Source organism: Marmota monax, unplaced genomic scaffold, assembly GCF_021218885.2.
Source record: "Marmota monax isolate L192 unplaced genomic scaffold, Marmota_monax_Labrador192_F-V1.1 WCK01_AAM20220418_F8-fsc00133, whole genome shotgun sequence".
Lineage (NCBI taxonomy): Eukaryota > Metazoa > Chordata > Mammalia > Rodentia > Sciuridae > Marmota > Marmota monax.
This window is the reverse complement of record NW_026694821.1, coordinates 2654291-2942648: the sequence shown is the minus strand read 5'-3', so window position 1 is coordinate 2942648 and position 288358 is coordinate 2654291. Positions and strand designations below refer to the sequence as shown.

Genomic DNA, 288358 nt, shown 5'->3' with positions numbered 1-288358 from the left:
GGGTGTGGTGGTACACACCTGTGCCCTAGCTACTTGAGAGACTGGGATGGGAGGATCATTTGAGTCCAGGAGTTTGAGGCCAGCCTGGGGAACATAGTAAGAACTTGCCTAAAATATATATATATATATATATATATATATATATATATATATATATATATATATATATTCTTTTTACATAAAAAATACACATGGTTACGTGTGTAAGACCAAGATGGTTATATCATATCCTCAAGCCTGCAGAAAGCAGTGGCTTTCCAAAAACAAACAATTTGGGGCTGAGTACTATGATTGGATAGTGTTTGTCCCCCAGCCATTCATATGCTGGGAGCTTGGTCCCTAGTGTGCTGATCTTGAGGTAGAAGAACCTTTAAGAGGTCAGGTCTAGGGGCAGGTGACTAGGTCATGTGGCCTCCACCTCATGAATGGATTACTGCTATCTCACAGTGAGGTTCAGGGCTGGTAGGAGTGGATTAGTTCCCTGTAGATTATAAACAACTCACTTGCACATGTACCCTTCTGATGTTACTGCTTCCCTTCCAGTACTCTGCCATGTTGGGACACAGCCAGGGGACCCTTGGTGTTTGATCCTCTAGCCACCAGAATCATAAATCAAATCAATCTCTTTATAAATGACTCAGCTTTTCAGTTATTTTTATATAAAAACATAAAGTGGACTAATACACTGGGATTCTTCACCAACCTTGGGTCTGAAGATATGCAAGTCACTGTCCTGGTCCTGGTGCTCTTGTCTCATGTAAAGCTAGAGATAAAAGAGGTTATATAAACTCAAATAAAGAAAACTCCCTCAAAACATGAAATGAGAGGTGAAGCCACAGGAAGATGCAGATATAAAGGGTATGGTTCTTACCTTTACCTCCTGATACATGAAGTAAAAATTGTTTGTTGGTTATGAAAGTTTTCTACTAATAGTAGGCCATTATTAATTATATTGCCAACAACTCTGTTGGTATAATGGAAATTATATTTATTATAATTATAATTCTCTTTAAAATTCCTTGTCATCTTCAGTCTTCAAAATATCTCTATCGTTGTTTTCTGTAGTGACTGTGTGTATAATATCTTTCATTTCCCAATACTGACACTAGCCACCATCCATCAGTCAGTCACTGCTTCATAGTCAGTAACTTGAGTCCCTGGTTCAGTCTCCTTCCCCACTAGGTAGTATCACCATCTGGAGGATTTTAGCATCCATGTGGACACCCTCTCATCAACCTGGCCTTGCAATGCCCCTCACTCCCACAGTAGTGACCTTCACTTGCTCTCTATTCCAGCTGTCCATTTCCATGGCCTAACCCTGGACCTTGCCATCACTTGAAACCACTCCACCTGAAAGTAAAGAACTCCAATGCTTCTTCAAACCGCTCACTCTCTTTTCCCTTTGGAACTTGGTTAGAATAATGTCAGGAAAAATGAAAAAGAATCCCCCCAAATTTTATCCTCCATAAAAATGAGAAAAATGGCAAAGATGGTCAGATAGAACTTTTGTAGAGCTCTATAAGGTAATCAAAGCTTTTAGTAAATCCAGGGAAAATGTTTGGATCTCAGTAGTAACCGCTTAACTTGCCCTGTTCCCATTATCTAGTTTTGCCAGCTCTCTAGTAGCCTCAAAAATCCATAGCCCACAATCACAGTGATTGGCAGCTTACTGGAGAGGGCATGTTAGGATAAGAGCTCCCTCCAAACCTCATTCCTGAGGAACTGTCAGGATTTGCTTTGTCTGGCAGTTCCCTGCAAGGCAGTCTTTATTTGACTTGATTTGGTAGTCACCCAGTATGAAAACCCTGTTTTCAGGAATTTGTTGAAAGTATTTGGAGGCATTGTTAATTTCAAGACTTCCAAAGGTAGTAGATAACATTTTTCAAACAATAGGCTAACCAAAAAAAAGGTGTGGAGGGGAGGGGGCTGGGTTGTGGCTCAGCAGTAGAGCCGCTTGCCTAGCTTGTGTGGGGCCCTGGGTTCGATCCTTAGCACCACATAACATCAATAAAATAAAGGCATTGTGTCCAACTACAACTAAAAGAAATAAATATTTTTTTTTTTTAAAAAAAGGGAAAAACTGGAAAATGAGATGTCCATTCTTTGAAAAAGCTCCAACTTATTCCTGAGAAACTAGGATGTTGCTTATATGCTTAGAGTCGTACATGAGTCCAGGGCTGTGTGCATGCTCAGGAAAGACCCTAGCATGGCTGAGAAGGCTATGTGGTTTTACATCTGAGCAACCTAAACCAGAAGCTGTATGCAAGCAAGCACTGAAAACTGAGGCAGAATCATCAACTGCTGGTTGCAGACATGCCCTGACATGTCCACAGAGCCCCTTCACAAAGACTGGGAGAGACTTATTGGTTCCTAGTATTTAAGGAAATCTCTGTCATTACCTAACCACTGAGGTAACCAAGCAGAAATGTCAGTGGCCAAACATGACACAACTGTAATACAGACCTTACAGAATCATTTAGAAAAGCCACTAAACTAACAACACTGATGACAAAACCCTAAGAAGGAAGGAAACTTAAATTTCCATAGCTGCCACATTATAGAAAACCCTTTGAAAACAGGAATTCTGCATCTACAGATTCAACCAACTATAGATAAAAATATTCCCCCACCAAAAAAAAAAAATGCTTCTGTGCTGAACATGTACAGATTTTTTCTAGACACTGTTCTCTAAACAATACAGTAAAACATCTATTTATGTAACATTTACATTGCATTAGGTATTACAAACAATATAAAAGTGATATAAAGAATAAGAGAAGCCTGAGGATATAGCTCACTGGAAGAGTATCTGCTTTGCATACACAAGACGCTGGGTTCAGTCCAACATAAGGAAAGGGGAAGGAAAGTGAGGCTGTCAGAACCATGTTGTGCTTCTCTCTGCCATGGGAATTCTCTCTCTAGTCAGGAAGTCAGAGCAGAGAGGGGAGGGGGCCAAGGTACCATGTTCATCTTGGATGGTGAAGAGATAAGGTTTGAGTTAACAATTTAGTCAAAATTGACCCATTAGCCAACAATAGTTACCTCTGGGCAAGGCAACTAGATGGCTGGATGATGAGACTTTGTACTATGTGCCCTTTTACTTTTGAATCTTGGGCCATATGACAATAGTAGGTAGAACCTGTAAGAATTTCTCAAGCTAAGGACTCAGTACTGTGATTTTAATTGCCTTTTATGGAGCATAACCATAGACTTGAAATTGGGAATTTCCAAGGATCTCAGACATGAAGGGATTCCAGTGAATTACTGAGTTCAATCATTGCCTCCAGCCAACGCCCCAGCCATATAGTCCAAAAAGGCAACATTTTGTGGTGGTTCATGAGCTCTGAAACCAGAATGCCTAGTCAGAACTCTTGGCCCTGCTGGTCATTAGCTACATGACTCTTAAGTTACTTAATCTGTTTGTGACTCCCATTCCTCAATTGTAAGTTAGGGATGACAATGATAATGATAATAGTACCCATCCATAGAGTGGTTGCAAATTAATACCTAATAAGGGCCTGCTACATAAAAGTGTTTGCTATTGTTGTAGATGTTATTGTAATTATTAATTTATGTAAGTAATTGATGGAAAGACTCTGATTTCCTAGTGCTGTACCTCTCCCATTATGATATAAATAAATAATAAATAGTAATCCTTGATAACATCGAATAAGCACTCCCCACGTTCCAGACATAGTCCTAAATTACTTTGCAGGCCTTCTCCCTGTGTCTTCTGCTCATTGCATACTATGAAGTGGGAATTATTACTATCTCTAGTCACACTGTTACTAAGTGGTGGAGTCAAGAACTTAAGCCCAAATGTGGCTCCTGAATTCCACATTATATTAACAACAAAACGAGCAGAATTGTCGGTTCACTTAGTAGAAGAGAGTTTAAATGCCCCCCAAACTATCTGCCTCCCTACCCCACTGCTGTTTCTCCTGTATTTGTCCACATGGATCCACAAAGGTATTTTGCTAGCAATAGCAATCATTAAGTCACATACTGCTCTTTATAAAACTGAAAAACAGTGACATTTTGCCAAATCTTAATAATTTTTAAGGCTTTATTCTCTCAGTTCAGAATCACAATCAATCCAATCCCCCTAAAACCCAAAGCACAGAACTTTCAGGCCAAATTGCAAATCAAATTCTTTAATGTTAGAAAGTTTGTTTGCATTATCAATGATTGATGCTCTCCATTGAAAACACACTGTGTGGATAGGAGGGTGTTAAGCACAGAATGTTTGTGTTCTAACCAAAGTCACAGGTTGAAGCTCTAATTCTCAATGTGATGGTGCTTGGAAGTGGGGCCTCTGGCTTAGATGAGGTCATAAGATGGGTCCTTCATGATGGGATTTATAAGAAAATGAAGACACAGCAGAAGCATGTCTCTCTCTACATGTGAATACACACTAAGAAGGTGACTGTGAGAATACAAGTAACAATAAATGTTGGCGAGGATGTGGGGGAAAAGGTACACTCATACATTGCTGGTGGGACTGCAAATTGGTGCAACCACTCTGGAAAGCAGGATGGAGATTCCTCAGAAAACTTAGAATGGAACCACCACTTAACCCAATTATCCCACTCCTTGGTATGTACCCAAAAGACAGCATACTACAGTGATGCAGCCACATCAATGTTTATAGCAGTTCAATTCCAAATAGCTAAGCTATGGAACCCAATCTATGTGCCCTTCAACAGACAAATGGATAAAGAAAATGTGATACACCCACACACACACACAATGGAATATTCCTCAGCCCTAAAGAAGAATGACTTTATGACTTTTGCTGATAAATGAATGGATCTGGAGACTATTAGGCTAAGTGAAGTAAGCCAATCCCAGAAAACCAAAGGCTGGATGATATGTGGATACTAACACACAATAAGGGGGTGGGGGTAGAGAATAGAGAAGTTCAATGGATTGGACAAAGGGGAATGAAGGGAAGCCAGGTGGGAATAGGAAAGACAGTAGAATGAATCAGACATAACTTTTCTTTGTTCATATATGAATACCTGACCAGCATAACCCCACATCATATACAACCACAAGAATGGGAAGTTGTGCTCCATATATGTATAATATGTCAAATATATTCTACTGTCATGTATATCTAAAAAGAAAAATAACAACAACTTTCTAACCAGGAACCAAGTCAGCAGACACTTTGATCTTGGACTTCTCAGCCTCCAGAACTGTGAGAAATAAATATCGCTGGCTTATGCCACCCTGTCTATGGTGTTTTGTAATAGCAGCAGCCCTAGAATACTAAGACAGAGGGTCTATTGAAGATAAGATTCTTTAATAGTTAAGAAAAACTTGATTTTTATAGAAATGGCAAAGAACCAGGCTACAGAGCAATAAGGGAGCAAGGTGAGTGGCCTGTCAGTACCATTTTCCATTCATTCAGCAGGACACAGCTGGGAAGACCAACACTATCACATGGTGCAATGTTTCCAGAGAGTTCAGTTGTGACTAAAAGAGCTGGTGATTACACAGTCATAATTCATGTTAATCTACCATATCTTCTGTGTGAAGAAGCCCAGTGACAGATGTCATAGACCCTGCCACAGTGACGATGCACTCCAGGGGATTTGAGGGTGACAGTTGGTTCTAAGACATGGGAGAACCTGATGTGTTGGACATCTGTTGCAAAGAGAAAAAGTGACTACCCAGAGAAAGCCAAACTCGTAGGGAATTCCTTGTGTATAACTTTTAGGACATATGCTGAGTGGCACTTATTGCTCATTAGCCCAGATACCTCTGAGATATTCTGCCTAACCAACTATAAATCTGTTATTTGAGCAGCATGAAGATAGTAATGTATATTCATGAGGAAAAGGCTGGTGTGTGTGTCTGAAAGGAGAGATTAATAAAAGAAAGGCCAAGAAGATCAAAATGTAGCCCCACATCAACCAGGGCAGGACCAAGAAATACCCGACATCTACCCTTCCCTTTGGCAGATATCAGTAATGGATCTTTGTGGATGACCACTGCTGAGACCCACTGTGACCTTTCAGCTCAGAGCTCATCCTTTAGCCCTATGCCATTCGTAGTCCAGTTTCCCCAATGAGTTAGAGACATACTAAGTATGTTTAGTTGTTTTCCCTTCTCTTCCTCCTGCCACCTTGCCTCAGGTTCCAGCTCTTCTTTCTCATGGCACCCTTTATACCTTTCATTTCTTTTTATGTTTAAACTTTTAAAAAAATATTTTCTTAGTTGTCAATGAACCTTTATTATTTATTTATTTATTTATATGCGGTGCTGAGAATCAAACCCAGCACCTCACTCATGCTAGGCAAGCACTCCACCACTGAGCTACAACCCCAGCCCTATAGTCTTCACTTTGAGTCCTTTCAAAGTACAAAAAACTTAAAAGACAAACTTGCCCAGGAAGGGCCTACACAGTTAGGAGTGACTTTCAGTGTATTTTGTCATTCTGCCCAAGTGTTGATTAACCAGAATGGCTCCCTGCCCATAAACAACCATGAAGATGGCCCTGCACATGGCATGTGTTACCTTGGAGAAGCATGGCAGCCAGCCAGAGAATTGGCATCTTTAGGCACTCAATCAATACAGAACCATCTGGAAATTCCGAAGGACTTTTGAATTAGTGTGATGCTCCATCCAAATTTATGGCCTTCGTGCTGATAGAGCCCAGCACATTCCTTGTCCTAATGAAAAGTATTCACAAATGTGTCCTCTCCTGGATCATTAGGAGTCCTTGGCCATCACCCCTCCCCCGCCTCAAACCCTGGAACTCTCCACAGGATTTTTCTCTTTGGCTGATTTTATATTAAAATAGACTCTAGAAAGGAGTCATTATTTGGAGGCTTAGCAGTTTCCTCTCAGCATGTAAGTCAGAAAGAGCTGTTGTCAGCCCCAGAGCAGCACACACCTAACATCCCAGCTACTGGGGAGGCTGAGGCTGGAGAATGGCAAGGTCAAGGCCAGCCTGGGGCACTTAGCAAGACCTTGACTCAAATGTTTTTTTAATTTTTTTCTTTTCTTTTCTCTCTCTCTCTCTCTCTCTTTTTTTTTTTTTTTTTTTGATACTGTTTGTTGAATCCAGGGACACTTTGCCACTGAGCCACATCACCTATTTTTTATTTTATTTTATTTAGACTTTTTTTTGTTGTGGATGAACACAATATCTTTATTTTGTTTATTTTTACATGGTGCTGGGATCAAACCTAGTGCCTCACGCATGCTTGGCAAGCGCTGTACCACTGAGCCACAACCCTGGCTCCTATTTTTTATTTTGATACAGAGTCTCATTAAGTTGCTGAGGCTGGCCTTGAACCTGGATCCTTCTGCCTCAGGCTCCCAACTTGCTGGAATTGCAGGCATGCACCACTGCACTTGGCTCAAAATAAAATTTAAAAAGGACTAGGGAAGTAGTTCAGAGGTAGAAGAACATTTGCCTAGCATGTGTAAGGCCCTGTGTTCAATCTCGGCACTGGGAAATAAAAGAAAAAGAAAAAAACCATCATCCCTGTGTCCCTGTCAGTTGAAAAAACTATAAAAAAGAAAGAGCTTCCATTTACCAAGTGAAAGATTATATGCCTTTCAAATGAAAATGTGGAAATCTTAGAACTGCCAGTGTGTGTTCCTTGAATCTTTTGCTTATACTCAGAACCCCAAATTGTATGTTAGAGCACTGATTTCAGGGAACCCCTTCTGGACCTACTACATGGAAACTTTAACCAAGAGCACCAAGACTCTGATTTTTATTATATTAAAATTTGCAAGGCTGGGGATGTGGCTCAAATGGTAGCACACTCACCTGGTGCCTGGCATGCGCGAGGCACTGGTTCGATTCTCAACACCACATAAAGATAAAATAAAGATATTGTGTTCACCTAAAACTAAAGAATAAATATTTTAAAAATAAAAAGATTTGCAAACACAGGGCTTAGAGATTTTTTTTGTCATTCTGCCCAAAAACTTAGCCTTCCCTTGAAAGGATTTCTTATCAATGGAGTCTTGAAAATCAGAATATTAGCCTTTCTTTGTCACTTCACAGTATCATTTAATCCTAAGAAAACAGATTTAAGATACAGAAATAAAGGCTAAGGCTGTAGCTAAGTGGCAGAGCTCTTTCCTAAAATGTGTGAGGCACTGGTTTGATCCTCAGCATCACGTAAAAAATAAGTTAATAAACAAAGATATTGTGTGTCCCTCTACAACTAAAAAATTTTAAAAAAAGAGATACAGAAATAAACATTGGCCCATATATCACTAAATACAAGGCTGATTACTGGTAACAGGCCTGCAGGGCAAATGACTACTTTGTTTCCTATGTCAGTCATTTCAGTAGGCATTGATTATTCCTATGAATGTTAAGAGCATCAAGGATAAATGATACCAAAGGAGAGATCATCCAGAATGTTTTGCACTTAGCTCTGGCACACACTCAGGGCTAAGGTGTGACTCAGGACTTGGTGACTCTTGGTCCTTGTCTGCAGCATCCCTGCAGACTCCTCCACAGACTCAGCAGGAGGCCCTGCTTTTGTGGACTAACCAGTCCTGCTCAGTCCAGGCTAGTCTCTTTCAATGGCCAGTCTCCATGCCTCTAAAGTCTTCTAGAATTTTCTTTGTTGATATCAGGATTAAAATTCCAGCCCCCAAATGGCCTTCAATTGACAACAAAATATACATCCTAGACTGAAATATATGTTTTGTGGTTTTATTTTGGGAATCAGGCTAGTGAAGTTTTAAGTCCATGGACTTTGGGTTCAGACAGGTTCAGTTTGAATTCAGACTTTGCTGGTTAGTCACTGAAGACCCGGATCAATCAACTTGTCTTTTCTGAGCTTCCTATTTTAAATGAACATAACACTTCCGGTCTCAAAGAGTTCCTGAGAGAGTTTAAGGCAATAGGACCAAATAGGTCCTGGCACATAGTATATATACCCTTAGCAAATGTTGTTGTCCTTCTACTTTCAAGAAGCTGGGTAAATTTCCAAAGATCAGCGTTATCTCTGCTCGCCAAAGTCAGTTAATCATTGACTGACAAAACCAGGTCACAGAATATCTGGAAACATCAGGGTTGTCCTTCAGCTCAGTGGTTCCAAGCAGACTTTGAAAATTTATGAACAAGTACATTTCATGAATGTTTAAAAACAAACTATTTAACACCCCAAAAGAGGAAAGAGTTTCTCCAACAGCTGACAACCACAGGCAAATTCCCCACACAGATACAAATGACACATTTATCCTTATTTTCTTCATTGGATCAGACTAGATAGGATCCGGTCCTTGAGGGAAGCCACTTCTCCAAAAACAAACAACACCAAATCTGTCTTCAATGTCCACAGAACACCTTGAGTCAGCACCCTGCTCTAAATGCTCTCTGTGGGACCCCACAAGAAAGTGTCCCAAATCCCTAGTGTGCCCACATCTGCCTACAGCTCAGACATCAGACGTCTCTGTGGAATTGGAATGACAACAGCCATGAATTGCAATAGCCTTTGCCAAATTTCTTAAAACAAACATAGAGCAAGGTACTCTTCCTATTTCATATATGAAAAAACTAAGACACGAAGGGGTTAAATGAATTTTCTGATTTTCATTGCTGTAATAGGGAAGACAGAATGAGACAAGCATATTTTATAGCTGGGTCACTGTCCAAAGACTTGAGGGCAATCTACCCAAGCCACCCATCCATTCTCCAGGTAAGACAAATAGAATAGGCAGCAAAACTGTAAATCTGCCAGCACCCATCTGGACAATACAAATGGCATTAATGCCCTTTTTATTCATTTCCCAAGAATGTGTGTCCTCTATTTAAAGAAAAATTCATATGTGAGTGATTAAGATATAAACAAGAATAGTTAGAAAATATAATAGATTTAAAAAGCTGATAAAATTGAAAACATCACAAAATCCAAAAATATGTGTATTAATTAATTGCCTGACATAGATCTACACTTGCTTTTTTTTTTTAATTTCCACAAAAGGGATTTAGGCATTACCAATATCAGAAAAGTTGTATTTAAATCAAGCAGTTACAGTGTCTGCTTAGGAAGGAATTGGAGAAAGGGCTAAGTAGGGGAGGAAACTGAGGCCCCAAGAGGCAAAAGGACTTTACCAGCTTCTGTGGTTGGACTATAATTTGTACCCATCAAAATTTATTGAAATTTGATTTGTGGCAGTGTTGGGAGGTAGGGCCCTTAAGAGGTGACTGGGTCATGAAGGCTCTGTATGCCCTCATGTATGGATTGATCCATTCATGGATTATTGATGGGTTGTCTTGGGAGTGACTGTATTTTAAAAGTGAGCTTTCACTGGCTGGTTTGCTCTGACTTGTAATGTGATGTCTTCTCTCATGCTATAATGCAGCAATAAGGCCCTCAGCAGATGCTGAACAGATGTTGGCACTATGCTACTGGACCTCCCAGCCTCCAGAACTGTAAGCTAAAAGAACTTTTTTTTATATATAGTAACCAGACTGTAGTATTTTATTATAGCAATAGAAAATGAGCTATGATATTGGCAACAACAACAACAACAAAAAAAAAAAGGATTCTGGTTCTTTTACTACCAAAGCTTCGTTGTAACATGAGAGCAAGTCTCAACAATTAATGGTTTATACTATTGTGCTTCACATTCTGAGCACTGCTGTCACTAACATGTTTGCTCACATGCAAAGTAAAATGCTTTGAATTTTTGTAAAGGAAGATCTCATAATGATGAAGCCTTCCTGCTAACAAATAGCTGTGGGTAGAGCTGGGACATTTCAGAGTGATAATGTTTTTTTTTTCTGCAGGCATCTGCCCTCCAAGGGCCAGGTTAGCACTATAAGGAGAGATGAAGGAGAAAGTTTACCTGTTAAAAAAAGTCTCTCCAGGGGCTGGAGTTGTAGCTCAGTGGTAGAGTGCTTGTCTAGCATGCATGAAACACTGGGTTCGATTCTCAGCACCATATAAAAATAAACAAACAAAATACAGACATTCTGTTCATCTACATCTACAAAAAAATTTAAAAATAAAAAAAAAGTCTCTTCACCATATGCACATGTCAGGGCCTGCAATTCCCATCATTTGTCTTCTCTAGGGGTTGGGACAATGCTTTCACTTATGAGTTCAGCTATGCACTTAACCAACAGTTATTACCCAATCCCTGTTGCATGCCAGGCACTGGATGTACCATGGCATGGTGTTGTCTTGGAGTGCAGAATCTCCTGGGAGAGATGAACATCAGACAATTACAAATGTTTGCACTTTCTGGTAAGATCTTGAAGGACAAGAGAATTTACAGAGGGCTCAATCTGGAGAATGACTTTGAAGAGTGAGGTGTCAGTACAGTCCAGAGTGAAGAAGGAGCTCTGCTGAGCAATCACAGGCCATCAGCCAACACCAGGACAGTCGAGGGCTTGGGTGAGTTCAAATAATTGCCCTTGGGGCAGAAACAACACCTATGAAAGGGTAAGTTGTGGGAAACAGATTGGAGACTTTATCAGGGTTGGTTCCCCAAAAAGTAATTTCACAATTTAAAAATATTGCTTTGAATTTGGCAAATGCAGCCACTGGATAACTTGGCGTGAACATATGAGTCAAGTTGGCTAGTCTCCATGGGGAGTGACAAAGGACAGATGTGAAGAAGGCAGAAGAAGAATGCAAAATCTGTAAGGGACACTTGAGTAGGAGCTCCACTCCACTCCAGGAGGGCCAAGGCACTGGGGAGAAACTGGCATGACACAGGTGGAGAGACTGCTGGGGTGTCAGGCCCCACCCAGTGATATGACCAAGTCACTGATGGCCTTACTGAGGCTGCCTGATCAACTCTCCACCTGCACTGTGCCTGGTGATAAAACCAAATCACCATCTTGGAGTCTTGGAGCTGAAGGGACCAGGGGGATAGTCTAGTCCAAGTTGCTCATTTTTTACAGTTTAGACTCTATGGCCCAACTGAAGGGAGAGCCCAGAAGTGGGGGTGGTAAACTCTAAAGGCAGGTCCTTGACTCTCCTGCCCCACCTCACCTAGCACTGCTCATGATCTACTCTACACAGTTGAACAGTTAGTTCTCAAGGGTACCTAGGTCATATATAGACTGCTAGGAAGTGCTCAAGGAACACCTGTTGAAATAACTTTTTTCTCAGCATGCAAATCTACTTTAGTTTCTTCTCAAGTTTACATAAGTTGTGAAGACTGAACCAGACACCTACAGTCCCATACTCATGAACTTGTGATTCACTGACATTCTCCCAAGAAATTGCTGTTTGGCCACTTTAAAACAATATTTGGGATTGAGAATACTTAAGAAAATGAAATACACCCAATGCATCATTATACTCATCAAAGAAATCAACTAGGAACTGAAATAGGTTTCTTTTGAAATAAAGCTATATGTATTAAGATCCCCAATATGTTAGTTTAAGAGCTGGGAGGAAAAAAATGAGCTAGGTGAAAGGTCAAATAACAGATGACTTCAATTCCAGGAGAGATTATGTCGAAGAAAAACCTAAAATCAATATTTTAAATTTCAAAACAAAAGAGACTGTAGACAACAGTTGGACGATAAGGTTAGTAAAATTTTGGCTCCAAAAGCATCTTTTTAGAAGTCTAAAGAACACCAGAAGGAGAAGGCAGAAAAGGCATTTCCCGAGAATATATTAACATACTGTGCGCATGCACTTGCACCTGACACACAGGCACAGTGATGTTTCCATGGCAACGTGTGTGTATGTGTGTGTATGTGTGCGCACACACGTGCCTTGTTACAAAGCAATCTTCTTAGATTCAGACATGCTTATAAAAATCCATGAACTGAACGCTGTAGGGGAGAGATTTTGAAACCAAAAGAAAAATTATCCTAATCTTCCCTGAGATGAGTCAGGCTATCATCCCGTCCTTCTCTAGCCATGCCGTGTGCTGGACCTGTCTGCCACCTCAAACTGAGCTTCAGGCACATTTTTTCCACATAGTATCATTTCCCACATCTAGCTTAGCCTAGCACAATCTCAGTCACTGTACGATCTCCTGTATCCCTCAGGGTTTCTCGGACCTTTAAAGACAATGACCTCCTGATTATCATTCTATCATTGCTCCCAAAAATAAACACATAGGCTCTTTTCTTATTAAAATGTGATTGCTAATGTGTGTGAGAAATTTCACATGCCCAAGGTTCTTAATACCAGTGATTTCTGATCTGTAATGACTGACTTCCTATTGAGATGATTCCAAAATAAGGAAGTCTTAGTTTTCAGGCCTCCATTTTTATTATTGGACATGATGTTCCCCAAAATTCCCTTCCCCTCAAATTTCTTTATGGTGTTGGAGAGCTTAGTACATACTAGGCAAATGTTCTTCCACTGAACTACAGCCCAGACCTCTATTTTTTAAAAAATATTTTTAGTTGTAGATGGACACAATACTTTTATTTTATTTTATTTTTATGTGGTGCTGAGGATCGAACCTAGTGCCTCACATGTGCTAGGTCAGTGCTCTACCACTGAGCTATAACCCCAGCCCCCCGGACTTTTATTTTTTATTTGCCACAAGGTATTTCTAGGTTGTCCAGGCTGTCCTGGAACTAGTGATCCTCCTGCCTCAGCCTCCCAAGTTTCTTGGGATTACAGGCACGCATACCATGTTGGCTTCTTTCCCCTTTCTCTGATTGAACTTTTGGGTGTTGACAAAGTTCACTGTAATAATAAATATCCCTTTTGCTTTAAGTGAGCAGTTCAATTTCTGAGGTTCTGTTCATCCAGGGGTGATATAATATGGCTTCTAGCAGTGGCCTCTTATTGAACTTTTTTAAAAGTACATTTATTTTGTTTATTTATTTTTATGTGATAGAACCCAGGGTCTTGCACATGCTAGGCAAGCATTCTACCCCTGAGCCACAACCTCAGTCCCATGAACTTTTATTATTTACAATAATTCTTCCAAATAATTATAATGTTTCTTATTTATTTCACTTTTCTTGCCTTTTAATGGCTAGAATTTCCAGAAATCATAACCCTGATTATTTAGAATATCTCTGTTTAAATTTACTTTGAAAGAACTATGCTTAGACATTTATCCATAAAGAAACTGCTATCCCATGCTTTCTCATCTGGAGTCTGATGTTAGCTGTACAATGTGCAATCAGGCGACTTGGAGGTTAGAGAGGGAAGCAAGCTCCTGTTACTGAGAACATAATCCAGTATCAAAGTCCTCTTTTAAGAGTGTGCTCCATCAGGGAAAATGGTCCCTGGATATGAGACCATTAAGCCTTCAGGAAGCCGGATCTTCATTCACCTGTGAACATTAACAGTAGTGCCACCTTACAGAAGAACAATGTCAGGCTGAATTAAAGGACTGTGAACTGTGTAGACAACAGCGAATAAGACAAACAGCAGAGTGCTGCACAGAGGATTCAGTCAGTAAATACTGTTGATGATGCTCATCTCCTGCCGACACTCATCCATGATAACAGATCACATGATGATCCAGTGAATTTAACAGCAAAACACTTTCTGTGTTATACACAGAGGATTAAGGCCACCAAGCCCAGGATGATCGCCTTCCTCAGGCTGGACAACTCATCCTCTTCTCATGAGACAGGGATACAGGAGTGTTAATCCAATTCATCTGGCCACTTTTGTTTTTCAAATTAGCATCTTAGAGATGCAGTCTTTGAGAAAAGAGCCAACCTCCTTTGGCTTCTCATGATCACAAGATGTCCATGGTCACAGGGATCAGGAATAGTTAAATAATGCATGCATTATGTTGCTTCCTTTTCTCCTTTTATTTGCAATTCCCAATGGATTAAATCAGAGTGCAGCTTGGAAAACAAAGAAGCAATGGTTCCTATAAGACTGTTACTCTGTCTATGGACTGTACTCATTGCATAGTCACGAGGGAAAAGTCAGAGGCGACGTGGCTTTGCTAGTGAGACTTGCTTTATTTCCCTGAGTACATTGAATTTAATAAGATAAATAATAAAAATAAGAAATACGTTGTTTTCTAACCACCATGCTTTCTTTCTGTTGTGCCTTTCCAAGTACAGCTCTATTTTTCAGTATTTCAAATCATCATGCATGAGTTCTTGTGTTCTGTTTCTCTATGATGAAAGCAGTTTTCTTTACCTTGGGCTTAATGACTGGATAGACCTGTGATGTGGCTCCAAGTTAAAAAAAAAAAAGTGTGCAGAACTAACCACTCTCACCATCTCCACTGCTACCACCTGGAGCCAGCATCCTCTGTTATCTGAATCACTGCATTGGCCTCTAAACTGGCCTCCCCGCCTCCATCCTTGCCCCTTTAGAGTCCATCCTCAAAACAGCAGCCATAGTGTTTCTTCAAACAGAGATGTGAGAACAGAGCATTCCTCTACTCGGATCCCAGCCAGGGCTCCCTATCTCATTCAGAGTCAAAGTCAAAGTCTTCACAATAGCCTAGGAGGCCCACCAGGACCTGGCTCCCCATCACACTGGGGCCATATCTTGTCTTGCTATCTGTTGCACTCACCAGCATGGCTGCACTGCTTTCCTGCTATCCTCCGAAAATCAGGCACTGCCTGTTCCCTCTGCTTAAAAGGCTTTTCCCTATTGTTTAAATGTCAGCTTCTCAGTGAGATGTTCTCTGAGCACCTCATTTAAAAGTGTATCTTTGGCCAGGTGTGATGGCGCATGCCTGTAATCCCAGCAGCTCGGGAGGCTGAGGATCACTAGTTCGAAGCCAGCCTCAGCAAAGGCAAGGCACTAAGCAACTCAGTGAGACCCTGTCTCTAAATAAAATACAAAATAGACTGGGGATGTGGCTCAGTGGTTGAGTGCCCCTGAGTTCAATCCCTGGTACCAAAAAAAAAAAAAAAAAGTGAAAAAAGTGTGTGTTTGGCTGGGGGCACAGCTCAGTGGTGGAGTCCATGCCTGGTGTGTGTGAAGCTCTGGGTCTGGATCCCTGGTAGGGGAGAAAAAAGAAAAGAAAAGAGTGTGTCCTTCTCCATACCTCGATTCCAGTACCCCCAGTCTCCTTCATTGTACCGTAAGTGTTTCTTTTTTCCTTAGAGCTTTATTACTTTCTAACATACTACATTATTTCCGTAAGTGTATCTTGTTTATTATCTGCTGGTCCCAGTGGAATGTAAGCTCCAGGAAGGCAAAGAGCTTTGCTCTTGATTGTCCCAAGCACAGAACAGCACCTGGCACATAGTGGACACCCAAAAAATACTAATCAAAGGCATCCCCAGGGCCCAGGGCTAGTCGTGGTACATAGTAGGCTCCCTGCTCCTGCCGTGGTTCTCAGAATTGAACTCAGGGCCTCAATCGTGCTAGGCAAGTGTTCTACCACTGAGCTACATTGCAGCCCTTATCATTTTATTTTGAGAAAGGGTCTTGGTAAGTTCCTGAGGCTGGCTTTGAATTTGCAATCTTCCTTCCTCAGACTCCTGAGTAGCTGATATTACAGGTATGTGTCACCATACCTGGCCATAGTAGGATCTTACTACTTGTTGAATGTTTTTCTCTGAGGCATGAAGAGGACTAAGTGTCAAAACAGAGAAGACATAGGCAGCCTAGCATGGTGATTCAGAAGAGGGCAAGGTGCTGCCTCTGCTGGTTTGGAGTTTTGGCCCCAACCTGTCCTCCTGGTATGATCTGTGCGACTAATTTAACCTCTCTGAGCCTTTGTTTTCTTATCTGCAAATTGGAAAGTCCAAGTATCTTCCTTCTAAGGTAATTAGGAGAATTAAAGTGATAACTCAGAAAGTCTGGTAAGTGCTTAATATATTTGAGCAATTATTTTTATGAGATCTTATTCTTTCAACTCTTTTTAAGGGGAAATAATTTCCATATCCTTTCTTACTCCTCAGGATTATTGGGAGGCAAAAATACACAATGCTGTAAGTGAAAAACACTTTGTAAGCCATGCACCACTTTACAGAGATCAGGGATGGTGATTATGATTCTTCTGAATCCCCCATAATACCTCACACTGTGCTGGGTGTGTAAGAAGTGCCCCGTGAGCCCCATTCACCAATGACACTGGGACAGCTTATGTCCTGGAAAAGAAAACCATACTGGCCCCAATCAATAGCTAAATTCCTTCTAAGACATGACCCTTCCCATGGCTGTCCAGAGGCAGAGCAGGGCCTTGGTTCTATTTCAAAGCCCTCCTTCTTCTCTTCTTTCTTTCCTCCCAGGCTCCCAGAAACTTTGCCAGCAGTGAAAGCACAACCATATTGCTAGAGCTGAAATCTGCAGCCTGTCCCTCAGATGGTTTCTGCAGATGGGCTGTTACTGTGCTGAAAGCATTGAACTCTGCAAGTGGATTGCACACCCAGCTCCTCTGAACCACTGATAGGTGGCAGCTCAGCCTCTTCCCCCTAATGCTCCGCGCCCTCTCTCTCTCTCTCTCTCTCTCTCTCTCTCTCTCTCTCTCTCTCTTTCTTTTTGTTTGTTGACAGCAGCTGGGAACATACCTAGCTGGGCACAATTCTCTTCTAGGGAGAAGCAGCCCTCACTTACACGCAGGGGGGAGATGAGATTGCTGCTCAAAAGTACCAGCCTTTCTCTGAAGTGATGTCACATCCAGACAGAAAAATAAATGTGCTCTGCCCTCATGGATGATGAGATGTCATCTTTCAGACAGACTTTTGACACAGGGGGATCAAGGTTTGATTGCCTTTGACTCTTCTCTGCAGAGAAAACAGTACCTAATTGGACCAAGAGAAAAAAGAGTCAGCTGCTTCTTTCATGATTATTTAAACACCCCTGCACAGTCAAAAATGCTTCATTGTTTCATTACAAGTGAAATCTGATTGCCATTACATTTTTTACTGGCCTCCCCTCTATGCAAATTGGAGAGAAAAAAAGAAATTTATAAGTCACTGGAACTCATTTGCTTTTCTAAAGATATTATTTGCATGTAGACATCAGCAGCCTGAAAAAATCCTAACAAGGAATGTCAAACTGACAGCCTTGTTTTCCTATTGTTCTCTCTGAAAACATCATTTTGAACATCACATCCACAAAGGCGAGTGGGATTCTGCCTTATCTGTGTCTCAGGAAGCAGCGTCATGGTTAATTGTAGGCATTGGACATTAATGAAAATCATTTCTGGGAAAGTCCAGTTTTTATAGACAAGATTAAAAGAATCCATCAACTAAAAAAAAATTGTTTTTCTCACCTCTGCTGACAGTCCATATTTGTGCCGGGGACTGAGTATTTATTATATAATAATTTATATGACAGTTTATATTTTCTAAATATTTTTGCCTCAGGTACCCTGGATAACAGTCCCAAGGACCCTGGGAGGGAGGCAAGGGCAGTTCTCTCGTTCTACAGAGGAGAAAGTAGGGTTGCAGAAAGATGGGGACATACCAATGGCCACAGAACATGCCCACCCTGGGCGTTCGCCTGACAGTGCACATTCCTCCGCATCTTTCCAAGCCCAGATAAAACATCTCCCTTTTTCGGTAGCAGTTCTTGGTCCCTTCTGACCCCACTCCCCCTTCCCACCACTGCAGAAGACATTGTTCATTCATTCAACCAGTGTCAGTAAAAAACAATTTATGTGTCACCAGAGGAGAACGGACAACAATGTCCACATCATCGTGGATCCTGTAGCGAGGAGCTCGTGGTCCATCTAGGGTACAGGATGCCTAGCTCTCCAGGTCCCTGAGGACCTGTCCTGACCAAGTTTAAAACTTGCTGAGAAATAGAGGATCCAATAGATGGTGCCCAAATTGTATATTTTATAGTTGAGAAGGTGAAGTAGAAGAAGGGCTGAAGGGTCCTGCTAAGTGAAACCCAGCGGGGGAAGCTCCCCCCTGCTGGGCCAGCAATGGGCAGGAGAAGGCCACTTCCTGACAGGGGACCTTCCTGAGAGAAAGAGGCAGTGGCTAAGCAGAGTGCAGCAGTGATTGCTCAGTTCACCTCTGGACAACTCGCGTTGTCCAGGCCAGGCATAGAGTGCCCAGGGAGGCCAAGAGTATCCCGAGGAGAAAGTCTCTCCTCAAGGGGAGCGAGGAGGAGGAGGGTAACCTCCTCCCCAGGAATCGAATTCAGGCTCATTTTGTGCGCTCCCATTCAGAACCCCAGGATGGAGAGGCAGACGAACTCCCACAGGAGCAAGTGGGGTCACTGCTGTGAGTCTATGTGGTTACCTGCTGTATTCTGTCGGCATCTCTGTCTGCTGCCCTCTGTCTGCAAGGCGAGACTCCCAAGGACAGGGACACTGCTCCAGCAGGACCCAGTGTAAGATGTGTGCAGGACGGTGCCCCGTCACGGCCCGATAACTGCATCTGTAGCACAGTGACCCAACCCAGATCACCAGAAAACAGGATTAGAGCCCACAGTTCTGCCTCCTGGCCCAGTGCTCTCTGTCCTGGGCTACATTATGGTAGCTGTGCATCCTGACCCCACACACCACAACCACAAGGGAGATGGGAAGTAGTAACTAATATGCGTGAGGGCTTACTCTGTATGTGACAGCATGGGGGGGGGGGTTATACACACGTACCTTTTTATAGCCTCCTCTGAACTAGACATGAATGTTCCTCATTCTAAGGTCAAGGAAATGCACACTTAAAGAGGTTTAGGCATATGTCCAAGGCCACGCAGCTGGCACTGATGCTGAGTTAGACCCATGCTCTCAACCCCACAGAAAATGCTCAGGAATCTAAGACAAAGCAACTCAGAGGCTAAAATGTGCTTATACAATGTGTTACTCAGTTTTCCATCACTGTGACAAAATACCTGAGATGATCAACTTATAAGGAGGAAAGGTTTATTATGGTTCAAGGTTTCAGTCCACAGTGGGTTAGCTCTGATGCTTTCAATCCTGAGGCGAGAGTGGGGACAGAATGTTATGAGAGGGAGCACAAGACAACAAAACAGTTCATCTCATGGCAGCCAGGAGGCAAGTAGTAGGGTGGGGAGGGAAGAGAAGGGTTAAAGGTCCCAACATCCACTCGAGGGCACACTGGAATGATTTAGCGTCTTTCCTCTAGGCCCCACCTCTTAAAGTGTCCACCACCTTCCACCAAGCATCATCACTGGGGACCACGCTTTCAATGCATAAGTTTTTGCGGGACATTTAAGATCCATATAAACCATAACATATTAATTACCCAGGGATTTTTTTTTTTTTCTGGCTGAAAGTCTTCACTTGGGGTTCTGTATGACATGGTAGGGAGCAACCCAAAGCTGGATAGGAAACTGTCACCAGTCTTTGACAAGAAGAGAGGTTGAGAGCAAATGTTTAAAACCCTTTATAGCAACTTGATAATGCTGCTGCATTCACGGGTGTGATCAGTGGGCACACCTTGTTAAACAAGGTGAAGAACATTTGGATGATATAAACCACACGGATGAGCCCCCAAGTGATCTAAGTTGTATATTAGTGTCAATCTGCAACAGATCAAAAATTTCAAAACTGGTCATTCATCACAGTTTGAGAAACACCAACATTTAGTTTGAGGTCATTAATACCTTGGGAGTTGTATTACTCAGGGTCCTTAGGAGAAGCAGAATCAACAGAATTAATGCTTAGATAGGATTCTAAAAAGGAGATTTATTGGATTGGCTCACACAACCAGAAGTTGGGTAGTCCTCCAATGACCATCAGCTAGAGAGCCGGGGGAACCAGTAGCTGCTTAAGTCTAGGATGCCGGAGCTTCAGAATAAGAGGGATCAACGATACCTTCCTAGTCCAGGACTGAAGGCCGGGAAACTCTCAGGAGAGTCCATGGGCAGTCATTGCAGCAGCAATCAAGAACCCGTTCAGGAAGAATAGAGCTTGCATCTGCTGCTGCTTCCATGGAGGGGACTTGGAACAGTCCTCCTATGGATAAGGGTGACTATGTTGTTACGGTTTAGATCACTTATTTTAATTTAACTACCTATCTATTTATTTGTTTACTTGCTTAGGTACTGGAATTAAACCCAGGAGCACTTTACCACTGAGCTACATCCTAGCCCTCTTCATTTTTTATTTTGAGACAGGGTCTTGTTAAGTTGCTTAGAGTCTCTCTAAATTACCAAGACTGGCCTTGAATATGAGTCTCCTGCCTCAGCCTCCTGAGTTGATGGGATTACAGGTGTGTGCTATGGCTCCCAGTTTAGGGTTTGGATCTTAAATGTCTCCCAAAGACTCTTGTGTTAAAGGCTTGGTCACCAACCTGTGGTGTTATTGAGAGGTGGTAGAATCTTTAAGACGTGAAGTCAAGTAGGAGAAAGTTAGGTGCCCTTGAAAGGGATACTGGGACCTGGCCCTTTCCCCTCTTGGCCACCATGAGATGAAGAGGCCTCCTCCATCATGCCTTCCTGCCACCATAAGGCACGGTGCTACCACAGGCCCAAAACAGTGGGGCCAAGAAACCCAGGAACCCAAATAAATCCTTCTTTACTTTTAAGGCGATTTTCTCAGGTATTTGTCACAGCATTGAATAGCTAATACAACCGTGTCATTCCTCACAGTTCACTCTGTTAGCTATTTTAGTTTTGTTTTATTTTTAATTAAAAAAACTTTTTTGTTTTGTACTGGGGATTAAATCCAGGGGCACTTTCGCATTGAGCTACATCCCCAGTCCTTTTTATTTTTCATTTGCTCAGGGTCTTGCTAAGTTTGGAAGCTGGCCTTGAAGTTTGGGTCCTCCTCCTGAGTTGTTGGGGTTACAGTTGTATAGCACCACGCCTGGCTTATTTTAACTTTAAATATAAATAAAATTCCCCTTGACTTGAAGTTCTTGTTGACTGGGTATACTGTTTCCTCTCAAGGTTTAGAGGCAAAAAGTGAAGCCAGTCCAATGATTACAAAATGTTACCAACTGAGTCTGTGGGGGCCAGAGGCTGACTACAGACCTGGGAGCTCTGCAATAGTCCATGACATTTATTAAAAGGACTACAGATGTACTAACCTGAAGCTCACCTATCCATTCCTAAAACTCAGTAGTAATTGCAGCAATCATTTAGAACCTCAGCAAACAAGTCAGGCTCAGTGACACACGCCTAATCCCAGTGACTCAGTACACTGAGGCAGGAGGATCACAAGTTGGAGGCCAGCCTGGGCAACTTAATGAGACTCTGTCTCAAAATAAAATAAAATTTTAAGACAGGCTGTGGGTGTAGCTCCATGGCAGAGCACTTGCCTAATCATGTAGCCTGCCCAAGGCCCTGGATTCAATCCCCAGCACTGGAAAAAAAAATCCCTACAGTTTATGAACCTTCTTGTAGCCTCCATCCAGGGAAAGTCCCACCCTAGCTCCCACTCTTGGTATGCTGCTGCTTCCAGTTATAATTGTTTGTGTATTTTAAGGGCTTGAAAATGACTTTGTCTTTTTTTTATATATTTAGTTTTTGGTAGTTGTAATTGAACACAATACCTTTACTTTATTTATTTGTTTATTTATTTATTTATATGTGGTGCTGAGGATCGAACCCAGGGCCTTGCATGTGCTAGGCGAGCGCTGAGCCATAACCCCAGCCCCATGACTTTGTCTTTTAAAAAGAGCTTCCATGGAAATGTGCTTGCTCTTTTGGTCCAATGGGTTTAGTTCTGGGCCAACAGAGAAAAAAATGCAATTAATATCCATAATAGCTGACACCTACTATGTGTGTACTTGGCGCTAGACACAGTGTCTGGTGATTTATGTGCATTATCTCTTTTCTTCCAGATGTACCCTAGAAGATATATTCTGTTCTTGTCTCCAGCTAATAGATGGAGGAACTGAAGCTTAGAGAGGTCAAGTAACTTCTCTGAGGCCCCACAATTGGTGCATGGTAGACAGGAGATCTGGACCCAGTGCCTGACTTAGGGCCTGTGCTCTTGACCTTCAGGCTCTGCTACCTTCCACTCTGTCCACACACCACTTGCTCATCAAACAGAATACAGAACACTACATGGAGTGGTAACTCTCTGGGGCTCTCTCTTCAGGGCCAGGAGCTATAAATATGCTATCATATTTAATTCTCACAGTAGCCCTGCAAACCCTTTTACCTAGCAGGAGAATGACATTCAGCAAGGTTAGTTACTTTTAGATGACAGTGAATTAAAGAAACCATATTCAAATATACACTGTTCTGTTTGCTTTTACTGTTATATTACACTTCCTGCCAAAGGCACCCAGTGCAATATGGTGCATTGAGTCACAAATATAGAGGTCCACATACAATATGAAAAAAAAAAAACTCTATGCATAATACAAGATGTTGTCAACCTAGTTGGAGAGTTAGGCAATTGATTCCCCAGACTGCCTTTCAGTTAGGGTGGCACTGACTGGGTCCGTGATGGTTATAGGAAGTGGTGTGGGTGGTGTGATGAGTTCTTGGAGAACTTTTCCTTAGGGTCTCACTAAGTTGCTGAGGCTGGCCTTGAATTTGTGACCATCCTGCCTCAGCCTCCCGAGTCACTGGGATTACAGGGCTGCACCACCATGCCCAGCTCAAATAACTTTTTAAACTGGCCTCTTCTATTTCTTTCCTCATGTGTGTAGTGAGAATCCCTCCCTGCACCTTCTTGACTTCTCTGATGATTTGAATTCTGCAGTCAGCAGGGTCTATAGGACATAAGGTATCACTGCCATGAGAAAAAGAATAACTTGCACTTTGTGGCCCCACTCTGCCAGGCAGAGGGTAGTGACCCAGTTCACCCCTGCAACAATAGTGGAGACCATGCCAGAAATGGAAATGTGCCATCAAGGTGCAACTCAGAGTGTCTGTGGTCTCAGGCATTGTTGGTCAGCATCGGTCTCAGGCTTCTGGGTAATTGTAAGCCATGGTCATGGTGACCTTCCCTACATTGCCCAAGCAGATATTGCAAGTTTGACGAGAATCAAGTTGGCTAGTGATAGGATGGCTGAGGACATTTCAGTGACATAAACTGCCCCTTGTTTCCCAATGCCAGTTCTCCCTTCTCCCTTCCACAGGGAGAGAACCCCCTAATCATTAGATGGGAAAAGGCACCCCAGCGTAAAATCTACATTTACCAGACTCTTGACAAAGTTCCAACCAATGGGACATAAGTGGAGGTGTGTAACTTATAGAGATGGGTGTGCCTTTCTTAACTTTTTTTTTTTTGTACCGGGAATTGAACCCAGGGGTACATAACCATTGAGCCACATCCCCAGCCCTTTTTTGTATTTTATTTTGAGACAGGGTCTTACTCAGTTATTTAGAGCCTCACCAAGTTGCTGAGGCTGGCTTTGAACTCGTGATCTTCCCAGCCTCCTGAGCCGCTGGGATTACAGGTATGCGCCACCATGCTCAGCTGCTGTCCTTTCTTTACAGCTCTTCCTCTTTCCTGCTGATTCGGATGTTGGTGTAATAAATGGAACTTCAGAAGCCATTTTGGACCATGAGGTGAACTTGGGATTGGAAGCCACTTGTGGCCGAAGAAAAAGATACAAGAACCTTGAGTCCTTGACACCATAGGGCTATATTTTAATCCTGGGCTGCCTGCCTCTAGATTCCTTCAACATTCGAAGAAAATAGATTTAATTTTTAAGCCACTCTTATTTTGTTTTCTTTCTGTTACTTTATAGCAAAACTTCCCCAACAGTATAACTTCTTGTTGCAATGACTATAATTCCAGTTCTTACATATCATCTACCATCAGTGCAAGCATTCAGCAGCTGTGGGGAAGTCTATAGATATGATTCCAGTTAGAGGAAGAGATGCCATCATTTATAGTTTCATGCAATATTTATAGAGCTCCTCTTACTATAGGAAAGGCCCTGAGAGGCAACCAAAGATGAGTGAGTCCCATCCCACGCAGCTTAAATATCAAATTGACATGGAAGAGACCAGACAATTGTATATAGAGTTTGTTGTGAGTTTCTCCTCTGTCTTGAGCCTTCTATTACTACCACTTTTCTTGTCCTTACATTTATTCATTCATACACTTAACAAATATTTACAAACAATTTTCACATGACAAGAATTATGTTAAGTGTTAGAGTTATAGTAAGGCACAAAGATGTGGTTACATGTTCTTGTGAAGTTAAAAGCATTGTTTTGCATTGCTGTAATGAAAAACCCAAGGCCAGGTAACTTTATAAAGAAAAGAGTTCATGAGTCTGGAAGTTCAAGATCCAGGGCTACCTCTGGTGATGGTTTTCTTACTGGCTAGTCCTAAGGCAATGCAGGACATTACATGGCAAGAGACTTGGAACACATGTATGTATCCTGGTATTTCTCCCTCTTCTTATAAGGTCACTCAGATTCAGTCATGAGGGCTTCAACCTAATGATCTGATTTAATTATAATCACATTCAAAAGGTTATGCCTCTAAATATTATAGTTGGACTAAATTTTCACCCTCTTACTATTTAATTGGATTAAATTTTAACACATGAACCCTTGAGGGACATACTTGAGCCATATCCAAACCATAGCACAGGATGTTTTATAGCATAGGTATATTTTGGGTTCCCTTGCCTTTAAAAAATAAAAGCATAAAAATATTATTCATTTCTAATTTCAAAAGTGACATGTTCACCAGGCACAGTGGCACATGCCTGTAATCCCAGTTATTTGGGAGGCTGAGGTAGGAAGATCACAATTTGAGGTCAACTCAGCAACTTAGTGGGGCCCTGTCTCAAAATAAAATAAAAAGAGCTTGGTTGCAGCTCAGTGGTAGAGCAAACGCTCTGCGTGTGAGGCCCTGGGTTCAATCTCTAGTACCAAAAATATATATATATATATTTTTCAAGTGACATTTAGTAAAGATAGAAAAAGATCATCATATATAATTCAGGGTATTTTTAACATTTTGCTTTTATTATGCCTTTTTAAAATATATTTATTTTTTCATTTTTTGGTTGTGGATGGATAATGCCTTTATTTGTTTATCTTTATGTGGTACTGAGACTCGAACCCAGTGCCTCACACATGCTAGGCAAGTGCTCTACCACTGAGCCACAACCCCAGCCCTTATTATGCCTTTTTAAACATTGGAGTAATTTTATTCTGGGACCTAGTTTTATACTGACATCATATTATGAACATTTTACCATGACAATAAACATAACCCATACAGCAATATTTTTGGGGGGAGATCATACATTCCATTGATGGGAGCTAATGAAATTTATCTAATCCTGTATTCTTAGACATGGAGGTGAGTCCTAATTTTCATTATTATAAAAAGCTGCTTTAATGAATATTCATATAGTTAAATGTTCTATATATTTATGGTTATTTCCTTGGGATAACTAACTTTCTCTCTTTCACTCTCTCTCCCTCCCTCCCTCCCTCCCTCCCTTCCTTCCTTCCTTTCTCTCTTTCTTTTTCTCTTTGGTGCTGGGAATTGAATCCAGGAATAAATGCTCAAAAGCAGAATTGCTAGGTGAAATTTTTGTACAATCCAAAGTTTTGGTACAACTCTAACTTCCTGTGGTCAGGCAGATTTACTTTCCTTCCAGCACACCAAGTATATCTCTGAATGGCTCCTTTTTAATATAAAGCCATGCACGGTGCTCCTATGACTCCATGAATCACCTCCACATCCACATGAATCATTTTCCAGATTGCGTCCCTCCCTGGAGCAAAGAGCAGAGCTCCCAGACAGGCAGGAGTCTGACGAAGGACACAGACAGCTGGGCCTGTCCTGGGAACGCCCTTGCAAGGCCTGCTCCAAAAGCACACCTGCTTGACCACTGAGGAGCATTCCTGGGGCTCCTGGAGGTGCACATTTCCTTCACTCTACATGCAGAATTCCCAGGTTCAAGTCCAAGTCCTGCTGGCAGCAGTCAGTTCTAGAGAACGTAATCATCCTCCCCTGCCTCAACCTTGCCTCTCTCTTTCTTCTTCCTCTTACTCACTCTGTGTCATCTCATTATTTAAAAAAAAAAAATAGCTTCACTGGGTTTTCTATTTATATATTTCTAGGAAAGAAATATGGATCTACCTCACCTTTTAAATGACTGTTCATTATTCTATGGTGGGGATGCAGTCTGGTTTATATAATGGATAGTCAGTAATGTCTTGTCCTGACAGATGCTATATTGTTGTCTCCATGCTTGAATTTTTCACTAATATGCATCCCAACACTTCCATTTTGCATGCTTGTCCAATTGTTTCCATAAATTCCTATGCAAGGAATTAGGTCAAAAATCTATGTATCAAAGCCAGGCACGATAGTGCATGCCTGGAATCCCAGCTACTTGGGAGGCTAAGGCAGGAGGATTGCAAGTTCAAAGCTAGCCTCAGCAACTTAGCGAGGCCCTAAGCAACTTAGTAAGACCCTGTCTGTAAATAAAATATAAAAAAAGAGCCAGGGATGTGGCTCCGTGGTTAAGAGCCCCTGGATTCAATCCCCAGTATAAAAAATAAATAAATTAAAAAGAAAAAAATTGGGGTGTATCACCAGCCTGCCCTGCAGTGGGACTGTACTGACTTCCTCCAAGAGAGAGGTTCCCACCAGAGCATAGCTTCAGAGCAGTCAGGTCTCCCCTTCCATTTCTACTTCCTTCTTTCCTGTAGCCAAGAGGCAAGTTACCTTCTAGAAAACTCCACCACCCAATTAGCTCTGCTAAAATCTTTCCTTCCTGTGTTAATTAGCTTTCTGTCACTGTGAAAAATTGGTGAGATAGCCGGGTGTGGTAGTGCACACCTGTAATCCCAGTGATTCGGGAGGCTGAAGCAGGAGGATCACAAATTGAGGCCAGCCTCAGCAACTTATCAAGACCCTGTATCAAAATAAAAAATACCAAAAGGACTGGAGATGTTTCTCAGTGGTAGAGCAGCTCTGGGTTTAATCCCTTGTATCATCAAAAAAAAAAAAAAAAGAAGAAGAAGAAGAAGAGGAGGAGGAGGAGGAAGAGGAGGAGGAGGAGGAGGAGGAGGAGGAGGAGGAACCTGAGATAAACAACTTAAAAGGAGGATAGATTTATTCTGGCTCATGATTTGAGAGGTTTTAGCCCAGGGTCTCTTGGCCCATCACTTTTGCCTGTAGTCAGGCAGAATGTCATGACAGGGTACCTAATCCATGATGGCTATGAAGGGAAAGGGAGAGAAGAAGACCCAGACTCCATACCCCTTTAAAGGTACAAGCTCAAAGACCTGACTTCCTCCAACTAGGCCCCACCTCTTAAAAGTCCCACCACCTCCCAACGGTGCTGTGAACTGGGGACCACGTCCTCAACACTGGAGACTCTAGGAACATCTTAGATCCAAACCATAATACTTCTTTCTCAGATTATAAACACATGCACACACGCACACCCATACCCTTGTTTTTTGGTGTTACAGCCATAAACCCCCACCTTCTGTTACAAAGGGGTAAAATTAAAGGTGCTCTTATTCTATGAAAATGAAACAAATCGCTGAAACTCAGTTCTGCTGAGTTACATTCCAAGCCTGTGCCAATGTTTTTAACGTGTAGGTCATATTCATACGTAGGCACACACACTTGATTATTTATACAGGGAACAGCGTGTATCTAAAGAAAATACCCATGCATATATATGTGTGTACGTAAGTGTTACATGCACAACCAAAACCTTAAAGCAGAAAAATATAACTGCCTTTTTTCAAGGCCTGGATTGACATTTCCCACTGAAGAAATAAACCACCTTTTGTTTTATAAACACTAAAGTATAGTAAATATTTATTTTCCTGATTTTCACAGACTTGGCTAATCTATACCTGTCTTGTTTCTGCAGAGCTGAGATGGAACCCAAGGCCTGTCACAGGCCAGGGAGGTGCTCTGCCACTGCGCTACAACCCCTGCTCTATCCTTGGTGTTTTGGGTAATAAGTTTGCTACCTAAAGTGAAGAAGAATAGCCAGGTGTAGTGGGGAGCCATCAGGACATTTTATAATCTATCAAGAGGTGAAAACTGGCAGCTGACTTTCATGTTAGATCAGTCCCCTGACACCTTCCTCCAAAACAGAAATCTCCTCTGAATACAGAGACTTGGCTACCTCTTTTTTTTTGAGTTGATATCCACAGGAGAGATATTAAAGAGATTTTGATTTTTAAAAAATGTGCTTTTATTCTCTCTAAATATATTTTCTATATATGTATATATTCTCTCGTTCTCTCTCTCTCTCTCTCTCTCTCTCTCTCTATATATATATATATATATATATATATATATATATATATATATATATATCCATATATATTTTTTGGTACTAGGGATTGAAACCAGGGGTGGGTGCTTAGCCACTGAGCCACATTCTCAGCCCTTTTTATATTTTATTTAGAGACAAGGTCTTGTTGAGTTGCTTAGGGCCTCACTAAGTTGCTGAGGCTGGCTTGGAACTCATAATCTTTCTGCTTCAGCTTCCCCAGCTGCTGGGATTATAGGCATGTGCCACCACGCTGACTTATTATTCTATATTTCTTAAAGAAAGGGTTCAAGATGATAAAGCTATAATTAGATCATCTGGTCTACCTGCCTCCAGCAAGGCTGGGCATTTCCCAACAATATGTTCCTCTGAGTTCTCTGGTTTGGAGTCAAGCCCCTTAGGCATTACCTGACAGTTAAGTAAATCATGCAATTAAGCTAAGGAGAGTCTCTCTCTCCCTCCCTCCCTCCCCACCCCATCTCTCTCATTGCATCTGCAGTTTGCATCAATTCTAAGAAGGCTCAGCTGGACACGGTGGCTCACTCCTGTAATCCCAGTAATTCAGAAGATAGAGGCAGGAGGAAGAGGATTACAAGTTCATGGCCAGCCTGGGCAACTTAGCAAGATTTTCTCGGGGAAAAAAATATATAATAAGGCTCGTTACAAGCCAAGCTATCCTGCCCTCTTGGCAAATGTTCACAGGAGATAATATGGACAATCTATTTTTAAAATAAATAGAAATTTTTCAGAAATGCAATTTAAACTGTAGTGGAATCCCTTCCAGCAATAATATTCCACCAGATTCACAGCCTCAAAAATCAGTTGAAAAGAGACCTGTGAGAGCCCGGCTCTGGGTCCTATGCCAGCCAGCTACAGGCACGGGTACCAACCCTGTTAGGGTCTCTTCTGCCAAGAGTGCTAACAACAGGAGACTTCCCATCTAAGATTGCCTCTGTCAGCACCAATTGAAGGAGTGTGAGTGTCTTGGGGAAATACACAACACAAGTCAGTCATTACTGCTGCCATGGTTTATTTTAGTTGCTTGAGAAGATAGAGAAGGGAAGGGAAGATGGATTCTATTCAGCTATCTGCTCCTCTTTCCCTCAGCAAGATGCAAAAGTAATTCTTCCCTCTCTGTGCAGCCAATCTGCCCCCTGAATCCTCCCTGAATCCTCCCTGAATCCTCCCTGAATCTTTCACCCACCTTTAAAGACCTCAAGGCAAGGAAATTGTATCCCATCCTGGAAACTCATTCCAGAGTTCAAAAATCCTCATTACCTGGACGTCCTTTCGGTGTTGACCCACAGGCGGACAAGGGCTGCCAAGTAAACTAATTGCCTCAGATTTTGATCTCACCGATGATAAGGATTGTCTGCACCCTGCCCTGGCCTCCAAGGCTGTTGAGACTCTTCCTCTGGCCCCCGCTGTGTTTTCTTCCTTCCCTCTCCAGTCGGAGGAGGGCAACAATCACATGCAGTTACAGGGAATGTTCAAGAATTTATTTTATCAATACCCCCAAGGGTAATGCTGCAAGGACCTGAGATTCAGGATAAGGCTGAAGACAGGCTTCTAGATACAAGGACAATTTAATTGCATGTCCTGGAGTCAATTAAACTGTTCCCATCTATTGCCCAGGACAAACCTAGGGAAGGCAGAGAAAATAAAATGAAACAAGAATAACAAGAATTCTTCACAGCCACAGTGATAGTCCCAGGGATCTAGCTCCTGAAGATCTTCTGTTCCTGGCCCAGCAAGAGAAGGGGTCCTGAGATTATTCTGTTTTCCAGAATCTTCCTTTGTAAGACTTGCAGATGCTCTCCAGGTATTCAGCAAACAAGGCTGAGGGCATAGATCACCAACATCATTATTCTACAGATAAATTCAAGTACATTATTCTTCCTTTTTGCATCTTTCTGCAACTATAAAATGGAATCAGTTAAACATTATAGGGGTCCACTTTTGGACTAAGCTTCTGCACTACCTCCTAACACATCAGACTAAAAACCAAAATGGCCTCACTCATGCTAAACTTCACCAAGATGAAACTAAACTCTTTACATGAACTTTCAAGAAATCAGGATTAGAGATATAACAACCAAATTTCCCCAAATTTGACTTGTTTCAATGGGTGTAATAATGAAGCTTCCTTTGCCTTAATTCTTACACAAAAGAAGCAGTTTAAAATAATTTGATGTTAACTACCAGTTATGGTCCTATGTCTCCCTGTCTCTGAGAAGTAGAGTTCAGTGGTCCATTTTCAGAATGTAGCATTTAGATTTTATTGGGCTGTAAGATCCAATTGTAGCCATTTTAATTATAACCTTTCCCTTTGCCCACTCCAATTTTGAAATTAGCTAATTGCATAGATTGTAACCTGAGCCCCTCCTATCAGGAAAGGGGAAGTGCTATGTTAGGGATAAAGGCAGGCAGACTGCCCAACCAGGTGTGCTTGCCAGTCAGGTTAGGTAGCATGCCCTTCTGGCATAAGTAAAGTTTGCCTTGCAGACCCACTTGCAAGCATGTGTTTGATTTCTTGCAGCACCTGGGCATTTCTAACATTGTCCCTGCCTTACGAGAAATATAGCCAATCAGCTTTTTGGTTTTGTTTTCCTTCAAGCCTATTCTGTCTATAAAACCAAACTTCTTTGCTTGGATCATTGGAACAATTATTCTATTTTAGGATTGACTGAAATGTTGCCTGATTCCAGAATCGAAAATAAAGCCAATTAGGATCTTAAAACTAAATTGTTTGCAATTTTGGTGATTCCTTACTGATAGTGGGGTGTTTTAAGTCTCAGCACTGTGGTTTATTTCTACATGGGCTTTCATTTATTTGTTTTCCAATAAATGTAAAGGGACCACTTTCCACCAGGCAGATCATTTTGATCTAAGCACAGAGCAGTCAACTGGGAGGCAGGGATGGGAAAGCACTACCTTTCCTGTCTGCCTATGACTAAGGCAGGGAGGGGGCTTCCGCAGTCAGAGTCCTGCTGGCCCCATGCACAGCTGCAGCAATGCTTTTCTCTTTGGTAGAAGGTGAGTCTCAAAGGCCAGAATGACCAGCAAAACTTAGAACAAGGCCCACTGTGGAGAGCAGAAACCATAGAGAAAAGCAGTTTCCAGCTGTGCCTGACCCTAAGTTATCCAATTTTATAGAGCAGTAGTTTAGCATGAGTTACTCCATTTTGAGTCCAGATGCCAAAGCAGGATGGCTCTATACCTTTTTGTACAAGTAAACAACCACCAGATGCACAGCACAATCACAAGGCACAAACTAATAAATTATTTGTGCTAATGAATAAAATAGGATAGATAGTAAAAGAAGCAGACAGCTAAGAAAATGCCCCCGACCCCACCCCAAAAGAAGTTTCTCTAAATGAACAAGCTACTTCATGAAATTATTTTTATGTTCACTTTTCTTTGCCCATGAATTTAATGTAGAAATATTCCAAACATTCCAGCCAACTCCTTTTTCCTGGGTGGCAGGAAAAGGGAGGCTGAACAGACTTGAATGAAGGCTACAGACTCAAGATCTAACCAATCAGAATACTGCAGGCCAAACCAATAGCCTTAACACCTTTCCAATATAACCAGTAGTTATATAAGCCCCTCGACTAGTGTTCTTAAGTGGCAACATGTTATCGGTTCCCCACTCGCCCAGCAGGACCTCAGCTTCTTTTCTCCTCACTTGAATAAATCCTACTCTTTTATGTTCACTCTTCATTGCCCATGAATTTCATTCTTTGAATTCACAAGATAAGAACTTGGAAAGAAGGCACTGGCAGGTGGCTGAGGTCTACTGCAACACATATAGTAGCAGGGACTGAAAATCTGCTTTCTTTAATGAATAATGAGCTGGGTGCAGTGGCACAACGCCTGTAATCCCAGCAGCTCAGGAGGCCGAAACAGGAGGATTGTGAGTTCAAAGCCAGCCTCATCAGCTTAGGGAGGTGAGGCCCTCAGCAACTCAGTGAGACCCTGTGTCTAAATAAAATACAAAAAAGGGATGTGGCTTAGTAGTTGAGTGCCCTTGGGTTCAATCCCTACTGCAATAATAATAATGACAACCACCACCACCACCTGTGAACTTATTGAGTTAAATCAGAGCTATATCTTCCCATTGTCTCCAGGGCTGCTGCTCAGATCCATAACCCTGCTGGATATGACATGCTTTGTAACTGCCTACTGTCCAGACTCTGGCCCAGAATTGTTCTGTGGCCTGAACAAGTTCTTAGGCTGGTTCACAATCTTATCTGATCACCTGCAGTGACACTTTTGCACTTGTATCTGCTCTCTTTTAGGACAGTCTTCTGAAACCTTGGGGCCACATCCATCCTTTCTTAGTCTTTCTCTAACCTAGTTTTGTACAGTGTGATGTATCACTTGAGTGTTACAGATATTAGTAAGTAAGACTGGAATAAAAGAACCAGTGATTGCTGGCCTTAAAGCTACCAAGTGCTGTGTGAGTATTCTCAACTGCAGCTTATGAAAGTCTAAGTTAATGGCATCACCCAGGACATCCACCTGCAGCTCAGTCAGCTCTTCAGCACCCGGGCCTTGCCATCAGATCCTGGTCCGAGATCTGCTCCTAACATTAGTGGGGGCTGGGGCAAGAGTACAACTGGAAGCTCCAGCACTGTCCAACTCTCTTCCTACCCAGGTTCATCTTTCTCTGAATGGAATTTTGCACCTAACCTCCATCCATAGCCCCCTGAAGGCTGCCCTCAGCCATCACTCAGACCAATGGGGAACATTCTAGAGTTATAGTCCACTCTTGGGGGGATAGATCCAGGGAAGAGACCCACATAGGGTCATATGGTTCAGCAATTCTGGAATTCTGGTTAAGCATAGGATCTTCTAGAACAGGGTGAGGGCATGAGCTCCAGGCAGGTATATCATATTGCCTGTGGTCTCTGCTCCATGGTGGTAAGACAGAAGAAAAGGACCCAGTGCTCCCTGAGGGGTACTTTTTATTTTTTTTCTTCCATCTTTCTTTTCTCTCCTTTTTTTGAGATGCTGGGATGGAACCCTGCTTCAACAGCTACAGCTGCCCCAAACATCTTCACGGTTGGAAGATGTGACATCAGAACTCCTGTGGCCTCTAGGAGACTTTTGCTTTGGCTGTGGCAATCTTCAGTCACAGATTCATCCCACATTACTCTGTCTGTAACCTCTCTGAATGGCTTCACCTACTGCAGCTGCTTCACCTATCCCTAATCTGGTTCAGAAGGAGCCCTTTCCCTACCCACAGCTAAGCAGAAACCTGTGGTTAGCGATCAGAACACTGCACATGTGAGCCCCCTTTTTTCTATATAAGCAGCCTTCCCCACACCCTTATCAGTCATTTTTTGCTGCCCCTTGTGCTGCAGATTAAGTCCTAATAAAGCTTCTTCCAGGTGGTTTTATTTTGTCTATTTGTGATTTCTAGCTCCAGTAAAATAGGCTAAACCTAATACTCTAATAGCATAACATTGAGGACATTGACATTGAAAGTAGCCAGCAATCAGGGATGGTCATATTGAGGGCACCTAGCACTTGGCAAACAGGAGGGAACAATGGAGGGTTGCCAGTTCTGGATGCTGGAGGAGTCCCAGAGAGTTGCTGGTAGCTGCTGGTTCCAGTTGTCAGGACAGCAAGGAGGAGAGCTGATAACACTAAGAGCTGAGTGCTGCTGGCCTTCAACGCTCAGAGATGCTAATACTAAGGGAGCTGCACTTTGCCTATTTGTAATTTCTATATATAAATTGAACAAAAAAGCCCTCAAATGATTGGTAGTAGTGGTGACCAGTGGTAGAATTACAGTACACAGCCTTCTAAAACTCAAGCCTAAACCTTTTCATTTGTTAGCTGAAGGCAAAGTTCCCCATCTGTAAAATGAGGCTAATAGTAATGCTTGCATCTTGAACCATTGTGATCACCAAATAAGATAATTCATATAATGTACTTAAGGGTACATAGTAAGTGATATCTGTGATTATTTTTTATTAAATTAATTTGTTGAGGGCCACAGCCGAGTTGGGATGACGCATGGCATTTTTGCCAGAAGGCCGCTACTTTGGAGTTCTCGCGGGGATTCCTGGGGAGTTTGCATTGGTTGGGGAAGTGCCGGAGGAGGGATTTCCAGAGGAGGGATTTCCGGTTGGTGTGTGGTGTGTCCCAAGAGAAGGCAGCGCGCGTAGCATTCGGAAATAAAGTTTGTTCCTGCTTAAGTGGCTCGTGATTTGTGCCCAGCCAGACTGTGGCATTAATTTATCTGCTGGGTGCAGTGGCACACAGCTCCTTGGAAAGCTGAGGAAGGAGGATTGTAAGTTGAAGGACAGCCTGAGCAACTTAGCAGGACTGTATCTCACAATAAAAATAAAATAAAAATAAAAAGGGATGAGCATGTAGCTCAGTGGTAAAGCACCTACCTAGTATGTGTGAGGCCCTGGTTTCCACCCCATTAACACACATATACACACACACACACACTAAAAAAAAATTTTTTTTTTTCATTTTTCTCTCTCTTTTTTCTACTGTTCTGGGGATGGAACTAAGGGCCTCACACATGACAAGTGCTCTACCATTGAGCTACTTCTCCAGACCTAGAGATCTAGTAGCAAAGTTGTTTTTGTTTTTTTTCTTTTTTTAAACAGGGAAGAAGAAACAGATGAAGTTGAGGGGGGATAGTAGAGGATAGGAAAGGTAGCAGAACACGACAGTCACTAGTATGGCAATATGTAAATCAATGGATGTGTAATTGATGTGATTCTGCAATCTGTATATGGGCTAAAAATGGGAGTTCATAACCCACTTGAAGCAAAGTGTGAAAGATGATATATCAAGAACTATGTAATGTTTTGAACAACCAACAATAAAAAAAAAATAAAAAATAAAAAAAAAGAAACAGATGAAGTTAAATTTTGTAGTATATTTTATTTAACTGGATATATCTAAGACATTATAGTTTTGGCATGTGATCAATATAAAAAATAATTATTAAGATACATATGTTTTAACTAAAGCTTCAAAAGTTGGCATTTATTTTGTACTTAGAGTGCATCTTAACTTGGATTGGTATCAAAAGGAAAAATTTCAATTAAAGATCTTAACTGATTTTAATTCTAGAATTGGTCAATACTTCATCCCATAAATAAATGTTCCATCCCATAGAATAAAGTGAGCTAAGCAGAAGAGGTTGGTTTTATAAACAGAGGAGGCTGGAAAAGGAAGAAACAAAAAACAAAAATCAGATTGGTCATTTCAAAATTACTTTTCTTGTAAGGCAGGGACAAGGAGACAGAACAGTCGAAAGATAATTGATTAGTTAACATCAGATTACTTCAGGTTACCTTCTTTGTGTAAAGATTAAACCAGAGGAAACTTGATTATTACACCAATTGAAACTGGCCTGTTTGGGAATTTGGCTCTCTCCCTCCCGAAAGTCAGAGAATTTAGCCTGGGTTTGTTGATATGGAACTTTAGCAGGGGTAGTTCCATAATGAGTTTTCATCTGGTCTTTTGGGGCCCAGTTGGTGGAACTTAGTCTAAAACAATGGCCTCCCATATTTAACATGTGTCACATGCCTAACAGCCACAGGTGGCTTGTGGCCACCAAATCAGATAGTGCAGTGCTGCATCCTTGCTATGCAAGTATGGACTGCTAACAAACTACATCTGCACCAGTGGACCAGACCTACTGAATCCAAATCTGCATTACAGCAACAGCCCCAGTTGATGAGGGACACATAAACATTTGATATCCAAGCTATCGAAACAACCTATGTCCTTCAATGGATGAATGCATAAAGAAAATGTGGTATGTATACACAATGGAATATTTTTAAGCCATAAAGAAGAATGTAGTAATGGCATTTGCTGGTAAATGGATGGAACTGCAGAATATCATGCTAAGTGAAATAAGCCAATCCCCCAAAACCCAAAGGCCAAATGTTCTCTGTGATTTATGGATGCTAAACCAAAACAAGGGAGGTGGTGGTGGGGGAATAATAGAAATCCATTGGATTAGACAAGGGGAAACGAAGGGAAGGGAGAAGGAGGGGAATAGGAAAGCCAGTAGAATTAATTGGACTCTCTGCATCAGCTACAACCACAAGAGTGGGATCCTAAATAGAATAAGTTACACTTCATGTAAGTATACATAGAATGCATACCTTCTACTGTCATGTATAACTAAAAAGAACAAATCAAAGAAAACACCAACTTTTGAGCATTGTTGGGTGTACTGCTGGCTGAAAGCAAACTAGGAGTGGGCAGAAAGCCGAAATGCTTTCTCTTCCCACCCATCCATTCTTTGTTCTTCTTTGGAGACCTCTCTAGAGAGTTTTAAATTATAGGACCTACTCCCAAGACCTGATTTAATTGGTCCAGGGAGGGATGGAGGCAATAGATATTATGATGCTCTACAGGTGATTCTGATATACAGCTGGATAGCAAGTCACAGACTAACCCAACACCAACACTCTGGCCTCCCTTAGTCCTGCCAGGTGTCACGATAATCACACCTGAACTTATATCCTTGGGGACTTTGAAGGAAGTTAAGATGAGTAATACAGGTAAATCCCTACAACATTGTATGAAATACTCCTAATTGTCCCACAAACTCTGAGAAATTGATGCCATATGTGAAGATAGGATCCCTTTGGGAAAATAAGGCAGTCTTAATTTAACTGCTGCTGTCGCTAGCTCAGCTAATTCCCCTTTGGTTACTGGAATAGTAAGAAAATAATATAGGATTTGTACATTTATGAAATAATTGTCCTAATAAAGATGTCCATGTTCGGGCAGGGGATGTGGCTCAAGCGGTAGCGCGCTCGCCTGGCATGCGTGGGGCGCTGGGTTCAATCCTCAGCACCACATAAAAATAAAATAAAGATGTTGTGTCTACCGAAAACTAAAAAATAAATATTAAAAAATTATCTCTCTCTTTCTCTCTTTAAAAAAAAAAAGATGTCCATGTTCAATATATTAATACTATTGGTCTTTTCCTGGAACCAGTTAAATTCCACAGACATTTATTGAGTCCCTACTGTACACCAGACATAATGGGGCTACAAAGATGTTTCTACACAACAGACATGGCCTCCAAGGACCTCACCTATAAGCATCTGGGATTTGGGGAAATTGAGACCCATCTGACCTTAAGTTTCTCAATTTGTAAAAACTAAAATAAAATACTGCATAACATCCTTACTGCTAGTACTTAGAATATCTGAAGGATTTCAAGCATCATCATTTTACATTATGGTTAGCATCTTTCTTTTTTTCTCTTTTTGCAGTACTGGGGATTGAACTAAGGCCTTCACATTACTTTACTACTGAGATACATCCCCAGTATTTTTATTTTATTTTGATTTACAGGGTCTTGCTAAGTTACCCAGGTTGGGTAACTTGTGATCCTCCTGCCTCAGCCTCCTGAGTAGCTGGGATTACAGGTGTGCCCACTAGTCCCAGCTTCATGTATAAATGTATGTATAAATTTAACTCCTAAAGTCATCTGGTTTCTCCTTGCAAAGAAACTTTCTGGATGAGGAATAAATACAATTTTAACTCATTGGGTGTCAAACATGATGATTTTCTCCCATCATTTTGTAATGCTGCAGATGCATCTACGTAATAATGAAATAATTTGAGACATACAAATTTTCAAATTATGCAAGTCATGAACGCAGAAAGAGAACTGTTTGGCATTCCATTTCTTTCCAGGATGCATGGGACGGGCCAGTGGGTGTGCACATGTGCACGCGCGCACGCACACACACACACACACACACACACACACTTGGATTTTTACTTGCCCTGGCAGAGGAGGGAAGGGTCGTAGGCTGTTTCACATCAGGTTTTCATTTCTGCTTCAAACTGAACCTCAGCATTAGAACTGGTCATAGCAAGTGTCACTTGCTAAATGTACTTCTGCAAAAAGTTTTGTGCTAATTAGAGCAGAAAGACAGGGGGAGAGGCAGAGGAAATGTAAGCAGGGAAATAGGAGAAAGGATGGCTTTGAAAGGCTATGGTGAGGGGGAACTCAAGGACTGCAGAGACAAAGGAAACAGCCCAGAACAAAGACCTAAAATTTCTCCAGGAGTGAGTGGATGTGGATCACGGCCCTTGCTGGAAACTGAGAGAGCTCCCTTAAAAAAAAATCACTATATTTGGGGACTGGTGATAGAACCCAGGGGTGCTCTACCACTGAGCTTCGTGCCAGTCCTTTTTATTTTATTTTATTTTATTTTATTTTATTTTTGTGACAGAGTCTTGCAAGGTTGCTGAGGGGCTCACTAAGTTGTCCAGGCTGCTTGCTACCGAGCCTGGCCTAATAAGTTGCATTTTAAGAGCGAATCAGTTTGACAGCACAGTGGCCATTGTGTTTTATGAGGTTGAACCTTAGCAATGGCCACCTCAAGGAGCAGTTTAACTGACATCAGGCTGCCTGCTTTTAGTTGAAGAACCTCCCCTACAGAACACATGGCTTGGGGTTGGCTACTAATGTGGTACCCCGCATTCTTCACATACTCCTCTCTGCCCACCCCTGACAGCAGCCAGGTGGCAGGGGCTTGGCAGTCACCTCTCTGGCTCTTGCTACCAATTCTACTGCCCACACATCATCCTGGGCATGTCGACAGCAATTTGGTCTATGAGGATGGAAATGTCAACCTGCCATCACCTGTCTTTTGGTGCTTCTCCTGCTGAAAGGCAGAGCTGACCTTAAGCAGAGAGCATCATCACAGCAGGTATAAAGGATACTTGGAGCCAATAGGGGCTGATGAAAAGACCTGACTCCCTTCTCTCCCTGTTGCTGGGCACCTGCAGAGCCCATCTTCCTGGTAAATTGCCTTTGTGGTGGTTTGACACCTAGGAAAGAGTATAGCAGGTTTCCTCAAGTAGCTTCAGTTGTGAAAAAAATAATGTGTCAGGCAAGAGGGAGGGGGAGAAGGGAATCTTAGCAGCAGACACCGGCTGTAGCTGGATCCTGCCAAGGTAAAGGGAGCTTCTGCTAAACAGTGGATGAGCAGCACAGTAAGACCACCAGAGCCCAGACACCAGAGCTGGCTAAGCCAGGGGATCTGAAAAGGAAAGGTGTCGTGAAAAGGAAAATGGAAAGGGAAGGGTTGATTAGGAAGTGATTATGTAGCCGATGTGACAGGCCCAGGTGGGAGAGGAGCAAGCCTGTTATTAGGACCAACTGAACACAGAAGAGCTGTGCCACTCCTCGAGAGCCCTATTTCCGTCTCAAGCCTGGCACAAGAGCCCCTGCATCACGTGGGAACCACACAGGAAACGAGTGCTCCCGACAGTGGCCAGCTACATGCTGTTCAAGGCTGAGTAAAGAGGCCTGACCCACTGAGGACTTCAGACAACAGGCTGAATGTAAACATGGAAGGATCAAGAGGGCAATTATAAATAAAAAGCAGCACCAGGACAACATGTGGACAACTACAGGGAAAATCCATGCTATTCCTCCTCCCTGGTAAAGGCATTTTCATCTTGAATAGGATTTTCTGGGCTTGCCCTCACATACATATTTGTACAAATTTTTCAATAAACCCAGAATTTCATACCTGCTTTTTTTCATTTGTCAGTATATCAGAAACATTTCTCAGTGTTTTTTTTTTCATACTCTCCCCACCCAACCTCACCCAGTACTGGGGATTGAACCCAGGGATATCTACCACTGAGCTACATCCCCAGTCCTCTTTGTTTTATCTTGAGACAGGCTGACGTCGAGTTTGTGATCCTCCTGCCTCGGCCTCCTGAGTTGCTAAGATTACAGACATGAGCCACCTTGCCGGGCTCATCCTCTTTATCATTGAAAATTGCTATGCAATATTCCACTGAATGTATAGACTTCCACTTAGTGAAAGATTTTTCTTTCCAGGGAGTAGATTTCTTTCTTTGTTCAAATGGCTGCCTTGAGGTGTAACTGGTACACAATAAATTGTGTACATTTAAAGCTTGTGTATATAAAGACCTGGGAACTCTTCACTATAATCAAGATAATTATCACGATAAGAAGATTATCACTATAATCAAGATAAAACATGCCCCCATCCCCTGAGTTTTCTCCTGCCCCTTGTCATCTCTCCCACCTCTCTGGGTCATTTCTATTTGGGTGGATTATTACTCATGGTCCCGGTGCCTGATGTATTCATGCGCTTACGCAGTTTTTCTCCCCTTGTCCTGTGTTCTGTTTGAAACAAAGCAATGTGGTGAAAGTAATGTCATGCTGGTTCCAGGCCTAAGTCTTAGGAAGCACTAGCAGCTTACGTTTTTTGCACCTTTGGAATGTTTCTTCATGGAACCTTGCTGCCATGCTGTGAGGAAGCACAAGCAACCATGTAGCGAGGACCTCTGGAGGAGAACCCAGAGCCCTGGCTGACAGCTCCAGCTGAGCTCCTGCAGCAGGTAGCACCCACGAACAGGCATCCCAGTGCTCCAGCCCACACTACATGAAGCAAAGAACTGCCCATCAACCCACAGAATCCAGAGAAGTGAGTTACTATAGCTGAAGTCACTACGCTTTGGAGTGGTTTGTTGTATATTCGCCAATAAGTAAAACATTATGTAGGTTGTTAGTCATTATGAAAACATAAGAAATGACGATTAGGATGTATTCTCATTCTCACCTTATGTGGATCTTTACCTCTTGTCTTCTTTACAGGTAACCTTTTTGGTTTTGCATGCTGGGCAAGAACTCTACCACTGAGTAGTCTACAGCTAAACTTAATGAAGGGCATATATTTGCTGTCCATCTTTCTCTACCCTGGGTCTTCTCTTACAACTGGGCTTCTGATCTTACTACTCCTTGGGAATGTTCTCACCATGGTCTCCGTGAATTCTCTGTTGCTTAATCCAGAGGATATCTTTTGATCCTCATCTTATTTGATCTCTTAGTAGCATTTCTCTCCGTCAATCACTCCTTTCTTTAAATTGTCTTTTTCCTACATGCATTGAATAAGAATGATCATGCAGACACATTTCAGAGACCTAAAGAAATAGTTGCCACAGAGGTTGGCAAGTGTAGTCTTTACATGGTTGGCCATGCATCCAGCTAAAAACTCCACCAATATGGAAAAAAGGGAAATAATGGATACTGCAACAATAGCAGGTTCTGCCACAGCTATAGAAGTTTCTATTCCTTCTCATGCTCCTTTAAGAGCATCTTTGGCTCTACCTGGTCCTGCAATGATATTCCATGGCTTGTCCCACCTCTTTGCCTTTCTCAATCTACTCAATCGAGAGTCCTTAGACTCTAACAACCTACATTATGTCCTCAGTTTGCACCCTCCCATCGATATCCTGCCAAGCCTCCTCTCCTTTACCCATTGCCCAGCCCCACCATCATGCTTCTGAAAAAAAAAAAAAAGTCTTGTTTTAGGATGGGCATAGTGGTGCATGCTTGTAACCCCAGTGGCTCTGGAGTCTAAAGCAGGAGGATCTTGAGTTCAAAGCCAGCCTCAGCAACTTAGCGAGGCCTTAAGCAACTTAGGGAGACCCTGTCTCAAAAAATAAAAAGACTGGGGACATGATTCAGTGGTTAAGCACCCCTGGGTTCAATCCCTGAAAGAAAAAAAAGAAAAAACAGATTTTTTTTGTTTTGTTTTGTTTTTTGTTTTACCATTAGCCACAGCTCATCTGCAGAGCATCAGCATATATATGAGAGAAAGAAGAGGTTTGGGAGGACTTAAAAATGTATTTTCCAAACTGAATAGAAATAAGTTATAAAAATAGATACGTTTTTTGTTGTTAGTTTGTTGTTGTTAGTTTATAGATCAATTTAGAGGAAAAAAAGCACATTAGCAAAGTGAAATTTTTCTATGGAGAAAAGCCATATGGAATCTGAATTCCTGGGTATGGTTAATAATAGTCAACTTCCATACCATATAGCACTTTATGAACCCCTTTATCTCATGTTATCTATATAGCAGATATGTAAGGAAGGTATTATCTATACTTAACACTGGTACTCAGATGGGCGAGGTCCCCTGCCAGAGCCACACATCTAGCAGAGGTAGTGCTGGAATTTGAGCTTGTGTGTCACCTGGGTCTGCATTGCCACCTGCGTGCATCCAATTGGGACTGACAGGGTATCCTGAAGGAACACTTGGGCTAGACACATCATAAAGGCACATTACAAAGGGGTCTGCTCCGTGAGGAGGCACATAAATGGACAGAGGACAGGTTCAACTGCTAATTGGTGAGTGGATAATATCTGTAGAGATTACATTTGGAAACCAAGTTCTAATTGACCCTTTTGTCATTATGGAAATCTCTTTTTTATTGTTGATAATTCTTCTTGCTCTGAAGCTTACTCTGTGTGAAAATAATAAAAGTACCCAATCTATTTGTTTGTTTCTGGTACTGGATTGAACTCAGAGGTGCTCTACCACTGAACTATACCACATCCCTTTTTATTTTAAATTTTTTTTTTTTTTTGCCTTTTCAAATTTTTATTTTTATACATTTTTTTTGTATTAAAAAGAAAAGCATAATTACCACAAATTACAAAGGACTAAAGCAGGACTAGAATAATGAATGAATCACTTCAGCCTGGAAAGCAGATACTCTCAATAATATTAATGTTATAATACAAGCTCATTCAAGTATTTTACATTTTTTTTTTTGTCCTTTTAAATGTGATATCCTAGCACATGGTAAAGATAATGTACTACGAGCGTAAGGTGGAACCTTCTTCGCAAAGCCAGATGACAAGTTTTCCTCTCCAGTGAGAATTGGGCTGTAAGTTCTTATGTTCTCTGCCTCTGCCATCAACATGGCTGAAGGAGAGGGTGGGGCTGGGGAGAATCCAGGAACCCTTCCACACAAGAGGTACTTTGAGGTTCCCATTTGGGAGGGTGCCAGATGATCCAGACCACTCTACCCAGGCTTTTGGCAAAACACCCCTAGCTCTCCCAAAGGCTAGTCTTCTTGTTTCCTCCACCTCACTTCCAGAGCCTCCTGAGCAGCTTTACTTTCTTTTGTAATCAATCATCAGAAAAGGTGGGGAAAAAGAGCTACAATGAAACAAAAACATTTAACTTTGACATGGGGGCTCAGTGCCTCTTGCTGTCGTTCTGAGCCCTAGGGGTCCAGGCTGAGGCAGGACTGGGTAGCCTTCTCTACTGATAGTGCATGTGTCTCAGGTTCTGGAGAGGGCACAAGAAAAACCTGTCCCTCATCAGGGCTTAGGCACACACAGACCTTCTGTTTGACACCTACAGGTCATTCTGGCGTGGACCAACCTTAGAAGGGCAGAGAATAAACAGGGGGTTGGGGCAGGCTGTTGCTTTGTGTCTCAGGTCTTAAGATTCCCATGGGAAGGTGGTGGATGTGTAGTGGCTAGTCCTGATGGCCCCTGCCACTCATACTTGTCACAGATACATCGGTCCTAAATTCAAGTGTCTTCAGAAAGTGAAGATGTAAACTACTCTTTGCAACATTAACTCCTAACATGTTACAAAAAAAAAAAAAAAAAAGAAAGAAAATAGCCCCTCACCCCTCCTCAGCCTATGTTGAGATGAAGTTCCCTGGCCTGGGAGTAACTAGACGAGAGCAGCCTTTTCCCACCTCCAAGGCTTCCTTGTGTCCCCAAACCCAGCAAGGGTCAAACACTGAGGTTTTTGTGGTGCTGGATACAATACAGGGCTGAGTGACCCAAAGGAAAAAAAGGGGGAAAGGGAGGGAGAAGGAGGTCCAGGAGTCCAGTGTCTGGGACAATGTGGGGCAGGCACACCAGACTGGTTAGGGAGAGGCCTCAGATCCCATTGTCATAGCAGAGACCAGACATTCATCCTTGGTTCAAGACGACTGGGTCACAGGAAGTGAGATGGGCTTCCCACATACTAAGCACTGGGATGACAGAGGTGAGGGGGCACACAAACTAAAAGCAATGAGGTACCCAAAGACAGAGGGCAAGTGAGCCCCTGTCAGCCTGGGATACTGTCTCCTATTCCCAACCTTTGGGCCAACAGAGAAACCTGTTGAAAAGGAGGGCCAAAGAAGTTTCAGTAATTGAGCAACAAGACTGCAAACTTTTCCGTGTTGCCCAGTTCCCATTGGGGGTGAACATGCAGTCATGCCCGTACTTGACACACATCCCAGTCTGTGCGGGTCAGTCGGTCACCCTCCCTAGCTTCTGACGACAGTAGACTCCAGCCATTCCATTGTCATTCACAGCCCAACTCAAGCAGTCAGTGGCTGGAGAAGAGAAGTTAGGTATACTCTATGTCCACATATACCTTCCTGCCACAGGGCTTCACCAACTGGCAGGATTCCCCCCAGCCCCCAATTCCTCCTCATCCCTCGTTCCCAGGCGGGGTCTCGTTCCCAGTTGGGGTTGATCAGAGAGAGGGTGGGCAGAGATGGCTTGCAGAGGGGGGGGGATGCAAGATGGGGAGACCCCACCAGACCCTCGGAAAAGAACGGCACCTTTCTCCACCTTTCATGAGACATAAAGCTTCCTTGAGGTCTCGGTGATCTTTCAGGACAATGTGAGAAACATATCCAAGCCTCAGCTACCAGGTGTTCCCCTTTCCCCTCTGGCATGGGGAAGACGCTCGGGCTGAGGACAAGTGTGTTCCAGATCCAGGCCAACTCTGTTTTCCAACAGTTTGAAGCAAACTTGGCCTTGGGATTCCAAGGGTAGGATGAAGGGTGTCACGGCAGGACGGGGCCTGGCGTGAGGCAACAGCAAGCAGAGCAAGGACACGAAAGTGGCAGCAGTGTACAGACACAGGACGTCAGCTTCAACGATGCAACAGCAGGGATATTTTGGGCACGGCTCTGACAGCCGCCCCCAACTCTCTTGCCTCCAGGCAGGAGGCACTGTACATGCAACTCAGTCCAGAGAAAGATCCAGCCAGTCCAAGCCCAGGCACATCCAGAGAAGGTGGGAGCTCTTCAGGTTGACTCCACCGAGGAAAACAGGCATTTGGGTATTATTTCAGATTCCCGCTCCACAATAAGGCAACTTTTAAAAAAATATTATTTCCAAGAACAAAACAAACAAACAAAAAAAATTCCAAGGAGAGGGGAAAGACATCACTTTCTATGGATTAGGTGGGGGTTTTCTGATTTTTTTTCTTTTTTCTTTTTTTTTGGTTTTTTTTTTTATGGTCTATTTTGTCTTTTTTTTTTTTTCTTTTTTCCGTTTTTCCAAGGATGGAAAGGTCAGAGAAAAATAAAATAAATCATCTTTCAATAGTCTTTTCTGGTATGAGCAGCGTCTCTCTGGGCTGGGGAGTAAGGGGTGTGGGGAAAGGGGAGTGGGAGAGGCTGAAACCTCCCCCAACCCCCACTTTTAGATCCTTTGGTTTCCTTCTCCCAGAAGATGGCAGAAGGGCATGGTAGGGACAGCAGGGAGAGAACACGGTGATGGCAAACCCCACATAGGCAGGGGCTAGTGCTCCTGGGGCCCAGGCGCTGTCAGAGCCTTCCACGGGACAGTGCTGGGCAACAGGGCCCACAGGGCCTTCTGGTGGGCTGCATAGTTGGCTTGGGGGGGAGCAAGAAGAGGCTGTGGGTGGGGATCAGGGTTGCGGCATATCAGCCAAGGGCAGGGCTGAAGAGTGATTTTGGTAATCCAGACAAACTATCAATAATTTAAAACTTGATATATATATATATATATATATATATATATATATATATATATGTATATATATATAAAAAAATCTCCCCCCTTTCCCTCCCCCCTTAGAAGAAGCTGGGATGGAAGAGTCATGGAGAGAGGAGAAGGGAGTTATGTGGAGGCTCTGCCCAGGGTACCTCTAATAGCCCAAATGGTGTACACACTGCTACTCAGCACAGAGGCCTGCTCTATTAATTCCAGGCCAGTCCCTTCTTTGTCCCCTCTCCTGGGACTGGGCACCCCCATGGACCCTCGACCACCCCACCCCTTCCCCACTCTAAACCCCAGGGCTAAAGGGCTTTTCACTTTCCCAAAGTCTGTGTATCCGAGTGCTGGCTTGTCCATTTGGCATCTTCCCGGATGGGCTGGCCAGTAGGTGGTGTAGGGGGTTGGTTGATCATGGTGGCAGGCCTGCTGGAAGACTGGGAGGGGCACCGCTTCCTGCCCTCACCGCTGCCACCTCCTGCTACCACTGGGTGTCGCTTGTGGTTGCCTTCCTCACCCATGGGGGGATCTACTCGGAAGTCTTCTAGACGTCGAAATTTGCCGAGGTATTCTTGCAGTTTGGGGTCAATGTCCAAATTTTTGGCTTTGGAATATTTCAAGAAGGCCCAGAACTTCTCCAGCCCATAGAGTTGACCAGCTTCATAGTCCTTCACGGTTTCCTCCTGAAAATCCTTGAATATATCCAACCGGAACTTCTTTTCTAGGCCATAACTGTAGTATCGAAAAAGGCACTCTAAACCATATCTGTAGCCTTCTTTGGCATCCTCCAGAGCCAGCTGCTTGAACTCTTCATACATCTTTTTGTTGAAGTGATCTCGGAGGAAGAAGGACCAGAAGCGGAAGAGAGTGTTCATCTCCTGAGACTGGCCAATGCCCAAGCGCTTCCGCTCGTTAAGGCAGCGCCTGCGATACTTGTGGTAGACGTGTTGTGTGAAACCATTTTCCTTGAGCAGCTCGTGGGAAGGATGCTGGAACTTGGGCAGTGACTGAGGGGTACAGCCATAGCTGCCAACTGCAGGTGTTCCTTCTGAGGGGCTGGAGCTGATGGAAGCAGTTCGGGGTCTGTGCTCTCGGGAATCCATCACCCAGCCCACGTGGCTCTCCAAGGGTGGGTTTGAGCTGTGCCTTGTCTTCCTTTTTCGAGGCATCTTGGCATCTAGCGTCCGTCCTTCTTTCACCACTGGGTAAAACCGTGACGTCTGACTTGAGTCTTTGAGCTGTGGGGTCCGGGGTGTACGGGGGGTCCTGGCATTGCGATAGTTTGGCGACTCTGGGACAGTGGTTGGTAGAGAGCGGGCAATGGTGGAGGGCTCAGGAGCACCAAACAACTTGTTGGCCAGGGCATCAGTGGGAACTTGCTGAAACCGGGGAGGCCCAGGAGGAACCTCCTGGTTGGGATCCACAGGGGGTTCAGGGGTCAGTGTGTCAAACTGCTCCCGGCTGATCATGTTGACTTTCTTAAAGTTCTCGACTTCTTGCTTGATCTGGGAATACTCGGGTTCAAACTTCTCAGTCCACAGGTCCTGCTCATAGTAGAAGAGCCCGTCATTAATGACCTTGGCCAGCTCAGCACTCATCTTGGCACAAGAGGTGTGGTTGCCTGTACGGTCGCCCCCAGGATGCCGGCGCATATAAGGTGGCGTCTGGGTAACAATGAGGATCTTGTTGACATCCCGGTCATCAATCTCATAGTCAGAGTCCTCATCAGACCAGGCAGTGAAGGTGTTCTTTCGCCTATCCATCTGCTCCATCTCCTCATCAAACAGGAAATCCAATTCCTCTTGCTCATCCTGATCCTTGGACATCAACTGCTGGGAGGGAAGCTGCTGTGGCAGAGATGTCGGGTGGGCGAACCTGGGCTCCTCTGACTTCTTGGGCCGTGCTGGGGAGGGCCGAGGCCGTTTCTTCACTTCAATCCAGTTCTCAGAATCCAGGTCAGGCAGGCTGGCAGACAGGCCCTTAGGCAGTGTCTTTAGGTTGCTGACCTCCTCCGTTTTGGTTGGCACTGGGGTGACTGCACGGGGAGAGCCAGGCGCCGACTCCGTCTCTTTCTGGTAGTGCTGGCGGGGAACAAATTCAGGGCAGTTGAGAAGCTGGGAAAAATCAGTCTGGGAATAATCCACTATTGGGGGACCAGGAAGAGGCCACTTCTCAGGCTCTTCCCTCCTTCGGACTTTCTCATCAACAATTTCCACCACCTTGCTGTCCTTGAGGGCCGCAAAAATAAGTGAAATGTCAGTGGTAAGGGCTTGCACACGATGGAAGGAAGCAATAAGGGTGATGGGAAGGAAACCATCAGCATCCATTTTTCTTCTCAGGAAGAAATCTCGCTCTAAATTGTCCACGCTGAAGTAGTACTCAATCTGTCGCTTGATGTAGTCTTTGAGCAGCTCCTGGTCCACGCTGTAAAGCTCAGTGCTGCTGACATTGTCAAAGTAGTAGGTAATGTTGTTCATGTACTTGGGGGTTCGAGGCCCCTCTGCACCATCAAACTTTTGATAGCCAAATTGGTAGTCAAAATGGGCAGCCCCATCACTCTTCACACTCGATGTTTCGTCCTGGTCGTGCCAGGCAGGCTCCGGTTTGGTCTCTGGTTGCCAGGCTGGGGTGGGGGTGGCCACAGACACAGGCATGTAGGTGGCAGGCTCAGACCCTTTGATCTCCCCGCGGTTGGCAGGTGTATGTCTCGGCTCCTGTGGGCGAGCGGGGCGTGAAGCAAGTTTCTCTCTGGGAACTTCGGGCTTCATGTCTATTTGCAGGGGAACCCACTTATGTTTATTCCCTTTCTTCTTCTGCCCACCTCGCTGGCAGTCTTCATCCCCATTCTTCTCCTCCCCTGATTCATCTGATTTGGTTTTCGGGCTCTCCTTACTATCGCTCCCCTCTCCTTTCTCCTGTTCTTTCATGTCCTTCTTGGGTGGCAGCTTACGGGCAGGCTGAGGCTTGTGAGACTGTGGCTGCACACTCTTGTGGGCTATCTCTCCAGGTGTAGGCCAGTTGATTGCATCTCCAAAATCACCAACCTTGCTGCCTTTGCGCTGTTTAGGAGCAGCTGCCCTCACCACCTTGGCTGGAGCAGAATGTTCTGTCCATAGATCTCTGGGGCCCAGGATTCCAGGGGGGAAGATGGCAGACAGAGGCCCTAGGAGGGTCTTCCTCCTCAACTAAGGCATATCAGAGGCTAAAGGGTATCTTTCACTGTTATATTCTCCCACTAGAGCATTCTCAAACATCACGACTGCGACTGCTCACTCTTTATTTTAAATTTTGAGACAGGATTTCACTAAATTGATGAAGCTGGCCTCCATCTTGAGAGCCTCCTGCCTTAGCCTCCTGAGTAGTTGGGATTACAGGTATGCACTATTATGCCAAGCTAGCTTTCTTTATTTTATTTATTTACTTATTTTAGCTATAGATGGACACAATACCTTTGTTTTATTTATATACTTTTATGAGATGCTGAGGCTCAAACCCAGTGCCTCACATGTGCCAGGCAAGTGCTCTACCACTGAACCACAACCCCAGCCCTAAAGCTAACTTTCTTTTGATTAATGTTAACATGATAAATCTTTCTCCATTACTTTATTTTTAACCTATGTGTGACTCTATATTTAAGGCAAGTTTCTTATGGACAACATATAATTGGGTGTTGCTTTTTGAACCATTCTGACAATCTCTCTCTTTTTTTAAAATTTAAGCCTTTTAAAGTAATTATTGATGTAGAACAATATTTACCTTATTTGTTCCTGTTTTCTAATAATGCCTCTTGTTCTTTGTTCTTATTTTTGTCTTCTACTCTGACATTATGGTTTTCACTTGAACATTTTATGATTTCATTCTCTGAATCAATTATAATTTCATTCACCATATCAATTATAATTTTGTGTCTGTATGTGGAACTGAGAATTTAATCCAGGCGCTCTTTGCCACTGAGCTATACCTCCAGCTCTTTTTTAATTTTTATTTTGAGACAGGGTCTTGCTAAATTGCCCAGACTGGCCTCAAACTTGTCATCTGTCTTAGCCTCCCATGTTTGCTGAGATTACAAGTGTGTATTACTGCACCCAGCAATTTTTTTTTCTTTTGCTTGTATTTAACATTTTTAGTGGTTACTCTGGGGTTTGTAATATACATTTACAATGAATCCAAACCCACTTTCAAGTTACAATACACCTTAGAATGGTGGTTGCCAGGCTCTGAGGTTTGGGGGCCATGGAGTGTTATTATTTAATGGATTCAGCATTTCCATTTGGGCTGATGACATATATCTGGAAACGGATAATGGTGATGGTTGAACAAAAGTGTAAATATACTTAGGGCTCCTGAATGGAAATTTTAAGAAGGTTTAAAATGATACATTTTATGTTATGTTTATCTTCCCTCCATTAAGTCAATAAATAAGAAATAAAGAATAGAGAGAGGGCAAGAGAGAAAAAGAGGAAAGTCAAGAGAAAAGGGCCCACATCTGGGATGCTTCTGCTTTTCAACCCAGCAGCAGAACTTGGTGTTATAACAATCTATTAAAAAGTAAACCAGCCCGTCTTCAGCCTTAGAACTGTGAATTCTCAGCTGAATGAGGAAGTGTTTCTCGGTTTGTTTAATTTGCATACTAATGCAATGCAAATACCGGAGTGTGTGTGGGGGGGATGCCACCAGCAATAAACCCTTGGTTGCAAAAAGGAGCACAGTCAGTGAGTGCCCAAGGTCTGGAGGTGACAGATGAGGACACAGGAGGTCTGATAAAATTCAGTCAGTTCATTCCAAAGATCTAAGGACAGACAGAAATGTGACAACAGACAAATGGCAGCAGGCTAAGTGGGCGTAGTGACGAGACACGTCTTTGTTTAAAGTTCCTTTGAGATTGGTGTCAGTGGAACAGCAGTGATAGGAAAGGCAGAGAAACGTTGGCAGGGGAAAGCGTGGCTGTCGCTGTCTTGATGAGAACTCGAGTAAACATGGGTTTCACACTACGCCGTGCACAATCCTGCTGCAAATTAAAACTTCCTTAAAATCCTGCGCAGCACCAGCTCTTTGTTTCTGCAGGCGGCTTTGTTAAGAGTGGAGTGCTAAGTAGGTTTCTTTCCCCTTCACAGAAAACAATTTTGGTTTTCATTGGCCAAGCACAAACAAAGACCTCTATTAGATACTCATGGTGTTGTTCTTAAGTGCTGCTGATCAAGGTATGCTGGCTCAGATTGTGGAGGAATGGGTATTAAATGCTCTTCTCCCAGTCTTTTTTTAAAATTTATTTTAATTAATTACACGTGACAATAGAATGCATTTATGCACTTTGACATATCATACATAGATGGGATATAATTTCTCATTTTTCTGATGTATATGTTGCAGAATCATATTGGTCATGAAGTCATATCTAAACATATAGTAATAATGTCTGTTTCATTCTACTATCTTTCCTATCCCCACATCCGCTCCCCTCCCTCACTTCCCTCTACCTAATCTAAGGTAATGCTATTCTTTCCTAGTGCCCCCCACTTATTGGGAATTAGCACCCACATATTAGAGAAAACATTCAGCCTTTGGTTTGGTGGGACTGGCTTATTTCGCTTAACATGATATTCTCCAATTCCAACCATCTACTATCAAATGCCATAATTTCACTCTTCTTTAAAGCTGAGTAATATTCCATTGAGTATATATATCACATTTTCTTTATCCATTCATCTATTGAGGGACACCTAGGTTGGTTCTGTTGGGAAAAGTATAAACGGCAGCCATACCCCAGAGAAAAAAAAACCCAACATGGCGCCTAAGCACCTCTTCTTCCTACCTTCTTCTTTTCTGCAGTGGCGCGAAAAGTTCCCGCCCGTGTGAACTCTCCCGCCGGCGCCAATTTCAAACCTCGCTGGCGGGGAACCTTAGCCCCAATGAGAACTAATTCCTGGGCTCCGGAGCTGATATCTGAAAGAACTTGCCAATAAACGGGTTGCCTGCCATTTATCTAAACCCTACCATCTCCCCCTTAGTTCTATATAAGCACACTGCTTTTTGCAATAAAATTGGAATTCTCCCGGCGAAGTGTCTTTGCGTGGGGAATTCTTTCAGGTTCCATAGTCTAGCTATTGTGAATTGAGCTGCTATGAACATTGACGTGGCTGTATTACTGTAGTAGGCTATTTTAAGTCCTTTGAGTATAAACCAAGGAGTGGGATAGCTGGGGCAAATGGTGGTTCCATTCCAAGTTTTATGAGGTATTGAAAGAGTAAAAGAAATTGAAGTTAAAGTGTAAAAGACCGGGTATTGTAAAGTTTCTAAGCTGCAAAGCCTGAGTTAAAATGTAAAGGACCAGGTATTGTTAAGTTCCTATGCTACACTCAAAACCTGAAATTCCTGTAGCTGTTAGGACAATTCCCAGGACTGCCCAGTAGATATTCCCCCTGACCATTTAGTTGTTTAATAACCTAGACCCTGTGCAGCTTGGCACGTAGGCATCTCAGGGCCCAAACCAATCAGTTTGAATGTATCCCCCTCCTTAGGACTGACCTATCACTCCCGCCTGACCTGTTCCCGCCAATGAATGTACTAATCATGTTTGAGAATTGTTGTTTGATTTTCCCGCGGTGTATGGTGATTTGTTAAAGGGGACTGTGATGTATGTAAAGTCCCTGCCCTCCCTAAAAAAAGTGTACTTAAGCACTGCTCAACCCCTGCTCAGGGCTCTGGGCTGCTCTCCCTCCTTGAGTGAGCAAAGAGCCCCAGCATGCTGGATCTCCAATAAACCCCCCTTTTGCTGTTGCATGAGTCGGTCTCTTGGTGGTCTGTTCCTCCGACATTCGCCGGACCCTTACAGTATCTATCTCCATACTGCTTTCCATAGTGGTTGCACCAATTTGCAATCCCACGAGCAATGTATGAGTGTACCTTTTTACCCACATCCTTGCCAACATTTATTGTTGCCTGTGTTCTTGATGATTGCCATTCTGACAGGAGTGAGATGAAATCCTTGAGTAGTTTTGATTTGCATTTCTCTAATTGCTAGAAATATTGAACACTTTTTCTTATATTTCTTGATCAATTGTATTTCTTCTTCTGAGAAGTGTCTGTTCAGTTCCTTGGCCCATTTATTGATTGGGTTAACTATTTTTTTTTTTTTGGTGTTAAGTTTTTTGAGTTCTTTATCTATCCTAGAGATTAATACTCTATCAGATGTGCAGGTAGTAAAGATTTCTCCCAATCTGTAGGCTCTCTCCTCATGTTATTATTTCCTTTGCTGAGAAGAAGCTTTTTAATTTGAATCTATCCCATTTATTGATTCTTGATTTTACTTCTTGCGCTTTAGGAGTCTTATTAAGGAATTCAGATCCTAGGCCAACGTGGTGAAGATTTGGGCCTGTTTTTTCTTCCATTAGGCGCAGAGTCTCTGTTCTAGTGCCTAACTCTTTGGTCCGCTTTGAGTTGATTTTTGTGCATGGTGAGAGAGGTTTTTTTTTTTAATATATATATTTAATTGTCAATGGACCTTTGTTTTATTTATATGTTGTGCTGAGAATCGAACCCAGGGCCTCACACATGCTACACAAGCACTGTACCACTGAGCCACAAATCCAGCCCCATGAGCCACAAACCCAGCCCCAAGAGATAGAGGTTTAATTTCATTTTGCTACATATGAATTTCCAGTTTTGCCAGCACCATTTGTTGAATAGGCTATCTTTTCTCCAGTGAATGTTTTTGGCACCCTTGTCTAGTATGAGATAACCATATTTATGTGGGTTTGTCTGTGTCCTCTATTCTGTACCATTGGTCTACAAGTCTATAATATCATGCTGTTTTTGTTACTATAGCTCTGTAATATAGTTTAAGGTCTGGTATTGTGATGCCTCCTACTTTACTTTTCTTGCTAAGGATTGCTTTAGCTATTCTGGGTCTCTTATTTCATGACTGCTTTTTCTATTTCTATGAAGAATATCATTGGGATAGGAATAGGAATTTCATTAAGTCTGTATAATGCTTTTGTTAGCATGGCCATTTTGACAATATTAATTCTGCCTATCCAGGAACATGGAAGATATTTCCATCTTCTGAGGTTTTCTTCAATTTCTTTCTGTAGTGTTCTATAGTTTTCATTGTAGAGGTCTTTCATCTCTTTTGTTAGATTGATTCCCAGTGGGTTTTTTTTTTCTTTGAGGCTATTGTGAATGGAGTAGTTTTCCTAATTTCTCTTTCAGTGGATTCATCGCTGATGTATAGGAATCTGTTTGATTTATGGGTGTTGATTTTATATCCTGCTACTCTTACCACTGTTGGCCCGTGACGAGTCCTTGCTTCCCCAATGTTAAAGAATAACACCAGAGAAGCACGCCGAGGCAAGGTCAGAGTAGAAATTAGAAGTTTATTACAGGACAGCAGAAAAGACTTCTCCCAGAGGAAGAAGAGGACCCAAGAGGTGGAATCTGTGGAAGTGCGGTTGTTTCCCCTTTTTATAGTTCTTTCAGTGATGGAATGTAGGTTGGAAGGCCCCAGGGGTGGGACACAGGTAGGCCAAACAAGTAATCTGGGCAGGAAGGACTTCATTATCACTTCTCTGGGATGGGCTATCTCCAAATCTGTTGGGGGCTGTTCCTGGGTTCCATTAACATTTCTTTGGGGTGGACTTTGACCTAGGGCCTTTCCAGGACTTCATTAACATTCCATGAGTTGTCCTGCGTTCTGGAATCATTATCAGCATGGCCTCCATTTTAGATTTCACTCGATATTAGACCCGATTTACCTAACTACACTGACTACCTAACTTTAAATCTGGCTTCACTACTTTGCTGAATTCATTTATTAGTTCTAGGAGTTTTCTGGTGGATTTTTTTTTGGATCTTCTAGATATAGAATCATGTCATCAGCAAATAGTGATAGTTTGAGTTCTTCTTTACCTATTTGCCTTACCCTCTACTATAGCATCTTCCACTCCAGGAGGATATTACTTCTCCTCCCGTTTCTCAGATGTGCAGTTTTTCTGATGGTTCAGCCTACCTGGTGTTTACTTACAACAGAGAAAGCACCAACTGTAGAGACCGGAAGGAGGCAGGGATCTCTGATGTTAGCAATAGTCTGAAGCAGGGTGTTGGGAAATTCTCTGAAGCCTTAGCCTGGCCTGTGAGAGGGGGGACAGGATCCACTAGCTGTGTCTACCATGGGCAGGGGTCTTATGACACCTGAACCACCTGTTTGCTAGTTTGGGACGGGGGGCTAATCCCTGTCACTTGACTAGTACCTTTTAGTTATAGTCACATCCAATTCATTCTTTTTTTAAAATATATTTTTTTTTTAGTTGTAGATGGACACAATATCTTTGTTTTTATTTGTTTATTTTTATGAGATGCTGAGGATCAAACCCAGGGCCTCACGTGTGTGAGGCAAGCACTCTTCCATGAGCTACAACCCCAGCCCCAATCCATTCTTTTCTGGGGTCAGAGAAGCATCTCAAGGCCGCTCAGTGCTCCCCTTCTTCTGCATTGGTTCTCTCCAGGGCCTCCTGTGCACCTGAGAGGCTCTTCTCTCCACCTGCTCTTGCAGGAGGTCTATCCTCATCACTATCAGTTCCTAGTGAGGAACTGGAAGCCGTGCTCAGTGGGATACAGCCTACCCTGAATTAAGAGCTTCCAACAATGCAATCACGAGGCTCTGCCTGCCTGGTGTCCTGACTGATCTATAAAGGGGAAATGGATTTCTATGTTCTATAGCTTTATTTTTGTCCATTTGCTTCTCAGTGGTGTCTAGGCCATAGGCCCACCCTTTGATAGTGATCAGTCTGCTCCTGTTAATTGGTGGACATGTGGGATATAAGAATGTGTCCCTACCCCAGATTCTGCTCGGTGGTATCCTTTCATTCTGGTGAGTGATCTTCAGGCCCATATTCCTACCTTTCTCTGGTATTGTTGATTTATCTGAAACCCTTCAAATCAGGGAAGCATATTTTTCCACCCTCCCCCTCCCACCTCCTACCTCCTTTTGTGAAGCAGCCTGAAAAAAACAAACACCTTGCCTGATTGATTTCAGAGGCCATTGATTTCAGTTTTGCATATTAATCTCTGCCTCCTGTGGGCAATGTGGATTAACAGCCTGCATGCAGCAACTCTGACTCTGAGAATCTAGACGTGCATGGAGTGGCCCGAGCAATTTAGCAGAGGCTCTAAGCAACTTAAGGAGAACTTGACTCAAAATGAATAAACAAATAAATAAATAAGGCTGTGGATGTGGCTCAGTAGTTGAGTGCCCCTGGGCTCAATCCCTGGTAACAACAAAGACAACAAAAAAAGTGCATGTTGACAAGGGAGGAGGGGTGGAGCTCCCTCTCTGCAAAGATAGCCAGGTAGGGCTAGAGATGTAGCTCAGTGGTAGAGTGCCTGCTTGGCATGGGGGAAGTCCTGGGTTCCATCACCAGCTGCATATAGAAAGAGTAAGAATAAGTTTGTCAACACTTAAGAAATCTTCTGATTTATTTTATTTTTTGAGACCGGTTCTCATTATGTTGCCTAGGCTGGCCTCCAACTATCAATCCTTTTGCCTCAACCTCCTGAGCAGCTAGGATTACAGGCATGGGGAGCATTATACCTGGCTTTAACTTTTTTAATTTTTAATTGACAAAAGTTGTATTTATTTATGGGATACAACAGGATGTTTTAAAATAGACATATATTGCTGAATGGCTAAATCAGGCTAATTAACATAGGCATTAACATCACCTATTTGTCAGTTATTGTCTAATTATAAAAATTCAAATCAGGGGCTGGGACTGTGGCTCAGTGGTAGAGCGCTTACCTTGCATGTGTGAGGCACTGGGTTCAATTCTCAGCACCACACATAAATAAATTAATAAAATAAAGGTCTATCAACAACTAAAAAATATTTTTAAAAAATCAGATCAACAGTGGGCATCTGTAAGATGTAGTTATTCTCAAGTCTGAGAAATGATAATCTGTCTCATCTAGTCTTTACATAAATCCTTAAGAATGTGTAATTTTATTCCCATTTTATAGAAAAGAAAGCTGAGACCCAAATACATTAAGTGATCCAACCAAATCCACATAGCTAACGAAAGGCAGAGCTGGGATTTGAACCCAGATCACAACCAGCTCTAAATTTCCTGATTCCTGTTCTGACTCCCAGATTAGCAACACTGGGTTTGTGAATGATACGGTTAGGGGACAGACAGAAGAGGATGGTGGGAATGCAAGCTTAAGAAAATAATTCTATAAAATGTGCCCACTGTGCTGACTCTTACATGCTTTCTTTGACAAAAAGTAAGTTACCTGCAGCCCTGCCTGGCCTAAGTGGAGAGGATATGTCACATTCCTCAGCAAACTACCTGTTATCTACAAGGAAGTGCAGTCAGGAAATAAAATCCACAAAAGGAACCCAAATTACTTTGAAGGGAGAGACATTTGTAACCCTTTTCACAGACCAGATTCTGGAAGATAAGGATAATTCTCCTAACCACAAAATCTGTAAAAATGATTAAGAATCCAATTAGAACCAGTCAGCATGGGCCAAGGTGACCTAGAGTTGCCATGACAATGGGGACTTGAAAGTCTGATGTCACCCCGCTGTCAGTCGAAAGTCAAGAGGTGGACCTGGGCACAACTCTCTGGAAACTTCTCTGGAATCACCAATAAAACTAAAGGGCAGGAGAGGCATATTGTTCCTGTCCTCTCTGAGAGGACCCACTCCCTCCCTTGAGAGTTTCCTCTTTCCCTTTAATAAACTCATTCCTATTACTCTGAGCAAGATGTCTGAAATCTTTCTGACTTGATCGCAAGAACTGGCGTTTGAAGGGTGGGCCTTCATGCTACCTCAGTTTCTCTGAAGGCCCTAGCTCTGTCATTGTACCATGCCTCTCCCATTTGAGTCCTCTCACCTTGCTTTTGACCTTTACCTATCATTGATCTAGTCAAATCTTCACACACTTGCAATTTAGAGGGGCCCAAGACATGGGGAAAGAATCTCAAACCTGGGCCTTGGGTCTCAAAACCAGAATTCAGAAAGGCTTAGGACGAACCGGTGTTCAGAACTGTCATAGATGATTTCTAATTTACATTGTTGGTTCCCTTCGTTTTTGAGAGCTAGCCTGGGAATCTAACTATAATTTACAATCTTATTTTTAGAGATGGATATCATGTAAGGTCTAGTAAACTTTTGGAACCAGCTCAATGTCATTCAAACTGCCAGCATCAGTATTATATATGATTGGTGAGAAATCAGCCAAGAAGGGAGTGGGCTGGTGTCTCCTATAGGAAAATTAGCTTTCTTCTGCTCCATGTCACAAGGTGCTCTCTGAAATTGGTCAGCTACTCTGCGAATGTGCCAAGGGCTTGGTTGAGGTTCATCAGCACACCTGGGCCATGAAACCTGAAACCTCAAGGCACCTGGCTAAAGACAGATTAAACTATGCACAAGAAAAAAGCACTGTTAACACTAAACTGTTAACTGTGATGGTTGCAGCAATGGAGAAAATTCTTTTTTTTTTTCCTTTTTTTCTCTTTCTAAATAGTGCTGGGAATTGAACCCAGGGCCTCTTGCATGCTAGGCAAGCACTCTACCTCTGAGCTACATCCCCAGCCTATCTTATACTTTTCTACAACATAAATATATATTTATATATCAGGCGCAGTGATGCATGCCTGTAATCCAATGGCTGGGGAGACTGAGGCAGGAGGGTTATGAGTTCAAACCAGCCTCAGCAACTCAGGAAGACCCTGTCTCAAAATAAAAAGTAAAAAGAGTTGGGGGAGTACCAAAAACACAACCAACCAACCAAACAAACAAACAAAAAAACAAAAAAAACAAACCCATATATTGTTTTTGATTAAAAAAAAATGAGGATGAAAGAAAAAGAGTTTATTAAAAAAAAAAAAAAACCACCCTGCCAATGGGGAGGGGGCACTATTGCCACACACAGCCATCTGCTGCATCTTACTTATGAGTCCCACAGTGTGAGGAGACAATAGAAGCCACAGATTGGATGTGGGGTGAAGTCTGTGCAGCGTGAGTGCTGGGGAGGGTTCCAAGGCATTTATTAAAGGTGCAGGCAGTGACACTTCTTTGTTTCTTCCAAGTCGATTCACATCCAATTCTGAGCATGTATTCCTCCTCTTCCCCTTGGCCCAGGCTCCCCCTCCTTCCTCCAGTGACTAGCACAAAAATAGGAAGCTGAGATGGTCCTAAAAATAAAGGCTGTCCCCTAATCCAGGCTGTTGTCCTGGGTGTGCTGCGCCTTTTGTCACTTGCTGTTGCTGCCCGCATCAGTTGGACTCCGTGGTGAGCGTGCCATGTCATTAACATAGACCAAACATGTTTGTCTTTTCCCATGTCAGAATTTATTGAATAACGATAAATTCACAGGCTACACCACTTTCATCAGGGCAGTTCACTGAAGACTTGTGGGTCACCTGGTAATTCTAATCTGGATAACCGCAGGCTCTTTTATTCCAATCTTAATTTCTAATATCTATAACATTCAAGTCACACATCACACTTCACACAATTTTACAAACACACACACACACACACATATGAGTTACAGAGGGGCTGAAGGATTAAGGCAGACACAAGGGCTCAGAAGGCTGGACTGAGAGCCCATGCAAAGAGCAGATATGAATGCAAAGAGTCCCTGTAGGTGGTCAAATAAGATTAAGAACCAGCCCAAGATCTTGTTCAGGGTGCAGAGCTGTCAAAGTGCAGGAACTTTGCCAAAGTCCAGACAGTTGGCAGTTTCATAGTGTCAGCTTGGAGTATCAGCTTGGAATGGGACTTGTGTGGTCATCACAGGCATGAGAAACTACCTTTTGCTAAAGCACAAGTTCAGAGATTTGGAGGTTTGAATGTTGTGGGGGTTTTCCTGGGCAAGGCTTGTGACAAGTGACCAGGTGATGGGGTCAGGGTGCCACCATGGCCAGTCTTGGCGTGTCCCTCCTTTTATGGGTATCAAGTAAGGGGGTTGCATCACTTGGTGGTCTAGTGTGAGTCTGATATTTCCCATATGAGTTTGATACGCCCATACATCCATGTGCATCTGACTAATTTAATAAGTTCATGGGTGGTCATTCTTATCAGCATGATCAATTTATTTCTCTTGAGGCCTTATGGTTGTGTCATAAAGCAGATGGTGATTGTTTACTTGTATAAAGGATGGAGTCATTGCACCTCAGCACTGAAACTCAAAATGGAGCAGCTTGTGGCAAACTACTGCTTTATGAAATGGAGCAATGAAGGTTTAGGCACAGCCTGAAAACTGCTGTTCTCTACATCATGGAGGAACTCAGAGGAGGGCATGGCCTGCTCTCCACAGACAGGAGGGTGCTCCCCCGCTGGTTGCCAGCTACAGTATGTGCATGAGTGGGCACCTCCCTGCTGACCACAGCTTCTGCCTTAAAAACCTTTGCTGTGATCAGGGGGTCCTCCTTTTTTCCAGGTTTCCCAGCGGCCCCCCACATCCACAATTTTAGGTCCCCTTCCTAGCATTGGGGCCACAACCCCTCCTAGCCCTTCAAAGCCCAGGTTTGCAATCTGAAATTCCTAGATTCCACCTCTCCACTCCAGCCCCTCCCTACTGGGGAAACACCTGATCCTCCCAAACTGGGTCATGAACATCCAATAAAGACTTGGGTAGGTGCTGATCTTTTTGGCAGCCTTTAAAACACAGGAAAGGAGGTCATTCTCCATGGGACAAGGGAGCACATGCTTTGTAATCCCAGGGACTCAGGAGCTGAGGCAGGAGGATTACAACTTCAAGGTCAGCCTAGGCAATTTAGTGAGACTCTGACCGAAAATAAAAAGTAAAAAGAGCTGGGGATAGAACTTAGTGGTAAAGTACCCCTGGGTTTAACCCCTAGGATAAGAAAGAAAGGACGGAAGGAAGGGAGGCACAGAAATTAAGAATACAAAAGCCTAGTTTGTTTCTTTGAAGGTAAAGGATGAAATTTTATTATTTTGCTCAGGAGCTCAAAGCAGCAAAATAAATTACTAAATGTGTGCTTATGTGCAAGCAAAACACATAAGTTAATGAATTACTCCAACTGCAGAGGCATATATGGGGGGTTGGAGTAGTTTTAGAAAACCATGACACCCACCTAACACACTCTTCCAATATTGTGCTTCAACATTTTTTTTCAGTAGCTGGGGATTGAATGTAGGGCCTCATACATGGTAGGCAAGCACACTACCACTGAGCTATGACCAGCCCTTCTTTTATTTTGAGACAGAATCTTACTAATTTGCTGAGACTGGCCTTTAACTTCTCATTCCCCTGCTTCAGACTTCTGAGTAGCTGGGATTATATGCCTGTGCCACTGCATCTGACTTCTTCAACAACTTTTAAAAAATTGCAGCCAGGCCCAGTGGCTCCGGAAGCTGACAGGAGGATCGCGAGTTCAAAGCCACCCTCAGCAAAGATGCGAGGCAGTAAGCAACTCAGTGAGACCCTGTCTCTAAATAAAATAGAAATGGGGTTGGGGATGTGGCTCAGTGGTCAAGTGCCCCTGAGTTCAATCCCCTATACCAAAAAAAATTGTAGCCAGGTGCTGGGGGAGCACACTTATCATCCAAGTGACTCAGGAGACTGAGGCATGAGGATCACAAGTTGAAGGCCAGCCTCAGCAATTTAGGGAGACCCAGTCTCAAAATAAAAAATAAAAAGGGTTGGGAATGTAGCTCAGTGACAGAGCGCCCCTGGGTTCCTTTCATAATATTGAAGACAAAATTGTAGTAAAATGCACACAACATCAAATTGACGATCTTAACCATTTTTCTGAAGACAGTGGCATCGAGTACATTCACATCCTTGTGCTACCATCACCACCATCCATCTCCTGAATGTTTTAATCTCCTCAAATTGACACTCTGTATCCATCACATGATAACTCCCTGTTCTCCACTCTACTCAGCCCCTGGGCCCACACAGTAAGTACCTTCCTGTGGAGTGTGGATCAGGAACATCCCCCAAAAGCCCACAGGTTAGAAGCTTATTACCAGTGTGGCATTACTGGGAGATGGTGAGACTTTAAGAGGTGGAGCCTGGTTGGAGGTCTTAGGTAATTGGGAGTGTGTCCTTGAAGAGGACTGTGGGACCCAGTCCCCTCCTCTTTCTCTCTTTTGCATCACTCCAGGCCCAGAACAACAGAGCTAGTTGATCATGGACTGAAATCTCCAAAACTGTGAGCCCAAATTAATCTTTTATCTTCATAAGTAGGTCAATCATCTCAGGTGTGTATTAGAGTAATGGTAAGCAAACATATTCATATAAATAGAATCATATAATATTTGTCTTTTTGATACTGGATTATTTTGTTAATGTAATGTTCTCAAGATTCATCTAAGTTGTAGCATGTTAGAACTTCCTTTCTTTTTAAGCAGAATAATATTCCATCACATGTATTGAACTACATTTTGTTTATTCATTCATCCATCAACAGGCACTTGGGTTGTTTCCACTTTCTTTATTTCTTGTAGTACTGGAGATTGCCTTGTGCACACTAAGCAAGTGCTGTACCAGTGAGTTATATCTTCAGTCCTTTTTATCCCTTCTTTTGAGATAGGGTCTTGCCAAATTCACAGGCTGGCCTTAAATTTGCGATCCTCCTACCTCAGGCTCCCAAGTCTCTGGGATTACAGGAATGTACCTCTGTTCCCAGCTGAATCTACCTTTTGGTTATCATGAATAATGATGCTGTAAACATGGGTATACACACATCTCTTGGAATTCCTATTTGATGTGTCAACAATTTTTCTGAAGGCTTTACAAAGTTGACCTAATTGGTCACTTAGTCTATGGTGAAGATCACAAGGTAAGATTAACACAGCAAAATGCAAAGAAGCTGGCCCAAAGTGACTCCTTTTTTATGATTACTCCTTGATGTATGGTGCTAGCTCTGCTCACAGGCTCTGCCTCTGACAATTATTGTCTCTGTGATTCACCTAGATCCAGGTTGAAACTCTGAAAATCCAAAATTCAAAAGGATCCAAAATCCAAAACTTGGTGAGCACTATATGATACTACAAATAGAAGATTCCACACCTGACCCTATGTGACAAGTTGTAGTCAAAACACAGGCACATGTAAATATACTGTAAAATTACCTTACGGCTCTGGGTACAAGGTATATACAAAGCATATTGAACTTCATGTTTAAACTTGGGTCTCATCCCCAACATATCCCATTATGTAAATGCAAATATTCCACAATCTGAAAAAAAAAACAACAACCCCACAACAAATCCAGAAAACTGCTGGTTTCAAGTACTTCCAATTCGGAAAAAAATTTAACCTATGCATCATTAAAGATTTGCAAATCAGGAGGGGATCCAACATGGCGGCGAGAGGGGAGGCAGCGCTTTCAGTACCTCCTCAACAACGGGGTCAGAGAGACGCATGGATACGCTTATATTCGACCTGCTGAGAAACTCCTAGCAAAATTCCACTAAAGAGAGACCGGCCGGGAATCGGTAGGATTTTTGGAGGTGACAGTTTGCGCTAGACGAGTGAATCTCCGCCACGCAGCGCAGAGGTCCAGACCCGCCAGCCGCTGCCCGCGCGACTCGGCGACTGTCGGCTGCCTGTACGCGGCCCCCGCGTCAGGGCGGATAGCCTCCGAGGCGCAGCGCAGCAGGAGCGGTGCAGGGACTCTAGGAAGAGGTCTCTCGCCAAGCCTTCATGAAATAGCGAACCAGGAGCTGAAACCAACTAGAGACAGACCAGTCCCACCCCTCCCTTCGGACACTCTGGCAAGGAGCCTGGGGCCCGCCATAGCAGAGAGGTGACATCACCAAAGTTCCGCAGACAGAATTCCTTCCCAGCAGAATCCACGTTAGCAGGTGTGTGACTCCCACCCCCTCTAGATACAAGCAGCCAGGAAACCTCGGGAATCTCTCCAGGGGCGTGTCTGTAGGGAAGCAGAGGGGATTCCAGATCCCCACCTCCCCTTAACACCAGCGGCGACACCCAAGATCTTAACCGCCAGTTTCTGGGGGCGTGCCCACCAAAGGGGTCCGGAAAAATTAAACTGTTGGTTCCCAGATCACCCCACCACAGCACTGGGGCTTAGATGAATGTCAGAGTGGGTGTTCATCGTTCGGGATATAGGACACGCGGTGGGGCTGCAAGTGTAATCAGATCCTTGGGGAACCGCCTCCGGTGAACAGGACCTGGCTGGCTGGCTGGGAGGAGGAACAGGGGGAGGGGCCGGATAAGTGAAAGGGCTCTGGACTAACAGGATTGAGAGACTCCCAGGAGCCACCTTACAGGGATTTCTGTCAGCACATAGAGGGCAGAAGCTCGGCTCAGAGGGCATAGCTCCACCTATTGGAAGAGAAGAAAATGGGATTCAGCCATAGAACAGGGGATGCCAGCATGGCAGAGATCTGATGTCATCGGAGAGCGGCCGAGGAGAGAACTTCATCGGTGCCAGCGGCTACGGAAACAGTTGGTCCCCTGGTAGGGAGGGTGAGTCACAGATACCTGAGTCTCTCTCTCTTTGTCGTCGAGCCAGAGGGGAGGAGCGGGGCCACCGCCCACGCCCGCAAGGTAGGCAGACCTGCGACCAACCTGCAGATCAGGCCCAGCGGTCTGCAGGCGTGGTAGGAGGGGCAGGGCAGAGCCGCCGCCCCCACCTGCAAGGTAAGCAGACCTGCGACAGACCAGCGGATCAGGCCCAGCGGCCTGCCAGCGTGGTACACACTTCACCCCAACTGGAGTAGGGGCAGAGCAGAGCCTTCGCCCGCGCCCAGATCAGGCCCAGCGGCCCGCCTGTGTGGTGGTCAAGTGACCCCAATTAGAGTGGGGCGGAGCGGAACTGACACCTGTGCCCACAAGGTGGGCAGACCGACCAACCTGCAGATCAGGCCTAGCGGTCCCCGGGCGTGGTAGGAGGGGCAGGGCAGAGTCTTCGCCCCCACCTGCAAGGTAGGCAGACCTGCAACAGAACGGCTGATCAGGCCCAGGGGTCCGCAGGCGTGGTAGACACCTCACACCAATTGGAAGAGGGGCAGAGCAGAGCCCCCGCCCGCACCTGCAAGGGAGACTTTTCAACTATACAAGAGCAATATAAATATATAGGGGGGGAAAATTTTCAAAAACACAACAGTTTCACCAAGAAGAAAGAAACGCAAGCAGTATGAAAAGACAAGGAAAGAAAGGACTACAAGCAATGCAGGTCAACTCAACTTTAGAAGAGGTAACAGCTGCAGCAGATGGAATGTCAGATAAAGAATTCAGGATATATATGCTTCAGATGATCTGGAGTATCAAAGAAGACATTAGACAGCAAAATCAGACAATGAAAGATCACTTCGACAAGGAATTACACAAACAAATCCAGGAAGCAAAGGATCAACTATACAGGGAGATAGAGGTTATAAAAAACAAACAAACAGAAATCCTAGAAATGCAGGAAGCAATAAACCAACTTAAAAACTCAATTGAGAATACTACCAGCAGAGTAGAACACTTAGAAGATAGAACATCAGACAATGAAGACAAAGTATTTCAACTTGAAAAGAACATAGACAGCTCAGCAAGACTGTTAAGAAACCATGAGCAGAACATCCAAGAAATATGGGATAACATTAAGAGACCAAACTTAAGAGTCATTGGGATACAGGAAGGTATAGAACTCCATACCAAAGGAATGAGCAATTTATTCAATGAAATAATATGAGAAAACTTCCCAGACTTGAAGAATGAGACAGAATCCCAAATTCTAGAAGCCTACAGGACGCCAAATGTGCAAAATTATAAGAGATCCACACCTAGACACATTATAATGAAGATGCCCAACATACAGAATAAGGAGAGAATTTTAAAAGCTACAAGAGAAAGGAAGCAGATTACATTTAGGGGCAAGCCAATCAGGATAACAGCTGATCTTTCAACACAGACTCTGAAAGCTAGAAGATCCTGGAATAACATATTTCAAACACTGAAAGAAAATGGGTTCCAACCAAGAATTGTGTATCCAGCGAAATTAAGCTTCAGGATGGAAGATGAAATTAAAACCTTCCACGACAAACAAAAGTTAAAAGAATATGCAGCTAGAAAACCATCTCTTCAAAACATCCTCGGCAAAACATTACAGGAAGAGGAAATGGAAAATAACAATGAAAACCAACAGTGGGAGGTAGGAGAGTAAAGGGGGGGGGGAATAATCATAGAGGAAAACAAACCATGTTTAGTAACATAAATAAACAAATATGGCTGGAACAACAACCCATATCTCAATAATAACCCTAAATGTTAATGGCTTAAACTCACCAATTAAGAGACACAGGCTAGTAGAATGGATCACAAAACAAGACCCAACAATATGCTGCCTACAGGAGACGCATTTGATAGGAAAAGACATACATAGGCTGAAGGTGAAAGGTTGGGAAAAATCATATCACTCATATGGACTTCGGAAACAAGCAGGAGTGTCCATACTCATATCAAATAAAATAGATTTCAAGCCAAAGTTAATCAAAAGGGATAAAGAGGGACACTATATACTGCTTAAGGGAACCATACACCAACAAGACATAACAATCATAAATATATATGCCCCAAACAATGGTGCAGCTATGTTCATCAAACAAACTCTTCACAAGTTCAAGAATCTAATAGACCACCATACAATAATCATGGGAGACTTCAACACACCTCTCTCGCCACTGGACAGATCTTCAAAACAAAAGTTGAATAAGGAAACTATAGAACTCAATAACACAATTAATAACCTAGACTTAATTGACATATATAGAATATACCACCCAACATCAAGCAGTTACACTTTTTTCTCAGCAGCACATGGATCCTTCTCAAAAATAGATCATATATTATGTCACAGGGCAACTCTTAGACAATATAAAGGAGTAGAGATAATACCATGCATCCTATCTGATCATAATGGAATGAAACTGAAAATCAACGATAAAAGAAGGAAGGAAAAAGCATACATCACTTGGAGAATGAACAATAGGTGACTGAATGATCAATGGGTTATAGAAGACATCAAGGAGGAAATTAAAAAATTCTTAGAGATAAATGAAAACACAGACACAACATATCGGAATCTATGGGACACATTGAAAGCAGTTCTAAGAGGAAAATTCATTGCTTGGAGTTCATTCCTTAAAAAAAGAAAAAACCAACAAATAAATGATCTCATACTTCATCTCAAAATCCTTGAAAAAGAAGAGCAAAACAACAGCAAAAGAAGTAGAAGGCCATCCTCACACCTCATCTGCCTTGTCCCAGAGAAGGACATGGTTTCAATAAGTCTCCAAACTTTTTTCCTTAATATGCTCTTTATTTTTTGTGAAGCTAAGCTATTAAACATTTTAAATGGTTTCAGCTTCAACAAACAATGGAATCAAGGTTGTTTTTATTTTTGTATTTGGGGTTTTATTGTTGATTTGGATTCTGGAGCTTGAACCCCAGGGTCGCTAGTACCAAGCCACATTCCCAGCCCTATTTATTTTTCTATTATTATTATTATTATTATTATTATTATTATTATTATTATATTTGGGATTGAATTTATGGGCACTTGACCACTGAGCCATGTCCTCAGCCCTATTTTGTATAAGTTGCTTATCATCTTGCTTTTGCTGAGGCTGGCTTTGAACTCACAATCCTCCTATCTCAGCCTCCTAAACTGCTGGGATTACAGCCATTTGCCACTGTGCCCAATTTTTCCTTTTGAGACAGACTCTTAATAAGTTGTTATGGGTGGCATCAAATTTGTGGTTCTGCTGCCTCAACCTCCCAAGTAGCTGAGATTATAGTCGTGCACCAGGCCTGGTTGGAACCCAATTTTAATATGGTATTGTTTGGAGATGTCCAGGCTCAGGTTAAATGTCAAGTTAACTTGAAGGTTAAATTTTTATTCATATTATTTTGATATTAAACCAAGCATGAATCTGTTGTAAAGAGGAAGACAAATTTATCTATTTAGGAAACTAAGAGGAAATTTGAATTTAAATTTAAAATCAGGCCATGACCCTCTGTCTGTGGGGATATGTGTTTTCACTTATTTGCACTTGGAAACTTCAGAGGAAAACTTCCAAGAAGGAAGTACATGACCTTGGCCACTCTCTTTCTCCATGGTGACGTCTCAGCTTCAGCTTCACTCCTGTAGTAGTCAGTATGGAAGCAGGGTCACAAGCAAAGTCGAGATCTCAGTGGTAGATCACGCAGGGTTTTAATTTCCTTCCTCCAGGTCCTCTGCCTCTGGGCTGCTGATGAAAGAGGGTATGGAAGCCATGGCAGAGTTTAGGAGCCAGGCCTGAAAGTGGCACCTAACACTTCCACCCATACTTCGCTGGCCAGGAACAGTCAGTCACACAGTTGTGCACAAGGGTTGGAAAGCGTCGGCTAGCTGTGCCCACAGAAGAGCAGAGCACACAGAGAGCATTTTCTATCTTAAACTCTTACCTGACTCGGTCTTTTCAATGTTTTTCATTCATTCTCCTTAGAGTATTTAATGGCCTGCTCATTAATCCATACTGAGTTCCTGGCTAGCCTGGGTTGCTCTATCACAGGTTGCTGTACTCAAAGTTGCCAGGCTTCAGGGGGCCAGACAAAAGCTAAGTTTTCTGCAGTAGGAGGGAAAGTGATCTCTCTCTGGTTTTTCAATATATTGTCACCTGTGGGGGGTGGGTAGAAGGACTAAGCAACATTGTTGGGGTATCTCCCTTAGACCTTCCATCCTATAATCATGTCCCAGAGTTACAGATCACTTTACAAAAACAACTTGACCAGCATTTCTCTCTTTGAATGGCTTAAACATTGTCCACAGAACCAGAGAGGTTCAGCCATACATATTTTAACTCCTGATCAATAAGTTTAGGTACCACCTCTCCCTTTCATTCCAAGCAAAAGATTTCAAACCACTCAAAGGAACCCAGCAGACACCTGCCTCAGCAGGTCACCCAACAAAGCAGGATAAGTCTGAAGTTCCTTGTTTAGGCTCAGCAAGGGTCATCTTATTAATCATCGGTCGTGTCTTCAGTTACAGATGGAGAAAAACATGTATGAGTGCATGAACGTGGCAAAATCAGATGAGGTGGCTCCTAACAGAGTGACGGTACACAGCACAGCCTCACCAAGCCTGCTGGCCACACAATGGTGGCCACAGTGTTAGGAGGCGAAGACAAGACCGGCTTCTGCATGAAGGACAAGAGAAAGGAGCCATCTCAGAGATGTTCCTTAGGAAACTGCAGGCCTGCAGATGGATGGGCTGCATCTGTGTCCTTGGCAAAGGCGTGCGTTGAATCGGTTAAACGTGAAGTTTGCTGAGCTCCTTTGAAAGCACTGAAATGGTGTTAATCCAAGTCTATTATTACCACTGCATTTGCATTTCCTGTTCTCTCTTCTGTTTGTGCTTCCTGTTGCCCACACTAGTTGTGAATGGCTTACCTGCCATTTTACATACAACAATACAAATATTTTTATTCACAATGAGGTCATATCCTAACATTATTTACAGGCTTTTTGTTTATTTCACGTAAGAGGAGAAAACTCTCCAGTTTTTCACATAGACCTTACTTTCGCTTGAATGGAAAAGTAATTTTATCCTTTCCTTTCATGTTTATTAAGCATCATATCATGCTAACATTTCCCTGGGGAGTCTAAATGATTTGATGGAGTAGTGGATGGAAATGAAATGTCCACCTCTAATTGTTCCTTTTTATCCTTTGTCTTTTATTGTCCTCCTTCCACCTGATTTCCCCTGAAGAAAGTCACCATGTGAGTCAGTCAGAATTTAAGTGGAATCCTTCTGAAAGGGCTGCACAGAGCCAGCCCTCTTGCTCCATGACAAATCCGTCATGCAGAAGCCTGTCTGCTTTTCCTCACCTACGTGATGAAGCTTATGATTTATTACAAACTTGGTTCAAGGCCTAATTTCTGTTCATAAAAACCCTGTCATCCTTGGATGAACTGTGCTATCTGAGGGCCAAGATTATAATGAAACACTGGCTTGACAGTTCTCAGTGGTGGGAATTAATACAGGAGATGCTATCTTTACCAGTGAACAAAGAGGTCTAGGACCTCCAGTGTTATTGCCTCTAAGCTGTAGGTACTGATCGTCTCTTTCCATCCACTATCCTATCATTTCAAGCCTGAATCATTATTAAACATTTTGTCTTGAAATTGGCTCCGTGTCCTTATTTCAGATCTTTTGAAATGCCACTTTTTCCAAGAAATTTACTGAAATTAGGCAAAAGTGAAGTCATGATTTTCCTCCCTTATCCTGCAGCCATGGAACAGTTTCTCACCTCATAGCTCTAAAACTGAGGGAGATGCTTACTTCATTCAACTCCAATTGGTTCCCTTTATCTACAAATTACTATAGCATTTCTTTTTTCTAGAACATAAAGGGCTGAAGATATCAAGTAAGGGGTATTGAAGATACTGAAGGGGTAGGAACAGGAGATATTGAAGGGTAGGAAATTTGCCTTACTCAACCAGAACATAGTAGGGACTGAGTAGAGGTGGATGGATTGATATAATAATGAACTAATGACCATTTTTTTCACCTGAAAACACACCGAGGTGCTTCATATGATACCTGACATCTTTTTGTGTGTGTGTGTGTACTGGCATTGAATCTGGGGGTGCTTTACCAGTGCTATACCCCAGCCCTTTTTTATCTTTAATTTTGAGATAGAGTTTTGCTAAGTTGCTGAGGCTAGGCTTGAACTTGCAATCCTCCTGCCTCAGCTTCCCAAATCACTGAGATTACAGGTGCTCAACACAGCACCTGGCCCTACCATCTTTTAGAATACTGAAGTTTGTTGGTTTCAAAAACAAATAAGAGGAAACAACTTAGTCCTTAGACAAATTAACAAAGTCATAAAAACTCAGCTGTGAAATGAGCAGTGGCAATAATCCAACCATTGATGTCTTAGTATCTGGAAATTTACAGGAAAGATGAGTTGCTGCCCCAATAGGGATACAAGTTGCTGCTTCTCAGTGGCTTAGCTTCAATAAGCTAATATCTTTTGTATCTCCAAACCACAGTGGTCAGAACCACTGAACAACATAACTGTAAAAGAGAGGTGTGAGCTGCCATTGCATTTGTCAAAGTGTTCTCTGCCCAGCAACAGCCTTAGGAACTATGTGCATCAAAGTGTTTGGTGACCAAGTAAATTTAGTTAATAACACTTATTGCAAATATCCCCATCTTGGGCATTTACAATGTACAGTCGTATATTGAAGACAGAGAAGTCGGTCTGCTAGATATACTTGATCACAAAATGCTATTTTCATATGATGTCTATTACTTTTGCACAAAACCCACTTTAATAAACATTGCTTTGCCCTGAAGCCCACTGATTGCATATTCATGTACGTGAAGAAGGGATTTGCAACCAGGAATATATTTATGCTGGAAATGCCATGCAAGCCCCTGGCTATCGATATAAATTCCCTTTTCCTGAAAGGTGACCCTGAACATCTGCCTTAAGAGTTGACATTTAGCCACACACTCTGCAAGTGAGGCTTGGCAGGTAGACCAGAAGAACTAGAAAGTGGGAGATTTATGCCTCATCTTACAAAGGACAGTAGGCCTGGAATAGAGCAGCCACACCCCTGCTAGGGCTGACTTTACCCATTTCTAGAGGCACAGTGGTACCACAGAATGAATCTTATATCATCTGACACTTACATAAGTGGCAGATCAGAGACTGGCATATTTGGTGCAAATACTGGGTTTGAGGGAATATTTATAGTATTCACTGTTACTATAAAATAGGTGCTCAACTTATCAAATTAGATGGGCAACTATGCACAGTTTTCACTACAGAATTCAAATAGTCTCAGGAGTTTTGCAGGTTTACAGGGCAAAAATATGTACTAGACTCTGGGGTATGAAACAGGTTGCTTTATCCTGATTGAGCATATGGTTCTCTTGGAGTAGTGAGATGCTTGATGATTTTTTTTTTACATAAGCAAAAAAGGGTATTTATTGGTTCAAATAATGAGAAAATCGAGGGGATATACTAGCTTCAGTCACAGTTGGATCCAGGTGCATAAATGCTGGCATTAGGACTCAAATCTCAAATCTCTCTGCTTTCCTCTGCACTGGCTTCATTCTCAGAGTGGCTCATTCAACACGATAGGCCTCATTGTTTGGGTTTTTTCCTACAAAGCTAAAGCACATGAGTAAAGAAAATTTCACAATTCAGTGAAACTCCCAGGGTTAACACTGGACCAACTTGAACCACATAACTATTTCTGAACCAATAGCTATGATCAAGAAGATGGATTTTGCTGATTGATGAGGACTGAATTACATGTATACCCATGAAATCAAGGTTGGATCACACTATCCAAGTCACATGGACTACAAATAGGAAGATACAATTCTAAGAAATATCATGAAATTGTTACAATGAGATGGAATGGATGCCGAGCAATCAAAAACAAATGATGTTCAGGATACAACCAGACATTGAGAAAACTTAATCTCTGATCATGAACTTGGATGCTGGCATTGTTTCTTCACGTAATAAAATTGTTTTAAAAACCACCACGAGGGATGTTTTTTCCTGTTCTCAGGAAGCCTATAATCCATTGGACTGGAATAGTAATCATGCCCAATAGCATACTTTGGATGATACCAGAGTTTCAATGCAAGCAAACTCAGCTAAGCCTGAGATACCCCTATCTTGGTGACATGAAGGTACACCACGAGGTTTCTACTGGTAAATAGTTCTACATGGCTAGTTGAGTCAGTGGTAAATTACTAAGTTCAGTGGAAAACTTTTCTTGTGTTCCTTTAAGTCTTTGGCCAAGTTGAACTGGTACCTTCCTGTGAGTACTGGTGAACCAGGCTCATCTCTTTTGCTGCAGAAGAGAGAAATGGATGTGCTTTCAGGGTGTTGTACTTTCCCTTTCAGATCTGGCAGAAGAGGTCCCAGGTGCCCAAAATGGTCAAGTGTAGCTTACTCCCCACTAGGAGTGTGCAGCGTGATGCTTTCCTGTTGTGAACATTAAGTCCTTTTAGGGGGAAGTGTGGAATCCTTGATGGAATTGGCAGTTGTCTTCTCAAAGTCCGTCAGTCTGATTGCAGCAACATGTTAACAAAAGCATGAGGAGCTGAGACAGGTGAATCAAATTGCAGAGTAACTTCATCAGGGCCAGCCATACCAATAGACAGGATATAATGTGGCAGATTAATAAAAGAAGATCTATAAATTAGTGTTTACCCAGGGTACTCCAGAATTATTCTACAGGGCTTACTCTGTGTTGTGGTTTGGATGTGAGGTGTCCCCCCAAAAGCTCCCATGTGGGACAATACAAGAAGGTTTGGAGGAAAAATGATTGGGTTATATCCTTAACCTAATCAGTGAATTAATCCCTGATGGGATTAACTGAGTGGTAACTGGAGTCTGGTGGGGTGTGGCTGGAGGAAGTGGTTCACTGGGGATGTGGCTTTGGGGTATATATTTTGTATCTGGAGTGTGGAGTCTCTCTTTCTCCACTTTCTGATCATCATGTGAGCTGCTTCCATCTGCCACACTCTTCCTCCGTGAGGAAGCCTCACCTTGAGCCCTGAGGAATGGAGCTGGCCTTCTATAGACTAAGACCTCTGAAACCGTGAGCCCTTAAATAAACTTTTCCTCCCCTACAATTGTTCTGGTTGAATTCTTTAGTCACACAGTGTTCCTTTAAGTGAAAAAGCTGCTTAAAACACTCTGAATACTGTTTTCTGATCTAAGATGGCCAGTCAGGTATAGTAGCTCTCATTTTTCTGTTCATTTGCCCAAGAACAGTCAGCTCAGAAGGCCACATTCAATCCAGAACTGAGAGTCTGTTTGTCAATCTATACTTTGGGAGCACCAGGGTTGGTAGAGCCAGGTGTGTTGAAATTGTCCCTCCTTTCTTTGGTAAGAAATCTTCATCTTCTGTAACCGAGCTCATTTTTGAGTATGAATTTATAAGCAAGTCAAGGCCTCAGACTGGTTGGATGGCACTGTTGAAAGATTTAGATAAGATATAAGACATGGAGAGAGTAAGCAAACTCCTGGGTTTAATCTTTGGACTTTTTGCTTTTCTAATTACCAATTCTTGAACACATATGTTAGACTCTTGAGCAGATGATCAACCTTATTTTGACTGAGTATGACAGGATCCATCGGAAAAACTGGCAGTGTAGATCAATGTCTTCTGTAAGATATAGGAAAAGCAGAGGGGGCAAAAAAGAACTGACAATTTGAAAACAGTAGAAAAATGAGCTTGAAGTTTTTGTTTTTAACAAATAAAAGTTGTATATATAAACAGAATATTCATTCAGATTTTAATGTGCTGAGGGTGAACAGTCTACAACAACAGAACTAAGTCTTGTTTAAGGATTTGTAGAATGAATCATATAATCAGGATTAGTCTAGAGGATAAAAAACAAGGATATAAAGAAAACACTTCCAGCATTGAACCTGTACATTTGTTAAAGTGGCTGAGGATGGTTGGCCCTTAATTTGACAGTGCAGTACAGAATGAGATTTTTCTCAGGACACAAACTGAAGTCTCTTCATTTGATATGATGGTCTGGGAGTTCAAGAATTGAATCCTTTTCAGAAATAAGTTGTCCTAATGCCTAAGACTATCTCACAGAAAGGAATCAGTGTAAAACAACAGTATTGAGACAGATGTAATTTAAGACATCCATGCAGACAGAAGTTTGAGTATTAAAATCTTTAGCCACTGTGTTTGTAATTTTGTGTTTTTTCCAAATAAGTCTGACAAATGGAAGACAATATATTACTTGATGTAATAAACTTTTCCTGATGTGCTCAGCAAGTCAGCTACCATGCCTGATCAAAGGACTATGTCCAACTACCCCTACCATATACACTTGATGGTATCAGGCATCAAAAGATTCATATTACAAGAACATCTCTTACTGGCTAGAAGAAAAGTTTTCTAAATGGCTACATTTAAAATCACACATATGAGAAGGGATATCCCAAGACTGTGTCTTGAAGATCAGCTGTTACATGTATTTAGTGACGAGTATTTATGCTACTTTGGAGAATAAGCAGAATAAGCCAGTGATGGAGAAACTTAAAAAAATTGTTTTTAAAGACTCTTGGCTCACTTGTCCTGGAAACAACAGCTAAACTGAATATAAATGAAGGAGCAGTAGTCACTAACACTGGTTGAGTCACACAGTTATTTGTAGTTTGAAAAAAAAAATGGATGATAACCAGGTACTGAGCCCCTTTGGGAAATGCTACCAGTATTTGGATTCTGCTTTCCACTTAATGGTTATCCCTTGTAGTACGAAGTAGAATAAGTACCATGGTTAATGACAAGAGGTCAAAGATACAAGTTGGTCTAAGATGGCTTCAATGAGGCATTTGGTTTCAGTATCAGCCTACAGACAATTCATGTATCTGGGGAAGGTCCAAGACTTTAGTCACATACTTCAAGTACCAGTAGGACATCTGGTGTTTATGAAGGTTGGTGAATGGGGCTTGTCAGTATAGATGCATATTAATGTAGTGCTGAGAGCCATAGCCAAATAGGAATGACGCATGGCATTTTGGTTTGAAAGGTGACCCTGCTCAGGGATTAAGGTGGCTCCGGGTTTAGGGTGGATCCTGCTGGGAATAGGGCGGCTCCAGGATTAGGGCGGATCCTGCTGCCTCAGGCGCCCCGCTCTTTTAGAGTTCCCATTGAGTTCTGAGAATATTGGTACTCAGAGCCCAGTGGAGGAAGTGTATTTTTCCCAGAACGTGCGTGTAGAGTGTCGATGAGAGTTCAGGAATAAAGAGTTGCTGTTTGAATCTACAAGGCTTTCGTGGTGGCTCGGTTATTTTGTGCCCAGACAGACTGCAGCAATGTAGGGTGCATATTAATTGTTTTCTGGGTGTATCCAATTCCAGGAGTGACTATAAGTCCATCTGGGGTGGAAGGCTATTAATAAAGGTTCGTTTGACACCAGTTTCAGTCTATATGACCATTGGGGGGGGGCAAAGGCAGTTCTTGCACTTTTCATTTCTTGCACATTCCTAAGTCTGCAGTAAGTATTCATAAGAGTGTTCAGTATCTTGAGTGGAGGTACACAAAAGATTAGAATGCCACTCAGGCATGTTGTCTAGGGTAGTAGTTTTCAAACTTTGTCCTGAAGAGTTCTACATTTTGCAAGGAAGTCTGTTTTGGTGTCACCGTGGTGGTAAAGGACGATGGTTATGGCAAGCTGCAGACCCCCACTCCTGCTTCTCCGCTTCATTTACAGCAGCTTCACTTTTACTCTGAGCTTCCACATATTTTCATTCAAAGGGCTTCATGGCCACAAAGCCTTTGGAAAACCAATGATCTAAGAATAAGCTGTTCAAAAATGCTATAATCACAGCAACTTGGGAGGCTAAGGCAGGATTAGAGCAAGTTTGGGGTCAGCTTTGGCAACTTAGTGAGACTCATATAGGTGCTCTCTTGATGTGTCATGAGGCCTTTTCTCGCGTCTATAGTCTTGTGAGATGCCATTAGGTAAAGGGATTCCTTGGTAGAATTTTTTATGTTTTGTGAAGAGTTCTGGTTCCTGAGTAACCCCAAAGAAGATGCTATGAGGAATTCACTGTGCCTTCTTTTGATCCCAATGTGGTCAGAGTATCTGCTTTCTCATTTAGTAGGCTACTACAAATTTGAAGCAAAAAAAAAAAAAAAAAAGAACAGGGTCTAGTGACCTTGATGGGTTCCCATCAAGACAATTCATGAACGTCAATCATTAGAGATTGTGGGGGTATGGTCTAATACTGTTCTCAGATGTTTTCTTTCTTCAGATGGTGTTAACAATTATCCCCTGGTCCAAGTTTATTGTGTATCTCTGAAGGCTTTAACTGAGGAAATGAAATGCACACTCATGGAACAAACTGGGCCTTTGTGGTAAAATAGTTTCAGCCATTTGGCTTGAGGACTTTGACTATACTATAAAGGGCTATGCTGAATCTGGGTACAGCAGGAAAGGAGTGGAGATAAAAGCCACATCATGACAGCTGAATGCCTCTTGGGTCACCATGTCCGCTGAAATGATGCCTTTGTACAGTAGTAAGGTGGTAGGAATTACCATGAGCAAAAATCCAGGTACCAGGTCTGTAGGCTGATGGGCTAGCCGCAGAAGGCAGGGGAACACTCAACAATCAGGAGGCACAGGATGCAATCCACTTTGGATGAGTGTGGTCAGTTTGCATTGAAGGTCTGAAGAGAAGCTCAGGTCTTCTAATTCCCAGCATCAGTGCTGGTGGCAGTGCTTGATCAGTCATTGCCTCTTTATTTACAGCAAGGTCAACATTCCCCAAAATAGAAACAAAACAAAACAAACAAACAAAACCAACTCCAGAGTTCCTGCACATCCTGACAAGCTCTCATGGGCTGCCGGTCCAGTTCTTGAAAATCTGGAGTCCAGGGCTGTAGCTACTAAAAGTTATCTGCTTCAGTGACTGCAGGACACTGTAGCAAAACCTTTTCAGCCTCCACTCCTGGACATCTCATGTTTTGTCACAGAATTTCAAGCTTTGAGTTCCGGTTGTTTTTTGCCTCCTTTCTCTGAAGGAAAGCCTCTTATCACCACAGTCTTAAGATTCTATTGAAGTACATCCAGATTTAATTACAAAAGAGCTAAAGACCAACACAGTTTTCTCCAAAAAAGTCATTTTTTTCTGGAAGTGAATCATTTGTCTCTGCCCTTTCAGTAAAGGGATTATTCAATTGATTTTTTCCCCCCAGACCTTTGAATGAAACAGCAGAACAGGTTAACATCTAATCAGACAAACTATACTTAAAAGTGTTCATGTTCACTTGCTTAGGGCTGTACCACTTTGGTAAGCACCACTCCACAAAATCAAAATGTTTGAAATCCAACTGTTCAAACATTTTAATTTATTTTTTAATTTTTTTTTTTTTTGGTACCAGGGATTGAACTCAGGGGCACTCAACCACTGAGCCACATCCCCAGCCCTATTTTGTATTTTATTAGAAACAGGATCTCATTGAGTTGCTTAGCGCCTCACTTTTTGCTCAGGCTGGTTTTGAACTTGTGTTCCTCTTGTCTCAGCCTCTCCATCCACTGGGATTACAGGCATGTGCCACCGAGTCCAGATGTTCAAACATAATGTCTGTGTTTTGTTTTAGTGTTTGCTACATAATGGTCTGGAATTTGATAAAAGCAGCTGACAATTAACAAAGAAATAAAAAAAAATTGGCATTTTGGCTCTCTCATTATCATACTTATAAGCAATTAGAATACCAGGCAGGCCAGGAAAAAGTTTCAAATCACTTCCAAATCTGATTTTTGAAGTTCAGCAGGAGTTTTAACAAAACTTTTCAGAGCATGATAGCTTTCAAATAATAAAGAAAAAAAACAAAAACATCTTCAGGAATTCCATGCCTGGTGTAGTTTGTTCCATTCTGCTAAAAATCCATGTGCACCATTAATTAGCTGGGCATAGCAGCACCATTTAAAAATAAGCCTGTTCACTCCCAGACACACAAACTGGGGACACAAAATAGGAGCAAGTGACACATGGGAAAATGGTCAATGAGAGAAAGGTAGTAGTATAAAGGCACCAGTATAAGGAGCAGAAAACAAAGAACTGCTGGGCCAAGGACTAAGTATGCTAATATGCTGCTTCTTCTTTTTTTTAAAAAAAATATATTTTTAATTGTAGATGGACACAATGTCTTCATTTTATTTATTTATTTATTTTTATGTGGTGCTGAGAACCCGACCCAGTGCCTCACATGCTAGGCCAGTACCTCACCACTGAGCCCAACCCCAGCCCCTAAATATGCTTCTTGATACTACAGAACACACACACTCTTAATTGTAGCTGCTTTACATTGGGTGCCATTGTACCATATGCATCAGCCATCCTTTGGGCACCCCATGGTGAAAGGAGAGGATTCAGAATAGAAGCTAGCAGGGGAGTGTTGCTACCCCAAATATCCATTATGCATAGAATCAGCTCGCATTTCCCAGAAACTCAAACAGGTTTAAAACTAGTACTGAAGGATCCCAAATAACATCTAGGCCTCAGTTTCCTCCTCGTGGCATAAAGGAGTCTTCTTAACTCTTCTGGGTCACAGGTCCCTTTGAAAACTTGCTAGTGGTAGATCATCATTCCTTACAATGTATGTGCCCACAAATTATCTGCATACAACATCTGGGAGCTTGGGGATCTCCAACTCCAATCCAAAGTTCCCAGGATCAAAATTCCACGGACAAGCAATTGTTAAGTTTTCTTACAACTCAAAAAACATTACAATATTCATCCTTTACCTGTACCAACACTTCATAGTTTACCAAGCGCTTTTCAACACCCACCCCACCAACGACAGGCAGAGGAGGAAACTGAGGTGCAAGTTACAGAGTGACTTGTAAGCCCAGAAGCAAACTCAGATCTTCTACTCTGGAGCTCAGATCCCCAACCTGGAGCTGCTGCCAGAGCTCCCGCATTGGCATGAGGAGGAAAAGACAAAGTAGAAAGCCCACCACCAACCATCCTCCAGCTCCCTCCTGCCCCCAATTGGGTTCTTGCAGGCAGCGAAGGGTGGCTCCAGACCAGCTACCCAATCTCCCCAGCTGCACCAAGTCCTGCCGCTGCCTCCCCAGGACCGAGCAGAACAGCTGTCCCTGCCACCAACCACCTGCCACCGACCACACCGACGACTTCTGGTCCAATCTGCGAACTGTGAACAAGAAGAAAGACGTGGCCTGAACATCAACAGCAACCAGCCGGCCGCCAGATGTTGCAGCAACAGCGACGGTTAATAAAATCTGCGCCCCCTCTGTGATGTATTTCCTGAAGTGTTTCTCTCCTCACTTCATTCTCCCATCCTGGGTCCTTTCTCCATCACTCAGCTTGACATAGTATCCTCATCTGGGGGATGAGGAGAATCTGCAGAAAACTAAGAATATGCATTTAAAAGAAGTTTTTGTTTTTTGTTTTCAAAAGCCTAAGCCTCTGGAGAAACAAGAAACATAGAATTGGGAGAAGGCTCAAGAAGCAGGCACACTCCACCCCATCCCTGCTCCCTCACCTAAGATGAAGCATTCCCAGTTTGAGAGAGGGGAACCAGAGGTAAGACTGAGGAGATGCACAGCAGTCACAGATGGGTGTACTGTACCTTGATCTCAGTTCTAGACTGAGGGCTTAGGTGACAGGACCTGGGAGGTCTGAGTGTGCAGGAGATTCGTGCAAGTGGCAATATGGCAGCGGAGTCTGCAGATTTTACTGAGTTCTCCATAAGAAAGGTTGGGTTACCTGCTGCATCTCTTCTGCATCTCTGGTCACTTTTTAAAATTTTAAACTCTTTTCTACTTTCCTACACATGTTCTTTTCTCTTAATTAAATGTATTTTGGAACTAATTGATTTATACATCTCCTGCCCTCACCATTAATGCTGATTATTGGGTGACATAGTTGACACCTGTTTGCTTGAAAGCCAGATCTAGTTCAAGGTTATTATCTTTGCTGTTGACAATTGCTGATCCCACCGTTCTTGCTTTTTGTGGTGATTAATAATTGTAGATGCCATAGTAGGATCTGGGTATTTATTTTAAGGTTGTATATTGTTTGCATCAGTGCTTGTTATTGTTTCCCCTTATTCTGTGAGGTGTAGGGAACCTACAGGGATGCTACAAATTCACAGGGTAAAGACTGCTGACCTAAATTCAACCAAAAGACAATGTGCCCTGCTCCACACACAAATCAACTACACTAGATCTTTAGCTATACTTTAATACAAGAATAGAGGAGACAAAAAAACCAAACTAACACCTAGGCCTCAAGTAGAAATGTTTAGAGGAGGGCCCCCAGGTCCCACCTACAGACATCCACTACTATAGCAAAAACAGAAAAGCTGTGGATACCACACCTATGAAGGGGTCTCAATCTAGATCATCCTAAGATAATTTGGCAAGTGAAGACTGTGTCCTAAAGATGTCCACACATAAGAGTGGAAAAGAAATCCCAACAGATGCATAAAACCCAACACAAGAGTACAAGAAATATGAAAAAACAAGCTAACACAACTCCTAAACTTCATAATTTACCAGCAACTGACCCCAAAGATATTGAAGTAGATAAAAAATCAGGTAAAGAATGCAAAAGAATCATTACAAAAATAATTAATGAATTCCAAGAGCACACAGAACAGACAAATGAATGAATTGAGAAAGTCAGTATAGGATAGGAATGAGAAATTCAACAAAGAGATAGAAATAGCAAAAATGAACCAAACAGAACTCTTGGAAATGAAAGACACAATAAAGCAAATGAAATGTTCAGTTGAAAGTCTCTGTGACAGAGTAGACCATGGTGAGGACAGAATCTCAGTGCTAGAAGACCAAGTGGTCAGCCTTGAACATTCAGGCAGCATTAAAGAAAAGAAAATAAGTAACAATGATTAGTATATTTAAGAACTCTGGTACAACACAAATTTAAGAATAATCAGAATTGATGAGGGATGTGAGATGCTGGCTAATGGACTGGATAACCTCATCAGGGAAATAATTAACAGATTTCCAAATGTTCAGAATGAGATGGGCATCCAGATACAGGAGGCACTCAGAACCCCAAATAGACAAGATCAAAAATGAACCTCTCCACCACACATTATAATTAAAATGCCCAACATACAGAACAAAGATAAAATTTTAAAATGAGAGAAAAATATCAGGTCTCATTTAGAGGCAAGTCAATCAGAATCACTTCCAATTTCTCAACATAAACTTGACAAGCCAGAAGGGCTTGGAATGATGTGTTCCAAGTCCTAAAGAAAATAACTGTCAAACAAGACCGCTATATCCAGCAAAGTTATCCTTCAAATTTGAAGAAGAAATAAAAACCTTCCAAGATAAGCAGAAACTAAAAGAATTCATGCCTATTAAACCAGAACTACACTACTTATTTCAAGAAAAACTTCACACAGAATAAATAAAAAACAAACCCCAGAGCTCACAGATGAACAAATCTCATTTGAAGAGTAGCTAAGCAAATGAGAAACAGGACCAAATTAAACATTATAAATACATCAAAATGGCAGGAAATAATAAACATCTCTCTATAACAACATTGAATATAAGTGGTCTCAACTCTCCAATTAAAACACACATAGGCTGACAGAATGGAGTTAGAAACAAAATCCAACCACATGTTGTTTGCAAGAGACATACTTTACAGGCAAAGACAGTCACAGGTTAAAAGTGAAAGGGTGGAAAATGATATACCATGCAAATGGAGACACCCCCCCTCCCCAAAAGCAGGAGTAACTATTCCTATCTGACAAAGCAGACTTAAAGACAAAGTTAATCACAAAAGACAAATAAGGTCACTTCATACTATTAAAGGGAACAACCCAACAAGAAGATATAACAGGATCCCTGCAGAGCATAGGGAGACTCAGGACAGCCCCACCGACCAGCGTGGAGGTTGGTCCCACTGTGCTGAGGACTACACCCGCACACCATAGTGCTGCATCTCCAAACAGGCTACCCAAAGCCATCATTTAGCTCATCCGTTGAACCCCACCTCTAAAAGTAGTCACTGCCATCTTGGGACACCTCCAATACCATCTCAGGTTATCTCTGCTTCTGCCACCACTGTCTTTAGTTGTGGCAGCTTCTATCTTGGGACACCAGCCAGTGGCTGGAAGCCCAACACCAAGGTACTTACAGGTTTGATGCTATCCCACTACCAACTATGCATGTAGCCACTTCCATCTAGGGACAACAGTCAAGACCCGGAAGATCATCACCCACATTCCTGCAGCCTTGGTTACACCACAGGCAAGACATCCATAACCTGCAGGGACACTATAAGATTATAGGGTAGAAACTATAATACTGCAGATCTGCACTGCTAGAAGGGAAGACAGACAGAAAGCATGAAAAGACAAGGGAAGAAAGTGCCCCAAACAGGGTTGAGGATATAGCTCAGTTGGTAGAGTGCTTGCCTTGCATGGGGTTCAATCCCCAGTACCAAAAAAAAAAAAAGAAGAAGAAAAGAAAAGAAAGAAAGAAAGAGAAACTGCCCCAAACAAACCAAGATGATACAATAATAGAATCCATGGAAAGCTTAGTGGATGGAAATGTCAGAGAAGGAGTTCAGAATGTACAAAATTAAAATGATCTGCAAATCAAACAATGACATAAGAGAGCAAATACAGGTAACAATTGATCACTCCAACAAAGAGATAAGAGAGGAAATACAGGTAGCAAAAGATTACTTCAAGAAAGAGAGATTCTGAATAAAACCAAACAGAAATCCTTGAAATGAAGGAAACAATAAACCAAATAAAAAATTTAATACAAAGCATCACCAACAGACTAGATCACCTGGAAGAAAGAACCTCAGACAATGAAGATATATTAAAATATATACTCTTGAAAATAAAGTTGACCACATAGTGAAGATGGTAAGAAACCATGAACAGAATATCAAAGAATTATGAGATAACATCAAAAGACCAAATCTAAGGTTTATTGGGATAGAGGAAGGCACAGAGTACAAACCAAAGGAATACACAATCTCTTTAATGAATAATATCAGAAAATTTCCCAAACATGAAGAGTGAATTGGAAAATCAAATACAAGAGCCTTAAAGGACACCAAATGTACAAAATTATAACAGATCCACACCAAGGAACATTATAATGAAAATACCTAGCATACAGAATAAGGATAGAATGTTAAAAGCCACAAAAGAAAAGTTTCAGATAGGGGGAAACCAATTCGGATCTTAACAGATTTCTCAACCCAGACCCTCAAAGCTAGGAGATACTGGAACAACATATACCAAGCTCTGAAAGAAAATAGATGTCAACCAAGAATCTCATATCCACCAAAATTAAGCTTCAGATTTTGTGATGAAATTAAAACCTCCCATGATAAACAAAAGTTAAAAGAATTTAGAGAGAGAAAGCCTGCACTACAGAACATTCTAAGCAAAATATTCCATGAAGAGGAAATGAAAACCAATAATGAAAATCAGCAAAGGGAGAAACTACACTAAAGGAAAAACCAATCAAAGGAGAAACCAAGTTAAAAAAAATAACTGGGAATACAAACCATATTTCAATAATAATCCTGAATGCTAATGGCCTAAAATCATCAATTAAAAGACATAGAGTGACAAAATGGATTAAAAAAAAAAAAACAACCCAACAATATGCTGCCTTCAAGAGACTCATCTTATTGGAAAAGACATCCACAGACTGAATGTAAAAGGATAGGAAAAAACATACCACTCACAGGAACCATGAAAGCAAGCAACAGTTTCCATCCTCCTATCAGATAAAGTGAACTTCAAATAAAAGTTAGTCATAAGGGATAAAGAAGGACATTTCATACTGCTTAAGAGAATTATACATCAACAAGACATAACAATCATTAATATTTATGCACCAAACAATGGAGCACTATGTACATCAAACAAACACTTCTCAATTTCAAGAATCAAATAGACCACAACAAAATAATACTGGGTGACTTTAACACACCTCTCTCACCACTGGATAGATCTTCCAAACAAAAACTAAACAAAGAAATTATAGAACTCAATAATACAATCAATAATTTAGACTTAACAGATATATATAGAATATTTCAACCATCAATGAGTGAATACACTTTTTTTCTCAGCAGCACACGGATCCTTTTCTAAAATAGACCATATGTTATGCCACAAAGCAATTCTCACCAAATAAAAAAAAAATAGAGATACTATCCTGCATTCTATCAGGCCATAATAGAATGAAATTAGAAATCAGTGATAAAATTAAAAATAGAAGCTACTCCAACACCTGGAAACTAAATAATACGCCATTGAATGATGCATGCATACCAGAAGACATCAGGGAGAAGATGAAAAAATTCTTAGTGGTAAATGAGAATTCTGATACAACATCCCAAATTCTCTGAGACACCATGAAGGCAGTGCTAAGAGGAAAGTTCATTGCATTGAACTCATTCATTTAAAGAATAAAAAATCAACAAAAAAATGACCTGACATTACATCTCAAAGCCCTAGAAAAAGAAGAACAAATCAACATCCAGAGTAGTACAAGATAGGAAATAATTAAAATCAGGGCTGGAATCAATGAAATTGAAACAAAAGAAACAATTGAAAAAATTTACAAAACAAAAAGCTAATTTTTTGAAAAACTAAATAGATTTGGTAAACATTTAGCCACCCTAATGAAAAAAAGGAGAGAGAAAATTCAAATTATTAAAATTTGTGATGAAAAAGGAATAATCACAACAGCACTGAAGTACAGAAGATAATTAGAAACTATTTTGAAAATTTATACTCCAATAAAATAAAAAATATCAATGACACCAAAAAATTTTTAGAGAAATATGAGCTGCCCAAACTTAATTGGGAGTACATACACAATTTAAACAAGTCAATTTTGAGCAATGAAGTAGAAGATGCCATCAAAAACCTATTAACCAAAAAAAAAAAAAAAAAAAAAAAGCTCAGGACCAGATTCTCAGCTGAGTTCTGCAAGACTTTCAAAGAAGAATTAATACCAATACTCCTCAAATTATTCCATGAAATAGAAAAGGAGGGAATCCTTCCAAACTCATTCTATGAGGCTAGTATCACCCTGCTACGTAAGTCAAACAAAGACACATTAAAGAAGGAAAACTTCAGACCAATATCCCTCATGAACATAGATGCAAAAATTCTCAATAAAATTCTGGCAAATTTCATACAAAAACATATTAAAAAGATAATGCACCATGATCAAGTGGATTTCATTCCAGGGATGCAAGGTTGGCTCAACATATGGAAATAAATAAACATAATTCATCGCATAAATAGCCTTAAAGATAAACATTATGATCATCTCAATAGATGAAGAAAAAGCATTTGATAAAATACAACTCCCTTTTATGTTCAGAACACTAGAAAAATTAGGAATAGTAGGAATATACCTCAACATTATAAAAGCTATCTATGCTAAGCCCAACACCAACATTATTCTAAATGGAGAAAAATTGGAAGCATTCCCTCTAAGAACTGGAACAAAATAGGGATGCCCTCTATCACCACTCCTATTCAACATAATCCCTGAACTCTAGCCAGATCAATTAGACAGACAAAAGAAATTAAAGAGATATGAATAGGAAAAGAAGAACTCAAACTATCACTATTTGCCAATGACATGATTCTATACTTAGAGGATCCAAAAACTCCACCAGAAAACTTCTAGAATTAGTAAATGGATTCAGCAAATTAGCAGGATATAAAATCAATACCCTAAATCAAATGCATTTCTATATATCAGTGATAAACATTCAGAAAGAGAAATTAGGAAAAACTACCCCATTCACAAGAGCCTCAGGAAAAAATGAAATAAAATACTTGGGAATCAATCTAACAAAAGAGGTGAAAGACCTATAGAATGGAAATTAAAGAACACTAAAGAAAGACATTGAAGAAGGCCTTAGAGGATGGAAAGATCTCCCATGTTATTGGATAGGAAAAATTAATATTGTCCAAATGGCCATACTACCCAAAAGTTTATACAGATTTAATGTAATTCCAATTAAAATCCCAACAACATTCCTCATAGAAATAGAATAAGCAGTCATGAAATTCATTTGGAAAAATAAGAGACCCAGAATAGCCAAAGCAGTCCTTAGCAAGAGGAGTGAAGCAGGAAGCACCACAATACCAGTCTATAAACTGTACTACAGAGTTATAGTAACAAAAAAGGCATGATATTGGCACCAACATAGACATGTAGACTAATGGCACAGAATAGAAGCCACAGAGACAAACCCACATGTGTATAATTATCTCATACTAGACAATGGTGCCAAAAACATACATTGGCAAAAAAGATAGTCTCTTCAACAAATGGTGCTGGGAAAACTGGAAATCCATATGCAGCAATATGAAATTAAACCCCTATCTCCCAACATGCACAAAACTCAACTCAAAGTGGATCAAGAACCTAAGAATTAGACCAGAAACACTGCGTCTAATAGAAAAAAAATGTTGACCCAAATCTTCATCATGTTGGATTAGGTTCTGATTTCCTTAACCAGACTCCTAAAGTACAAGAAATAAAATCAAGAATTAATAAATGGGATGGATTCAAACTAAAAAGCTTCTTCTCAGCAAAGGAAACAATCAATCACATGAAGAGACTGCCCACAGAGGTGGGAGAATATCTTTACTACATGCACATCAGATAGAGCATTAATCTCCAGGATATATAAAGAACTCAAAAAGCTTAACACCAAAAAAATAAATAACTCAATCAACAAATGGGCTAAGGAACTGAGCAGACACTTCTCAGAAGAAGATATATACAATCAATCAACAAATATATGAAAAAGTCCAATTTCTCTAGTAACTATAAAAATGCAAATCAAAACTACTCTAAGATTTCATCTCACTCCAGTCAGAATGACAATTATCAAGAATACAAGCAATAATAAGTGTTGGAGAGTATGTGGAGAAAAAGGTACATTCATACATTGCAGGTGGCACTGTAAATTGGTGCAACCACTATGAAAAGCAGTATGGAGATTTCTTAGAAAACTTGGAATGGAGTTACCATTTGACCCAGCTATTCCACTCCTCAGTCTATATACAAAGGACTTAAAATCAGCATACTATGGTGACACAGCCACATCAATGCTCATAGCAGCTCAATGCACAATAGCTAAACTGTATATATTATAATATATATATTATATATAAACACACATACATACCATGGAATATTACTCAGCATTAAAAGAGAATAAAATTATGGCATTTGCAGGTAAGTGGATGGAGTTGGAGAAATATAAGGCTAAGCAAAATAAGACAATCCCAAAAAACCAAAGGCCGAATGTTCTTTCTGAAAAGTGGATGCTGATCCATAATTGGGGGTGTTTTAGGGGGAGGATGAAGGAACTTTGGGCAAAGGGGAGGGAGGGAAGGGGAGGAGGCAGGGGTCAGGGATGTGGAATGAGATGAACATACTTACTCTAGGTACATGTATGACTGCTCTTAAGGTGCAATTCTGCTTCGTGTATAGCCAGAGAAATGAAAAGTTGTGCTCCATTTGTGTACAAGGAATGCATTCTGCTGTTATGTATAACTAATTAAAACAAATTAAAAAATCACACAATAAAGTATAACAATCATAAATATGTACTAAACATGGGTGCAACTAATTAATGAAAAAGACACTACTAAATTAGAGCCTCAGCTAGACCACAGTACAAATAACACTGGATGATTTCAACACATCTCTTTCAGCATTAGATAGGTAATCCAGACATAAATTTGGTAAAGACTCTTTGGACCTAAATATATTATAAATCAAATGGTCTTAACATACAACTATAGAATAAGTCATCCAACAACATCTGAATACACTTATTTCTTTTTGGCTCATGGCACCTTCTCAAAAATAGACAAAAAAGCAACTCTTATCAAATACAAAAAGTAAACCCCTGATATAATCCCTTGCATCTTATCAAATCATACTAGAATGAAATTAGAAATCAACATGACAAACCCTACAGAAACTATATAAACACAGGGAGTTTGAACAACACACTATTGAATAATGAATAGGTGATTGAAGAAATCAAGGGGAAAATTTAAAAATTCTTAGACTCAAACAAGAATAGTGATACAATATACCAGAACCTATGGGACACTAGGAAGGCAGTTCTAAGAGGAAAGTTTATAGTCATGAGTGCCTTCGTAAGAAAATCCGAAAGATCCCTGATAAACAACTTATTGATGCATCTCAAAGCCCTTGAAAAAGAACAAACCAGTTCCAAATCAGTAGAAGGAAAGAAATAATTAAAATCAGAGCTGAAATCAATAGAATTAAGAATAAAAAATAATACAAAGGATCAATGAAACAAAGAGTGGGTTCTTTAAAAAGATAAACAAGATTGATAAGCCCTCAGCCAAACTAACTAAAAGAAATAGAGAGAATCTCCAAATTAATAACATTTGAGATTAAAAAAAGGAGAAATGACCACAAACATCTCAGAAATCCAAAGGCTCATTAAGGACTATTTTTAAAACTTTCACTTCAATAAACTTTCACTAGAAGATGTGACTGCATTTCTAGGCAAATACAATCTGCCAAAACTGAATCAAGAGGACTTGAATAGACCAATAACTTGTAATGAGCTAGAAGCAGTAATAAAAAGCCTTCCAACAAGGAAAACCCCAGGACCAGATGGATTCTCAGTTGATATCTATCAAACCTTTAAAGAAGAACTAAAGCCAATATTCCTCAACTTATTCCATAAATAGTCATGCTTGGGCAACATTCAATAAAAAGAGTAATTAGAAAACCAAAAAGAACAATACCAATATTTACTGAGAACCTACATTGCTGAGAGTGCTTTATGAGTAGTATCTCACTTAATTTTCACCATATTTTTATAAGGTTGGAGAAATTACAATCCTCTCTTTAGTTGGGGATACTGGGACACAGGAAAATAAATAAGTTGTTCAGAGTCACACAGGAAGCACCAGCACTGGTATTCAAACCACAGGCCTGCTTTCAGAGTTCCTCTGTCTGAGTTTGAGTTTTCCAAAAGTAGACCATGAGGTGATGATTCGGGTACAAATGGTTGACTTTGGGAGTGACCTCAGGAAGCCAGATGATGAAGTTAAGAAGTGAGTCAGAGGAAGAAGAGCCAGGAAAGGGCGCATTCATGGGCAACTGGGGTGAACCTACCAGGGGCATTCCAAAGAGCTGACCAAAACAGACTTCAGGTTGTTCCCCTAGGAGTGTGTGTGTGTGTGTGTGTGTGTGTATTCTAAATGCAGTGCCTCCTTTGTTGAAAGTTGGTCCTCAGGGACCTACCCCTCAGCATTTCTGGCCTCTCCTATGCTTGGGCTGATATGCACCAACACAAGGTGCTTGAGGTAGGAAGCCGTGTGGGTGGAAAAGGTCCTGTGATATGGCAGGAGACATACAGGGTGAGTGAAGGGGAGATGAGTGGCGGCTGCTCTCGCCTAGTATGCTCTCCTGCCTCCCCTTGTTCCCCATAGTAGGATGGAATCATCACATCATTGAAAAGTGGGCCACCTGCCTGCCAGCTGTATTAATCAGAATTGTTGTTTGTAAGAGAAACAAACTCCAACTTCAATAAATTGAAACAAAAAAGTGAGTTAGCTGGTTCATGTAACCACAAACTGACTTCTTTCCCTTAAGAAAGATTATTGTTTAGAGATTATTTCAGACCTTGCCAGGTTGTCTGGACCTTTCCTTTCTCCTAAACTACAGATCCCTCAATCACCCTGGCAATGGAAACATGGAGACCTCACAAAGAAAACTTAGGGCTATTTGAAAGGTGAAAAACCAACTAAGGGGGCAGGAAATTGAAGCAAAAAAGGATTCAACTTCTTAATTTCCTTGAAATGCCTGAGCACCACATCATCCTCTCTTGGAGTTGTCCATGCAGCTCCTATGCTGTCAGTCAAAAGTCAAAAGATAGACCTGGTTGGAACTCTGAAAATTTCCCTGGGACCCCCAATAAAACTGGAGGGCAGCAGGAATGTGCCATCCCTCTCTTCTATGATGCAACCCCCTCTCTCCTTTCAGGGTGTGCCCCTTTCCTTTTCTTTCTAATAAATGCATGCCTATTACTCTGAGTGATGTGTCTGAAATCTCTCTGTTCTAATTGGGGTCAAGGGGTTGTCTCTGTGCTGCCTCAGTTATGCAGAGGACCTGTGACTTAAATTGGTTTTTTTAAAAAAAGTAAAGATGCCTTTAAAATTACTAATCCAAATGTTTTTCTAGGTCGTCGGCCAATAAAAAGAGTGTGGGTTTCTATAAAATGTAATGTCCATTGCTTGCAGGATTTTTCGTTGGAAGGAAATAGATTCTTTAAAACATTAACTAAGCTTGTTTGATATTTTGGTTTTCATGGGTCACCTAAAGCTAACAGTTAAAATGGTAAATTAGATTTAACACAAATAGGATAAACATTTATATATATTGTTAGAGGAGACATCTCTTTAGCTTGCAAAGTTAAAATGCTAAAACATCAACTGCTAAATATAAGCTCAAGTACTCGTTGGCTTCTTTTTTTTTAAAGAGAGAGAGAGAGAGAGAGAGAGAGAGAATCTTTTTTTTTTTTTTTTTTTTGTAGATGGACACAACACAATGCCTTTATTTTTACGTGGTGCTGAGGATCAAACCCGGGTCCCACCCATGCTAGGGGAGTGCTCCACCGCTGAGCCACAATCCCAGCCCACTCTTTGGCTTCTTGAATTCTATAATACAACATATGTATTTGGATCTATTAAATGTGTTTTTATAAATTGTTGGTGAATGGAAAAACAGTTCAAGGATTGCTTTGTTTGGGGACCTAAACTAAAAGCAAGATAACTAAGAGTTAAAATTCTAACTATCAAATGTAATTCTATATGCAAAGAGTACAAAAAGTTTCAGTTGTGTTTTGATTAAAGTATAAAAAACAACTATTTTATTTATTAAAAATGAATGGCAAAAAATCAGAAATTTCATAAGGATTGTTTCAGAATGTAAATTTAAGAGTTAGCAACTGGAAAAAGAGAGTTGTAAAAGTTATAGGTATGACAATGTCTTTTGCTAAGATATGTATAAAAATTTGGGTTATTCTTTACACTGGAATGGGAATTTAAATGTAATTCTGGAAGGTAATAAGAAGAAACTGATTGCTTTAAAGGTTGATTATGTCGAACATGAAAACATTTTGCCACCTTTTTTTCACAAAAAGGAAGTTATGAGCTCTTTACCTTTCTGTTTGATTCATGTTTCAGATATAATATTGAATTATGTTAACTGATATTTGCACAGACTCAGAAAACAATATATGAGAACTTTGTAGAATGATATTTAAAAGAGGCAAAGATTAGCTTCAAAAATAATACACTTTTACAAATTGTCAAAAGGCCAGATTCAATTGAGATAAGGCTCTGCTTCTTACCCTACTCCACGCTAGGATGGCTCCAAAGAAGCCTAGAATTAAGTTCACTTAAAATGATGTTCAAAAGATAGATTCTTGTTGTAAAGATTCCTGTGACCTCAAAATAAAAGGGATACAAATCAAAATGAAGAAAGGTATTTGCTTCATTTGGGTAAATTATAAAAGGTATTTGAGATTGTAAAAGTAAACTTTTTGAAAAGTAAAATATGATTGAGTTAATAAATCTATGGGTCTTTGGAAGGTAAATAGATACCAAAGGCACATTAGTGTTATTATAGAAATGATATTTATTGATTAAAAAGATACAAACTAAATGTTTCTGTTCCTGTTAATTTCATTTTGCATTTTTCCTGTAAAATTTTGCCTATTAGTGTTTTGTAGAAGTACTACTTTTAACAGGACAACTTGCGTTAACTTAAGAGAATAAGCCATTACCTACAGGACAGGGAGGATGTAATGCTGCTCCCCAATACTAATGTGGACCCCAATTAAATAGAAGAGGTGACCATAAAATTATATGCATGAAGACATCCCACTTCAATACTGGTGACATTGGCCTGCTGAAAGTTTAAAACCAAAACCTGGAGACTAAAGTCAAGGCAGTAAAAGGGAAGGAAAAACAGCCAAATTTTGGCTCTTACCCTCTAAGGTCATCTAGGAATTCTGAGACCCATCTAAGGGACCTGTAATTCCAGTGAGTCAAACCTCCTGATTCGGGGATAGAGAGAATCTAGAGATGTAGAAATGTAGAATGTAGAAAGCCAACCAGTGCGCAGTCTGCAAAAAGGAGAGTCATGTCCATGATTCTTCCAAGGGAAGCCACATATGATCAGCAAGACACTGGCCCATCCTGGCAGATGGCCCAACTGGTAGAAGAAAGCTAAAGGAGCCAAGAGGCTTTGCACAAGTTCCCAAGAGTGACCCCTATGGAATTCCAGCAGACCTTAATGGTAAATAGGAACCAGGTCAATTTTGATCAACTTGGTCTTAAATACCTGGCATGAAACTATAACCACAGTACAGTAATACATGGACATTTAAAAGGAGAGACAATGATTCTTTTAATGTAAGTTAAGATGCACACTCACATCAGTCCTCCCCAAAGTAAGTAAAACTGGGAAGTTATAGAGGTTTTTTGTTTGTTTGTTTTCTGGTATGATTATCTAGCTCTGACATTTAATCTGTCAAATTGGTCAGATGTCAAATTGGTCAAATGTGGCACATGAAAGTTCTTACATCAACAAGAGAGCCCTAAATGACACAGCTAAAGGGATCCCTCTATTAAACACAGAAGTAATACCAATGACAAAGAGCTATTTTATAAAAATCAGATGGCATTAGATAGCTTAAATACAGCTCAAGGTGACACCTGTTCCATTATAAAACTAAATGTTATGCATATTACTAGCAACTCTGCTAATATTTCTAAAGCCTTAAATGGCCTCCACTCATAAGTAATGCCATGTTGAATCCCATTTTAAGCTGTAATAACTTATTGGGTTTTTTTTTGGTTTCCCAGAGATTGGCTGATAAAAAGCTACTGATTGCTTTTTTTTTTTTTTTTTTTTTTTGCTAATTATTTACAAAAAAAAGTAATGCAAGGCTGTTTTGTTTGTTGTCCTAGAATGATGCCTGTCCTATGTACAACTTGTCCATTCACCCACCAGTTGCCACCATGGGCCTCTGGACTGCCCCAATGCTACATACTTTTAATTTTCCATGCCCCCCACCTGATAGAGAATATGAGATTCAGGTAAATTTTCCAAACTTTGTCCTCTCTCAGTAGAAAGAAGCCAGACATAATCTATGCCCCAGTACCCTAAAAGAATTTAGGGACCCTAAGTCCTTGAAGGGGCAATGATAAGGAAGAGAGACATGAGTGGTGATTACCATGAGGTTAGGGGAATAATTTTTAACCCACTGTATTGACCCCCACATGATTTCTCTTCCAAAAAGCAATTTGCCTGTAGCCCTGCCTGGCCTCTGTCTACAGGATATATTAAATTGCTCAGCAAATTACCTGTTATCTGTGGAAGAAATGCTGATAAGAACACAAGTTACCCTGGAGAACTTTTGTCACCCTCATACAAACCAGATTCCAGAATTCAAGAAGATAAAGATAATTCCCCCTAACCATAAAATCCATAAGAACAGGTTCTAATTAGAACCAGTCAGCATGGGCCAAAGTGACCTAGAGTTGTCATTGCAGTGGGGATAGCCTGCTATCATTCAAAAGTCAAGAGATGAACCTAGGTGGGACTCTTTGGAAATTTCTCTGGGACCCCTCAATACAACTGGAAGGCAAGAGAAACATGCTATTGCTATCCTCTCTGAAAGGATCTACTCCTTCCCTATCCTCTCTGAAAGGATCTACTCCTTCCCTTGAAAGTGTCCCCCTTTCCTCCTTATCTCTTCTAACAAACTCATGCCTGTTATGCTGAGTGAGGTGTGTGAAATCTTTCTGGCCTGATTTCAAGAATCAGTGTGTGTGTGTGTGTGTGTGTGACAGTAGGGGTTATGCTGCCTTGGTTTCACAGAGGACCCTGCCCTGTAACAGCAGAACACCTCATCAAGCACATCATCTTATTGTATTAACTTGTTTCACCTTCCTTGCTACACTGTAAGCTTATTGGTGTGAGGAAAATGGGATGTCTTTTGACACCAACCAATATTTGGACACCAGCTTGGTGTCCTACAATTTGCTTCTACTAATAGTTAGTGGAGCCATCTACTAATAGTTAGTGGAGACCACAAAGGTTGAAGTCTCAGTCCTTCAAGAGTACCCATACTTCAAATGTCAATCACAAGTCCAGGCCACCTGTATTTCTGACTGACTGAGATAGGGATTTTGGATAAAGAAAGAGAGTAATACTGAGCATTGAAAAGCTCAAGAGCCACTGAGATGTAGTAAGCATAGTTGTCCATTTTAAGTGACATGCCCTTGGAAAATGAAGAAAATGTGGAAGCAAAGGGGAAACTGATACAAGATTGGGTAGCTCCACTTTACCTCCACCTCCTTCCTGTCTAGCCCCCAACACTGATCCTCCATAGGCAGTCCTGGAATCTCTGGAGAAGCAGCCATATCATAATCTACTCATTGAAAAAGAGGCCTGGACCCACAGGAAAGCTATGTGAAATGGATCATGCAGTCCCAAGATGGGAGGGAACTTCACACCTGCCTTTGTCCTGAGAAACAGATTCCCAGAGACTCCCTAGGATGGAATCTACCCAATTTCAACCAGAGAGTTCCTATCAGGACTTTGAAGCGGGGGGAGAAATAGGCATATTAATTATTCTGTTCATTCACTTTCCCATCTGTTGCCTAAATTTAAAAAATAAATATATTTCTGTTATTGCCAAGACCACAAAAAGCATGATTACTATCATAAGTTAGAAACCAGGATTTTATTTCACTGATAGTAATTTTCAGAGGATTGTAAAAAAAGATGTAGCAATATTCAAAGTATATAAAATTTGATTATGCTTTCACCAAATAATATGACTAAAAATAAATTTTAAAAAAGACAAGATTTAAAATACTCATGTTTTCAAATATGTGTTTTTCTTCTACAACTTCAAAACTTTAAATTAAAGGGGGAAAGTACAAACTATAATACACATTTATGGATGTTTAAATCAAAATTATCTAAATGAAATCATTTTAGAAAATTAACAGTATTTTAGTTTTCAAGTCCAATCTAGTTGCCAATATGTATTACTGTTACATTGAAAACTACTTAATTAAAAAAATGAGTTCTTTAATATCACACAAGTTTTCCCAGATGCTATACATAAATACTGTGCCAGTTTGAGAGCACCCAAGACCCAAATCTAGGTATGAAACTCAATGAAAAGCAAGGATGCCTGGCTTCACTGGAAACTGATACTTGTTGATCTCATGGTATCCCTTGGAATCATCAGGGACATTTTCCTCTCCAATAATCCTCTACTTTGTGGTATGTGCACTGGCTGGCTTTCTGTTCTCTAGGGTCTCATTGATCCCCCTGACCAAGTGGTCATGTGACCCAGAGTTGCAAAGCCCTTAGAGAAGTCTCCTCATTCCCTGGGTTTCAGGTGACCTCAGTGGGCAAGAGCCAAATGTTGGCTATTTCCTTCTTGGCCCTTTTACTTCCTTAACTTTAGTCTCTAATTTTTGGTTTTTAACATCCAGCAAGCCAGTTTCACCAGTCTTAAAGTACAAGTAATAGGTTTTAACTTTAATGTCTATAACTTTACAGTTATTTACCCCTTCCATTTATCTGGGGTCAGTATTAGTATTGGAAGTCAGTCTTATATCTTGTATGTCCTTTAGGATGATGGTCTGTTATTTCAAATTAACTTTTGTTATTATATTAGAAATTGTACTTTTGTAAGGCACTAAAGGACCATAGTTATAAAGTTTATAAGAAGCATATAAAATGAATTTTTAACAAGAGTAAAACCATATTTAGTTTGTATAATAACTATGAACCAATAAAGATAATTTTTATAATATCAATTCTTTACTTCAAACTTTAGTTTGAAAAACACCAGCTTGGTAAAATTCTCTTCTAAATCTTATATTTTGAAGACTAGTATACTTTGAAGATATAAATACATCTAGTATACAAATAATCCAGTAACAGCACCACAGTTACACTGATGCTCTTATATTAAATAAGGTTAGCTTTCAAGGAAAAATTCAGAATCTGTAGTGTAGTATAATACTCTAAAGTAATAGTTTTTACTTAACCAGAGTTGTACAAACCCTAATTCCTTGGAGACTAGTTTCTCTAAATAATAAAACTTAACAGACACAAAAAATTATCTTGTTGGATAAGAATAGATTAATGTGTGAAGAAACTTTTGTTACTTTAACACATAGAGGATTAAACTTAGGCTTTTATCAGTATATTAATGTTTGACTTTAGGAGAAACACTTGAATAGCTTTAACTGTACCAATTATGGTCAACTTAGTTACACACAACAGTTTGAGATTTACCCTCCATAAATACTCTGCAACTTACTCAGGCATTCTACAACTTTTTATTTTACCATACAAAAGAATTTCTCATCCAGAAACACTTCATTTTCCTTATCCTTTCATACTAAAATATATTTCCATACCTAGAACCTTCTTATACTCTTTCCTGGGTGTTTACCTCTTCTAAAATTCACAATTTGAAACAATCCTTATGATATTTCTTAATTTAGACAAGTTACTACACTTTAATAAGATGTATTAAAGTTTATATATTTTATAAACTCTAAAGTACTCTTATAGTACTTTAATGGAAACTCAACTATAACTTTTTGTACTCTCTGTAGAATGACTATTGATAGAATCATAATTCTTAGTAACCTTGTTTTTAATGAAGACACAGAAACAAAGCATTCTTAAATACTTTTCTTTTTATCAATTTATGAAAACACATTTAATGTTTAAAAATATTACCTTATGAGCTGGGGTTGTGGCTCAGCAGTAGAGTGCTCACCTAGCACATGTGAGGCCCTAGATTTGATCCTCAGCACCACATAAAAATAAATGAAATAAAGGTATTGGGTCCAACTACAACTAAAAAATAAATATTTTTTTAAGAAACATTACCTTATATGGGCTGGGGTTGTGGCTCAGTGGTAGAGTGCTCATCTAGCACGTGCAAGGCCCTAGGTTTGAACCTCAGCACCACATAAAAATAAATAAAATAAATGTATTGTATCCAACTACAACTAAAATATATATAAATTATATATATATATTATATATATATAAATTACCTTATGAAATTTCAGAAGTCAAAAAGAGTACTTTATTTTATATTTAGCAGTTGTTATGTTAGCACTTTAACTTGGCTAATTCATCTGATGTTTCCTCTACCAAACACATTTATGATTAATTCCATTGAGGTTAAATCTGACTTACTCATTTTTAACTGTAGAAACCAAGATATCAAACAAGTGTAGTTAACAGTATTTGCCATATCTTCCTTATAGAAGAAAAATCCTAGAGGTAATGAATATTACATTCTAGACATTTTATAGAAACCAACACTTGGTTAATTGTCTGACCACCTAGACAAACTTGTGAGTTAGTAATTTTAAAGACACCTTTACTCTCATTTGTTTGTCCAACTTAAATTAAACTTTTTAAAAAGCCACATGAACTAAAAAGTATTTGGGTCCATTTCTCATTTAAATTTTGATTTATGAGTGCTCATTTATCTATATGCCAATTTGATACCATGTACATGATATATAGACACAAGTACATATGTAGACACAAAAATACAATACACAGGGGTGCACACATACCTGAAAACTGATGGGAAATAGATATCTTGTAGCTTTTTGTAAGTAGATCTCCACAGGTAGGAGGCATCATTACAGATGTTTATTAAAGCCTCTATTATATCTAACCTATTAGAAATTAAAATAGAGCTTATCTGACATTCACATTATGATTTAAATATAGGGAAGAACTGTACAGTTGGAAATATTAGGTGTAGAGTCTGACAGCCATGGTGGACACTGAAATTAAAAGTTCAGGTGGCCACTTGTTCTTGATGGCTATCAGATTTATATCCAACATCACCAGGTCAATGTCCTGCTTAGGGTTTTGTAAAAGGAGATTTTTCCAATGTATTTGAGAGCTGACCCTTGAAAAATTATCCCCTGAACAAAGACAGAGTATAAAAACCTCTGAAGTTAGATTAAAATAAGGCTGACCAGAAAAATATATTAATTTAGGCATGCAAGATCAAGTGTGAATTGACTGTCAAACTATGAGCTCAAAAATATAGAAATTAAAAAAAAAACAGGAGATCTAAGAAAACCATGACACAGCTATAATTACTCTAATAAAGGAGCATGAAGAACATCTTTATCAGATCAGAGTATAGTTTTGGATCAGATTACAGTCAGTCCATATATTTAAAGAATGTGAGAGTCCTGAAATCCTCAGGTAAAGATTCTCAAGGTAAAGAAGACTTACATATGTGAGATCATTCTATTTTTCCTCCCTGTTCTATACTGTTTAGGGAAGAACTTATTAAGAAAACATATGGTAGATTGCAAGAGCAGATAAGATAGCCAGCCATTTAGGTCCCTCAGTGGCTTGAATTTAAAAGGAAACTTTTCCCCCTTTGGTTTCAAACTGGTTTTGGGTAATCACCTCTGTTGCTTATATTTCCAATGCAAACCTTGGGGAGAGAGAGATCTAACAGAAGGTTAACAAGTAATGTGAACTACTGTTTTGAGCTTGAGTGGCAAAACCTCATACAGAGAGTATTTTAACCATTTTTTTTTTCTTTTGTAAAATCAGTCTCTTAATGTGTGGTGCTATAATTTATGTTTTCTCTGGAGACTGTTTTCCATTCCCCTAGTTGGTAATGAGGTCAGGTTTGGACGCAGAAAATTATAAGACATCTCCTTTATCCATCTGTGATTAGGTCACTTCCCAGCCCTGACAGCAGAAGGAAATGAGGCATAATTTTGGGTCAAACTTATCCTGGTTTCTCAATATGCAAGCTAGTGGTGAACCAGGCATAATTGTTGAGAATGAAGTACCCATCTGAGTCCATTTTGTTAGGAATGTTTCCCTAGATGAGCTTCTGATGGCCAGCAAACCCATCTCCCATTACCTGGTTCTGCTGGATTTATTGCTGCCTCACCGGCAAAAATGGACAAGTGTTCCTGTTTCCCATATGACAAAGACCCTGGTGGAATCAGACTCAATGGCATGACTGATCTCTTGCCGATATTAACCTTCCAAATTGATGCTGTCTTACAGCATATAAATATCTTACTTTCATATACTAAAACATTTCTGTCTAAAACTGTCTAATCATGTAACCTATTTTACTACTGTACATGAGTATTATTTTTCTCATGATAGAAAAAATATACACATTGTTTTACATGTGTTTTGTTTGTTCAGAGAACCAAACTACAAATGAATTCTGCATAAAACTTTCCATCTTATGTTGCACTGCTAAGCATTAAAATTAAAAAAAAAACGCAAGTATTTCTGGAATAAACAGATATGCTTTTCCCTCAAGGACATTGCCTTTTCCAATATGAGAGTATAAGCAGCTTTCACTATCATTAAAATCTGTTTTGGATATTATTGCTGAATAACAAACGGTCTCAAAACTTTGTAGTGAAAACTATTGATTGAATTATGGTTATAGGCTCTGTTGGGTCAGAAATTAAGATAGAGGAGAGGAAGGTGGCTTGCTTCTGCTTCACGTTCTCTGGCATCTTATCTAGGAAGACTCAAAAACATGAGACTTGACAGCAGGGACTAGAATCATTGGGAGTCTCCATTCACATGTCTGGCACCTGGGCTGAGATGTCTTACACACTGAGCTCTGTGGGACCATCAATCAGAGTGCATCTATGAGTCCTCTCCATGCAGCTGTGCTTTCCCCAAATGTGGCAACCTCAGGATAGTTGAACATGTAACTCAACAGCTTGTGGTTCCAGTACAAGAGTTCCAGTGGGCAAGGCAGAAGCCTTGTTGCCTGTTATCACTCAGTCTTGGTGGTCACATAGTACCACCTCCATCATATTTTATCATCTGAAGTAGTTACCAGTCTATCCAGGTTTCCAAGCAGCAGACATAAACCTCATGCCTTGATGGGAGGCATGTAAAAGAGTTTTACAGCCATTTTTAAAAACCCTCACCCCATGCATTACAAACTGAAGCCTAGAATCCCTATCGATGGCAGTCTTATCTTAATTCACTTCATCCCCATTTGGGCCTCATTTTCATTAATGTAATCATTCACTTTTCCTAAGGGATCTGATCTCTAGCCTCCCTATCATGCATGGGATATGCTGGCAACATGAGCAACAAAATTCTACCTCCTTTCCTGAATTCAGTGCTTATCATGGATTATGTCAACTTTTTTTAAAAAAAATATCTTCAGTTATAGTTGGACACAATTCCTTTATTTTATTTATTTATTTTCATGTGGTGCTGCGGATTGAACCCAGGACCTCATATGTGCTAGGCAAGTGCTCTACCATTGAGCCACAATCCCAGCCCAGATTATGTCAATTTTGAGAGAGGAGCTCTTGGTACTGGTTGAATCAATGGCAGGGAACTTTCCTAATGTTCTGAACATTGACAGAACCCAGGTAAAAGCAGTTGGACACAGAATAACTGGCCATATTTGGGCAAGCATGCCCAAAATCATGACCCACACCATACTTCCACCTACCCCACAGCACTCCTCCTTCTTAGGAACTTGTCCACTGGCCATAATTCTTCTTCCAGAGTACAACAGTTTTGTGGAAAGTCTCAAGAGCCAGGGGGAAAGCAGCAGTCTCCTGTGGATGCAGATTGTTTGAGATATGTTGTTTGGGACTAAAGGACTCCTGTAGAAACTCTTCCTTAGCCTTATCAGGGGTCTTTAGAAAATAAGGTGGGTGGGTGCCAGGACCTTGGGTCAGGGCACAGAGATCTTGGGACTTGAGACTCACAGGAATCAGGGAGTTGAAGAAGTCAAAATGTGGAATGCCAGGATTCTGATGACACCCTAAATCCTGTCCAACAAGACATCAAAGCAACTCAGAGTGACCCAGGAGAACCAGAGGTGTGTCCTGGTTCAGCTGGTTTACACACCTGGGACTGAGTGCCAGAGGTGGTGCATCCAGCTGCCCTGCCAGAAACTGATGTGCCTGAGTGTCCTGTGGGCTGTCAGCTGTGGCCAGTAACACTGTGCTCTCCTGGATTTACATCACCTTGTCCAGTGGCCCCAAATGAATTACCATGTAAAAGAAAATGTGTCACCCAGGAGCATGTGGCAGATCCAGTTGTATTCTTCTTTTGTGAGTGTTGCTCAGCATAGGGCAGGACTTTACCTAAGCTTGATAACAATCACTCTGCCTTTATTGAGCCTTGATTATTTTTTTTGCACTGGAAACTGTGTGCATTCTTTGTTTTAATCAACATAACAATCCTGAACTTAAATATAAAGTATCCCAAACGTGAGTACTGCTAAATATGCATTGGTTTTACATGGTGTCAGATAAGTTTGAACAATGCTGATAGTCTAAACAGTGATATAAATGGTAATTCTCCAAGAAATGAATCTACATGCAACTTTCCAACCTTAGTTAGTCATAGAGCAATTTGGAATAGCCGGGTATTTTAAGGAACTCAAATTTGAAGCTTGAGTGGATAGTATAGAAGTGAATCAACAGAAAATATGGTGTCCTAGGAGGAGTGGTCTAAAAAGCATTTGGAAATGGGTAAAGTTTAAGCCATCATAGTGGAACTCATGCCACTGTCTTTGAAAAGGGACACTCATGATATGCACAGGATGACTAGTAACTCCTGAAGGTAGTTATGGTTTATCCTTAGAGGTGTGGCATCTACTTTCAAACTCTCCATAGAAGTCTGTGATTTCATCACAGGAGTGAAGAGCTTCATCTGCATGTCACTCCCAGTCATATGCACGAGGTAGAAAAATACTGTGAGCCACTGAGATGTTTCCATGCTGCCTCCTCTGCTGGGTCCACCTTCTCCAAGAATGTGGAAGGCTTTTTCCTGCATACAGCACTACAAGGAACCCAAAACCAAAGCCACTAGATTTATTGACAACCCAGGACCCATACAAGCTGCTTTTTTTTCTAAATTTGCACACTCAATATACCTGTCTTTCCTTTTCTTCTTCTGATACCATTAAAATATTTCAGCCTGCTTTTGCAGCATTTATAAACTTCATATTCATTCTACCAAATACCTTTGAAGAACTTCCATTTGTGATTAAAATATTTCACATCTTCTTAATTCTGTAGTGATTCTGGTCAGATTAAAATGATCATATGTTTAGGAATTGTAAGGGGTCAGGAAGGAAATTTCCTATCACATAAAGCAAAGGTAGCCTCAGTTAAACTCAACACTTTCCTAAAACCAGGCCTTATTTTGAAAATGTTGTAATCATGAAAGTTAGTTTATTCATTAATTTAGGTATGCACAAACATTTGTGGGATGGTGGCAACATCCGGCTTATAACTGAAGTTGAACTTTTAGTTCACTCGAGGGACTCACTGCTGCCCACATTTCACATTTGTGAAAATGAGGCACAAGGAGATTAAAGCAGGAATTTTAGCTCAGACAGCCTGGTGGCCAGAGTCTTCAGTGTTAACAAGGAATTACCGACCAACAAAACCTGCTACCATTTTTAGAGTAATTGCCATATCTATGACCATGGGCTTGATAAGCACTCAGAATTTTACACTGAAATAGCACAAGGCCCATTATAGGGCTGCCTTCTTACAAACTCCTCAGGAGATCCTTGGAAACATTTTGCTATGGACAAAATTTTTAATGGGCCCATGTTATTATAAGACTAAAGTTTTACAAAATTGAACTATAAAACGTGGAGTTGTTTAAAATGCTTCCAACCCAAATCATTATTGAAATGCTACAAAACTAAAATTCTAAAAGCTATATTTTACAGATTGAGAGCAGTTTTCTTGATAACTTAATTATATGTTATATGAACATGATAATACTCCTTCTTTTATCTCCTGACTCTTGCAAATAACATATATGGTTAAAACAGCATTATAGAGTATTTTTACTTTAAAACGTTTTTGTTGGCTCAAGGCAAAAAAAAAAAAAAAAAAAAAAGGCAAAAAAGGCAAACTATTAAAATGATGACTCATGGGACATCTTTTTTTTTTTTTTTAAGGTATCCATTTCTGACCACTAAAGGGAAGGGCAGGAAGAAGGTGCCAGAGCTGCAGAGATGCCAGGGCTGGAAGGTGCATGAAGCCTCCTGTCCTGACCTGAGTGTCTTTTATTTGTGGGCACTTCACTTTACAAATTCACTGCCAACAAAATCAAAAGATAAGAGCAATTCCATGTGGGTGCACTATGTTTATGTAAGTAGCATCCCTGAAATTTCATATCTCAGCTCCCCAAATCCTATGTGTTCTCTCTTCACAACCTTTAGCTGTGCACAGGAGGAGCTTTTGGGTGGGCAGGCTGCATGGCATGTGATGAAGCACCCAGCCACTGCTGCAGGCAGGCCTGCCCCTGCCTACTGGCCCACTCTCACTTCCTTGCACATGGGATTATGGAGATGAAGCCATAGAACACCCTGGAATCTCCAGTGCCTTGCCACCAGTGTCTTCTTCAACAGCTGCACCCCACCCTCCACACACACTTCAGGGAGGGTCCTGAAGACCAGAAAAAGGATTCCTCCTGGCCAAAGTGCCCAACTTAAAGTGAAACAAGTCTATACTGGCTCAAGGGGAGAATTTCCATCTAAAGAGGAGCAAGTCTGGCTAATTTGACTCAAGGCAAGCGAGTCCCCATCTACTCTGGTTCAATGTGAGTGAGTATCTACACTGAGCACCATAGGGAGGCACAGTGGTTAAGGCCTTGGAGAGGGTGGCTCCTGGACTTGGGCTTTTGTCCTGAGGCCTCCCGCTTAAAAGCAAAAACAAACAAACAATAACAACAACAACAAAAAACCCAACCAAGCAAACAAACAAACAAAAAAAACCCAGCCTTTTAAAAATCTTTGAAACATCAATTTTATTATATAATTTGTGGAAACCAGAAATTAAGAACAAATTTCTCCCAAAGCATGGGAGAAAGGACAAAGAGCAGGGCAGGGGGACGTGTCCCAGGGAAGAGTCTCTATGAGGTGTCTTCGCGGGTGGGGGCAGAGGAGACTCCTGGTGGATCCCAAGGCTCCTTCCTGGAATCCACACAGAGAAGCCTGAGCCAGTCGGCGCTCCTCAGGGTCTGCTGGCTGTCCCTTGGTTCTGTGGGCCTTGGCTCGGCGTTTCCACTGGAGCCACTCTGTCCCTCACTGCTGACCCACCGAAGCAGGGTGCACAGCAGAGCTGACAAAGTCAGGTGGCGATCCTCCTCCTCATTCTCTTCCCACTCCTGATGTGGTCCTGGGATTGCCCTGTGGATGTACTTCGGGAGGATGAGCTGCTATCTTCTGCAACTCTAGAGGGGTCAGGCCTGCTGGGTTCAGGGTCCTGCTGGGAGGCTGGGCTGGGAGGGATGTGTCAGCATGGAAAAAGCTGAGAGGAATGGCAGGCACGCTGGCACTGCCACCACCCTCCTCCCAGTACTGCTTGGTCTCCTCAGGTTGCTGCTGATCACAGGGCAAGTGCAGCGCAGGCTCACTGGAACACTTCTTGGAGAGGATCTGGGAAGGATCCACAGGGCCTGGGCAAGGCCCTATCACCCATGCTGCACAGGCCTCACCTGGGACACAGACACCACTCCCTGGGTTCTCTGGTGTTTGAGCAGGAGGTATAGCCATTGTCTCATCATATTTCTTATTTGACAGGGACACCCAGATATTATAAGGGTCGTAACCCATATTGAACATGGTTGTTATAATGGTGGGATCCTGGAGGTTGGGGAGTGCCTCACCAGAAGGTCTGCATAAAGCTTCCTTGCCTTGGCTCAGCCATGGGTGCCCCATTACCTGCTATAGGCTGGGCCTCTATGTGGGGCCCACTGTCAGGATCTCATGGATGAGGATATAAGCTCCCTCAGAAACATGCAGGGGCATGCCATACCTTCCCTCCATGATCAGCTTCCTCACCTCCCCAGTTTGTTGGCCATAAATGGGCAACTTCCTGTCAGCATGAAATAGAGAAGGATGCTCAGGCTGCAGACATTGGTGGGGGGGCCCTCACATCCTCCCACTGAACAACTTCAGGGGCAAATTATAGGAGTGTGCCCCAGAACCTGCTCAGCTTCTGCCCAGCTGTGAATCTGGTGCTCAGGCCAAAGTTTCACGTTGCCTGGAGCATGGAGCACAACATTCTCTGGCTTCAAGTCCAGGTGTGCAATACCCTTTTTGTGGAAGTACTGCATGGCACACACAGTCTGTCTGAAGAATCTGTGGGCCTCATCCTCCAGCATGCCTCAGAGATGAGGCTCCTTAGAGGTCACCCACCTGCATGCCCCATGATAATGTAGACATATTTGATAAGTCTCAATGACCTGGAAGAGTTGGATCATGTTTGGTTGGTCCAAGCCTGCCATCAAACTGGGTTCAGATAGGAAGGGGAGGTTTCAGGCTAATTTTGCCATGACCTTCACCACAACCTCTGTCCCAGTGAGGAGATGGTGAGCAAGCTTCACCTTGGCAAAGCCTCCTTCCTCAATGCCCTGCACAACCTCATAATGGTCCATGAAGGTGGGCTCATAGGAGCCCGGCCCCTGCAGCTCTACACTGCTCTGACCACTCTCACTGCTTATCCTAAAACAGAACACCATCTTAGGATGCAAAACAAATAATAATGAACAAAAATAAATAAATAAATAAATAAACCAAAAAACAAAAGCAAAAAAATGCCCAAATCAAAAAGCCAATATCCAAAGAGCACAACCACCAGCCATCAAATGCACTATCTGGGGGTCCGTCAGGTCACCACCAAGAGCTTCTTGTACTTATGGACAAAAACTCAGTTGCTCTTTGAAATTCCCTCACAATGGCTCTTTCTCAGATCAGGGCAAGAAATGACCCAGTCACACCTGGGCATAACCCCCAGCAGTCATCTCACCTTTGGGCCTCCAGGACCTTTTAGACTTTCATAATAATAAGAAGAAAGGACTCTAGAAGATTCCTTGCTTTAGTGGGTTATGGAGGGTGATATTTATTTGTTTAGAAATTAAGATTTGTAGGATACTTCAGCGGTCTTCTCATCTTGAGTCTGAAAATCTGTAATGCCTTTGTGGCCTTGGAAGACCTCATCATATCTACACTAGAGGCTTCTGCTTCTTTGCTGCCCTGCAGTGAGCAGCTTTCCTCTGCCACAGTCTAGCTGGGCACAAATGCCGCAGTCTGGCTGGGCACAAATGCCGCAGTCTGGCTGGGCACACAATCACGAGCCACCACACAGCTTGTAGATTCAAACAGCAACTCTTTATTCCCGAACTCACACCAGCCGTCTACAATCACGTTCTGGGGAAATCCACGTTCTCTGCCCAAATCCACGTTCTCTGCCCAAAATCACCTCCACTGGGCATCTGTCTCCCAAAAAATACTGTCTAAATCCCGTGAGAACTCAAGGGGAACTCAGGCAGCAGGATACGCCCTATTCCCAGCAGGAATAATCTTAAACCTGGAACGCCCTAAACCCGATTATCCTAAACCGGGAACACCCTAATCCCGGATCCGCCCTGGTCCTTGAGCAAGGTCACATAACTGCAATGTCACTGCAAAATGTCCCATTTCCAGGAGTCCTTCCACTAAGCAACATGGGGTACGCTGGCAAGGAAATTGTCATACCTACTTGGCTAATGGCTCCCAGCATTCCTCCACTGGGCCCTTCTCCCATGATGGATGACCTCACCTTGGGCAGAGCAATGGAGTCAGCTGTCTGTGAACTGAGACCTCTGAAACTGTTAGCCCCAGAGAAGCTTTTCCTCCGCTAAGTTGTTGTTTTGTTCACAGGGATCAAAAAGCTAATTAAAACAGTCATGGATCATCATGCCATGCTTGACAAGTGTACGTGTGTGTGTGTGTGTGTGTGAGTGTGAACATGCACGTGTATAAAGTGCTGGGAACTGAACCAGGTCCTTGCATGTGCTGGAGAAGCTCTCTTAATGTGCACATCCCATCCCTGTGGGTGGGAACTTCCTGACCTAACCAGCTGTCAAACTGTTACAATGAGGCTGAACTGTCAACAGGGATTTTGGAGGGAGACACACATTCTAACTGCAGCACCCAATAAACAAGAGCCCAGGGAGTTGGTCCCCCTAGGTGTGCCCTGTGTGAGGGAAGTCCTTCAGGTTGCACTGAACAGCCTTAGATGGGAACTCAGATCTTGATGAAGCCAGAAAGATCCTGGTAAAGCAAATTCATGACGATTATAATAGCTAGTGCTGCTTTTGTTTTCTACAGGGAATAAGAGAATAATATATCTAAACACTCCAATTTTATATTATGGTATTGAATAAATACCGTATATAACACTGTAATATCAGTAACTGAGGGGGCAGGGTTGGAGAGGTACAGCAGCTGCATCTGTACCCTACCGAAGTCATGTTGCAATAGATTCACATCACAGCGGCATTTCTTTCTTACATTTAATGGAACTCCCCCCCCCATGGGAAGCACAAAGAAATACTGGTAGAGCATACCCAAAAAGTGAGGGGAGGAGGGGACCCAGCAGATGTGGTGCTCATGGGAGCGGGCGGCGGGGGGGTGTCTCTTACCCCTTTATAGATTTTAGATTTCTTTTCATGTCTACATGACCAAAAGGCAGGAAGAGAGCTGTCCAGAGGGTGATTGGTTATATTGGTAAGTGCGATCCTTCCCCTTCCCTGAGTCTGTTACCAACTGGTTTGATAAGGAAGTATTATCAACCCATTTTCTTTCCTTTGTTTGGGGGGATAGCAGGGATTGAACGCAGGGGTGCTTAACCAGTGAACAATATCCCCAGCCCTTTTTATGTTTTATTTAGAGACAGGATCTCACTAAGTTGCTTAGGGCCTCATTAAATTGCTGAGGCTGGCTTTGAACTTGCAATCCTCTCCCTCAGCCTCCCAAATTGCTGGGATTACAGGTATGTGCCACCACATCTGGTTTATCTACCCATTTTCTTTACTTTGATAATCATTTACTTGTGCTTTGCTCCAGTCTCACTTGGTTGTTCAAATATCTACATTTCTGCTGGATTTGTCAAATCAATTTTTTTTGTCATTTGTTTTCTAAGTCCTCATTGTTGCTCAACTCTTCCTTTCATATCCCAAAATTATGTCTGCTCAAGTGAGTGATAACAGAAGTCCCAAACCTTCCTGGTGTCTAGATGTAGTCCTTTTGACTTCTAGGACACAAGCAGATGTGGAGATCTGGGTCTGAGGGCTCAGGGGTGCTGATCACAGTGGCAGTTTTAATGGTATGGGTCATGCTCTTCGGGCACTGATTGACAGATCCTGGGGGATAGAATAACCATGTTCTATAATGTATACAAAGTATCTATAATGTATATAAGGTCTGCATTAGACATTGTGTAATGTATTTTATGTGAGAAACTGGGCCTCTAAAGCAGCAGTCAGAGCAAGCCAGATAGTACATTTGGGTTTGAGGGTCACGTGGTCTCTGTTGCAGCTACTCAACTTTGCAGTTTAATACAAAGCAACCAAAGACCATTCAGAAGTGAAAGAGTGTGGCTGTGTTGTAATAAAACTTCATTTACCAGTGCAGGCCAGTTTGGGTCTGCTCGGCTACTCTTTGTTATGATCAACACACAGGCCCTGGGTGAGAACTCTCCTGCCTGTGGGTTAGGCACTCCTGACTCTTCTCATCTACATTCTAATAATTTCAAGAATTTCTAGAACAAGGAATCCAAAAGAAGTATAAAACTTTTGTGTTCATCATTTGAGTTCCATCCAATTTTCCATAGCCACATAGAATGCTGGTCCTCTTAAGCTGTGTGATCTTGGGCAAGTCATTCAGCACCCTTTGGCTTCAGTTTTCTCAGTCAGTTTGTTGTCTAGTCCTTCAGAGGATTATTGAGAAAATCAAAATGACGACAATGATGATTATGATGACGACGACAACAATGAAGATAACACTTTTCATTTGCAGAGTATTTTATAGCTTTCCACATAACCCTTAGAAGAATCTTATGAGGTAGCTAGTGTTAGAAGTTTGCTGAAGGACTCCCAACTTGCAGTCAGTAGAACTAGCTCTCAAAATCAGATCTCTTCAATTCCAGTCCTGGGCTACTCTTACTCCAACCACATAGGATTTCTATGTAACCTATCAAGTGCTATGTAAAAACAGTGCTTTTTGAAACATTATAACTATATTATTTCTTCCATCTTGGACTCTCGATGCCTCTGTATTATAATTCTCCTATTATTTAGACTTCATCCAACTAGACATTCTGTCAAATGCACGTTAACACATTTGAGTTATTACTGAACAAACACCATTTATACCTATATCTTGGATAGTGCCAATAGGAAGAAGACACATGCCAGCTTTCTTAATTTCTGCCCATATGGGCTTTTTCATTAGGCTGCCAATGAGGAAGTTCATGGCCAACTGAGCAGTGAGTGACATAAACATTAGTTCATCTATTATCGTTTGCCTCAAAATGGCTCTCACCTGCACAGGTTCAACATGTACTTGAAGGAGAACATTCAGGAAATTCTTCTGCACTTGATGGGGTTTGGTGATCAGATCTGATGCTGCCTCCTTTGTTCATTATGGCTGTTAACCAAATGGCACAAACTTTGCTATTGCAAATTCCAAGTCAAAGTTCAGTCTCTTGCTGGAATTACAATTTTTCAAACAGCTATTTAAACCAGATTGTTTGAAGATTTAGAAACGGTTTATATTTTGCTTGGCCATCACACTAGCAGACCTTACAAGAATGATGCCCATCACTCTTTAAAAATTTGGTTCTAACTTGTTCAATCTTATATTCCCATGTAACTGCTTTGTTATAGCATTTGCTTTTTCACACATAGATTTGGCAATTTTAATCTCACAAAGCTGTGCTGCCTAACATGGTAGTCACGATCACACATGGATGGTTATTTATGTTTAAGTTAATTAAATTTGAAAAGTCACTTCCTTTAGCCAAATTTTAGGGCTTGATAGCTACTTGCAGCAAACAGCTCTGCTATACTGAGCAGCACAGATAAGGAAAATTCTATTTTTATAGAATGTTCCATTGGATAGCACTGTATAATGGATTCAGAAACTAATTTTGACAAACTTCATAATCTGGTGCAAATACATCAGAAGACTGCTCTTTTAAACCACTCATATTAAGACAAAGACTGCCAGTAATAACAGGTACCTTTAGTAGACACTTAGCTAAGCTCTTAGTGCATATTATCTCACTGAATCGTTATGATAAGCTCATATTGGGCTGAGAGCGTGGCTTAGCGGTAGAATGCTTGCCTAGCATGTTTGAGGCCCTGGGTTTAATCCCCAGCACTGAAAAACAAATCATCATCATCATCATCAAGACTTATTTAGAGATGGAGGCCAAGGGATACATAATAAGAGGTAGATTTGAAATTTGAACCCAGGTCTTTCCTGCTCCAGATCTGAAACTCTTAAACACTCAGCTATGCCACATCCTCCCTCTCCTTCTCCACCACTTACTGGGATGAGGTCCTGGTCAGGCCACGTGGGGATAACGCCAAGGCTGAATGCTATACTATAGGAGATCCTGCCAAGAGGAAGAGCAGAGCTGGGCTTGGTGGGGGTAGTTCCAGCCAGTCTAGTTTTATGCCAAAATGAAAGCTGTGTCCTTCATAACAGTCTGCAAAGACTTCACAAAGCCAAGTACCTTTTCACTGGAAATACCCAAATAAGAGTAATCACTAGTGGCTCTGTTAGGACGAGGGAATAAAATTTGACATTCACCAAAATAACTGAACGTGTGGGCTTATTATGTCATTCTCTTTTCATTTTTTTTTTTCCTTTTGAAAGCATTCATTTCATTCCACACATCCAAGTGCCAGCTATAGTGACAGTCTGTGTCTCAGTGTTCCCTGGGCCAGCTCTGGGGGAGGACTGGCTGCAACCACTCGTTCAAAGCAAACAGTTCATATGGGTTTCAACGCTTAAATTTAGTTTTGCCTTTAATGCAAACAAATATGCAGATTAGATGGCAGAATCGTGTGTCTCCAGGAGACAGCTATAACTTTTCTATAGCTCATTATGAAAACTCTGTGTTTCTCAACAATCATGGCTTTGTTACCACAGTCCTTGTATTCCTCTCATCCCTTTTTCCTTCTTCTTCCCTTCACATGACTCCTGGAAACTTGACTGAGTGTCAAGACTTAACCATGTCTATGGTCACTTTTTAAAACAGGCATAGTTCTGCTGGAATAAGTACATTCAACTTAGTGCCAATAAGGCTGAGAGTTTTCCCCAAAATGAGTTTTCACAGAAAGCATGTTAAGTCTGGATTCAGGGAAATTTTCCTTAGAATCAAAAAGAGCAACATGATCTTCAGGATCTAATTCTGCTTCCTCATACCTCTCTAGAAGCAAAGGCATCAGACAGCAGTTGGGGATCTGCCTGACCTCCTTTCCTCCCAGGTCCATGATTCCCTTGACCCTCAATACATTATTTCAGATCCAGGGGTTAGACCATTCATTAAGCATCCATTTGACATATCGGACACATTGTGTAATCACCAGCAATGAGTCAGAATACAAGAGCAGACCAATTAAAAAACTTCCATCTGTGAGTCATATTTGCAAGTTAGCAATTGTCAAACACCAGCCAAATCCTGTCCATAATCAAGAACAAGAACAACAACAAAAAAATCTATTGACAAGGAAGGCTTTTGACATCAGGATGTCAGAGTTGGGCTGAATTGCATGAGGCAATTCATCAGATCAACAGACACAAGCTGGAAAACTCAGAAGAGCTAGAACCAAAAGGGCTGGGACAGAAGAGAAGAACACGGCCGAAGCGGAATCTTAAGGTTTCAAGACATGGCCAAATTGTTACTTGACTCAATATCATTGAGTGCTCTGTGAGCTTTGAGGGATGCGGGGCTTTGTTTAATTCTTGGTGCATCAAACGGCACCCTGCTTATAGTAGGCAAACAATAAGTAAATTAGTAAAGTCATTAAAATGAATAAAGTGAAAATTGTCCTTTTGGTTATTCTTTCCATCCATCCTTGGTCACAAGCATCATCTTTTGGGGAAATATCTCCAAGATGATGTTTCATTCACTTACTTGTTCTGGCTCAATGTATGTAAACAAGTGTACCCTAACCCTTATACTATGTTTTTACTTTAACATTTTAACAGCATGGTTAAGAGTTAGGATGTTTAAGTCAGACCCGGATCAGAATCTGCCATTTAATAGCTGCAAGGGCTTCAGCAAATTATTTAGACCCTATTTCTTTCCTCATCTGTAAGTAAGGGATTTGAACAGTAAAACAGCTACCTCATCATGTGGTTGTAAGCATTACTCCTGTGGAGTGCTTAGCTCAGCACCTAATCACAGTAAACCAGTAGCTCTGAGTGTGTGTGTTCCCATATTCCAGCACAGTCATCACTAGTAGTGTATTAGAAGTTTGAAGTCTTGATCCCATTCCAGACCTATTGAACCAGAAATGGGGAGCAGGGCCAGAGCAGTCTGTTTCAACAAGATTTCCAGGTGATTCTGATGCAAGATCAAGTTTGAGAACCAATATAATAAATGTAAGCTGTAATAATAATAAATAATAGCTAGCATTTCTATTATAATCTGCTGATATTCTTATTACTTTGATAGGGGAACCATCTAGGAGACTATTATTCAGTTGTTTTCCATCTAAGGTCTGGGAAGCTTTAGGGCTCAAAGAGATGTATGGGAAACTACCACAAAATGTGGTGGGCAGAACACATAGAAAGTTCTAGGCTGTCTCTCAGCTAGTTCAGTTCTACATTGCTTGCTAGACCAAAAAGTTCTGCTGAGATGAATCTTAAAAACCACTGCTGCGTCCAAAGTGCCAATGGGAATTAGAAATTCCCCTGGGCTTGTCACCATGTAGGATGATGAGCACTGGCCCTGCATTCTGACCCAAACTCCATAAGCATTCTTTGGGAACTGTGTGGGCACAGAACCTTGTGCCATGTCTTCAAAGTCTTTAAAGTCTTTACAAGGTGTTGTTTCCCCTCCTTTCCAGATGAGAAAATGAGAGTAAAAAGAGTTGAGTATCTCGTTCAAGGTCACACAGCTGGTGGTTCTAGGACTACAAGCCAGACCGCCTGATACTGGGTTTGTTGATGTCCTGCAGGGGTCGCTTCTGGTCATGCAGAGTAACCAACATCACCATGTAGGGAAATAAGCCCTGGGATACTGGGCCAACTCTGCCGGGATGCTGGATCCTGAATTGGGTGGACCAAGAGGGTGATCTTATATTGGATTTGTAGAAGCAATAAGCCAAGAGTTCAAGACTCTGAATGTCAACCCTACAGCCATGTGACCTTATAACCAGATGTGTTGTGTGGTCTTAGGCAAGTCAAGTTTAGCCCTTCAGTTTGGTCAAATGCTTAAGTCAATGGTCATACTTGTTACTTATCATCCAAAATGGATTTGAAACTGAATTAAATAATTTTGAGAGATCTTTGAGCTCCTGGGAAAGTTGCACCAGGTTTAATAGTTTTGTCATTACTGAAGTGTCACTTATTCACTATTAGCCCATTTGACACTCATCACCTGCCAGACCTTGTGCCAGGTATTGAGGCTATAAAGGTGAATAAGACAGGTGTGGTTCCAGCTTGCACAGAGCCTGCAGTGTGGTGGGAGTGGGAATCTGTTCCATGCTGACTACACAGAAGTGTTGTTAAGTATTTATTATGTGTTAGGGACAGTGCTAAGTGCTGCACATGCATCAAATCATTTAGTCCCCACAACTGTCCCTTGAGGTAGGAAAAACCATCTCCATATTGCTGAAGAGAAAACTAGTGTTTAAGCAATTTCTCAAAGTCAAGGTCACTGTTACTAACTGGCAGGATCTATTTGACTTCAAAGTTCTTAGCCTCTATGTTATAGGTGACTATGTACATAAATACCTACGTATAAAGAATATACAGAATACACACAGGCCTCTAGTGAATTTTTAATAAATATTTATTAAATCACTACATTCACCTAAAGTCAACCTCAAGACAGAAGACAACAGATAAAGAGATGAATGGGGGTTGAGGGAGCTGGAGTGACCCTTCTGAGGAGTGGGGCAGTAGGCAGAGAGCTTCACTCAGTGGCAGCCTGGGAAACAGACAAGAGACAGAGGGAGACCTGAGCAACTGTGTCCACTCAGCCCAGAAGCCTGGGCACTGAATCCATCCCAGTCCCAGGCTTTCTGGGAGTGGTGCGGGGGCTGGGAGTAAGATGGGGAGAGAGGACTGAAACTTCCCATCTCTCCCAGCTGCAACTACAGAAGTACATTCTGCCATCTGGGGACAGTCCATGTCCACCCAAGGAGCTCGGAAGAAAGTGACAGCAAAACTGCTGTGCTGGGGCTGTTTGTCCCTGCTGCTCTGACCACCTCCTTCCCCAGGGAGGTAGCATTAAATAAATGGCCTAATTGGTGGGGCTGGGCTAGAGAGATGGCTTGGCAGTGTCCAGAGTACAAGACTAGTCTGAAAAGTAATGGCCACTGTCATTCATTGCCTTCATAAACAGGGCACCTTGAACTTCTACCACCATCACCTTGCTACCAGGCTTTAATCACACTCTGGTTTGGAAAAGCATGTTAACTTGAAAGTCCCACTTTTTGGTTGCTCAAACAAGATTACCCAACATCCCTGGCTACAAGAGTCACATTAGAAAAACAACATCACTATCATCTTTTTGTTCAGGCCCAGCAGAGTACAAACATGGAGGCCCAGGCATGCAGAGAAGGAAGAACCCAAGCACTGGGGGGCCCACAGATCTGAGTTAAACCCTAGGTGTTACTTCCTGTGGTGGCTGACTCTAGGCAGGCTCCCGTGATCCCTCCCTCCTGGTATTCACACCCTGTGGTGTCTCTCCCCTTGAGTGTGGGCTGGGCAGTTAACTTGCTTCTAACCACCAGAACACAGGGACAGTAACGGGGATGTCACTTCTGAGATTATGTTGCAAGACATTGCTTGCAGATACCCTAACTGCCTTCTCTGTTCACAGGCACTGATAAAGTAAATAGAAAGGCTGCCCAGGCTCAGGTGGCATGCGACTCCAGCCAGCCAGCAGTGGAGGCCCTCAGCCCAACAGCCGGAAAGGAACTGAATTCTGTCAACAAACACTGAGAACTTTGGAAGAGGATCTTTGCCCAGTGGAGCTTTCAGATGAGACCCCAACTTGGCTGACATGCTGAGTGCAGCCTCAGTAGAGCCCCAGCTGCAGAGGACTCCGCTAAGACATGCCCAAATTCCTGACGCACATAAGCTGTGAGATGATCCGTGTGTATTGCTTTCAGTTGCCGAGTCCATGGCAATGTGTCAGGCCACAATAGAATATGAAACACTTTCCATCTTAACTCTATTCTTTTGTCTGTCAGGAGGCAGGGATAAGGTGACAATGATGATATATCTGCCTTTTGACAATTAAGTGGAAACCATGCACCCCCCAAAAAATGTGTACAAATGTTGAAATCTCCTAAGAGGTCTCAGTTCAGCGTGGGCTGGAGCTTGAAGAATGGGGGAGCAGTGGCTGAATAGGGGTGGGCAGGGCTTCTATGCAGCATGAAGCTTGCACCTAAGGGGGTCCACAGTCAGGACACCAAGGAGGGCCAAGTCGGGAACCCCAGAGACCATCAAAAGAGTGAAGCACACACAGCTATAGATTGGAGACAGAAAGCAGAGAGCAGCGCTAAGAATAAGATGGGGGGGGGGGAAGCTTTTAGAAGATACTAGTGATGTCAGTGAGTGGGAAGAATCGATGCGGACGCTACACTTGTTTAGATTCATGGCAGAAATCCATTCACATTAAGGGCATTGGATCCTGAGTCTTGGGTACTCCCCACCCTTGGCTTTGTGTCTCCATCCTATCTCATTGATGAAACCCTTCTCCCATTGTCCATGAGTCCTAGGGGGTTGGTCTTCCATCATGGCTCTCCAACCTACACTGTCCAAGCTGCAGACTCCTCTGTCCTGCTCAGCATCCATGCCCAGTTATCTAGCAGGCATCAAATTCATCATGCCCAGATCTGAACTGATACCTCCTCTAAATTCTGATCCTATTGCAACCTTCCTCTTGTCAGTTTTGTTCTGACAGCTTTATAAGGACTGGGGGGTGACAGAACATAAGAATAACCTTGCAATACATATTGGAAAAGATGCAAAAACCACACATTTAATTATAGAGTGAAAAGTAGAAGTCTCCCTGCTCTCTCCTGCTGCCCACGGCCCTCCCACCATCCCTCCCTTCCTTCTTTTCTTTCTTTTCTTCCTTTTTCTTTTCTTCTTCTTAGATAATAAAAACAACACTCCTTATCTATAAGATGCCATTATTTCTTCAGGATAGCTTCTTAGAAGCAGGACTGTGAAGCCAAAGGGCTTGCATATCTAAGTGCATTTAATGTGCACACAATTTCCAATCCAACCAATTTCCAATCCCAGCAATAGTGTATGACGGTGCCTCTGTGCCACTACTGCACGGTATCAATCTTTTTCAATTTCCTAAGGATGAAGTCTTGTTTTAATTTGCAGTTCCCTGATGGCTAGAGCTTGAGCACATTCTCATATATTTATTGGCCATTCACATTTTTTTTTGTTGTTCTATGAATTGCCTCTCTGTATCCATAGTTCATTTTTCTATTGGGTTATTTATCTCAAATTACTAGTGGAAAATATGATGCCGGGGGAAATTCGCTAGCATGGAGTCCCACAACTAGTAAGGGCTAAGCTGAGACTGGAGTGTGTGCAGACCCAATCACCAGGCGGGTTGTTCTGCTTTCTCAGGGTTAACTACTAAATGAAAATCTGTAGGCTGCAAAAGGAAACTAGTATTACTGCTCTGCAGAGGTGGAGCCCTTGCTGTTTTTTGTTTTTTTTTTTTTTTGAGAAAAAGGAAAAAGAAGGTTTATTGTTTTGCCAGCAAAGGAAAAACACAGGGGACCCCTGTCCCACAGGCTGTGATTCTGCCCATCAGCAGGAACAGGGGCTTTCAGAGGCGACTCCAATGCTACACTTTACTTGTTCTCTGTTGGAGTTGAATTCACTTGTTAACGTGGGAGACAGTCATTTCTGAGACCTTCTGGTGCCATCCCCAAAGTCTTGATGACTTCCTGCCTATGGAGGGTGTGTGCTCAGGGACAGATGAGTCTGCCTAGGATGGGAAGAAAGGTGACCCTGTTTCCCTGAGATTAGGGAGGGGGAGAGCTCAGGGAGGAGCAGGAAAAGAGGAGGAGAAAGAAACATGTCCCTTTAAAAACTGAGCTGCAGTGGCAGAGCAGCCAGGGTGGTGTCCCACACAGTCTCGCTTCTGAGTGGCGAGTGTTCTGTGAAGTGCAAGTCCTTTGTAAAAGCGGCAATTTGCAAATATTTTCTCCCAAATTTCATTTCCCTAATGAAGTCATCGAGCATGGAACTGTCAATGTGATGGGTTCAGTCCCTTTCCTTCATGGACCCTACCTTGGTGTTTGTCTAAGGGACTTTGCCAGCACAGTCATGGAGATTTCCCTTTTTCCTTTGAGTTCATGGTTCCAGGTCTTCAAGTTTCATTTGAGCTCATTTTTGTAATGAGCATGAGGCCAGGAGGGTCTTTACCATGTTTGACACATGGTCACCTGGTTACGACAGTGTCATTTGGGACAGACAGCCCTTTTCCCCATGGGAATCCTTGGCACCATCGTTATGTTAACTGACCAGTCCAGAAGGGCCTACCTGGGCTCCATGGATCTGGACGTTGATCGCTCACTTTATTACTATAGTTTTGTAGCAAGTTTTCAAATTCAAAATTGTTAGTTCTCCAACTTCATTCCTTTTTGAAATTGTTTGGCTATTGTGAATCCTTGCACTTTTTATATAAATTTTATGATCAGATTGATAATTTTTTCCATACACACACACACACAAATAGATCCTGTTCACATTTTGATGGGCATGGGGGGGTGCATGGCCTTTGCAACAGTACTGAGCTTCTGATCCATGGAAGTCGAGTGTCTCCCGATGTTCAGAGCTTCTTCAGCACCACACACTGGGAATGCTATGGGACTTTAGTGTGCCAGCCTTGCACTGTTTTATTAAGCCCATTTCTAGGTATATTTTTATTTTTGAGGCTGTTGTGAATGGAATTGTTTTCTCAATTTCGTTTTTGGCCTTTCTTTGCCATCGGGCAGACCAGCACTTGCTGATGTGTGTCACTCTTGGTCTGGCAACCTCCCAACTGGCTATTCCCCTTACCTCCTCCTGCGTTTGGTCGCAGCTACATCACAAATACAGAAGTGATAATGTATTTATGGATCTGAAGGCTTAGCACAGGCAGATGTCAGCTCTTCCCAAAGTGCTCTGAGCGCATGGCTGAGTGTGGGCGTCTGGGGCCATCTCTCCTGGTGAGGGAAGCCTTCCATGGGCCAGGGCCCAGGGGACATCAGCCACTCTTATCCTGGGAACCATCTGCGTGTGTCCCATCCCTCCTGTTCTTGTGGGACCAACGAAACCCAGAATCCATAAGCTCGTTGCGCAGTTCTTGGGCGAGCGACCTGCCGCCGAGCCGTCGAGCCCTTGGGAAGCGGTGTTTTAATGAGGATGGAGGGCTTCGGGACCGTGGTTCCGGGTGGCTCCCAGATCCGGAGAGCCAAGCGAGGGCTGGCCCGAACTCGGCGGAGCCAGGAGTAATTCCAAGTCACTATAAAGCAAATCGGAACCCTAACTGGAAGCTGGGACCTGACGACTCCTGGGCGTTTTGCGCTGCAGGAGGCCGACCCCTCCCCACACCACCGGTGGGGTAGGCAAGGGGATGGGCCGCCTTTGCTGTTTTTATCTGCTATATGTTTAAGCTCTACATGGGGCTCAGGTGCCACCAGCTAGGCCCCTAGGGGCTGTGGGAGTCCAGGGGAAACTGGGCCTGAGGGAAAGAAGGGCCTTCCCTCCAGGCCACCTGGCCAACCTGCCATGACAGGGCCCCTGTGCTGCCTCTGGCTGCTCATTCTACTGCCTTTAGCAATCACGTGGCCTCTAAAGATACTGGCAGCCAGAACTGAGTAATGACCTATGGCCTGAGGCCATTTCCTTACTGAGCCAACTGGAGCCAGACAGTCCCTGCCTTTTGGTGCGATTCATTTTCCAAAATCCAGACCCAAGACTTGGGACTGCTCACTGGATTTGGCAGGACTCAGCTGTCACCGCGGAGAGGGAATGTGCAGGCAGCTGCTGCTGTCAACTCATCTGACATCACGCCAGGGCCGTGCTACCATTGTCTGTGGCAGAACAGTGCCCTTCTCTGCCAGAGGAGATTTGCAATCCCACCCTTCGGTATCTGTCAGGGACTCTGCTGACTGCTCAGCAGGCAGAGAGTGTTGTGTGGGCCTGAGGAATGTCCCTCTATAAATAGAAGGCATTTGCAGGCTTCCACTGGGCAGGCAGCGGGGAACAGCCTCAGTACTGTGCTATACATTCTGCACAGGACCAGCTGCAGGCATGGCAGGGAAAGAAGAGCTGCTGGTGCTGCTGGTAGGCAGCTGTTCAAGTTCAATGGCCTGCGGCCATCACAGACCAGTACTCACAGCTGCGGCCAGTTTCACTGGGAGTCTAGGCAGATTGAGGATTTTGTTTATTGGCAAGAAAACAAATTTGATTTTTTTTACGTCACTCCAGACTCAATGACCTGTTGTGGATACTGGTACCATTTTTATCTTTATAAACACATACATGACTCCGGGCTGACTGAGGTCAACAGACTCTCCTGGAAGAAGATACTACAGGTAGAACATGATCCCAATCAGAACCCGATTCTGCCACCCAGTGGGGAAGATGTCAGAGCTCTAATGCAGGTATCTCAAACCCAAATTCCTGATCCCATCTTTGGATACAGTAGGGTAAGGCTCCTCAATCTCCTGTGGGGTCTGAAGGGTCAAGTCTATGGTTTGTGGGATCATACCTGTTAATAAAGGCCTGCTTGAACAATCACAAGGGAAGAAGGGTGGGCCTGGCAGTCAGCCATGATAAAGTGTATCTGAGTAGTATTGGGAAGTGGGGGGGGGTGTTGAACCTCAAAATGAGAAGCTAGCACCAATTAAGCGAATGGAAAGGGAAAGCAGGTAGAAGCGTGAAATGGTATGGTTCTTGTTTCAAAATCCAGACTCTAGACTTGGTGAAGCCAGAACTAGACAGGCAGATAGGCAAGGGTTGGATCCAGAGAATGGAGGGATTGAAATATTAATTCCTTCAGAGCCCTTGTCCACCCTTATCAAGAACTGCCCCTGCTCCAAAGGTAACCTGTCCCAGGAATTGTCCCTCCCTACATGGATTTGTAAATGTTGCTAATTAATTAGCCCTGGGCCCCCTTCCTACCCAGATCACTCCTCCCTGGCCCCTCCAGCCCACCTGTTTCCCACCTTTGGCCATCCCACGGAGCATTTCCTGGGCCCAATCCGAAATGCAGGAAGGAGAGAGACAAGAGGGAAAGGAATAGGAGAACAAAGGAAGCCTAGGACATATAAAAAGGCAGAGCACCCTCACGTTGGGGGATACCAGGACACTAGCTATGGCCCCTTCCTCCCTCCTGGGAGAAGGTTACCCTTTTTAAAGTAAACCCTGCTTTATATGCTTGCCTCCGCGTGCTTCCCTAATGTTACACTCAACACGTGAGGAAGCAGAACTCGTCAAGGTAACTGGTAACTGGCAGCATCATTGGGACTGCTCCTTCCTTTCCTCCCCTCCTCCTTTCTTCCCTTTCTCCCTTCCTTCCCCCCACCCCAGCTCTTCATGATCATGAAATTTGTTGTGGGGCCTGATGGCAGATGGTGAGGATTTTCTGAAAGATGCTTCTAAAGAAGGAATGTTTAAAAAGAGGCCTGGTGGTTCCAGACAGGGTTCCTGTGATTCTGACAGTACTGGGAGCTGGATATGGACCCAGAAAGGTAGGTGACTTCCTTAGAGCAATGCCACCCACTCTCCCTACTGCCTGGGAGGCACATGGAACGTTTATCTGTCCCTGGACCACTCTGATAAGGCCATTTCTCAGCCTTCCCAGAGAGGGTTTACAGGCTGGCAGGTTGGGCAAGCTGCTCCAGCCACCAGAAAGTGCCTAGGGTGGCCTCCGGGCTGGGAAGGGGGATGATGCAAAAAGTAGGAGGGTCCTACAGCACACTTGGTGCTTTCTCACCAGGATGCATGAAGGGTTTCTCTGCTTCCTGACTTTGCCATCTGCAGATGATATTTCCTGAAGGGTCATCCAGGGATAGTGCAGTGGGGATGCAGAGATCCATTCCATTCTCTCACTCCTACTCCTATTCTCCGATATACCTGAGCATCTTTGAAACAGACCAACAACTCTTGGAGACATGAAGACAAAGGCAGGGTCATGGCAGCTTGTGACTTGGGTCATTTGACTTCCAATACTCACTTCTCAACCTATGAATGAATGAGAGCAAAGCAGCTTCCCCATGTCCCCTGGGAGAAAGCACAGCCTTGTCTTTCCTCTCCTCACGCCCTACTCACCTGTTCGTTCATTCATTCATTCATTCATTCCACGAAGATTTCTTGAAAGCCAGTATGGTGCTAAGTACAGGGGATAACTGGAAAACCATGCAGCAAATGGGGCAGATAGGCAATAAAGAAATGACTACATCATGGCACGTTTGGATAATGAAGTCTGCTTCTGTCCTCTTCTGCTGTGACCTTCAAGGGGCCAACCTGAGTGCCTACTTATTTGATGGAGGGAATCTTCTGGTCTTGCTAGTCCCTTTGCAATACTTTCCTTTCTTTCCTATTGGGGCCACAGATGTGCTGAGGGTAGTGTAGTTTTCAATGGTAATAAAACACTGTTGCCAAATATAACTTGGCCTCTACTCATTATTGTTCCCCATATGCCACCAAAGCAACACCCTGTGAAGAGAGACCAGGCTTTAGAATCAGGAAGAACTAGCTTCTACTCCCAGCTGTGTCACCAAATGAGCTTAGAGGGAGGGCCTTCTTGTCCTCCAAGTCTTCAGATGTCAATGGAGATAACTGTGGCAGCTCTATAAGGATTTTCTTTGTGAAACAAGATGTGTCAGAATCAGAACGGCATTCTGCCCAGCACCTGGCATCCAGGAACCTTGTGATGAATCTTGGCTCCTTTTTGACATAGTGAATGATGTGGTGAGTCCACAGGCTGGCTAAACCCCAGGGTTTCTCAAAGCATGGTCCATGGACCACCCACATCAAGACACCTGAAGTATTTGTTAACACGCAGGACTCTGGGTACATGATCTACATGTTTCACAAGTTTTCTGCGTAGCTCTTAAGACTTGTTGGTCAACCACTCCAATTAGTGGTCCAGGCTTTTGACACTCTGAGGGTCTAGAAATCCATGCAAAATAGCTTTTATAAGTGTGAAGAGTCACTTGATGAGGTGGCACATGCCTGTAATCCCAGCAGCTCAGGAGGCTGAGGCAGGAAGATGGATACCATTAGCTAGGCGTGTAGGTGCACACCTATAGTCCCAGTGACTCAGAAGGCCAAGGCAGGAGGATCACAAGTTTGAGGCCAGCTTATGAAATTCAGCAAGGCCCTAAGCAACTTACTGAGAATTATTTTATTGTCTCAAAATAAAAAATATAAAGGGCTGGGGATATAGCTCAGTAGTAATATGTCCCTGGGTTCAACATCCAGCATTGAAAAATAAAGTGTGGAGAGTCACCTGATCCACAGCCCCCATCCCACACTTCACATCAGCTGGGGCCTCAGACTTCCTCTGTGCTCAGCACCTTGAGATCACCCAAAAGAATTATCCACCCTATTCCAGGAGGGTGGCAAGAGTCAGTTTATGACATTTCTGGATGTATTGGCAGCAACACGGAGTGGACCATGTTTTTTGTTTTGTTTTGTTTTTTTACAGGAGAGGTTGAGCAGGCTCTGTGGGCAGAATTCAACTAATGGGATCATATCAGGCTCATAGACTGGGTTCAAGGTCACAGAGACATGGCTGAATGAGAAGGTGAGTCTGTCACTTGGGGCAATGTGCAGATGTGTGAACCCATGCCCCTTTAGTGAGGGCGTAAAAGATGAATACAAAGTAAAAACACTGTCACTGGGTATCACTTTCATTGATGCTGACACCCTCTATGTCACTGGCAATAGCATCCTGGCCCACACACTCAGGTTCACTGCCTCATAGCCTCAGGGCAAATACTAGCAGATGGCAGCAGCAAGTGGGCAACTTTGGTGGATGACACCTGTGTTCATCTGCAGGAGTGACAACCCGGCTGCCATTTGGGGTTCTGCAGCCATGGCAGAGAGCTGGGAGTTAAAGCCAGAAAGGAGAGTACCAGGGACCCCAGAAGACAAGCTTCTAAAACATACACAAGTCAGCCCCTGAGAACCCCACCCCAGAGTATTTGGGAGGAAACTGGTAGGGCTGGGAATCTCCCAAATAAGTGACAGAGTCAGAGAAATGTGAAGTGATGACAGTGAATGTGGTTCTCTTACCCCCAGGCTGGTGTGGTTTGGGGAAGAGGGATGACATCAGTGTTCAGAAGTCGGGAAACAGAATGAATCGCCCTACCCCAGAGCATGCCCCTTCATTTTTGCTTCCTTAGTGACATCACTGTTACAAACTGTAGCCCACAGTGTAGCCGCAGGAAAAGTTCTATTTCTTGAGGATTCTCAAGAGTGCCATTATTCTGATGATGGAATAACAGATCAAGGTCATGGTATTTCCCAGTAGCTTCTCTGCTCAACTTGACATCAGTCGGGCTCCTCCTCAGCAGCCAGAGACTGTCCTCCAGGGAGGCAGGTCCTCCAGGGAGGTGAGCAGCATACACAAAACTGGATATTTCTTTTCTTTTGTCCAAATTCTACCCGTAGTTGCCAGTGCCAGCTTCTAAAATAAATTTTTCAAAAGCATGTAGCCAATTTTGTTCGTGCTCTTCCAGAGTTCAAGAGCATGGGTGAGAGCAAAGTTTGGAACACACCCCAGGGAGCACTCTTTCATGCACTAAGCAAAGGGTTGGCCAGAGTTCTGAAGAGACAGATTTTGGGGATGGGTTAGATGAGTTCATTGGCACCACACTGGGTGCCATTTTGGGCTTGCTTCAGGATGACAGGCTTTTTTCAAGAGCTTGGGGAGATGTACATGGAGATGCTTCCCAGCTTGTTAACACAGAACCAAACGACTCATTATCGCGCTTAGCCCTTCCTGGATCCAATTACAGGAGCTGCTGAGGAGCTGATCAGGCTCAGTAATGGAGTCTTTGAAGGAAGGAATCGGGATGGTTTCACTCCACCATCGAGCACAGCCCGTCTCTCGGCCAAACTACCACTTTCAAACTAGGGATGACGGATAGGAAGGGGGTGGGAGAAGATGGAGGGAGCTTGAGAGAAAGAAAGTGGACCTGATAATAACAACCTTTATGGGGTTTTGATCAGTTTTACTTACATTTTTCCAAAAGTGAGATTTGAAAAGATTGACGGAAGCCTTCTTGTGTCCCTACCCTGAACGCTCAGGGGAGCATCATAAGCTTCCACCCAATTAAAATGACAGCCTAAGGCCCCCGGAGCTGAAATCTCTATAAGACAACAAAGACACTATAAGTTGATAGATGACTTTATTCATCTCTTTCCTCACCTTTTCAACACTCTCTTCTTCCACATTCCTACCGGGGAGGAAAGAAAGGAACTCCTAACACTGGTGACCAGTGTTCTTTCCAACTGGGGGCTGCTGTGTACAAGCCAGCTGGCAGACGGCCTGCTGTCAGGGAGTCGTTTTTCATACAGGGATTTTTTATTTTTCTCCCAGTACACTTTGAAAACTAAGGCCTCTTGTAAACAGAATGGATTTGCTTTTCAAGTTAGTGTTGTCAAGTAAAGGATTTAATGATACCCCAAATTAAATTCAGATGATGGATTTTGAATTACAGTCATCCCTTGGCACCTGTAGGGGATTGGTTCCAGAACTTCCCACAAGAGACCAAAATCCTGAGATACACAGTCTCTTATATAAAATGGTGTCGTATTTGCATGTCAGCTATGCAATCCTCCCATACACTTTAAATAAACTGTAGATTACATATACTTTATACAATGTAAATGCTATGCAAATGGTTGTAGTACTGTGTTATTTAGGGAGTAATCACAAGAAGCTTCTGTAATTCTTCAGTATGGGGCCATTTTTCCCACTTATTTCCTGGAGTCCACGGACGCAGAAGACACACACGTGGAGGACCACTGTTAAAGTGCTCCACATGAGGCAAGAGGGCGAGGAGAGAATGGGGGAGGACGGCGGGTGGGAAAGACAGACCCACGGACAGTTCTTCCAAGGATGCTCCTGATGAGGGCAAGTGTGTGACCACAACCCCCCCACGAGCCAGACCTCGGTGCTGGGGGGGTGGAGGGCAGACTGCACGCTCTGTGTGCTTCCACTTCTGGTATCAGATGATCCTGGAATCAGAAAATTTTAAGTTCCTACTTTCCAGGCCCATTCGAAAGCTAATCTTCTACAAGGCCCCTTATATCCTCAGGCTCAAAGGATCCCTTAACATTTCTGCATAGAAGAAACTAAAGAACTAAAAGACCAAACTCAGGTGGGAAGCAAGGGGCAGATCCAGAACACCAAGCCTTCTGTCCCACCATGTGCTCCCTCCGCTCTCCAGGGCAGGACAGCTTTATGCTCCTTGAGTATCCATTTCCACCCGCCTCTCCTGACTCACCTCACCTGTGTTCCCTCCTCTCACCTCGAATCATTTGGAAACCAGAGAAGCTGAGCTTGTGGGCTGCGCATGCTCTCCCCATAGCCACTCCCCAGGGAGCCCGTGATCCTGGGGTCGGTGGAGGGTCCTGATGACACTCAGGATCCCAGAAGCAGGAAAGGTGAATCTGCATACCGACATTCCTTAGGGGATACTGACCTGGCAGACTTTTCTTTCCCTGTGTTTATGGAGGCAGCAGGGAAGAGATGACCCAAACAAGCAGAAGGGCACACAGTGAATTCAATGTTCTGTGACATGTGGTGTCTGGTTTCCATTCCCTCCATGCATGGCCAGCACACAGCAAGAGTGGGAACCAAGGGTCTGTGGGCTCCTGCCTATGCATGGAGAGGGGAAGGAGAGGGCTGGGAATGTGCTGGGATGCTTCAGGAGTTTTTCAGAAGACAAGACCTAGGAAGGAGCCAAAAAGGAAGGCCAAAGGGTTTTCTTCCCAGGGCTTGCCCATGCCTGAAAATCCTGTTTTATAAATCTGTTGCCATTCATTTTTTAATCTTTTTTTTTTTTTCCAAATCTTTCTTCCAGCCATTGTCCAATCTTTGCAAGTATGTGGATACCTGGGTGGGAGGGGGGGAGTATCAGGTTTGGTTTTGGTTTTGGTTTTGGTACTGGGGATTGAACTCAGGGGCACTCAACCACTGAGCCACATCCCCAGTCCTATTTTGTATTTTATTTAGAAACAGGGTCTTGCAGATTTAGAAATAGGTTCTTGCAGATTTGCTTAGCGCCTTGCATTGCTGAGGCTGGCTTAACTCACTATCCTCCTGCCTCAGCCTCCTGAGCCTCTGGGATTACAGGTGTGCACCACGGCACCCAGCAAAAGTATCAGTGTTTATCCTAATTTCCCCAGCATGGCCAAAAGGATCTAAATTGTTGAGGGCCAAGTTGCCCAGGCTGCCCTTGAATTTAAGATCCTCCAACCTCAGCCTCCTGAGTCACTGGGATTACAGGCATGCACTACCACACCTAGCTTATCATTTTGAAATTTAATGGTACTAGTGAAATTGCTGTTAAGGCACTGAACATTAAGATATTTTTCTGGGGAGCCCTGGCTTCCATTGTGCTGAGAACTGTTTTCTTTTCATCATATCCCTTCTCAGTGTGGGTCCTAGGCTCAGGCCAATCCTCTAACAAAGGACAACCCACCATGCCCTTTAGTCGACTGTGGTGTAGGTGAAGCCTCTTTGGGAGACCTGAACAAGAAGGGGCAACAGAAAGAAAGGGAGGAAATCCTTTGTCATTTCCCCTTTTGTTCCTTATAGGGCTAAAAGAAAACCCTAGGCCGCTCTGGGAGCCTTTGGGGACTCCCAAGGTTACCTCTAGATCAGGATCTGGGCCTAAGTGGTGGGGAAGCCTGTGGCCATCCCTGCATGGTGTTCTTGCCTATTGTGCCTGGGAGCCCCCAGGAATGCCTGCCAGTTTTCAGAGGTTCCCACTACAATTCTGGCCACATCTCTCAAAGATGCTCAAATTCTCCCCTTTGCACTCCTGACCCGTGTAGACCTCAAGAAGGTGGACTTGGGTTCTAAAAAGAAACCTGTGGTCCCTGGAGTCCATTGGGAGTTGCAAGGTTTAGGGAAGTCTGTGGGCTAATAAGCAGGAGACAGACAGAATGCAGAGCGGCTTTGCACCTGCCCAAAGCAAAATGCAGCATGCTTCCACCTCATCTTTGGCATTTCCCTACCCCCTCCCAGAGTGAGCTAAATGCCACACTTCATTGATTGGTCAATCAACTAGCAATGTGTGATACGTGGGTGTAGGAGCTGCAGAGAAAGATGGGTGAGAAGAGTCAAAATACAACACAAGCCAAATGGGAGGGGCTTATATATAAAGAAAAATGTACATTTTCTTTTCCTGTGCCCCGCTGGGACAGCCCCTCCTCTCGCAAAGCCTTCACAAAGAGAAAAGGGAAGGGCGTGGGTACCCAGTGCCGGGAAGCCCTTTCTTTATGTGGTGCTGACCTCTAGAGGATTCCAGTTAAAAAGCATCTCGAAGGACCAACTTCACTTCCCTGCAGGTGTTTCCACTCCATGTTGTTTCAGTATTTCATTAGAAAATATCTTTGCTACTTAAATGCTCTCTCCTACCTTTTCTTTAGCTACCGACTTACAGTTTGCTCAGATTTTTATAAATGTCACGGTTTTCTACTTCAAAGAGGGGAAAAGGTGGATCAATGATTGGGACAGTATTTCAAAGTTGTTTTTTTTTTCTTTTCTTTCCCTAGCATGGAACTAAGAGGAAAAAGGTGCAGTGCCAGCTAATTCAGGTTGCATTTCTCCAGTTTCCAAACTACCAGATGGCCACGTTTGCAAAGAGGAAAAAAGAATATTCATTCATCCCAATTCAGCCGGGCACCGGGGAAAACTATTCCCCAGATACTCCTGCCGGTGCATGCGTGCACGTGCTTGTACACACACACACCCATCCGCTTGGTCTAACCCTGGTGCAGGCCCAAACAGTGTATAGTGGGTTTTGCTTTATTTCTTGGGTTGCACATCCATCCACACGTGTGCATAATAAGCACTGAGGACAACGTGGTATCACACTTGGCCTGATTTTACAATGGAAACCAGGTTTGTTTCTAAAGGAAATGAGATCCTATTGCATCCTGGAGCAAGACACTCTGCTCCTCCTATTTTGGTACAGCTTCTGAATTCTTATTACTGACCACAAGGAGAAGGGAAACACAGGAAGGCAGGAGAGGGTGTTGAGGGATTGACATTTTGGCTCATTATACACCCATGCCACCAGCCTGGGCCTTTGTTTCTAATAAGGGATCCTCTGGACACCAGGCTCAAACTGGAGAACAGTTAGTCAATGCCAGTGGCTCTGGGAGACTTGTGTCCCTTGTGAATCACATCCACCCTCCCTGCTGGCTCCACAGCCAGGTCAAGGCGCACTCCTAATGCCAGTGTCAGAAAGGGGCTCAGCATTGCGTCCCCCACTCTTCCTTTTACAAATGAGGAAACAAAGGCTGGGTGGGCACAGAAGGGAGGGGGTCACAGTCAGTGAGGGCCAGAACCTTTCGCCCCGCCAACCACTTTACAGAATGATTATCTACAAAAGGGAATGTATTTTTAATTTGGTGTAGGGGAGGGTAGAGGCTCAGGCCACACCCAGCTTGGAAATATATGACTAATACCAGTCCCTGCACTCAAAGGGGCCATCTGCATTTTATAAAATACATTCACAAGAGCAATCAAATTGCAGTAAAAAAGAGATTCCCTCATAAGAAAGGCTTGGTCTACACCAGACCTGTGAGGTCTAGAAAGGTTTATGAATGGTCCACCTCTTTGAAAACAGCCACACCAGAAAACAAGAACCCCAAATCAAGTTATTTAAAACACACACAGGAGCCTCTGAGCTCTCTATTAAACCACTCTCAATCTAATTTAACAATCTATAGAGACCAATTTATTTGGAAAAAGAAATTTACTCTTAATCAAATCATGAAACTTACCGCCAACTTTCAGATGTATTATTTAAGTGCTATTGTGTGTGTGCATGGGTGTTTAGTTTAGTGACAGTTGGGAGGAAAGTCACAGGGAAATGGTGTCACAGAATGGCCACAGGATACAGATTTCTAATTGTGCCATAAAGGACTGCTAACTAGGTTAGAAAAAAGTAAGTCCGCAGGGCATGGTGGCACACATCTGTAATCTCAGTGGTTGGGGAAGCTGAGGCAGGAGGATCATGAATTCAAAGCCATGCTCAGCAAAAGTGAGTTGCTAAGCAACTCAGTGAGACCATGTCTCTTAAAAAAAAAAAAAAAAAAAAAAAAAAGATAGGGCTGGAAATGTGGCTCAGTGGTTCAGTGCCCCTGAGTTCAATCCCCAGTACCCCCCCAAAAGTCCTCACATACTAAAGTACTAGTTCAGAGGTAGTATAGAAATTTACTAAACACCAGCTACAATACTGGTGAGAGCTATGGATACCCCCAAACACATATATTATTAACCTCTGGATCTGTTTTATGTAACCACCACCTCCTCCTCCTCTTCCTCCTATTCTTCTTTTATTTTTTTTTTTTGGCTTACATTTTTTAATTGGGTGACATTCTTTTTTTTTTTTAACTACCTCCTTCGTAATCTCTCTTCTCAGCTTTCCTTCCACCTCCACTTCTGCCCCTGGTACTTAAGTGTCCATTAGGACCAAACTTTGTGGAGAGAGTAAACAAGAGACACACACCAGCAGGGTTTGGAAGGCTCTTTAATAGCAAGCGTATGGTAATTACATCGTTGGATGAGATCCTCCCTCCAGGGAAGGGAGGAGGGAGCAGATGTGGACAGGGTGCAGGAGAGATTTTTTTTCCACTGTTCGAGGCATCTAACAAAGGGCAACGGTTTTTGGCAACCCATTTCACAGTTTTGTAATTTACAAGAGATTTCTTTCAAAGGAAATGTGAAGGCAAAGAAAGTACACACACCCTACAGGAAACACGTCTTGCCTAAAAAAAAAAACCCAAAAAAACCAAAACCAACAAAAACAATTGTTCCTTGCTTCTGCTTCTCCTGTCGATGGCTAAATGTGCTCTCATACACCAACTGGGACTGACAGGCAGATGGGTTCCAATTTGCCTGGCACTGAAGGTTTACTTCCTCCTCTACAAAGCTGACGCTTGTACAGAGTACTCTGCGACTTGATGCTTGTATCAGAAAGTACCTGGTAAAGAAATGAATCTTGAGAAACAATAACAAAATGGAAGAAAAAACCAGGGGAAGATAGTTTACCAAGAACAGACTGTCAGCTTCCTCTCTAGTACCAAACAACTTAAGTACAGTTCCAATTCAGTATTGATTTTTGTGTGGCCTGGTACACACCATGAACTGCTTGTGCCTCTTCAGCCTTCTGGTGCTGTAAGCGGGGTTTCGAACATGAAATGCTGACAGTACACTGCCATGGACACCCTGGGCTACTGGCATTCTGTCAAGTGTTAAAATTATTCCATATAAAACCTAAAAGACCTCAGCTTCTCATGTCATACCTGTTATAATAAAACCAAGAAAACTGGGTCTTTATGAAAGAAGATTATTTTTTAATGCAAAAAAAAAGTTAGGCTTCTCTGAAGATGAAGCAACCGACAGGCAGTGACATCTCTTTGGAGTCAGTGCTCACTGGGATTTTCATTGTGCTCTTTCTGCAACCCTGAAGCAGGTGAAGCAGATGGTTGTGCCCGACAAGGGCCTCTGGCAGCCCTGGTGAGACCCAAGTTGGGTTTCTGTTCTACCTGCCTGTGATGATAGCTGCTCTTGGATCTGTCAGCACTCTTGGAAGACAGGCTTCTCTGGCCGGCAGCTGGTTTTAGTAAGGGAAGGAATGTCACCAGATGTGCAGAACACCTAATGCATCTTTTGGCCTAGGGACCGGGGGTGCGGGGACATTTTTAAAATCACAAAGCCATCACCAGCACAAGGCCTTTCCTCTCAGTCCTCTCTGCAGTCAGTTCTCTGAAGCTAGGAGGCCCCTAGAGTCAGCCAGGAAAACAGTTTTCCTGCACCTCATGGGGTAACTGTCAAGGGTGCCCCCCCAACTCAAGACACCTGACTTAGACACCTAACTCCTTCATTGTGCCTATTCCTCTCCTCCCACCCCAAATGAAGTCCTGTGGATTCCTACGTGCCTCTCGCTATGCGAAGCCAGATTTGTTCATACTAGTTTCTCAGCTCATGAATTTAAACATGCCCAGCAGGTTCCTAAAATATCAACTGCACCGATGTTCTGGGATCACAGCTCCCCTAGGACCATCCACTTTGTGCTCTTATGAAACTGGAATAGTATTCAGAGACGCATATTGTGCTAGAGAACAGTTTCCGTTTATACGTGAACAATGACAGTTGCTACTAGAGAAGTTTTCTCTTAAGTACACTGGGAGCCCAATTCTGGCACCAGGACATAAGGACAATCTCCCGACATAACAGACTTTTTGTGTTCTGCTCGTGGAAGAACAATGTACCATGTGCTGCTGTGGGCCTGGGGGACACGGGTGGACACCTCGGTGCACTGAACCCATGGTGGTGCCAGGCACTGCGTGGGGCTTCACCCTCCCTGGGCCTGCAGTCCCTGCAGTTCCCTGAAGCCTGCTCCACGCATCAGACAGAGGAAAGCAACCAAGCAGCCAGAAAAAACGTCTCCATGTTTCACTCAAACCCAGGATCAACGTTTGGTGTGTTATCACAGGCATGATTTCCAGATTTCACTGCTGGCCACAGGGATCAACAAGCAATCAGCACATCCCCCACATTCACCCCCCCACACACACACTTTACTTTCTCTCTCCTGAATGACAGGGTAAAAGTCAAAGGACTTCTTTCACTGTCTTTCAATTGTTCTACATGCAAATCTCCCCTCTCAGTTAAGCTAAATGCATACCACTTCCAAAGCCTCCAATGTTGGGACACTAAGAAGCTATGCCCTCCACAGGCAGCATATGTACAGCTGAGATAAGCACATCTTCTGGGGCTTCCCTGTGCCCTCTCCTAGGAGAAACAGGATTTCATCAGCCACACAGGCTGGGGCCCATCCCAGGCTCCAGAAGTTTGGACACTCACAAATCAACACTTTCTAAAGCAGTCCACGGGGCCAGCATCCTAAGGACAGTATCTTTGGCAAGATTCCAAACACATTTCTTTTTGTGTCTCTAAGTGTCCTTGATGGTTGCTCCTACATACACACAGTTGGTTAAGCAGGTAAAGAAGGCCAGTCTTAAAAGCTGGAAGAGTAAATACCCCTGTTCCAGAGACTAGCCAAATAACTCATCAAGATCCCACAGTCAATAGCAGAGGCAAGCCAGATGTGGCAGTGCACACCTGTAATTCCAGCAACTGGGGAGGCTGAGGCAGGAGGATCTCAAGTTTGAGACCACCTCAGCCATTTAGAAAGGCCCTAAGCAACTTAAAATAAAAAATAAAAAAGGCTGAGGATGTGGCTCAGTGGGGACAGCCCGTGGATTAAATCGCTGGTACCAAAAAAAAAAGGCAGAGTCAAGTCTAGAACCTAGGTGTCTTTCCTCACCCCAGCACACAGCTGTACCTCCTAGTGAGTGTCTATGAAAGGTCCCACACCTGTTGCACCACAGAATCAATTCCCTAACACAGGCTGCCCAATCTAACTGACCGGCAGGTGCCAACGAGAGTATCCATGTGTGGGCTGGAGGGAATGTTTGAGTAAGCACACCAGAGCACTGCAGGGATGTGCACACCATCAGAGAAGGAAGTTTTAGAGGAAACAATTGGATCTGCTTAAAGCCTTTGGGGTTTTACCATGAAATAAGTCACACAGTGATCTCTCCCCAACCACTGAGGCAGAACAGAGACCAGAATTCTCAGTGAATGGCTGACCATTTCAGCTCAATTTTTATAAACAGAACATGAACATGGTGATACCAAAATGTGTCTGGTTCAAGTCTAAACATTTTTTTTGATAAGATATATTCTATAGTAACAACCATTCCATTCCCAAGCATATGTAAATTTAGATGTAAAGCCCTCTGTGTGTAAATTCCAGTTTACCTTAGAACTGGAGGTACCAAACCTGGGCACTCTCTGCAGATGTCAGCTCATGATGACCTCTGTTCAGGGCAGAGCCAGTGGGCACGGGGCAGGGCTGCTGAGGCAGGACACACCCCAATGGATGAATCGCTGAGTCTGCTTTTGCTAATAGGTTACTCTAGGGAAATTGATCTGACTTGAAATTAACCTTTAATGTGCTTTCCCAAGAAAAGAATAAAACATGGATCACTGGAGCACGGATGGAGACCACCGTGTTATTTACCAATGACAGAAAAGTACAGCACACTATTAGACCACGAGTAGCCAAGCTCCTCACAGCACCACTTAATTAAACAGAAAATGCTAAGACGATCAGGTTCACACCAACATGCCTGGAAGATGTACAAGACTCCCATGAGTTCTGTGGCCTCTGCTACTGATTTTTTTAATTCAAAATACTGACAACCTAACGGGCACATGTGTGCATGTTTGGAACATTCCCAGCCCAGATGCTAGAGGAAGTCAAGTGCTGTAAAAGAGGCATTCATTCCACATCCTACGTGATTAGAACCAGAGATGATGCCCGAGGTCCAAGAAAACGAGTATGTCAAATAGTTCCAACCTGGCATTACAGAGATGTCCCCAGTAAGCATTTGTTGGCTAAATGAAGACAGCAGTTGTTTCTGTGAGTTGTCTGAGTATCTTGATCATTAAATATGCCCCCTTTAACCAAGCCACCCAATCATCAAGTTGCCTATTTTCATGTTACTTTAAAAGTTCACTACTATTAGGTTCCTTAAAGTACTTGTTATAATTTTAAACAAATTAAAGAACGGGAGCCTTTTCTTGACTATTTTTTTTAAGAATAAAAGATTAAGAAAGTAAAGGATTCCGTTATACTTTTTAAAAAAATTTTTATCCTGGTTTATTTTCCTACTAAATTTATATATGAATCTATGGCTTCAAAGTTTAAGTGGCACTTACTTGGATTCTGGGCATTTTCTTGATTTAACAAGTGGCCATCTCATTAGAAAGACAGACGGTAAATGTCTCATTTCATATATGGGATGGTTTATAAAATGCTTAAAGAAATTGTTAGTTTTAGTCTTTCACCCCTTTATATTTTCCACTATTAGACTAAAAAGTGGCTTTGGAATTAGCATTTTTAAAACAACTGAACAAGCAAGTAACATTTATATCTAACCAGGAACCAGCTGCTATGTACCAGGTAACCAGCTCAGTGATGGCGAAACACTCCAGGCTTCTCTGCCTCTCTTACCCTCTTAATCCAAAGCTAAGTGATCATCCTTTTCTGCCCTTGTATTTGCACTTGTGCAGTTTAATGACTAGATATTTAAACTCATGCTTTATAAGCAAAACCTTTCACTTACGGACACTTAAAAGGTACATAAAAGTGCAGACTGCATTGCTTCTCTGCCATGCTGTTCCTCAGCCAGGTCACCTGCGAGGACTCAAAACACATCCTTAATACATTCAGAGTTCTCTACATTCCAGTCAGCGAACGTTAATTCTCCAACATAAACTCAAGAGAGAATAGGCAGCCACAAAAGACTCTAAATTCAAAGTGGCAAAGGCTACCAAGACAACTCCATAGAAACCCCACTGAAGCGGGACTGAAATTCAGGTCACTTCTGAGCAAAGCTCATCACAGATATTGTGTGGTCATTAAAAAGGTAATTCATTTTAATTTGGATGCTGGGAGCCAGACGTCCTGTTTTGAAGTGCTAATGCTAACCCAGGAGCACAGGACCCCACCTAGGGTACAGTGGGCTCACTCTCCTTCTCCAGAAGGTGCCCTTGGAGGTTTACTGCTGACTGACCCCCATTTGGGGGTGGTCCGCTTCTGGTTCCTCCTCCTCCACATCTGCACTGTACTCTTCAAATGCATCATCATCTGCATCCGGAAGCCCCAGTAACTACAGGAAGAGAAGGAGAGAGAAGCAGCTGTGAGCACCAAATGGACCACAGGCAGGAAGACAAGCAAAGGCATCACATCCCATTAAACAGCACCTCAAAGGACTCAACAGAGAAGCTACAATTTGTTTTCCAAGACTCAACTACTCCTACCGCTGATTTTTACTTTGCTTTTTGCAGTACTGAACATTGAACCCAGGGGCACTCTACCACTGAGCTACATCCCCAATCCTTTTTTTTTTTTTTTTTTTTTTAGTACCAGGGATTGAACTCAGAAGCACTCAATCACTGAGCCACATCCCCAGCCCTATTTTTGTATTTTATTTAGAGACAGGGTCTCATTGAGTTGCTTAGCGTCTCACTTTTGCTGAGGCTGGCTTTGAACTTGCAATCCTCTTGCTCAGCCTCCCAAGCCTGGAATTACAGGCAAGCACCACTGTGCCCAGCTCCCCAGCCCTTTTCACTGTTTATTTTTGAGGCAGGGTCTCACTTAGTTACCCAAGCTAGGCTTGAACTTGCAATCCTCCTGCCTAAACCTCCTGAGTAGCTGGGATTACAGGTGTGCACCCTGCCCCGCCCACTACCACTGTTTTTATAATTTACTGGAAGAGAATGTTAATCCTTTATGATTAGTGTCTCAAAGGCTCAGTTTTTCTGGGCAGCCTGTAGAGTCCCTTTTTTTAAGTATCAAACATGCTAGGCAAACATGCAAAATGAATTCTTAAAAAATCATTTTATGTGCATATATAAATATACCACAGGGAAGCTCACCTTTATGCAAAGTAAAAATAACCAATCAAATGTAAATAAATAGAAGAGTGAAAGGAAGTCTAGTAGAGGAAGGAGAATGGGGGAGGGCAGGGAAAAGGGGGATCATGAACTGAAGTTGAATTCCATGCATGTATGAATCTGTCAGGATGAACCCAATTACTATGCACACCCATAAAGGTCTAATTTAAAAAGTGCTTTTTTTGTCAGGGGAGGTGGCACATGCCTATAATCCCAGTGGCTCAGGATGCTGAGGCAGGAGGATTGCAAGTTCAAAGCCAGCCTCAGCAACTTAGCAAGGCGCTAAGCAACTCAGCAAGACCCTGTCCCTAAATAAAATACAAAATAGGGCTGGGACTGTGGCTCAGTAGTTAAGTGCCCTTGAATTGAATCCTCGATATAAAAAAAAAATGCTTTTTGAGCTGTAAAAAAAAAAGCATACTGTATATCTATGCAGGAACATAAAATCTGTGTGCACATGCATATATCTGTGAGGTTAGTGATAGCATATGATGAACAGCACTGACATTCCATCAAGACATGAAAAACTCTGTCTCCTATTCTATTTTCTCCCCCCCAAACACATGCTATTATGAATAGCGATTCATAAAAATGTTGAGACAACTAAAATGTTCATCAGCAAAAGAGTTAAATAAATTATGGTGTGTCAGTAAGATGAACTCTTAACATATCCACTTAAAATGGTGTTTTTGAATTATTTAATGATATAAAAATTGGTACTTAAGTGTAAAATTGGTAAAATTGCACGTTCAATATGAGACAGTTTTCTAAAAATTTATACATAGATGCATTAAAAAGACTTCAATAAAATATATCTAAATGTTGAAATTTTTTGGTTAGTTTATGGGATGATGGATATTTTTTCCCTTTTTCATCTTTTTATATTTCCCAACACTCTAAGGATGATCAGGAACATTCAGAGTGAATTCATGATAAACATTTTTGAAAGGCACAGTCAGGTCTTTGGTTGGAAACAGTGCCATTTGCCAGGTCTGGTTAGTATGAATCCAAAGCTCTTGTGCCAGAAGGAAGTCTTGACCTTCAGGGATCCTGAGTTTATCGGTGACAACCTGGCAGTGAGTGACCAAAAGACTTTTTGATATAGTGGCCTAGGGACTGATCACTTTCAAGCCACATCACCAAGTTGCCCTAATGGCTCAAACACGAACAGAATTAAGACACAAAAAAATCACAGGGCATGGTAGCGCATGCCTGTAATCCCAGCAGCTCAGGAGACTAAAACAGGAGAATGGTGAGTTCAAAGCCAGCCTCAGCAACAGAGACACTAAGCAACTCAGTGAGACCCTGTCTCTAAATAAAATACAAAATATGACTGGGGATGTGGCTCTGTGGTTGAGTGCCTCCGAGTTCAATCCCTGATTAAAAAATAAAAAACCAACAAAAAAAAGTCAGCGTCAGCGTTATCATTCTGTTTAGTCTGTATTGCCTGTCTACTGTCCTGCCACCTTCTCCCCAACTTCCTCCTAATTGCTCAAATGGGGAAAGAGTGAAAGTAGAGGTCCAATCGAAATAATGCCTGTGCTCTGAAGTTCTAGAACTGCAACTCTCACAGATCCCACAGTGCCCTATAGACATACTCAGGACAAAATCATCTATGAGGCATTATTGGTCATACTATGTACATGGCCTGCTAAGGTAGACATAGACCACTGTAGACACATACTGTCCCCTTGGGCATGTACTACAGCTGTCTCAGAGCAACATGGTCACCTTGGAGGAGAAGGGCAGGAAGGGTGGGTCTCAATTTGTCTGGACAGGGTGTGCTAATCTCGGATGTGAATGGGAGAAAAGAGAAGCCCCCTTTTTCTTACTACTGTCTCACTTCTAGGTTTTAGTGGATGGAATAAAACAGTTGCCTCCAAAGAGAGAAAAGACGGCTGGTCACAATGAACACAGATGACCACTGTGTGCCAATGAAGTGGCCAAGTTTTATTTGAAGAGCTGCTTGATGATACAGCAAAGTGGAAGTGTCAGAGTGGTCACCTCCCTAATAGCTGGTAAATACCTTGTTGCCATGACCAGGAATTCCCGAGTCACCTAAACACCAATTGAAGATGCAGAAATTCAAAATAAATTAACTGTTCACTTCACTGAAGGGATGCCAGTAAATGAGAAATGGACAACGGGATCCTCTCACTTAACAGATGTGACTGGTAAGAGCTTCCTGGAGTCCTGGGTTCAGAATTCTGAGACTCAGGGGGAAAGATTAAGGTCAGTTAGCAATGACTGTCATGGATAAGGAGGGTGCAGCTGAGCCTCCTTGTCCCAAATAGACATGCCATCCACCATTCTTCTTGCTAGGAACCAGGTGATACACATTGATCCAAGCTGAAGAGCACTTAACACTCTCCGGCTCATCAGTTTAGCATGCCTTGTTGAAGAGGACCCAGCAGGCCAAGCATGAAGCCAGCTCTCTCCCCCTCCTCTTTCTAGCTCCCTACCTTAACCTTCAAAGCACACAGTCACAGGTCCTAGAGCACCAGCCACAAGGGAAGCCCTCCACTTTAGCAGGAAGTGTTTTGATTGTTTTTGGAAGAACTGCTCACCCCTTACATTTTGCAGGGGTTGAAGAAGAGAAGCCCATTCTTGATGATTTTCTGGGTTGTTCAGGCACTTAGTGCAGGGGCTGCAGATCCACTGAGAGGCTGGGAGGGAAAAGACACTGGATCTGGAGTCCTGAAGCCAGGGCTCTATTTGGTGGGGACATCTGCGCCACAGCATCCTCCTCTGTGAATCGAATCATGAATCATGACGCCTGCTCTAGCTCACAGAGGAACAAAAGATGGAGCTCAAAGACATGCAGGTGCGGTGGTCTGCAAACAGTCCAGCGTCATGGAAACACCCAGCCAGATTCTCCTGCTTCCCTTATGCTGGGCACAGTCAGCTCAGTTATTCAGGGAGTTCCTGCTGCCTCAGTAGACTGCTCCAGCCAGGCTTCTCCGCCTCTTTCCTGCTGTGCTGCTTTCTAGACCCCCCTGCTGTGAATCAGCACTCTAGGAAGTAAAAAATGGTGAACCTCAATCTGTCAGCCTTTTTGGTTTGATTCCAGGCTTGCATTCAGCATTTCACTGAAGGAGGGGATGTCTCATACTTCAATAATGGTGAATATTAACTCACTGTCTGCTAGATATGGTCTTGAGCAGCTTTACATATGCTGATTCCTTTGGTCCTCATAATAATCCTGTGGGGAGGTGCTATTGTCCTGAGGAGGTGCTATTATTATCCCCCTTTACAGGTAAGACCTGGAGAGGCTAAGTAACCTGCCAAACTCACCTGGTAATAGCAAAGCCAGGATCTAAACCCAGGTGATCTGACTACAGACATTCCATACCTAATCATCAGGCTACCCTGGAGATGCTTGTCAATGCTGTGCCTAATAGCTAGATGTTTTAGTGTTTTCTACTGAGAAATACATGTTTTTAAAATATGCAATGCCAGGCTGGGATGTGGCTCAGGTGTAGAGTACTTGCCTATCATGCATGAGGTCTTGGTTTCAATCTAGATGGGCAAAATATTCAAGCTGGGGCTAGGGTATGGCATAATGGTAGAACACTTGCCACAGCACATGAGAGGCCCTAGGTTTGATATCCAGCACCACAAAATAATAAAAAATAAAAAGAAGAGAAAATGTGCAATGCTGATGTCTACATTTATGTATACCTATGCACAGTCTAAAATACCAGAATGAGAATTTGCCTAGAATTCCGAGAATATCATGCAGATATAATAATCTAGCATTCTCATCTGTCTCATTACCATCTATGGAAGCCAAATCTAAATTTAACTCCTGGATCCAAATCTTTCACAGCCAAGAAGAGCCAGATATGGTGGTGCACACCTGTAATCCCAGCAACCCAAGAGACTGAGGCAGGAGGATCACAAGTTCAAAGCCAGCCTCAGCAACTTAAGTGAGGCCCTAAGCAACTTAGTAGGACCCTGTCTCAAAATAAAAAATATAAAGGGCTGGGAATGTGCCTCCCTGGTTTACCACCCCACCCCAACCCCCTGCATAAAAAGACTGGGAACACAGTTCAGTGGTAAAGTGCCTCTGAGTTCAATCCCCAGTACAGAAGGAAGAGGAGAAAGAGAGGAGGAAGGGGAGGAGGAGAAGCAGCAGCAATTTTAGAGTCAGGAGTACACCCTGGTGGGTCCTTCCTTTTATTGTGCCCATGCCTTCTGGAAAAGGAGACAGGTGAAAAAAGCTGAAGTGCTGGTATATTTACATTATTCCTGACAGTTATAATCACACATCTCCCCCCCCCCTTTTTTTTTTCTCAGTAAGCTGGGAAATAACAAATTTCTGCTCCTTCTGGCAGGAACTACGGCATTTCCAGAGCCCTGCTGCCCACAGGCTCCCTGGGAGCAACCTCCCATCCCACAGGACCGCAGGCCCACCCATCCTAGCAGGCTGTGTGTGAAAGGGATGCTGCCAATGCTGAGAATTAAAGTCCTAAGACCAGAAAACCAGTCACCTGTGGGTCTGACGAGAGGGCCTCAGGACAATGATATAATCTATCTGACACCACATTCAGCTGACATTTGGCATCACTCTGAAGGGGGCACTCTTTGTACTCAGTGGCTAGAGTCTTTATCAGAGGGAAGGCGGTGCCTCTGCCTTGGACAGCAGTCTATCAGTGAGGCCTCTGGTGCATACATTAGGTGCCCTGGGCCTTCAGAGTTCCCTTATGCTGCTTCCAGAGGCTCCCCTCAGCATTTCTTGAACCTTACTGTGTTGGTAATGCACCAAGAAATCTGCCTAAAATGCAGTGGGTCTCAGGTGGGACCTAATTCTGCATTTTGAAGAAGCTCCCAGGTGATGGAGATACTTCTAGTCCAGTAGCTACTCTGAGTAGTGAGATGCTGAAGCATTTGGGTAACCTGACCCCATTGATCTTAGTGATCCATGATGTTTGGTACCATCGTGATTCCAAGAAACCCATGACTGAATCCTGATCGTTTTTTTGTTTTGTTTTGTTTTTGTTTTTGGTACTGAGGATTGAACCCAGAGGCACTTAACCACTGAGCCACACCCTAGCCCTTTTTTATACTCTATTTAGAGATAGGGTCTTGCTGAGTTGCAGAGGCTGGCTTTGAACTTGCAATCCTCCTGCCTCAGACTCCTAGGCTGCTGTATTACATACGTACACCACCACGCCCTGTTCAGTCTCCTTGATACCAGGAAAAAAAGAGATAGGCAGCAAGACAGGATGTAGGAGCCAAATAGGCAAAAGAGGTAGATGTCTCTTACTTCTAGGGGCCATTTTCCTTTTAAAAAAACAACAAGGGTTTGAATGTTTCCAACATGAGCAGAAAACAAAAGCCATGATAAAATTAAATTTACCAACACTCAATACTGTTTCTTCAAACCCATTAAGTGTACAGAATCTTTTCTCATGGGACTTTGGGACCCACTGGGGCAGCTCCACAAGGTGGCTTCCTTTTCTTCTCCAGGCTGTTGTTCAGACAACAGGAGCAGAAAAAAGAATTAAACTATTCTGGGCCACAAAAAAATTTCTGTTGGGAACCATCCCTGAGTCGTCAGTCATTAGTGGCCAAGTGAAAATATCAATCTTCCTCATGTCAGTGAGCTGGAATTAGGGTATTTTTTTCTGACAGAAGCATCTTTGTTTTCTGAGAGAAGAAACAGAGTCACACTGTGACCTCGGGCAAAAAGACCTGGGTCACTTGGAGAGAGAAACCAAAGGCACCACAGGATCTGATGCCAGGGGGGACCGTCAGAGCAGCATCAACCAGAGCAGCACACTGTACTGCAACAGCCACAGGCTCCAGGGGACCCTGACGCCCACAGGGCAGAAAGAGACGGAAGACAACCCTCTAGGAAAGGGCAGTCCCTTGCTACAAATTGGCAAGGATTTGCAAGGGCAAAGATGAGATTGAGTTATGCAGTAAAATTGGAAATAGTAGGCTATCGCTTCTCTCATTTATTCAGAGTCAGTCTGTCAATCATCACAAAATAAAAAGATACAAAAACATTGAGAAAAAAAATGAATGGCACAATCACCATTATTGAGATCCATAATCACTGTTTCATTATCTAGCTCAATCACATGACGGCAGCTACTATCATCTGAGGGTCACGTAATGCAGGGCTCCAAGAATGGACTTGCAATTTGCCAGTTATTGGTGGAGTTTTTGAAGCCATTTATGGGGAGTAGTGCCTGCCACGGGATGGCAACAACTCCTGCATGTCACTGTCATTTCCATCCATGTACCACTGGGATATGATGGGCCAGTGGAAGAGAAAATGAATCACACCTCTGAGCCCCTGGAGTGGAATAGGATGTGGGCCACTCTGGGAGGGAAGATGGTCAGCTGAATCCAGTGAGCATTCCCTAACACCAGCCATGAGGAAGAAACTGAAACCAACCTCAGCAGGGTGGCTGGACTATGACAGTCCTTTGTGTCCTCAGTCTGATTTCCTAACTCCCCACTGATCCACAAGACAGTGAAACAGGCACTGTCCCCATTTTAAAGATGGGAAACTAAAGTTGAGCAATCTCCAGGAGGCCACACAGCATGGGAGCAGGGTAGGGTAACTGATCCCACTCCCCAACCTGGGGACATTGCTAAGGACTTGAGTTGAGGCAGCCAAGATGGGCTCTTCCTGGACCTTCTCCTTGGCTAGACAGCATCCTGCTCTGAGCATGTCTACAGTGGAACCTTCTCATGAAACCACTTCCTGGCCCTGTGTGCCTCCACTGGCCCCGACTCTGACGTTCCTAGCACTTGTAACACATTGCAAGAAAACAGCTTTTAAAACGTATAATGTATAAAAAAGTATAAAGCATCCATGCATCTTTCCTGTAGCCTTAGCACCCAAAGTAGTGAGCCACATGGACTAGCTACTCAGAGTGTTTATTTCGCCCAAAATTAGTGTTGATAAATTTTGTCTTACTTTTAAAAATCCCTTGCCCTAACCAGATGCTTCTGTCAAGCTTGTGATGAAATTAATTGGCAAATTGTTTTCTTTCTCTACCAAAAACCTAAGCCTCCCACCAAAGTTTTCAGTAAGTCCTGATCACCTCTCACAGTATTTTGCCTCGTGTCTTCACCTCATCCACATCAATTATAACATTTATTTAGTGCTTATCACGTATGATGCTCTATAAAACTACCCCAGCAAAATGGTTCTGTTTAATCTTCTCAGAATCCCTAAGGTAACTATTATCAGTAGCTTCCTTGGTTTATAAATGAAAAACTGAGAAACAGAAGAAAATATAAGTAACTAGTCTAAAGATGCCCAGTCAACAAGTGTTCCAGGATTCAAACCCAAGTGGCTTGAGCCGGGTGTGATGGCACATGCCTATAATCCCAGTGGTTCAGGAGACTGAGGCAGGAGGATCATGAGTTCAAAGCCAGCCTCAGCAACTTAGTGAGGCCCTAAGCAACTCAGTGAGACCCTCTCTCTAAATAAAATACAAAAAAGGGTTGGGATGTGGCTTAGTGGTTGAGTGCCCCTGGGTTCAGTCCCTCATAGCAAAAACAACAAACAAACTAAAATAAACCCAAGTGGCCTCTCCACAGAGCTTGACTTCATCACTGTAGGATCCTGATCCCACATAACTGGGCTAAAAAACCACAAACAACACCCTATGTAGTATCTGCTCACAAAAAATCCTCTTAGAAATATTTCCCCTAAAGAACCCACAGAGTAGAATAAACTTGTCCAGTGTAGCATCTAGAAGCATGCCTGGGCCAAAATCAATGCCCTACCCTGTACCACGGGGTTTCCCTCTGTTTATGTAGCTGTCTCTCCTAGCCAGCACCCTGAGGGCAAGAACTGGCCATTTTGTGCCCTGCCCTGCACCCTTCCCAGCAGGACTCTGCAAGGCAGATTGATACATTCTGTTGAAAATGTGATGAAGTAGAAGAAAAACAAGGAGTAAGATGGCTAAAAAGAAAAATATATATATATTTTTTTCTTTCTTTTAAAAATCCAACAACAGCTTTCTTGAGAGAGGAGGAACTCTGTGACATTGATTGTTTCAGCATGGGGAAGGCAAAGCAGAGGAGGGGCACAGGTGTATAGACCCTGAAGTGTGGATGTTATCATACACAGTGCCCCAGGTGGCATGGCCTTGGCAGGGTGTTCCTCAGCACTCAGCTCTTATGCCCATGGACACAGGGTGCCCAAGGTCAAGTGAATGTGCCTGGCAGGGGTCCCAACAGGCAGCTGAGGACTGTCGACCATCAGGTATTTCTCTCTCTGGAGAGACTGCACAGGGCAGGAGGATCATGAGTTCAAAACCTAGAGATGGGGTGACCATGGGAAGACAGGGATTTGAAGGCCTGGATCAGCTGTTCTAAGATGCAGGTGAAGAAATTCCTGCTGGGGATACTCCACTGCAAAGCGGCAGCAGCCACTGCATGAGCTGATTCAATCACTACAAAGTTCCAGGGAAATGATGCACTGGTCTCACTGCTCCATAGCCCTGTAGCCCTGGGGTAGGTGCTTCTTCACCAAGTACTTTCAACTCTGGCCACAGCAGCAAAGCCTCCTGTCTGCCTGCTAAACCCAAATCTCCCTTTTCATTGAACAAACATAAGCAGCACCTCTAGGAAGAAGTGCACTACTCAGTGGAGAGAGAGAGGGCCCAAGTTTCCCCACTCATCTCCACAGTCCTTTACTGGGGCTGGCAACACTCTTTTTCATCCAATCTGGTGCACATTCTACCTGGGAGACATCACAGCCCAAAGGCACACAAACTACCCTTCCCCATCCTGCAAAGAAGCCTCTCACTGGCCTTTCCAGGAGGAGCAAAGACCAGCCAAGGCAGTTCCCTAAGCGTAACCTTTCCTAATGGAAGAGGCTCTTTGCTAGCTCAAGGCCTCTCCACCTGGGGAGTGATACCCCTGCTCACAATGTAAAGCTCCACATTGTTAATGGAACCTGGAAGCCCAGTATCATGGAACTGGATCTGTCTCCATGATACACACAGCTCAAACCAAAAAAAAAAAAAAAAAACTCATCCAATCTGACTGCTTTCAGCTACACATCTGGATTTTTTGGACTGCAGAATTTTCCTCCATTCACATATGACTGCCAGAATGCAGCCAGACTTAGTAAAGAAAAACAACAAAACAAATTCTGGCTGGCGCTTACTTCTCCAGGTCAGTCAGTTCCACAGCTGCTTTGCTCTCCAGCATAGAGGACATCCGTGTAAAGAAAACTGGGTGGCAGGCTAATGAACAAACACCCCAAAGAAAATCAGCTGCAGAGTGGACACTCCTTGTTAATAGGCATTTTGTTCCAGTTGAGATTTGGAGGATTTTTATTTTTTCCTCCTGTACTGGAGATTGAACCTAGGTGCTCTACCACTAAGCTATAACCCCAGTCTTTTTTATTTTTTATTTTGAGACAGCGTTTTGCTGAGTTTCCTAGGCTGGCTTCAAACTTCATGATCCTCCTGCCCCAACCTCTTGAATAGCTGAAATTACAGACTGTACCACTGCACATGGTGAGGAACTGATTTTTTTAAAAATTTTGCCTAACTTGATATATCTACTTGGATGTCCAGTAGGTATTTCAAACATCGATATGTCCAAAAGTGAGCTCTAATAGAATCACACCCCATCTTTTCCTCCTACAGCCCGCCCCATCTCAATGACTATGCGGGTCCCTTCAGTGCTCAGGCAAGAAACTCGGGCGTCATCCTGGTCTCTCTTTTTCTCACATCCCACTTCCAATTCACCAGCAAGTCTAGCTGGATCTGTTTTCAAGGTGTCCCCAGAATCCGAGCTCTCTATTCCACCTCTGTGTGGTGCCACATCAGGTCTGCCTGGAAGACATGACCAGCCTCCCTGTGGGTCCCTTCTTTCTCCTCTGACAGCTTAATCTCAACAGTCCTTAAAGCAGCCTCTCAAAATCTGAAGTCAGATCACATCCCCCTTCTTCTTGAACCCCTCCAATGGCTCCCAACATCCTTGGGCAGCTGCAAGGTCCTGTGTTCCCTGGACTCACCTCACTCTGTCCCGTCTCCCCTCCCCTTCGGCCAGGCTAGTGATTCCTGTCCCTGAAACACAGGTGCTTGCCACCCAAGGCCTGCGGATTTGCTGCTTTCTCTACCTGTGCTGCTATTCCCCTGGATTTCCTCATGGCTCTCTCCTGACTTAGCTTTTACTCCAGTGTTACCCTCTCAGTGAAGATTTCCTTGTTCCCCCTCATCAAACACCTCAGGATTCCTAACACTTCTTAGCCCCATCCATGATTTCTTTCTTTCCTTCCTGGCACCTATTACTGACACATTATATATAAACTTGTTCATCTTGTCCTCCCAGTCCAGAGCGCGAGCTCTGTGAGATCCAAGATGTTCACTCACTCCGTCCAAGTGCTGGGACCAGAGCAGTACGTGGTGCCAAGTGAAGTCGGATCACATCCCCTTCTCAAGAAATGTTTATTGGGTGACCGAAAGCAGGAAAGACCAGTACTTTTAACCCAAACACCCATTTTGAATGAGCCAAACTGGCTTACAAAATTAACAAACAAAAAATGAGCTGATTGGATGAATGATACAAACCAGAGAATGTGACCAAAGCCACTGAAATTCCACTCCTTACAGTGGTGGCCTAAGTGATGGGCCCCAGCTGTTCCATTGAGAACAAGTAAAATATGAAAAAAAATCATATTTAATATGGAAAACATGCTCTAGAGAGATATGCCTGACACAAAGAGCTGCTTTTGTCCTGTAGGCTTCTGCTGACCTGGAAGAAGCAGCTAGAAACTTTACTCCACTCTCAGCTTATTCTAGGAGATGGTGGACCGAAGTCAAAGCCTAGAGTCTTCCAAAAAAACAGACATGATGCCCTGATCCCACCCAAGCAGAGACCTGAGCTAGGAATGAGGATGAGCTAGGAGAGACAGTCCTGCAGGCTGACTGTTCTCACCTGGGGCACTCACAGAACTACAAGCCTCAAACTGTCAAAAGTGGTCTCAGACTGACAGGGCCCTGAGTCCTGAAGGAGCTAACAAAACTCTTTCTGGAGGAAGGTAATGTCATCTTAAGCCACAATTTACTCCTATATATAAACTTTTTTTTTTCTTTTTGGTATCAAGGATTAAATCCAGGGGTGCCATCCCCAGCCCTTTTTTATATTTTATTTAGAGACAGGGTCTCACTGAGTTGCATAGCGCCTCACTTTTGCTAAGGCTGGCTCTGAACTTGCGATCCTCCTGCCTCAGCCTCCAAGCCACTGGGATTACAGGTGTGCACCACCATGCCTGACCTACATAAACTTTCAAATATACAAAATGGCACACAGAGATGATCCAACACACAGAGAAACAAGACACCAAGGAGTAGGAACAGGCAGCAAAAGGGGAAAAAAGAAAGAAAGATGCCAAACAGACTTAGAAATAAATCTCGAGACACTGGAATGTTAGACACAGGCTATTATGCAAGCAAGCTACTGTGTTCAAAGAACTAAAAGCCAGAAATTACAGTGGAGAAGCAGATCATATTAAAAACAATTCAAAAAATAAATAGAAATTCGACAGCAAATACCATTGAATATGTAGAATGTTTACAGCAGGCAGGGAATTGAACTTGGGGGGGAACATCATGACATTCGTCATCTGACCTAAACTTCCAATAAAGACAGGGAAATAGGGAATGTTCAAAGCGGGGCTAAACACTCATTTTACATGTTTATCTGCTGGCAGGAAAACAGCCTGTCAGCAGCCACAGAAGGATGGATTCCGAAATCCCAAGAGAGGGAGGGGAAAAGCAAGCTCTGCACAAGAGACTTGGTAAAAAGGGAAAGGAATAGAACCAGGATCCAATTTCATCCCCATCTGCACCCACAAACATGGAAGTATAACATTTATATGCTTTCTGGCAAACCCTCAGTACAGACCCCACCATTTAAACAAAACCTCCCAACTGCTTCCAGGCTTGTGGGTTTGAAGTCTACTGGCCGAGAATAGGAACACTCCACTGTCTCACATAGAATCTGTCTGCTCTCCTCCCTATCAGGGATTCTCAACTCAAGTGGTGCTAGAAATAACCATCACCCCTGCAACAAGCAGCTGTGTCACATCCCGTCCCCTCCCCCTCCCCCACAGCCTCCCCACACTGGCTGCTATCTTTATGCCACAGGACAGACAAGAGAAAAACAATTAGTCAGCCTGGGTTTTGCCCACTTTCCCCACCACCCATGTTATTCAAAACACAATGACTGCAGAAAACAAGCTAGCTTTAGAGGCCAAGCAGGCACCTACAGGTCTGAAGGACTTGAAGACTTTTTCCAAGACTTCATGGAGTGTCTTCTTGCCACAGGAGGAGATGTAATCCTGCGCTAGCTGCAAGAAAGGCAGGCAGTCCTCGCTCTCGCTCCACACGTGCTGCGTGCCCCCATGAGGGCAAGGAGAAAACAAAGACACACAGGTCATTATCCTCGGGGTGAATCACAGACTGCCATGCAGATTTTTTTTTTTTTTTTAATTACATGAACCTGAAGACGGCTCTAGTGCACAGTGAAATCCATGTTCATTCAGGATTTGTTTGCCTGGAAGGGGGTCAGAAAATCTCTAATCCACAGAAGCCCCAAGCTCTGGTTCCTGCTCTCACCTGCTCTGTTCCCCATCTGCTCACAGGTAGCAAAGAGGTCAGGGGGGTGGACATTCCTCACTTGTGATTTCCACAGCTCACCTGCTCTAGCAGGCTAAGGGTGGTTTTAAGACAGTAGGGAGAAGCCTTTGCCTTCAAACTCCTTAACTTTGCCTTCAGCTATGGCTTCAGCCATAATTAAGCATAGCTCATAATCCGAACTTGGAACAAGTTGTTCCTTACTCAGATTAGCCTTCCAGTGGGGGTGGTGGTAAATCTACTTTTTTTAAATGAAATGAACTTAAGAGAGCACAAAAAGTCCACAGGAAGTCAAAGGTTTGGGAAACAAAGGTTTGCTAAAAGCTGACCACCCTGAACATGCTCTAAGAGAGCACTGCACCCAGGCGTCACCAAGCAAGGTAACACACGCAGAGAGGAAATGGGTTTTAAGTTTTATTTTATTCCTAAGGCTCGATAAAGTTTTCGTCCACATGAGCACATCTTAAACGGTGAGGCAAACCTCTCCCCAGACTGTGCAAGGCTCTGGACTAAGCCCAAGAAGCAGGCTGGAGAGATCTGAATGCAGAAGCCCCAGCTCTGCATATCTGAGGAAGACTCTCGGGTAACAGGAGTCTGTCAAATACAAGGATCTGTTTCAATGACAGTTCAACACTGATAAAACTGCATGAGGCCAAGGAGAGGGTTGGATATTTGGTGGATTGGAACAAGTCACAGGGGCTAGGCCACAGGGAATGAGATCTTTTTGGAGAAATGGCCCATGTCTCGTGCACAATCGCCCCCCTTCTATTCATACAAATGATTAAAGAATCACCCTAGAAAGTTATGCTTGACACTCAATAAACACATTTCATTGCCTCCCTTCTCACTGCAGGATTTCCAAGAACTAGATCTGCACACTTCAAATGCTCCCAGATCCAAGTGAGGATAACTAGGTGCTAAAGTGCCATTTTCATACCCCAATTATCTGTGTTTCGCAGTTGTAAAGGTCCATTTCCAACACCCGCTGCTCTAATTCCAGCAGACTTCCAGAGCTTCCTCCTCAACCTAATAAAGACAACAGCCAGGCCCTCTAGCTTAGGAGAACAGCTCAAATGTTCTTCCCTATTAATTAGAGACCCTTAATGCTGTAAAGCCACTGAAATGTCACTTATGTAATAGTCTCTTACATGGTAGGAAAGTCTGGTAGTACAAAGCACTTTTATATCCATTACTTATATCACTTGATTCTTAATTAACAGAGATTCAGCAAGAACAACAAAGTTCTACTCTATTACGTTCTGCTTAGCATTCATTTCACCCTCAAATCTGTAAAGTTCCAGCTAATTTCAAATTAGGACCCAACCTGGAACTGAGATTAAAATCTAGCATCACACAATTTGAAGCCTACCATCCTTAGACTTAGTGTCAAGATTAGAAAGTGAAAAGTTGAAATTTTATTAAGTGCTTGGCACAGTGCCAGGCTGGTAACAGTGTGTATCTGAGTAAGAACCTTCTTTCCACTTTTGCATCTGCAGGAGGATGGGGAGAAACGGCTTGTTGGACTTTCTGCCTTCCACATAGCTAAGGTGACTCAATGAATAAACCAGATACCCGGTGTGACTTTACCCTGAATTCAGAAGTATGTGGATCTATGAAAAACTGGTATCATACTTTTTTGTTGAAAGTGCATTTGGGCTTGAAAGTACAAAGTCAACAGAAAAGCTTATAACTTAACAGAATTACAATGTATCCACCACCTCCTGGCGATCAGTTTATTCAGATAAGTGTTTGCAGGCATCTCTAACCTCATGAAGAGATTGTTCATGTTGCAATGTCCATTACTCTCCTTTTGGAGTCATTCACTTATTCATACATATGTTAGAGAAGGAAGACCTAAAACCCACCAAAGGGCCTTGTGCCCAATTTCCTTTATTTAGCTCTCTACTTCTCCCTGATTCCCAGTTTTGTGGATTAAAACAAACAACCAAAAAAAAAATTTAATTGAATCTCTCTATCCGCATGAGAAAGTAAGGGACACAGGGTTTAGAACTACACAAATCCAGGTGGACATGGCCACTTAAAAGACACCTCCATTTGCTGTCTGCTCATTGTATTATATCCACTGCATCTCAGAACAAAAAGTATTTCACTTTATTTAAGCTGTTTCTTTCCAAAACTAATGAAGGCTGGTAGCAAAGAGTCATAGGATACAAGACAAGCTGAACTGAAAAATAAGTCTGCAGTAAGGGGGGAAAAAGGACAAAGGTAAAATAATGGAAGGAAAATAAGCTAAAACTAAGAGTGAGAAAAGGACAAACAGAGGAAGATGTGTGGGCCTGGCCACTTGTTACAGATGGGACACAGAGCTGGTGCTAACGCTTTTTCTAAGAAGCCCAGGCAAAGAAAGAAAAATCACCTCCCATCAGTATCCCCAGAGAAGACACTCAGGCACTTCAGGACAATCAACAGACAAAGGTTTGAGGGAAGAGGGTTACTTTCTCAGAAAAACAGAGGGGGTCCACATTAAAACCAAGGAAGGCAGAGAGAACGCTTGGGGGCAGGGCTGATGGCCCTGAGAACAGGATTTGGTGGTCTAGTCTCACAGAAAGACAAATAGGTGGGCAAAGACTCAGAGTGCTGGGGCCACAAGGCATGGCCATAGTAACTCCAACTGGGAAAATATTTTAAGCATATAACCCAACACCCATCTTTGATTTCAATTCCCAAGAAATTCCAGGTGATGCTTGGCACAGTGCCAGGCTGGTACACAGTGTTGTAAAAGCATGCTGCTGTTCTGGGTCACACTTTGAGAACCAGGCAAAGAGCAGAACTTTGGCTAATCCTATTTAGAGTGGTAATGTGGGAGTGGTGGTACATTTAAAATCTTTCTGGAAGACCTCAAGCAATGCCATTATTGACTACAACCAACTCCAAATCTCATATTGGGGTGAGCTTCAGTGAAGTGGCATTCACTGTACCACAATAAGAGGCCCACAGAAGTATAGGCAATCTGTGTCCCTTCTTTCTGTTAAGGTGGGAAGGAGTTTATTATAAAAGCTCACCCAGCTAAGAAAATAAAACTATGCCACCTATAAATAAGCAAATGAACACCTTTCCCTTTCTACAGTGTAGATGAGAATATCTAGTTTGTCAAAAAAATGGTATTAAATCATTAAGGTAATTTGATCCTTCTTGTTTTGTGTATAAGCTGTGTGCTCCTACTATTCTAAGTCCTGGTGGGCATGCTGCTGGGCCTCTGGGTGCTTAAGCTAGTAGTGGTTTGTGGGTGTTAAGAATACATACATTTCTCCTCTCTGGACAGTTATCTGAGTCAGGGCCCTTGCTATGGGCCTCTCTCATTGTAGTGTAGTCGGCCTTTGTATCCACAATTCTGTATGTGTGGCTCCACATCCGTGTAGAATATCAGGAGAAAACTGTGTCTATACTATATATGTACAAACTTTTTTCCTGACATTATTCCCTAAATAAATAGAGTATATATAACACTTAAAATGTATCTTATATTGTATTACGCATTACAAGTCTAGGAGAGAGTGTGTAGGTTGTATAAAAACACTACATCATTTATATAAAGAGACATGAGCATCCTCAGATTTTGGTATCCAAGATAGGACCTGGAACCAGTCCATTAAGGAAACCAAAAGTCAACTGAACAGATGTGTGAGTTTTCTGCCATTCTAAGTCCATTCTGAATTGGTGCAGTCTAATCCAGAACTGATTTCTGTCCATAGGACAGCTGAACATAAAAGCCACAAACCACCCAACATGATCAGATGTATCTAAGCAGAGCTTGCTCTTTGTGTCAACCATTGACCCATTTTACCACAGGCCAAACTGAGGCTCAGAAAGGTTAACTTGCCTGTGGTTATACCAGGAGCAAGGGGGACAGCCAAATATCAAGCACATGCACTTTCAACTGCACTTTGCAAAATGTTTAACTGAGCCTCCGACATCCATTTGTAAGTCAAGGAAGATGATTATATTCACAGGGGGGTTCTAAAGATTACAGGAATAACCTGTATATCGCCTCTCATTTAGCAGAAACCTAGTAAATGCTTATTACCATCTATTTGGATTCATATTAACATAACTTGATTCTCTTCAGGTTTACGATTCCACAAACACAAATCGCTTATCTTTTCTCAGAAGTGGCCTCTCTGTATGGACAATGCACGGCCCCTGCGGAGTGTCACATGCTGGCAAGCACCTTAGCATCACTACTCACATAATCCTCATTGTGATTATGCAATGAAGGTATGCCTGACCCAGTCTGATAAATGAGGAAATTGAGGGTAGCTCTGAAATAGAAGAGGAAGTCTTCTCTTTCTTATATACCACCACATAAACATGATGTGATCTCCTTTAAGTTATATAAGTTATATTTTCTCTCTCCCAAATGAAAAGGTTGTTATTTAATCAACTAACTAGTTGAGAATAGAGACATGCACAGTCCACAAAGGGGGAAAATATACATATATACAATAAGCAAACACACATATATAAAGTCAAATCACACAGTCCTTCCACACAAAATCTTTTTTAATTATGACAATGGTTATCTTTGCTTTTGAATTGAGGGAGGATTAAAATACCCAGAATTTTGGATCCAAGCATGTTTCTGATGAGCTGACAGAGGGGGTGGGTCAATAAAGGAAATGGCTCCTCTCTCCTGTAATCATGAGCACCCAGGCCTGGAGGGGCAGGGCAGAGGAAGGAAGAAACCCAGCTGTGCTCCCAGGAAGGGATACACATGCGGTCACTCTGTGGGTAGGGCACGTGAGCGGCTGCCAACACTCCACCCACTCCTCAGACCTGACTGAGCCCTGGACCTTCTGAGTTGCAGAGGAACGGGCACAACGGCCTGCCCGTGAGCTCTCGCCAGGGCCCAGGAGCCCTTGCTGTGGCACCTGTAAAGTTAGGCAGGGTGGCCTGGCCCTGAACTCCCTCCACAAAAGAAACTGGAGGGGTTTTGGTTTGGGGGCTTTCTTTGCGATGCTGGGAACCTAACCAAGGGTCTCATGCAGGCTGGGCTGGCATGGCACCACTGAGCCGCAGCCCCACAGCTTTTTTTATCCAAAGTACTACCCATTCACAGGGAGGGGTCCCAATCAGGGAGGCAGTCTGGAAAGGGACAACATGGTTGGGATGGCCTGTGAAGTGAGAGGGAAAGAGTGCACAAGGGACCCAGGAGCCATCAAAGTGAAGGGACAATCAAAATAGGTCCTTGCTCCTGGCTCTGAGCTACTGGCCTGATCCTGCCTACAGCCACTCTTCTGGTGACAGAATAGGTATCTGAATTGGGCTTCAGTCCTGCCTCTGTTACTTCTTAGCACTGTGAGTACTTTACACTCAGTGAGTACCTTACACTCACTGAGCCTCAGTTTCCTCAACCATAGGCAGTAATAATATCTACCTACCTCAAGGGATTTTTGTGAGGCCCAGGAACAAGTCACCCTTGAACTGCAACTGGATTGGATGCCCTAGATTGAATGGTCCAAGAGGAAGTGAGAGAGACACCAAGAGACACATGGAGGGGCTAGAGTCTATCACTCTCGTGATGCTATGTATTCAACCTGAGGCTACAGTCCAGGTCGTTCTACTACTCATTAACCATGGGCAAGTCAATAAACCTCCCTATACCTCAGTTTTCCCATCTGTAAAACAGGGATAATTATACAGAACACCTTGTGACACCACTAAGATTCAACAAATTCAAATTCGCAAAGTGTCTGGAACAGTGTCAGATACATAGTAAATTGAACATACGTGTTAGCACTGCTGCCTCTTTGAAGTCTGATTCTTGAAATCTAACCTCTGTCTTCTATACTAGACTGTCACTTATCCACTCTTTTCCCCTTTTTTCCAGTCCTGGCAATTGAACCCAAGGGTGCTTTGCCACCGAGCTACATTCTTTTTTATTATTTATTTTGAGACAGGGTCTCATCAAGTTGCCCAGGCTGGACTTAAACTTGCAATCATGACCTCAGCTTCCCAAGTAGCTGGGATTTCAGGTGTGTGCAACCAGGCCCAGCTCATTCATTCATTCTTACAAATGTGTATTGAGCATATACCAATTATCTGACACTGTTCCAGGTACTGTGGTACAGTGATGAATAAGATAAACAAGGTCTCTGCTCTAGGAACTTGTAGTCTAGTGGAGAACACAGAAAACAAAAAGAGGATATCCAGCCTAATGAGTGCTGATAAGAACAAAAAACATGAAACGAAGGTGGAGAGGTCAGGAAGGCTTCTCCCAGGACTACATGCCATAAAGAGCCAGTCATGTAAAGATCTAGGACAAGGATGTTCTAGGCAGGGAGAACAGCAAGGGCAAAGGCCTCAGGGCAGGAAAGAGCTTGGCAGGAGTGAGGCCAGAGAGATCAGTATAGTAGAAACACAGTAAGCAAGGGAGAAGAATGGTCCAAGAGGAGGTTAGAGAGGCACCAAGAGACACTTTATGTAAGGGCTGGAGGCCTGGGCGAGGTCTTGGGTTTTATTGCCAAAGGGAAGGGAAGTCAGTTTAGGTAAGGTGGGGAGTGGGTGTTGGCGGGTGGGTGGTGACATCACCAACACCACCACTATTTATATTTATACAGGATCCAGATCATATTTTAAATAGCTTTGGAGTGACAACTGGCTAGAGCCTGGCTTGGCATGGGGGCAGGTACTACAAGCATGGAGACAAGTTAGGAGATAAAATGAAAAATGATACTGGCTTAGGCTACTGCAATAGTATGAGAGTACAGAAAAACAGGTGGACACTGCACGCCTTTTGAAAGCAATTTTTGCAGAATTTTGGTGATTTAGATACAGAGAGTTTTAGAATGAGGTTAAAGACCTCTTTGGTCTTTAACTAGACGAACAGTAGAATTTACAGAGCTAACAGCACAATGGGCTACCAGTATTGAGCACTTGTGCCTTCCTCAGCCTACTTGTGCTCTTTGGAGAATAAGCCAGGAACTACATTCTCAAGCAACCCTGAAGATACTACTAAAACCATGACCCCCCTTGAAGCACCAATCCCAAGTAACCCTGCTAGGGAGGTTACAGATGTTGAAACTGTGGCATAGAGGGCATAAATGACCTCCCCAGGGCACACAGAGCTGGGATCTGACCCCAAATTCTATGCTAACCATTGTGCTACACTGCTTTTTAGCTAGGTAAACTGGCCCCAGGAGCATGAGGACTATTTGTATGCTAGACAGCTATGGCCCAGCCAAGAATAGGCCCTCAAAAATTTGTTAAATAAACGAATGTTGTGAAAATACCTTGTAAATTGAGAGATGGCTATGTAAATACGTTAACAAATCTTTCAAATAACAGGGATTCCACTCAACTCAAATTTCCACTAATGCTTAACATATTTTCCTGGGACAAAAAGGAAAAGAACTAGGGTAGGACACTTATTAGAAGCAAACAGTAGTTGGACACACCTGGCCTCGAGGGGATTCAAGAAAAAATTTGATTAAGAAAACTACTGCAGTTGGCATCTTGTCCATTATGGCTTCCAGAAACTTTTGAGAAAGTTACAGTCTACCTGAGGAATTGTTTTTACTTCTCTCTTCTTATTTATCTTCCATCCCACCTTCTATCTTCTTTATCTATTCCATTTAAATTGTTAGTCGACATTTTCAATGTGGGTGGCCTCAGGAAAAGGGCCTAATACAAATAATGTTTCTGAATGATGATTTGATAACATTCCAGACGAGAATGGCCTTGTGCCTTCCTCAGCCTACTTGTGCTCTTTGGAGTCATTTCTGAGGTATGTTCCCTGTAGTCTGGCTGTGTAGAACCCTCCCCCATAAAATCCATGAACCATACCCTATTTCACACAGTAGGGAGGAGGAGGGGCACTGGAAAACTAAGTTGAGAGCTGGGAGGGACTCCTAATCACAACCTAACATTTTACAGTTAGTTGGATCTTGATTCCCTTTCCACCTATCCCTGGAGTTTTTGCATACTTTTCCAAAGGAGTGAATCCCAGTATAGTTAACCTGTGCTTACATGTATTAATAGCTTACTTGCTCTTCAAAAGAACCCTGTGAAAGCCCACTTTACAGTTGAGAAAACTGAGGCTCTTAAAAAAAGAAAGACAAGCTCTAAACTCTGGAAAACAGGTCTCTGAATCCCAAATTTGTACAGCCCTTGCTTAAGAGAGACTGTCAGGTGTTCTACCTACATGATTATCAGGGCACTGATATTATTACGCTCATTTTGTGGATATATGGAAACTGGGCTCAGGGAAGGGCGTCTGATAATAGCCGCACAGGGAGGACTCAAATCTGGCTGTCACCCAAAGCCACCCCTCTTCCACGGTGACGCAAAACGGGGCTCAGGTGGGTTCCTCCCCTCAGTGAGGTGGGGATGGTGGGAGGGGCGTGCATTATCCGCCAGGCTTGCACCAGACTTCACCTCTCCGGGTCCAAAAAAGGCACTCTGGCTCTAACTCCTTCGCGAACTTCCCGCGGCTGACTGGGGCGCGCGGCAGTAAAAGCCACAGCCCAAGCTTTGTCTCGCCCCACCTGAGGAGCCTGCGCCAGGCCGCGCCTCTGCGCCGCCCCATCCGTCGGCAGGGACGGCAGCAGCGCCAGCTCCAGGCTTAGGCCGGCGACCACACGGTAACCCGCGTCCACAGCCGCCTCCATCTTACATTTGGGGACCATATTTATTCCCCGCGCTTACAAACACTTCATGGAACGCCATCCTCGCTTGGTCTCCACGCCCTTCCACTGCAACTTCCCTGCCCTCCGCATCCTCTTCCTAAACTGTCAATGCCAAGATCCCAAGTGGGCTCAGGATGCGAAGTCGAAGGTATAGACACCGCAGGTTCAGGTCCAGGTCGCTCCTAGCCAAGGGTGTTGGGGATTCCCCTTCCCCTGGAAAAGCCAAAGGGCTTCGGCACGGCCGCAGCCGCCTCCGGACCGACAGAATCCGCCCCGGACACACACACCTCACCTCGCTGGAGGCTCAAAGAGGAGCAATGGAAGCACCGGGGAAAGGGGGATAGGCGTGCCCGAGTGCGTGTGTGTGTGTGTGTCTGTGTATTGGGATGTATGCGCACGCGCGCGTGCGTTTTTAAGATCCAGGGTGTAATTCCGCAAAGAAGGTCCAGGAGATCGGGCATCGTTAATGTGGACAGAGGCTTTGTGTCCAAACAGGCAGCACAGGGAATAACAGGGAGGGGATTGAGGGTTCTCCCGAACCCGGCAATTGGTGGAGTTGGGTCTGCGCACTGGGAGGGGAACGGGATTCCTCACCCGGACGGGACGCCCGGGTGTAGGAAGCTCCGGACTTCGGATTCTTCAAGAGGGACCCAGTGCCCCAGCCCGGGTCAGTGCGATGCGGCTGACATCCCCAGGATGTTCGAAGCCAAACACAGCCCATCAGCAGTGGGGTCGCGTTCTCAAAATAGCGCCCGCCGGGGGTAAGGGGTGGACTCCGGAAAACGCCACACCTCCCGCCCCAGCCCTGCTCCCCGGATCCTACGGACGCCCAGCCCGACACCCACCCGCCCCACCCGGGGCGCTGACACCGCTGCGCCTGGCCCCGGGGCTTCCCCTACCCAGCTAGGAGCAGCGGGTGCGCGGCGGCCAGCGGGTTACGCCTCCCCACCGCGAGGAAGCTCCGGCGCAGCTACGCGGCCGCAGCGTCCACAGTCCCACCCGCTCCAGCGGTCCCTCCCCCCCAGGCGCTCACAAAATTGTCGCCGCAGCCGTTGTCCGGACACAGCACGTAGAAGGAGACGCCGGGGTCGGCGTAGAAATCCATCCTGCGCTCGGTCTCCTCCGTGGCGATGAGCTCGAAGGGCGTGTTGGAGCACCATTTCTCCGCAACGTCGGCCAGCTGCTGGAAATCCATCGTGGCCCGCCGCGCCCGCCGCCGCTCCCTCCGCCTCGGCGCTCGCCGCCCTCCCCGCTCCCTCCGCCTCCCGCCGCCGCCCTCCTCGCTCCTCGGCGCCCTCCTCCCGGACGGGCAGCACGGCGCGACGCTCCGCTAGGCGCGGGTCCGGGGCGGCGGCGGGCCAGGCAGGCGGACTCCCTGCGGGTCCCTGGGCTCGCGCAGACGGGGACTGTTTACATGCGGTGTGTAACGGGGGCGGGCGGCGGCCGCTGACGGCGCGGCGCCGCGCCCGCGGCTCCTCCTCCGCCCCGCCTACCCCCGCCTCTTTCGGGCCGCCGGCGAGGCTGGCGCGGCCGGGGTGCGGGGCGCCTGGCGGGGCGGCGGGTGACTCCGCGGGCCGGCGGTTCTTCTCCTCCGCCCCGCTACCCCTTTATTTTTAAACGAACAGGAGCATCCCGGGGCCCTCGCCAGTGCGGGGCCGCCCCGGCACGTGACGTCATGGACCCGGGCCAATCCCCGCGCCGCGGCCCGCGAGCCGGGTGACATCACAGCGCGGGCCCGGCATCGGCGGCTCGGCAGCTTACGGGAAAGCGGGCGACGTCCTGGCGCCCAGTTAGCGTTCTGTGGAGTTAGAAAGTCCGGGAAGGGTTTTTCCGACTGCGATTTAAATGCAACGGCGCCCACAGAAGTACAAATAACTTGAACCTTGTCTGAGGCAAATAGTGGAGGAGCTGAGAAAATCTAAGGGAAACGGAGCTTTTCCTTTTGCAAAGACTAAAGTTCTGTCTTTAATGTAAAGGAATGTCTTCCGTTAATGCGTTTACAGACATGGATATGAATGTCTAATTGAAAATGAAGGGGTTTTTTTGCGTTTCATAAAGCTAAATATTTCTTAGGAATAAGCCTCATAAGTCTAGCTTTAGTATTATTCTGCTTGTATTCATATTGCATAACCTAAAATGGTCAACTGCTGGGTTGGGAGAAAGCACAGGGCCCAGCGACTGTACCTGTTGAATGCTCCCTGGCTGCCCAGGATCCGACAGACATTGCTGGATTACAGAAAAATGAGTCCACACGCACAGAACTGAATGACTACCAGCAGAGAGACGTTAAATAACATTCATTCTATAAACTTTCAATCCGCATTTATCCTTGAAGTGTGTCCTGTAGTGTGCATCGCCACTCTCAATGAACTGGTAGATCAACCAAGGGGCATGTGTGACATTATGAACCCATTGAACACACCTTGTACTCAACCGACTAGACTTGATTTCCGGAAAATAGTCTGCTTTGTATATTTATGGAGCAGGAATTTTTCCCTTGAACCCCCCCCCCCATGTTTAAATTAAATCTATGTTTCGGTAGCAAAACACCTCATATCTAAACCGTTACAAACTCTAATTACTTTTTTGGAAGAGAAAGAGGGTGGGGCAGTGATGAGCACAAAGGCATCTGAGGCATTACATCTTTTCTGATCTTTTTCCTGCTGGGAGCTGTCCTGTTTTAGTTAGCTTCTCATTGTTGTGACCAAAATACTTGACAAGAACAATTTGGAAGAAGAAAAGTTTATTTTGGCTCAAGGTTTCCCAGGTTCAGTCCATGGTGGGCTGACTCCACAGCTCTGGACCCCAGGCAATGCAGAACATCAAGGTGAAAGGGTGTGGAGTAGGAAAGGAGCTCGGAACATGACAACCAGTAAGCAGAGAGAGAACTCTGCTCACTGGGGACAAAATATAAACCCCAAAGGCACATCCCTAGTGACCTACCTCCTCCAACCACACCCTACTGCCTACAGTTATTGTCTGATTAATTCATATGGGTGGATTAATCCACCGATTAGGTTATAATTCTTGGCATTGTTTCACACATGAACTTTGGGGACACCTCATATCTAAACCATAGCCTGTCCTTAACTAGAACTTCATGTTCCCTGGAACAATTTTCTGGCCTTGACTCTTCCTTTAAAACAATATAGCTCAGTCACTGACTATGGAGCATCTACTGGGTACCAAACCAAGATGCATAAGGCCCAGTTTTTGGCCATGGAGGAATTTCCTGACTGAAAACTAGACAGGATTCTAAGATGACTCCCAAGATCCCTGTCCCTCCTGGTGTGCACATACACTTTCCCAATTATTCAAACAATAGTTTTGGTGCTGCTCTGAAGAATATTGCAGATGCAATTAAACTCAAATCAATTGACCTTAAGATGGGAGATTATCCTTGGCAGGCCTGGCCTAATTAGGTGATCCCTTGAAAGATACTGGGCTCTTCTTCCTGGAGAGAAATTCAAAGCACCAAGTGGCTTCATCACCTCATGGGAGGTTTTCTACTGATGGCTTTGGAGATGGAGGAGCCACTTGGCAGGGACCAGGGAGCAGTGTCTAGGTGCTGAAAGCAGCGAGCGGTGCTCACAGCCAGCAGGGTTACAGAGACTTCCTCTTACCATACAAGGGACTAAATTCTGTTAATGACTGGAATGAGCTTAAGTAGATTTCCCCCCACAGCATCCAAACAAGAACTGAGTCTGACTGACACTGTGATTTCAGTTTTGGGATACCCTAAGCAGAGAACCCAGTTATGTCACAGCTGTGCTGGGGCTTTGGACTTTCAGACCTGTAAGACAATAAATGGCATGTTGTTTTAGGCTTCTAAGTTTGTTAAATTTCTCCTGTAGTCCTAAGAAAATAAAACATGGAACAATGAAGGAGACAGGCACATGAGTATAAAAATTTGTCATACTGTTGTACAGTTACAGGATGATTACTTTTCATTCTTTCAAACTTTAATACAGAAGTGGCAACAACCCTAACTATACAGTATTAATAATGACCAACAATATATATTGCTACTATTAAAAGACAAAATTTAATTTTTACTCAACTATATTGATAAAGTTTGTCTTTTTGGAATGTAAAGACTGCCTGAATAAAAGCTGCCAAGTACTAGATTTGAGGATATCAACATTTAAGTAAATTTATATAATTCAAGCATAACTTCTGAGCCACATCTCTAGTCCTTTTTTTTTTAAAAAAAATTTTATTTTGAGAAAGTGTCTGGCTAAGTTGCTGAGACTGGCTTCAAACTTGTGAGCCTCCTGCCTCAACTCCTGAGATGCTAGGATGACAGGCATATCCCACTGTGCCTAGCAGTTCATCTGATTTTTGCATTTAACATTGTAACTAATTTTATCAATAGGATGGTTGATAATCAACCTGATTATAATGCTAAATAGCAAATAATTTTTCACTTTTTAATTTAATTTACAATTTGACTTTTATTCCATATTTTTATTGGCACATTATAATTATATATCATAGTGGTATTTTTGTTACAGATTCATATATGCATATGAAAGAACAATATTATTTGGTCAATGTAGTTCCCCAGTATTTCCCCTTTCTCTCTCTCCCTTCCTCCCCTGGTCCTTTTCCTCTAGACTATTGGTCTCCTTTCTGGTTTCAAGAAACTGCTTCCCACCTTTCTTTCCCTTTTTCCTTTTTAGTTTCTGCATATGAGAGAAAACATACAATTTTTGACTTTTTGAGTTTGGCTTATTTCATTTAACATAATGTTCTCAAGTTCCATCTATTTTCTTGCAAATGACATAATTTCATTCTGCTCTATGGCTGAATAAAACTCCATTGTGTAGATATACCACATTTTCTTTATCCATTCATCTGTTGACAAACATCTAGGCTGATTCCATAACTTGGCTATGGTGGGTTGTGCTGATATAAACATGGGTATGCGTGTATCATTACAGTGTGATGACTTTAATTCTTTAGGATAAATACTGAGGAGTGGTGTAGCTGGGTCATAAGATGTTTCCATTCCTAGTCTTTCGAGGAATCTCCTTCATGATTTCCACCATGATTGTACAAATTCACACTCCAAGCAATAATAAGTGTTCCTTTTCCTCTACATCCTCTCCCGCATTTATTATTCTTTGTATTCTTGATGACCACCATTCTGACTGGAGTGAGATGAAATCTCTGTAGTTTTGAGTTACATTTCCCTAATTAGTAAACATGTGAAACATTTTTTCATTTATTTGTTGGCAATTCATATTTATTGTTTTGAGAAGTGTTAGTTTAGATTATGTGCTCATTTGTTGATTGGGTTGTTTTTTTTCTGATGTGAAGTTTTTTGGGTTCTTGCTGGGAGCCATTAGCCAAGTAGGTATGACAATTTCCTTGCCAGCGTACCCCATGTTGCTGACATGTTGCAGTGACATTGAATGTAAGTGACCTTGCTCAAGGACCAAGGCAGATTAGGGTGTTCCCGGTTTTAAGATAATCTTGTTTAGGGCGTTCCCAGTTTAGGTTCCAGGTTTAAGGTTTAAGATTATTCCTGCTGGGAATAGGGCGTATCCTGCTGCCTGAGTTCCCCTTGAGTTCTCACGGGATTCAGACAGTATATTTTGGAGATAGAAGCCCAGTGGAGGTGAATTTGGGAGAGAAGGTGGATTTTGGGCAGAGAACGTGGATTTCCCCAGAACGTGATTGTAGATGGCTGGTGTGAGTTCGGGAATAAAGAGTTGCTGTTTGAATCTACAAGCTGTGTGGTGGCTCGTGATTGTGTGCCCAGCCAGACTGCGGCATTTGTGCCCAGCCAGACTGTGGCATTCAGTTTTCCGATGACAGGTAAGAACCATATGTTGAATTGGACAACCTACCAGGCACGGTCCATAAGCCACATTAACCTCACTCCCCCACTGGCACCAAGGCCAAATTTGGGGGCCAACAGAGGTGAGGCAAAGAACCTCACCCCCCCACTGGTGCATAGACCTATCCACAAGTATGGCTGTATGCTGGACCGGTAGTCAGTGACGGGTATGATTCAATTGCAGTGGTATCAACCTAAGACAGGAGGCTGATGCCTAAAGGTCAGTTTTCCGATGACGGGTAAGAACCATATGTTGAATTGGACAACCTACCAGGCACGGTCCTTAAGCCACATTGCTTGTTGTTTAATTAATCAGAAGGGGGGAGATGCTGGGAGCCATTAGCCAAGTAGGTATGACAATTTCCTTGCCAGCGTACCCCATGTTGCTGACATGTTGCAGTGACATTGAATGTAAGTGACCTTGCTCAAGGACCAAGGCAGATTAGGGTGTTCCCGGTTTTAAGATAATCTTGTTTAGGGCGTTCCCAGTTTAGGTTCCAGGTTTAAGGTTTAAGATTATTCCTGCTGGGAATAGGGCGTATCCTGCTGCCTGAGTTCCCCTTGAGTTCTCACGGGATTCAGACAGTATATTTTGGAGATAGAAGCCCAGTGGAGGTGAATTTGGGAGAGAAGGTGGATTTTGGGCAGAGAACGTGGATTTCCCCAGAACGTGATTGTAGATGGCTGGTGTGAGTTCGGGAATAAAGAGTTGCTGTTTGAATCTACAAGCTGTGTGGTGGCTCGTGATTGTGTGCCCAGCCAGACTGCGGCATTTGTGCCCAGCCAGACTGTGGCAGGTTCTTTATATATCTGGGATATTAATCCTCTGTCAGAAGAGTAGCTAGCAAAGATTTTCTCCCATTCTGTGGGGTCTCTCTTCACATTCCTGATTGTTTCCTTTGTTGCACAGAAGTTTTTTAAATGTGATGCTATCACATTTATTAACCCTTGACATTATGTCCTGAGCCTTAGGAGTCCTATTGAGAAAGTCATTTCCCATGCCTAAAAGCTGGAGTGTTGACCCTATATTTTGTTTTTAGGAGTTGAATTTTGTGCAGTGTGAGAGGTAAGGGTCTAGTTTCCAGAATGTTCTTTTTAAAATGTATCTATGGGCACTTCAAGATAGCACAAGAAATTTCAAAAATGCAAAATTTCTTAAATTTGAGATGAAATTATGTAAAACACATGGATTTTCTCCTTTTTTGGCAAAGGGGGAATTAAGTCCATATGTTTTAAAATCCATCAATCAAGTTGTTTCCAAGTGATGGATGACCATAATCACAAAGTTATATTTATTTAACAAATACATTTTGTCAGAAAAGCAAAAATTCTCAAGATAATATTCTTAGATAGTAGTCTGGCTACAAAGCAGTTGCTCCATGAACTGAAAAGATTCCATTGGTTTCCTTAGGAAGGATCAAGATAAAGAGCAGAAGCTAGGGGCTCCATATCTGGGCCTGCCTCTGTAATTGTCATATGTACATCTGCAACTTACTTAATCGCCCTAACCCTCAGTTTTCTTTTCTGAAAACAGGGACAATAGTGAGATAAAGTATATAAAATCCTTATTCCAAAACATAGAAGTCAGTAAATGTTATTATTACTCTTAATCTGCTTCTTAGGGATTATTTGTAGAAAAATGAGCTGGTAAATTTTGACAGTATAATTCAAGCTGGGCATGGTGGTGCACACCTGAAATCCCAGCAACTGAGGGGGCTGAGGCAGGAGGACAAGTTTGAGGCCAGTCTTAGCAACTTAGTGAGGCGCTAAGCAACTTAGTGAGACTCTGTCTCAAAATAAAAAGGGCTGGGGATGTGGCTCAGTGGTCATGCGCCCCTAGATTAAATCCCCAGCACTTCCCCCAACACACATACAAGTACAATTCAGGAGTGACAGGAGGGTGCTGTTGTGGTGAGAACTAGTCACAGATGCAATGAAATCCCATTTTTTCCAAGCTTTTAGAGCAGGGTTTTTGAATGGCAGCACCATTGATACTTGATGTACTTCATTGCAGGGGCTTCCTGGGATTGTAGGATATTAGCAGCATGTGGGGCCCCTTCCCACTAGATTCCAGTAACAAGTCGCTCTCCCTTCCCTTCTCCCTTTTGTTGTAACCAAAAATGTCTCCAGACCTTGGCAAATGTCTTCTGGAGAACAAAATTATCCCCACTTGAGAACTGCAGAATTAGAAAAGTCTGGCATCAGTTCAGTTTGGTAATTCTTATTAACAATTGGAAAGCATGTGCACATCCAGCAATTGAAGTTCATTCATAAAAGTTCATCTACATAAGTCACTCCAACCATGGTTTCCATAAAGCACCTGGAAACTCACCAGTTGCTTTCAGGAGAAGATCACCAATCTTCACCCTGCCTCCCTCTGGCTTGGGGGTATTCCTATGGGGCATCGCATATAGGGATGTGCTTGGACCCCAGGGGCAGAACAATGTTCATTTCAGAACTTCCTTTGGTCTTTTGTGTGGCCAGTGGGTGAAGGAACATCTCAAACCCCCTTTCTGTGTTCCCATAAAGTTTTGGCCATGCTTTGGAAGTAGAAGGGAAATCAAAACTTAGCCCATTGGTAGGGAGAAAAGTTGCCCAATCTTCATTGCACCTACAGAAACACTTGCTTGTTTATATGAATCTGGACTTTGCTGTCTCTGAAAACCTCCATTTGTCATTGAATGATGTGTGCTGGGAAGAAGAGATTGTGTGTGCAAACCCGACTGGCTGGGAGGTCTCAGGAGCCAAGTGCCCAGTGGCAAAGCCTGCCCAGACTCTCCTGCTAAAGAAGGCTCCCAGTCCACCCTGTTCTCTGTGGGTTTTTTTCCAGTTTGAGTAAGCTTGACTTTAACATACAGTGTGACCCTTTATCCCATCCCACACGGTAAGTCCATTTAATGAGCCCAAATCCGCTTCCCCTACACAGCTCTCAAGTAGAGAGCTTGAGAGGGAAGAACTGCTGCTTCCACACTCACCCTTGGTCTTAGCCCAAGGTTGTTGCGCGAACCCCAAGCTCCAGGAGGCAGAGGGCATCCGAGCCTGTGATTTCTCCTAGAGGGTAGAGATGGTGAGGGAGGTGAAAGGACACTAGGTTCTGAGAAATGAAGCCCAAGAGGGCACCACTGGAACTGAGAGCCAGCCCCTCCCACAGGGGCACAGGAATGGGACCTGGGAGGGTAAGTAGAGGGCAGGCACGTGAATTAAGTTTCAATAATGTTTTATTGAGCTAGAGTCTGGAGAAAAATGAAATTGGGAGATCAGCAAAAATTTTAAATTGACATAAATGAGTCCTTGCGATTTACCCCAAATGCCAATAAAGCTCAGGAGAAGGATTTACTTCAGCGTTTCTACCTTCTGGCTGGGAAAGTTCATCCTGAATTTTGTTTCTGAAACTGCCGATAGTAGTTTTTTTACAGATTATTATTTTTTTCTATTCCTCTCTAAGGTTTGGATCTAGAATTTGAGGAGTGTATAGGTTACACGACTTACCTACATTTTTCTTAAAACTTGACTAGGTGAACAAATTTACCTTGCAAATATTTTGCTTTAAGATATGTCAAAGAAACAGAAATATTCACTTCTGATTTTTTACTTTCTTTTTATCCACGTGGATATTGTTACTGTTTGGTCACTCCCTGCTGGCCCTTATTTTCAGCTAGAAGTTTCCCATCCCCCCAGCAAAGCAGGACACAGCCAACTTCGTTCTCAGCAATATCATAGTGGGTGCCAAGAGGCAAACACAGACTTCAAGGTGGCAAAACTGTACTTCTAACATTTTCCTCTGTTCACCTTCCGATCATGATTACAGCCTTGCGTCTATTTTATTTGTCTGCTGAGGCTAATTAGGGCCCAGGCATATGAGCTCACTCTCCAGGGAGAGGTCCCAGCACCTCCCTCGGGAACTCCTGCGAGGATGTGGGATTTCCTCTAGAAGAGGTGCATGTGCAGGTTATTTGCTAACCAGAAGCTGCTGCTGTTCTGTGAGCAGCCTAACCTCTCATGGCACATCCACTGACCACAGTGCCCCTGTGACCTGGATGGCAGTAGGGGGTGTGCCTTGCTCCAGTGTGCCTGTCATCAGCTACCATGATGGGAAGGGAGCCGCTAAAGAGTAGGGTGGATTCATGGCACAATGGAAAGGTGGCAGGTGGCAGAAAGACACTGGAGTTGACACTACTTAGCAGTGTGGCCTTGGGTAAGTTACCTAACCCCTGGGAACACAATTCCTCAGCTATAAAAATGGATATATTCCCATGACCCTGTTATAAGGATTTGAGAAAATAAATATGTGAATGTGGGTGTGTATGTTTGCATGCAACAGGAGAAAGATACAAAGAATCCAAAAGACATTTTAAAAATATAAACTTGCCTATATACCTAAGGTTCTTATAGCTGTGGCTGTTGTATATAATATGTATAGAGCACAAATTAATTAGAGATTTTGTTAAATCAAGTATGCCTGATAAAATTGTATGGTATTCATTCATTTAATAATAAAGATTTATCTAATAGTAAACATCTTGACTAAAATGATTGAACAAGGTAGACATTTTTGTTTCACATTAATAGAATCTAGAGGTGGGCAGTTTAGGACAGATTTGGCCATTCCTGGATCAGTGGATGAGTGCCTCTTCTTTCTGCTCTGTTGTCCTTAGCATCTATCTTCTATCCTCAGAGTTGTCCTCATGGTCTACAATGGTTCTGGAGTTCCAGCCATCACAGCCACATTCCAAGCTGGATAAAGGAGGGAAGGACAAAGGATCATAGGCCATCTGTTATTATTCTTTTAGTGAGTCTTTCCAGAAGTCTTAGCCAACAACTTCTCCTTACATATTAGTATTTCTCTTCTACCTACTTCAGAAATGCAGGGGGTTTTTGTTTGTTTGTTTGTTTGTTTGGCAAGGCATATTTCTCAGCATTTTACTGTTAAAGAGACATGGAGAATGACTATTGCAGGGTATCTAGTAGTTTCTGCCACAAGGCTAACCACCAAACTTTAGAATCTTTCAATTGGAATATTAGAATGAAACCCAATCCCAAAAAAACAAATGCTGAATATTTTCTCTGATATAAGGAGACTGACTCATAGTGGGGTAGGGAGGGGGAGCATGAGAGAATAGATGAATTCTAGATAGGGAAGAGGGGTGGGAGGGAAAGGGAAGAGCAGGGGATTAGCAAGGATGGTGGAATGTGATGGACATCATTATCCAAAGTACACGTATGAAGACTCGAATTGGGTGTCAACCTACTTTATATACAGAGATATGAAAAATCGTGGTATATATGTGCAGTAATAATTGTAATGCAAGAAAACAAAAACAAAGTATTTGTATAAAGACATGCATTGGTGTGAACATACTTTATACACAAAGATATGAAAAATTGTGCTCTATATGTATAATAAGAATTGTAATGCATTCCACTGTCATGTATTAAAAAAAATAAAATCAATTAAATAAAAAAGAATGAAAAATATTCCAAACAAGTAGAAAGGAAAATGGGGAATTAAAGAAAACTCCATTGATCCAATAAACAGTAAGAAAAGAATAAGAAATTTTGACATCAAGAAAAATCATTATGAAGAAAATGCACAAAATGAGATGGAATAAATAATTGCAATTAAGTGTAATTATAATCAGTGCAAGTACAGGAACCAACGTGAGAGACTTAACTAGAGATGGAAACAGATTGTCAGATACGATAAATCACATAAAACTCATCTCTATACCATTTACAAGAGACACATTTAAATTGTAACGGAAGAGTCAGAAACTAATGGGCCAATTCCAATTTCCTTTTCCAGAAAGGCATTATCAGGACACTTACACAAATACAAAATGAAACATTAGAAATTTTATCTCACTCTTTATTCAATGAGAGAACCTGTAAGATGCTATAAAGGAGAATTTGAAGTACTGTACTTTTGTAGTTGAACCAGGAATGTTGAGATGGATGCATAAATAGGTGCAAAGATGGTCAATATCCAAAGGACAATAATGAATTGCATTTCATTGGACGAGTTTTTCATTAGTTTTCAATAAAACATTTCAAAGACAACAAAAGGCACAAGCTCTAGAATCACAGCATTCAGAAGGATGAGTTATAAAAAGATGCAGAGTGTCTCACGGAAAACACCAAGTCATCTTTTGGTCTATTTCAAAGTTTTTGGTGATTTTTCTCTAGCATTTCCTCTCCTTTTGTGATCAACCTTAAAGAAAGATTGTTCTTAACTTGGACTTACAAACACCGAGACCATAAAGAACCGACCAATTACAAAATCAACTTCTCTGTCTAGTTTTTTTAAGAAATCCCAGGATGACTTTTAAAAATACTTGTTATCCTGTGGCTAGGCAACTCTTACTACTGAAATTCTCCTGCAGCATCTCTAAGTTTGGATGAATTTCTTTTTAAATTCTCCAAAATTTCCTCTGTTTCCTGGCCTGAGAGGAATAGCATTCCCAAAGTGACACTCCAGCTAAGGCCCTGATTTTACAGTTCATGGGGTACAATGTCATTCTAGTAAGAAGAAAAATGGATTCTTTTTTAAAAAAATATTTTTCTAGTTGTAGATGGACAGCATGCCTTTATTTTATTTGTTTATTTTTTATGCAGTGCTAAGGATGGAACCCAATGCCTCACATTTTCTAGGCAAGCACTCTGCCACTGAGCTACAGCCCCAGCCCCAAAAAACAGATTCTTATGTAAGGGTCCGGCGAATGTCAGAGGAAGAGACCACCAAGAGACCGACTCATGCAACAGCAAAAGGGGGTTTATTGAGGATCCAGCGCGCTGGGGCTCCGTGCTCACTCAAGAAGGGAGAGCAGCCCAGAGCCCCGAGCAGAGGTTAAGCAGTGCTTAAGTACACTTTTTTGGGGAGGGCGGGGGCTTTGCATACATCAGAACAAATCATTATGAGGCGCGGGAAAATTGAACAACAACTCTCAAACTTGATTAGCACATTCATTGACGGGAACAGGTCGGGGGAGGGTGATAGGTCAGTCCTAAAGTGGGGTATACATTCAAACTGATTGGTTTGGGCCCTGAGATGCCTACGTGCTGAACTGCACTGGGTCCAAGTTGTTAAACAACTAAGTGGTCAGGGGGGATTATCTAATGGGCAGTCCCGGGAATTGTCCTAACAGCTACAGGAATTTCAGGTTTTGAGTGTAGCATAAGAACTTAACAATACCTGGTCCTTTACATTTTAACTCAGGCTTTGCAGCTTAGAGACTTTACCCTTTCACTTATAGAACCTTTGCATGTAACTATAGTACTACAAAAGTAAGGAGGTTAATTAGGAGTTTCTGAATGATGTGGGATCAGTGAAAATCAAATATCATTTTAGATGTTTCATTTCAGTTTACAAAAGCAGAGTCTACTGAATTCTATAGGTTACAGATAGCTTAAGAAGAAACAGGGCCTGGGTGGTAGCTCAGTGGTAGAGCGCTTGCCTAGCAAGTGTGAGACACTGGCATAAAAATAAAGGTATTATGTCCATCTGCAAAATGGTTAATTTGTAATGAATAACCATCAAATTGGAAGGGGGGGCATGCGTAATTATAATGTAATCAAGAAGGAAATCTGATTGCTCATGAGGCGTGCCAAACAAAGATAAAATCATTTCAAAAAAGAGAAAAATAAATGATTATTAAGTATAAGCATAAAGCTTATTTGGCTCATAAAATGTAGGAACATGATTTCTGTAGAGGAAAATAATCATGAGTTATAATGGTCCTGAGAACAAGGATATGAATGAAGAGACCCAGGAGGAGGATTGTGGCATCTTTCTTTTTATAAAGCTCCAGAGGTAAATCTGACATGCATCTCCATTTGCAAAACACTGGTAAGGAGATGCTAAAGTCAAATTTAAAAAATGCTAGAATCAAGGGGGGAGGGGCATGGCAATAGGAAAGACAGTAGAATGAATTGAACATAACTTACCTATGCTCATGTATGAATACAGGACCAGGGAAATGCCACATCATGTTCAACCACAAGAATAGGATCCTAGAGCCTGGCACGGTGGCATACGCTGTAATCTCAGCAGCTCTGAGGAGGCTGAGGCAGGAGGATTGCCAATTCTAAGCCAGCCTCAGCAAAAGCAAGGCCCTCCAAATAAAATACAAAATAGGGCTGGGGATGTGGCTCAGTGGTTGAGAGCCTCTAAGTCAATCCCTGGTAATCACCCCCACCCCCATAAAAAGATAAGAATGGGATCCTAATTAGAATAAGTTATACTCCATGTATGTATACTATGTCAAAATACACTCTACTTCATGTATATCTAAAAAGAACAAATTTTAAAAGTTTTAAAAATACTATATTAAAATGATAAGCTATGACCAGGCCAAGGGAGCATTTTAAATAGTTCCTGAAATTCGGATTAAGAATGTTATCTTCCTGGTATCTAATATCATCAGGCAAAATGCTGCCAAGACTCTGATAAATACAAGAAAACACCACAACACGACTTCAGCAGTGTTCTGATCAGTATTGTCTACAAGGTAAATGGACAGTCAGGGCATTGACAAATCTCCTGTAAAGCATAGGGTTTCTGAAATACTTATATCAACAGTCTTTTACCTACACAAATCTAGGGAAGATCTGTGGGGAAGGCTGAGCATCTCCTCTGACTTCAAGCCCTTTCACAGGACTCCTGTAAGAGCAGAGAAAGCAGCAGCCACAGCCTGCTAGGGCGAAGGAGCTAGGCCTGCTGATATTCCAGGAACCCACTGGAAATTCCCAGAGACAGATTTGTAAAAAATATCCTGATTTTTTTGTACATTTAAAAATGGTTTTATTTTCCATACATTTTACTGCAATAAAAAGGTTTAATATATATACGATTAAAGGATGCAAAAAATATCCTGATTTTATTTTATTTTATTTTTTCAATTTAAGACCTAATTTGTTTGGAAAATGAAAATAAACAAAAAAATGTCAGAGGGTATTTGGATACTTAAGACAGGATCGGATCCTGGGTGCCTTAGAAACAGTATTGTATTATCTAATCAGAGTCACGATCTAGCATTTGAATATAAACATGGAAGGTAACATGATTTAAACGAACCTTGGCTCCTTCATAAGTAGAAAACTTTCGTATTTTTGTTTCCTTAAATGGAGGTTATAATAAAGTCAATACAAAGAATGGGAAATTATTCTGGAAAGACCCAGAATCTTTGCCATCCAGGTAAATGACACAGCAAGTAATGGATAACTTTTTCACTGTATGTGAAAGCAGTAATCGGTAAACCAAGAAAACAAGCCCACCCAAATTAGGCAAACTTTGCTAAGATTCTAACACATTCCAGAGCTAAATGTTATAAACTAAGGTAAATGAAACTAGCTTTCCAAGTTTTATCCTTGTTTCATATTCCATAACAAACTGAAATTTTTCTTTAGAACTGATCTCAGGGGATTTGCAAGGTCAAAACTAATCCTACAATACTAAGATGTTATGTATGTTAACTAAGATGTTATTTATTGTTAATACATTCATCATTGCTGTCTTCAAATGAATCATTAAACATTAAAAAATTGACTCCTACTTTTAATATGATAAATATTGACAGTTATAATCTACCAAGCAGAAATGATCTGGGGTCCTTAATAAGCCCTAAGAGAATAAAAGAGATCAGAACCCTAACAAAAAATTCCAAGGCCCAATGCACGCCTGTAATTCCAGCTACTCAGGGACTGAGGCTGGTGGATCCCAAGTTTAAGTTCAGCCTCAGCAATTTAACAAGACACTGTCTCAAGATAAAATAAAAAGGTCTGGGAATATAGTTCAGTGGTAAAGCAACACTGAGTTCTATCCCTAGTTCTGAATGAATGAATACATAAGTAAATAAGTAAATGGGGAGTTAGCTCAGTGAGATAGCACTTGCCTAGCATTTGCAAGACCCTGGATTCAAAATCCCCAGCCCCTCACCCCCTGACCCTCCCACCCCTGCCCACATACAGTTAAGAACTACTGCTTTAGGACAAAATTAATTTTTCTTTGGAAAACAAAAGTGCATACGCTGTTGTATTTCTTTGTGACCATTGCTCTTAGGTTAGCTTTAATGCTTGTGTTAATTAAGCTTTTAGTCCAATTTTTTTTAATATTTATTTTTTTAGGTGTAGTTGGACACAATGCCTTTATTTTATTTACTTATTTTTATGTGGTGCTGATGATCCAACTCAGAACTTCACACATGCTAGACGAGCACTCTACCATTGAGCTACAACCCTAGCCCCAGCGCAAATTATTATCATCTGTTTACAATGACCCAAATATGTCTCTGCAACATATGAAAACAAGAAGCAAAAGTATTCAATATTAAATGATGGTTAGTAATCAATGTTTTGGTATTCTACCTTGATTCTTGATTGCATATATAATTGGCCTCCATACCTGTGGGTTCAGCATCCAAGGATTCAACTAATCTTGGATCAAAAATATTTGAAAATACTTGATAAGTTTGAGAAGCACATTATCAGGACCCTTTGTACCTCCTCTTGCCTGGCTAATTTTTGGTTCAGTGGGAAGAGAGGGTCCTAACACCACTGTAGTGATGAGAGCTGGGGTCATAAATGTCATAGTGAGGAAATGCCTCAAAGATGTCTATTTTGGGGGCGGGGTGGAGGTACCAGGGATTAAACTCATAGCTCTCCACCACTGAGCCATATCCCTAGCCCTATTTTATATTTTATCTAGAGACAGGGTCCCACTGAGTTGCTTACCACCTTGCTTTTGCTGAGACTGGCTTTGAACTCATGATCCTCCTGCCTCAGCCTCTAGAGCCACTGGGATTACAGGCATGCGCCACTGCACCCAGCTCAATGATGTTTATTTAAAAACTGATCTTTCAGTTAACAAACCAGCCTGGTGGGATGTATTTCATTATCATTTATCCAGTAATGGTTCTAAAAGTTCTGTGCATTCACAGGGGCTTAGACCTCCTTTTATAGATTGCATTAATTTATGAGCTCAGGTAGGATTTTTCTTAATTCTATCAAAGCTATTGCAGAGCACACTGCCTGAATGTTGACGTGTGTAGCAAAGTGTTTAGTTTCTTTCAATGACCAGCTCTGTAATAGTCCATTATGTTTCTAGCAATCTGTATCACTATCTTTCTTTGGAGGAAGATTTTTCAGAAATATGGGGGTTTTCTTGTGTTTAGGGTGGTAAAATATTCCCGCCCCCCCCTCCGCTAAAGACAATGCAAGTGAGGTGGGCAGATACAGAGATGTTTTTAACTAGTATGGTAGATAGACTTGGTTAAGTAGGAAGATTGTAAGTAATTTTTCATGAATCTTTTTAAATACTGCCCATTAGCTCATGCCTGGTTAGCAAAATGCTTTAATTTTTTTGTATAGAGTATGTGACACAGGCTGGGCATGGTGATGCATGCCTGTAATCCCAGCGGCTCGGGAGGCTGAGGCAGGAGGATCACAAGTTCAAAGCCAACCTCAGTAGCTTAGCGAGACCCTAAACAACTCAGTGAGACCCTGCTCTAAATAAAATACAAAAAAAAGGTCGGGGGGGGGGGTAGGCGGGAATATGGCTTAGTGGTTAAGCACCCCTGAGTTCAATCCCCAGTACCCAAAATTTTTTAATGAAAAAAAAAAAGAATATGTGATTTGGTTGAGGTTTGTTTTTGTTTTTATTTTGGAGGGTTTGGTTTTTTTGAAAAAGTAAATGCAGGATTGGGGACTCTAACATAGGCCTTGTGTGATATAAGTCATAATAACTAAGTTAAACCTCTCATTTTTATTATTTGTTTCAGGCAAACTGATAGGAGAAATACCAACTAGAATAACTTTCCTGGCTGCAGAAAGCATACTGTCAGCCCATGTAGGGTACTGACTGTCCCTTGCTACTTTTTAAGTGGTCTTGGCCTTGGTAATGCCAAGCCCATTATTTCAATGAATGGTTGAGGAAGTAAGGATTTTCTCCAAAATCTTTAAACAAAAGTGGGTTTTTCTTTGTCTTTTCCCCCCTCCTCTCTTTTGGCTTTTACTTTTAAATCCCAACTATTCATACTGTAGCTGTAGGCATGACAGGCAGGTGAAGAACCAGTATGGAAAAGGGTTCACAACTTCCTGTGTTGGCCAATAGCTTCTGGATGTGTTACTGTGGCCCACAGAGAAGGCTGGAGAAGATAGCAAGGAGATGCTGTATCAGCCACTCCAGTCTTAAAACAAAGTTGATGTCTCTTTGGGTTTTAAAATTGTTCCTATGCAGCTTATTTTATTTTTGTTTAATCAAAGAAGAGGGTTTTCCCATGTAAAGAATATTTGCAAAAAAAATAATGTAACCTGTACTGTACATGTACAGATATTTTTTTGTGATCATTCCCTAAATAACACCATATAAAAATCATTCACATAGCATTAACATTGTATTCAGTATTATAAGTAATATAAATATAATTTAATTAAGTATATAGGAAGATGTGCATGGTTTAAATGCAAATATGATGTCATTTTATATAACAGACTTGAGTGTTTGTGGACTTTTGTATCCACAAGGGGGTCCTGAAACAAATCCCTGATGATATTAAAGGATGACTGCAGTAAGAAGGCAACTCAAGCTAACTCAAGTTAAAAAATTAAATGCCTGAATCTGGTGACCAAGAACAGCTTCAGGCATGGTTGAATCTAGGTGCCTAAGTCAAGTTATTGGGTATCCACCTCTCTCCATCTCTTAGATCTATTTTCCTCTCTGCTGGCCCTGTTTTTCAGGGCTATCTTCTCATACTAAAAAGACAACCCCAAGCAGCTCTAAGTTCGTATACTCTTCAGTGTCTTGGAGCTCATAAATTGAGAGATTCATATTCTTTCTTTCTCTCCAAGTTTCTTGTTATTCTTCCTTAAAAGTCTGATACCAGAGACTGTGTTAGGCTGAACCTACCACATCATTCAGACCAGAGATCGTGTTTTCTCCGCACCAAATATGATGCTGAATGATGTCACATAAAGGCAGCTTTATTTGGTGGAGAAGACATCAGAGGGCTGTTAAAAGATCCATGGCTTAGTTCTGGCTCTACCATCTCCTACCCGTGACCTTGGGTGAGCCATGATTTCCTTGGGCACCACTGCTTTGACTATAAAACAAATGGGTTGGGTGTAAATCTCTATTACTGTATTTTATTAATTCAGAGAGAATCAATGTTCAATTTTCTGTTCCAGGGTTCAAAACTAACTGAAAAGTAGGTTCTAATTGTCTTAATAAAGGACTTCCAATTTGTCAATAATAGAAACTCATTCAAATTAGCATAGGGGGGAAACGTCAAGGGAACTTTGTGTACAAATCCAGAGAATCTAGCCGGGAACAGTGGTGCATGCCTATAACCCCAGCAGCTCAGGAGGCTGAGGCAAGAGGATCGCAAGTTCAAAGCCAGCCTCAGCAACTTAGGCTGTAAGCAACTTCACGAGACCTTGTCTCAAAATAAAATATTTTAAAAAGGGCTGGGGATGTGGCTCAGTGGTTGAGCGACCCTGGGTTCAATCCCCAGTACACAAAAAATAAAAATAAAAAATAAAAAATCACAGAATCCAAGGACAGGAGCGGGTCTCATGAGAGCCAAGGATCAGGACCTGAAACTGTACCAGGAACTCGTTTGTTTTTTTGTTTTATTTTTTCCTCTCTTCCCCCACCTTTCTCTCTCTTCATCTGACAGCCACCTCCCTCTCTCTGGCTGTATCATTTTTTCATTGGTTCCCTTACTTTGCACATCAGTTTCCCCTTTCTCTTCAAATGTCCACTTCTCTGCTTCTCTAGGCCCGTGGAGGAGAACATGCTCCCATGGTGACACCTTTCTGCTCCCCGTGCCTACAAGCCTTCATTCCAGCTAACAGCCAGGACTCCACCTCTGGATCCAACCCCAACCTGATGGGCTCCCTTGGGTCAGGTGTCTACCCACAGCCAGGAGGGCAGAGTCCTCAGTCACAGATACACCTGCCTCGTGGAAATGGAGCTGTTCTCAATGACAGGGAGCCAGGGAGACACCCTGAATGGCATCTATTTCAACAGCTGATGTAATATTCCTATACACACAAATGCAGGAGACTACCAGAGAGAAAAAGAAACACTTTACAATTATAAGGCAACATGTTAGGGAATCATGATTTTAAAACAACAACAATGACAACGAACACCCTGGAAGAGGGTGGATTTGCAGAGTACAGGAAGCTGAGCATGAGTCATAGTAGCCCTATTTAAGAAACTAAGTGGGGAGAAAAGACAGTGGGAAGTGTAGCCCAAAGTGCGATACAGTTTTAGGGTCTTGCATGATCTGTGTGTACTTGGCAGTGAGGACACTGAGAGATCCATATATAGATCTGATGGTATTTCTTTTCCAAGCCCAATTAAAATAGCCAGATGGACCATTTCCTACAGCAGCTCCTAAGACAATGTGTTCTGATTCTCCCTCTTAAAATAAAGGCCATTTGATGGAACTGCAGGCAGAAACACAAGTTTCATATTGACATTCTCATCTCTTTGGTCATAGCTCTTGAAATTCTTTATGTAGATGCTTCTTGAGTTCTAATGGGGTAACCCAATAAACCCACTGGGAATTGAAAATCCACCTAATGAACTGAACACCCTAGCTTAGCAACGCAGCACACTGTAGATCAGTGATTTCCCCCTTGTGATCGTGTGGCTGACTGACATAAAAAGAGAATGTTGGACTGCAGATCATTGGTCCAGAAAGTATCGCTTCTATGAATGTGTATTGCTTTCTCATCCTTAGGAAGTCCACCATCAAGTCAGGGACCAGCTATATTTCCATCTATAAATCTAAGCATATTGGTTTCCCCTAAGACTCTAAGGCCTATCTGGCTCAGCCTTCTTCAAAAGTTCCTATGGCAATTGGAATTGTAGCAACCTAGGTGGAAGGAACTCCTATACAATGAATCCAAGCAGCTTGAGGCTTTAGGCAGGAGAAACGTGAGCACGCTGTATGTGTGGGACAGACCTACACTCAGCAGGCCAACATTTCCCCTGGAAATTGCAGTTATCAGGTTTTGGACCTGTGATCCTGATTATTTATTGATTTGGAAGTTTAAACATCATTCTCTTTCAAAATGTGTCTCTGGGCAGAAATATAGAGATTAAAAATCACAAAAGAATCCAGCCAACTCATTTTCCATATAAAGAACATCAAGAAACTGAATTCTTCATCCCTTTGGCTACTCCCATCCCTTTCAGAGTGTTTCTGACTAGTGTCTTTCTGACATCTAAAAGGAAATGGAATCATGTGCAGGTCAAAGAAGAGGCAGACCTGAGAAAGAAGAGATAGGTCTTTTTTCATGCAAAAAACCTGCTGTCTGGCTCATTGGTCTAATCATGGTATGCATTTTTTGACTCTGACATTGGCTCTTTGCTTCATTTTTCCCACAGGTAAAATGGACATCACAAAATGGACCATGATTGACTTGGGTTTAAAAAAAAAAAGGTTAGAAATTTTTTACAGGGTCAGATTGAATGAAAAATCTTGGAGGTGCAACGGCAGAGCCATGAAACTTGCCAGGGATGAGGGCCTGGAAGTGCACAAAGATTTTCTTCCAAGAATTTTAAGGAATTCAGAGAAACATTGAAACATACATTTTAAGCTCATCCATTCACTTCTATGCCCGTGGAAGAAAGGAAAACTGCTGGTGATTTTTGCAAAGAGGTTCTTAGGTTTTTTTTTTTTAATTAATTTTGGTAAAACATACGAAACATAAAGTTTGCCATTAATGATATTTAGCATATTCATAATGTTACGTAACCTTCGCCACCGGACCATTTCATCCACCCAAGTGGAAACTCCATATTTATTCAACTTCTTCTCCCGCCCCAACCCCTAGAAATCACTAGTCTGCTTTTGATCCCTATGGATTTATCTATTTTAAATATTTCGCATAAATGGGATCAGATGCTATGTGACCTCTTGTGTCTGGCTCTTTCACGTAGCATCATGTTTTCAAGCTCTTTCCATGTTGTAGCATATATCGGTACTTTGTTCCTTCTTGGGGCTAAGTAGTATTTCATTGCACAGATATACCACATTTTGCTTATACATGCACCAGTTCAGGAACACTTAGGTGGCCTCCACCTTTTGACTTTTACAAAGAGCTTCTGTGATCATCTGTTTACAAGCCTTTATCTGAACACCTGTTTTTAATTCTTCTGGGTATACACCCTGGAGTGGAATTGCTAGACCATATGGTAATTCTATGTTTAACTCACCCAGGAGCTGCCAGACTGTTTTCCACAGCAGCTGCACCATTTTACGTTCTCACCAACAATCTACAAAGGTTCCAATTTCTCCACGCCCTTGCCAACACTTGCTATTGTCTGTTTTTTCCCCCTAATTATAACCATAATAGTAAGTGTGGAATGACATCTCATTGTGACTTTCATTTGTGCTTTCCTAATGACTAGGTTCTTAGCTTTTTGATGGTTGAGAATATTAAGCCTCTCGGCCTCTTCAAAGCTGAAAATACAGTAGGTGATTAATCATTGCCTGTTGACAAATATCTCTTCCTGAGCTTTGTGTATCAGCTCTGTACCAAAAAGAGTTATATTTAGCTCAGGAAGTCAGAAGATCAGAACACATAAATACATCCTAAGATTGTGACAACAGGCAAATTCACACTTCGACATGAAGCAGGATAGAAGCTGTAGAAGCTCTCGAATCCATGGCACCAAATGGTGGCTGAAGGTCAATTACAGTTAGAAAGGGTATCAGCTGCTGTTTTTATCTCCCTTTTCATTTTTAATAAAACGTGCCTTTGTCAGAAACTTGTTAAGGCAGATGGGTACCCACTTCTCAGAGGTGTTTGGTGGATTAATTTGAGCAAAAACACTCTGCAAAGATAAGACTTCTGCTCTAATTGAAGGGCGAGATGCTCTTATTAATGAGACTTCCAATGCTCAGCATTTACTACATGCAAGACAGTGTCCCAGGGAATTTATTAATAGCTGAGAATGTAACACACAGCTCTCAGACATTATCTCAATCTTAATAATAGCTCTTTCCCAGGCTGTAGCACTGGCTCTGTCTGGGTTCACATCTGACTTATGCCACTTGCTAGCTATGAGATTTAATGTCTGTGAGCATCAATTTCCTTATCTATAAAGATGGAAATTAAAATGCCCATCTCACAGTTGTTTTGAGGATGAGCTAAGGTAACCTTGTTAACTTCTAACAACATTTGGTACCTGGAGAAAAGTCAATACATGTGACCCTTTGTTTTCACTTAAAAGTAGGGATATCATAGTTGGTATTCCTCTTATTTGCAGATGAGAAAAGTGACAGCAGCCCCACAGCGACTCTTTTGGAGTATCTTCCTACCTCACAGCCATTTCCAGTTCCCTGGTGACTGCCCCCTGACCCAAGGTGATGGACATACACAGCAGTCATGTCAGTGCCCCCCAGGCCACCATTGATTGAAAGAGGAAGCCAGGAATGGGACCAAAGTGGGCCAATCAGGTTCTTGTCCAAGAAAGTAGAAACAAGGTCAAGAGACTAGAACTAGGTCACACTACCTAGGATCTGGTGCCACTGTATTCAGACATGCAGTGGGAGAAGCAGAGAAAGCTGGTCCTCAGGAAGAGAAAGGGGCAGCAGGTGCTCAGCAAGACGCAGTAATGAAAGCCGAGGAAAGATCCCAATGGCTTTCCAATTCCTGGTTCTCACCCTTTCTGAACCCAGCCCCTCTCTTTCCCCTGAATCCCAGGAGACACCCTCCTGCCTGGTTATGATAAATGCCCTCCTGTGGCTTCTCCTACATTAGTGGGCAAATTTTTCACAGGCCACAAACTCAAATAGGCAAGAGATTGAACTTTATTTTCCTGTAACATAATTTAATGTCCCTTTTGAGACCTCATTTCACCGATGGCAGAAAAACAATCAAGTAAGCTCCAGATAGACCAGTTGTTTTGCATTTTCTGAGGATTTTAGGTTTCACTCAATTCAGACTATTCTCACAGGCTTCTTTCTCTCTGCAATGGCACCTCAGGGTTTGGGCATCCTGGCACTGGGAGGCATTTAGTCCAGATCATTCCCCTGCAGAGAGATGTAACCCAGAGGTGATGTGTCCTATCTCATCCTGGGTCATCGTGTCCTTGCAGGTCGCCCTTCACCCACCTTATTCTAAATGACAGTCCTCTATATGTCTTTGCCCACTGTCAGACATTTTTGTGTCCCTTTTAGGAACTCACCAGTTTCTAATATTTAATTTTTTTTTTTTTTTTTTTTTTTACTAACAAGATTTTTAAAGAAGTCTAGGCAAACTTTAATCTGCGGGAGAGTCACCTAGTTGTTCTTTCTAATATGCTGACAATGTAAACCCTATCTTTTGATCTTCTTCTATTACAAATTTTAAGAATCTCATTTCAAACTACCTTGAAACTTTGAGTCTCAAAAACCTAACTTGCCCAGTGAAACTCCACATCATGTACAACCATAAGAATGGGATCCTAATTAGAATAAGTTATACTCCATGTATGTATCATATGTCAAAATACACTCTACTGTCATGCATATCTAAAAAGAACAGATTTTTTAAAAGAAAAAAAACCTAACTTGCAAAAAAAAGAATAATAAAAAACACTCTAACTTGGAACTCAAATATATATGGCCAGCACACTGCATAGCACTAGCAACTGGGAAGGGCCATGGAACAACTTGGAAGAAAGGGACACACGTTTGTAATTTTATCGTGCTGCTGATTTCTTTCTTTGTTGTTGTTGTTGTTGTAACCAGGGATTGAACTCAGGGGCATTCGACCACTAATCCACATCCCCAGCCCTATTTTGTATTTCATTTAGAGACAGGGTCTTACTGAGGTGCTTATTACCTCACTTTTGCTGAGGCTGGCTTTGAACTTGCCATCCTCCTGCCTCGCCTCCTGAGCTGCTGGGATTCCAGGCATGTACCACCACACACAGCCCTAAGCTGATCGATCTCTTGATTACTGTGAGCAGAGAGCCCCAGTCTCTGGAGGATGCTTTCCATCCTTCAACTCTTCCTGCCTTTCACAATTTCCAGGATTGTCTCCTCCCAAATATTCAATCTGCCTTCTTTAATCCCTCTATCAACTGTCTCAGGATGCAGGAGGCAGATGGAAAGGCTGTGCCAGAGCTAGACCTACCCTGGCAAGACGGAGTGAAACAGGGTGCCCGTGACCTTGCAGTCAAATTGCTTTTAGACAGGGGGACAGGGAGTGCCATCCCAGGCAACATACTTGTCATTTCTCAGCCTCGGTTTTAGGTCATCTTTTTCCTCTGGCCTATGGAGAGGCTTGCTATTAAATTCTGTTCCCTCACAGCCCATATATAGCAACTGTGTCGGAGGACTACTTCAGACATTCCCAGCTCCACTGGGAGAGCAATTTCCGCCAAGAAAGCTGGAATGGGGGAGTGTCTGAGTATTTAAGATGTGCAGCAATTGGAGACTAGAAATATAATCAAGTTACTCAAAATAGTCAATGAAAATCACTTCTGTAGGAGACAGACAACAATATCTTCTTTAAATATAGGCATCTATTAGTGGCACAAAGCTGATTAAGATTGTAGGGCTCTTAGTATGGATAGCTCCTACCCCCAACCCCCACACTTTTTTTTTTATTTCTAGGATATAGAATAGTACACTTGCAGAATGGCTGGCCAAATCCATGCATGACGATGCCTTTATCCTTAAGTTGTTTAAGATGGAAGTTTTTTGTTGTGGTTGTTTATTTGTGGTACTGGGTGGGGATAGAACCTAGGGCTCCACATATGCTAAAACAGGCATTCTACTCCTTTTATTTTATTTGGAGACAGGGTCTCACTAATTGCCCAGGCTGACCTTGAACTTGTGATCCTCCTGCCTCAGCCTCCAAAGTAGCTGGAATTGCGATTGGTAGTTTTTAAAATGAATTTCAATGACATAAGAAAAATACAACATAATATCAGGTGGAAAAGTCATGTGTCAACAGATGCGCCCCTATGAATCCAGTTACACAGTACATATGTCTCCACATACATGTGTGTGTATGTATATTTACATACATAGAAGTAAACACATAGTGGTGATTTCTAGTAGTGGTATCATGAATAGTTTGCATCTTCCTTCCAACACTTTTATGCATGTCCCCAACTTTTTTTTAAATTGATCTTCTGAGGAGAAAAATAACATATTTTAAAGGTTGATATGAGAACTTTAATTTTCAAAAGAGAAGAAGGAGGAAAAGATACGTTGAAAACTCTTCTTCCACATTGCCTGGAAATGCTCAACAAAATCTAGCAAAAATTATTTTAAATGCAAGGATGACTTGGTAAGAGGAAAGGAAGGCTCTGAGGGTGTTAGTGACAAAAAGGAAGGAGCGTGACAAGGCTGTGGGATGCTGCGACAGCTGGGGTTAGGGAAAAACTGCCATGGTTTCCAAGGGGCTGTTCCCACCCGGAAGAGTAGATCAGAAAACACGTCACTGGCACAGAGAGACACAGAAGAATTCGTATGCCTCTGGATGGGGAATAATGTTCATCTGGAAAACAAATTCTTCAGGTCTGTTTCCTCCTTAAATTGGAGATTCAAATTTTTGCAGGTGATCCAGGAACCAAGATGATAAATGTCCTCGGAGAAGACAGACAGGCAAACAAACAACAATAACCAAAAAAAAAAAAAAAATGGTCCAGGTGTGGTGAGCCTTCTATGGAAAATGAAAAAGAGCTCTTGAGGGACTCATCTGCCACCCAGGCGACAGGGGAGTCTCAGAGAAAAACAAGCCTTTCTAAAGATGGGCTCATAAACCAAAAAGATGATGCAATGTTGCACTGGGAGATTCCCCCAAACTTCACATCCTAGAATGATAATTTGAAAGACATGTAAAATAATCATGTTTAAAATTAATTAAAGTTCAAGAAGATGTAATTAAACACCAGAAAAGTACAAACCCCATGAAAGCACTCTGGAACAGTAGTTATGAGCACAGGCACCAGAGCCAAAGAGCTGGGTTCACCTGGGTGACCTTGAGTGAGTCACTTAATATTGCTGTGTCTTAGATTGCTCATCTGTAAAGTGGGGCTACTAATGGTACCCACATTGGTGGGTTGTGAGAATTAACTGATATGTGTAAAGTGCTTAGAAGATGGCATATGTGTTTGAAATCAGCTATTGTAGTAGTTTGGATATTGAGGACTCACAAAGGTCTAAGGATTAAAAGCCTGGTCCCCAGGGTGGTGCTATTGGAAGGTGGTGGAACTGTCAAGAGGTAGGGCTTAGTGAAAGGTCTTTATGTCACTACATGCCCACCAAAGGGATTGTGGATCCTTAAACCCTGATTCTCATTTTCCCCAAGCCGAACTGTTTCCAGCTTTATTAAAGATACTTTCCGTAAACCATCTTGGTATTTCAGGCAGAACATGAGCGGACACAATCGTTAACAGTATGTAACAACTTTCAAACTCCCTTTTTTGAAATCTAAAATCAGAAAGCCATTAGAAAACCCGATGAAGTCTTCGTGTGATGCTATGAATAGGGAAATTTTAGAGCAAGGGTTGACATTTCACGTTCACCATGTTGTTTAATGACTTTTCATGAGCCCACCCTGACTTCCAGGAAGTGAAATAAAAATGGAAGAATTGTTAATCCGAAGATCCACAGTCTAGAAAACGAACTGCTGCTCTTTTCACGGGCTCTATCTCGATGATGTTACTGGAAAGTCCAGCTTGCCCGCCACACTGGTAGAATCAGTTGTTGGGAGTCGGGTTCCAACAGGTCTCTGGGTTTAGGGGGGTTAAATCTATGCCCGTGGCAGATAGGAGAGGAGGATGTAAAGATGAGTTTGAGTGCTTCCACACCACGCGGCATTTGTACCAAGGTAGCCATGTGTGCTGACATCAGGGAATCCCTCCTCCTAGAAGCCAAGAGGAAGTCTCTCAAAACCAGCAGGGAGCTGGGTGTGATGGCACATGCCTGTAATCCCAGCCTCTCAGGAGGCTAAGGCAGGAGGATCTTGAGTTCAAACCCTGCCTCAGCAACAGAGAGGTGCTAAGCAACTCAGTGAGACCCTGTCTCTAAATACAACACAAAATAGGGCTGGGGATGTGGCTCAGTGGTCCACCATCCCTGAGTTCAATCCCTGGTACCCGCCCCCTCATTTAAAAAAAAAAAACGCAGAGAAAGGTGCTTCCCATGGCAATCCAGCTTTGGAGACTTTCTACCAGTGACTTCTGTTCTTTCCCCCCACGCAAGGAAGTGTTCTGTGTGCTAAAAACAGGGCTTAAAAATAAAAACCAAAACAAAATTCTGCATTTTTATAAAACTTGATTAAAAAAATATTATTTCAAACTGTGCAGTCACGCAAAGTCCACAGTTAGCACCAGTGCTCAGAGTTCACCTGGCATCTCCAGCACCTTCAACTTTCTGTGCCTGTTCTGTTTTGGCATCTCCATTTTCTGCAGGGTTATTCCCGTCCTTGCCAGTGTCAGCTTTTGTAAACCCTTCCTCTTTTTCTCTTATTTTTTTCTTTTAATTTTTCATGGACTAGAACCTCCAAAACTGTGAGCCAAAATAAACCATTTATCTTTATAAGTTAATTATCTCAGATATTTTGTTATAGTGACAGAAGACTAACAGTTATTATTATAACAACAAAAGAGATTTTTGAAAAGAAACAGAAAGTCTAAATTTGACAATTTATAGCCATTGACATTATTTATTTACTTGTTTATTTTATGGTGCTGGGGATTAAACCCAGTAGATCGGAACACATGCTAGGCAAGTGCTCTACCAGTGAGCTACAACCCCAACACTAGTTGGTGAAATAAAAAAGTTAGTGAGCGGATGAAAAGGAAGTTGAAGAGAGAATTAATAAGTGAGAAATAGGAGGAAATTATTCAAAACACAGCAAAAGGATAAAAAATTGGTAAATGTGAAAGGAGGTTAAGAGACACAAAGAATGAGAGCCCAGTATGTATCTAACAGGAATTCTAGAACTATCAATAAGGAGAATTGTAGACAGGCAGTGTTCAAAGGGATAATAGTTCAGACTCTTCCAGATCTGAAGAAAAGAATCCTAGAATAAAAGCATATACTGAGTTCTTGCATAAGAAATGAGTAAATCTACCATTAACACCATATAGGGAAACACAGAACGCAAAACAAAGAGATCTAAAATGCAACCAGACATGAAAGACAGATCACTTATTATAAAACAAGACTAGGCTGACAACGAATTACTCCATAGTCACAACAGAGGCCTGAAGAAAAAAGAAACATATCCTTAAAATGTAAAAAGAAAATAAATGACAACCTAGAATTTTTCTAACTTGCTAATATATTTCTTTTTTTCCCCTCCTTTTTCTGGTACTGGGGATTGAACCCAGGGGTGCTTAACCACTGAGCTACATCCCCAGCCCTGTTTTTATATTTTATCTAGAGACAGGGTCTCACTGAGTTGCTCAGTACCTTGCTAAGTTGCTGAAGCTGGCTTTGAACTCATGATCCTTTTGCCTCAGCCTCCTGAGCCGCTGGGATTACAGGCATGTGCCACCATGCCTGGCCTAGGTTTCAAAAGTATGGTAGAAAACAAGAAATATATTTTTAGGCAAAGACTGAGGAAATTTTCCACTCAGACCCTCACAGAGATTTTATTCTGGGTGTGCTTCAGAAAGAAGGAAATCAACACTAGAGGCAGAAGGCCAAAAGAACAATCTCCAAAGAAACAGCAAACGAGTGGATAAAGGTGATCAGTCCCTGAATCCTACAACGGCCTGTGGTTACTAGCAGAGAGGACGACTAATTTGAAATGCGGGAAAGTGGGCTGGGGTTGTGGCTTAGAGGTATAGCGCTCACCTACCATGCGTGAGGCCTTGGGTTCAATCCTCAACCCCACATGAAAATAAAATAAAGACATTGTATCCACTTATAAGTAAAAAATAAATATTTTAAAAAAAAGAAATGCAGAAAAGCAAGGAGAGTCACAAACACCAGAGTACAAGAACATGTAAGACGAGGCAGGGGACCAGAGTTGAAGTGCTGTAAAGCCATTTATTCTTTTTGGGAGAAAGGTAGAGAGATTGGTAAACTTGTTAAGCATACATGCTAAAATTTTAAGGGTAATTACTACAAGAATGGAAATAGGACATATAACTTCTAAGCCAAGAAGAAAGGGGAAAATGAAATAAAAACTGATCTATTCAAGAGAGTAGAGAAGGGGAGGAAAAAACAAAAACAAAAGAACAATTATGATAAACAGAACGCTTAGAGCTGGGTTAGAGCTCAGGGGTAGAGTGCTTGTCTGTCATACCCAAGGACCTGGGTTCTGACCCTATTAGCACACACACACAAAAAGCTTAAGAAGGTGGTATAGGTCAATTAAACTGTATCAGTAATTAATTCATACATATATGTGTATATGTACACACATGTATACACATACACAAACATAAACACACATATAAGTATATTATATCTGTATTCTAAATCCATGCATTTAAAAACAGACTTTCAGATACCAGACACTAAATCCCAACCATATGCTGCTCACAATAGACACGTTTAAAATCCAATGATCTAGAAAAACTGGAAATTATGGAATGGCGAAATAACTGTTTCAGGTAAATAATTCACAGCACATGATTTAATGGCCACAACAGAAGGCAGACAGTGTAATTATGTTGATATTAGTTAAAGAGATTTTAATGTGTTTTAGGGATTAAAAGTTTATGTGTCAAAAAAAGAAATCTTAAGGGAAATAAGTAGACACTTGGCACTAAAAGCCACGACAGCACCATGTCATAAAGCCTGAGGGGAACAGCTAAAGCAGAGCTTGGGTTGTTTGTGGCCTTAATTGCATATATTAGAAAAGAAGGAAGCCTACAAATAATAAGATTAATGTAGCTTTTATAATTATAAAACTAATATACAACCACCAGTATCTAGAAGCTGGGAAATAATAAAAATAAAAACAGAAATTAATGAGACAGAAAACTGAGAAACAATAAATAAAAATTACAAACATCAAGTTGTTGAATGAAAGCAGTTAAATGAGATGACACAGAACAACCAACACAATCTAGCAAAAGAACAAAGTTGGAGGACTCACCCTTCCTGATTTCTGTAACACAATCAAGTTAGTGTGGCATTCATAAATGACTACGTTAATGGTCAATTCATTTTTGACAAACATGCTAAGAAATTCAATATGGGAAGGAATAACCTTTCCTACAAAGAGTTCCTGGGACAAGTATGTATCTACCTGCAAAACCTCACATCATATACAAAAATTAACTCAAAATAGATCATAGATCTAAAACTATAAAACCCTCGGAAGAAAACAAAGGAGTAAATCTTTACGATCTTGGATACAACAATGACTTCTTAGATATAACACAAAAGTACAAGCAATTTTAAAACAGAAAAAAATTTGATAAATTGGACTTCATCAAAATGAAAAAACCTCTGTCCTTCAAATGACACCATCAAAAAAGTGAAAAGATAAACTACAGACTGTGAGAATATATTTGAAAATCACATATGGGGAAGGAAACTTGCACCCAGAATATATAACACACCCTTATAACTCAACAATAAGAAAACAATTCAATTAAAAGTTGGGCAAAGGATTTGGATAGACATTTCTCTAAGAAAGATACACCAAGGGCTAATAAGCATGTGAAAAGCTGCTGCACATCATTAGTCACTGGGGAAATGCAAATCAAAACCACCATGAGATACCCTTTACATCCACTAGGACGACTATAATTGAAAACAAAACAAAATAAAAACTAAATAACAAGCATGGATAAAGATGTAGAGAAAATGGAACCTTTACATATTGCAGCTGGATTGTAAAATGGTGCAACTACTTTAGAAATGGTTTGGCAGTTCTCCCAAATGTTCAACATGGTCAGGCATGATGGCACACACCTGTAATTCCAGTGACTGGAGAGGCTGAGGCAGGAGGATTGCAAGTTTGAGGTCAGCCTCAGCAACTTAGGAAGACCCTCAGTACCTTAGTGAGAACTTATCTCAAAATAAAAAATAAAAAAGACCTAGGGATGTTTCTCAGTGGCAAAGCATTTCCAAGTTCAATTCCCAGTAACACCCCCCCCCAAAAAAAAGTTAAATATGGAGTTACCTATGACCAAATAATTCTGATTCTAGATATATATCTAACAGAAGAAGGAACACATATCTACACAAAACCAGTATATAAATATTCCTGGCAGCATTATTATCAGTAACCAAAAATTGAAAAATAATCCAACTTATCAACTAAGAATGGAAAGCAAAATGTGGAATATTCATATGTTATTACTTGGATCTGGAATGTTCCCAAAGGCTATGTGTTGAAGGCTTGGTCCCCAAATGTAGCAATGTTCAGAGACAGGACTTATGGGAAGTGATTGGATCATGAGGGCTCTACCTTCATCAATGGATTCATCCATTGATGGAGTCATAGCTGAATGAGCCAATGGGAAGGTATGGAAACTGTAAGGAGGTGAGATCCAGTTGAAGGGAGTGGATCCTTGGGGTCATGCCCTTGTGGACTCTATCTTTTCCCCTGACCTCATCTCCCCAGCCCTGCTTGCCAGTTGCTATGTGGTAAGCGGCTCTGCTCCACCTTGATGCTCTGCCTCACCATAGGCGCATAGCAATGGAGCCAGCCTACAATGAACTTAAACCATCAGTCAAAACAAATCTTTCCTCCATGAAGCTCATCTTCTCAGATATTTTGTCACAGTGATAAAAAGCTAACATATCAAACAATGAAATACTCTGCAGCAATAAAGAGGAATAAAGTACTAATACATATTATAATATGAATGAACCTCCAAAAATGCCAAGTCAAAGAAGTCAGTCATAAAACACCACATATTGTATGATTCCATTTATATGAAAGGTCCAGAGTAGGAAAATTCTACACAGATAGAAAGCAGATAAGTGGTTGCCTAAGGCTGGAAGAGGGAGGAATGGAGAGTGACTGCCTAATAAGTACAGGGTTCCTTTATGGGTACTGAAGATATTCTTAAATTATATTTTAATGAGAACTGCATGGCTTCATAAGTATAATAAGAAGCATTGAATTGCATGCTTTAATTGGGAAAAATTCATGACATATAATTTTTTCTCAATACAATTATGTTTTGAAAGATTAAATAAAATGACATTAAATGCAATGTGGTATTCTGTATTGGATCCTGGAACAGAAAAAGGACATGAGTGAAAAGTTTCTTTCAATAAGAATACATAGTTATATGAGATTAGGCAAACTAAATGCAGGGTAGATAAGAATTTTATACTATGTAACTTTTCTATAAATCTAAAATTATTCCAGACTTAAACATAACCATAACAAAATCTTCAGTGCAACTGATTAAGAGAGTAAGAGATGAGAGAAAGAGAGAGAGAGAGAGAGAGAGAGAGAGAGAGAGAGAGAGAGAGAGAGAGATCATAATTAGGCATGACAATAGTAAGCTGTAAAATAGTGGAGATCTGTGCAAAAATGATACTAAGAACAATTATGATCAAGTGATGTGCAAGATAGATTCCTTCACTGTCACCACCTGCCAAGTTTCTGGGCTCAGGATGAATTTCATAATGTTACATGATTAGGATAAGGCACAGCTGTATTGGGGAAACCCATGACATAAGCGTCTGTGGGTAGACAGGGAGTCCTCTGCGTGCAAAGTCAGGGCAGGAGCAGGATGACAGACAAGACTGCAGTGGGTTTGCATCTCCTGGAGAACCACTGCCCGGTCCTCTGTCCTACAGAGCAAGCACAGGAATTCAGCTTTTTTGTGGGAGACAAATGGCCTGCTTGGCATGAGTGATATAGACTGAGTTCTTGCTTTTAGAGAAGTTGCTGAGGAAGCCAGGTGCCTGGCACTGGTGGTGGTGGAACGACAGGGGGTGCAGGGTGTGGGAAATGGAAGGCCCTTCTTCTGCAGAAAGGAAGCTACTGGTCCTGTGGGAAGCTGAGCCCCTGTCTCTAGGAGAAGGTGGGCTTGTCCTAGCTGTCTTCTTGCACAGTTAGTTCTCAGGGTCCTTATGCACAATTCTACTTAACACCAATAATAAGGAACTTGAAAACATAGACCAAATACACAACTTCTTAGAAAAACATAACCAAACAATTATTTAAGAGGAAAACCAATTTACAGTAAGACTTATAATTTGAATCAAGTGTTTCTAAATCAATCCTCTCCACTCAAAAAAAAAAAAAATCAACAAACAAAAAAGGAGATAAAAATAAACTAACTCCTGGAGCTCAGAGGTTTAAACAGAGCCAAACTTCAAAGAACAGATCATCATCTTACACAAACTGTTCCAGTGTGTATAAAATTGAGGAACATTGCAGACCTTATTCTATGAAGTACATTAATTGTGATGGCAAATCAGGCAAATCAGATAAAGACAATATGAGACAGGAAAGTTAAAGGCTAATCTTACTTCTAATTATAAATGCAAAATCCTAAAACAAAACATTAGGCAACTGAATCTAGAAATGCCTGTTAAAAATATTGCCAAATTGGATTCATCCTAGGAATGCAAGGATGGTTATGATTAGAAAATCTCCTAATGAGATTTACCATATTAATTGGTTTAAGGAGAAAACATTATGGTCATTTCAATAAACATGGAAAACCTTTCTATATTCAACATTGTTTCATGATTTCCCTATTAAACTAGATAGAGAAAGCAACTTCTTTAGCCTGGTAAATAATTTCCATCAAAAAACCTATAGGATGAATTATGTGTAACAGTGAAATGTTGAAAGCATTGTCTTTCAGATCAGGAACAAAGAGAACATCTTCTGCCATCACTTCTATTCATCGTTGTACTAGAGATTTTTGCTAATGTAATAAGAAAAGAAAAAGAAGTAAAAGTTATAAAGCTTAGAAAGGAAAAAAACTAAGAAATACAAAGAACCTATAAACTACCAGAAATAAAAGTTTGTAATGGTTGTTGAAAGCAAAACAAATACATAAAATCAATAACAAAGCTATTTATCAGCAGTCAATATTAGAAAACATGATTTTTATAACAGAATATTTTTCAAAGACAGCAATAAAATAAAAAGAATAAATCTAAAACAAAAGAATAAAAATTTTATTAATAAAATTATAAAACTTTATTGGAGAATACAGTAATAGGTGGAAAGATAAACCATACTCTGGCCAGAGCAACACAGCAAGACTCTTTTTCTTAATTTTAGAAAAGATGAGTCAGATTCATTGATCAGAAGGTACAATTTCTCTGTTAGTCAGCTTTCCGTCACTACAACAAAATACTTGAGGTAAACAACTTACAAAGAGAAAAAAATTCACTTTGGCTCATGGTTTTAGAGGTTCCAGACCACGTTTGGGTAGATCTTCTGCTTTCAGGTATCCGGTAGGGGTACTGCATGGCTATGGTGGGAGTTTGTAGGGGACAAACTGCTTTGTCTAGGAAGCAAAAGAGCAAGAGAAAAGCTCTGGGGTTCCACTATTCCTCTTCAAGGACACTCCCCAGTGACCCAAGTGCCTCCTACTAGACCCCATCTCTTAAAAGGTGCACCACCTCCAATAGTGTTGGTACCCTGGAAACCAAGCCTTTAACACAGGAGTCTTTGGGGGACACTTAATATCCAAACTACAGTACTGGAAAAGTCGGTATAATGGCAATAAAAATGCTAACAATACATTTTTCAGAACCTAGAGCTATGATCTTTAAATTCAGATAGAAGAATAAGAAGACAAGAATAGCCAAAGAAATTTAAAGAGGAAAAATAACATATATGTACCTTCAGGGAAGGGATCTAATCCCAGAAGGTACTGAGATCTTTTAATAGTATAGTATTGGCCCAGAGAGAGACAAATAGACAAATAAATAGAACAGAGAACCTAGAAGTAAACTCATGCATATGTGATAGTGGTGACAATTAAAGTGTAGGAAAAGATAGGATGGTGTGAAGACAAGTGTCTATCCATGAAAAACAGAATCAATCCAAATTACATTCCACACACAAGTAATTTCTAAGTGGTTTAAAAGACCTGGAGATGAAAAAGTTATACAAATATTAGAAAAAATATCACATGATATTTTAGTGATATTTGAGTGGAGCATTATTTTCTAAATCAAACCCACAAAGCACTAACCATAAAGGAATAAATGGATTGCATTTGATTATATTAAAATTAAACTTGCACACAACAAATGACATGGCGTACAAAGAAGACAAGACACCATCTATGAGAAGATGATCACTGCTTGTGTAACCAATATAAACTAAAAAACGATGAACAAGGGAAGAGAACAGAGGAAAGATATGAACTTCCTCACTAGTGAGTTGTCTATTCAGATCCTTTCTATATTTTTTCAAATTGTGTTTTGTGTATTTTCAAACTGATTTGTGGGAATTCTTGAAATTTTAAACTTGCTCTTTTGATATGGCTGTTTGGGCTGGCTTGCAATGTCCACCCTGCTGCTTTAACCCTGTTATTCAACTTTTAAAATCAAATATAACTTACATATGGGGAAATGAGAAGATCATAAGTGGGCAGTCAGACGAGTTTTGACAGAAGTCCACACCCATGTGACCCACAGCACCAGCCAGACATGGACGGTTCCCATCACCCCAGAAAAGGATGTTGTTTGAGGTTTTTACCAATCAAAGCCCATCCTCATAATCCAGGGACCCACTGTTCTGATTTTTTCACCATAGATTAATTCTTCTAGGATTTCATATATATGGAAAAGGATAATATGCCTTGCTGTGTGTCTGGCTGTTTTGCTTACCATGTTTCTGAGGTTCCTTCATGATGTTGGGGGTATCAGCAGTTTTCTCCTTGTTATTACTGAATACTTTTCCATTGTTTGCATACACCAAAATTTGTTTATCTCAATAAAGTATTAAGAAGGTGAATAGACGAGATCGGGCGCGTTCAGGGTGGTAGAGTGATATGTTTGAACTTGAAATTCAGGGAGGAAGTTCAGTTTTTGCTGATAATAATGGCTAAGCTGTGACTGTGAAAATGGGAAAAAGAGGAGGCTGGAAGATAAATTTGGAGACAAGGAAGTCAGAGAAATAAGAGGTCAGGATGATGGATGGATCATCTACCTCCAAGTTAACCAGCCCGGAGAACCTCATAAACTGACACCCCAATGAAGCTCTCAAAAGATCCTAAGCTACAGCCCCACGGATTCCATATCCTTCCAAATCAAGTCCTAGACTGAGCCTAAAAGTGTCCAGGGGCCTGAGTAAATTCTCATAGAGAGGCTATGTCCCTAGCTCATCAGAATCCTTTCCCCTATACAAGTTCCTGCTCTGAGTACGCACCTGGGCCTCTTACAACATTTTACCTTGTTTCTATCAGGCTTTGTCAAACTAACAGTCTCTCATCCTGTATTGTCTCATTATTATCCACTCACCCCAACCTACCCCTTCCACACACCTACCTACCCAGACAGATGCAGCAAGTAAGGCTGTTGCCAGCTCACACAGTGTGGTTATCTGAATTAGAAAGAGGTACTCCACTGGGAGGACAAATTAGAAAAATGAGCTCCTTTCTCCAGATAGACACAGGTTCACAAAGAGGCAGTTGGAGTGGATCATAGGCTAGATGACAGTCCAGATCCTTCTCATCCTCTGGGTTGGGCACTTTGTGCAATGCATGAACTGTACAAAAACACGGCAGCCAAGGTAGCATGCATCAGAGAAATGACCACTACGAGGCAAGTCTCAGCTCTGCCACCTTCCAGCTAGACAACCTAGGGCAGGATACCCTCCTCTCTCTGAGCCTCAGTCTCCTTGTCAGACAAATGGAGGATGTTCACACCAACCTTACAAGATTTTTGTGAGGATTTAGGGAGTTAATTTGGAGGAATGTGGAAAGGAAGAAACTGCACAAGAAAATTGACTAAATTATGTTATGGGAACGTATGTATATGTCACAATGAATTACACTTTTTTTTTTGTACTGGGGATTGAACCCAGGGGTGCTTTACTACTGAGCTACACTCCCAACACTTTTAATTTTATTTTGAGACAGGCTTTTGCCGAGTTGCTGAGGCTGGCCTTAGACTTGTGGCCCTCTTTCCTCAGCCTCCAGAGTCAAAGGGATCACAGGCATGTGCCACTGTGCCTGGCTTGAATGTCATTTTTATGTATAATGTACCAACTGAAAAACAATAAATAAATATAAGGAAGACCAGTAGAGTAGAGGAAGGAACTCCAGGGAGGGAGGAGGGGTGGGAAAGGGTAAGCACTGGGGATTGAAGTGGAGCAAATTATGTGAGATGAATTTATGGATGTCAAAATGAACCCACTTTTCCACATTTTATTGGTTGATTATAATTATACATGATGGTGGGATTCATTGTTACATATTTGTACATGCACACACACCATAACAATATAAAATCCCACTATTATCTACAACTATAATGTTGTGATAAAAAAAACACATTAAAAAGGAGCTATTCTTAAACAACAGCAGATGGGGTAGAGAGGGAAGATGAGAGGGAAGGGGAGGGGGGATAGTAGGGGATAGGAAAGGTAGCAGAATACAACAGTCACTAATATGGTATTATGTAAAAATGTGGATGTGTAACTGATGTGATTCTGCAACTTGTATTTGGGGTAAAAAATGGGAGTTCATAACCCACTTGAATCAAATGTATGGAAGATGATATGTCATGAGCTGTGTAATGTTTTGAACAACCAATAAAAAAAAAATAAATAAAAAAAAAAAAAAAAAAAAAAAAAAAAAAAAAAAAAAAAAAAGAAGGTGAATAGATAAATCAGCCCAAGAGAGGATGGATAATTTTGGAATACTGGGGGGAAAAAGTCCTTTCTTGTGCAAGAGACAGGGTAGGAACATGTTTAAATGAAATTTACCAGATCAACTTCTAAGTGGTTATATCATTTTATACACCAATTAACAATGTCTGAGACACAACAAAAACACCTATTATTTTTGTTCATAATGTTAGTCTCACTAGCGGATATATGTAGTGGAATCTCTTTTGGTTTTAATTTGTGTCCCTCTAGCCATGAATGATATTGAGCTCATTTCATATTTTACTGGCATTTGTATATATCCATTTGTAAAATATCTGTTTAAGTCGTTGTGCATTTTTAATTATTTCTTTCAGTCTTCTTCTTTTTGTTCCCTGTAATGGGGATTGAACCCAGGAACTCATGCATGCTAGGGCAGTGTTCTACCACAGAACTACCCCTCTGGCTTTTTGGTTGTCTTTTTATTGTCGAGTTGTTAGAGTCCTTTGTATATTATAAACACAAATCTTTTTTTTTTTAAGAGAGAGGGAGAGAGAGAGAGAGAGAGAGAGAGAGAGAGAGAGAGAGAGAGAGAGAGAGAGAATTTTTTAATATTTATTTTTTGGTTTTCGGTGGACACAACATCTTTTATTTTATTTTTATGTGGTTCTGAGGATTGAACCCAGAACCCCGAGCATGCCAGGCGAGCATGCTACCGCTTGAGCCACATCCCCAGCCCATAAACACAAATATTTTCCCAGAAATATGTATTATGAATATTGTCTCTCATATATGTCTTGCCTATTGGTGTACTTTTTAGGAGCATAAATTTTTAGTTTTGATGAAGTCCAATTTATCTATTTATTATTATTATTATTATTATTATTATTATTATTATTATTATTATTATTATTATTATCATTATTACTATTATTTGGGGGGTGCTGGGGACTGAACCCAGAGTGAACTACTGCTGAGCTACATGCTTTTAAATTATTTTATGTTTTTTGTAGAGCTTTATGGTTTTACATAATTGTGGGGTTCACTTTGACGTATTCATAAAAGCATATAATACAATTTGTTCCATTTCAATTCCCAGGACAACCTCCTTCCCTCCTCTTCTCCTTCCCCATGATCCTCTTCCTCTATTCCATTGGTCTTCCTTCTATTCCTTTTTATTTTTTGAGACAGAGTCTCACTAAATTGCTGAGGCTAGCCTCGAACTTCCAATCCTCCTCCCTCAGCTTCCCAAGATGTTGGGATTACTGGTGTGCACCCCCAGCACCCCACCATAGTTAGTCTTTTATTGATCCTGAAATATCTTGCCTCCTCCAAATTCACAAGGATATTGGCCTGTGTTTCTTTGGGGAAGTTTTATTTTGAGTTTTCACTTTGACGTTCAGTTAGGAGAGCTGAAAAAACTTTCTGTGTGTGATGTGAAATGGGTCCGGGTTCATTTGTTTTTCAGGTTTTGAATCTCAGGCTCCTCTGAGCAGTGTGTTGGAATCTCCTGCATCTCAATCCATCCTGCCTGGGAAACCCTTTGTCCTGCACGTCCATCCGGTGCACACTGCCCACCTGTTAGTCACCGAGGAGCAGCTCAGGCACTGGATCTACTGTTGTGGTGTCTCAGTGCTTGTGTCCATGTTACCCTGATTTTGCTTAGTAATGACCCCAAAATGCAATAGGAGTGCTGCTGGCCATTGGGACACGCTAAAGAGAAGCTGGAAAGTACTTCCTTGAAGTAGCAAGTCACATCATCACAGGGAAGAAAAAGGGGAAGCACAGCACAATATGATATTTTGAGAGAGAGCACATTCATATAGCATTTATTACAATGCATTGTTATAATCATTCTATTTTTACTAGTTATTATGTTAATCTCATACTGTGCCTCACTTATAAATTATACTTTAATATAGGTATCCAGGTACTGGAAAAAGCCATAATATAAATATAGGGTTTGGTACCATCTGCACTTTCTGTCATCCACTGGGGGTCTTCACGTGTATGCAGCTCAAATAAAGGGGGACCACTATATCTCATTATCAATCTTTTAAATTATAAAACATAAAATTTGCTATTTGAATCATTTTCTGAGTGAAAAATGTAATGGCATTAGGTACATCTAAGAGGCTGGAGGAGTGTCATCAATCTCTATTTCTTGAACATTTTCATTATTCCAAACAGAAACTCTGTAACCATTATACAACACTGCTCCACTCCTCCTCCTGCTGGCCCCTGGTAACTTGTAACTGACTTGCCTTCCTAAATATTCCATGTAAGAGGAATACTTTCATAGCAATGCCCTTTTGTGCCAGGCTTATGTCACCTGATAATAATCTTTTCAAGGTTCATCCACATTGTAGGATATGTCAGAACTTCATTCTTTTTCCATGGCAGCATAATAATCCATTGTATAAACCCCATTTTGACTATCCATTCATCTGTTGATAGACACTTGTGCTGTTTCCACCTTTGGCTACTCTGACTATTGTGCCATGGATATTGCCCTATGCTGAGGAGTATAGTTGCTAGGTCATAGAGTAATCCTGTTTCCTGTGTTTATCTTTCTTTCTTTCTTGTGATGCTAAGGGCCTTACCTTTCTGCGGAGCTGTTGAACTTCCCCACAACAACTGCTCCATTTCACACTCCCACCTGCACTGAACAAGCGTTCCAAATTCTGCACAGTCTCATCAATACTTGCGTTTCTGCTTTAAAAGTTATTAGTATAGCCATCCTGGTAAGAGTGAAGTGGAATCTGATTGTTGTTTTAATTTGCCTTTCCCCCAGTGATGATCCCCTAGTGATCTTTTCATGTGCTCATTGCCCGTTTGTATATTTTCTTTGGAGAAATGTCTATTCAAATCCTTTGCCATTTTAAAATCAGGTTGTTTGTCTTCTTGTTGTTGAGTTATAAGAGTTCTTTGTATTTTGGATACAAGTCTCTTATGAGATATGAGAGTTGTAAATATTTTTCCATTCTGTGAATTGCCTTTCCATTTTCTGGACAATGTCCTTTGATGAACAAAAGTTTCTCATTTTGATGAGGTCCAACACATTTATTTGTTTAGTTGTTGTACTTTTAGTGTCATATATACCTGTTGGTGTTTCAATTGGGATTGCAGTGAGTCTTTAGATCAATTGGGGAAGAACAGACATGCATTATCAGTTCAGATCTTCTAACCTCTGAGTGGTATATTTTCTAAATTTTTTTTAGGTTTTCTCTACTTGTCTCAGAAATGTTTCATACCTTTCAGCACTGTGGTTTTGTGTATAATTTATTAATTTTTCCTGATTATTTTATGGATTATTGTCACGAAGTTTTGCTTCCTCCCAAATTCATATGTTGAAATACTCACCTCCAACATTATGGTATTAAAAGCTGGACCTTTGGGGTTTGATTAGATCAGAGCATCTTAAATGGGAGTAGTGCCTTATGAAAGGGACACAAGGGAGCTTGCTGGTTCCCTCCTCTGAGTGAGGACACACAGATGACAGCCATCCCATAAGCTAGACGCAGGCCCTCACCACAACCAACATGTGGCCACCCTCATCTCAGAATTCCCAGACTCCGAAACTTGAGCAATAAATTTCTATTGCTGAAAAGCCACCCAAGTCTATGCTCTTTTATTATGGGAGCTCAAACACGTTTATGGATTTTTATGCTGTTTAAAATGACATTTTTTTCTAATTTTTATTTTCTAATTGTTTTTTTCCTAGTATGTAGAAATGCAATTTTCCTTCTTTTGTTTTCTCTCTTTCTGTACTGAGATTGAACTCAGGGTCTCACACATGCTAGGCAAGTGCTCTACCAATGAGCTACAGCCTCAGCCCTTTTTATTTTATTTTGAATAGAATTTGGCTAAATTTCCCAGGTTGGACTTGGACTTGAACTTGCTATCCTCCTGTCTCAGCCTCCTGAGTGCCTACAATTATAGGCACGCACTGACACACCTGGCTCCTACAATTGATTTTTCGACATCCTTCTTATATCCTGCAAACATTCTAAATTCAGCTATTAGCTCTAGTAGTTTTTGTACAGTCTTTAGGGCTTTCTTTATATATCATTTGCAAATAAAAGGTTTTATTTTTCCTTTTCAATCTGTTTATCTTTTTTTTTCTCACCTTACTAAACTGGCTATGACCTGAACTTCAATAATGAATAGAAATGGTATGGTAGGAGCAGATATCTTTAACTTGTTCTTGATCTGGGAGAAAAACATCCATTATATATTTGGGCTTGATGACACTTGAATGTTGTGAGTTGGGCTGCCTTTCCAAAAAAAATATATTTAAACCCTAATCTCTGATATTTATGAATGTGTCCTTATTTGGAAATATGATCTTTTTTGATGCAATCAAGTTAAGATGAGGTCATACTGAATTGTGTAGGATGTGTGGCTAAATCCAATACTAGTGTCCTATGAAAAGAGATTTGGAGACCCAGGGAGAAGATGGTCATGTAAAGATAGCAGAGATTGGAGTGATGTTTCCACAAGCCAAGGGATGCCAAGGATCACCAACACCCAGTGGACACTAAAAAGAGGCAAAGAAGGATTCTCCTCTGGGGCCTTCAGAGGTGGGTTGGCCTGCTGACATTTGGATTTTGGACTTCTAACCTCCAGACCTGTGAGAGGATAGATTTTTTTTTTTTTATATTAAGCAACTTAGTTTGTGGCAGTTTGTATTGTCTTAGGAAATAAATATCCAGTTTTGTAGTAAAACTTGTTCATGAGTTTTTGGTGTGTTATCTGGTTATTCTGTCTCCTTTAGAATTACGCCACAGCTGTTCTCCTCTTTCCAGAATCTTCCTTCAGAGAAGCATTTCAAACTCTAATGGTCCAGCATACGGTTTAATTTGGTGAGTGTTCCACATGTACTTGAAAAGAATGTGTACAGCGGCTTGAGAGGCTGAGGCAGGAGGATCTCAAGTTCAAAGCCAGCCTTCGCAACTTAGGAAGGCTCTAAGTATCTTAGCAAGATGAGTGCCTTAGTGGTTAAAAGCACTTGGGTTCAATCCCAGGGAACTCAAACCAAAAAGTGTGTTCTGCAAATGGATTAGTGTTGTGTTCCACAAATAACCATGAAGTTGAGCCAGTTAATAGTCAGGTGTTCTGTCACTTGCAGCTGGAAGTCTAACTTGCACATCATTCCATATGCACAAGTCTTCACCCAAGAGCATTTGTGCTATGCTTCTCAATTAAAAGGACATACTCCCTGTTCTGGGTTTCCAAAGCCTTTATTTCTAAATGTGCATCACATCCTGTTATAGCACAGCTATTCAAAAATATGTCTTATACCCATCATTAGCCTGCAAATTCGTGGAGTGCAAAGTGTTTCTAAAGTAGTCCTGTGTCTGCAAGCCACCTGACCTGGGGACTTGCATACAAGAGGTATTCATTTGCTCACAGTGTCATTTCTTGCCTGGGGTGGAGATAACTTTACTGACAGAACTGTCTTAAAACGCAGGGAACTGACAAGGGTCTATTTTAGATAGAAGATTTTCTGCTTTGGTATGTGATTAAATATTTTATTCTAAAATTTGAGATACTTTAAGTAATTTTTAAAAATAGAACTTACTCTCCTACCAATCCTGAATATTTAGCAGAAGAAATCAAACAACTAAATGGAGCTCAGAAAAGCCGTAAGTGTAATAAAGTGATGACATCTATGAAGAGTCCAAAGATGTCTCTCCTAATAGTGTCATTTCCTGTGTGTGTAGGCGCAGTTGGCATGAGCTGAGAAACATGCAGGGACCCTCCCTCACCACCCCACCATTACAACTTAACTAGTACTTCCCCTGTGCCAGGCACAATATTATGGGTTAGTGATGTGTCATCTCACACAATGCTCACAATGCCACCATCTCATGCACCTGAATGAGGAGTCAAAGGGCCCAGGGGCTAAATGATTTGCCCAAAGTGACACAGGCTGTTAATAACAAGGACAGGACCAGAATCCAGATCTGACCATTCCACAGCCTACGCAGTTTCTACCCTCACACCCAGGAAGGACCTGCAAAGAGCTAAACACCCACTGTGCGGACCATAATGAGATCACCATGCTTTTGCCCATCCAGGTGAGAAAGGCAACAGACCCCCACGCACGGCCTCATTTAGTCCTTGCAAAACTCATTAGTTCAGGCAGGGAATCTTCTGCTGGTGGTGTCATGTCAGCTCTCAAAAGGTTTCAGGTTTTGAAGCGCTCTGAATTTCAGGTTTGCATTAGGGATGCTCAACTCGTATCTCAGTTACAGAGGAGAAAGCGAAGCTCCCAGAACTTTGCTAATATGCTCAAAGCCCCACAGTGAGGGTGTGGCAGAGACTGTCCTACATCCTACAACACAGCTGTAAAGACACAGTCTCTAGAACTACCTGTCTGGCTCCCACCATGAGCCAAGCTTTGGAATTCACCTGGGTAAAACAAGCACCATTACTAAGTCCTTTAGTACCTACATGCCGCAGTCCGGCTGCAGCAAAATAGCCAGGGGCGGGGGGGGGGGGGGATGACGAGCAACTTGTGTAGATTGATACAGCAGGAGAGGGAGCCATTTATTGTAGGACAGGAGGGGTATTTATACATTCCACACAGCTTATCTAATTAACATAAACTCGATACAGCAGTCAACCAATAAGGAATCTCCACACTTAATGGCTCGCTGGCGTTACTTCACAAACCACTCCCTCTGGCAAAATGCCAGGCACCATCCAGACTTGTTTACAGACTCTGACATTTGCCAGGTGCCATCCTGACTTGTTTACAGACTCTAACACCTACAAATGCAATTAATAATAGTATTCCCTCCACAGTTATCCTCAGGGTTAAATGAAATAATCATACAAAGTTGTTCACAGTGCTTGATAGTAAGTATTCAGGAATATAACTATTATTTAGGAAGGAGTCAAAGACCAACAGAACCCCCAAACTCAGCCCAGTTTGCTGATACTCCAGCAGAACCAAATAGTTCTTGTTTAAATCAGATCCCCAGTTGGCACCAATGTAGATGTGTTTCTCAATTTTCTTCGATTAATTCTATCATAAAAAACATGGCCATATATTAAATGGAGGTAGAAAGATGGAGAAAGAATTTGTTAACCTGGCCAAAAGCAAATGTTTTGGACTTACAGGAAAATTTCTCAAACTTCTGGTTACAACTGACAAAAACTCAAATGCAGTGAGCTTTAAATGAAGTGGGATTTGTTAGCTTATATAACTGGGAAGGAGGCATGCCGCTGGCCCCAGGCAGGATTGGACCACATCCATGCCCTCCGTTGCTTTTGTTTTCTGCTCCTCTGTGCTGCAATCTCAGTTCTTCCTATTTCTTCATTTCCTCCTCCTGCAGATCTCTATGGAGCAGGGAGGGCAGTTGCAGATGGGTTGTGCCACTCTGGTTTAGTAACCCTAGAAGAAGGGACACTCTCTCCTGGTCTCCAGATAAGCAGTCCCAGGGAACTCCGATGACAGAAATTTGGATCATCCGTCCACTGCTGTGGCTAGAATACTGGGGACTATGACTGTTAGCCCAATCTGAACTGAAGCAGTGGGGAAGGGGCAACTTTAAAGAAAAGAGAGTGTTCCAGGTGAGAGGGAAGGAGACAAGAGCACAACAATATATCAGATGTCCTCTGGAATACAGAGAGTAAGTGGTTTAGATGTGGTGTTCCCCAAAAGCTCACCTGTGAGACAATACAAGAAGGTTCAGAGGAGAGATGATCGGATTATATCCGTAACTCAATCGGTTGATTAATCCCTGATGGAATTAACTGAGTGGAGCAGGTGGGGTGTGGCTGGAGAAGGTGGTTCATCAGGGTCATAGCTATGGGGTATATATTTTGTATCTGGCGAAGGGAGTATCTCTCTTTCTCTCTCCTTGCTTCCTGATCAAATGTGAGCTGCTTCTGTCTGCCACACTCTTCCGCCATGATGTTCAGCCTCACCTTGAGCCCCAAGGAATGGAGCCAGCTTTCTGTGGACTGAGACCTCTGAAATATTGATCCTTCAAATAAACTTTTCTTTAAATTTTTTCTGGTCAGATCTTTTAGTCACAGCAGTGAAATAGCTGACTAAACATAGGATCCTGTGGAAAGTGTCAGGTCTACTCTCATCCCTAGTCAGCCATTCTTCTGGAATCCTTCAACTGGGATACAGCTGTCAGGCATCAGAGCTGGCTCTGGTGCTCAGGCAAGGAGGAGGTGTGGTGTTCACATGGGGATGTAATTAGGTGACAGCGTCTTTAAAGGTGGTGTGACGAGTAGTGCAGAATGGAGAATCTAAGGACAGTGGTACTTGTAAGAGCAGGGACAAGAGACCCAAATAAGAAAAGACCTATTTAGCCAGGAAACCTCTAGGCATGATGGAGCCATACCTCCTTGGTGTGTACGAATAGTAAAATAGTAATTATTATTACTACAACTGTGGTTTTCTGAGGGTTTTTTGTTTTATGTTTTTGTTTTTTAAGATAGGGTTTCATTATGTTGCCCAAGTTGGTTTCAAACTCTTGGGCTCAAGAAATCCTCCTGCCTCAGCCTCCACATCACTGGAACAGCAGGAACAGTCCACTGTGGCTAGTACCATTTCCGGAGCTCTTACCCTGTGCTACCCATGTCATGCACAATTCCCAATCTGAAGCTTATTGTAGCTTTGTGATAGCTGAGCTTCCCTGTGGAGGAAGGAGTCTGCCAGTCCCACAATCCTATCTTTCCAGACCAATAACAAGATGATGATTTAGGATCTTTCAAAACTGAGAATTGGGGATTTTATAAAACTTCGTGGGACACAGAGAAAGGGGGGGAGGGCCCTGGGCCGTTCTTACACATGCTACAAGAGAACATAGGACTTCCTTTGTTTTTCACAAACACAGTGCAGAGTGGTCTTGGAACAAATGCTCACTGAGCAGAGCTCACAGCTCCATTCTCTCATCAGTCATGGCCGGCTGGCTGGGTTTGATCAGCATAAGCGGATCCTGAGCTACAGCTCTATTGCCTGGCAATTTCACTTGGGCAGGGAAAGGGCTGACATTTCATTTCCAAACTCACAGCGGCAGCACAAAGAAAGAAATCTTTCAGCTTCTCCAATGGACTGCAGCCAATTCATGTGCAGAATTCCCATGTTGCTAAGATTCTTTCTCGCTTCTTCTAAGAGGGCTGTTAGCCACTCCAATTGGCTCCCTGCCCCACCCCCCGCCATTTTTCATTTGTGTCAGATGTACTCGGCAAGTATCTAGGTATCATATGGTTGTTCTGTTTTTCCTTGAGCCCCCAAAGAATGTTGCACCACTTCTGAGTTATACAAAATGGGATGTTGAGATGAGTAATATCTCTGTGTGGATAAAAGAATAGCAGCTAATGGGAAAAAAATTATCAGTGGGGAAAAAAAATTGTGGTGAGATAAAATTAAAATTTTAAAGTAACTTGACAGGAGTTTGAAGTGTGTTATCTTTCTGTTGCTGTGACAAAATACCTGAGATAAACAACCTAAAAGGAGAAAAGACTTACTTTGGCTCATGGTTTCAGTCCATGGTCTCTCGGGCTCTGTTGGATTGGGCCTGTGGCAAGGCAGCACATCACGGCAACAGCGTGTGGTGGAACAGAGTTGTCCCCCCTCAATACCACCTTCAAGGACATGCCCCTAGTGACCTAATTTCCTCTAAGGCCCACCTCCTAAAGGTTCAACAACTTCCCCCCATAGCACACAGGCTGGCCACCAAGCCTTTAGCACATGGTCTTGGGGGACATCTAAGATCTAAACCATAACATAAGGCAAATGTCATTACAGGGAGCACCATATATCAGGGGCCACCTAGGCTATGATGTTTTTTAACCTTGTTTTAAAACATCTCCCTGCCCTCCCCCTCCTTCCTTCTTTTTTGGTGCCAGGGATGGACCCAGAGCCTCATGCATGCTAAGCAAACTACCTGCTACCACTGAGCTACATCCTAAGCCTCCTACCTCCATTTTAAATTAAAATATATATATATATATATAGCATGGTTATCAAACAAAAGCTAAACAACACAAAATGTACAAAGACAAGTAAAAACATGAATACCTTAGAGGCTAATTTTAAATATTTAGATAAATATTTTAAATATACAGTTGTACTTATTTTTAATTTCTCACATTTCTGTTTTTAAATTTTTTTTTTTTTTAGTTTAGATGAACACAATGCCTTTGTTTGTTTATTTTTATGTGGTGCTGAGGATCGAACCCAGTGCCTCACACATGCTAGGCAAGAGCTCTACCACTGAGCCACAACCCCTGCCCTCTCACATTTATTTCTAATTACATTTATTTTTAATAATAAATAGCATTCAGCTAATTTGCTTGTGTTTAAGATAAGAAACTAAGGTGAATGGAAGCAATTGCTAAACTTTAAAATATTCCTTTGCTTCAACAGGTATTTCTTTCAAAACCCTTTTAAGTTTATTAAACAAACAAATTTTAAAAAGAGAGTTCTGAAAATTTAAGGTTAGTTATTAGTTTTTTTTTCTTTTAGACAATACCAACTCTCTGCTTTGAAAACAAGGGAAGACTGGCACCCTTATGTCTCCCTTCTCCCATTCCCGACTTATTAGTTATATTTTTAAGGTTTATACTATTTGCAATCTTTTATCTACCATGAAAATATAACAGCCTGTTCGGTCATTCCTTACATAATCAGTGTTCATCACTGGTTCTTTTACTATAAGCCCCTTCATTATTGAATTGTGACAGTCATCTCGCCTATTAAGTGGTTTCCTAAAGGGCTCAGAGGTAGTGCACTCCAAGTTCCCACACGCTCTTGTAAGAGGACGAGATGTTATGTTTGTTATGTTTGATGACTTGGCTGCCGTCATTCACTTAAGTCCTTCTTGTTGGGGACTGCAAATCAAGTCAAGAAGGCGCCTGGCAGTTTGCCAGGAGGAGTGGTTTGTGAGGCAACTCCACCGAGCCATTAAGATGGTGGAGATTCCTTATTGGCTGATTGCTGCATCTGGATGATGCTGGTTGAGTTAAGCTGTGTGCAATCAGTTGGGTATATGTGCCGCTGTTGTTCCGTAATAAAGCAGTTCCCGCTTCAACCTTCAAGTTGCTTGTCACCTTCCGGTTATTTGGCCCAGCTGAACTGCGGCACCTTCTCACTTCCTACTGAGAACATTGGAAATACTCCTCCTGCTCTCCATCACTGGGTCTTGAAGTAAGGAAGTTTGAGATCCCTTGGCGACTTGCATTTTCTGTCTGAATGGTAAAGAACTATTCTTTCTTAAAGTTTAGTAACTTCATGAGGGTGTTTTGGTGTCAAGTGTTTCTCTGTTGGATTTCCTAGAACACAGTTCATTTGTTTCAAAGATTTCTTTCTTCATTTCAGGAAAATTTTTTCTGTATTGTCTTTCAATACTTTCTTATGTCAGAGTATCTCTGTCTTCCTATTCTCTCAAGAATTACTTGAATCTTTTTAAAAAATCTTTCATTCACTGCAGTCACCTTAAGCCTTTAAAAAAAAAAGTTACCAATCCAGATTTCAAACATGTTTCTTGTGAGTTGTTCTAATTCACTTATTTCTTCTATCATATTAATTTGGTCAAATTGTTTCCTTCTCTCCACCATCTGCCTTTTTATCTTTCTCCTGTTCCGTGCGCTTACATCTAAGCATTGTGTTTTATGAATTAATGTTTGTTTTTCAGGACTGGGGATTTAATCCAGGGTAACTTATCAATGCACTACATCCTCGGTGCTTTTAATTTTTTAAGGCCCTCAAACTTGGCAATCCTCTTGTCTCAACCTACTGAATTGCTGGGATAAGTGTGCATTACTATGCCCAGCAAGTTCATGTCTTTAAGTTCTATGAGTGTACATTACACCTGTAGGAACTTTCTCTCTTGGATTGGCCTTTTTTTGCCCAAATGGTTCCTTCTGTTCCCCACTCTGCCCTCTCATCTGGCTGTAGCTCAGGTCATTTTATTTAAGTTTGCTCACATAAGATGTGCAGCTCTCAGACCATTTAATTGCTTTCACACAGTGTCAATGTGCTTGCCCTGACATTATCTTCTCTCTCAATTGCCACCTATTTCTCTCTTCCCTGTGAGCTTGTGTTCTGTATGGTTTCTCCCATCAATGTCATTACAAATATTTAACCACCAGCATGACATCAACATTGACTGAGCAGAACAGAGGCCTGGGGCAGGGGTCTGAGGTTCCTTGCCAGGTTTAATGTTACTCTGGTAGTTGTTGGGGTGGTCTGGAGTGAGAAACTTCTTATGATAGGGGATGGGGTGGCCAGAACAGTTAAGAGACATTTGTATAGTTTATTAACCTCCTGGTATGAAAGTGTTTTGATATTCTAATAACCGGCACAGCCGCATGAGTGTATACCAGCCAAATATGAGCCACCTGATTGTGTCTATACGGGAGAGAGGGGAAGCATAAATATCATATATAGGTGTGTTAGTTAGCTTTCTGTCACTATAACAAAACACCCATCAACTTATAAAAAGTTTATTTTGGAGTTTTTCAGCCCATGATTGGCTGGCTCATTGGTTTGAGCCTTTGGTGAGGCAACATATCATGGCAGGAACATGGGTAGAACAGAACTGCTTATGTCATAAACCAGGGGACAGAGAAGAGGCAGAGACTGAGGTCCCACAATCCGCTTAAAAAGCCCACTCACAATGACCCAGAAACCTCCCCCTGGGCTCCACCTTTTAAAGATTCTACCACCTCCCAACAGCTTTTAACCGGTGGGAGATAGTCAAGACTACAGCAAAAGACTTTTGCCATAAGGACCAGACTTTACCTTGTTCTCATACTGTCAATAAATCTTGCATCAGAGTGAATTCTGAATGGCAAGGAAACATACTGACTATATAACATGGTGAGTCCCTTGGATGAGGTACTTCCTGCTCCTTGTTTTTAGTAAATTCTTCCCACCTACCTCCATGTCACCCTTACCCCACCTCAAACCTGGTCTACAATAAGTTCCCTCAAGAGGAAGGAAGAGATAAGGATTCCCGTCCTTCCCCAACTCACCAATCTACTTCTAGAACCTGAGATTCTAATGACAATTCTGGATTTTACAAATTCCCCATTGGGGGATGGGATAAAGAGCCTTTTTCCTGGCTAGAAAATCTGGTCTTTCTCTTTGGCTATCATCTGTTAAAGTTTAGGACACAAGGACAAGGTTGATTTCTTCCATTTCTTAATTGCTGGTGAATTTAGTTAAATTGGCTTTTAAATTTTTATTTATTTTGGTTGTTTTGTTAGGCTCCAGGGGGTTCTGTGACCTGATCTTATTTACCTGAAAAGATCCCAGTATACAATTTTAAAGAACTAAACCAGCTCTGGGGGTCTCATCTGGGTTGCACTTTAGAATCACTAGGGAAATTTTAATATCAGGGACAGGCCACATTCCTGACACTGAGTCAAGTTACCTGTAGAGTCCCAGATATTACTAAATTTTAATTTGCTTGTTTTAAAAACCTTTCTAATAATTCTAAATTTTTACATCTGATAACTATGAAGTGGACCTTGTCTTCTGATTGTTCATAACTTGATACCTATAAGCATCATTTATACCCTTTATATGTGCATCAACAAAGGAAAATATTTTAAAAAACATAAATTATTAATATCTGAGTGCTCAGTCACTGAAAGCACTTCTTGATCAAGTAAGTAGGAGAGAACAGAAGAGCTGTGCATGGTTTTATTTTAGATATATTTTTATGTAGTTGGATAACAACTATCATATCTGAAAGGAGCAGGGAGCACCATCTTCTAAAACAGCCTTGGAATCCAACCATGAACAGGGAAGGCACTGTCAGATGCTGGGTTCACTGACTTGAAAGGGAAGTTCACAATTCAATGGAAGAGGCAGCTATGCCAACAACTAGAACATAATACAAAAGAGTTAGTCCAGTCACCTGAAGTCTTCCTTCCTGTCCCCAAGTTCTAGTTTACAGGTATCATTTAGAAATACAGGGGGTGTTTAGAAGTGAAGCTGATGGCTGAGATATTTTGTGTCTAGGGAGTTTTTGAGGTGATTCGAGGAATGGGAAAGAGGAAAGCTTATGGGGCCTTCCAAATTTGTAAAAGGGCTCAAATCATGCATGGAGTCAAAAGGAGGCATCCTCAGGCCTGGGCTGGAAAAGCAGAGAATTCAGAGATTAAGGCTGTCGCCACAGCAAAGAGAGTGCAGAGGCTGAGGCAGGCTCTAAAGACAAAGTGGGTACAGAAAGAAGGAAGAAGAAAGGAATGTGGAGCATCTGAATTTTTGCCTCAGAGTCTAGAATAATGGTGATGCCACTAACTTGGAATCTGGTGTTTCATGTGAAGAAGGACATCTAAGGAGAGACAATCAGGAGGCAGGCGGCCTGCACCTCAAGGGTAACTTCAGGAGAGTCTGCAGGGAGCCTGGTATTTGAAGACATATGCTCACAGGGTCAACAAGTTTGCAAAGAGCCAGGTCTAAATCAGGAACCAGGTGGAGGTCACCCCATATTCACCAGTGATCTCTGGAGAAGAGGTTTGGTCAGTGAATCACAATGATCAGGAAAGAGAGCAGGTTGAGGGTTCACCATCTAAGATGATCTCATAAAGGATTTGAGGCATTTAAAATACCTAAACATCATTTCAACAAATTAGAATCTCAAGCCAAAACAAGGTACTAAAACTGGCCATGCACAAGCACCAGCAAAGACATGACAACTCTGTTCATAAAGAATATGTGTTCACACGGCAAACTACCTGAAATGTGATCTGTGTCAGTGCTGATGTCAAATCATAAATATTCATCAATTCTCCAGTAATCTAAACCATGCTGTTCCAGAGGCACCAATGGAGTTGGTGCCTCTGGAGAGAATGACATCGACAGTTGTGGGATGTGGGATGTGTGCCCATAAATTGGGTCAAGGGCAGCTCTCTTGATCTACTTATGTGAATGTAAGAATAAATTAAAAACATCAGCTCTAGGATGGTTCCATTTGTCTTATTCTTTTAGTTTCTCTCCATCGTTGTCATAGAGCACAAATTGTCCAAAGTTCTTGCAGAATGATGACAGGAAATGTACCAGCTTTGGCAGATTCTAGAATAATAAAAAGTGGCAAATGCAGCCCTACTCTTCTTAGTTGGTCCCTCATTACCTCTCCCACTGGAAGGCAGGACAGAAACTCAAATGTGTTCTCTTTCTGAAATCAGTTCTGTCCATCCTTTTGAAAACTATATTTTTGCATGGTTCCCAAGATGGGTACCTATCTGAACACTACTGCACCCAGGTATACAGAAGCAGGAGGTAGATGGCCACTCCTCACACAACTTGTGCCCACAGTACTGATGTTAACATTAAAAAAAAAAAAAAAAGCCATTGAAAAAGGTTGTGGGATTCAGTGTGTGTTACCCAGTAATTTAGAATAAGCAAAATCAATGCAGACTGACTTCAGGTCCAACACTTCCATTTTATAGTGAGGAGGAAGGTGGTGGTGATGTCTCAATTCCTCATTTTGATTTTTCCACACTCCATGTGGAATAATAATGAGTTTGTCATAGTCATTGTTTCACGTGATAGAACACCACTAGAATCTGAACAAATAAAAAGGTCAGGGCAGCATATTGTAAGGTGTTAGAGTCTGTAAACAAGTCAAAATAACACCTGGCATTTTGCCAGGGGAATGTTGGAGTTCGTAAACAAGTCTGGATGGTGCCTGGCAAAATGCCAGAGGGAGTGGTTTGAGAAGTAACAAAAGCAAGCCATTAAGTGTGGAGATTCCTGATTGGTTGACTGATGTATCTAGTTTATGCTAATTAGATAAGCTCTGTGGAATGTATAAATACTGCTCCTGTCCTGCAATAAACGGCTCCCACTCCTGCTGTATCAACGTTCACAAGTTGTTCGTCACCCCCCGGTTATTTTGCTGCAGCCGGACTGCGGCAGATGGTGGCCTGTTACGGGGAGCCCCGGGACACTCGGGGGTAAGTGACTAAAAAAAGCTGCCCGTCCATAGATAGGACGGGAGCAATCTGCTCGTCCCTAGGCAGATAGGGCGAGAGGAAAAATGGCCATTTCGAGAAAATGGAGAAGATTGATACAGTATGTTTGTGTCTTGTTTTGTCTTGAAATGTTGTATTGTCTTTGTGACGAAAATATGGAAGGGGTGAGAAGTAAATTACTAAGGGAAGAAGGCACCCCAGTGGAACCAAGAATAGTTAGGGCATGTGTTGATAAGAGCCCAGGAACTCTAGTCAGAAAGAAAAAGAAAGTTCAGAAGAAGGATTATCAGAAAAAACGTTGCAGCAAAAGGCTATTACTAAATACTTTTCGTTACCGGAGGGTGCGTGAAACGGAGAGGTGGCTGCCGAGTGTGCAAGCCGGTCACAGCGCAGCAAGGATTTTCCAAGAGGCGGTGGCGACTGGCCCTTCCCCGCCTCCTGGCCGGGGAGCTGGCTCTTCCACTGCCGCGAGCCCAAGTCTAGACCTGACCTGGAGGCACAGTCTCGCAGGCTCTTGCTCCCTGTGCCCAGTAGCAGTTTGAGTCCGGGACTCTCCCCAGGGCCATCTGGGGCTACCCGGGACGCTACAGCCTCAGAAGACACTACTGGTGTCCCTGATGTTTGGTCATTTTCAATGCCAATAACTAAGCTACAATGGTTCTCCCACACCTGGAAGCTGATGAGTAATGAGCACTATTAATGCTTATTTCAAATGCAAAAAAAAACCTTGAGATAAAGTACTAAATTGTTCAGAAGGTTGTTTTCTTAGTAGAATGCTACAGGATTTTCTTTAGCCATCCGGAGTTCCTGCCTTCGTCCCAGTGCCGGTAAAGACCAAGGTGGAAGAATTCCCAGTGTTGCTGAGAACCGGACTGAGATTTCAGCTGAGAACCAGACGAGACTTCGGATTAAGCTAGCTGCCTGCAGAACCTACCTGGACTGTGATTTAAGCTAGCTGCCTGCAGAACTTACCTGGACTGTGATTTAAGCTAGCTGCCTGCAGAACTTACCTGGACTGTGATTTACCTGGACTGTGAGTTAATCTATTGAGACACTGCTTTACCTGGACTGAGACAACAAACTGTAATCTATAACAAATTGTAACTCGGTATCTTTGCTAACAGTGTCATTGCTGGTATAATTTTTCCAAGGGCTTCTTGCATGGAGCCATCAATTGGCTTGGTATTGTGGCATTTTGTATCCTCCCTTTCTGTTTGTGGCAGGTTATTTATGGTGTTTCTGTAAAAACCACTATGGTCGTTATTTAAATTAAACAAAAGGGAGAAATGTTAGAGTCTGTAAACAAGTCAAAATAACACCTGGCATTTTGCCAGGGGAATGTTGGAGTTCGTAAACAAGTCTGGATGGTGCCTGGCAAAATGCCAGAGGGAGTGGTTTGAGAAGTAACAAAAGCAAGCCATTAAGTGTGGAGATTCCTGATTGGTTGACTGATGTATCTAGTTTATGCTAATTAGATAAGCTCTGTGGAATGTATAAATACTGCTCCTGTCCTGCAATAAACGGCTCCCACTCCTGCTGTATCAACGTTCACAAGTTGTTCGTCACCCCCTGGTTATTTTGCTGCAGCCGGACTGCGGCAGTAAGGTACATATTTTTTAGTAAAAGGAGTTTTGGGATAGGGGACATGGCTTCCTGAGAGCTGGAAACTAGGAAGGGAAATGGCTCCAAAGATCTGTGCTGGAGTCCCAGTGACTACAGGTTCCTCCTCCTGGCTTATTGCTTGCTGCAGCATCCTGTATCTGCTTTCTTTTTTCTTGGGCACATGGCCCAACATGGCCACCCCATCCCCAAACTTCATATGCCCCCTTTTCTTAAGTACTTGCCACCTGGCTCTTTCATTTCCCTCTCTTTAAACCCTCCTACCCCCAATTCTAATTGGCTCAGCTTTTTAAAAACAGGTGTCTAAAGAGGACCCAATGGTGGGAAGAATCTACTCACAGAACAACTACTTTGGTATTCAAATGATTTAGACAAAAAAAGTGTCTGCTACTGAGTGTAAACTAAGCACACAGCCACACAGACAGTATGCCTAGCAAATTCATCTATTATTTGTTTTGCATTTGTGGTTTCTCTGAAAACATAATTAAATCAGGCCAAAGGACAGAGCTACCCTGACAGGACCTAGTCTTTCTAGAATGCTTAGTATACCCAAGGTAATGTCATTAAAGTGGTTGTTTGATGCTTTGAAATTATCTTTTGTTGAAGTTTTAAACAGTTTTATTAAGAATTTGGAGTTGGGCAGCCTGCATTTGTCATCTGGTTCCAGGATTCACTGGCTGTGGGCCTTAGGCAAGGGGTTTCCCAATTTGTACCTGTTTTCTCACTTGTAACTTGAGGACAACAGACTTGTCCTACAGAGTTCTGAGGAAGAGCAACTGTGCTAATATTTGTCAAGGGCTTAGAACGATGCCCCCAAGGCATGTGTGTTCCATATACGATACTTCTTATTGGCAGATTCGAGTAAGCAAAAACCCACACAAAAATATTCGAGAAGCACTTAATAAAATACTTTAAAAATAAGTTTATTGTAACTAACGAATATAAAATCTGACACATTTTCAAACATTTTTCAAAAAAGTAAAGCCCTCCCCTTTTCCCCTTCCCCATGAGATATAGAATACTTGGACAGAGAGGCAATACAAACCTCAACATGAAATTCTCATTCATAGTTGGCCCTAAAAAGGCTCCAACACATTATATTCTAAGTCAAGATCCATTAAATTAAAAAGCCAACAAACCATTTTGACACTTGTAGTTTATCTTGCTCTCTACTGGCAATATGATGCTCATTTAAAATGCTGAAGGACAAGTACAGTAACATAAGACTGCATGTGACAGATAGTCAAAGTGCACAGATCTATGAAACCACAAACATTCATACAAATACTAGATGTAAAATTAAATACTGACTTAAAAATTAATCCAAGGAAATCTATGTACATTTTAGCCTTTGGCATCTGGTCTAACATGTTTTTTCTTTATATAGACATCATTTTGTTCAATCTATTAATGAGCATAAATTTATTTGAACACATTTCTCATCTAACACAGATTGTCCACAGCCAATTTCACATGAGGTAGTTGGGCTGTTTAATGACATTCTAGTGAAGTTCTCATGACACATGGGAATTATACATTAAACATGCCATGAAACTGGCTCATCAGCCTTGTAGATAGATCACCCTTCTTATCATAACTGACTCCATATAAACCTGTGAACAGACACACATACACAGGAGTCTGTGTGGATGAGATTAGCTGTGCAAGGGGCAGCGACCATCCCGGGGTGGTCTGTTTGTAAGGTAAAGGGAGAAAATACTGACCACACTTTAAAATATACAAAACATTTAAAACAAGCAGGATATTGTTCTTATGTTCCCACACAGCTTAGATGAAAACATTTTTCAGTCTGAAAGAGAAGTGATTCATAATGGTATGCAAAGAAATTTGAAAACTTTTGCATTGCAGAGTAGTGGTATGTCTTTTCCTTTTAATTAAAGGCTATGTAAAAACAGTGGAAGAAAGAGATCAATGCATGCGTCAACTGTACCAGAGAGGCACCATCAATGACTGTTTCATCATGCCCTGGAATGCCTGAATGCAGCAATGCAACAAGAAATCATGCAAATGGTCACTGTCCACAGGACTACTGGCTGACACAGAATGGGAACCGGGGACATTTACAGGGAAGGTCTAGTAAACAGTATGTTTACAGAATTGCTGATAGGACCCATAATGACCTTGTACTAGATAAACAGTCTTAAAAATACCATTAGACAGCAAGTTAATATATTGTCACTACTATGAAACCCCTGAGTAAACAACTGCAGATTACAAAGGGTCATATAGAAGTAGAATGTATTTCTAAATAAAACATTCTATATGCAGTTCACAGGGACAAAGATTTTGCTATACACACTGAATAGTGTGCAGACTATAGAATATCACAAAGCATCTAAAGTCAGGTCCTCTAAGACCAAACACATTAGCTCACCTAACAACAATGGCTTAAAATTTACTTAAAAATTCTACGTCTAAACACTTTCAAATTTAAAAAAAGTTGGTAATTAAAAGAAATGAAATGTGAGGGTAGTGGAACTGAACAGTTGTAAAACCTATGACTAAAATCAGAAGCAACTGATTTTAATCAATAATTCAGAAATACACCATTATGTAACCAAGTTCCAGTCTGACATGGTAGTTTAATAGGGAAAAAATTAAAGAAAAAAATTCCTTCAGAAAATTTCCAAAATGCCTCACATCATCTTGTTTGGGACCCTCTGACTCTATTGCTTTATCTGACATTTCTTCACATGTAATTTTCATAATCAAATTCTTTCCTTTATTTAAATGTTTTTTTAAGTACTGGGGATTGAACCAAAGGCCTCACCCATGCTAGGCAACTGTTCTACCACTAAGCTGAATACCCAGCCCTTTATATTTTGAGACAGGGTCTTGCTCAGTTGCCCATGCTGGCCTTGAATTCATCATTCTCCTGCCTCAGCCTCCTGAGCAGCTAGGATTACAAGCGTACATATGCCTGGCTTATAAAAACTTCTTACTTTGGCTCTTTTCCTCAGAGTTAATGAAGTGTACTTTATTTACTGGTCCCAACCACATATTTTCTCAATTAAAAACACTATTCTGAAAATATGAAGCATTAACTTTCTGGTAATGTTTTTGGAATAATCAAAAGATGCAAACTTCCCCAGTGGCACTACCCGATACCAGCATGCCTTTCAGGTGTTACACATTATGGCATTAGCTGCCCTACAGCTGTAAACAGGAGTTCTGCCCAAATCTCTTATGGTCTGGCTGAGTACCAAATGCCTCCCTAGGCTAGAAACTGCTACTGGCCCAACAACTAGAAGTGGGAATAGATTTGGTGTGTTAATGGGAGCACTGATGAGGATTTTTAGTAGCAAAGAAGAAAGAAAAGTCACAAGGCTGAACTGTGAAGTTCAGATGTCTCCATCATAGAATAATGACATTAGTAGGGGAAACTTTCATTTTCAGAATGACACACAAATAATAATGAGAAGGTATGTTAAGCCACTACTTAATAAACCAGTGAATTCCCCAAATCCATTCCCTGGGGCCTAGGGGTTCAGCATTCTTAGAACCTCCTTGTGAAACTTCCTTCAAAGCTGGAGCTAGAACTCACACACACACACAAAAATCATTTCCTTCTTATAGTTAAAAGTCGGTTTCAACCCTGAAAGATATCCCTCCAATTTACCATTTTTCACCAGTATTAGCTGTAATGAATCAGATTTACTTTCAAAGGATAAGACTTGCCATCATTGAAAGGTCTTTGTTCAATACAACAAACACACACTGATATGTGGCGAGGGCAAAGGCTGGTTTCCACAAGTGACGCTAGATGAAATTGAGTGTGTGAATTGCTCATAAGGGGTCAGCAGTGCTGCTTATTTGCTTCTGCTAATATCTAGTAAGACATACCTCCTTTTTCTTCAGGTTCTCTCTAAAGGTTATGCTAGAATAGGAATCCTAAAAGTGTTTTGAGCAATGAAAAAATGACTACTCTGTCACCAAACATACTAGACTTTGCATCTCTCACTATCAAGGTCAAAGAAAGCTTAGGTGTTCCAGAACTTTTGCTGTACCATGGGAGAAAGCTGTAAGTATCTTTTTTCATTGTCTCCTTCTTATAAAATAACTGCAAATAAGCATAAATTATATCTTTAACTAAAATGAAGAAACAAATATCACAGATTCAGGAGGAAACTCCAATTTTGCTAGGGTTCAGGTCAAGCTGCATTTGTTGTTTGGTATAAGATTTACCAAAAAAATAAAATACTGTTTTACATAAGAATCCTCAGTTTTGCACATCTTAGGCAAACTTAATGTTTCAGTGACGAACAGGTGAAAAAAGAGTGTTTGGAAGCTGAAAGGGATGCAAGCTATTCTATCTGATCTGGGTTCCCAATGATCCTAGATAATACTAAACTCCTCTTCCTCCAAAAATTGAGTCATAAACACCTATACAGTATCTATAAAAATATGAAATAGCAGCTTTCCTTTTGTGTGCATTCAGAGCCATGACAGCAACCTGAGATTATTTTCAAAGTGCCCACCTCTTCTCCAAGAGACTATAAGAGTTCACCTGAGGTGATGAGGAGCACCAGCAGTTGCTTAGTACAGTCATACTTCTTAACATGAATAATTTCCTGGTAACCATCTCCTATTAATGGCACAGTGCCTAAAGTATCTTTCCTCAGAGTATAAGCAAAGTCTGACTGCTTTTTCTTTTTCCCTTTTGGGAGGTGACTTCAAGCACAAGAAGTGTAAATTGTCCCCTAAGCCCACCCTCTCATTCATACCAGCCAGAGAATGAGATTCATATAAAATACTCACAGAAGTGAAGGAAAATAACATACACAACTTAGCAGCTACTAAGAGCAAATGCTAAAATATAATACAATCAATATAATTTTATCACCCTTTTCCTCCCTGGCCTTAAAAACATATGAAGCTGTTTTTTTCTAAATTTAAGTACTTTGCAGAAGTTCTTATGTAGATGAAATACCTGCTCATTTTTTTAAAATATTATCTAATTTTTCTTGGTGGGGTCTTGCTATGTTGCTCAGGCTGGCCTTCAACTCCTGGACTCAAGTGATCCTCCTATCTCAGCCTAACACCAAACCCTACTTGCTTCATTAATTCAGCTAACTAAATGAACAAACAAACAAAATCAGTACCCTCCCTACTGAAGTTTTCTAAGGAGATGATTTCCCTGCACTAGGGGTCTCTATCAAGAACAGCATCATCCATAGCTGCTCCATTCACGTACATCCCTCAAAGGAACTCACTTCTACCATGGGAACTACCTTATGCTGGAACTTCCCCTTCTGTTGCCAGAAGGAAGTAGCCTCTGATGGGGAAGGCACTCATGGCTTCTCTCCTTTGCACACTCCAAGCAGACTGGCCTACCACTGGGAGATGAGGGCCCCAGTTTGGGGAATCATACTTTGTAGAAGAATGCCTGCCCAAGATTGTTTTATGAAATTCTCAAGTTCCATCTATGAATTCTGACATCATCCAAAGCTTTTGAGATTGATAAGCAGCTGCACTTAGCTCTGTACTCTTGGTTATTAAGCTGAGCTTGATGAGGGAGAAGATTCTAGAGCCATAGCCCCTGAATGTTAAACCAAGTTGGATGCTGAGGCTGGTTCAATTAAGACTGCTGCTGAATAAACCTGATCTCCATTTAATTATTTTACTTAAATTATGGGTCTTTTTCAAAGAACATATTTAGTTTTGAAAAACACTGGGAATTATGAAAATTCGAATTTAATTGAATGGTTCTTCAACTTTGTGTGCATAAGAATCACTTGGGAAGTTAGTCCAAATGCAGATTCCTCAGTCCCAACCCCAGATTTGGGTTCTCCAGGTATTTTGGGAATATGCTCTTTGAATAAGCACTCCGTTTGACTTTGATACAGAGGTGGTCCACTTTGAAATCACCTGGCTCCTCTACTTAAGAGGGTACCTTAAGCAGACCCCTTTACCTCTAAATTTTACTATGCATAGGAAATAGGCTGGCTAAGAGGAGGCACTAGGTAGGTATCATTTCAAATGACCTGGCCCACCACTACTACTGTCCTCTAGAGTGGGGTTAGGGCACACCACTCATTTCATGAAGCCATAGTCTTCTACCTATCAATGGGGATGGCAGTCCATGTTGTCATCCAACAATCTCATGGTCTCAGCAATGACTAAACCTCTTCTCACAGAGAAGAGATTTCTCTGAAGAACATCCACAAATAGCAAATTCTACATTGTAATTGCTTCAACTAAGGGGCTTACACTCCAAGTGCTCATTCTAAGAAATTTAAACATTAACTGACTTATCCTTGATACAGAATTTGCTCATTTATAGCTTAGGTTTGAATATCCCTTTAAAACTAAAATCTAAAACAAAACAATGCCAACAAACTCATTTGTGAAATCTGCTCTTATTACTTGCCGTTCAAGTCTGTAACAGCTATGATTTGGTTTCCAGTAGGTCCGTTGAACTGAAATATATAGCACCTTGATTTTTAAACACACAAAACACTTATTTTAAAAAATTATATATAAAAGCACTGGGTTTTGCCTCCTCCTGTCCATCCCCCGCCAAGAAAGGGTTTGGAGAGGATTGAAGCTGTTGCTGGAAATTAAGTAGGGCAACACAACTCTTTAGCAAACTTTATTCCCTGAAGTTAGGAGGCAATGTCCTGCAGCCGTCACACCACTTCATCAGACTCCAGCCCATGTACCTCATATAAAGTGTCCAGTATGGCCAACTGCTTTTCCATGGCAGGGAGGTAAAGGCTGAGGTCCCTCTGCATTCCAATACTGAAAGCTTCTTTCTGGTGGTCACCTTCCTTTATGGTTAAAGCAGCTACAAAGTCTTCATAGGATGGAGCTGCCCTCAGAGCTAACTGAAAAAGAATCACCTGTGAGAATCTGCATTGGAACTGTCTCTCATACACTTACGCACTTACATGCATGCACACACATGTACAAAGAGCTGAGGACAGCACGGGTAAAGAAATATGAACATCCTTCAAATTCATGAGTTCTCTAAAATTATGTTGCAAATGCCAATTCAAATAACTTTAAGGCTAGAAGAGGCAAATACGTACTCAGGCAATCCTCATGATGAATAATATCACCAAGTCAGGGAATGTGAAGAGACAGAAGTTCGAGAAAAGTTCCCTTCTTGCCCACAGTGTGATCCAGACCATTCCTCCTGAATTCTCAAAACTGACCTGTATATATGTTGCTGTATGTGTCTGTTCCCATGTCTAGTTTTCCAGGGTACCTCACTCTCCTGTTTATATCTCACATCCATATACATTTCTTTGAACATTTCCTATTTCCTCCCACATGGAAAATTTTCTTTGCCACTCTGAATATTTTCTAAAAAGGAGGGAGTCTAAGTTTGTTTATGTACTGATGCTTTAACATATTTTATTCCAGTTAATATCTATAAGAACTCTGCATGGTTTATGTTCCCATCTACAGATGAACATCAAATGGCTAATGAGTGCCTGGGCCAGGATCTGAATTTAGGATCATTTCTGTGCTTTGCAACCACACACCACCACTCCATGCCACTTCCTAATGAAATATTTCCCAGGCTCTTTATTCTCCTCTCCCTCTCTTTGCAGTTCATTTCCTAAGCTTGATAAAATTTGCTTTCTGCTATCCATTAGGTTGGCTCTCCTGAGATGAATAGAGATTCGTGATTATTGTACTATAGTTACTCTCCTGATCTTCCTTATACTTTGGAAGGCTTAGAGATTGGATCCTCCTCATGTCTGCAGGAAGAGAGTGACTGGCACAATCATGCAGTGGTTAAGCACAAGCCTGCGTGAGGCTGACCTGAACTTAAATGTAAAAGCTTTCACATATTTGCTTGAGGAATTAAGAAAAATGCTCAACTCCTAGAACCTCACTTTTCTCATTTGTAGAAGGTTAATACCACTTTCTTTATATTAAGGATCAATGGGATAGATAGAAAGTGTGTGGCTGATGGCCTAGCACATAATAAATATTTGGATAATAGTATGAATACAGGAGAAAGAACAGAAAATAAAGAGAAGACTGTTCTCTAAAAACACAATCTGAGAGCTGGGGATGTGGCTCAAGCGGTAGCACGCTCGCCTGGCACGTGTGCGGTCCAGGTTCGATCCTCAGCACCACATACAAACAAAGATGTTGTGTCTGCCGGTAACTAAAAAATAAATATTAAAAAATTCTCTCTCTCTCTTTAAAAAACAAACAAACAAAAAAAAAAAAAACACAATCTGAGAAAATATCCCAGAACTGAAGGACAGGAGTCTTCTGATTTAAAAATCCTAAGTTCGGAGCATGATGAATGATGAAGAAAAAAAGCATATCATGAGATTTTAAGGTGTGAGGACAAAGAAAAGATTCTGAAACCACTCTGAGGGAACAAATAATTGTTTATATATAATGGAACAGGAATGACATCAAATTTTCTAATAGTAACACTGGAAGCTGGAGGGCAGTAGAGTAATGCCTTCCAAATTCTTAGGGAGAATGATTATTAATCTAGACTTCTATACCCAGACAAACCAGCACTCTAAAAAGGAAAGGCAGAATTAATGCTGGAGTTCACTTTTCTTGTCTGGCTGAAGAGGAAACAAAAAAGATCAAATGATAGCTGGTTAGTGAACAAGCTGGAAGCAGAGCCTGGGTGGGCATTAGTTAGGAGACTAATTGTTTGAAAATAAGAGTTCACTATTAGGCTGGTTAATGACTCAAATTCCTTGAATAGAAAAGACATTTCCTTGGGCAACTGAGATCAGTTAGGATAAATTTAGCAATGTTAATTAGCATGTTATAAAGTTCAATAAACCTTCAAAATAGGGATGTCGTAGAAATAATGGTAGTCTGAAAGGGCAATCAAACTATGGATTTAATTCCTCTATTGATAAGGCTGTTTCCAAATACTCAATATAATCTATTTTCTTACAAACCTGTAACTTTAAAAGCCTTCTGTAACTGTGTGCATATTATCTCCCTCTGTGTCTCTGGATTCTCAGTCTACAGCATATAGTCTATGTCTCTTAAGTACTTAAAACAACATTAAGTGTATGGGAAATGCTCAAAACCCTAAGTTGTGGTTGCAGATCTTGATATTAGACACGGAAGCTCTTTGAGGGACTTACTTTAAGGAAACAAGGGTTTTAGCCAAAATTATATGTGAACAAATGCTTTGTATCTAAGAAGAAACTCAGAAGTAGCTTAAGTTTCTAACACAGAGCATTGGGCAAATAAACTAGTATACTTCATATACTTACATGGTCATTAAAAATAGTGCCTTTCTCAGACTTTTATGGCATTTAAAAATAGTCATGACAATCTACTAAGTGGGGAGAAAGGTACATAAATTATTATACATATGCTACATACTTGTAGATATAAACACTTATATCTACAAGTATGTAGCATATGTATAATAATTTATACATATAAATAGAATATATTATCTAAATAAGTACATAATATAAATAGAATTATAAATAAAATATATTATCTAAATAAGTACATAAATGAAATAGATCAATATTTAAAAGAATATATAAATAAAAGTATATGAAAATAAAAGTTAAGAAGGTAAAAAACCTAAAAATCTTAAAAATGGAATATAGGACATTTAAAATTTTCCCTTTCTATTTTTCCATGACTTCTAAAATTTTTTGAGTATAAATTTGAAAAAGTATAAGTTAAAAAGAACTTTTAAGGACTCATGCTAATGATACATTTTCAACTATAGATGCCTTCTTCTTATTGGCAACATCTCTTGAATCATCAATACTTCAGGATTAAATTTTGCCTTTTATACTGAAACAAAACAAAACAAACAAAAAACATACCAAAGACCCAACATTTGTTTCTTGTAAACATTTAATCATCTCACTAAGGGAACTCAGGAGTCAGGACCGTACAGTTTCTCAATTATATGGTCTTCCCTGCAGAGGGCTGTGATGGGGATGAGCACTAGCCTTGGAGATAGCAGACCTAGGTTTAGACATAGGCTCTCCCACAGTCCACTTTGGTATTAGAATTAATTGTTCTAAATTTATAAAATAGTAGGAGTTAATCAGGATTAATAAAGATAATGTACATGAAAGTGAAAGTACTGGCACATTGCTTGTAGACAATAGGCATCCAATAGCTACAGAGTAGCTATTATTTTGATTATCAAACATGCACTGAAGGTAAGTGTGGGCAGTTTGAAGTTGCAACTGGTCTGGTATCTATTTCAGTGAGGGACAGGAAATGGAGCTAGCATCTCCATGCTTTCAAAAATATCTAATTTCCATTAATACTTAATTTCTTGCACTGTTCATTCTTTCTACTTCTTTGCCAAAGAAAGCGGGGGGTGGGGGCTGGTGTTGTAGCTCAGTGGTGGAGGGCTTGCTTAGCAAGTGTTAGGCACTGGGTTCAATCCTCAGCACCACAAAGGTATTTTGTCTATCTAAGAAAATGAATTTTTTAAAAAAGTGGGAGGAATAAATCATGACCTAAACAGTTCTTATCTTGGGCAAATGATCCTCTAAATTAGTAAAAGACACCATCTATAAGGATATTTCACCCACCCAACTTTCCACAGAATACTCACATTCTACTAAGTTTTCTAGTGTATGACCACATGACTCTGCCTTTTCATGGCTACATTTGACTAAGACTGACCCTTCTCTCAGATAAGAATAAGCATTATCGTTAACATGAAGGGGCTATCTACTCCTGCTAAGAGGTTTATCCAGGGTACTATGATTCTTAGGTTTGTGTTCTTTCTAGTTAAAAATGCTGGGAAGGAAGAAGGTGGACAACAGAAGCCAGACACATGAAAAATAACATCTTCACAATAAATACCGTGTAAAAAGATATGTCTAGGGCTGGGGTTGTGGCTCAGTGGTTGAGCACTTGCCTACCATGTGTGAGGCCCTGGATTCAATCCTCAGCACCACATTAAAATAAGTAAATAAAATAAAGGTATCGTGTTCAACTACAACTAAAAAATAAATTTTAAAAAAAGATATGTCTAGTCCTACCTGTTGGCACACTAAAGTTAAAATTCAAAGATAAAATTTAACTTGGGGAGGGAAGAGGGGGTAAGTCAACCAAGATCTGAGAATTAACAGGATTGAATACACTGAGCAGCAGAGGGAGCTATTAGCTTAAATGCATCATTGCAGGTCAACAGTAAGAATATTGGATTGCTGTATCCTATCTACCTCTCACTGCATGAATACTGAAGCTTTTTACTAGATTACCAGAAAGGCAACCACTTTGAAGGCAAATCTCCACAAGGTCATTGGAACTGTATAGGGTAAAACAACTTTTTTTTTAATTCCAATTTTTAAGTGTCTTTGGTATTCTAGACACATTTTATTGCTGACGTTTCTGCAAACCAAAGGCTTATAAACTTAAATAAGCAAAATTTCTTATTATTCTCAAAAATAAAGCAAACAAAAATACCACACACAAAAAATACATATTTTACTTCTGACCATATGAACATTAGCAGGTAATGATCACTTACCGCAAAAACCCCTCGGACTACCCAGCCGTGGTGTTGCCGTAATGTTTTACCATATGCATTATCTTGAAGAGAAAAACAACTCAGTAAGGAATGTCTGCATTGGAATTTGATGTGATTTGTATAATGTGCTTTTTAATGCATGATATATCATAGTCCTATTGGTATTAAGAACTGAAAAAAATCTGATCATAAGATTTTTGTATCCTAAAAGTTTTATACATAGGGAAAAACCCACATGGATTTGTTTAATTTTTTTCCACATTATTTTATTGGTGTATTATAGCTGTACATAATGGTAGAATTTGTTGTTACATATTCATACATGCATACAATGTAATAATATAATTTGGCCAATCCTCCCCTCCTTCCTCCTTCTGGTCCCTTTCCTCTATTCTACTGATCTCCCTTTAATTATCATGAGATTCACCCAACCTCCCACATTTCTTTTCCTTTTTCCTCTCTAAATTCACATTTTTTTTTTTTTTAAGAAAGACAGATACTTCCATTCTTATCCTGGGTCAATATACCTTAATTTTTAGTTTATTATAGTGGGAAAAGTTTAATACCTACAAAGAAATAAGGAAGGAAGAAAGGATATTGAAACTAAGTATAGTTCAATCCCTTAGCTGCCCTTTGTAAACATTTGCTTCCCCTTTTACAGAATGATCTCTAAGGTTCTTTTTAATTCTAATATTCTATTTTGGAATTTCAAATGTTTGCCTCTAAAACCCTGCATATAGTACTAAAGGTAGAAACCTTTAAAAATGTTATGGAAAAGCTAGGTGTGGTAGTGTGCACCTGTAGTCCAAGCTACTCAAGGAAGTTCACTTGAGCCAGCCTGGGCAGCACAATGAGACCCTATCTCACCACCACCACCATTACCACCACCACCACCACCAACAACAACAACAACAAAAATCAAGCAAACAAGAATGGTATAGGAAGAATGGCTTGAAGTTATTAAGTTAGTTACAAAAGTAACTGGTGAGATCTATTAATAAGTCATTAATATTTCATACTTTAAAGAAAACAACCTATTATTTTTGCCCAAAATGAGACTTAAAAACTGGATTATAATATAATTTTATTTAAAAAAAAAAAAGAGAGAGAGAGAGAGAGAATCCCAGGAACAAGATGGCTGCATTCTATACAAAGGCTGTTTTCCTGAAGATTTAATAATTTGATGAGTGCAAAATTCAAAACTTATTTCCCCACAGGAATGAATTCATTCTCAAGAGGTATCCATTTTTATTTTAATGCTCCATCTTTCTTCTGATTATTTTCTTCAACAGTTTATAGAATGTTCATTTCTAAATTATTAGTACAGTGTATCATGGGGGCTGTCTGACCTTGTTCTTTATGTTTTACCCTATCACATCTAAATTCTCTTTTCTAAACTTATTTATTTTCATGTGTTAGTTTTAGCATTATCACAAATACTACCATGATTTAATATGTGTACAGGTGAGATTATAATAGGCTATAAAATATTTTCAATTATAAAAAGAATAGATGTCAAAATCATAGAAAAACAAATACTACAAGTACAAGTTTCTAAGCAATGAAAAGCAATGTAGTTCACAGGACACTGTTAAAGGAAGTCAGATATTTGTGTTTTACTGGCTAAAATGGTACTGCCATGTGGCCACAGCTTATATACTTTAGTTTACTCAAGCAGGCTTAAAATTATGCAATTCCAGTTAACTTTTACTTTAAAAATTTGGATAAGGCTTTATTAATATGTCAAGTATATCCTATTTTAATTTTACATAATTTGAATTTACATAAAACACAATTACATTTTAGACTACTACTGAAATGTAAAATCAACAAATGAACTAAAACTCATTTTTAAAAAAATGCCCAAAGTAGTTAGCTGGCATCTAGGGCTACAAATATCCCTGTCACATGAGGCTGCATTAAAATAAGATGAGGTCTAAGCCTGACCTATTTTGGTTACCTTTAAAAGATTAGATAATGAACTACATTAATCTTCACTGTAATTCCCTTCATTATCATAATGCATGTTCTATAATTTGAGATTATTTTTGGCCTCTGAAAGACATAAATAATACCTTCCTCCCAATTCTTAGAGATGTGTCAGTTCCCCAAAGACGGAATCAAAATATCTGAGGAGGAAGACTCGACAATCACCTTTGCCCAATTCTCTTTCTTTCACAAAAGAAAAAACAAAAGACCAAGAAAGGCAGTATCTTGCCCAAGATCACAAAGCTAAAAGCAATGAGAACTTGGGCATTTGTGTAATATCAAACAAGTCTCTCAAAAAACTAATGTTTATTCTTTGTGAAAAGAAATAATGAAAATTAAAGATGCCTTTCCCAGAGCACCTTATTCTGGTCATGGAAACAGCAAAGATCTGATTTCTTTACCATTAACTCAGAAACATCTTTTGAGGTATTTATGAACTATGCCTAAATCTTTTATCTTTTAATCTTTAGTATTCTAAGTGAGAACAATCTTTCATTATTTAATCTGAGTAGACAACTACTTTTGTCTAAGAATTGTACATAGGAGAGTGCTTTTCTATTGTAAATCTATAACTGGTAAAGTTACATAGGGTTGTATGGAGGTCAAAGGAGAAATACAAACCCAAGTCTTAAGAAGAGGAGCCTGGAAGTGGATAACTAAAGCCAGATGGGTAGAGTTATTTTGAACCCAGGAAATAACAATCATCTCAGCTCTGCAAATGTGCTAAACTAGACCATCCTTAGGCAAAAATCAGGAAGTAGGAGAGGTATGAAAGCAGGCAGACAAGTATGCCAGGAGGCTGTAGAAACAGATAGGCACTGGAGAAGTAAACCTGCCTGAGTCCTAAAACTACTACACAAATAAATCCAATTGCTCAATTAAAACAGTATGAACATTTGCCTTGTGAGAACTCTTATCTTCTTTCAAAAAAACAAGGATGAACAGAAAATGTGTCAGAATACAGAGTATAGAACAGATCCACCTGCATAACACGGATGATAATATATACTAATGGGGAAAAAGGGGGTGATGGAATAAATGATGAATGCCAAGACAACTGAATTACTGATGAGGAATTATCAAATTATATATCTATCTTATGTCATTCTCAAAACAAATTCCAGGAAGATGAAAAGCAAAGCTGCAAAACTTTTTGAGTATCAGAGAACATCTTGTGACCTTAAGGAAGAAAGGAAATTTCTTACACAAGATATAAAAATGCAAATCATAAAAGAAAACAATTACATGTTGGATTACATAAAATCCCAAACTTCTGTATACCAAAATACATCATAAATAAAGAGAAAAGGAATGCCACAGATGGCCAGAAGACATAACTCATAGCTGAAAAGACCAATATCCAGAAAATATAACAAACTTCCATGGGGAAAAGAAAACTTAACAGAAAAAGGCCGAAGTATATGAATAGGCAATTCACTGCAGAGGAAATCAAACTGCCAGTGAAGATATGAAAGGCTGCTCAACCTTACTAGTAATCTAAGAACACAAACTCTGGTGATATTCTATAATTTTATAACCATCAGGCACAAATTAAAAGTTTGACAATGACAAATGTTAGTAACAACATGGGAACTCTTGACTACTCTGCCAGTAATGACAAACTCCGGTGATCAATATGAGAGTATCTAGCTATGTGGTTCAGCCATTTCAATTCTACTAAATACTGGAGCAGCAGCTCTCAGAGTGTGGTCCCCACACCAACAACCTCAGGATCACTAGGAATTTGTTAGAAATGCAGTATTACACCTCAACCCAAATATATGGAGCAATCTGTACTTTTTTATTTTTAGTACTGGGAATTGAACTCAGGACCTCACATGTTCTAGGCAAGTGCTCTACCACTGAGCTACATCCCAGACTTAAAAAAAAATTTTTTTTGAGATAGTCTCACTAGTTGCCCAGGCTGGCCTAGAACTTGCAATCTTCGTGTGTCAGCCATCCAAGTAGCTGGGATTACAGGTGTGTGTCAGCATGCCTGGCAGCAATTTTTGTTTTAAAGTACCTTTCATGATGCTAATATACTGCCAAGTTTGAAAACCACTGCTCTAGCAGCACAGCTTTTCAGCCAGTAAAGCTCAATGAATTACAGGTCTGCAGAAAGCCAGAACTGCAACCCCGTCAGACACCCTTAGTAATGAGCATACCCCACTATGCTGGGCAGATATGATTTGCTATATGACCAAGAACATACATAAGGAATATCTAAACTGTAGCATTGTTTGCAATCATGAAAATCTGGTACCAACTTAAGTGTCCATCTGCAGTATATTTGTTTTTAAAAACTGTGGTGTATTCATAAAATGGAAGGTCAGAGAGCAGAAAAAAATGAATGAGTCAGGACTACAAGCATAGGGTAGATAAATCTGAAAATTAGTACTGAATGATAAAGGAATAATGGGTATAACATGACGCCATGTAAATGAGCTTAAAACTCAGATCCCAATACTAGATACTGTTTATGAACACTTACATAAAAATAAGCATTATATAATGATAAACACCAAATTTAAGATGATCTTCTTTTGAAAACAAGGTAAGTAGTGGGATCAAAAGGTGGTACCATGAATAATATACTAGGTAAAGTGGTAGATATTTGTTAAATGTCTGTAATTTTAAAAAGTGGTACTAAGAAAGTACCCTATAAATTCTTTATAGTGACTAAGCTTCAGGTGAAATGAGTTTTATGGAGAAACAACTCAACAATCAGTGAAGAGATGTAAAACGAATGTCCAGAGATGCCTTTTTGTTAACTTCAGACACTGTCAAGAGAAAAACATGTGCATTAAGCCAATCTTATCAGTTCAGGCACATGCTGTGAGTGGTTCTGGAGAGGACATGACTTAAATCATGTTCCTTAGTATTTTTGGAATAATGAGTCAAGTTACATTTTGATGTTCATTATCTGATTGTGAGTTCTTTCTCTTGCTTAGTTCTCCTTGTCTATGGAAGCCTTTCAAATTAAATACATGACCGAGCATCCTTTCAAATTTTTTCCTATTCTGTGCTAGAGATATTGGTTGGATTAATTTTTACTTGACATTTATGGAATCATTCTGAGGTGACAGACATGGCAATATGCTGTCCCGCTGAATGAAGAGTGCGGAGCACATAACATTTAGTACAATGGTGCATGAAATGCCAGAGCAACTCTTCCTCCTTCCACTTACAAGGATGCTTTTCAAAACCTCTTTTTTGATGTGTGTCATCTGCAAATGAAGAGGCTCAGTCATAGGGCAGACTATTAAACATATCTGCCTTGTGGACTCAACTCCTTCCTTAAAAAGATTTCTAGTGAATGGCATGGGGTGTTAAGGATATAGAGAAACTGTTGGCAAGAGATCACCCAAAGGTTTAACTCTGATCACCACAATGGGGATTCAAGTGTATAAAGAAGCTATGTAAGCCTAAGGCATCCTTTCAGGTGCTGGGAACTATTCCAGGTCACAGCACTCCAGCAATACAATAAGAACAGATGACTTTTCCAGAAAGGTTAGACACTAAGGTTTCCATTGTATCATTGAAAACCTTGACATATCATCTCCCATCTCTAAGGCCACAAAGACTACAAGTTTTATAAGCATTTACCTCAAAACCTTTCCTAAGCAGTGTTTTATTGAAAAGCTATCTAATTATGATGAAAAGGAGGCAAAATTGATGCTGTGACTAACTTTAGCACTTTAAGTCCTGCTCATGAATAATCTCTCAGATGCAGAAAAAATAAAATCCCCAAATAATCAAGATGTAGCCAAGTGGCAGGTGAACTTCAATGGCCTGTCTTGCTGAGTAGGTCTCAAACTTTGGCATGCATTAGAATCATCCTGGATGACTTCTTAACACATGGCTACTAGGCCCCACCCTGAAGTTTCTGATTCAGCAGGTAGAGACTGATGGTCTGAATTTCTAGTAAGTTTCAAAGTGATGAAGATGCTCTACAGTTCGTGGACCAGCTTGTGGACCAGTGATCTAGATTTAGAAACCCAAAGAAATTTACTTACTTTTCAAAAACCTCAGTTTATTCACTGTAAATGGACAGTCATTTGGAAGATTAAATATTTATGTAGAACTTAGTGTAGTAGTTATATTTGGTAGTCTTTAACAGTACTTTTACCACAATAATCAATTTTAGAATTAAAAAAATGATAATTTGCCTCATTTTAGACAAAATTATCAGTTCCACTTGTAAAGGCTTTGACTTTAAAATAAGAAAAGCCATTATCTTGGGGAAAAAAATATCCAAGGAGCCTATGAGGTATAAACAGCTATTGTATGAGTACATTTCATAAAAAACATGTTTGTACAAAGCTTATTTGCCTGTATCTGAAGGGGCAGGAAGATGGTAGGTTAGGGGCCCTTTATCTCCATACACTGACAAGCGGCAAGAAATTTGGGATATTAAAATCAAAGACATGATTTTAAGCAAGAAAACCTTCTTTGATGTGAACCTGAATATAATGTACACATTATAGATGGTAGTTTAGGGGTCCTTTATCTCCATACACTGACTAACAGCAAGAAATTGGGATATTAAAATATCCCAAGGGATATTTTTATTTAAGGGATAAATGGGGAACTCAAATATGCAGGTAGTCTAGGAATGGGTAAAGACCCTTTGTAGGAGAAACCTTTGGCACTTTTAAGGCAAGGATCCCAAAGTGAACTTGCTTTAGACCTTTCTGGGGACCTGAAGCAAGTATTTTAATCATTAATGCTTCTGGTTCCCTACTGTGCAAAAACAGATTTATGGGATGATTAAGATATCTGCTACAGAGATGTCAGCACTGATTGTTTCAGGACACACCAGCATTTCTAGATGGTATGGCCTGGGGAAATCAAAGCAGGGCAGAATCCTAGACTTGTAGCCCAGAGGAGGATTAACAAAGGGTGGTAGAAGATATCTGTAAAACTGAGAAATGTCAGAACTTGACTCTCCAGCCCTCCAGAAGCATCAGTTAATTCATTTCACCATTTATAATCATAGCTACTTAGTGCTTGGCTGTGTACATTACGATAATATGGGGCTTAGAAATAATATACAATCTCATCCCTCCCCCCACATGCTTCAAGGCCCATGCTGGAAGAATTATCTATAAGACAAGGTGAGAGGTCAGCCACTCCACTAGGAACATGGTGAGGATGCTTCCAAATCCTAACATTTTCCAAAATTTGTCTGATAGATAAATCTATCCACCAACCCACCTATCCAATGTTATTAAACACCTTATTGCAGTCACTGCAATCAAGTCTCCTTCCTCCCAATTTCAGTTTTACCACTACAAAATGGGAATGCAGGATGATAATCAGCCCTCAATCTCACTCCAGAGCAAATCCCATGATTCCCATTAAGACTAAGGAATGGCTTTCCATCAGTTCAGTGCTTCCTAGGGCATACTGATTTTTAGTAAGTTAGAACTAGATTACTAAGTACCAAGATTACTAAGTTACTAAGTCTCATGGGTCTTTTAAAAATTACACATATAGGAATCAAATAGTGAATAATACTGAAATAAGAAAAGAGAAATCAAATCCCCCAAAACACAAATTTTCCCTGTACCCTGTCTCTTCCTACATGGGGTCTCAATTCCAAAGCCTGTTCAACTAATCAAAATGTAAATACCACTTACTCAGGGCTGTCTGAATATCCTTTTCTCCATTTTTCACTTCTGTCAAAAACCCTTTTAAAAATTTGAGACCTCTAAAACGAAAAAAAGAGGAATAATTATTATCTTTTTAGTTCACTTATATAGAATGAGTATAAAGAAATGGCAGACGCCAGCTTCTACTTTAGTAATATTTTGGGCTTAGTAATCAGGTCAAATCATATGGTGATCCTTTCTGAGTTTCTTCCCTGACATTTCCCTTTAGGATTTTCTGGACCCCTCAACCCATCTGATAAAACCTAAGGCAGTGGTCTTCAAAATGTGTAGTCACAGCACTGATGGTTTGGGCATCACTTGGAGATCTATTAGAAATCCAAATTCTGGGCCCTACCTCAGACTTAGGGAATCAGAAACTCTAGTTCTGAGTCCAGAGTTTCTAACAAACCCTCCAGGAGATTCTGATGTCACTAAAGTTGGAAAACCAACAACTCTAAGAGAGATGAGTTGGCTTTCCTGTCCATAAGATTTCTATCTTATGGGCTGGGATTGTGGCTCAGTGGTAGAAAGCTTACCTCACACGTGTGAGGTACTGGGTTTGATCCTCAGGACCACATAAAAAATAAAGAAACAAATAAAATTATTGTATTCATCTACAACTAAAAATATTTTTAAAAAAGATTCCTATCTTATATATACTATTAATATTATTATAATATAATATTTATCACCATCAAGAGGTATGCACACAAAAACCTGGCATTCTATTCATTAGCTCTTTTAAAAAAAAGCTATAGATTTTGGTTTGAGTCTTTATTCTGAAGTAGTATCCTTTGTACAACAATTTTTTGGTGCTAACATTTTAATCAAGCTAGATTTATCTGCTGCCCCACCCTGACTGCCTCACCTCTTCAGCCACAAGAGGGCTTCAGTAGCTGAGTTCCTAACCTGAGCTACATCCGCCTCCACTTCATGTAGCACTATCTTCTGGAGGGTAGTAAATTCTTCCTTGTTGGTTATATACTTCTGATTTACTTTCTGGAGAAAAAAATGGAAATAATTTAAGTTAATAATGTTAAAGTCACCAAGCAAATCAGTATAGTTATTGAGATTTGTACATTTGGCAAGAAGGCTCTAAGAAATAAAAGACCTCCTTCCTTATGTTTTCAAAGCAATGTGGGTTTGTTTGTTTTTCTGTTTGAGATTCTATGAGGCTTATGCTGGAATTAAACAGTCCCAGAGTTTTAAAGTATTATTCCTGAAGTATACTTTTTCCTGCCTTAGAACCTCCCTTACAGCTGTGTTTGGTAAATCATTTTCATCTTGATTATAAAACTAAATCATCATTTGTTTGAATGAGATTTCAAGCAACTAGTCCCTCCAAATGATAGTAAAGAAATGTATATCTACAGAAATTCCTTACACTGCTTCCTCAAAGAGCACACAATCTGTGATGAGAACCGCAGATTTGTATTGGGTACTGTATTCTCAAGAAGATAATATTCAATCTACATTTTAAAAGGGACTCAAACTTTAAAAGTTGGAAGTAATGTGTACAACTCTCTCATTTTACTGGGAAGGAGGAGGCTCAGAACAATCAAATGTGTTGCTATGCTTCCACAGCTGAACCTGGAAGTTGGGCCTGTTGGGAATCAGACCATTAATAGCTATTTTCACTAATAAACTTTTTGAAAAAATATAACTGTCATTGTTTAAATCTAAAAAGCACAGAGTCATTATTGATATAAGAGTAATTCTCCATTGATCCACGCTCCAGGTTTGAAAACTTCCTTTGTCGTATATAATAAAGGCTTACTCGTCATTCCCCTACTAAGCATTCCAACTGGGAAAAGAGAGTTGTTCTGTTAAAGAGCTATAGTAACTTTTTTTTCTTTTAGGTACTGTGGATTGAAGTCAGGGCCCTTGACCACATCCCCACCCCAAACATTTTGTATTTTATTTAGAGATAGGATCTTACTGAATTGCTTAGTGCTTTACTTTTGCTGAGGCTGCCTCAGTCTTCCAAGCCACTGGGATTACAGATGTGTGCCACCACGCCCGGCTTATAGTACCTTTGTAACTTGTTGGTTTATTATTTGCAAACATAAAAGTATTAAAAATGTTTGCAAGTTTTCTCAGATATCAGCCAGTATACTCACCTTGATATTTCCAACAAGATCCATCTTAACAGGAGCAAACACTGTAGGACCAAGTTTGTCTGGAAGAAAGAATAAAAACATGTTTGAAAAAGTAATTTTGCAAGTGAAAAGTATCTTTTTAAAATTTTTCATGGGAAATATTTTATGGTAACAATAAATTTAGAAGGTCTTTTCTCCCACAACTTTAATTTTTGCTTCTAAATCATTTTCTAAAAAGCTTGACATTGTTATCACCTTTTTTTATTTTACTACTATGAGGTAGAATAACTATAACATGGTCCTAAGTGGAAGGTGAGATGAAGATAATCTTATAAATTTAGAAAACATATTTGAAATCCTTAGCATTGTACTGTCTAATATGGTAGTTACCAGATATGTGAATATTTAGCATAAGCAATGTGGCTTGATCCATATTGAAATATACTGTAAGTATAAAACACATACAAGATTTTAAAGACGTAGTACTGAAGAAATTAAACAACATATCTCATTAATGATTATTTTAACTGACTATATGTTGAGATGATATTTTGGATATACTATATTTAAAATATGTTATTAGGATTAACTTTTACTTTACTATTTTAATGCACCTTATAGAAAACTTAAAATTACATATGTGATTTGAACGTGTATTTCTGTTAGGTGGAAGTATTTTTTTTTTTAAAGAGAGAGTGAGAGAGGGAGAGAGAGAGAAAGAATTTTTAATATTTTATTTTTTAGTTATTGGCGGACACAACATCTTTGTTTGTATGTGGTGCTGAGGATCGAACCCGGGCCGCATGCATGCCAGGCAAGCGCGGTACCGCTTGAGCCACATCCCCAGCTCAAGGTGGAAGTATTTTTAATAAATTTAACTCTGCTAAGTAAAATCTACTGATTTTAACTATTTAAGTATACCAAATATAATTTTTTACTATAAATAGGAGTATAGATATAATAAAAGAGTATAGTATAATAAAGGAATATAAGTAAAAAGTCAGAAAGGAATGGAGTTTCCCCCCAAAAAAACCACTTGATTGACTTAAAAGACAGATAGCTTAAAAAAAAAAAGAAGGAAATAAAATAGCGTACTAAAAAAAACAAAAAACTGATTCGCTGGCTAAAAATCAGGGAAGAGTAGAAAAGGAACAAAGAGCAGATAGGAAAACAAAATAAATGGCAAGATGATAGAAACATCAATAGAATTAAATGAATCTAAACAACGTAATTCACTACAGTAATAAATTACAAGGAAAATACACAATGATTACAACTACAGAAAAGCATTTGATAAAATTAGCTCATTCGGGATTATTAAAATAAATTTTAAGCATACAAAAATCAATTTATCTACATGTTATCAATGAATAATTGGAAAATAAAAGAAAATATTTTTACAATAGCATCTAAAGCATAAAATTCCAACATTTATTCCTAATAAAAGACAAAATTATAAAAAACATTTCTAGAGAAAATAAAGATGACTTAAGTGAATGGAGGTGTGTGTGTGTGTGTGTGTGTGTGTGTATGCTTCACAATAAATTTAAAAGATCTTCCTCCCAAAAACTTTAATTGCTGCTGGGATTACAGGCGTGCACCACCGTGCCCAGCTAACAGACCCATTTTATAAGGCAAACTGGTTTTCAACTAAGGTGTCAGAGAAATGTTTAAAGAGAAAATAATGGGTTTTGCCGAATGATTTTTAAATAGCCACATTATCATAAGGAAAAAAAAAACTGAAACTCAATTCCCTACTTTCTACCATGTACAAAAAGTAATTCCAAGATGGATTATGGATATAAATGTAGAAATTAAAGAATCTAGAAGAATATACAAGAAAATATCTTTATAACCTTTGGTTGTGGCAAATAAAGGTTTCTTAGGACATCGAAACCATTAACTACAAAGAATAGGTTGGACTCTGTCAAAACTAAAAACTTCTGCTTTTCAAAGGTACCATAAAAAAGAAAACAGCAAGCCATAGACTGAGGGAAAAGATTCAAAATGTATAGGTCTACAACAGAATTTTATTCAGAATATGCAAGGAACTCTTGCAACTCAATAAGAAAAATAACCAACTGTTTAAAATGGGTTAAAGATGCAAACAGAAACTTCACAGAAGATAGAGCAATTGCCAATAATTACATGAAAAAGTATTCAACATTACTAGTCATCAGGGGAATGCAAATTAAAGCCACAATGAGATATTATTAAACACAAGAAAGGCAAAACCCAGAAATACTGACATCACCAAAGCTAGTAAAGATGTACAGAAACTATAATATTCATATGCTGCTGCTGGATATGTACAATTGTGCAATAACTGTATAAACTGGCAAATTATTATAAAGTTAAAATTACTAACCAGCAATTCTGGTCCAAGAGATTTACTTGAGAGACATAAAAATATATGCCCAGACACAAAAATGTTCAAAGCAACTTCATTTATAATGCAAACTACCCAAATGTCCATCAATAGGATCAACATTCATTCACAGGACTCCTACTTAGCACTACAAAGCAAAGAACAACTGATATGTACAACAAAGATGAATCTCAAAAAACACACTAAACAAGGAAAGCCAGATGCAAAAGAGTACATTTACATGAAGTTTTAGAATAGGCAAAACTAACTTATGGCAATGGAAATCAATAAAATGATCACCTTGGAGTGGGGAATGCACTGAGTACCAACTGGCACAGAGAAAAATGTCCTGAAGTGATGAACATATTCTGTATTTTGATAGGGATGTGAATTCATAGGCTGGGTGCACTTATGAAAACTGACTGAATCATAGTTCTTACGTTCCATGAAAGTTACACCTCAATTTAGAAAGGTACATGATTAAATGGGTCATACAGTAAATTTCAAAACATTAGCGATCCCTGGTATTACCGATTTTACATAAGTAAATTTGAGCTTAAGCAAATTTATATATGTAATATTTTTTATTCTTTGAAAAATTTTATTACTGGTAAAATATTTTTTCATAGTACCAATAAATTTGAAGTCCTATTCCTCAACTACTTTCACTTTTACTTTTATGAATGCTTTCCAGAAAGCAGAATTCTTTTCATTAAAATATTTGATCATAATTACAAATGAAATAAGAGTATGCAATAATGCTTGTCTCAATAAAGCATGTCTCAATTTACATATAGTCTAGGATATTTCTCCAGTTCTCATATTATAAACAAATATCCTTTCATTTTTTGCATGTTAGGGTATTTTTCTGTTGTTAATTTTGCTGTTTAGAGGGCCCCCCAAATACAGTGCTATTTAGTGTACATAAGCATGAGAAGTCTGTGATGTGGCTTATGGACAAAATACGTGTTTCAGATAAGCTTAATTCTGTCATGACTCAGTGCTGTTGGTAGAGAGTTCAATGTTAAATGAAGACAAATTCTAGAAGGCAATGAATAAGGTAACTACAGAAATCTTACCTAATACTGGAACCACAGCATAACATGATGCCAAGAATGCTTCTGTGGGAATGCCACTGTCTTCCAGAAGTTCAATGTCACTAAAGCTAAACAATTTGGTGATAACAGAGAAGGAAAGATTGAAAATACAACATCAGCATTCTCTGCAGTTCAGTTTCAGAAACAGCTGCCTTCTACAGGGCTAACCATATGGTCTGATTTCACAGAAATGCCACAGCCATTTCTTTTCTTTTTCTGTAATTATAAAATGGCCCATTAAAATAATTTTCCAAAGATACTCTACCAAAGCAAGTTTAAATTTTTTCAGATTACACACTCATAATCCAATTCCTTCTCATCCACCTTTATGGTAAATAGTAGATACCTGATATACGATACTCTCTATTCTATTAGAATATACCATCACCTAAAAGGACCACTATGACTGATTTTGCAAAAGAGAAACTGGTGTACAAGTGTTAGTGATTATAGAGGGGGTACCTGGTGTTCATGGTACTAAAAAAAGTTGGAATAACTTCTTTGCCTTCTTCCCAGAGGGATTCTGGAGAGCAACTTGAGGAATCTGATCCAGACTGTGCCAAGTCGTTGTCATTTCCCAGGTTTTTCTCTCCATTTTCCTTAATTATTTCACCTTGGACTGCAAAGTAGAGGATACCTATTACTAACCTATTAAATGCTTATTTAAAAAATTCATACAGACATTGGTAAAAATTTCTAAAACTTGGAAAACTGTACAGAGATAAAAATTTGTGAAATATTTACAACATAAACATAAATGTACAAACATACCAAATTAGAATTAAAAATTGATTTGTATCCTTATTTTTGATGAACAGCATTTCATGAATATTTCCTTATTCAATATTCTTCAAAAACCTGATTTTAATGACCATGTGAAGGACATTTTGGTGATTTCTAAAATCTTACTATTATATGTATAGAAAATCCTCAGTCAATCTGCATATTCTGTATTTGTGAATTTAACCTACTTATAAAACCATTTGTAAACCCAAAATCAATATTTGTAGCACTTTTCCATTTTGAGGACATATGCAGAATGGTGAAACACTTGTCACTTGATAGGCACATTCCTAGCTGAGGTGGAACAAGGTGATGCTTTGCCTTCTTATTTCAGTTCTCATATTATAAATAAATATCCTTATTTAGTGCCACATTTTTTACATGTTAGGGTATTTGTTGTTGATTTTGCTGTTTAAAGGACCCCCCAAATACACTACTGTCTCATATACATAAGCATAGTGTATATAAGCTATGATGTGGCTTATGGATAAAATACGTGTTTCAGATAAACTTCATTCAGGCATGACTCATAGAGCTGTTGGTTGTGAGTTCAATCTTAATGAATCAACAATATGTATGGTTGATTAAACAAACATTAAACAGAAATACACTTAAAACATGCTTATGTATTGACTGGTTGATGTAAATGTGATTAGAGGCCTGCAGAAAGCTAACTCTTAAAGAGAAATCCCTAGAAGTAAAATTATTGGGTAAAATATACGACAATATGTTTTGATAAAATTTTTTTCTGTCACTTACTCAAGAGATAAGACTTCAATGTTGTATATATTACTTTTCTTATATTAACAACTAAGATTTTCTAGGATTTGGGGCTGGAACTGTAGCTCAGCAGTAGAGTGCTCGCCTAGCACGTGTGAGACACTGGGCTTGATCCTCAGCATCACATAAAAATAAATAAATAAATAAAATAAAGGTATTGTGTTAATCTGCAACTAAAAAAAAAATTAAAAAAGAGATTTTCTAGGATTAACATCTTTTTCTTTTCTCTCATCTAAAAAAATTTGGTCTCTTATTTCAGGACAGATTGGGAAGAAGTATTTTTTAAAATTGCAGTTTTGAATTATTAGTAAGCACTTATAACAGTTAAGGGCTTTAAAATGGTTATCTTTGCTCTGAAGAGTGAGTTTTAGTGATTAGTGCCATTGAAATTAGCTAATTTAAAAGCAACTATAGTGCCTTAAATTTAGCCTTAAGAAGAAAAAGAAGGCTGGTGTTTGGTGAATTCTGACAACCTCAGCCCCACCAGAAACCAGGAGAATGAAAAACTCAACTGCCCTAATTTCATATACTCTTGAGTCTGACCTTACAGTCTAAGTTCAAAAGGCTTTGAGATATACTACGAAGTGTCAGTGAAGTACTCATACTGTCTAAAACTGCTCACGGAAGTTTATGAACATCCCAGCCAAGAACAGTAGGCAGGAAACTTCCTCTTCATGTTCTTATCAACACTGCTCAGATGGGATGACAGAATGTAGTTCAGTTAAGTGACCTGTCTTACTGAGCTAACATGCTCTTTAGGAAATACCTAGCATACTGTCTTGAGGCTAATCCCTATCAAGTGTCACATCATGGGTATAAATCAAAACATCAAATATTCTATTGTTCAATGTTTTTTCAGACTTTGTTTTTTACCTGTTATATTATCCTCAGTATTTTCTTCACTTGATATGCTGCAGTCTATCTCTGAAGATTTTGAATACAAGGAGCTCTTATTTTTCATTAGGATATCTTCATCACCATTTATTTCCATATTTAAAGATCCATTTTCACAACTGTTCAGTTCCATTTGCCTAAAATTTTTTTTATAAAGAAAAAAAAATAAAAAGTCTAGTGATTTAGTAATAGGTTGCCAGGTAGATGCTAACTCTGAGGGATGAGGGAAGGGTTCACAATCATTAAATTTTAAACACTGATTTAAACAATTGTTAAACTAAGCCAAGCCTCTTAGCCTCCCACAGACATCAAGACAAGTATATGTGGTGGGAGCAGACCTGTCTAATGGTTCTTCTTGTACCCTGAAGTGACCCTTTCTGATCCCTACCAGCATTAGGAAATAGTCATTGACAGCCCTCTGGTTTCCATTCAGCTTTCTCCAGGTGCCACATTGAACACTTTTTGACCTTCTTCAACTCCCTGCTGGGAGGCTTTTTCTCAACACCACTAGCCACTTCTAAATGTTTGCTTAGCAGTTATTGTCTAGAAGCCATATGTTGGGGTCTCCCTGCAACCTATATCTCAGAAAAAAAAACAAAATCCAAGGAGAACCCAAACACATCTTGAGGGATCTGTCACATTTTAGAATTACCTATTCAACAGTCAAATGACATAACTGATTCTGTTAAAGGCACAACACAACATCTTATTATAGGGAATTATACTTAGCCGAATTAGAGATTAGGACAAAAATATTTTCTTCCAATAAAAATAAGGGGAGAAGGATCCAAGCTATATGATAACTCTAGGAAAAGCATTTATTATTTTCTAAAAACCACTATTTCAATCTAGAATTCAAAATATGGGAGTAGATGTTTCTAGCAGAAAAATTTAGAAAAACGGAAACAACCAAATTGAGAATAATCCTTGTAATAAAGAAGCAAACAATAGTAAATAATGATTCACTATTAAGCAATAATTTGGAAGGATAAATATCTCGATTGCGTCAATACATGGGAATGCCTATACAACATAAGTAAATAGAAATCCAGTGACTATGTAAATGTGTACCTTTTTGTTGTGCTGAGGATGAACCCAAGTTCTCATGCATGCTAGACAAGTTGAGTGCTGTACTGCTGAGCCACATCTACAGCTCAGCATTTACTTTAAAAAAGAAATTTTTTTTAATTGAAAGAGTATTTAGAAGAACAGAAATAGTTTAGATTTTGGTACTAAGTGAAGTTTTCAACCTATACAGTTACTCAAGGTTTTTTATTTCTAAACAACACAGAATAACACTCAGTGTTTCTGGATAAAAGTACACTTAAGTCAATATTTAACTCCTCTATAAAAGAAGATCCATCCTTTGGTAATTCCAGAAAGATTAAAAAGTTACAGGATATGATGGGTGAGATCCATATCCTAAAGCAAATACCAACACTTTCCTTTAGTGCTGAAGGTCTGCACTACTTCAGGCTCACTCAAAAAAGGAAAGACAGATATTGTTTCCTTCTGGTACATCTCAAATTACAAGAAAAACCACCATAAAAATCAAAATATCATTCACTTTTTTTAAACAAAGAATAACAATAGCTGTAGGTTTTTTGAAAGAAGAAAAAAATGTTATATACCTTTCCAATGAGTTATGAATTGGTACAACCGGATGTTTCATCTTTAAAAGAAGAAAAGAAATAAAGTTTACTTCCAATGAGACATTATTTATTATTCTTTTTTTTTTAAAGAGAGAGAGAGAGAGAGAGAAGAGAGAGAGAGAGAGAATTTTTTTTAATATTTATTTTTCAGTTTTTGGTGGACACAACATCTTTATTTTATTTTTTATGTGGTGCTGAGGATCGAACCCAGCGCCCCGCGCATGCCAGGCAAGAGCATTACCGCTTGAGCCACATCCCCAGCCCCATTATTTATAATTCTACAACACATGAAAGTGGTAAATATAACCATAATATATTACTGTCCCACCCCATCAGAAATAATTTTAGGTCTTCTTAAAATGGAGTCATAGATCCCAACTAGCCCAACTTTTAAATCCAACAGGGGTACCCAAATTTCTAAGGAAAATAAAGGTGGCCTTTTTCAAAGTCCTAATTATCAGAGCCAAAGTCCTGGTGAATGGCTTTCTTTGAAATTTTAGTTATGCTAATTGAATGTTAATAGACAGCAAACTCTGGCAAAGTATTGCTACAACATTGAAGGAAGGAAGGTAAACACCATGCAGTTCCTGTCCTTTTTAAGCTAGCTTCACTAAAATAGGGAGATGTGAGAAAGGAGGAATCCTTAGCACAACCCAGGAATTCCAGGAAGATGAATAGGAGCTACTATGGGAAAGAGCCAAGATGGGCATTCTTGGCAGCGTAAAGGGGTGAGGGTGATGACAGACAATATATTCATGCCAGGAAATGTTAGGAAAAGAGGCTGGTGATGTGGCAAGGGGCTAGGAAGTTTTATCTTTAATCCAAAGGCAATGAGGGAGTCACTGAAAGGTTTAGGTAAAGCAGCCCAATTTATACTGCATTAATAGAAATCCTGTCAGCTGACTGGAAGAGCCAGGCTAAAGATAGTAAGAAGGCCACCAAAATTCTAGGCAAGACTCATTTACATGGGCGTTGGAGAGAAAGGACTAGATTAGAGATATCTGTGCACAGGTGGTCAGACTGCCAAAATAACTTCTAGATATGGGAGACTGAGAAGATAAAAAAGTGGAAATAAAATAGTCCTCTAAAAAGTCTTTATCATTCACCAAAGGATGTTACTTTACAACTTTTCATTGTACTCTGTTGTAGCCAAACTGAACTAGACTTTTACCTTGCTGGATTTGAGCATGGCCAGTTGTGGTGATCCTGGAGGAGTGCGATAAAGAAGTTCAGAGGTGAAGGCTGCATTTGCGATCTGCATGCATTCTTCCAAGGTCTTCAGAAAAGTATTGCAGGTTGATTTCAGCAGAGTTCCCACATCAATTCCCTCCTACAAAATGACCAAAGTGAAAGACTCTTTTGTCTTGCCAAGAAAGACCAAGTCCCATTGTGTTATGCCTTTACAGGTTTTTATCCACAAAATAATAATAATGCACCCACCTATTTTGCTGAACAAATATGTATATCAGTTATTTAAAAAATATTTTGAGCTATCCCAATTTATCTATTTACCATGCACAGGCCTCATGTTCTAATCTGACCCTTCACACTCATCCACTGTTCCATCTAAAGGCAATAACTTCTTTCTGCTCAGTAACATTAGAAGAGCGCTGTGCCAGCTGTTGAGCAAAGAACTTCTGTGGAGCTTCCAGGAAAACACACAACACCTGCTTTCAGTATGGAAGAATCCACAAGGTTTCAGCAATTAGAATTCCTTTAAAAACCTAATACATTTTTTCTTCTGAGTTACTTTATTTGTTCAGTGTACAGTTTATTTATTCAGGGCATTTTTCTTCTGGATATTGATATTAGTAGGTTGTTCTGGAAAATGAGGACACACTCTAACTGGAGAATTAGAAGACCACATCTTAGTGGTCTCTATATATTTTTCTCACCTTTGTATGTCTAATAAGCTCCCAGGTACTCTTGGTTAACGGATGATACTGTTCATAAACAAGTTCCCACAGCATTTCTATAAGCACTTTCTTTCTGGAATTAAAGATTGCTACATTCACATTTTCCCTTCTCTGTAAACCAAGGCTTCTCTACTCAGCACCAATGATATTATGGGCTGGCTAATTTGGGGGGGCCTGTGTATGCAAGGGCAGAGCATAGCCCTCCTGCCCATTTAAAGATGTTAAACAGAATCCTTGGTGTCTACCCACTAGATGCCAGTGGTACTCATGACAACTAAAAATGTCTCCAGACATTACCAAATATTTCCTCAGAAACACAGCTGCTCTGAGTTGACAATCACTGCTCTAAATCACAAACTTTACAAGAACAGGACTAAAATGGTTTTTGGTCCTCACTTTCCCCATTCATCTATACACAACAGGGAGCTGATTAATGAATGAGAGAGACCAAAAGGAAGTGAATCAAAGTGAGTTAAATCACCTTTATTAGAAAGACCTCAAAGCATTTATTACTAGTAGCATGGTGTTCTACTACCTTAAAAAAAATGAATTAAAACCACTAAATAACCTGCAGATTCTTCATGTTGTAGACATCAGTTGTCAGATTATAACTTGAGGGCAAGCAAAGAAGCTCTCCAGTTTATGTAAGCATTTTAATAGTTTAACACAAGAGAAATTCTTAATATGGTTCAGGGAGAGTGACAACTTTATTAATAAATGTTACAAAATTCAATTCTTGCTAATGTTGGAGAGAAACTCTGTCTCCATCTATGAAAGCACTGGTCTATTCCAAATCACAATATTTACTATGATATGTAAAATCCTGTCACTGTCACCAAAGATGACATATACGCACTGCTGACAGACACTATTGTAACATCTTAGTAGCCACAACTACAAAATGGTTCTGCAAGACATGTAAGATTCTATTTTTATAAAGGATGCAAAGTGGGGCAGGGCATGGTGGCAAATGCCTGTAATCCCAGCCACATGGGAGGTTGAGGCAGAAGGATTGTCAAGTCCGAGGCCAGTCTGAGCACTTAGCAAGACCCTGTCTTAAAATAATAAAAAGGACCAAGGGTGTGGCTGAGTGATAGAGGACCCCTGAGTTCAATCCCTAGTAGCAAAAGACAAAACAACAACAAAGTGATGTAAACTAGGGAGAAACACACTTTGGTATGTCAGTACTGAAGGTAAAGTTCCAAATGTTATCAATTAATTAATCCTGAATAAATTCCAGTAAGAAAAACTGTATGGTTCCATATGCTACAATACACATTTCTATGGTGAATTATGCTTTTTCTTCTAAAATAGTAAATATCAAGATAGTCAGGAATTACATGAAAATAAATATCACCTGTAAGCAAAGTGGTGCTATTTTTCATGTATATATACTATCAATAATATTACTAATATAATATTTTACCTCAGAATTAGAAACACCAGTTGTGGTCACTTCTTTTGTTTTATCTACTTGCTGAACAAGGAGGTCACAGTAGAGTCTTAGTTCCGACATTTTCGTTTTCAAGTTTTCAGTATTCTCAGCAAATTCTAAATAATGAAATAATGATAATGTAGTTATCAGAATGAATAACCAATTTCCTAGTTAGTATCCTGCACAGAAGTGGAATATATAATCTGTATCCTAAGTCAGAGGTATATGGTATGAATTACAATGTGATAGGTAAAGATTGAGGAGCAAGAAAAACAGAAAAAGGACACATCCAGCCTTTCAAAGTAATATACATTATTACTCCAGTCACATTAAATAATCACCGGCACATAGAGGGGAAAACATTCTGCCTGACCTACCCAGGTCTGTACAGGAAGCAGAGTCACTGTTCAGAGTTTTGGTCTCAGTTCTGTCATCTAGTTGGTGTTCTCCTTCTCTGTAAGATGGGGTCAGAGCAGTCTACCTGCTATTGCACCGCTCTGCTCATATCTGGGAGACAATGTTTTGTAATGTCCAATTACCACCAAGAACACTGCTTATTATTCTGGCTGAGGACTGGTTCACCTGTCCTGTCAACATTAATCACAATCAGCCATTATCAGCAAGGCACTCCAGACACCCTGGCACTGAGGGCTCAGATAAAATTACTACCACCTCTCTTCCCATTCCATGAAAATGCTGCACATTACCACATGCTGAGTCAAAGTTGACAGTCTCTATAAATTAGCATTAAAAATAACCAATAAAGAGATAATTTTACTAGGTCTACATGAAGAGTGAGACACATTTGCTGCTACTGTCATCAGAAACATTGCCTGATACACTTCTTTCCATCCTCTCCCTGCAAGTCACTCTCTTCAGTTGTACATACATGACTACAGGGATGGAAAAGCAGCAGCCAGACTTATGCAGTAAGCCCTGATACTCCTGCCCCTATACAAAGAGAAAGTTGTCCCATGGTTCTCAGGAGGCCCAATCGTGTCAAGTTAATGAGTATGAGTAACAGTAATCTCACAATTAAGTATCCATGCCACCTCAGGGAGAGGTAGGAGACAGCAGAGCATTACTATTAGAAAATACCCTAAGCCAAAGCTTCTCTGGCTCAGCTACTCTTCACTGAAGGTCAACTTTGTGCCTGGTTGGACCCTATCTCATTTCATATCATGAATCCTCACAGATTAAGGTAGGTATGACCTCTTTTTAAAAAAAAAAAAAATTTAGTTGTAGATAGACACAATACCTTTATTTTTTATTTATTTTTATGTGGTGCTCAGGATGGAACTCAGTGCCTCACACATGCAAGGCAAGAGCTCTGCCGCTGAGCCACAACTCCAGCACCAGTAATGACCTCTTTTTAAACAGTAAGGTAACTGAGGCTCAGAAAGGTTAAGTGATCATGCCAAAGTTACATAGTCAACAGACTAAAAAGCCAGCACACCCCAGTAATCCCAGTGGCCCAGGAGGCTGAGGCAGGAGGATCCAAAGTTCAAAGCCCCCTCAGCAAAAGTGAGGTGTTAAGCAACTCAGAGACCCCCTCTCTAATAAAATACAAAATAGGGCTGGGGATGTGGCTCAGTATCAAGTGCCCCTGAGTTCAATCACTGGTACTGCCTCCCCACAGCCCCTGCACACACACACACACAGAGAAAGAAAAAGAAACACTACAAAGCCATCATTTCAATGTAGTTCTGTCTGACTTGAAAGCCAGCACTCTTTCACATGCTAAGAAAGAAGAGTTAGATATGGACTCTGATTTAAGTTCCACTGAGATACACAGCATTTAAATGATACAAAAAGGTGCCTATGTGGTCAGAGGCAAGATAAATAATAAAAGGAACCCAGAGATGCCAGTGGGTGATTCCCAAGGTTCCCACACTAAAGAACAATCAATACTTGCCTTTCTCCTTCTGGGTCCTACTGTCTGTCAGGCAAGCCTTGGCTGACCCCAGGGCCACCAGCCACCGCTGTCTCTCAGCTACACTTCTGGCCTTCAAGTAGAAATACTGTTCCCCAGGTATTATCAGGTCCATGCGGGTATTATCTACAGAATGAACTGGGAGTAAGGCAGAAGAAAGTCAGAGACCTAGAGAGGACAACTGTCTAGGTAGCCTCTACCCTATCCAACTTTTTTTAAATTTTTGAATCATCTATTTTAATTTTGGGGTTAAATTGATCATTTATCAGACTAGAGAACAAATCTTCCTTTTGGTTTATATAAAGTACATTACTTTGGGCCCAAAAGACTCAAATGCTAGAGTTCAGATGTGTTTTGTCTCCTAAGGGTTCATGTATTGGAACCCGAGTCCCCAGTATGATGATATTAAGAAATGGCAGAACCTGTGAGAAGTGGAGCCTAATCAAAAGTCACTGGGAGAACTACCCTCAGAAGAAATTAATCTACTTCTCATGATACCCTGGTAAGTAACTGTAGGAGGGCTGTTATAAAAGTACAAAACCGGCTCCTCCCCAATCTCTCTGGCTTCCCATCTCATCATTTGATCTCTCCCTCTTGTACAAGATCCTACCACAATGTGATGCAGTTCAGGGAGCCCTCGCCATACCAGGATGACACTTTTTGGACTTTCAGTCCCCAAAACTGTTAGCTAAATAAATCTCTTTTCTTTATATATTCCCAGTCTTGGGCATTTTGTTAAAAGTCACATAAAACAAATTAATAAACATGCCAATGAGCAAGGGTATGTTCTTTATATCCTTGGATTTATTGAGAAGCAATCAAGAACACAATTTTTTTTTGTCTTCTACTTCCCTTGACAAGTCAGACCAACGAAAAAAACGTTATAAGACTTCCTCTAGAGGCTGGGTATGGTGGCACACTTTGTAGTCCCAGCTACTTGGGAGGCTGATGCAGGAAGATACCAAGTTCAGGGCCAGTCTGGGCAACTTAGTGAAGTTCTATCTCAAAATAAAAAGGGCTGGGGATGTAGCTCCACGACAGAGCCCATACCACTGGGTTCAATCCTCAATATCTCTCTCTCTCTCTCTCTCTCTCTCTCTCTCTCACACACACACACACACACACACACACACACACACACACGATTCCTGCAGAAACTTTTAGAAGAAGAAATACAAACCATATTCTCCAGCCTTCCTCCCCAATTCTTATCTGTTTTTCTTTTGAGCTACATGTGCTCATCATGTCTCAAGATTCCAAAACCAAGAAGTAAAGACTATATGCAGGTCTATAAGATATTTGCTTGTTTTGAGTGCTAAGCATAGACTGGGCATGGGTGTGCATGCATGCACATGTATGTGTTTATCCATCCTAATTTAAACACAGAAATGTTTGATACTTCAGGAAAATGACTTAAGCAAGCTTTGCAAATAGCTATTGGCCCAAGGTGGGCAGGTGACTAAAGAATGATTGCTAGCTGATTTCTTTGTTCTCATTTATTGTGACCACCTCTTAACCAATTTCCTTGCAAGAGCTGCCTACAATTTTAAGTTGCATTTACAAGCCTTTCCTCTAGGACATAATACTACATAGCTTGGTCTTTACTGCAGGAGCAGCAGAGAAAGGAATGCAAAAGTTAATGCTGTATTTTTTTCTGGGAGACAACAAAACAAAACTAGCAAGCCACTTATTTCTCACCTTGAATTTCACAGACTGCCATTTGGATACTCCCTTTGCAACCTTTCCAGGCATCTTCAGGAGAATCATAATAGGATAATATTCCCCCACAGAGAAGGAACCATCGAGGCTGCCAACCTGAAAGCATAAGCAAGAGTACTATGGTAATTAATGCCTGCAATGTGAGGTGCCTATCTGACACAGAAAGTGGGGCCTAACATAAAATACCAGGTCTCAGTGGAAAAGAGCCTTTTATTGCAAGGGAAATTCTAAGAGAAGATTAGGAAAGACCTGTATGTTTGGTTTATTTTTGCAAAATTAAAAACAAAGGACCCCTGCTCTAGACATATAGTCACATGAGGCACAGAAGTTTGGAAAGTCAGTAAAAAAGTACAATGATGATTTTCTGGGTAATAGAATTTATAAGTGAGTTTTATTCTTTTTGTTTCCCTAATATAATACACCACAAGTAATGTTGAACTTTTTTTTTTTCCCCTAGTGCTGAAGATAGAAACCAAGGCCTTGTGCATGCCAGGCAAGTGCTCTCCCATACAGCAACACCACTAACCCCTTAGTAGATGACTTTTAACTTTTCTAAAACAAATATTATTGTGCCCTGAACATTATTGTTATCACTCTCTTCTCTTCTGATTAAGAAAAAAAACATCTGAAACTTAGAAATAAGACAAGGAAGATAAGGATGCCCTTTCAACAAAGATCATACAGTATGTGGACCAGTAAGCCTGCCTTAAGTCTTAAAATTAGAAAAAGTAACTTCATTGAACTTAACTATTTAGTATTGATCCATCAAAACAGACTGATCTTAAAATATTCAAGTTTTAACTCCAATCATGTCAATTTTGAAGAATTTAGGGACATTTCATCTTGTCCTCTTCCACACCTTATATCCAATCAAGTAAAATTTATTTGTGAATTCTGAAATGGTTCTTCATAAAAATGTCATTCCTATCTCTGCATAAGTCTTTCAGGTCTCTTTGCTTGGGCATAGATATTTTTCCTCTCTCTGAAATGCCATAGCCCTTTAGGGATATACTTCTCTCATGGGACTGTGCTGTGGCTGTGGCAGCCAGAGAAAAGCCCCAGGGCCTGCACAGGTATAGTCATCTGATGGGCACTTGGGAATTGCATCATTTGAACCCAATGGGAAAGACACCAGCTGAGGTCCAAATGAAATCTGTTTATTATATTATAAACAGGGGATTACCATACTTCCTGGAGCATCCCTGGCCTAAGATTATGATATAAGGAAGCTATAATTCTGATTGGAAGGCTGATTGGTCAGTACTAAGTCCAAGTGGAAGAGTCAGATTGGCAGGCAAGATGTTTCATTCACTACTTCCTTCATCAGAGTCTGCTTTTCTAGGAACAAGGATACTCAGGTCTGCCAGGTACCATGTCTCTCACTTCCTTAATCAAAACTAAATAAACATTAATTTTCAACATCTACTCTCCGATAATATCTGGACTGAAATATCCTACCACCCAACCCTTTCTCCCAAAAGATAGTCTTTTCTAAAGATTATTTGCCTTTCTTGTCACATTTTATATTGAGGACTTCATTCCCAGGGATCTAGAACCTTTACTGGATGTCAAAAACCATTTGGCCTTAAAATTTCCATACTGATCTAAGTCAGTTCTTGCAAACCTTTTGGATGAATATGTACATTTTTATTTCAGAAAATGCTGCTTCTTTAACTTGGCTTCAAATTCAACAGAAACTTAAACCTAAAGGCTACCATTTTGGCACAGACAATGCAACCTAGGAAACCCAATCCATCATCAGATTATGTACTTATGCAGAGAGCTAGCTGCCCTGGAATCAGATATTATTGATGTTTTAGCTCTGTGCAAGAGAGTCTGATTATTTATGCCTTAGACTACCCTCCCCTCACTGAAAAAGAACCAATTTCTGAGAACCTGTTAAATGGTAGAGATCTTCTAAATCACCTAATCCAACCAGCTCATTTATAAAGAAATCTAACAGGTTACCCAGTATAGTATACTGCAGAGCCAGGAAGAAAACTGTCTACACTGCCCCTTCTGGCACAAAAGCTCCCTGACCTTGGCTCCCCATTCGCAGAAAGCTACCCTGGTATAGAACCAGAGCATCTGTAGAGTATCTTTTCCATTTACAGCTCAATTCTCATGTCTTTGGCTGGTGTGAATGCTCTCCAAATCTACCACACCTTTTGTGTAGAAGGCTTTCAGAGCATACTCAATTACTATTTTATGTTTGTTTTGTTTTCAGTGCTGGGAATTGAAGTCACAGCCACCTCATGCTAGGCAAGTACTTTACCAATGAACTACACTTTCAGCCCCTCAACTACTATATTTTATCAAACTTTCTCTGAATTAGCATTTTCCAGAGGATGTATATGTAAATACATATAAACAGATTTATTATGAAATACTGGCTCATAAACAACTTTGGGTTAAGTCCTGAAACATTTGGGTTAAGACCTAAACATTTGGGTTAAGACCTTCAGCAAGCTAGAGACCCAGAAGAGCCAATGTTTTGGTTCCAATGAAGTCCAAGGTCCCAGTTCAAGGCAAATGGGCAGAAGGAGTTTCCTTTTTTATTTGTTCTAGTCTGCAACTAACTGGATGAGGCCCATCAACTTTAAAGGGCAATCTATTTTACTTAAGTCTATTAAATCAAATGTTCATCTCAATGTCTGGGCACCTGTGGTCCAGTCAAATAGACAAATAAAATTAACAATCACATTACCAATTTTAAGATATACCATTATTTCACGTAATATGAAAGAAAAAAAGCCCTGCCAATTAAACAATGACAATACTGATCATGAGATGCATTAGTATTTCAGTTGTTGAAATGTGAGGGGAAAGGTATCATAAAAATGAAAAAAAAAATGTATTAAACTCAAACCTGAAGAATGCTAAATGGCCTCCCCTCCTACATAAAACACAGCTGCAGTAAGTTTTTAAAGTAGCTAGTAAACTATAATAGTAACTGAAACAAGACCTTCCTTATAACAGGTTCTGTATTTATCTAGGGCAAGTTATAATTATACAAGGGGAAGTTCAATATATTTTATTCTGTAGGTTGGAACTACAGAAACTGTGACCAAGAAAACACTTTCTGCATAAAGTTTCTGGAGTTTCAAAAGGCACATAAAGAGACCACAAAAGTCTCATTCTCATTAGACAAGATTTAAATGTAGAGTGATGGAGAGTACAGATTACTACTGAGACAGCTTTTTCGTAATGTGCTATACTGACAAACTGGAATTCAGCCCAGCAATGACAAAAGAGGAGAAAAAAGGGCATGGATGATAAAGAGGACATTAATCTACTTCTTATTTTAAATTTATCTGCAGTTACCTTTAAAATGATAAAATATTAAGGTGATAAATGGGCAGATGAAAACCAGATCCAGTCCCTGCTCCCTTGGATTATCACTGGACTAATCTTATTCAATTCCCACTCTTTTTTGCTGTCCTCTATTAAAAGATGGAATGTGGCTGGGCATGCTGGCATGCCTGTAATCCCTCAGGAGGCTGAGGCAGGAGGATCTCAAAGTCAAAGCCAGCCTCAGCAATTTAGCAAGGTCCTAAACAATTTGGTAAGATTCTGTCTCTAAGTAATAGGTAAAAAGGGTTAGGGATGTGGCTCAGTGGTTAAGCACCCCTGGCTTCAATCTCCATTACCAAAATAAAAGATGGAATGTGGTATCAGTCAAACCTCCTGCTTGGAAGGATTAGATCATCAATGAGCAGAAAGACATCATGAGCAGAAAGAAACATCAATGAGCAGAAAGAAACACCAATAAGCAGAAAGAAACACCAATGAGCAGAAAGAGTTTGGATCATATCAACTACCACTGCCAGATATGGCATAAAGGAAAAATAAGAATATTTAAATACTGATTTCATTCACTTTTTATTATTCTGGATTGTTTCACTATAGAAAGTATACATGACATTTACTTTTGGCAATTCAACATCCATCCAGTATATTTCTATTGCTAAAAACCTCCTTCTCCACACTTCATCCATGTAGTCTGGGGTAGGGCTGACCAACTCCAACCAGTCCTCAAGGACACTTCCAGAATGGGCAACCAGAAATTTACTTGGACTGGGGAAAGACAGAAAGATCTAGAGACTGTCTCTTTTTTACTTTTATCTTAAGGATGTTTGCCTGGAGCTGCTGGCAGTCATTTTGTCATCACTTGAGACCTAAACATGATTTGCACATAAAGGGAAAAGGGAATTAAGGGATTTGAGGGACAGAGGGTAAAGAGGGCAAATCTGGATGACATGATTGAGCCCCTCAATTACACTGTGTTGTGTATTATGTTATGTAAGATACTCTTTGGGACTTTTCAGTTAAGTGAGCCAATAAATGCCCCTTTTTATTTTAAGCCTGTCTGAATTGGGGGTTTTCATCAAGCAAAAGAATTCCAAATTATCATATAATCATCTCACTACATATACAAAAACACTTGACAAAAAGTAACAAAACCTCTTTTCTTAATAAAAACACTCAATATACTAGGTAGAGAAGGGAATTTTCTCAGTCTCAGCATCTACCAAAAAAAGCCACAGCTAACATACAATATGCCGAAAGAGATGAAAAATCTCCTAAGATTAAAAATAAGACAAGGATGTTTGCTCTCAACACTTCTATCAAACTCTGTACTAGAGATTGTAGCCAGGGCAAGTAGGCAAGAAAAATGAAATAAAAGGCATACATCCAAATTGGAAAGGATGAAGCAAATCTAGCTCTATTCAGACATTCTTTTATAAATTTAAAACAAAAATAAACTCATGCAATCCACTAAAAACAAAACCATTAGAACAAATGAGTTCAGCAAGATGCTACATACAAATATCAATTTTACTTCTACATAGTTGCCATGAATAATCTGAAAATTAAATTTAATAAAACACATCTACTCACAGTACCATTAAAAAGAATAAACTACTCAGAAAAGAATTAACAAAAATGCAAAATATAAATACAGCCTCAAACATTATTTAAGAAATTTAGAAATATCTGAAGATCATTATTCCAAAACTGCTACACGCTTATTCTTTTCTCACATAGTGCAAATATCTTTCTACAATACCGCAAGCAAATATTAGAGACACAGTCTGATTATGTTCCGGAGGCTGGTCTTCTACTCCTGAGCTCAAGTGATCCACCTGCCTGAGCATCCCCAGTAACTGAGACTATAGGCCACCTGTCACTACACCATACAGGCTTTTAAATTCAAATAGTGTTGAACAATATGTATTTTTTAAAGAGCATAATTTTCTTCAAATCATGCACTTATATTTGGATCTAGATTGGCATTGCTCACGCTAATTTTGTACTAAAATTATTTTTATTCCCAATAAAAACTACTATTTTAAAATCAAAATTTCTAAATAGAAATGTTCTTATTTTTTTTTAAAGAAAATGTGACTTGTGAGTCATACCACTTATGACTAAAAAATACTGTAACTTTGCTTTCCCCCACCCCCCGAAGCCTTGTGACAAGAGTTCACCCAAACACATCACTATAAAGGGGGGAATCTGTACTCCATTAAATAGATATAGAGAGCAGACTATGCCCTGCTGAGTTGCTCCATGATGTGTAGAACACTAGTTTTCAGGCTGTGTTTAACCCTGAATTACTCCATTTTATAAAGCAATAGTTTGCCACAAGTTATTCCATTCTCAGTACTTGCCAAGACAGAATGACTATACACCTTGTTTGTTCAAGTAAACAACCATCAGCTGCACAGCACAATCTTAAGGCATAATCTGACAAAAAAAATTAATTTGCTAATAAAAAATGACCACCTGTAAATGTATCGAATTAAATCAGAAGCACATGAATACATGGGTGTATAAAACCCATTATCAGAGAAACCAGGCCTAGAAGCTTATCAAACATACCAGACCACCAACGAATGCTACCTACCACCTAAGACCCATAAAAGGAGAAGCATCTCAGAGCTGGATACCAGTAGCACACACCAACTAGTCATCAGACCAACCAGTGAATGCTTCAGGAGGTTGACAGGCAAGGAACTTCAGACTCTGTGGGAGTGGGGCTCAACTAATCTCCATTTCCTTGCTTGAAACTGCCTACTGTCCAGACCTGGTCTAAAACAAGTTCCACACCTTAGCAGCTCGGTGCCTTGAACAAGTTCTGACCAGTTCATAATCTTATTTGATCACCTTCAGTGATACTTTTTGCATTTCTCTCTCTTGCCTTTACTCATTATGTTCTCCTGAAACTCTGTGGAGAACATAACCCTTTCTTAGCGTTTTTGGAATCTGTATTTGTGTTACAGATACTAACAATTAAGACTGGAATAAAGGAATATGTTTTTGCCCAGCTCATACCTACCAAGTGACCCATGAGTACTCAGTACTTGGTAAAATACAACAATGAATGGTGTAACTTGTGAATTTATTGTTACTCAATAAATTCTGACATTGTGGAAAGACACAAAAATTTCTAGTTCATGTTAATGACATAGCTTGATCATGACAACAGATACTTAAAATATTTTTAAATTTACATAAAATAAAATCATTCTCTGGAAAACAGTTCTGAGTTTCAATAAATGCACAGTGCTCTAATAACCACCACAATAATCAAGATACAGAAAAATTCCATTATCCACTCCTCCCCAAATTTCCTTGTGCTATTCCTTTGTTGAAACACCCTCAGGGTACTTTTAAAATGCTTATTAGTATATTATAGATATACATAATAGTTGGGTTCATTCTGACATAATCATAATTTGCTACATTTCAGTCTCTAGTGCCTTCTCTTTCCAACTCCTCCTTCCCAGGGTATATTTTGAAACAGGATCTTGCTAAATTGTTGAGGCTGGCCTCCATCTTGCAATCCTCCTGCCTCAGCCTTCCAACTAGCTGGAATTATAGGTGTGTACCACTGAACCCAGCAAAACCTACCATTTTAAATTGAAGCAAAACACAGTTATTGGTCTATTATGACCCCTAATTTCCATCACCTTGCTGGTTTCCAATGTCCAACCTGGAAGTTCAGTTACACCTCATGCCATCAGGGCCTTCCCCCATATCTCAGCTTCCCTAGTGGAGCTAGACAAGGCAAAGCTTGGAGTTCCTTTGCCAGGTCAGTCAGTAACATTTTTACTGTAGCTAGGGAAGAGGGAAGAAAGAAGAAACATGCCTCATCGTAACATATAATAACCAAGCATTAGCTAAATTATAGATTTCTAACTATAATTAAATTAAATTTACATAAAATTACATTAATTAATACACACACAGCATTTTCTGAGCAGTCATAATTCACTGGGCTTGAAGATTAGAGAAAAGAAGATTCTACCCCTCAAGAATTAGCAGGCTAGTGAGAAGTCAGGTTTACAGATAGTGAGGAGGCTAACTATAATTATGATTGTATGAAATTCTTTTTAGGCCCTTCTGTTAGAGAGTGCTATAAATCAGCTCTTCTGTGTACTATGGAAACTAAACTGGATATTTTTCTGGACAGTGTTTCTTGTACATCTCACTAGCATCTTAGAGTTAAGAAAACTTTGGTTCAAGTTTAGACTCAGAACATCTGTATGTGCCATCTTGAGCAAGGTACTTAATTCCTTTGGGTATTATTTTCCAATTTATAAACAGAAAGATAGACTAAACTGAGTTTCTAAGTTCTTTCCAGGCTTAACACATCATCTTCCCTCAGACTATAATGTCTCTCTCAATAGAGTCAGCATTCCAGCATTCTATCACTGTCCAAGCTGCAAACCTGAGGGTCACTTCTGCCCCCATCCCTCCAGGTCAGTCACTGAATTCTTCCCAAACATCCTCACTCCTACTCCTGGCTTCAACATTCCACTATGCCCACAACACAAAACAGAGTATGGAGTCACAGAAAAAATAGTCATGTAGACTTGGCTTGAGACTTATCAGCCATGTGACTAAGTTAACTATCATCTTGTGACCCTTGGTTTATTCATCTGTGAAATGGAGGATAATGCCTCCCTCCTCCTCTTTCTTCACCACCCCTCAACCTCTACAGTTTAACTCTCCAATCTCTCTTGTCATGTTTCAGCCAGGTTAATCTTCCCTACATGCTGTTTTTACCTGCTGTTCTCTTCCTATTCAGAAACTCTTGGGTGACTCTACCATACCAATTCTAAACTCTCAAGATAGGTTTAACAATCCAACCTCATTCCAATAACACTACAATATTCCCTCCTCCTCATCCTAGAAAAGAACATCTTTTTTGGTACTACTGTTTTCTTCCTTGAAAGTCACTGCTGCTTACTAGCAGTTCCCTCACCTTTCCCCTCCTGTCCACATCAATGTACTCAACCTTTGGTTCCACCTCTTCCATGAAGTTTCCCCTCATCATTCCTGAAAGAATTTTTTTTCTTGCTTTCTTCCTTCTCACTTTCTGATTTCTTACATTGGCCTCAGATGCTGAAGGGCTGATGTCCATCCAAGTTGAACATATAGGCCAAGAGAGGGAGAAAACCAAAAAAGAATATCTCCAATGTTAACCTGGATGACTAAAGACTTAAACATTCTGGCCTGTCAGAAGGCCCCAAATTTGCCTTTAAAATTCTGGTAAAGACACCAGAGGGTCAAAGTCAATACCTAACCTCCTCTAGGGATCAGCTATATACAAAGTAGTCCCTCTAAGTTTTTGCCAAGTGAAAATCACAAATTTAACTGGAAGTGCACTGCATTCTTTGGAAGGATTTCCTCTAGACTGTAATTTCCTTTAACACATAGATCACATCCTACTCCAAGCAGTATCTCCAACATGCACCCAGGGTCTGACAAGTGATGCTCAATATTTCTTGAATAAATTAATGAATGAGTAAAAGAAGAGGGATACTAGTCAGTGTTAAAAGTAGATTGGTGAAACCATGTCTATGTCTCTGGCATTTAAAAATCAACAAAGAGCCCTTTGCCTTAGACTATTCTGGAACAATTCTGAAGGAAATGGAGTGAATTCTCAAGCAAGTATTTTATATTCTTTAATGTGAAATAATACTGAGGTCAGGCCTCTCTCTTTCAAGAACTCTACATATTTTCCATTATCTCCATCTCTTCTAGTGCTGCCATACACTATATTGAAACTGAAACCAGGAAGAGAAACACCCGGGCATCACAGTTGTGTTTTTTTTTTTTTTTTTTTTTTTTGGACATACCCTCCCTATTGTATCATTCATCTATTTTGTATACTACAATAGCTCCATAGTTTGATTTTCCAACTATATTAAATCTATTCCTAATGGAAAGTAATGATAACAGGAAGTGGCAAGTGGCCCAAGAACAATGATCCCCAGTCTTTACCACTGCAACGAATGTAAAGGAATCTATGGATCACTCCCAACATCTGACCTTATCACACATCAGATCAGAGGGAAAATGGTGCCACTTTTGATGGGGTGACAATAATATCATGCTTTCATATCTCTTAGTTCCTTAACAAATTATTAATTTTTTCTGGAGGCAAAAGCACAGACCAGAGGAACATGAAATTACATGATCTATAATTAATATCCAAAGGGAATCATAACTGTAGAGTCACATAACTGTAGAGTCAATTCCAAAATTTTGGTGATTTATTTAGATCTTCTGTTTTATAATTTATAAAGTTCTGACTTTCAAAGGGAAGACTTAGGGAACTCAGTATACACATATTCTCAGAAGTCATGCCGCAGTTTCCACACAGAAAGATGAATACACAGAGACTGAATTTTCCAGGCATCATTAATCAAAACAGCTATTTAATTAACCTATTCTTAAGTGAACTATGTTCCAGCAGGTTCATATATACTATCCATTTTATCGACTTAACAAACCTAGATATGCCTATTATTATTGCTGTCATTTTAAAATTGAAATGCAGGGAGATTAAGTAACTTGATCAAGGTGTCAGCATTAGGAAGTACTAAAGCAAAGGTATGAACTCAGGACTGTCTTCAACCTTTTGTACTTAAACACTTACATAGTCTGGCTGTAACTCTGTGCTATAATTTGTATCTTGAAATGGCTCTAAAGGTTCATGTATCGAAGGCTCAACCCCAAGGCGGTGCTACTAGAAATTGTGAAAATTTAGAGACATGACATTGAAGGAGACTGTGGAATTCTCTTCCTCCTGTTTTGCTTCCTAGTCTTGAGGTAAGCAGTTCTGATCTAACATATACTCCTACTATGATATACTGACTTACCACAGGCCTAAAGCAACTGGGACAATAGATTATGGATGGGAACCTCCAATACTAAAATAAATCTTTTCTCCTTGTAAGTTAATTTCTCAGGCATTTATTTCATCATAGTATTGGAAAACTCACTAACACACTAAAACCAGGAATTTAATGGGTAAAACTTAACCACCAGATAGCTACATGTGAAAGAATGAACTCATGCCAGGTGCAATGGCACACTCCTATAATCCCATTGGGCTTGGGAGGCTGAGGCAGGAGGACTGCAAGTTCAAAGCCAGCCTTAGCAACTTAGCAAGGCCCTAAGCAACTCAGGGAGACTCTGTCTCTAAATAAAATACAAAAAAGGGCTGGGATGTGGCTCAGTGGTTAAACACCCCTTTTGATGGGGTGACAATAAGATCATGCTACCACATCTCTTAAGTTCCTTAAAAAATTATTAATTTTTTCTGGAAGCAAAAGTGTGATGCTTGGGTGTTTCTCTTCCTGGATTCAGTTTCAGTGTAGGGCACCACCAGAAGAGATGGAGATAATGAAAAATAGAGAGTCCTTGGTACCTGGTACAAAAAAAAAAAAATGAACTCATATCCCAACCTCATATCATACACAAAAATTAATTGAAAATTGGATCTTAGATCTAAATGTAAAAGCTTAAAGTATAAAAACAAAAACAGAACTAAAACTTCATGATCTTGGGTGAGGCAATAGTTTCTTAATATACACAAATGGGTGGGCTGGGACTGGGGCTCAGTGGTAGCGCACGTGCCTGGCGTGTGTGAAGCACTGGGTTCAATTCTCAGCACCACATATAAATAAATAAAATAAAAGATCTATATTGGGCTGGAGTTGTAGCTCAGTGGCAGAACACTTACCTAGCATGTGTGAGGCACTGGGATTGATCCTTAGCACCACATAAAAATAAACGAATAAAATAAAGGTATGCTATCCATCTACAACTACAAAAAAAATTTTTAAAAAGGTCTATCAACAACTAAACAAATTTTTTAAAAAAGAAAATATACAAATGGCTTAGAAGCAAATGAAAAGATGATCAATATCATCAGGAAAATATAAACCAAAACCATGAGATATCATTTCATACCCATGGCCATCCTTGGGTGTATTACATTGGCATCACAGCCTAGTGAATAGGAGAATCTGGTGTCTGGGAACTTCCACTGGAAACTTCCTCTGGCCAAGACCACCCAGACACATTGTGAGCCCTATTCAAGCTCTACTTGGTCCCACACAGCACCAGAGATGGGTTGACCTGCGGCAGCCGTACAGCCTCTCAGAGATGGGTGTGACCTGCCAAGATGCCAATCAACCTGCTGACTGCAAAACATCAAGAAGCAAGACTCTATCACTGAAACTTTATCCCTGCCTTTGATGTGCCCCCTTAAATAAACCACTGGAGCCAATTTTTAATTGTCCAGCTCCAGATCCTATGTGGCCTGGATCTATCAGGCACTGTACTTTAAAACTATAATTCTGGTTCTTTGTCTTTTCTTCTTCACTAATTATTTCTGATTTATTTTCTCCAGTGGCTTGCACCCTCCTGGGCAGGAAGGAGGATCCCCCCCCCCCAGCAAGGTGCTGGCCGCCTCCCCATAACCACTGATATGGTATAATTAAAAAAATCAATAACACATGACAGCAAGGATGCAAAGAAACTGAATCTTTGATTGCTAATAAGACTATAAAATGGTTTAGCCACTTTGGAAAGTTATTTGGCAGTTCCTGAAATCATTAAACAAAGACTTACTATATGACCCAGAAATTCTAACCTACATACATATCTAAGAGAAATGAAAACATAAAAACTTATACATAAATGTTCTCTTCAGCATTGTTTTTAATAGCTCCACAAATGGAATAACCTAAATGTCCATAAACTGAAGGATGGATAAGCAAATGTGGTACATACATACAACAGATTATTATTTGACAATAAAAAGGAATGAAGTACTAATACATGTTCCAACATATATGAACCAAAAAAAAAAGCCAAGGAAAAGAAACTACAGATAAAGACCACATATATGTTTTATAATTCCATTTATACTAGGAGAGGCAAATTGATGCAAACAGATTACAGACCGCTCTGAGCAAGGGACAGGTGTGTGAGTGAGTTTTATTAGGGTTTCTTTTTAGAAAAATGAAAATGTTCTAAAACTGGATGTGGTAATAATTTATACTCTGTGTATATAAAATGGTCAATTTTATGATACCTGTATTATTAACTCAAAAAAGATGCTAAAATTACAACAAAAAATGTTGACCAGTTGTAGTTTCCTGCTCTGAATCACTCATATTCTAGATGTCTTCTTGGCACTGTTTACACAGCACAAACATAGACCAACAGTCACCTTTCTCCAGCTGTGGGGGTAAGCAAAATTATAGCACCTTCTCAATGACAACCATCTGGCCAGCATGATACAAGCTTTTGTTATTTCTGAAATGCAGTGCTACAATGTACTTGTGCCCTAACCTGCTGGAGAACCAAGAAGTCTGCAATTGGCTGGAGCTCTCAACAGCAACCCTTCTGTCTGCAGGAAAGGGACTTGAAACTGCAAAGTGAAAAACACAACTCAAAAAATCTCCTTGTGGCAAAGCATATGCACAATTTTGGGCATTTAAAACCTTCCTCACTCCTGAACTCCTTTCAACCTCCTATTCCCAACTAGCTTTATATTCTAGGTCAAATATAGGTACTTATGCATCAGCAAGAATTATATAATGATCAAGCAGCAAGCACCTTTAAAAGTATTATGTAATGGAGCACTGACTCTAGATGCACTTATCATGTAAGCCTGGGCTCATCCCATTGCTCTATGACTCAATGTCTTCACTTGAAAATGGAGATGATAAAGACAACTGCTTTTCAAAACTGCTATGAAGATCAAATTAGTTAATATATGAAAAATGTTTAGAATAGTGGCTGGCACACTATAAGTGAAAATAAGTTTCTTAATATTCTTAGAATTATAAACTGGTAAATTTATTATTTTTATGTAGGAAAATACTACAGCTCAAAATGGTAAAATGACTGCAGTTGGCAGTGATGGAGATGGTATTTAACTTCAGGTCTCTGACTCCCGGGCCAGCACTCTACAGCATTAATGTATAACCTTGCACATATAATACTCCTTGATTAATTTTAGGTCTTGAAAGATAAAAATAACAAGCATATAGAAGCTAGCAGTAGCATATTGTATATGTCACAAAATATGGGGTTTTGTAAAATGTTTAATTCATTTCCTTTGCAACTTAGATTTGATTTTCTAACAACTGAAGAGACATTCAACACTAAATCCAGAATACCCACTATTCTGCCCTTCAAAGGGCAGATGGCTAAGAAGCTTTATTTATTTATTTACTTATTTTGCAGGGTACATAAATATGCCTAGCAACTGAGTAAAAAGGAGAATACATTTTATGTTTCTTCACTTTAGAAGTACATTCATGCAAACTATTTAGATGCCATTCTTGGGACTTAATGTTTCTAACATTCAGTAATCAATACCTATAAGTTTAATTCAAAAGACTCAAAATAACTATGATATGGCAAAACAAAATAAATACAGCAGGAGAGATACAGAGATATGACCAGAAAACTTTCTACACTGCAAAAGAGTAAACTTGTTTAAATCTTACCACTTTTCTCTCACACATGCACACATATATATAGACAATCACACCAAAATATATAAATCAGTCTATGAGGCCCCATAATATTGGGCCTCCCACACACCCAGCATCTGTGTAGTCTCTGCACTCTTCTCAGTTCTCCAATCAGATGTGTCTACTTTCCTTTCCTCAAATTCACTGATCTCTGTCCTGGTCTGGGAACTTCACACTGGCATTTTTTATACCTAGAAAGTTCTTCCTTATAGCCTCCAACTGCAGTTCTGCTTTGGTCTACCCATCTAGCAAGCCTGATTTGTCTTTCAGGATCTGATTACTCAAAGCAGTCTTCCCCAACAACCTAGACTAGCCTCCTTGCCCCAGCCCCCATCACACCCACTTAGACATGCTTCCAATCACTTATCCGATAAATAAATCTTTCTTATCCACCAGAATGTAAGCTCAAGGAGGGGAGAAGCTTCCCTTGATCCTAGCAAAATATCCAGCAAAGTGCCCATACGAGGTGAATAAAATTAACAGTTTCTGGGGTTATAGCTCAGCAGTACGGAGTTTGCCTAGCATGCACAAGGCCCTGGGTTTGATCGATCCCCAGCACCACAAAAAAAGGGGAGGAGGATTTAAAGTATCAAGTGATAAACTGATTTAACTTCTCCACTCCAATCTGACACAAAGTATTCCATATTAAGCTATCCACATGATATCTTAATAGGGAATAATTATATAATGTGTTATATATATATATATATATATATATATATATATATATACACACACACACACACACATACCAAATATGCAAACTATATTAAAAAAGGAATAGGTTATGAACTCCTTTTGGAGAAAAAAATTCAGAATGGACATAATCTTGAACTTGGATTACATACATATTTACATACATTTTATATATATATATATATATATATATGTATGTATATTTAAAGTTACTGTGTGCAAAGTCACAAGAAAAAAGGGTAATTTTAAAAATAAGCTTCAGAAGAAGAAAAAGTAATGATATAACCATCAAAGTTTGTTATTGACAAACATGCTCTTTTTAGGAGACCAACTAGCAAAGGAGGGTGGAGGAAACAAGAATCCAACATGGTCTTCTAGGCTATTACCAATCCTTTTCAAAGCAAATTCATCTCCTAATGAAAGAGAATGCGCTGAACCATAAAACATCCAGAAAAATAGCCAATGGCATGATGGAGTTCTATGAACAGCATGCGCAGAAGAAGATGGCATGTAAGTCAAAGGTACATGCAGTATAATATAAAGACAGCTGTCTGTGAGCTGGGCTCAATAGCAGATGCCCATAATACCAGCTACTCCAGAAGTTGAGCTGGAAAATCAGAGGCCAATCTGGAAAACTTAGCAAAACACTGACTCTAAAATAAAAAGGCCTGGGAATATAGCTCAGTGATAGAGCACTTGCCTAGTGTATACCTCCCCCATCTACCTCTGGCAATGGCTCCAGCGCCCCTTTAAAGTTTCCACCCTAAAACCTGATAATATGGACTCTTTTCCAACAGAACAGATGATATGCATGTGATGTGACAAGATTCCAAAAGATTCTTGTAGAGAAATTGTGTTTTAATGAGAGATACACAAGGACCATCTGGGGGGAAAAATTTAAAGGCATTTCACTGTTAGGAAATAGGTATTGTACTAAGTAACTCAATTTTTATAGAGAAAGGAGGAGAATAAGGTTTTAAAAGGAGAGGGAGGTGAAGGAAAGGTCTGAAGAAAGAAGTGTTGAGAGTGAAAGAAAAATATATAAAAAGAAAAAAAAAAACTTTTGTGAGGGAAAGGGGTCAAGGACCAGCAACTAGATTTGATTCAAGGGCATAAGATCCACACATCTCAGAGCTTAGGAAGAGTTCAAAAGGAAAATTTCCTGGTCACGTCTCCTCCTCTTAGATTAGCACAGTGCTAATCAGCTTCTGGTGTTCACCAAACTGAAGCCCAGCTTTGAGTTAACCACATCTCATCTAATCCAAATGCTGACATGCATGGAGGTCCTTGAAGCAGAGGCCAGGTCTTCTAAAGAAAACACCTCTCCTCACTCCAGTAATCTCTCTAGTAATGATATCAGGAAAAATAAACAGAATTCATCACTAACTATATATTATGCAAAGGGAAGAGATTCTGGGTACACCCAACAGGTGGACTTTTGTCTGTACTGTGACTTCCTCAAAGTTTACCTGCCAAATGATCCTCTCAGACACACTCATCTTCCTTAGAACACCCAGTGCATCAACATACTACAACCTTTAAACAATTATCCTAAGAAAAGGTGGGAAAATCTCCCCTCCTTTATCAGATACTGGGAACATTTCTGGTTTCAAACATATCGCCATTAAAACTGACCATTTTCTGAAACAAAACATTTAATTGCAAAGAAGGGCCTAATAGTTTCCAGCATATTTTATTTTTTAAATTAAATACTGTTGCACAAATAATAAAAGTGCTCATTTTCAATCATCTTAAACAGCTGAACAATAGTTTTCAACCTTTCCAAGACATGAATAAAGTACTTCCAGAAACTGGAAAGGGGGTACTATTATTTAAGCCATTCTGCTCAGCACTATAAGGAAACACCTGCTCATATTTGCATTTATTTTATGGTAGTTTCTAAGTCTGTGAAACAAAGGAAATGCTCAGTAAGAAAATAAAAACCTCAGGCATACTGTTGAACTGAAATCGGGTAACCCTGGGTCTCCTCGCAGGTGACTCCAACAGTGACCAAAGCCAAAGGGCTTGCACCAGAGACTTTTATAAAAGACCTTTCACCCCTGGAATTCCAGGTGACTGCCGGCATGCAACTGAAATCTGGCTAGGAGCCAGGAGATTCCGGCTCCCTAGCTACAATGTGGGAGACTCCCAAAGGACCCCAGAGCCGGCGCCAGCGCCTTCTTCCCCGGGGCAACTTGCCTTTCAAGGCACCTCAAAACCCGGCTTTCTGTAGCTTTCCGAGAAGCTATCAGGAACCCAGGAGAGTCGTCTCCGGACCAAAGGGGGGTGCCACGGTCCCGTAGGAGAACCGCTCTAGGAGACACGCCGGGTCCGAACCAGCCTCGGCGGTGTCAGGAGGGGCGGCGACTCCGACCCCACGGGCACGTCCCCACACCGCCCCCGGACGCTCAGACAAAGGACCCGCCACTCACCGCTCAGATAGTTGGTCCACTTATACAGCACGCCCTCCATGGCGCCCGCGCCGCGACAGGGCCACTCGCCCGCACCCGCCGGCAGCCTCACTGGCCCCGGGCCCTGAAGGCGAGGGGCACCGGCAGCAGGGCCATCGCCTGGCACGGCCCAGACGCCCACTGCTGGCGCCCGGGCCTGGTGCGGGGACGCCCGGCCCGCCTCACATCCTTGGCCCGGGGGCGGGGTCACTGCGGCGGCCTGGGCGCCAGAAGTAGCGGCTCGCGGGTGGGCCCAGGTGGTGGGGCCGGCGCGCAGTCCACAAGGGGGCCAAGGCGACGGGCGGGCTCCAGCGGCGGCCGAAGCCTCCAAAGCGTGGCGAGTGCAGCCGCGGTCGCCGGCGGTCACCGCGCTCCACCTGAACCCGCGACCCGCCCGTCCCGGACCGCGCTTGCGCATGCCCAGTGCGCCGCTCGCGCGCACGTTCCCAAAATCCACTCCGGGATTTCACCGCGGCGGTGGCGTCGGGTTGACGTTAGGGAAGAAGCTCGCAGGGAAATTGAGTCCCGGAGTGCTGGCTATCGAGTAGGCATGGGTGAGGAGGGAGGTCCCTGAGACCCAGGGTGAGACAAGGTTGACTTTCAGGGCATGTATAGGGGACAGCTTGCCATGTTTGAAGGTCTCTTTAGGCTAGTCCCTAAGGGTTCACTTCTTAACTTCAAGGTTGTCTGATTGATTGCACCTACTTGGGGTGCCCAAAAATAGGGCGAACTGACCTCGTTCCCGGGCCGAGAATTTGGGAATTTCAGGACAGAATACTGAGTTTGAGGCCAGTATAAATAGGTGCCAAAGTGTGGTCCCTTGTACCTTTGGCTTGACACCACCTAGCAACTTCTTAGAAATGCGTAATCTCACCCCCAAACCTAGACCTTCTGAAACAAAATCTGCATTTCAACAAGCTCTCCCTGGGGGAATTCTTAGTACACAAAGGTGTGAAAAGGCACGGTTCTAAGAATGTTTGATCAGGAAAAATGTTAATCATAGACCAAGTGGAAGGAGAAAATGTGTACAATATTATCCAAGTTGCTTTAATTATAATGTCACAGAAGCACGCACGAAAAAGTTACAGTGACTAATTGTGGAAGATTCTTTTCCCTTAGCGTGAAGTTGCCAGACTTAGTAAATAAAAATACACAAAATTTTTGGTTATTTATCTGAAATTCAAATATTCGTCTCCTGTACTTCATCTGAAAATCCTACTTTCGTACTTTACAGTTTCTTCTAAATTGACTACAGTGAACATGAATTGCGTTTGAAAGCAATCGAATTATGTAGAACTAGAATATTTAAACTAAAAGGAGGGTGTGTCATGCTAGGCAAGTGTTCTACTGCTGAGCCACAACCCCAGCACTCCACATAACTTAAAAAAAAAAAAACAACTTAATGGTAGTCCTATATAGGGAATAGATTTAGTCTTGTTCTTATTGCATCTTTCTCTTAGCTCTTCGAGTTTTTATTAACATGGTACAGATTCAACAAAATTACAGAACATGCGATAACAGATTTTTAGACCTAAAAGTGACTTGTCAAATCATAGATAAGCACCTTCATTTTACATTTTAACCCAGATGTGAGCTTAAACCCTGAATCCATCCCGTGGCCTCTTTAATATTGCTACATATCCTCAGGGACTACATGTTGTGGTTATTCCCACCTTTGAATTTTTGACCTTTCAGGACTCTTAATAGCATTTCTGGCATATGTTCCCCACTATTCCTTTTCTCTGTGTTCCTTATAGACCTAAGAAATAAAGGCTTGAATTTTAATAAACCGCTGTGCACCAAAACGCAAAAAATAAATAAATAAATAAATAAAAGGAGGGTGTGTGATTCCTAACCCTGATTAGTATTTCTTCTTTAAAGCCTGAGCCTGCACGTCCTTATGTGTTATTTGCCGTCTACACTAAAAGCACTTACGAGACAAATTATTACCAACCATAACTTTTACGCGGTGTTTGGAAAGAATTAGATCCAGTTTGAAGGCGGAGCTCAAATGCTCTGCAATCTAGTGACTTTAAGCAGGACAGATAACCTTTCCTAGCCTAAATTTATCTCCAAGTAAGGAAAAAAGAACTTGTCTTGCTGGTCGCAATAAGAGTCACGCACCGGGAATGCGCTTTATAAAGCCTCAAGGACCTTGTCTTTACATTTACACAGTAAACTTGGATTGTTGGAATCTTGAGGGGCCGCTCTCCTTTGGCGAGAGTAAATGAGTCTTTCCAGAAACCCCTATAGTGTCACCAGGCCCCAGACGCCTCCTACCTCGCTCAGCAGGAGTACTTTACAGAGGTAAATATTACCTCCTCGGGTTAGCTCCGCAGCGCGGAACCTCTCTCCCAAAGTCCGGGATAAAGAAATTCTTGGATTCTCCAGGTTCTAGGATCACTCCGGAAGGTTCAACCAAACTGTAAATTACATAGTTGCATTATCATTGGCTTGCGAGGCGCTTGAGGGACAGCACCACTAGCCAATGGAAGACCGCTCTTCCCAAGGGCCACAATGTAAGAACCAGTCAGGTCCCGCTTGGGTTTAACTCTTTAAGGTGAGTTTGCTGTGCGTGGGAAAGTTGTTGGTAGTAGAAGTGCCACGTCTCCGAAGAGGGGGGAGTCCTCAACTTGCCAGAGGTCCTCGGCCCTAATTCTTCAGCTAAATTTTAACTCTATGAAGTCAGGGGCCCTTTCTCTGTTTTCGTAGGGACTTCTTTCCAGCTCCAACAACATGAGGTTATTCTTGTGGAATGCGGTCTTGACACTGTTAGTCCCCTCTTTGAGTGGGGCTCTGATCCCTGAGCCAGAAGTGAAAATTGAAATTCTCCAGAAGCCGTTCATCTGCCATCGCAAAACGAAAGGAGGGGATTTGATGTTGGTGCACTATGAGGGTTACTTAGAAAAGGATGGCACCTTATTTCACTCCACGTAAGTAATTATGCCTCGCAGGTAAATTAATAAAGAACCCACCCGCCTACGCCAGCTGTCCTGCCAGAAAGGTTGGATATAGTTGGTTCTACTTCTCTTTTCAAAAAACTGAAATATCTAATTCCCTTCTTTGGGGGAAAAAAAAATTGTCTAAAGCCAATTCTGTATCATGAGGCCTTTGAAGGACTTATTGGGAACATGTGCTCTCCATAAAACTGTTAACTTTCTATTATAAAAATCATAACTAGAATCTGAAATTTTGCAGAAATATCCAGGGGTGTATTTAGGCTTAAAAGAATTTTCATGACTCAAACTCTGTTTCTTAGGGAAAATGAATTAATTCCATTTTTAATCTGGTGTAGGTGATATTTACTTAAAACTTTTCATAGCAACTTTAAGAGCCAAATACACAGTTGTTTATTTGCCTGTTTATAAAACATACTAATGCTATTTCATTGACCTATTTAACTTTTGTTTTGATTGATAACATTTTAGTCAATGCACAGACCATGATTTCATTAGTCTTGCTTCTGAAAATCAGATTTTAGTGATGGAGCAGGTGTAATTATAAAAGTCTTACAAGAAAGATTTTCAGGTGGTTATACTGTCATTTCCGTTCCATAAACAAAGAAATTGCAACATGGAACAGGTTTACAAGTGTAATGATTTCCAATCAGGCATTGTTTCCATTCATTTCATTCCCAAAGCGTTAAGTGAGCATTTCCTTCGTGTTAGGCCCTTTACTGGAGATTAAGAAGATGCTGAAAATTTGACTTCACCCATCTATTCATTTATCCATCTGTCAAACTCATTGAATAGCCATAAGTCAGGTCCTGGAGATGCAGAGATCACTAGAAGCAGGTTCTTGTCCTCCAGTAGTACATCATATACAAAGGAGAGGAAGACAAATGACTCAATGAGGGAAAGTACAAAACATTCAATGAAGCTTCATGGCCCATCCTAGACCCATTTTTCGATATCCTGCCTTTACTGGGCATTCAGATGCACTCTTGTGTAGGGCTTGGGAAAATTGAATGTCACTCTTGTATACATCCTGTTACCTCAGATAAAAAGTTCCAAACAGATATTGTGAGATTGCATTTTAAATTTTAAGTTATAAAAGTCTTACATAAAAACCCTTTTCTAGGTTTTGTGACTTTTTATTAGAAAATGTTCCAACATATGCAAAGTACAAAGAACAGTATATTAAACCCAATATTCCACTTTCCAGTTTCAAAAATTATCATACTGCCCATTCATTCTCCCCACTCCACCAAAATTTGATTATTTAAAAAAAAAATTTCGGACATCATGATCTCATTTGTAAATGCTTCAGTGTCTATCTCTGATAGACTCTGTATATTTCTCAGAATCAGAATATCAGTATTCAGCTTAAAAATCAATTAATGACAATACCTTAGTATCAAATATCCTGTCAGTATTTGAATTCCCTTATGTCTCCATCTTTTTTATTCTTGGTGTTCCATTTTGTTTTTGCAGTGCTGAGGATCAAACCCTGGCCCTTGCACATGTCAGACAAGGGCTCTATCACTGAGCTATATCTCCAGCCCTCAGTTTTCTTTTTAATACTGACACATTTTGATGAGAAAAGGGAGGCTGACAGAATTAATAACCTTCTAACCCATATCAGTACACATCAAGGTCTCAACTTGATACCTGAACTCCCTATTCCAGTCAGCATGGGTGCCTTTTAACAATATTTAGAAAAGTCTACGTATTTTGCTTTTATTACCTTTTCAAAAGTGGCCTTTCCTTTTGGGAGTATTTTAATTTCAGTTCAATAAGGTAAATGTGCTGACCTGAAGGAGACTTTTATTATAGAATCATTCACTGCCCAATACCACCAAGTAAGTAGAAATAAGAAACCAAGAAAATGAGCTTGTATGATATCTAGTGTGCTTGAGTATTATTCCTGCTGAGGCTGCTTCACAGGGATCCATGTCTTCAAAAATATTGTTCTAAGCTCAACTGGATCTGCTCTCTTGGTTAGAACCACCTTGGTCCTGGCTTCTGTCTTACTTTCTCTTTATTCCTGGCTTTCTCATCTACTCGGACTGGATTTTGCTATGTCTTGTTGGATTCTAAAAGTATGTCTATATGAGGTTAGTCATCAGAAATACTTGGTGGCCACCATGCTTCCCCACTGTGCTGTGCTAGCAGTTGCTGGCCTCTCTCACCAGCTCGCTCACACTGGGGACCCCAATGGCTCACATCCTGTCCCTGTGGTGGTGGAGGCAGCCTTAAGTTACATTCTTATTTCTAGTCTAATTTTTTTACACCTAGGCTAATTTCTTTCAGGTTGTAGGACCAAAAACTGGTAATGATTTTTGTGGTAGTCATGAGATATTATTTAGCAGTTTACTATTCCTGTTCTAGTACCTTATGAGGGGATTGTTGTCTTGCAGGCTACACATAAATGGTCAGAAGATGCTAACTCTGTTATGAAATGATTAACCTATAAAGCATATGTGCTGTTTCTAGAATCACAGTCTATATGGTAAATAGCTTAGCCTTATGAAGAAATGTGCCCAAATGTAGTTAATGTTGGATAAAAGATTGTTTCCTTCTTCTTTATTCTTTTCCTGGACTTACCAGATTTTCTAAGGTTGGTATTTTGTTTCTTTGATCAGAAAAGAAAAGAGGAAAAAAGTATCATTTACCAAGATTTTGTAAGCATGGTACCCACAAACCTAATAGAATGACTTATTATTCTCATCTATGAGATTATCTTTGAATACAGCAGTTTATTTATTTTACTAAAAGGGAGCTATTTGGGACTGAGACCTACTTAGCCCTTGAGGTCCCCAGGAGCTTAGCAGGTTGATTTTCTTATGCTGGCCTCTCTGATAATTCATGTAGCAGAATATCCTAACTATTTCCTTTCTCTCTGGAGCTTGAATAGCCTCTATTCCTGGCTCCCCTACAAATCCCCACATAGACTTTTCGGGAAAAAATTAGGCTTTGTGTGAGTGGTGACTCAGGGATGAAGAACATACTTTCCCACCCATCAGAACCATGAGCAGGCTGTATATCTCCTTAGGCTCTCATCCTCCTTCCCCATTGCAACTATTTTCCATTATTTTCTTCCTGGTCTGCAACCTAAGTGGTCTTCCTGGGACAGCATAACTTTGTGCCTAAGATCTTAATCTTCAGAGTTAGGAATATTTAAGGTCAAATACAGCACACTTAACCTCCATTTCCTCCTTTATACAAGGGGGTTATATGGTACAGTTGGCCCTGTCTACAGGTTCATGCATTCCCAATCATGGATCAGAAATATTTGAAAAAGAGTATGTCTGTATTGAACATGTTCAGAGTTTTTATCTTGTCATTATTACCTAAACAATATAGTATAACAACTATTTACATAGCACTATGTTTGTATTAGGTATTACAGGTACTCTAGAGATGAGTTAACATATACAGTAGGTTATATGCAAAAACTACACACTTGAGCACCTTTTGGCATTGGGAGGCTGGGGATAGAGGGATAGGTTCTGGAAGCAGTCCCCCAAAGGTACCAACCAATTATAGGATCATTGTTAGAGTTAAAAGAGGCAAATTTAGAATAAAACCTGGTACACAGTAAATGTACAAACAGTTGTTCATTATTATTATTCCCTCCACCCTTCTCCAGCTGAGTCAACTCTTATCAAATTTTCATCAAGAAAGATAGGTAATGGATTGAATTACTATGAAGTCAGGGGTGTGTGTAGGCAAAAAAAGAATAGCTGTTTTAGGGTTGGGGTTGTGGCTCAGCGGTAGAGTGCTTGTCTAGCCTATGTGAGGCACTGGGTTTGATTCTCAGCACCACATAATAAATAAAATAAAGTTAAAAAAATACAATAGCTGTTTTTATTAATTTCTGATGCTTGGTTGGACTAAATGAACCATATATTTTTTTTAAATTCCTAACTGGTTCTAATGTATAGAGCGCTTGCCTGTATGCATGAGGTCCTGGGTTCAGTCCCCAGAACTAGGGGGAAAAAATTCTAATATGTTTTCTTTCTCTCGTAGTCATAAACATAACAATGGTCAGCCCATTTGGTTTACCTTGGGCATCCTGGAGGCTCTCAAAGGCTGGGACCAGGGCTTGAAGGGAATGTGCGTAGGAGAGAAGAGAAAGCTCATTATTCCTCCTGCCCTGGGATATGGAAAAGAAGGAAAAGGTAATCACATTTTTATTTTATTTGCTATAGCACTAGAGTTCTTCTCTGAATTCAGAGACAGAAGTTAAGGTAACTACTATGTGTTTTTTTCTTTTCCCTAGAAAAAAATCGAGGGCTATCTACATTCCTTTAGGAAATATGATTATTTCTTGATAATCACTTAAAATGGCCAATTAAGGCCATAACAACAAAATGAAAAACTGAGCTAACAATGAAATGAGGTTCTGAAACCTTGAACTCTATTAATACTAATAGTAAACCACCAATATGGTAATTTTTAAAATTTTGTATAATATACATTTATTATTTGAACCATATTTAAGTACAGAGTTCAATGGCATTCACATCATTGTGCAAATATCATTGCCATGTGTCTCCTGAACTTTTTCACCCTCCCAAACCAAAACTCACCAATTTGTTTAACATTGAAAAAAGAAATATCACTCAATGTAAGTGTTTTGATGAGTCTAACATTTGAAATATAGATTATGAAGATACTGGTTATGGTTTGACATGTGGGCTGTATGTGGCTTACAACCACCAAGTCTCCCACAGCACAGCTCTTATTAGGGGTTCTTTTTATTCTCATTTTAAAATATATTTATAAAAGTTTCATTAATTTATTTAAAAATAATGGTGTAACTTGAAATGAATTAATTCTCTGTCACAAAGCAGAAGCAAGCCAGCTGACTGGGCCAAAGAACCTTCTTACCAGTTTGTTCCAGGGTAGATACATATACCTGGTGTTCAAGTGGGAACCCATGCAATTTCTTTCTTTTTTTTTATTTTTTAGATGTTGATGGACCTTTATTTTATTCATTTATTTATATGCGGTGTTAAGAATCAAACCCAGTGCCTCATACATGCCAGGCAAGCGCTCTGCCACTGAGCCACCACCCTAGCCCAACCCATGCAATTTCTAAAGGCTACTTGGTGATTTTACCAAGCTGCCTTTAGATGTTTGGTGTGTTAGTGCTATAATTCCCTTGTTTGGAATGTGATCTGAGGGGATAATCAGATATTAAAAAATTTGTCAAGAGGGGTATTCATCACTGCTACCAAAAAATTAGAAACAGCCTAAGTATGTATGTAATGATAAGACTTCAGCAAAAATAAATGTACCCCAGTTCCTAAAAACTAGCATTTTCCAAGATTTTTTTAAAATTAGATCAACATGTATAATATAAAAGTAGAAAACTTATAATATGTATACTATGGGAATAAGTATAGGAAAAACTATGTACACAGAGAAAGAGAATTATAAGAAAATAAATAAGAATGTTAACAATGGACTGTGATACTGGGAATTATATTTACTTCTGGTTCTCTCTTCCAAGTTCTCTACAATGAGCAAGTATTAACTATATAATAAAGAAAAAAAAGTTAAGTAGATCTCAGAACCAGATAGAGAACCACTCTGATATGATATAGATTTCTTAGGTCCTTAGGTCTAAGTTTAACAAAGTATGGATCAAGGTCTCTATCCCCAGTGTCCTGAGAAGGAAACTAGGTGCTTTATATGAATCATAACATATTCTAAAGTAGAAGTTATACTCATAGAATAGGATTTACTAGCCAAACTCAGTTCTTATTTTAATTATAGCCCTCTTCAGAGAAGAAAATTGAATATCTAGGAAACGTTTCTCTAAAGCTTGAAAGTATTTTTTTTCACTATCCTGTGTCTTTATTGTCTCAACTTAAATATTTATATATGTTGAATTAATCTATTAGTCTTTCTCCATACTGTATTAACTCATTTTACTTTATAACATGTAGAGATCTAAATTTGAGTCATCTTCAAACTTATTGCCGTGAAACTAATTCCCCTAATATGAATTTAACACTAATTTTTAGTCTTTTAGTACTTGCTTGCATGCCTCCTTGGAAAGATACCGGTTTTCTCACCGATCTAGTAATGCATGTCCCTTCTCTGTTTCCAGCTGGAAAGGTAAGCTGGAATGATAACAGTGTAAGTGTTGTCCCTTTAAAACTTGCAAATGCTCTTTTATGGAAATACAAGGGTGGGGGGACAACTAAGAAACATGTAACAAGTTGACCCAAACCTTTATATTAAATATAGTTAAGAGTAAATAAGTTTCAAACATCAATTGTCCCTGCTTCCCAAAAGGGTTTAATGTTGCTTTTCAGTACCCTGGGACTTTAACAAAGCTCTTTTCACATTTAAAGATCTGTTATCACCTTCTCAGAAGTTCATTTTAATTTCTTCAACATATCTGCAATTTTTGTGTGATGTTCTATATCAGAAGAGGTGTTTCCTAACTTTTTGAGAATTATGAATCTTCCTGCATTCTTTGTAAAGGTTGTTAGAAAATTATATCTCAGTAATGTACATTGAGAACTTACTATTTATCAAGCACATTGGTGAATATTTTATTTTATTGTATGGATTTTCTCCCTTCATCTTCCCAACAGACTCCTATTATCATCTGTATTTTACAAATGTAAGAACTGAGGCTTAGAGATGAGCTAATGTAAACTTCAATTCCAGACAGTATGACACCCAGGCTCACTCAATTTTAAACTGTCTCCCAGTGATAGAAATGATAGACCATAGTATGAATTTGTATGTCAGGTCTTTCTTACCTGAAAGTTAGTAAATCAATTGTAATATAATTAACTCTGAATTTTCTAAGACCCTTTAAGTCATTCTTGACATATAATACATAATATCTTAGTTATGCTTTAAATTTAGTATCCAGGTTATTGGGTGTGTGTGTGTGTGTGTGTGTGTGTGTATGTATGTATGTTTTTTTTTCCTTTTAATTGCCAAACCAAAAATAAGATACTTTTGCTGTACTTGTTTTGATTATTCCTTCCTTACTCTATTCTATTTGAGTGAAATCTAACTAGAGTACAAGTTGTCTTCATTATATGTGATAATCGTAGGTTGGCTTTCCATTTTAATCAGTTAAAAATATTTTGACCAGTACCATAAGTACCACTTGAATCAAATGTATGAAATATGATATGTCAAGAGCATTGTAATGTTTTGAGCAACCAATAAAAAAATAATAAATAAATAAATAAATAAAATTTGACCAGTACCATAAGTTTTCTTTTATTAAAACTTTTGTATATTTTAAATAAAATCTTCCTACCTCTTTTGTAATGACAGGTAAAATTCCCCCAGAGAGTACATTGATATTCAACATAGATCTCTTAGAAATTCGAAATGGACCAAGATCACATGAATCATTCCAAGAAATGGATCTCAACGATGACTGGAAACTCTCTAAACAAGAGGTGACCCTTCCTTCTGCCTACATTCCTACTTGTTGTTTGTTTGTTTGTTTTCGTGGTTCAGTTTTTTGTAAATATATTTTTAAAGAAAATTTATTTTTATTCAGGAAAATTTTTATTTATAAGTTTTCTTAAAATATTCATGCTGTGAAAGTTTGCTTTTTCATGGAAAAATCATTGTTTTGGAAGAAATATATTGAGACTTAAAAAGCACCATTTAGCACTGGGAATGTAGCTCAGGGGTAGAGGCTGGAGGGCCCATGTTCCATTCACACTCCTACAAAAAGAAAAATAAACACCATTCAGTCTTTTGCTTTTTTTCTTTCTCTCTGGTGCTTGGAATTCACTGTGTCTTGTTCTCACCTTGAGTCTTTGAAAACTGGTAACACAGTTCCCATTTGTAGTTACTGCATAAGAAACAGATGTTCTGAAAAGTATCTCATGTGAACACTTTCTGTTTAAAACTGCAGACTGGCTGTTAAATGCATTTGGTAGTCATTTCCTTGAGATTAGCGGCAAGCAACTTGTATGTCTAGTTTTGTTCAGCTTCACACCTGGAGAAAGGAGATGGGTTCTCCCCAGTAGGGGACCTTCCTCAGCTACCCCCAGTCCCACAGTATTTGGGTAGGAGGAAGGGCTTCTCTCTGTACCTCAGGCTTTTTCAGTCATCACTGATCATACTGTCTTAGCCTGGCTGCTGTGGAAGAATAAGTAGAGGTGGATATTTATCTCTATGTTATTTTTGGTTTGGGTTTTTACCTACTTACACTCTCTATGCTGGCCTGGCTGGTCAGATGTCAAGTCTTTTTTTAATGCTTTGGTCAATTTTATTCTAATGGCCAGGAAATGATTAAGTCTCAAATAAGTCAATTTTTTAAGAACCCTGGGGTCATGGTCAGCATCCACTAAATTTATCACACTCATAATGTTACCATTTATATGCCCTTTATATATCTATATATACATATATACAGAGATATGTAAATTTATATATATATATATATATATATATATATATATATATATACTGGAATTTCATTATATATATGTGTGTGTATATATATATATATATATATATATATATATATATATATACACATACATACATATACATACATATGTATGTGTTTTTTTCTTTTTTTAGTTGTAGTTGGACACAGTATCTTTATTTATTTATTTATTTTTATATGGTGCTGAGGTTCGAACTTAGTGCTTCACATGTGCTAGGCAAGCATGCTACCACTGAGCCACAACCCCAGCCCCCAATCCTCTTTTTTTAATCCAAGATAAATTACAATTTCTTTTCATTAAAAATTTTGAATATACAACACATTCACATGGTTTAAAAATCAACCCAAGTGGGCTGTGGCTGCAGCTCAGTGGTAGAGTGCTTGCCTAGCATGTGTGAGGCACTGGGTTCCATGTGTAGCACCGCATAAAAATAAAATAAGGATATTGTGTTCATCTATAACTAAAAAGAATTTTTTTAAAAAATTTTAAAAAATCAACCCAATATAAATTAGTAAATAAGAAATCTTTCCCTACCCATGTCCTTTTCTTCCCTGTGAGTCCCCATAACATCCAATTTCATTGATTTCTAGTGTGTCCTTCCAGTGTTTCTTCATGTGAATGCATGTTCTTATTTTCCTTTTTCCTCCAACAAAGGTAGCACATTATACATATTGTTCAACTTGCTTTATTCATATATAGAGAGAGCATCTACATTAATCCATAGAGTTTCATCGTCCTTTTTTCTTTATTTTAAACTATTTTAAACCACTTAAATGTGCAACATATGTTTGCATGTTGGGGGTCGGGGGAGAAGGAATTGAAACTATATAGACAGAGTGTATATTATTAAAAATGACAATACAGGTTGAATTGCATTATGGTGAATCTGATGAGGAATGGGGAGCAGTGTTTTGTTTATATTTTTAAACATCTTAATGAAAATAAAAAATTTTTATAGTCTAGGCATTTATCAGATTGGACTTTAATTTTTGAGACTGGAATTTCAGGATAAGGCTCAGTCAGTATTGCATATTTCTTCTATTCTTAGACATTTATTCAAGTATTTTACCAGAGCCACAATTAATCTGCTTTTAGGAGTGTCTGGACTTCTGACTCTTGATAGAAAAGAAGATCTAGTTCATTCAATGGATCAAAAGACATCTCTGTCTTCCAAATGCTCAGCTTTATTTAGATTCAGATTAACAACAGGCACTATGGATGGGTCACCAAGCCAAGCTGGTAGAGTAGCAGTGTTACTGGTCAGTCTGGGTCTATGGTCACTCTGCAGGCCACTCCTCAGCAGGTACCTTTTAGCAGAGCTCCTATTTTTGCAGTGGATTTTGAATAAACACCATCTGTTGAAGGAATGCAAAAAGGTCTTCTCAGAGGAATATTGGAAATTACAAATATTTTTTACACATGTTATGCAAGCAATAGGTAAACATCTTAAATTAAGAAAACAAGTTATCCCCACTGCCATGCTCTGTTTTAAGAGGTTCTGTGCAAGATATTCTCTAAGAAGTGTGGATCCTGTATTAAAGGCTTCCACGTGTATGTTTTTGGCACTGAAAGTAATTTGGAGTAGTCTTACACACAAGATTGATTTTTGCTGCTACTTCTGTATTAAAAATCAGATTTTCATATGCCTTTCCAAAGAAATCTCTTCATAGAATGAATCATACATTAGAATGTAAATTCTGTCTTTTAGAACCAATGGATTATTCCTTTTTGTTTGTTTGTTTTGCATTGGGAATTGAACCAAGGTGTACTCAACCATGGAGCTTCATCCTAGCCCTTTTTATTTTGAAACAGGTTCTTATTAAGTTTCCCAGGCCAGCCTTGAACTTGTGATCCTCCTGCCTCAGCCTCCAGAGTTGCTGGAATTACAGGCATGTGCCACTGCACCTAGCTAATCAGGATTATTTTAAAGCCATATGAGCAGCGGAAGAATTTGATGTGAGAAAAGAACTGGCAACTAGACAGCTATTCTTAGTACCAAAACTACTTCCAAACAGTAAAGGAGAGCAGGGTCCAAACAGAAGTCATCACTCTAGCCATTGTCAATCTTAAAACATTCTGGGAGCTAGGTTTGATTGTATATACTTGTAATCTCAGTTACTCAGGAAGGCTGAGGCAGAAGGATCTTGAATTTGAGACAGGAGGATCTCAAACTTAAAGCTAGCCTGGATAACATAGTGAGATCCTGTCTCAAATAAAAAATAAAAAGGGCTGGGAATGTAGTTCAGTGGTAGAAAGCTTGTCTGGCATTTTCCAAGGCTTTGGGTTCAATCCTCAGTATCACACACCAAAAAGAAAAAAAGAATTTTGAAACTGGGGGCAGACCTCAGGGGCAGAGCATATGTTTAGCATGTAAAAGGCCCTGGGTTCACTCCCTAGCACCAAAACAAACAAACAAACAAATACACAAACAAATAAGAATGGCAAATACACATCCCAACCATGCTAAAGAATTCCATGGTTGACTGCATAGAAAAAAAAAAAACTGGACAAATTTCAGTAGTGTCTTCAGTGGAATACAAATGAAAATGAGTAGCTTACTTTTATCAAACATATTGGGAAATGGTTTAACTTAATTATTTATATTTTATATTTTATTTTGCAGTGCTGGGCATCCAACCCAGGGCCTCATGCATACTAGGCAAGTGCTCTATAACCAAGATAACACTTCTAGCCCTATTTTTGCAAAATATAAGTTTTTCCTTATTTAGTTTGATTTTAGTATATAGTTGATTAAAATCTCTTGATACAAAAATTTGGAAAGATTCTAGGCAGACCTACCAACAGACATACCTGGACACTTCAGAATGAATAATTTTTCATTTCTATAATATTTCTTAGTTTGGATAATGGAAAGTGTAGCTTTTTATATTAAGTCAGGAAACATGTAGCATAATATGTTTAGAATCTCCTTTGATTATTGAGGGACCAAAAAAAATACATAAGAAGTTGATTATGAGCACATTTTTTCCTTTTCATAAGTTGAACTATAAAATTACAGTTTTGTAAACTAGAACTATAATTATGGAATCAAATCTTAAAAATTCCTGAAAGAGAAATGGGGAATGTAGGTCAGTGGTAGGGCACTTGCCCAGCATGTGTGGGACCCTGGCTTTATTCCCCAGAACTAAAAATAAACAAACAAAAATAAATCCTAGAAGATTTTGGTAATGATACTGATAAATTCAGGAAAGTTAATCAAGTACCTCTTGAGTTAAAAGTATATTTTACTCAATAGTTTTGGTGTTTTTCCATAGAAGATATTAGCCAAGTCTAGCAGAAAAGTAAAATATCTATAGCATACTTTGATGTTTAAAAAGTGATAGTAATTTCATAACCATTTTTAAGTGCTAGACAAAAAAATTACTACGTATTATTCTTCCCAATTAATTGAGGTATTTTGAAAGCTTCATTGAATAAAATATTATAAGGCTGAAGTTTAATGATTGTTTTGTTTTTGTGGAGCATACACAAGGAGGCCTTGTGTATGCTAAGGAAATGTGCTACCACTGAACTATATCCTAACCCCCCAAATTTAATAAGATTTTAATGTTAATTTTTACTCTGCTTAGAATAATAATAATTATTATTATTATTATTGTTATTATTATTATTATTATTATTATTTTGGTACCAGGGATTGAACTCAGGGGCATTTGACCACTGAGCCACATCCCCAGCCCTATTTTGTATTTTATTTAGAGAAAGGGTCTCACTGAGTTGCTTAGTACCTCACTTTTGCTGAGGCTGGCTTTGAACTCAAGATCCTCCGATCTCAGCCTCCTGAGCTGCTGGGATTACAGGCATGTGCCACTGCATCCGCCTAGAAATATTTTTAATAAGTTTTATACACCCTAGTTTAATTTCGTGTCTTAATTTGGATTTATGGATTTACTACAGGTACCCTGATCCAGGAACACAATCAGGTTTCAGGCTAGTTTGATACTAATGATTCTTAATTATACTGTGAGTATAGGACTTCAGTATTAAATGTATGTCAATGGGACTATGTGTGGAACTTAATAAATTAATAATTTTCTTCAGATGTGAAGGAGAGTGATAAATTTAGGGTCAGAGGATCTTAATGTACAGTTTAAGGATTAAAAAATGTTTATAATGGAATATTAGTCATAAAGAAGAATGAAATTATGACATTTGCTGGTAAAGGGATGAAACTGGAGAATATCATGCTAGGTGAAATAAGCCAGTCCAAAAAACCAATGCCTGAATGTTCTCTCTGGTATGTAGATGTTAACTAACCAACAACAAGGGAGGGTAGGGAAGGAATAATAGAAGTTCACTGGATTAGACAAAAAAGGAATGAAGGAAAGGGAGAGGGGAAGGGAATAGGAAAGACAGTAGAATGAATCAGACAAAACTTCCCTTTGCTTATGTATGAATACGTAACCAGTGTAACTCCACATTATGTACAACCACAAAAATGGGATCTTAATTGGAATGGGTTGTACTCTATGTATGCATAATACGTCAAAATGCACTCCACTGTTAGGTATATTTAAAAACAACAAATAAAAAATGTTTATAAATTAGTTGCTAACTGTGGATTATGAGATTAAATGTCAACTTTCAAGTGTAAAATTACAAGAATAAAAGTGAGTTCTACGTCTGACACAAGCAAACAAAAAAGTAGGTACTGTGTGTTCATGGTGTGTGTTTGAGATAATAAAAACCTGCCATTTGATGTAAGATTTATATGTGTAAGCTTATCTTTGCCTCAGCAATATTTTGTGTCTCTACCATGGTAGTATAACAACAGTTTTTAAGGGGTAAAAACTCTTATAATTCTCTTACTAGTGCAATAAAGCATAAAGAAATTGGCACTTTATATATTATTTAAATGAACTACCAGTCAATGTCTATGATATTGATTAACAGTGTGGTATCTTCTTCATCAAAGTTGTTAATGAGATTTTTTATTTTGTAGGTTAAAGTGTATTTAAAGAAAGAGTTTGAAAAGCATGGTGCAGTGGTGAATGAGAGTCATCATGATGTTTTGGTGGAGGATATTTTTGATAAAGAAGATGAAGACAAAGATGGATTTATATCTGCCAGAGAATTTACATATACACATGATGAGTTGTAGAGATATGTCTGCCAATGTTATAGAACATTCATCTTTAAAGAGAAGGCTGTTGTCCTTAAAGACTTATTTTTTAACATCATTCTGGTTTTTGTGTGTGTGTGTGTGTGTATACACACACACACACACACACACACACACATATATATATATATATATATATATATAATTTTTCTGGCTATGATCTAAAGAACCCCTCAGGGTTTCCAAGTACTCGTTTCTTTGGGGTAAGTTATTGGGGAAAAAACAACTAATTTGTCTTTGAATAGAAGACTTCTGGGCCATTTTCTGCTTTCACATATGAAGCCTTCTTTTACTTGTTTTGTTGCAATTTGAAAATATTGTAACTGGGAACATGGCACAGCATGAGACCAGGCTATAGCATAAATTAGCCCCCTTCATTTTTGCTTCCCTCTATTTTCTCAAAGTTAGATACTGACATATTTGAAAAACCTTTTGCAATAGCCCAGGGCTTGCCCTTTACAGGTTATAATGAAAGAGTTTGTCTTTGACTGCCTCTGAATCTCTGCTTGAGGACAGAATGAAAAGGGTGGACTTTTATTTGTTGACAGCTACTGTTTTACTAAGGAGGTGTGCAATGCTGAAGTAAGAGTTGGGAACTAGGAGCAGATGTGCATTGGAATATTCTGCCTAAGACTTAGGCTTCATAGAGTTGGATTCCTCATGACTAATGGCCTGTTAAGATAAATGGACAAATCATTTATATGTTTCTTTATTTATAATGAAATACCAAATTATTGTAGTTGTGGTAAAAAGTTTGTATTATATCCAATGTTTACTTTTTAAGCCTAGCAGATTACTCTCCTGGTTCTTTAATGAATACAGTTTACAACAAGTAGATTATTGCATAATAATGTTGTATTATAAGATAAATTAATAAGCCAACAAATTTTTCGCATTTATGACTCATCAAAAAGTGAGGTAGACCTTTAGCAGCTACTATTGAATAGACACCTATCCTGGTTTTAAAAAGTAATGATTTTTATAATATTATCTCAAATTGACTTTTATCCTTAATATTTAAGAAAGAAGTCCCCAGATCTTCATTTACTAGGAATAGTCCCTTATAGTTTACAAAATCATCAAGTGCATTATTGTTATTAGTTTGTGTGTGTGCTGCTGGGTGTAGAATCCAGGGCGACGCACACTTGAGGCAAACTCTCTGCCACTAAATTTTACTCCCCTCCCATCAAGTGCATTATATTGTCTTTGATTCTCGTTGCTCTGAAGTCTATGCAATAAGCTGGATCTTACAGTTTCTACTTAGAGATGAGAAAACCGTCATTCCAAGAGATGGATTATTATGTCCAAGGTCAACAGTTAACATGTAGAACCAGTTTACAGTCCCTAAATTCGGTGTCTTTCTGCTGCCCTCTACTAACGAAAGACTGGGTAAATCTGTTTGAATCCATTGTAGCTAGGGTCCTTATCCTTTGAAACTGTTCCCTGGTTGTTTCTGGAGAATTAGAATTTTCCCCATGATTCAGGAATGGCCCTGACTTCATAGAAAATCTCAGGATTGGCTCTGAATTGCCTCAGATACCCCAAACAGTGAGAGGTTCCAGATGTTATGTTACCTTCGTTCTTTTATTCCTATTTACTTCCATTTTTTAAAAGAATTATGAACAATTATATATATGCTGCTTTCACTGATTACATATTGATATTTTTCTCAATAACACATGGAATTCTTAGAAGGCTATATACTACAACACCTTTCTCTGAATAAATCACTTCTATCTTGAAAATTATTAAGTCATTACTCCATTTTCCTGCACCTGGAGAGGTTCTAAGTCAAGATACAGAAAGCATCATGTTGAATCACAAAGGAAAGTAGCTTGACCCGTGGTGCTACTTTGTATAGACATTACTGATGTCATCTATGTGACAGTGAGAAAAGTAAAATAAATTTTGATTATTTCGGAAGCATATTTTTTTATCTTGTGTGAATTTTTATCAAGTCTCATCTAAACATTTGTACTTAAGTACAAAATGAAAACTTATACATATATTGTGGTTGTGTTTAAGTTGTCTGCATTTTTGGTTTAGCTGTACCTTTGTACCCTTCCATTAGTAGGAGTGATCTGACATGAACTGTGACTTCACATGTATATAATTTGACTCACTGTTACTGTTCTGTGTGTCATATTTAAGTTTATATGACTATGTTGTAGTATTTTTTTCAAAATAAAGTTTATTTGGGAAATAATGGGTTTGTGAAAATTCTTGGGTTTTGTTTTATGGTTTTGTTTTGTTTTGTTTTTTTCTTTGCAGTACTGGGCCTTGTGCATGCTAGGCAAATGCTCTACCACTGAGCTACATCCATAGCTGTTTTCTTTTGTAATTTTATTTTGAGACAGAGTCTCACTGAATTGCCCAGGTTAGCTTTAAATTTGTGATCTTTGTGTTTTAGCCTCCTGAGCTGCTGTGATTACAGGTTGTAAGCCACCAAGTCAGGCATGAAAAAATTCTTAAAGAAGCAATCTCTTCAGCAGCTTTATTAATTTTCTTCTCTTTTTCCTTTTTTTTTTTTTTTTTTTTTTGGTGCTGGGGATTAAACTCAGGGCCTCGTGCATGCTAAGCACATTCTATATCACAGGGCTACACCCCCATTCCCTCTTAGTTGTCATTCTGGGGTTTATGTCTAAATAAGTGACGAAGATGGATAGGTAGTAGAAGGAGAGGGGTACAGTGACACTTAGAGTGTGGTTCTGATTATCTGCTTTGCTTAGGTATATATTTGTCAGCCATGTTTTAAGTTGTTTTGAAGTTAGCATTAAACCTTGAGCATTAAGGGTGATAGTTGACTGAATTTTTAGCATTGGAGAATTTTGGGGGGAGAGGAGAAGATGGTTATTGTTTTGGTTTGAGATTTTATTGTATTTATAATATGTGGACATTATGATGATTCATGCCTAGTGCGTAAATGAGTGCTATAAAATGTCTTATATGATGAATTGAAATGTTGGGTAGCCATAAAACTTAAAAAAAAAAAAGAGAGATTTCTGGTTCAGATGAAGCAATCAGCCATGTTGATCTTTTTATGTGTAAATGAATTTGTACTTTCCTTCTTATTCATGATGCAGGATATTACTTACATCCGTAATGCTATTTACATATCTGCATGCTGTCCTCCCCCTATGAATTGAGGGTGGGTGACTTCTTAGTGCTTGGAAATTGCAAGAAGAGAAGGAATTTGATGTCTTGTTATGGGGAAAAAAATATTTCTCTCACCTTTTTATTAAAAAAGCTAATTAGCATTGTCATAATTACCTGGAAAAAATTTAAAAGAACTACTTTTTTCTCAGAGAAGCAGAGCACTTGAACACAAGTTTTTAATTTTGTTTTGTTTTTTGTTTCTTGTTCACTTTAATTGGAATCAAAATCTAAAATGTCAAACATGATTATTAATTCTTATGCCATTTGAAAACATTAGTATGATAGTACTTTTGTCTCTTAATATCTGTAGTTGTATTATTTTTAGGATTTTAGTATTTTTAGTACAAAAATCCCTATATTCTTTTTAGAAAAATTATTCTTTTTAATTATGTTACATGACAGAGGAATGTATTTTGACATATTATACATGTATGGAGTATAAGTTCCCATTCTTATGGTTGTACATGATAATCCACATATTCTTACATATGAATTTGGGGTCTTATTTGAAGGGAAATTATTTTGTCTCTGCTCTGGGGGTGTAGCTCAGTGGTAGAATGCTTGCCTATCATGTGTCATTTGATCCCCAGCACTGCAAATAAAATCAAATACTGTTTGTCTTTTTCATCTTTGCTTCTGCCACCTCCAGTTCCTTAAATCAGAGTGACTGTGGCAAGAGACCTTAGTAAACATTGGTTTCACAGCTCAGTCCTCAAATTCAAGGAAAGATGTACCTTATTTCCTAAGCTGGCAGTAATGTAGCAGTGATTTTTAGTTTAGGATATACCAGGATCATATAGGGTGTGTGAAAAATGCAGATTGCTGAACCCTCTCTCCAGAGATTCTGATTAATTCTTGGATCTGGCCTATGAATTTGCCTATAACGCACTTGCTAGTTGATCCTGATGCAGATAATTCAAAAACCATTTGAGAGATAATGTTAGTGGTTTCCTGCCCTTGAATATACAGTTTTCTTTATTTTTCTCTTCTATGAACATTCATTAAAAAAGCATTGTGCAATGAATTGTACCTAAAAATGAATATACATTCAAAAAGATAAATTGTATGGAGATGCTGTTTTCCCAGAGTAAGAATTTGGGAATTGAACTCAGGGGCACTCGACCACTGAGCCACATCCCCAACCCTTTTTGTATTTTATTTAGAGACAGGGTCTCACTGAGTTGCTTAGCACCTCACTTTTGCCGAGGCTGGCTTTGAACTCATGATCCCCCTGCCTCAGCCTCTTGAGCTTCTGGGATTATAGGAATGTGCCACTGTGTCTGGCCCAGAGTAAAAAA

General features: G+C 40.8%; 4 protein-coding genes and 1 non-coding gene across 11 annotated transcripts; 1 reads left to right on the top strand and 4 right to left on the bottom strand.

Annotated features, from left to right (window-relative positions):
* Positions 1–45465: 45465 nt before the first annotated feature.
* LOC124080173 (la-related protein 1) lies at positions 45466–49812 on the bottom strand. The gene has a single exon (XM_046426036.2). The coding sequence runs from the start codon at positions 49547–49549 to the stop codon at positions 46940–46942; it is 2610 nt and encodes an 869-aa protein (XP_046281992.1). The 5' UTR covers positions 49550–49812; the 3' UTR covers positions 45466–46939.
* Positions 49813–59137: 9325 nt separating this feature from the next.
* On the bottom strand, positions 59138–59209 carry Trnaa-agc (transfer RNA alanine (anticodon AGC)). The gene has a single exon. It is a non-coding gene; the product is annotated as a tRNA-Ala (tRNA).
* Positions 59210–131114: 71905 nt separating this feature from the next.
* On the bottom strand, positions 131115–159670 carry Mturn (maturin, neural progenitor differentiation regulator homolog). Of its 2 annotated transcripts, XR_006847615.2 has the most exons (4): positions 159439–159670; positions 149394–149516; positions 136187–136347; positions 131115–131585 (listed from the first exon to the last, which is right to left on the bottom strand). XR_006847615.2 is itself a non-coding variant. In XM_046426030.2 (3 exons), exons 1-3 carry the CDS (start codon positions 159598–159600, stop codon positions 136237–136239), a joined length of 396 nt encoding a protein of 131 aa, XP_046281986.1. In that variant the 5' UTR covers positions 159601–159668; the 3' UTR covers positions 131115–136236. The 2 variants fall into 2 exon arrangements, 1 of the variants encoding a protein (XP_046281986.1); XM_046426030.2 differs by having other exon boundaries at positions 131115–136347; positions 159439–159668.
* A 7780-nt stretch (positions 159671–167450) lies between these two features.
* On the bottom strand, positions 167451–269775 carry Plekha8 (pleckstrin homology domain containing A8). 6 transcript variants are annotated; one of them, XM_058573137.1, is made up of 15 exons: positions 267349–267799; positions 250344–250460; positions 248628–248783; positions 246704–246828; positions 244533–244691; positions 243341–243381; positions 241689–241846; positions 239715–239871; positions 239235–239320; positions 235809–235867; positions 234557–234687; positions 233677–233747; positions 226046–226107; positions 221241–221405; positions 167451–168984 (listed from the first exon to the last, which is right to left on the bottom strand). In XM_058573137.1, the coding sequence occupies exons 1-15, from the start codon at positions 267782–267784 to the stop codon at positions 168967–168969; spliced, it is 1941 nt and encodes a 646-aa protein (XP_058429120.1). In that variant the 5' UTR covers positions 267785–267799; the 3' UTR covers positions 167451–168966. The 6 variants fall into 6 exon arrangements, with proteins under 6 accessions (XP_058429120.1, XP_046281980.1, XP_046281979.1 ...); XM_046426024.2 differs by lacking the exons at positions 167451–168984; positions 267349–267799 and adding an exon at positions 269685–269775 and having other exon boundaries at positions 215465–221405; XM_046426023.2 differs by lacking the exons at positions 167451–168984; positions 267349–267799 and adding an exon at positions 269647–269665 and having other exon boundaries at positions 215465–221405.
* Positions 269776–269936: 161 nt separating this feature from the next.
* Positions 269937–286110, top strand: Fkbp14 (FKBP prolyl isomerase 14). The gene is made up of 4 exons (XM_046426065.1): positions 269937–270299; positions 274338–274489; positions 277626–277753; positions 283725–286110. The coding sequence occupies exons 1-4, from the start codon at positions 270103–270105 to the stop codon at positions 283881–283883; spliced, it is 636 nt and encodes a 211-aa protein (XP_046282021.1). The 5' UTR covers positions 269937–270102; the 3' UTR covers positions 283884–286110.
* Positions 286111–288358: the final 2248 nt, after the last annotated feature.

What these genes read in the sequence shown, in the direction of transcription:
- LOC124080173 (XM_046426036.2), bottom strand. Translation starts at nt 49,549, where the DNA reads ATGAAAGAACAGGAGAAAGGAGAGGGGAGCGATAGTAAGGAGAGCCCG.
- Mturn (XM_046426030.2), bottom strand. Translation starts at nt 159,600, where the DNA reads ATGGATTTCCAGCAGCTGGCCGACGTTGCGGAGAAATGGTGCTCCAAC. An exon ending in ACGGCTGCGGCGACAATTTT is followed by an intron (nt 149,517 to 159,438) that starts GTGAGCGCCTGG and finishes GGGGGCACGCAG; the next exon opens with CACGTGTGGAGCGAGAGCGA. An exon ending in TCTTCAAGTCCTTCAGACCT is followed by an intron (nt 136,348 to 149,393) that starts GTAGGTGCCTGC and finishes CTCTTCCTGTAG; the next exon opens with TTACTGGGGCTTCCGGATGC.
- Plekha8 (XM_046426022.2), bottom strand. Translation starts at nt 267,784, where the DNA reads ATGCGCAAGCGCGGTCCGGGACGGGCGGGTCGCGGGTTCAGGTGGAGC. An exon ending in GTGGACCAACTATCTGAGCG is followed by an intron (nt 250,461 to 267,348) that starts GTGAGTGGCGGG and finishes TTATGCTTTCAG; the next exon opens with GTTGGCAGCCTCGATGGTTC. An exon ending in ATCTTGTTGGAAATATCAAG is followed by an intron (nt 234,688 to 235,808) that starts GTGAGTATACTG and finishes TTTTTTCTCCAG; the next exon opens with AAAGTAAATCAGAAGTATAT.
- Fkbp14 (XM_046426065.1), top strand. Translation starts at nt 270,103, where the DNA reads ATGAGGTTATTCTTGTGGAATGCGGTCTTGACACTGTTAGTCCCCTCT. An exon ending in ATATGGAAAAGAAGGAAAAG is followed by an intron (nt 274,490 to 277,625) that starts GTAATCACATTT and finishes TTGTAATGACAG; the next exon opens with GTAAAATTCCCCCAGAGAGT. An exon ending in GGAAACTCTCTAAACAAGAG is followed by an intron (nt 277,754 to 283,724) that starts GTGACCCTTCCT and finishes TTTATTTTGTAG; the next exon opens with GTTAAAGTGTATTTAAAGAA.